The 288,358-nt window shown below is 38.0% G+C and overlaps 12 protein-coding genes, 2 long non-coding RNA genes and 1 pseudogene across 26 annotated transcripts; 9 read left to right on the top strand and 6 right to left on the bottom strand.

Annotated features, from left to right (window-relative positions):
* Positions 1-21,199: 21,199 nt before the first annotated feature.
* Positions 21,200-22,572, bottom strand: LOC108175338 (conserved oligomeric Golgi complex subunit 3-like). 2 transcript variants are annotated; one of them, XR_011583572.1, is made up of 5 exons: positions 22,269-22,572; positions 22,045-22,082; positions 21,883-21,931; positions 21,659-21,758; positions 21,200-21,454 (listed from the first exon to the last, which is right to left on the bottom strand). XR_011583572.1 is itself a non-coding variant. In XM_070826677.1 (4 exons), the coding sequence occupies exons 1-4, from the start codon at positions 22,106-22,108 to the stop codon at positions 21,341-21,343; spliced, it is 327 nt and encodes a 108-aa protein (XP_070682778.1). In that variant the 5' UTR covers positions 22,109-22,210; the 3' UTR covers positions 21,200-21,340. The 2 variants fall into 2 exon arrangements, 1 of the variants encoding a protein (XP_070682778.1); XM_070826677.1 differs by lacking the exon at positions 22,269-22,572 and having other exon boundaries at positions 22,045-22,210.
* A 2,298-nt stretch (positions 22,573-24,870) lies between these two features.
* LOC139198019 (uncharacterized) lies at positions 24,871-25,212 on the bottom strand. The gene has a single exon (XM_070826251.1). The coding sequence runs from the start codon at positions 25,210-25,212 to the stop codon at positions 24,871-24,873; it is 342 nt and encodes a 113-aa protein (XP_070682352.1).
* Positions 25,213-26,823: 1,611 nt separating this feature from the next.
* LOC103428784 (tocopherol cyclase, chloroplastic-like) lies at positions 26,824-31,545 on the top strand. Its single transcript, XM_029106951.2, has 10 exons — positions 26,824-27,242; positions 27,335-27,579; positions 27,804-27,883; positions 28,088-28,164; positions 28,276-28,445; positions 28,619-28,716; positions 28,833-28,940; positions 29,337-29,453; positions 29,695-29,844; positions 30,744-31,545. Exons 1-10 carry the CDS (start codon positions 27,007-27,009, stop codon positions 30,918-30,920), a joined length of 1,458 nt encoding a protein of 485 aa, XP_028962784.2. The 5' UTR covers positions 26,824-27,006; the 3' UTR covers positions 30,921-31,545.
* Positions 31,546-40,362: 8,817 nt separating this feature from the next.
* Positions 40,363-45,087, top strand: LOC103441308 (casein kinase 1-like protein 3). Of its 4 annotated transcripts, none has more exons than XM_029106949.2 (17): positions 40,387-40,685; positions 40,799-40,839; positions 41,249-41,318; positions 41,431-41,579; positions 41,833-41,928; positions 42,029-42,099; positions 42,231-42,292; positions 42,375-42,438; positions 42,655-42,739; positions 42,961-43,087; positions 43,317-43,399; positions 43,577-43,649; positions 43,800-43,930; positions 44,078-44,248; positions 44,468-44,566; positions 44,710-44,810; positions 44,916-45,087. In XM_029106949.2, the coding sequence occupies exons 1-14, from the start codon at positions 40,610-40,612 to the stop codon at positions 44,243-44,245; spliced, it is 1,296 nt and encodes a 431-aa protein (XP_028962782.2). In that variant the 5' UTR covers positions 40,387-40,609; the 3' UTR covers positions 44,246-44,248; positions 44,468-44,566; positions 44,710-44,810; positions 44,916-45,087. The 4 variants fall into 4 exon arrangements, with proteins under 4 accessions (XP_028962779.2, XP_028962781.2, XP_028962782.2 ...); XM_029106947.2 differs by having other exon boundaries at positions 44,380-44,566; XM_029106946.2 differs by having other exon boundaries at positions 40,363-40,685; positions 44,380-44,810.
* A 23,308-nt stretch (positions 45,088-68,395) lies between these two features.
* LOC139198018 (uncharacterized) lies at positions 68,396-72,753 on the bottom strand. The gene is made up of 4 exons (XM_070826250.1): positions 72,364-72,753; positions 69,886-70,072; positions 69,343-69,795; positions 68,396-69,243 (listed from the first exon to the last, which is right to left on the bottom strand). The coding sequence occupies exons 1-4, from the start codon at positions 72,751-72,753 to the stop codon at positions 68,396-68,398; spliced, it is 1,878 nt and encodes a 625-aa protein (XP_070682351.1).
* A 4,549-nt stretch (positions 72,754-77,302) lies between these two features.
* On the top strand, positions 77,303-79,014 carry LOC103428819 (aquaporin TIP4-1-like; annotated as a pseudogene).
* A 3,755-nt stretch (positions 79,015-82,769) lies between these two features.
* Positions 82,770-95,553, bottom strand: LOC103441165 (carotenoid 9,10(9',10')-cleavage dioxygenase 1-like). 4 transcript variants are annotated; one of them, XM_070827129.1, is made up of 13 exons: positions 95,421-95,553; positions 92,452-92,607; positions 92,240-92,345; positions 91,034-91,302; positions 90,689-90,868; positions 85,321-85,399; positions 84,630-84,711; positions 84,476-84,538; positions 84,225-84,363; positions 83,608-83,938; positions 83,442-83,503; positions 83,169-83,333; positions 82,770-83,036 (listed from the first exon to the last, which is right to left on the bottom strand). In XM_070827129.1, the coding sequence occupies exons 1-13, from the start codon at positions 95,526-95,528 to the stop codon at positions 82,920-82,922; spliced, it is 1,857 nt and encodes a 618-aa protein (XP_070683230.1). In that variant the 5' UTR covers positions 95,529-95,553; the 3' UTR covers positions 82,770-82,919. The 4 variants fall into 4 exon arrangements, 3 of the variants coding, with proteins under 3 accessions (XP_070683230.1, XP_070683232.1, XP_070683231.1); XM_070827131.1 differs by lacking the exon at positions 95,421-95,553 and adding an exon at positions 93,865-94,048; XM_070827130.1 differs by lacking the exon at positions 95,421-95,553 and adding an exon at positions 93,886-94,048.
* LOC139198422 (uncharacterized) lies at positions 86,394-88,295 on the top strand. 2 transcript variants are annotated; one of them, XR_011583883.1, is made up of 4 exons: positions 86,394-86,563; positions 86,981-87,133; positions 87,250-87,549; positions 88,068-88,295. It is a non-coding gene; the product is annotated as an uncharacterized lncRNA (long non-coding RNA). The 2 variants fall into 2 exon arrangements; XR_011583882.1 differs by having other exon boundaries at positions 87,250-88,295.
* Positions 95,554-108,039: 12,486 nt separating the features above from the next.
* On the bottom strand, positions 108,040-109,231 carry LOC108171853 (carotenoid 9,10(9',10')-cleavage dioxygenase-like). Its single transcript, XM_017328560.3, has 5 exons — positions 109,040-109,231; positions 108,678-108,751; positions 108,422-108,558; positions 108,256-108,317; positions 108,040-108,147 (listed from the first exon to the last, which is right to left on the bottom strand). Exons 1-5 carry the CDS (start codon positions 109,229-109,231, stop codon positions 108,040-108,042), a joined length of 573 nt encoding a protein of 190 aa, XP_017184049.3.
* Positions 109,232-151,492: 42,261 nt separating this feature from the next.
* On the bottom strand, positions 151,493-152,974 carry LOC139198285 (uncharacterized). 2 transcript variants are annotated; one of them, XR_011583667.1, is made up of 5 exons: positions 152,789-152,974; positions 152,622-152,698; positions 152,149-152,222; positions 151,747-151,870; positions 151,493-151,637 (listed from the first exon to the last, which is right to left on the bottom strand). It is a non-coding gene; the product is annotated as an uncharacterized lncRNA (long non-coding RNA). The 2 variants fall into 2 exon arrangements; XR_011583666.1 differs by having other exon boundaries at positions 152,553-152,698; positions 152,789-152,966.
* Positions 152,975-154,940: 1,966 nt separating this feature from the next.
* Positions 154,941-158,352, top strand: LOC103410734 (probable glycosyltransferase At5g03795). Of its 2 annotated transcripts, none has more exons than XM_029106945.2 (5): positions 154,941-155,077; positions 155,908-156,565; positions 156,670-156,800; positions 156,905-157,253; positions 157,483-158,352. In XM_029106945.2, the coding sequence occupies exons 2-5, from the start codon at positions 155,957-155,959 to the stop codon at positions 158,146-158,148; spliced, it is 1,755 nt and encodes a 584-aa protein (XP_028962778.1). In that variant the 5' UTR covers positions 154,941-155,077; positions 155,908-155,956; the 3' UTR covers positions 158,149-158,352. The 2 variants fall into 2 exon arrangements, with proteins under 2 accessions (XP_028962778.1, XP_008347627.3); XM_008349405.4 differs by having other exon boundaries at positions 154,944-155,187.
* A 2,590-nt stretch (positions 158,353-160,942) lies between these two features.
* Positions 160,943-164,793, top strand: LOC103421153 (probable glycosyltransferase At5g03795). 3 transcript variants are annotated; one of them, XM_008359189.4, is made up of 5 exons: positions 160,943-161,219; positions 161,931-162,878; positions 162,993-163,123; positions 163,378-163,726; positions 163,872-164,793. In XM_008359189.4, exons 2-5 carry the CDS (start codon positions 161,997-161,999, stop codon positions 164,535-164,537), a joined length of 2,028 nt encoding a protein of 675 aa, XP_008357411.3. In that variant the 5' UTR covers positions 160,943-161,219; positions 161,931-161,996; the 3' UTR covers positions 164,538-164,793. The 3 variants fall into 3 exon arrangements, with proteins under 3 accessions (XP_008357411.3, XP_008357412.3, XP_070682865.1); XM_008359190.4 differs by having other exon boundaries at positions 160,986-161,219; positions 162,006-162,878; XM_070826764.1 differs by having other exon boundaries at positions 161,083-161,219; positions 161,872-162,878.
* A 902-nt stretch (positions 164,794-165,695) lies between these two features.
* LOC103421152 (uncharacterized) lies at positions 165,696-169,309 on the top strand. Its single transcript, XM_008359187.4, has 4 exons — positions 165,696-166,258; positions 166,850-166,963; positions 167,078-167,148; positions 168,893-169,309. The coding sequence occupies exons 1-4, from the start codon at positions 166,097-166,099 to the stop codon at positions 169,143-169,145; spliced, it is 600 nt and encodes a 199-aa protein (XP_008357409.1). The 5' UTR covers positions 165,696-166,096; the 3' UTR covers positions 169,146-169,309.
* Positions 169,310-183,498: 14,189 nt separating this feature from the next.
* On the top strand, positions 183,499-184,296 carry LOC139198017 (probable transcription factor GLK1). Its single transcript, XM_070826249.1, has 2 exons — positions 183,499-184,077; positions 184,168-184,296. Exons 1-2 carry the CDS (start codon positions 183,499-183,501, stop codon positions 184,294-184,296), a joined length of 708 nt encoding a protein of 235 aa, XP_070682350.1.
* Positions 184,297-200,601: 16,305 nt separating this feature from the next.
* Positions 200,602-201,669, top strand: AP2D49 (ethylene-responsive transcription factor TINY-like). Its single transcript, NM_001305883.1, is given in 1 exon segment — positions 200,602-201,669. A coding segment is annotated over 1 exon segment (759 nt). The 3' UTR covers positions 201,361-201,669.
* The last annotated feature ends 86,689 nt before the right edge of the window (positions 201,670-288,358 follow it).

Below are 288,358 nucleotides of genomic sequence, written 5' to 3'. Positions count from 1 at the left end.
GTTAGACAAAGTGGAGAAAGGATTATTGGAGAGGGACAAGATTCTGGAACTTCTGAAAAACAATCTGGAAATGGCACATAACTGAATGAATATCCAAGCTGATAAGCACAAGACTGAAAAGGAGTTCTTTATGGGTGATTTTGTGTACTTGAAGTTAGTACCTTACCATCTGTAAGCCCTAAATCTACATTCTTACCATAAATTGCATCCAAAGTATATTGGTCCCTTTAAAGTCTTAGAGAGATTTGGGAAATTGGCTTACAAGTTAAAGTTACAAGCCAATACCAAAATTCATCTAGTGTTCCATGTCAGTGTCCTAAAGAAACACTTGGGAGAGCACATTGTGCCTACTGTGACCATTCTAGAAGAAGGGCTTGAACTAGACACAGTGAAAGAAGCAATGACTGTGTTGAATAGAAGGATTTACAAAAAGGGAAATGTAGCTAGTGTGCAAGTATTGGTGCAATGGAAGAATTAGGATATTGCTACAACTACTTGGGAAGATTATGATAAGTTCAAGTTGAAGTTTCCAGAGTCAAATTCTAACCTTGAGGACAAGGTTTTTGGTAAGGGGAGGGTAAATGATAAGAATCTAAACGTAATCAATGATTAGTGTTGATGCACAAAATCAGCGAAGACTTTGGTACAACAGAAAGTGTCAGGTTTTGTGACCTTCGCTTGGTTGCTTCGGTCACTAGTGAGGATAAGTACGTAAATGAATAGAGACAGAGAAGCAAACACAGGATGTACGTGGTTCACCCAGATTGGCTACGTCCATGGAGTAGAGGAGTTCTCATTAATTGTGAAGGGTTTACACAAATACATAGGTTCAAGCTCTGGTTTAGTGAGTTCTAGTGAATAATTTAGTACAAAATGACATTAGAGATTGTTGTGGGAGAATGATCCCTATTTATAGAAGAGAGTTTCTAGTTTTGTTCTAATATTGACACATGTCGTGTTGTGATTGGCTTCTGATGTTGACACGTGTCGTGCTGTGATTGGCTTCTGATGTCGACACGTGTCGCATTGTGATTGGCCTTCTGGTTGAAGGGAAACTCTTCTGGGTCCTTGACGGTATAACGTTGACCGGTGCTCAGTAGTTTCGGGATTAGTCAAGTATGGTACAAACAGTGCTCCCCTAAGTTCTCGAGTGAGGGAAGCTCCTCGGTTGGGGACTTGCAAGATCCAAGCCGCTGAGTAATCACGAAACTTCTAAGTACCGAGGTGTGGTATCGTCTTCACTTGCCTTATCTTTCTCATAGGTAGATGTGGCATCTTCTTTGGAAGTACGCTTCCTCCATCCAGGGGTGGTATCTTTAACCGATGAAGATGCACAAGGTAATGTATCAATTTCACTTGAAGCTTACTTGTAGTTTCGGGCTTGGTCAAGTGCGATACAAACCCTATAGTAGGAGTCCCCCAAGTCGCCGAGCTAGGAGATCTGCCGAAAGAGGTGACAGACAAGGTAAGCAGTCAAACTTCCAAGTAAGCAACCCAGGATCAGAGGTTTGACTTCGGCTTCCGGTTGATTGTTCTCCTTCTCCTTGTTTCAACTGCCAGGATAAGGAGAAGCAAATGGATAAGAGATGATATGAGATACTTTTGCTTTTGAAGAAGTAACTTTCCACAGGCTTATTCTTGAACTGTGCTGGAGGGTTTTCTGGTGCCCTTCAGAGTATAAGGCCGACTCAAGAATTTGAGGGTCAAAACAAGTCCATCAAATCTAGAGTACGTTCGACCTTGATGATATGAGATACTTTTGCTGTTGACGGAATAATGAATGTGGTATGGAAAGGTGTCGTGCTGTAGTGATCTGTTTCAGCTCACCGTTGAACCTTCTACTTCAATCTTTTGCATGGCAGAAGTGGTGTGCAACCTTTGCATTTAAATGGTCCTTCAGAACATTCCTTCATAGTGACTCATCCACGCTTGGCAGCTTCAGTGTAAAGAGCCAATATCTGATCAACTGTCATGAGGTATTTGCCGGTGGAATTCGTGACCTTGACAGCAGTTGAGGATGAGTACTCGAGAGCAATGCTAAGTAAGCAACCAGGCAAAGGCTCCAGGCAGTCAGTTCCAAATTGGAGGTTTGATTTCAGGTTCCGACTGACTGCTCTCTTTCTCCTTGTCCTGCAGGTGTGGACAAGGACAAAGACAAAGACAGGGAGAAAGCATGATATGGGATACTCTTGCTTTCGACCCTGATGATATGAGATACTCTTGTTCTTGGTGTGGCTTATTTGCTGAGGTATTATCGGGGGGAAATAAAGCTGAGTATTTCGAGAGGTTATGTTGAGGGTGCCTTCTCGAATGCGAGAAAGGGTTGAGCATTTTTGCAGGTTTGCCTGTCCGTTGAGGAGGGAGGTCAATGTATATAGGGATTTCCCAATAACAAGTAGTAATGCTATTCCTTTACCCTTCTTGGTCACAACAATGTAGTGGGAGCTGCCAGTTTCACGTGTTTTAATTTTGTCAGAGCACTTTGAAAAAGTGGTATGTGGTATCTGGAAAGCTGATGTTATGTGTGAAGATTACAGACAAGCTTTATCTAAGGAAATCTGGCTCTCGAAGTTCTGAGAGTTGTGCCTCTTCGGTTTTCGAACAAGCAATCCCGTCGAGGATCTGACTCTCGAGATTCGGAAAGCGGTGCTACTCCGGTTTTTGAGAAAGTAATTATGTTGGGAGTCTTTTCTCGAATGTGAGTAAAGGTTGGACGTTCTTGCCAACCTGTCTTGCCGCAAAACACGGAGGTCGACACACATAGGGACTTTCCAGTTGTCAAGCAGTGGTGCTGTTCCTTTACCCTTATGGGTAATAGTAGGGTAGCTGGAACTTCGAAATTCTCGTGCCTAAACTTTGTCAGAGATCTTTGACAAAGTTATATGTGGTACCCGAGGAGTTGATGGTGCATATGGAGAGCGGTGATTGAACAGTAAGATTCACGTGCTTTCTACTTCACCAGAAATCTTCGACAGATTGCCCGTAATTTCCGCAAAGCTGAGTGTGCATGTGACAGGTGCTGACGAGGCTGAAAAAGCAGGTGCTTCTTCGATTTCTGAGATCGGCCCTCGTGGTCTCTGAGCAGCCCAGCTTTTGAGAAAGTAAACGCCTCTTCGATTTCTGAAGCTCCGTCGAGTGCAGATTTTTATAGAGGCTGGCATTAAGTTCCACAGCACACTTGAATCTCTACCAGTAGAAGCTCATTTCTTGCACTTCTAAGATCTTGATTTGTCTGACCTCTTCCCTCTTCAACACATTTGAAAATGTCTGGACCCTCCGACCGTCGTTTTGACTTGAACCTTGGAGAAGAGACAGCCACGCCTTCTCCAGACAACATATGGCGCCCATCCTTCATATCCCCTACTGGTCCTCTTACCGTTGGGGATTCTGTGATGAAGAATGATATGACCGCTGCAGTGGTGGCCAGGAACCTTCTCACTCCCAAAGATAACAGACTACTTTCCAAACGGTCTGATGAGTTGGCTGTTAATGACTCTCTGGCTCTTAGTGTTCAGTGTGCAGGTTCTGTGTCTAATATGGCCCAACGCCTATTTGCTAGAACCCGCCAAGTTGAATCATTGGCTGCTGAAGTGATGAGTCTCAAACAGGAGATTAGAGGGCTCAAGCATGAGAATAAGCAGTTGCACCAGCTCGCCCATGACTATGCTACAAACATGAAGAGGAAGCTTGACCAGATGAAGGAATCTGATGGTAAGGTTTTACTTGATCATCAGCGGTTTGTGGGTTTGTTCCAAAGGCATTTATTGCCTTCGTCCTCTGGGGCTGTACCTGGTAATGAAGCTTCAAATGATGAACCTCCAATGCCTCCTCCTTCTGGGGTTTTGTCAAGTACTGAGGCTCCGGATAACCACCCTCCGGTGCTTTCTCTTTCTGGGGCTCTACCGACTGCTGAGACTTCCCCTAAGCAACCTTTGTGAAGGCTCCCTTTTGTTTGTTTATTTTGACTCATGTATATGTACATATTTGTGGCTTATCGAAAATATTAATAAATAAGCTTTGCTTCATTTCAACATATTGTGTTAAATACACCAAAGCCTTCTTCATAAAGTTCTTTGAATTTTTGCTTTTGTTGAAACCTGTATTGTTGAAGCTTTGTGAGTGAAGCATGTAGTTTGAGGTAGTGTTCCCTTAATTTCCCGAGTGAGGAAAACTTCTCGGTTGGAGACTTGAAAAATCCAAGTCACTGAGTGGTTGTGAGACTGCCGAGTATCAAGGTGCAGTAGCATATGGTGGGAGTCCCCCAAGTCTTCAGGCGAAGAGAGTTGCCGAATGAGGTGTCTCGCGTGTTACTAATTTGTCAAAGTAACGAATCCTTGTTTCGATGTCACACATTCGTATATGCTTTATCTAAAAATATTTCCAACCTTTGTGTGTTTGATGCTGCATGCTATTGACTAGACAAGATCAAGTGCAATTAGTAGCTTTTCTCTCTTTTTCATTTTTTCTTTGGTGGAATTGCTTTTCGTTTCCACTAATCAGCCTGAGTGGATGCAAGATAACACCATTCTCTATAGCTCAGATTGCAAAGTCGTCTTCATGAAAGTTGTTCCTTATCTTGTGAACTACAACATATCCAAATTTGAGATCCATCGGAGTAGTAAAACTTCAGAAATTCAAGTATGATGAGTAACTGTTCATCAATGTTCTGTTAATCCGTCAGACTTGTTGTGAGCTTCGAAACTCCATTTTCTCTTGTTCAGATCAACATACTTTCTTCATGGACGTTGTTCCTCATCATCTCTTCCATAACATATCAAAAATTCAGAACAAACTAACGGTTGAATATTTCCAGATCTTCGAAATACCGCAGCAGCTTTGAAGCTTGCAGAAATCTGACCGTCATGTTTGGAGCTTCAACACTCTAACTTCCGTCGCTCAAATAGAAAAATTTCCTTCGTGAAAGTTGTTCATCTGCTCAAGAACTATAAGATGTCCAAAATTCAGCTCCACTGGAATTAGCTTCGCACTATCTTGATGAAGAGTGTGTGAAGCTTTTATGTGTTTTGGTGTTGAAATTTGGTATTGTAGGTGAAGCTTTGGGGTTGAAGCTTGATAGGTGAAGCTTTATAGGTGAAGCTTTGGTGTTGAAGCTTTATAGGTGAAGCTTTGTGTTTGAAGCTTTATAGGTGAAGCTTTGAGGTTGAAGCTTGATAGGTGAAGCTTTGTGTTTGAAGCTTTATAGGTGAAGCTTTGGTGTTGAAGCTTGATAGGTGAAGCTTTATAGGTGAAGCTTTGGTGTTGAAGCTTTATAGGTGAAGCTTTGTGTTTGAAGCTTTATAGGTGAAGCTTTGAGGTTGAAGCTTGATAGGTGAAGCTTTGTGTTTGAAGCTTTATAGGTGAAGCTTTGGTGTTGAAGCTTGATAAGTGAAGCTTTGTGTTGAAGCTTTATAGGTGAAGCTTTGGGGTTGAAGCTTTATAGGTGAAGCTTTTGTTGGCACCATAAATTGATTGTGCTTCGCACTATCTTGATGAACATAGTGCGAAGCTTGGGAGATTGATACTTGTCCTCCATTGATGAAGGTTTTGTTGGCACCATAAATTGATTGTGCTTCGCACTATCTTGATGAACATAGTGCGAAGCTTTGGAGATTGATACTTGTCCTCCATTGATGAAGCTTTTGTTGGCACCATAAATTGATTGTGCTTCGCACTATCTTGATGAACATAGTATGAAGCTTTTGAGATTGATATTTGTCCTCCATTGATGAAGCTTTTGTTGAATTTCCCAATTTCCAATTTCCTCTTTTTTTTTTTTTTTTTTTTTTTTTTTTTTTTTTTTTTTTGTTGGGAAAACTAGAAATTTGAAAATGTGGGAGAGACAACGTATACAAATTTTGCTTCCATACTGTTAAGCGAGAGATTGTGATGCAAGCCACATCTTGTAGTAGTCGAAGGTTTGGATGAACCATATAAATTGAATTTGCTTCGAACAGTCTTGATCAAAAGCGTTTGAAGCGTTCTATGAGTTGTAGTGTTTGCATTGTTACAGAGGAGAAATGTCTGAAGCAGATGCAAGAGGGCTGAAGAGCTTGATCTTCGTATACCATGCATTGAAGCCATTGTTGGCTTGCAATAAGACTTTGTTGGTGACTATAGCTCTTGTTAGGCATAAGTGCTCCCCTAGTTGAGTTGTAAAGCTTGATGGTTTTTGATTATTTGTGAATGCTAGGAGTTCACATGTACAAGTTGTACCACTCGTCTTCTGGTTAATGGAATGAATGGTAGGTTGCTTTCATCACGTGGTTGGTGGTACGAATGTGAATTCCTTAATCACCTTTCATCACATTTCATCACCTGGTTGGTGACATGAAGGAGAGTACGTGTTGTACATTTCATCACCTGGTTGGTGGCATGAAGGAAAGTACGCGTTGTACATTTCATCACCTGGTTGGTGGCATGAAGATGAGTTCCTTCTTCACCTGATTGGTGATAAGGGTGGCAAGTTTCCAAATAATATTAGAGTACGGGTTGTACATTTCATCACCTAGTTGGTGGTACGAATGTGAGTTCCTTCATCACCTAGTTGGTGAGAATAAGGGCAAGGTGTCGAGGCACATTGTGGCAAATGTCGAATGACACAAAGTGTGTTGAACCCTTTCGAAGCACAGTTGGCTTATGTATGGATGTGTTGGAATGTATGATGTTTATGCATGAATGTGTTGGAATGTATGATGTTTATGTATGAATGTATTGGAATGTATGATGTTTATGTATGAATGTGTTGGAATGTATGATGTTTATGTATGAATGTGTTGGAATGTATGAATGTGTTGGAATGTATGATGTAGATCCTTTGTATAGTCTTGTTGACACATACTTACATTTTGTTTTGTATTGGAAACATTTGCGTTGAAGCTTCAACACTTGAGTGTTTCATTGCTCAGAATGGAAAAGAGTTTATGGCCGAGTTGGCTAAATCACCTATTTATTGAATTCATACCAAATGGTCTTTGTTACATAGGATGCCGAACGGCTGTAGCTTAACACTTGTACAATGTGAGTCTTATTTGTAATAGTACTTCAAGTGGTCAGCATTCCATGGATGGCCAAGGGTCTTGCCGTCGGAGTTTCTGAGCTTGTAGGAGCCAGGGCGACTGATGCCGACGACCTCGAACGGTCCGTCCCAGTTAGGATTGAGTGTTCCTTCACTCGGGACTCTATCACAGAGTAATCTTTTCTTCAGTACCCAGTCTCCCACTTTGAAAGAGCGAGGTTTGACCCTTGAGTCGTAGTAGTTGGAGATGCGCTGCTTGTAGGCGACATTCCTCAGGTGAGCCTGATTTCTGTGTTCCTCGACTAGATCCAGGTTGAGGGTGAGTTGCTTGTCGTTCTCACTCTGTATGTAGTTCTGGATTCGGTATGTTGCTTGCTCAAGCTCAACTGGGACAACTGCTTCTGTACCAAAAGCAAGTGAGAATGGAGTTTCTCCTGTGGAAGTCCGATATGAAGTGCGGTATGACCAAAGGACTTGGGGTACGAATTCTGGCCAACAACCTTTAGCTTTTTCCAAGCTAGTTTTCAGAGTGCGCTTGATTATTTTGTTAACGGCCTCGACTTGTCCGTTAGACTGGGGATGGGCTGGAGAGGCAAAACATAAGTTGATGTTGAACTTAGAGCAGAACATCTTGAACTTCTTGTTGTCGAACTGCCGCCCATTGTCCATGACTATCGCATTGGGAATGCCGAATCTGCAGAGGATGTTCTTCCATACGAATTCTTCTATTTTTCCCTCAGTAATGGTTGCCAAGGGTTCTACTTCAGCCCACTTTGTGAAGTAGTCAACTGCAACGATTGCATAGCGGACCTTGCCTTTTCCTGTAGGCATTGGGCCGATCAAATCAAGTCCCCATTGGGCGAAAGGCCAAGGGCTGATCATAGGAGTAAGCGGCTCGGGAGGGGAGTGAGGGATAGTTGCGTAGCGTTGACACTTATCACATGAGCGAGATATTCTGATGGCATCTTGGTGGAGTGTTGGCCAATAGTATCCTTGGCGAAAAGTCTTGTGAGCTAGGGATCGAGACCCAGCATAATCTCCGCAGACTCCTTCATGTATTTCCCGAAGGACAATTTCCGCCTCTGCAGGTGTAAGGCATCTTAGGTATGGCAGGGTGAAACCGCGCTTGTAGAGTTGGTCATTAATGATCAGGTAGCGGGCAGACTTGTATCGAATCTGCTTAGCTTGGACTTTGTCAATTGGGAGGGTGCCATGAGCAAGGAATTTATAAATTGGGGTGATCCAACTATCTTCTTGTTGTAAATTGTACACCTCCGCGACCATGGTGCTTGGTTCTGCCAACAATTCGACATGAATTTTTCTCCCAATCTTGTCTTCCACTGCTGAGGCGAGGCGAGCCAAAGCGTCTGCATGACTGTTTGCCGCTCGAGGAACTTGGGTGATCTGGTAGTGGAAGTGCTTGAGCAAAAGTCGCGTTTGCGCAAGATATGCTGCCATGGAGCTATCCTTAGCATCAAAGTTGTTTGTGACTTGGTTGACCACTAATTGGGAGTCACTGAAGATATCAATTCGTTTAACCCCAAGGTGTTTGGCCAAACGCAAGCCTGCTAGAAGGGCTTCGTATTCGGCCTCGTTGTTCGATGCCTTGAATTTGAAACGAATAGCGTATTCCATCGCCACTTTGTCGGGGGTAGTGATGACTAATCCTGCTCCGCAGCCCTGTTGGTTGGATGAGCCATCAACATACAGACTCCATGCTGGGGTCGTTGATTCTACTTTCTGAGCTTCCGATGGTAATGAAGCTACTGCTTCAGGTGTAGAAGCAATGTCAACAGGATATGTGAAGTCGGCGATGAAATATGCTACTGCTTGACCTTTTTCGGCTGGTTTTGGTTGGTAGGAGATGTCAAACTCACCCAATGCTATCACCCATTTGATCATTCGTCCAGACGTGTCAGGACTCTGGAGTATCTGTCGAAGAGGGTGATTGGTAAGCACGATGATGGCGTGTGCTTGGAAATAAGGGCGAAGTTTCCGAGCAGACATGACCAATGCTAGAGCTAATTTCTCAATGTTGGAGTATCGTGTCTCCGCATCTTGTAGGGCCTTGCTAGCGTAGTAGACGGGCCGTTCGACACCACTGTCCATTCGAATAAGAACAGAACTGACTGCTGAAGCCGAAACCGATAGATAGATGATGAGAGTGTCACCAACTTCTGGTTTGGAGAGCAGAGGGGCTTTACTCATGTACTCTTTAAGGTTCCTGAATGCCTTGGCACATTCCTCCGTCCATGTAATGTACTTCTTATTTCCCTTGAGTGCTTTGAAGAAAGGAGCACATCTGTCTGTGGCCTTAGAGATGAATCTGGTTAAGGCTGCCACCTTGCCAGTAAGGCTTTGGATGTCTTTTGAAGTTATTGGCTCTTTCATGTCGAGGATTGCTTTGATCTTTTCAGGGTTAGCTTCAATGCCTCGTTGGCTAATCATGAAGCCTAAGAATTTGCCAGAGCCCACGCCGAAGGCACATTTGTTGGGGTTCAACCTCATTCGATACCTCTTTAGAATGGTGAAAGTTTCAGATAGGTTGGTGATGTGTTGGTCAGCATGTTTGCTTTTGACTAGCATATCATCAACGTAAACTTCCATGTTCTTCCCAATTTGTTCGGCGAACATTGAATTGACCAGTCTCTGATAAGTTGCTCCTGCATTCTTTAGGCCGAAATGCATGACTTTATAGCAATATAGTCCCCTGTCAGTAGTGAAGGCCGTGTGTTCTTGGTCTGAGGGGTTCATGAGGATTTGGTTGTATCCTGAATAAGCGTCCATGAAGCTCAAGAGCTCACACCCTGCCGTAGAGTCTATAAGTCTATCAATGAGAGGAAAGGGGAAACTATCCTTCGGGCATCCTTTGTTTAGGTCGGTGTAGTCGACACACATTCTCCACAAGACCTTTTGAAGCAGGAGACTTTCCTTAGTCGGATTTTTCTTAACAAGGACAACATTTGCTACCCATGTTGGGTAATTGACTTCACGGACGAAGCTTATGTCCTTGAGTTTTTCAACTTCTGCTTTCATCGCCTCGTATCGTTCAACATCATAAGATCTTCGCTTCTGTTTTACTGGTTTGGTCTTGGGATCAATACTCAAGTGGTGACAGATGATATCGGGAGAGATGCCCGGCATATCTTTATATGACCAAGCGAAGACCTCGGCGTTCTCTTGCAAAAAGGAGATCAGCGACAACCGAAGGGGTGGTGACAAAGTGGTGCCAATATTCACCATGCGGTCTGGATGGTCTTTGGAGATAGAGATCTTCTCTAACTCTTCAGCGGGTTGTGCTTGCTGGGTGAATGAGTCATTTCGAGGGTCGTCGGGTTGACTGTTGCCATCCTGAAGACCCGAGTTGGATTCATCTGGACTGGTCTTTACGACTTGGTTATGTATAAAGAGAGTCTCCTTGGGGACAGGCAGGTGTTGTTGTTTGACTGAAGTGTTGTAACATGATCGAGCACTAAGTTGATCTCCCCTGATGTACCCATTGCCGAAAGGGGTTGGAAACTTCATCAACAACATATGTGTGGATACCATGGCCTTGAGATCATTGATGCCTGTGCGCCCAAAGATGACATTGTATGCCGTCGGGCAGTTGACCACTAGGAAGTTAGTGGTAATAGTAGCTGTGTAGGGGCCTGTACCAATGGTGAAGGGTAAGTGTATACTCCCTAAAGGTTGCACGATATCGCCAGAGAAGCTTATCAGAGGAGAAATCGAGCGATCGAGCAAGTGTTCAGCTACATTAAGTGCCTTGAAAGCTTCAGCAAACATGATATTGATTGAAGCACCTGTGTCTATCAGGATTCGTTTCACATCAAAATTTGCTATGTGAGCTTCCACGATCAGCGGGTCATTGTGAGGGTAGATGATACCTCTTTCTTCCTCAGGGTAGAAACATATTGGATCCCAGTTAGGCTTTTGATACTTGCCTCCTCTGATGTCTTCCACGTGAAACACTTGATGGCCAGGTCTCAAAGTTCGTTCACTGTTTTTCATGGCCCTATTGGAAGATTCAGACATGGGTGTGCCGCCGCTTATGGAATATATCACATTCACCTGGCGTTGGTTACGGTTATCCCTTGGAGGGTGAAGGAGGAACTGATCAATTTTTCCTTCACGTGCCAAAGCTTCAATATGGTCACGGAGGATAATGCACTTCTCACTATCATGGCCATTATACTCGTGGTAGCAGCAAAACATGCCCGTGTTCTTCGTGGACTTGTAATCTGGTTGTCTTGGCTTTGGCTTTGGTATCAGGTGAGCTATACTGGGGTAGATGGCAGCACATGTAGCATTCAAAGAGGTGTATGTCTCATACCTCGGGGTAGGGCCTGTCTTGACACGTGATTGGCCCACTGCGTTGACTGCCTGGGGGCGGGCATTATTGTGACGATATCCTGAGTTATCGCGATAGTGCCCCTTGTTCTTTTTATTAAAATGAGATTGGTGAGGATGGAAGTCCTTCCTTTTGCCCTGAGATTGATATGTCTGCTGACTTGGCGAAGCATTAAATGAGGCAGGGAGGTGTGCTGCTACCATTTGGAAGGTTGAGGTCTTTTCATTCGGTTGGATCTGGCCTCCACTCCCTACTTGCTGATAAGGGGTGACTGTAGGGGGTTTCCCTTGATATGTCCTTGCCTCGGCGGAGGCATGGTTGTAAGCTTGTGTCATCACCTCAGAGTAAGTCTTCCAAGTGTTGGCATTGATCATGTACTTGAAGAAACAGTCACGTAAGCCTGCAGTGAAAGCCTTGAGGGCGGTCTTGTCATCTGCCTCAGCGCAGCGAGAATACTCATGGCTGAAGCGGCCAGCGTACTTTCGTAATGACTCGTCCGACTTCTGGTGAATAGTGTACAAGTCATCTGCGGAATGCAAGTGATCAGTCTGGAAAATGTGTTGAGAGACAAACAGCTTTCTCAACTCTTCAAATGAGTCTACTGTCTCAGGTGGAAGACGACAATACCAGTTTAAAGCTCCGCCAGAGAGGGTGGAGGGGAAGAGAAGGCACCGTTCTTCGTCGGTGTGTCCCCGGTATACCATGGTGGACTCAAAGAGGTTAAGGTGTTCAATCGGGTCTTCCCTTCCAGTATAGAGCTGTAAGTCAAGCTTCTGCTTTGTCTTCGCTTGGAGGGGAGTGTTGAGGATCCTTCTTGTGAGAGGGCCAGGCCTGGGTTGGTTCCAGTCAGGTATCTCAGCTTGACGTTCAGCCTTCAGCTTGTTTACTTCCTCAAGGAGCTGCAGGACAAGGGGGTCCTAAGTGGAGTCATGCACCACTGAAGTTTTCTTCTTTAAGTCCCCATCACCTCTTGGAAGTAGGAAAGTTTGATCAAGATAGCGTGATCTTTCTCTGGACTCGCCATACTGACTTCTAGAGTAAGTATGTCGGAATGTTTCCGAGTCCCCAGTACCTTCATATTCTTCTGGGACTTGTTGCCCCTTATCTAGATTGGCGGCTGGCCTGGGTCGTGGAAGAGGACCGAGTCTTTCAGAAACCCTTGGGTCATTGATCTTCGAGCTTATGTGGATGGGATTCTCTCGACGTTGCTTTAGGAAGTCTCGACAATCGCGATAGACAGCTTTTGATCCTTCCACATCCTCTGTGAGGAGGTGTTTTCCTCTACTTCTCCTGCTTCGGGTTGAAGCAGCTGGGTTGAGAGAAGTCTCATGTTGATTATCACATTGATGTGTAGCTCGATCCTTATCAGGGATGTCCGTGTCGGATATCGGCGACCCTCCGTGTTGGGGGGCATTCAGTTGATTGTTGATCTCGACAGGGGCGACGAGCTTGTGTGTTTGAGCCTACCTAGCCTCGTGAAGCATCTCGAAAAGTTTTTCATATTGTTCCTGGAGGACTTCATTCTTCATCGCTATCTTGTTGTTCTGAACCTCTAGCTCATCGACTTTAGCTTGAAGAGTAACTCTATTTCCTTCCTGCTTTCGTTGCTTCATACTAGGTCCAGCAGGGGTGTCATTCTGTGTGTTGTGGCTTCTTTCGCTCCCCATATCGGCGAGAGATGCTTGGCCAAAAGAGAGTGTACGAGCGGTGGAAACCAGCTTGACAAAGCTGAAGAGAGTGGGAATAAGTGTCGTTTCCCACAGACGGCACCAAATGTTGATGCACAAAATCAGCGAAGACTTTGGTACAACAGAAAGTGTCAGGTTTTGTGACCTTCGCTTGGTTGCTTCGGTCACTAGTGAGGATAAGTACGTAAATGAATAGAGACAGAGAAGCAAACACAGGATGTACGTGGTTCACCCAGATTGGCTACGTCCACGGAGTAGAGGAGTTCTCATTAATTGTGAAGGGTTTACACAAATACATAGGTTCAAGCTCTGGTTTAGTGAGTTCTAGTGAATAGTTTAGTACAAAATGACATTAGAGATTGTTGTGGGAGAATGATCCCTATTTATAGAAGAGAGTTTCTAGTTTTGTTCTAATATTGACACATGTCGTGTTGTGATTGGCTTCTGATGTTGACACGTGTCGTGCTGTGATTGGCTTCTGATGTCGACACGTGTCGCATTGTGATTGGCCTTCTGGTTGAAGGGAAACTCTTCTGGGTCCTTGACGGTATAACGTTGACCGGTGCTCAGTAGTTTCGGGATTAGTCAAGTATGGTACAAACAATTAGCTTAATCACTATTATTAGTTTTACAAGATTAAGGTGTAATTCGGTTTACTAGTTATTAAACTGAGTTGGTTAAGTTCTTAGAAATGCCTTCTTTTTTTTTTCTTTTTTTTTTAAGGTAACTGGAAGTTCATTAACTAGGGCAAAAGCCAAAGACTACAGGAAAGCCACTAAGGACTAACAACCACTAACATTGAGAAAGCAATGAGGACAAAGAAATACAAGACGCAGCCGAGCCTCGGGAAAATATGTCAAATCCAATGCTTTCCAGGCCACCTACAACCTTTGAGGGGGCCAAGGAAGACCATCTTTGTTGAGGATTCCCACTAGTGAAGATAAAGGTCTAGTGACCCACAAAGAGTTGCACATCCCAACTACCGAATGCGATGCCACAAAATCCGCCACAACATTTGCTAATCTTGGAACCCAAGACCAGGTGCACGCTTGAAAAGATCTCCCCAACTCCAGTACACGACTTAAAGTAGGAAGAATTTCCCAAGGAATGCACTCCAAGCCAGCCACCAATGATGAGATGACCAATTTTGGAATATGATTCCACGAAAATCTGATTGAAATTCCTCTGGCGAGCAAGAGCACAACCCTCATATATCGTCAAAGCCTCAGCTATAAGAGCACTTGTGGCCACGACTTCCAACCGGACACCTCAACACACCGGGGCATCACGAATTACTACTCCCATAAAGCCCCGATCCACACCCATCTTCCAGTTAGCATCCACATTCACCTTAACCTCACCACTAGAATGAGGGGACCAAGGAGGACATCGGTTCATCACATGTGCACGCGGAGGAGGGGGCATGAAGGTACAATTCGTCGCCGATGAGAAACTATCAAATGCATTCCTAAAAGCAATAATGGTGATGGTGGGCGACGGCGAGCGCTGGTGATTTCCAAATATGCCAGCAAGATAACCCGACAAGGGAAAGAGCTCGCGATCTTTCCAACTTACTCCCAAAGTCAACACTTCCAATCCAGAGAAGCCAAGCAGCAAAAGTAGAGATAGAGTCACGGTTCACCCGAATACCTAAGGGAGCATCAAACCACACAAACTCAACCCAAGGGCAAATGAGAAGAAGGTGCTCAACTAACTCATCATGCTTACTACAGATTGGGCAAGAGGGAGAGAAATCGCAACGATGCCGAAAATGATTTCGGTAGGTTGTAATAGCCCATCGAGCCCCTAGCCACAAAAAGTTCCTCACCTTGAGAGGCGCCACAATGCCCCAAATCATCTTCTAAACACGCTGATCTGATCCAACATTGGCAACATGCTGTGGATTTTGTCCCCATACCCAACGATATTCCAATTTAATGGTATAAATTCCATTGATTTTCACCCGCTAGATGAGGCAGTCCAATCTTGCAGGATCACCAAAATGAAAACCAATGATCGTCGTACTATCCAACTCTGAGATAACATTAGCGATAGAAATCAAGTTCTAAGGCCCGACGTCCTGATTAATGATTAAGTCAACAATTTGATCCAAGTCCACTGAGCCATCGTTGATGGGAATAGGGTGACCAGCCAATAAACTCGGAACCCAAACATCTCTCCAAAGGCTGACCTTCATGCCACTTAGGACTTACTAATGAGTACCCTTGAGAATAATGTCTCTTCCATCCAAAAGGCTCGACCAAATCCAGGAGGAACGACCCTCGCTCTTTGCCTTAAGGAACGAGGAGTGAGGAAAGTATCGGTCCTTGAAGACCTAAGCCCATAATGAGTCATGCTCTTGGATAAGCCGTTAGCACTACTTGGCCAAGAGGGCAAGATTGAAGTCTCCCAAATTCCTAAAACCCATACTACCTTCACAATTTGGCAAGCCCATATCCATCCACTTTACCCAATGAATTCCCTGAGCTTTATTTGAGTTAGCCCACCAGAACTTTGCAATGGCTACATCAATTTCATTACAAAGCCGAGCTGGGAGATAGAATACATTCATTGGATAAGTGGGCATGGCTTAAACCACAACCTTTTATCAACACTTCCCGCCCTGCCTGCAATAAAAAATTGTTCTTTCAGCCCTAGATTTTGGATAATACCCCATCATTGATGTAGAACATAGCAACCGACTTGGTCTTGCCCCACCCCGCTGGTATACCAAGGTAAGTTCTAGGGTCTTCCACCCTTGACATATTCAAGATTGTACACAATTCCTACTGGACATCTCTAGGTGTATTGGCACTAAATTACACCACCGACTTTTGCAAACTAACCTCTTGCCCCGAAGTAAGATAGTAAGCCTTTAGAAGACGATCCATGTTTTCACAATTTTCCTCTGTGGCTGAAAAAAAGATCAAAATATCATCCATAAATAAAAATAAATAAAAAATAAAAAAAAAGGTGAGCACTAATTCGAATTCCTTTGAGAAATCCCGTCTCAGCCGCATGCTAGAATAGCCAAGATAAAACTTCACTTATTAAAAGGAACATATAGGGAAATAGTGAATCTCCCTGGTGGAGACCACGAGTCGGCCTGAAGCAATTCCTCGAACAACTATTAATAAGCACAGAGAGCTCCACCGACAAAACACACCGCATAACAAGGTCCACCCACGAGCAGTTAAAACCCATTTTCAATATAGTAGCTTCCAAAAAATCCCACTCAATTATGTCATATGCCCAACCGACGCTTCCTTTTCATCTTTCTAAGCTTAAGGACGTGAAAAACTTCATGAGCAATGACAATGTTATCCTGGATTTGATAGCCCCCAACGAACGCATTCTGACTTTATGAGATCATTGTGGGAAGGAAAGGTTGTAAATGATTAGCCAAGATTTTTTAGAGGACCTTGTACAAATAATTGCATATGCTAATTGGCCGAAACTAATTAACAAACTCGAGGTTGGGAGATTTCGGGATCAGAACGATATGAATGGCGTTGAGCGAGCAGGTGCTCCAGCCACCCTCCAAGCATTCAGTAGCAAAGCCTTTGACTTCAGCATAGATAACATCCCAAAATGATTGGAAAAAAATACCTTGGAATCCGTCTAGCCTCAAAGCTTTAGACCTACCAATCTATAAAATAGCCTCTCGGATCTCTGCTTTATTAATCGAACTTGTAAGCACATCATTCATCTCAGTGGTGATTGACAAACTGATACAATCAAGGAGGTTCCCCTAGTCACGATTACCCGAAAACCGGAATAGATTACGGAAATTGACCTCGAATGACCTCCTAATACCCAAAAGGTCTTCCACCCAATTACCACAATCATCCTTGATCTTCGTAATAATGTTTTCCCTTTTCCTCTGAATAGTAAAGTGACGAAAAAAATGTTGTATTGGAGTCCCTAGCTTGTAGCCAACGGACCTGGGATCGTTACGCCCAAAACGCTTCCTCCTGATCTTCAAGTTCAAGTATCTTGGCGGTAGTAGCCTTGATCCGCTTAACATTGTCCTCCCAATTCAATTGAAGAGATCCTAGATACTCAGTAAGGTTGTTGATTAAGGTTTTTCGGTCCTTGAAGGTTTCACGACTCCAAGTCTTCAAATTCTTCTTTGTACTTCTTTTCTTCTGTTGCCACCAATATAGCCAATCCCTGTCATTTTGATTACGCCATCTGTTTTCTACCACTTCCCTGCATCCCAGTTCCTTGACCCAAAAACCCTCAAACCAAAAGGGTCTCTTTCCCTTTGCATCCAATTGGTCCAAATTGATAATTAGTGGGCATAGTCCGAAGCTTTCACAACTGCGTGGGTAACCATCGTATTTAGCCACCGGGCCTGCCAAGGTCCATTTACCAGACCATGGTCCAATCTCTCTTGAACTAGGCTATTGTTCTGAGTCCCCCTCCATGTGAAGCGAGGCCCATTAAAGCCCAAATCAATAAGCTCCATTTTTGCCATAAAATCATGCAGAAAACGTGGACGCCTCAGAGATCCTATGCTACCACCTTCATTCTCATAATCCCACAAGAACTCATTGAAGTTCCCCCCCCCCGGTAAAACCACGAGCACGAAGAGGGATTTAGAGTCTTCATCGCCCAATTCCAGAACTTTTCCTTCTAGGCACGGTACAAATTTCCATACATCCACCAAGCAAGAAACCATTCGTCGTGCCTGGTGATGCGCCTCTCTGAGTGAATAATATTTCTACTAGAAAAAAATAATATTTACCTCCCAACAGTCATCCCACCACCCTAATTGGAGAAACGTTGAAGCCGCCACCGTAACCCATCTTTCTTCTTACTCCGTCAATTTTGTGGTTTTTCATTTTCGTTTCCGAAAGAAAGATCATATAGGGTCTGTATTTTCGAATGAGCCCGTTGAGAGCTCGAACTACCTTGTCTAACCCAAGACCACAGCAGTTCCAAATTAGGTAAATCATGGTGACCTTGCGGCTATTCCAGGCCAGTAGCCACCACCACCAATAGATACCTCTGTCGCCTGAGTCCTGATGGATTCCTTATCCTCCGTATGTAACTCTCTTTCATCTCATATTACAATGACCTCCAGCAAGTGGTCACCAGATTCCAGGCCCAGATCACTGGTGTTACTTTCGACTGGCGTACCCATCCGTGCGTCCTCACTTTCATAAGCCCCACTGGTCTCCCCTTTCTTATAACTCTTTCTTATCAACTACATGTCTCCCTGCTTATTACTTCCCATTGTCCTTTTTAATCCAAGTTCTTCAAAAAGATCCCCCATTTTCTGTCTTGGGTGTAACTAGGTATTAACTATGTTTTGTTGGGGTTGGGCCCGGATACCCATGGCACCATCATCTGGTTTCCGCATGGGGCCTGGTCCAGATATGGAATCATTTGGGCTAGCCTTAGGCCTGGCAATTCCTGACACGACCCGATAACCCGACACGACACGACACGAAATTAACAGGTGTTCGGGTCGACACGATAACGAAACGGGTCGTTATCGAGTAACCCGATAAGCACCTGTTAAGATAACGGGTTGGTTCGGGTATACACGTGGGTAACACGATATACGATAAGCAGAATATTAATTTAATAATTTATAATCCTAAAAAAATACTATCATAATTATATATATTAATTTAACAATTTTATACCCCTAAAAACTATAATAATTATATATATATATATAATTAACTATAATAATTATAATAATTATATATACTATAATAATTATACCCCCAAATTATTAACTATAATAGTTATATATATATATATATATATATATATATATATATATATTAAATTTTATACCACTAAAAACTATAATAATTATACATACAAAATAAATAGATTTAAATCTACTTAATAAATAAATAAATATATATATACACACACACACCATTGAACTTCATGGGATACGAATTATACGAAACTAATTTCAACGATCCAACCGTCAAACTTGTTTGTATATGCTTCGAGATCGTATCAGCAAAAAATTACAAAAAACAAACATTCACAGATCAAGTAACGGGACAAAACGTTTCGACGGTTATAAACGAAAAATCACGATTTAACGGTTATTTTAACTCCGATTTTGATGATTTTTTACAGCTACACTCCTTGACCCTATATGAATACAATGAATGAATTTGATCTTCGATTTAAAATATTTACAATAGGGGATACCACAAAATCTTATGTTATATTTGTTGAAAGTAGGAATAAACTCTTAAGTGTTAGTGAATCTATTATTTTGATGGGATACGCATTCTACGAAACTAGTTTCAACGATCCAACCATCAAACATGTTTGTATATACTTTGAGATCGCATACGCCAAAAATTGAAAAAAAACAAACATTCACAGATCAAGTAACGAGACAAAACATTTCAACGGTTATAAACGAAAAATCACGATTTAACGGTTATTTTAACTCCGATTTTGATGATTTTTTACAGCTACACTCCTTGATCCTATATGAATACAATGAATGAATTCGATCTTCAATTTGAAATATTTACACTAGGGGATACCACAAAATCTTATGTTATACTTGATGAAAGTATGAATAAAGTGTTAGTGAATCTATTATTTTGATGGGATACGCATTCTACGAAACTAGTTTCAACGATCCAACCGTCAAACATGTTTGTATATACTTCGAGAACGCATACGCCCAAAATTGCAAAAAACAAACATTCAGAGATCAAGTAATGAGACAAAACTTTTCGACGGTTATAAACGAAAAATCACGATTTAACGGTTATTTTAACTACAATTTTGATAATTTTTTACAGCTACACTCCTTGACCCTATATGAATACAATGAATGAATTCGATCTTCGATTTAAAATATTTACACTAGTGGATACCACAAAATCTTATGTTATACTTAATGAAAATATGAATAAACTCTTAAGTGTTATTGAATTTATTGTTTTGATGAGATATGTATTTTGCGAAACTAGTTTCAACGATCCAACCGTCAAACTTGTTTGTATATACTTCGAGATCGTATACGCCAAATATTGCAAAAAACAAACATTCAGCGATCAAGTAACGAGACAAAACTTTTCGACAGTTATAAACGAAAAATCACGATTTAACGGTTATTTTAACTCCGATTTTGATGATTTTTTACAGCTACACTCCTTGACCCTATATGAATACAATGAATGAATTCGATCTTCAATTTAAAATATTTACACTAATGGATACCACAAAATCTTATGTTATACTTAATGAAAGTAAGAATAAACTCTTAAGTGTTAGTGAATCTATTGTTTTGATGAGATACGCATTCTACGAAACTAGTTTCAACGATCTAACCGTCATACTTGTTTGTATATGCTTCGAGATCGCATACGCCAAAAATTGCAAAAAACAAACATTTAAAGATTAAGTAACGGGATAGAACTTTTCGACGGTTATAAACGAAAAATTACGATTTAACGGTTATTTTAACTCCGATTTTGATGATTTTTTACAACTACACTCCTTGACCCTATATGAATACAATGAATGAATTCGATCTTCAATTTAAAATATTTACACTAGTGGATACCACAAAATCTTATGTTATACTTAATGAAAGTACGAATAAACTCTTAAATGTTAGTGAATATATTGTTTTGATGAGATACACATTTTGCGAAACTAGTTTCAACTAGGGCTGGGCACGGGTCGGCCCTGGCCTATTTTTGAAGGGACCGGACTGGACCTGGAATTAAAGGAGACGGGGCGGGCCGGGCCGGGCATTACAATTCTGAAAATAGGAACTAGACCTTACTCGGCCCGGTTGAAACGGGCCAGTTCGGTCCTGGTACATGGGTCCTTTTTTTTTTTTTGCTGTTTAAAAATATTTGCTGCACAGATTGCAGTTTCAAAATATTTGTTGCACAGATTGCAGTTTGAAAAAACTGCACAGATAGCAGTTTGAAAAAAATTGCACAGATTGCACAAATTGGAGTTTGAAAAAACTGGACAGATTCCAGTTTGGAAAAAATCACAAATTGCAATTTGAAAAAAAATTGCACATATTGCTGCACAGAACAGATTGCAGTTTGCACAGAACATATTTCACAGAATGCAGTTTGCAGTTTGTATTTGGAGTGCACAGATTGAAAAAAAAAATAGCACAGATTACAGTTGCACAAATTCAATACATCTAAAATAACATTGTATCGTTATGCAGAGGCATCAGAATTCGGAAAAACAACTAATGATCCTTATCAAATATGGTAAACAACTACTGATCCTTTTCAAATATAAATAAAAAATTCATCAGCTCACCAAGGAAAGTCTCTGTTCACAATATAGTTTGTGGCATTCTGTAAGGATCTGAGTATATTCTTTCCTTGATGCTTTGCTTTCAATTTCCTCCAGCACTGGCTTAAGCTGCAGAGATTCTATTTGTTAGACATCAACACTTAAACGAGTGTGAAGTTAAAAACTTAATGTAGAAAATTGCATGCCCGCTTCAAATAATTGGATAGAACTAAAAATGCTTTTCAGACACATCTTGCTTTCAGCTTTTCACACCCTGGCTGGTTAAATGCTTTAATCAAATTTTAACTAATTCAATATAATCATCAATGTTACCTCACTTGCTGCTGCCTTGAAACGGACATATATAATAGATGCTTCTACACCCTCAGAAACAGATGCGTTATTGCCACCTGCCCCGGATAGCTGCCTGTACCTGATGACAGTGGCCATAATTCAAAGCTAGGTAATATACACTAACGCATATTAAGACTGAAGTCTACTACAATGTGTTAATGGTAACTCAATTCAATAAGGTAACATTACTTGAGAAGAAGCACCTTTGAGAACTGAAAGTACATGAGAACGAATCATTCCCAAGGCTCGAGACTGTCCAAAACAAGTAAACTATATATTACTGAAGGAGAGGTCAAAACTAATCTTACTAGAAGACAATCTCCATTCTATACTATTCATCTAATCAACGTTCTTGCAAATCATACCTGCAATTGTCGAAATTTGAGCAGGTAAACACTGGATTCTGCATAAACTCACAAACACACACATGTATATATATACACATATACAACAACATGTTATGCATAGGCATCAGAATTCGGAAAAAAAAAAAAAAAAAAAAACCCTAAAATCTCAAATTCCAATTTAAAAACCCTACACCCAAAATTCAAAATTTCAAATTAATAACAAAACCCTAATTCAAAATTACCTAAATTTTAGAAGGATGATGGCTGGTACCAGTGTTCTCGACGACGGTGATGGGGTGATGGGGTGTTGGCGGTCACAACGGCGAGGGTTGCTGTCGAAGATGAGAGAATCGACTGCAGGGGTGATGGCGAGAAGGATGATGGGTGGTGGTGCCGTTGTCTTCGCCGAGGAGAATCGACGGTTGGTGAGGGGGAGGACGATCGGAGTAGTCAAGGGAAGGGAACTATCGAGGGACTAACTGAGAGTTTGAGAGTGAAAGAGTGAGAGTCGAGATGAGAGAGACGGATAGAGAACTTAGGGTAAAACTAAAACTAACGGTTCAGATTAGATATGGTAGCTTATTCATCAATCTGGTCCGTCCATTTTAATTGCAAACGGGTCGGTCCGGGTACCCGCGGTTCCTATACTCCAAGAACCGGCCCGAACCGAAAATCACAAAGGCCCGCCCCGGCCTGCCTTGTTTCTCTTTTTTAAAAATAGGACCCAGCCCTTACCCGCCCCGAATCGCCATTACCCGCCCCGACCCGCGGTTCCTTTACTCGTTTGCCCACCCCTAGTTTCAACGATCCAACCGTCAAACTTATTTGTATATGCTTCGAGATCACATATGCCAAAAATTGCAAAAAACAAACATTCAGAGATCAAGTAAAAGGACAAAACTTTTCGACGGTTATAAACGAAAAATCACGATTTAACGGTTATTTTAACTCCAATTTTGATGATTTTTTACAACTACACTCCTTGACCCTATATAAATACAATGAATGAATTCGATCTTCAATTTAAAATATTTACACTAGTGGATACCACAAAATATTATGTTATACTTGATGAAAGTATGAATAAAATCTTTACGTGTTAGTGAATCTATTGTTTTGATGGGATACGCATTCTACGAAACTAGTTTCAACGATCTAACCGTTAAACATGTTTGTATATACTTCAAGATTGTATATGCCAAAAATTGCAAAAAACAAACATTCAGAGATCAAGTAACGAGACAAAACTTTTCGACAGTTATAAACGAAAAATCACGATTTAACGGTTATTTTAACTCCGATTTTGATGATTTTTTACAGCTACACTCCTTGACCCTATATGAATACAATGAATGAATTCGATCTTCAATTTAAAATATTTACACTAATGGATACCACAAAATCTTATGTTATACTTAATGAAAGTAAGAATAAACTCTTAAGTGTTAGTGAATCTATTGTTTTGATGAGATACGCATTCTACGAAACTAGTTTCAACGATCTAACCGTCATACTTGTTTGTATATGCTTCGAGATCGCATACGCCAAAAATTGCAAAAAACAAACATTTAAAGATTAAGTAACGGGATAGAACTTTTCGACGGTTATAAACGAAAAATTACGATTTAACGGTTATTTTAACTCCGATTTTGATGATTTTTTACAACTACACTCCTTGACCCTATATGAATACAATGAATGAATTCGATCTTCAATTTAAAATATTTACACTAGTGGATACCACAAAATCTTATGTTATACTTAATGAAAGTACGAATAAACACTCTAGTGGATCACTTTCATTAAGCTTTGAGTTCCATTGGCAAGGTTTAAACTTTTGAGAAAGACTTCACAACCTTGAAAACAAAAACGCTTTCATTTTGCATATCTTTGCACATTTAATATTTGTAATAGATTAGTAGTGTATGGATGTATTTTTTATGAGGCTCTTATTTTCGAGTGTAGATGTAGTACTTAAACGACAAATGTGTTTTAATGTTTTGAAATAATATTTATGTGACAATGTGTGGTATGTGAAAATTTAAGAAGAAAAAAAATATTTTTCTTAACGGGTCATAACAAGTGACCCAACCTGTTAAGAACCCGTTAAGATAACAGGTGTGACACGACACGACCCGTTAAGATAACAGGTGTTACACGAAAACGACACGAACACGACTGACACGACCCGTTTTCCAGGCCTAGCTAGCCTGTATGAATTATGGCCCTTCTCATGAAGGCCCGCTTTCGCTTAATTCGTCTATTCTGATGCCCTCTTTTTTTGCCCCTAGAGTAGGCCCATCCAGTTTCCACCTTTGTTTCCTATTTAAATCGCGGCCCACAACTAGTTGGTTAGGACCACCCATATTCGAGGTCTCAGTAGTCCCTAGAGGGGAATTAATGTTCTCATACCTGGCAATTGTACCTCCAGAACCCTCCCCTGACACATCCCTTAGGTGATGGCCTTCTTTGGATCAGGATCCTCTCCTGAGCAGATGGAGAGGATCCTTCTGACCAAGGACATCGGGCCGTTCATTTTTTATCCAACGGTTATGATTATTATAATTTTTAGAGGATCTCATGTTTGTAACCGTTGGATAAAAAATGAACGGTCCGATGGGCCTGATCAGGAGGATCCTCTCCATCTGCTCAGGAGAGGATCCTGATCCGCCTTCTTTTTGCCTTCCTGCAATAGATGTGACCCCTCTCCATCATGCCCACTTTCCTCACTCGTATCCCCGCTCATGTGTAATCTTTTCATAATAGGTGGGGTTTTACGACTTGCACGACTCATCCCAGCTTGCTGGCTATCTCCCATCAAAATAGGTTGCACCAAATGGCTTCTTAAAAATCACGGACCATTTTTGCTCTGGTCCAGTCTTCATAGGCAGCTACATCACTCCTGTTTATTTTAAAAGAACATTCATTCATAGCATGTCTGATTCTTCCGCATTTGTAACAGAAGTCCTGCAGCTTTTCATAACTGAACTCCACCCACGAATCCTTGTCCCCGCCCTTGGCTAACCAGCAGCCCGCTGCCATAGGGTTTCTGGTATCAATCAAGATTTTGACCCTAAGGAAACCTCTTGCCAACGCAACATCTTCCAGCTCGAGGAATTCCCCAGCTTCTCCAGCCAGCTTTTCCACGTTATCTATCGTTCCGAGATTCAGCGGTACTCCTCTCATATGTGTCCAGAATGGAACCAGGTGAAGAAGGATTTCCTCTAGAGAGAGATTAGATGGCCACGCTCTTACCGAGAAATTTTGTTTCATCACAGCTCATAGTACCAAGTTTATGATTCAGGATGCCACCTCCTCATCCCTCACCATAATAATGTAGATATTCTCCTTCACCCAATTGATTTGGACCACACTCATGTCCTTCCTGGCACTCTTTAGGATGTTCCCTACCCTCCTCCCACAACCCCACTCCCCCCCTCCCCACTAGGGGTGGGCACTTAGAACCGAAAACCGAAACCGAAACACAAACCAAATCGAACCGCACCGAACGGTTTGGTTTTGCGGTTTTGAAACGGTTTCGGTTTCGAAACCAAACCGCAACATAGAAAACGGTTTGGTTTCGGTTTTGGCTTTTGAAAACCGCACCGAAACCGAACCACACCGCAAATATTAATAAACATTTAATTAAATGTCCATATTAGATTTCATGTTTTAATTGGTCGTTTGTTAAAATCCATACACTTAGTATGGACTCAACCACATTAGAATATCATCATTCATCACCTTCTTTTGTTCATTAACTTGAAGGACCTTTGTTATTTTATACCATCACACACACAAATATGTACAAGGGTGGACTAATCTTGTTATCAAAAGTCGAACAATAATCTACTAAAAGCCACTCATTTGAAGCATGATATCACATATTCTAGTATGAAAATTTCGCTCACGTTTAATGAATTCAAATTTATTCAACTTGTTTTATGAAAAATATTGTAAGGGACACCTTTTTGTTGCACAAACATGTTTTAATATCACAACTACATGCAACATGCTAATTGTTTACATAACAAATGTCATTTTCCTATTACTATTGGGAAATGCTTTTTAATATGTTAAATTGCAAATTGTACATTTTTTCTTAAAAACCAAACCGAAACCGTTTGAAACCGCACCGAACCGAACCAAACGGTTTGGTTTCATTTTGGTTTTGGCTTCAAAACCGCACCGAACCAAACCGCAAAAACTTGCGGTTTTGGTTTTGGTTTCACTCAAAGGCGCACCAAACCGAACCGCGCCCACCCCTACTCCCCACCCAAAAACACCACTTGTTAAGTGGTTGATCTATTAGTACAGCCCCAACCAGCTTAATGGCGTGCTCCATACTTGTCAACTCCATGGCCCCCCCCCCCCCCTCCCCCCTCCAACTGCTTAATGGCGTGCTCCATACTTGTCAACTCCATGGCCCCCCCCCCCCCTCCCCCCCCCCTCCCCCCTCCAACTGCACCGCCAGGTCTTCCACGCTTTGTTGAGCCATCACAGATCTATTATTTTCCAGCTAATAGTGGTATTTTTCTTTTGTTTCCCCCTTTTACCAGAAAGAATCCAGTCCACAGGAGAACACGAAGCAGAATACCCGAGTGGTATTCTTCAGCTATTGGGCTGCTATCATATCTAGTCCCAGATCCGGAATTAACTTCCCGGGCTTGGGTGGTTGACTGTCCCATCTCGGACAATAAATATTGGGTCCGTTGGGTAGTTGAAGTCACACCATCCATTTGGCAGTATCTGGATGTTTGGGTCGTATAAAGGCGCCAATGTGGTGAGTGTATGGCCAACGGTTATTTGAATATAAAAATATTATTACAAAAAATAGGAGGTTCTCTCCACTGCCTTCTTCCTTCCTTCCATCGCCATTTCTGATCTAGCTTGCAGGTTAAGGTCGAATTAGGGATTGGACCACTGAGGTCTTATCATCTCCTCTCTTTCTCTCTCTTCAACTTCCATCCCTGTATAGCAATGGAGTCAAGCCTCTCTTCACTGCACGATCACCACCATTTCTCTCCAAGCTTGAGCTTCCGAACCAGAAACCCTCTCCTCTCTCACTCTTCAAAACGCAGCTCCTTGAGGACTCTGAAGCTAGGGTTTCGAACCACTTCCACTGTTCCCTCCTCCACAGCTCAGGACAAAGCGGCCGCGAGCTCCGTCTACGTCCCCACCCCTCGGAATCGAGACCTTCGAACTCCTCACAGCGGGTATGTATGTGCATTGAGCTTAATTTCTTGACATTTTTCGCGATTTAATTTCTCAATTGGGTGATTTTTTTGGTGATTAATTGTGTAATTAGGTACCATTTCGATGGAACGAGCCGGAAATTCTTTGAAGGATGGTACTTCAAGGTTGCGATTCCGGAGCGGAGGCAGAGCTTCTGCTTCATGTACTCCGTTGAGAATCCTGCGTTCCGCAAGCCACTGACGGCGTTAGAATTGGTTCAGAACGGGCCAAGGTCGACCGGGGTCGGTGCTCAAATTCTGGGTGCCTACGACAAGTACATTTGCCAGTACTCTGAAGAATCTCAGAACTTTTGGGGAAGTAAGAGCTTTTTTTTCTGTTTTAAATGTTGCTCAAGTTGTTGTTGCTGAAGAATTTCAAATTTCAAAACTTTTCGGGACGATGTGTTGTTATCTGATGAAAGAAATGCTGTTTATCTTTTGGTGTCCGAGTCCTAAGTTTCGTGTTTTCGACTTCTGTATTATATTAGGATTCTTCATGTATCCACCTTAAGTATGCTGGTTGTTAATGTTTTTAGTGCATAGGCAGGGATGAGCTTATGTTGGGGAACACTTTTATAGCAGAAAAACAATCAAAGCCTCCGAACAATGAGGTTCTTCCGAAGGTTAATATACTATATTTGAACCTTATTTTGTTTTCGGTTTATATTCATTATTCTTCTAGATGACCACTTAGTTTCTAATTAAGTACGTCATTTTTGCAATTGTCATTTTGAGAGAATTATGTTAGGCTGCAACAGAAAATACTTGTTTTCATTAATGTGTACTTCTTTTAATATTTCCCCACATTTGTGGGATATATTGTATAGGAATTCGATAGTAGAGTGACAGAAGGTTTTCAAGTCACCCCACTTTGGCATCAAGGTTCCATTCGTGATGATGGCAGGTACGCCTCTCCTTGTTCTTATTTTTTTTCATTTGACCTGTGCAAATATGGGTTGCCCCCCGTACCCATAGAGTTTATAAGAACTTTGATGTACAATCTTGTTCATGTCAGGTCTGATTATGTAGAAACTGTGCCAACTGCTCGCTGGGAATACAGTACCCGCCCAATTTATGGATGGGGTGATGTTGGGTCTAAGCAGAAGTCTACTGCAGGCTGGTTAGCAGCTTTTCCTGTATTTGAACCCCATTGGCAAATATGCATGTCTGGTGGATTGTCAACAGGCATTTGCTTATCTCCTTTAACTCCTCGCAAATATTTCCTGTACCATTTAGCTATTTTATTTTGGACAATCATGTGTTTCTTTCTTTTGAATATCTGATACTCCAAAATTTTCTCTTTTCAGAAACCTTTATGCACTTTTCAGGGCATTGTCTCATGTTTCGTTAAATCTCAGGTTGGATAGAGTGGGACGGTGAAAGATTTGAGTTTGAAAATGCCCCTTCTTATTCTGAAAAGAATTGGGGTGGAGCATTCCCAAGAAAATGGTTCTGGGTAGGCTTTTATCCATTCGTCACTATCGTATTATAGTAAAGGTTAAGCTCATTCTTCATTGTACTATTGGTTTGGCATCCACTGATTTATTTGGATGGATTGATGCCACACTGCAGGTTCAGTGTAATGTTTTTGAAGGCGCTACTGGAGAAGTTGCTCTGACATCAGGCGGTGGTTTGAGGCAACTACCTGGATTAACAGAATCTTTTGAAAACGCTGCTTTGGTACTTTTCCAGTGGAGATTGCTCTGAAAATGTTGCTTTGCTTTCCCCAGTTTGCTTCTGCTCACTTTATATTTTGCTAAGTTATCTTTGAGAGGAAATTTTAAATGAGATTCATAGAGGTGGAGGAAGTAAGGGTTGTGCAGTTTCTTTGCCATTCAGGATCGTGTTATGTTTTTGTTGGTCTCTCTAAAATTTCTTCATTAAACATGCTATAAGGAAAATGGATGAAGATGAAATAAAGTCTCGTCTTTCTTTGCATTCTACAATTGTTCATGATAAATTAAGAATTGGATATATCCATGAAATTTCCAAATTGGAGCTAACCTTGTCCTTTATTGCTAACAAATAGTACCTGCATTTTTACCCCTTTAATATGTTCATGCATTTATGATGCAGATCGGAGTTCACTATGGTGGAAAGTTTTATGAATTTGTACCATGGAATGGTGTTGTTAGTTGGGAAATTGCTCCTTGGGGTTACTGGTCAATTACTGCAGAGAATGAAACACACATGGTAATTGAACGTCTCTTTCATCTTGCCCCTGCCTCAGATATGATAGTAGTAGTATACACCTGGAAATGAAATCTCTATAGCTGTATTAAGTGGTGGGTGGTCTTTAATATTTTGGTAATATTAGTGGAAATGAAATCTCTACCATAACACTAACAGAAGGTTCAATCTGGTTCTAGCCTTTTTGATAATATTAGTGAAAATCTTTGTAGTCACCCAACACACTTTCCTTGTTAATGAGCAGGTTGAATTAGAGGCAACAACAGAGGATCCTGGTACAACTTTGCGTGCTCCAACATCAGAAGCTGGACTTGCTCCAGCTTGTAAAGATTCTTGCTTCGGTGATCTAAAATTAAAAATGTGGGAACGAAGATATGATGGTAACAAGGGGAAGGTACACAGTTTTCACTCATATACATACATATTATATACACGTGTATTTATTGGTCTCACTCTCCTTTTCTTCAATTGCTCTTTTCTTTTCTGTGTCCTAGGCTTGCAATATGTTTTAGACAGGCCATACAACTCTAAAATGACTAGTTATTTGACATTTGCATTTTTTTTTTTGTCAGTAAAGCTCGGAATTTTATTTTAGTTTGCCGTGGGAAACGAAAACTATGCTAATAGACCATTTATAACACACTTCTTTCCCTGGTTTGCCACTCTGGACAAGACATGGATAATAAGCAACAGTTTTCTTGATGACCTGAGTTAGAACATATAAATTTTTAGCTGAAAGTGCTTCTATGCCCAACACGAGCCCAAAATCTTTTAAGCAGGCACGGCACGAGTATTCTTCATAGACCGAGTCATAACACCCATCATTAGGTAACCATTTGCTCTTCCAACTTTTCATATAGATTAAACAAGAAAATTAAAGAACATTAAACAAGCCATAACCAGTGACCATGGATTAGTTAATCATTTCATTGTAGTTAGGATTGAATATCCTTTGGCCAAACAGTCACACTTTCTTCTATCACTCTTTCCCATTGGAAGGACTTGTGCCGATTTTTAGTAAAAAATGTATGCTAAAGTTAGCCTGGATTATTGGACGATGTGATGGGAAATTGTCTCAATTGATCTATTGGTTCTGTTATGGGAATTTATTTGTCAATGTGACTATGGGGTTGGGGATGGTTCATGAGTCCAACGACTGCTATGTTTATGTGATAAAATTTTTGCCGCACCCTTTTTTTTCTCCCAATAATTATGTTTCTGGCTTACATGATACTGTAGTTTGATATAAATGTTAATGATTGGATGAGCCTTTTGATTTTGTCTATTTTGTAGGTGATATTGGATGTTACAAGTAACATGGCTGCCGTAGAAGTTGGAGGAGGACCATGGTTCAGTACTTGGAAGGTCAAAGCTACTACACCCGAGCACCTTAGCCGGGCTCTCAGAGTTCCCGTTGATGTGGAAGGGATGTACAATCTGGTTCCATTATTCAAACCCGCTGGTCTGTAGCCCATTGAACGGTGCTTTGTTGACGTTCAGACTTGTTCACCGTTGTCTTTTTCCATCAGAAGAGTGAAAACAACCCTGCAGATGAGCTTAACATTTTTGAAACCCAGTTCGGAGTCATAACAATGAGATCGTGTCGGTTTCTACACATTTTCAGTTCCTAAGGAACGAAACCAATGTTGGTTAATGGTTATCCTAAGTTTATAAATCTTTGGTTCAAACCTCCAAGGAACTAACTCTTGGTTTTGAAATAATGTGCTCTTGATGCTGCTCTCACTCGCTCATCATAAGCTAGTGGTAGCCTTTGTAGCTGTATTGGTACGTGTCGCGAGCGGCCTTGTGTCACTTGTTGTAGCGGCCGGCCTATTCGTCGCGTGTTGTTACCAAATCTGTATAAATTGTATCAGGTGGTTAGGGACGAGTACATGCATTAGAGTTTGCATTTGAAATTTCTTTGGGAGGATGGGGCAGGTGGTATGGTACTACAAGGAAACATTATCTGATTAACAAGTATATGTTCATGCATGCCCTCAAATCAGGCCCATTTCTCAAACAATGCGTTATTCGTTTGAGATACAATTACTATAATTTACCTAGTATAAGTAACTTCTCACTTGAGATTTGAAAAGAGTACTACTACGACCTACACTTATACATATATTTCTTTTTGCTCCAAACTAATTACAAATTTTTGTTCATGAAAGTTCTATGATACACATAATCTAGACGGGGTGAATAGATTCCAACTTAAAAACTCAAATCAAATTCAATTAAATTTTTACATACACATCACATACCAAACTATCATACATATAAGCAGTTAAAAAGATGAACAAAATATGCACGTAGGATATAACGAGACAAAACCCACCATTGGAAAAATCTTCAGGCTCCAAAGCCAAGAAAAACATAAAAAATGATTACAAAAAGACTTATAAAGCTCATTAACCAGACACATATACTAGTAGGCAGTTTTATTTCCATGCTTTGCTACTCAGTCTCTCTTCAACCTTTGATTGGAAGTGGCACAACTAACACGATCAGTCTTCGAGTAAAAGTGGCACGACACTAACGCGATCTATCAATTATTTTATTCTCAAACTTTATACGATGCTAACGCGATCATGCAAAATGAATATATGATGAAATGATTTATGAATCAATTACGAAAATCACTAGACACATTTCCATAATTGATTTCCAATTATAGCTATAAATGAAAACATCATGAAAAATATTCTTTTCTCTTAAAACCACTGTTCTAAAAATCCCTGCTTAGGCGCTCGACGGTTGGTCGCTACCCTGATTAATGTCTAGGTGTTTGAAAATTAAGAAAAGGCGCCCAAACCACCTAGACCCACCTAGGCACCTACATAAGTTGCGACTCACTTAAACAGAAAATAGATAACTTTCATTTTGTATTTTATTTTATTTTTCAATAAATTGTAAGACTTGTTGAATACTTAAATGAATATACATTTTATGCATGTTCCTCATGTTTTCATTATGTTTCAATACTTTCTAATATAGTTGTCATTCTATTTTGTAGTTTATATTGAAATTATATATATTTTAAGTATAAGCAGACACTTATTTACACAAAATATAATAGATTTACTTAAATCCGTCTTGTCCGCCTAACTGCTCGCCTAGCTGCCTAAGCACTAGGCTCCAGCTAGTTGCCCGACTAGCGCCTAGTATATTTTAGAACCTTACTTATAACCACATGCTATAAAATAATAATAATAATAATAATAATAATAATAAATAAAGAAAAAAAAAAGGCCTACAGGCTTCTGACAGACAATCCAATACACACCAATTTGTTTTTCTTTCAAAACCCAGAAGCTTCTGCATATTTTCCTTCTTTTTTTTTATTTTGTTGTTGTTTTCTCTCTAAAACATGAGCTGCAGCCATTTTTTCAAAACCAATTAAGCAGCAGTCGCATCAGCCATTTTAAAGAGGTCTAATCTTATGACTAAAAATAGGCAACCAACAACTCATTAAAAACGTGGTCTAATCTTGTGTAAACTGATAAGGGGGAAAACTATTAGGCATTGTCCGCGGCACAAAACAAATGCTAGAATATGCAACACAATTAGGGTTTGTTTGGTATTCTGTTAAAAAAAATTCATCATTTCTCAAAACATTTATTAAGAACATATCTTGAAAACAATTTTCTTTAAGACTTAAAAATTTGTTTTGTATAAGATTTAAAATTGTTTCTAAATCTTACAACTTAAACTAGACAAAGAGATCCAAAAAGGTAGGGTTGTAGGAGGGTAAGAAATAGGAGAGTGGAGAAAGAAAAAAAGAATCAGAGGAGAGAGAAGAAAAAAAAAAGAGGATTGGAGGAGATAAAGAGAAGGATTCAAGATTGATCTTAGCATCTACAACCAACGTAAGGTATTTCTTTCTAGTAATGTCAAGGACGACAAAATCAAACTTTGCCAAGTTTTTTATTTTCTTTTTTGAAAGGAAAATGAGACATGTAAGAACTTGCAATAATATGGATTTCAAGGGAATGTAATGTTAAAACTTATGATTCTTACAAAATTCAATTTTAAACTTAAGGCTAAAATGATGAGCACTCCAAACTTCAAGTTTGAGGTCAACTTAAATTAAGACATAATTAAAAATTGTTATTAGTTAATAGGGAGAAGGGCGATTGTATTGCACTAACAGAAATACTAAGTTAGTAGTTCAGGTGGGCGATTATACCGCGTCATTCAAGTTAGCAATAAAATTAACATAAACAAATACTAGGTTAGTAGTTAGGAGCTGCATTAAATAAGAAAAAAAAAATATAAGCGGTTATTAACATGAGGACTAAGAGAAGGTATGGAACTAACAGTTCATCATTGTGGTGGCTAGGGATCACAAAATAGGTGATGAAGAGAAGGAAGTGAAACAATAAAATCCTTATGAGAAATATTTTGCAGTGAAGGAAATAAAAAATTGTTAGGTTTAGAGCTTCTTATTTATAACGTGTTATAGATAGGTAAAATAGAGGATGAAAATTTGCTAGATAATGAAATGGAACCGGATCAATATATTACTCTGTTTTCTTTCTGTTTTGATATTTTTGTTGTGTATAGTACAATGATGCGAATTCACCTCCTCATGTAGAGGTTTATCATCCGACAACTTACAAAGCAAACTAGCCTTATTTACTTTGACAACAAACAAAAAAAAAAAAAAAAAAAAAAACTTAACCTTATTTATAAAGTCTTGTGTGAACAGTAAAGACTTCAATTATCAGGCTTCAAAATCTTCATGTGAACAGTATAAAAAATACTAGTGCTCTTACCACATTTTCTTTATCATATTTGCATTACATCTCTAATAGAAATGAGACTCTCGCGTGCTGGTTGACCATACTTCTATTAAAGAGATATTACAAATATAATATGAATAAAAATGTGTTAATTGTAACATTACTCGAACAGTAATATTTCAATTATAAGTTTCAAATTCTTCACGTGGGCCAACCACCACACTTACAACACTTCTTAACGTATGTGTACGTTAAGACATTTTCATCTATAAATTCTCTAATTCTCTCTTTCTTAATCCACATCTCTCTCTCCCCCTCTGTGTCTCTAAGATGGGAGCTTCATCAGTAGTAGTAGCTTTTGTTTGGCCTTTGAAGGTTGTTTATGCTCTGACGCTAATCAGCTTCTTCATGCTTAACAGACAACTGCACGCAGATGCTGCATTGTCCGCAGAGACACAAAAGTTGATCGACGAGGCGAACCAGAGTGGTCCTTAGCTTGGTCATTCCAAAACCTTCCGAAATGAACCCTCTTCTTCAATCTCCAAACTTCACCTCAAATAACTCTGTCATAGATATTTATGGTAACTCAGACCTTTCCAAAAACAAAATGAAGCAAATAAGTAGTGTGTGTGTGTGTGTCTATATATATATATATAGAGAGAGAGAGAGAGAGAGAGAGAGAGAGCCTTTAAGGAAAGGGATACCCATTTTTTTTTTATAAAAATGAGGATTAGTTGTGGGATTCACACGACATCGAATTTTAACGATCCAAACCTTTTATTTTTCAAGTTGCATCTCATAAATCCTCCTTGCAAAAGCCAAATCGGAAATATTTAAGACATCTAATTAAGTTCAAAAAAATTAACGAATACTTTGTTAAATAAGAAATAATGAAATTTTATCTTGATAATTAAATAGGCAAATGATTTTGGATTGAATTGAATTTTTGCAAAGATGATTTATGAATTCAGACTTATAAACTAGATAATTCGGATCGTTGAGTTTCAATATGAAATGGGTCCCACACCTAGTCCCCATTTTTTGAAAAAAATGGAGATCCCTTTGCATAAAGAGCTTTTATATATGTGTGTGTGTGTGTGTATATATATATATCTAATATATGTATATAACTATCTTATATACTTTGTCTTTGTGGTTTTCAAAGGAAGGAGATTTGGGTTCGGAAGCATTGCTAACAAGTAAGGTCTAAAATATCGATGAAATATCGGTAGTCCAAAAACACGGAAATTTCGATGGAAATATCGAGATATTATCGATATCGATAAAAATTGAATAAAAACCACGGAAATTTAAGAAAAACTTGGAAATTTTTATTGAAACTTTGCAGGATATTTATTTAGTCAATTATCTATTAGTTTATCACAAAAAAATTGGAAGCAAAAGCATTGCATGATGGATTTAACTGATTTAAGTTGATTATATAGCGAGCTGGCAAACATTGTGAGTGTAGAAAATATGTAGTAATTAATGAAAGATGTTTGTACCATACTTGACCAATCTCGAAACTACTAAGCACCGATCAACGTTATACCGTCAAGGACCCAGAAGAGTTTCCCTCCAACCAGGAGGCCAATCACAGCACGACACATGTCGACATCAGAAACCAATCATAGCACGACACGTGTCAACATCAGAAGCCAATCACAACACGACACGTGTCAATATCAGAATGAAACTAGAAATTCTCTTTTATAAATAGAGATCATTCTCTCAAAATATTTCCTAATGTCATTTGTACTAAATCATTCACTAGTACTCACTAAAGGAGAGCTTGAACCTATGTACTTGTGTAAACCCTTCACAATTAATGAGAACTCCTCTACTCCGTAAACGTAGCTAATATGGGTGAACCACGTACATCTTGTGTTTGCTTCCCTGTCTCTATCTATTTACATACTTATCCACACTAGTGATCGGAGCAATCTAGCGAAGGTCACAAATTTAACACTTTCTGTTGTACCAAAGTCCTCACCAATATTGTGCATCAACAAAAGAAGTTTAAACACACCATAATCATTTATATATAATGAATTAGTACAATATTTTACACTTTATACATTGCATGGTAAGATATATGAGTGACTTAGTACCACATAGAGTTCCTATCAAGGTCTAAAATATCGATGATATCAGAAATATCGGTAGTCCGAAAACACGGAAATTTCGATGAAAATATCGGGATGATATCGATATTTTAGACCTTGCTAACAAGAACGTCATATTAGTTATGATAGGACTCTCACTGGTACATACACATACATATTATCATATTTCTTTGATTTTCTAATTCAGTTTGGTTTTTTGCAACTAGTATTTCAATAGACTGCATATCACATCACATCACAATACGGTGGTATTATATTATAACATGTAAATTACTAACTCCAAGTGATGGTATGATCATCACACTCATTAAATTTCTCGATGTATTGTCTTTTCTCGTTTGTGTTATCATTTGTTGTGTTTATGTGTTATTTATTTATTTATTTATTGTTTTTTTTTCAGATTAACGCTAGAATTACTGCTCAGCTGTCAGTGGCAGAGCCACTAAAGGGTAGTCATGGGTCTATCCTTTTTTTTTTCTTTCCCTTTTCTATGTATAAGATATAGCATAACCTCCTTTTATTTCTGGTAAGTTTAGTTGCAATCTTGAAATTCATGGATTTGGGATTCTCTTATTCTAGTTATAATGATATAGCTTCTTCAACTTGTTAATTACTTCACGATCATATTTGGGCGGAGGAGATTAATTTAGGTCGAAGTTTTTGACCGTGGTAATTGAATCTAATTGTCAGGATTTATCACTTACTCTAAGAATGTTGGCTGATATTTTTCTTTGTTGCCTTGAACTTCTAGTCCATCTGCTCTTAAATATTAGTTGGATTATGTGACTATATGGTTGATGCGGTATGATATTTTTCTGAGTTGAGATAAATAAATCAAAATACAACCAATCTATCTCGTATTTTAGGCATTAAAAAATAAAGTTTCATATTTGTGAAAGGTCCCCTGTGATGTAAGATCTTGGCTCCGCCACTGTCAGCTGTTGTTAAGCCTCTTCGACATAGAAGGAGTGGTGCATTATGGTATAACTGGTAATGCAAATCCATCCCTAAACATTGCTGAGGTGGAGGGGCAAAAAACAGAAGGTGTGAGTGGGCAAAAACAAAGGTTTATGAAACACATTTATTTTCTGAACATACTAACCCCTCGCCGTAAAACAAGTATAGTTTCCAGAAAATTATACTACGTATAAGTATGGAATCAAAGGTAAATAATTCAAGAAACACACAAATCATAATATCTCAACCGTGACATAAGGAAATCAAGTGCTCATCAATCTATGCTAACACACGAGTTCATACAGAGAAATTTTGACATGAACAAGATTGAGTGTAATCATAATATACGTTATAGTACTACAATCACGTGAAGATTGGCGCTAGGCGCATCACATATGAGTCATAGTTGCCTATTGCAATCATCTGGTTCGCTGAAATCTGGAAAAGTTGGCTGGATTTTTTTTTGTAAAAACTTTAAAACTTCATATCTTCCTTATTTCTCAACCATTTTTGATGTACTTTATATGGAAAAGAAGCTTGGGAAGAGAAGAACAAGTTTGTACCCTTTGAAAGTCCAAAAGGTGGACGAAAGTGGACCAAAAATGCCTCGAAGATCTCGGCCCTAATTCCAATGTCCCAAAGCCGCGTGTCTACACGTTGGCTTGACTTTAAACTTAGGCTAGAGGCCTTTGGGAGTTGTGTAGTTGATTTTAAACCTTCCAAAACCTTGTAACTCGAAATGAAAGTCATCAAATAACCTACACCCGAGTCGGAAGTCCGAGTTTGAAGCTCAAAACTCGTTTATTTTTTAATCAGCTCATACGAATGGACTCGTGGAGATGAGAGGAGTATGATGGTGGTGATTTGAAGTTCGATCTATGATGTTTGATGATGGTGTTTGTGTTGCAGAGAGAAGAAAGAGAGACACGATGTGAGAGAGAGAAGGAGAAGAAGAGGAGAAGAAGAGAGAGGGAGAGAGTTTCTGATTGGACAAGAGAGATAAAGTTTATGATTGGGTGAGAAAAGTAAGGAAAGAAAATTGATTGGTTGGTGAGATAAGGTCACCAGCAAGGGACCGGTTTTTAAAGTGGGAAATGGTCCAATTTACACAAATTAAAACTACAAAATATCTAGCTCCCCCTATCTAAAACATTGTTCACTAACACTGATTAATTCACACACACGTGTACAATTTTACATGTTATTAACGTACTTTAACTAAGTGTAACTTCTTCGTTACAAATTCGATTCGGGTCTAACTTGCGCTCACGCATTCGTAACAACGAGTACTATTTAATTATGATAATAGGAAAAATGAATTAAAAGCCAAATAACAACGTCCACGTCAGGTTCCACTTGGCCAACAGTGGCATAATCGTCATTTTACACTTTTGGGAAGGAAATTACATGGAAAATTAGGGACGGGTCATCACATATCAACTTATCAGCTTCAAAGTGATCACACTTGGAACTGTTTTTTATGCCACTTTGGGAATTTGAATAAAACTAGGGGGCTTTCGTAAAAATGGAATCCCTTCATATGGTGTTATTGCATCTCTTGTTTAGGAATTTGAGTAAAATTGAGGGGCTTTCATGAAAATGGAATCCCTCCATCTGAATAAAACTGAGGGGCTTTCGTGAAAAAGGAATCCCTGAATTTGGTGATATTGCATCTTCTTCGTGTTTCATGTTATGTTTGTTTAGAGTAAATTGTAGCAATGGTTCCTTAACTTTAACTTAATTGGAGCAATAGTCTCTCAACAAAAAATCCATTAACATTGGTCCCTTATCTCATCAAAACGTATAGCTATGGTCTCTCAACTAAAAATTCATTACCATTGATCCCTTAACTTTAATCTAACTGGAGAAATTGTCCCTAAACTTTAACTCAATTGGAGTAATGTTCCCTCAACTTTAACTCAATTGTAGCAATGGTCCTTTCAACATAACACATTTTGAGAAAATTCTGACGAAGTTGACAAAAATGACCATAACTACACGTTTTGATGAATTGAGGGACCCCAATTGTAGCAATGGTCCTTCCAACATAACTTGTTTTGACAAAATGACGAAAATGACCATAGTTACACATTTTGATGAGTTGATGGACCAACAATAATATATTTTTAGTTGAGGGACCATTGCTCCAATTTGATTAAAATTGATGGACTATTACTACAATTTACTTGTCTTTTTATTTTTTAATATCAGTTGAATGATTCAAATCATGTGGTATTACTGTTTTCTTTGGAGTAAACTTGATATAATAAGTTCAATTTTGTGAGTCATTATTAGAAAAATTCCACTTTATCAGTTGGAATGGAAATAGGTCACCTCATTTTTAGTTATATCAAATTTACCCCATTTTCACCTTTTTTTTATTTTTTCTTTCCAAACATTAAAGAATAAAAATCTCCTAAATCATAGGATGAATCGTCTGCATCCTCTGTTATTAATTAATTAGTTTGATATTTAGTTCCAACAAAAACAAAAATAAAATTTGGTAACTTAATTACTTTTCGTTTCTTTGACCAAAAGAAGGGACTTTTACTATTTACCATTTTTTATGGATAATTTTAAAAAGATTAAATTTGAAGATAAAATTTGTAAATTAAATGATATGAATGAGATTTATCAAAAACTTAATAATAAATAAATCATCAATTTTTATGTTCTTTATATTTTTTAATTTTATCTACAAATATAATCTTTTTAACATTACTTTTTTTTTATTCAGAGTTAAATCTCCATAACGATTTTTAATTAGGAACTTTAACGAAAAGCTCATGTTACTGTTTACTTTAACGAAAAACCACATTTTTATAGTAAAAAGTCAATCATAATACAATTTACTTTACCCTTTATTTTATCCTTATTATTAAAATTCAAAATTCTCAAAATATTTTCATTAATTTTGATCTTTTAATTTCGAAGACTTTGAAAATGATTTTACCGCCATCGTAGCCTGCGCTTTTTTATAAATTCACAGAGTTGTTCGGGCCGGCGAAAGCTTCCCAAATACTTTCTAGAATTCAATGACCACCCCAAACTTCCATAAATTCCAAATTCCACCCCTCATTTTAAGATCCATAATTTCCTTATTCGCCCAACTCTTTTTCACTTTTAATTTTTAGATCCCCGTCTCCCTGATCTGTGGCCGCCATCCGAGTCCTGCTCGTTTCTTCCTTCGACCTCTCTCCATAAAAATCCTCAAATCTCATTCGACCGGATCGTCGTCTCTGCTATTCGATCTTAACCTCGCCCTAAAAACCCTAGCTTTCTCTCTCTTCGTCGACGAAGTCAATCGGGTCCAGAGAGATTAGGGCTTTTTATGGAGAGGGTCGTCGCAGAGAAGTACAAATTAGGTCGCAAAATTGGGAGCGGCTCGTTCGGTGAATTGTATCTTGGTTTGTGAATCATTCATTTAGCTATCTTTACCCCCCTTTTCTCTCTAATTTTTATTATTTTCAATAGTCCTGATTAATTTTTGTAATTTTTTTTTTGTTTTTTGGTTTGTCAGCAACGCATATAGAGACTGGCGAGAATTTGGCGGCCAAGATTGTAAGTTTCGATTGGATCCTTTTCATTTTTTGTAATTTGATCGAATGGTTTGAGTGTTTGTTTCGGGGGGAATAATTTCCGGGAAAAATTTGAGCCTGCATTTTTTGTGAATTAATATCCTGCGTTTGAGCTGATCAAGTTATGGTTCTTTGGATTGATAGTGGAATCTTGTGTCAGAATTAGGTTGTGTGTGTTTAGGATCGTGTTATAGATCTCGAAAGTTTGAAAAATTTCATTTTCTGGTTTGAGTGCATTTTCGAGTCAGAAGTTCTATTGTGGCAATGAACGTTGGGATTAGAATGGATGTGGGTTTCAATTGGGGAACCGTATTGTTCTGGTATTCCCTGTTCTCATTTCAGGTAGACGAATAGTATGATGTTCGAGTAATTGGTTGTAATTGTTGTGGCAGGAAAATAACAAGACAAAACATCCGCAACTTTTGTACGAGGCAAAGCTTTATAAAATTCTGCAGGGAGGAAGTAAGGATTCAATAATAGTGTTTCCCTTGAACAACGTGTTCTCAAAAACTATCACCTTGAATCTTTTTTTTTTTTTCACTACATATAATGACTTGAGTTTATGAACCTTCAGGTGGTATTGCAAGCATAAGATGGGCGGGATTTGATAAGGACGATAATGTTCTCGTCATCGACTTGCTGGGACCGAGTCTTGAAGACCTCTTTGTGTACTGTGGGAGGAGGTTTTCACTGAAGACAGTCTTAATGTTGGCAGATCAGATGGTAATCTTGAATATTTTCTTTGATTGCTTGTACTTTGTTAAGCTTATAGTTAGTTATTGCTATAAAGGGATTTTGTTTGCCTTATGGATCGCTTACAGAAATTTTTGTCATATTATTTCGTCAGTTGCAATCAAAAGGGACTCACTTTTTAAGACCACACTTACTTTATGGTTTTTTACTGGATTATCAGATTACTAAGTGCTAAATTGTTTGCGTAGTGGTAAATATGATTCCTTTGTTCATTCAATTGCAGATTACCAGAATAGAATATGTACATTCTAAAGGGTTTCTTCATAGAGACATCAAACCAGACAACTTCCTAATGGGTCTTGGCAGGAAAGCAAATCAAGTAATGTTAATGCATTCCTCTTCAACAACTAAGTTGCAGGAACAATAAAGCCTTTATGATCTCTGTGTTGTTTAACCATTGTTAAATACACATGAATTAGGTTTACGTTATTGATTTTGGACTTGCAAAAAGATTTCGGGACCAAAATACACACCGGCATATTCCGTACAGGTAAATTTGCATAATTTTGTCCATGCTTAAATCTAGTAGGACTTTTGTGTCTTGAATGAGCTCTTCCTGTTCAACAGTATTTTCGCATTTCAGTATGTGTTGTTTATCTTTTCTTGGTCAAACTCATACAGAGAGAACAGAAGCTTAACAGGAACTGCACGCTATGCTAGTTGCAATACCCATTTGGGAATAGGTAAGGACAGTTACTGTTTATTTAATTCTGTTCTAAATGCTTTGGCTATCTTTTTCCTCATTTGTTGGGTACATTGTTCTAGATCAGAGTCGCCGGGATGATTTGGAGTCACTTGGATATGTTCTTCTGTACTTCTTAAGAGGAAGGTGCGCCATAAAGTTGAACCACTTTTCTAAATGAGAATTTTATATCTTGAATTATTTACCACTCCAGTTAGGATTCTTATGCTGATTTACTTTCATTGGTGAAACACATTGCAACTGTCACTTTGATGACAAGCACTCTTTGCACAATGTTTTGACCAGTTAACTGGGTACTCAACTATTTTTTGGCCTGGCAGACTAATTGATTTCTGCATTTAGCCTTCCTTGGCAGGGTCTAAAAGCTGCAACAAAGAAGCAAAAATATGATAAGATTTGTGAGAAGAAGTTATCAACTCCCATTGAGGTATGTGCCACTGTCCATTAGATGATACGTTTGCATCTTGTGAATAGGAGGATCATACTTAAAACTCAATCCAAAATGGCTGACTTGTTGAATGCTGTTTCTGTTTGATCACGTCTCCTAAAATTTTGTATCAGGCATTTGTATTTGTTCTTCCCATTTTTGTCTCTCTTGAAATTTGTATTCTCAGTGTAAAATGAACTGATGTCACATTTGTTTTCCAGGCCCTATGTAAGTCACATCCTGTGGAGTTTGCCTCGTACTTCCATTATTGCCACTCTTTAACATTTGATCAACGCCCGGATTATGCATTCTTGAAGCGCTTGTTTCGTGACTTGTTTAGCCGTGAAGGTATGATATTACACCATATTCTATATCCTACAACATGTAAATAGTTGTAGAAAATGCAACCCGCATTATCTAGAATGCCGATGCTTTGTACAGATGAGCATTTGCTTCATGGAAAACTGATTTTTCAGTCCCTCCCTGTTTAGAATTATTAAATGTGTTGCTCTAGGTTTATTTTTGAACTGGCGGTCTTTGTTTATTGATGTTTATAAATTGTTCCCATATCTCACAGGATACGAGTTTGACTATATATTTGACTGGACAATTCTAAAATATCAGCAGGCACAGCAGACAAGGACTCAGGGTCAATCATCTGTTAGTATTTTCAAGACTTTTTTTTCTTTTTTTTTTTTTAAACTTTCTTCTATTAACTGCTGCTAGAATTGCATGCACAGGACCATGTTCTGTTCCGTGTGCGTATCTAATTTTCCTTCAAGTATTGATGTATTCATGCTTACATGTTTAACCTTGTTTCTTCTAAATTCATCTCAGAAACCGCAGCCACCTGTAGTAGTCCACGGTCGAGAAGTTCCTAGTGGTCAAGCAGTACCAATGAGGCTTAAAGGTAAAGGTCCAGTACCCCAGTTTTCACTTGAGGGAAAGCTTTGGGTATACTAGAGCCTTGTTACTTACATTACTCGAGGAGTCTGTTTATACACAAAATGTTGGTTTATCAAGTATTTCTCATGTCTAAGGTTTTATTTATGGGTTTCAGGCGATGTTTCTAGATCAGCTGAGCTCACAGAACGAGAGCGGCCAAGCAATCATGCGCATCCAGATGTTCATATGCAATATAGATCCTCAACAACCCAGAATTCGGGTGCTAATAATCCTGTTGAGAAACACGTATGTAACTTGTAATTAAACCATTAATGTTTGTTTTTGCATGTATCTGCTCTGCTTCTTCAGTCACATCGCATATCTATTCCTGTTTGCATGGAAGATGTTCTCATGTATTTCATGTTATGCTGTACTGGGTTGTAATTGTTGCAGAATGTGAGCAATGCACCTATGCCACCTACTGTATTTACTCTCAGAAGACATTTTCAAAAACCAGAGGGGCCGGCTGAAAATGCAAACTTAGGCCGTAGAGTTGGGAATCAAAATGGTGCTTCAAGCAGTTGGATGCCGTCAGTAAACCAAATTTCTTCAGCAAAGTAATAGGTATGGAGTTTTCATCGTGCAAAATTATCTTTTGTATGATTTGCATTTGTTCTGTGTATCAAATGGAGGATAATCTCTCCAAAACAGCATAAATAGTATTCAAGCTCTTCACCCTTGTTTTCTTTCTTCAGCTACAGATCTGAATGAGATTGCCCAGAGCATGCATCTTTATGTAGCAAATGCTGGGAAGTTTGAGTTGCTTGTTTTTTCCCATGTCAGATTTCATAACGCATGTGAAAACTTTGCCTGGCAAAATCTGGACACACAGGATGTGCTTGGACTTCAGACCTCTGAAGCTTGGAGTTTCCGCGTGCATAGGTGGAAAAAATGACTAAGCCCATATCGTGTTGTGTGGATGATGTGTAAAGTGTATTTTCCATTATTCTGATAATAGATGATAGATCATACAATCCTTTCCGGCATTATAAGGTTGTTTTGACCATGTATTTCATTCGATTCAGGATTGAGTTGCTTTCTGTTCTTAAATCTTTTTCGGATCAAAGCCCTGGATATGTTCGCCAGGTCCTACAGAATCTGGAAAAAGAGTACACTAGTAGTTCAGGTATCGACTACACTGACCTTTTCTCGACGGAAATGTCCCTTTTCGAGTTGCTATGTTTCATTTGCTACATAAAATGCTCATTAATGATATTTTTCTTTGCTTCAGATCTTGAATGGGAGAACTTCATTGGGCGTCTTGATAGAGATCCCTCTTTCTATCGCTCGTTAAATTCTTCGAGCTTTATATGTAGAAGCTTTAAGCAGTGCATAATTTGAAGCAGGCTGGACTTGATCAATGATTTTTTTGTTTCTATATTATTGAAAAATTTATTTTTCCAGCCGTTGTAGAATACTCCTTTCGGCGTCTTGAGTTCTTCTAGTATAAGGTATCTTTGTAGGTTGGAAAGCTGAAAGGTTTTTTTTTTTTTCTTTTTTTTGGAGAAATTTTTCAATGTGACAGGAACACGAGTGGTACACCATGTGTTTTTATGTAAGTGGTGAGAAATTGAGAAATCTTTTTTTTTTGGGGTCTCCAAAGGAAATGTCAAATTACAAGAGTCAAATCACAATTGATGGTTGATGTGGTGGTAATCTGAAGTCTTATGTCAAATTTTGTACTTCTCCAACAGAATTGTCAAATGTTATTTTATTATTTAAATAGAGCTTTAAATAGTTGTAATTATTAAAAAAATGTCAAAACAAAATTTTTATTGGTTGAAATGTTAATGGAATAAGGGACCAATCATTAAAATGAAATAAAAATAAATTTGACATTGATGTCAAATTTGACTTCAAAACACAGCTTCAAATCCAGTCAGCAAATAACACTTCGGTTGGAGAGAGTTTTGATGTCAAATATGCATAGTGACATGCCATCTAGAATTTTGACATCTCCTTTGGAGTAGATGCTCTTAAGATTTTTGGATTATGATAATTAATCACGAATTTTAAGATATGATTAGACTCCAAGCAACTCTGAAAAGTTGTATCATAAATTGGAGAAATTTTTCCTTGTGCTCTTAACACAAGTAATACGTCACATGTTATTATATAAGTGATGTGATATTTTATTTTTTATGTTATTAAATTTTTAACATAAGAATCTCACTACTTGTATAGAGACAAATCGTGTACCACCATGTTTCAGATACATTGAAAAATCTCCGTAAATTATTGATACCATTCCTCTTGGTGCGTGGGTCTTGAAACTATTAAGTTTTGCCACCACTACTACCATGCTGAAGTTGTAGGGTTGTTGGAGTGGGAGAAAAAGAAAACACGGTGTGATTGTAACATTGTGACGTTACTAATTCATGCCTTATGATGCGAATAAACATGTTTGTGTTTTGAAGTATCAAGCTAGTAAATAGAATACATTATAACATGAGTAAATTGTAGCATTACCGAAGAATTTATAGTAGAAAGAACCCATTACGCTACTTAGGCACAGTAAAACACTTTTTAGTTAATTAGCGATTGTTAAATTTCATGCTTTATATAATTTTGGTCAAATATTCCATAGATTTCATGCTTAATAAAACTAGGGAAATCAATTGACTTAGGTGACAAAAGGAGCCCTAGCAATCATGAACAAGGCCGATGAAAATATGGATCTTTACCTATTTATGCATAATAAGGCACTGAATGAGGAAAAAGGAAAAGGAACAATCAAAATGGAGTCAAAAGATGAATATCTTTCAACTATATTTGTGTCCTTTCGCTATGTGCATTAATTTGTAGGGTAACGATTCTACACTTTTATTTATTTTTGTCCCTCCTGTTACGAGTGTTATTGGGAGTGCTTGAGAATGTTAAAACCGCTACTAAATTAGTAACATTTTTCGTAACAAATAAGAACATTGTTTGGCTTTTTTTCAAATGAAGAATCATCCACCCCTAACTACAAATAAGAAGTTGACACATGTACTAAAGCATTTCAGTAACACAAAAGGAAAAAAGTGTCAAATTGTTATTTGTTTGTAAAGAATAAATGTCTATTTTCTTTACATGTAAGAAGTCATTTACCGTAACTGTACATCAGAAACTGATACGTATATTAAAGTCACTCACTAACACAGAAATAAAATTTTATATACCTATCAAATTGTAATTTGTCTGTCTGTACAAAAGAAATGCTTCTTCCTTATATGAGGAGTAAGAAAACACTAATATTCTTCCTCATCATCTCATTCAGTCACTCTTGCTTTCTTAGCTTAACTGAGATGCTCTCAATACCAGAGCTTTGCCAATGAGCCTCCACTGAATGAAAGTATTTGGCTTCAAAAGTAACAAATTTTTATTTATTTATTTATTATTAATTTTAGAAAAAATTAGTATTTGGTCTCTAGTTACTAATGTTCATTAACTGAAACCTTATTAATTTTCAATTTTGATCAAAGTCCCTAACATTAATGCAATAATAAATTTACATGTTAGTTACATAATTTTTAAAATAAAAATTAATAATTGATTTAGGATTTTAATCTCACACCTTTATTGAACTCCTAACTAATTTTCAATTAAAAACATTTCCAAAAGACTTTTTAGCCAAAATGGTTATTGAGATTTGCATAACTTCTCACTTTGGTCCCTGAGATTTGAAATCGATAGAGTTGGTCTTTGAGTTTGTCCATAATCAATCATTTTGGTCATTCCGTGGAAAATCTCCATAAAATAAGGATAAAATGATAAAAATAACCTTAATTTTTGTCAAATCATTTTGGCATATTGTGTATTAAATTGAGAGTAATTTTGCCATGTTGATCCTTATTTAACAAAAATTTTCACCGAATGATCAAAATGATTGATAGCGGACAATCTTAGGGACAATTTCTATTGATTTCAAATCTCAGGGACCAAAATGAGGAGTTATGCATATCTCAGGGACTATTTTGGCTAAAAAGCCTTTCCAAAAAAAAAAAAAAAAAAAGAATAAGTTTGTATCCCTTAATTTTTATAAAAAGGTTTCCAATTTTTTAATCTTATACGTACCCATTCTTGTAATTTTTCAATTTTTTATTTATTTTAAAATGTACTTAAATATACCAATTTGTTGTATGTAAAATGTACCCTTATTTTATATAAAATCTATTCAATTTTTTTTCTAATTCATTTTCAAACTTATAGGGTATGTTTGTTTGCCTTCATTAGCATTCCTTGGACTGGACTAGACTAAATGATAGTCCAGTTTGGTGTTTGTTATTTACATAGACAAAAGTTAATGAGACTAAAGGGGACTCGCCCCGACTGAACGCCTCGTTAGCCGTTCTTAGCGAGAGACCTTGATTTCGAGCGGACTCTTAGTCCCTTCTTCTCTCGCAGCTGATCCACCTGTCTTCTTCTCCTTCGCACCTTCGCCATCTCCCTTCTCCTTCACAACTTCGGGCCCTCTCCCTTGGGCTTTCACCTTCACCATCCCACCCAAAAGCTAAACCCAGAGCCCGAACAAAAACTGATAAAGAGTCCACCGATTCCCTTCGGCAGACACAACTATGGTTATTGCTTCAACCGCAACTCCTACTCCTTCGTGGTTCACGCCCAAGAGGTGATTCGTTTTCTTACACTTTTATGTTTTTTTTTTGGTTCTGTTCTGGGGTCTGTTTGGTTGGTGAGAAAATATGGAATTCAAGAGAGAGTTTTGGCCTTTATATTTTTTTAGGGTTTTTGATTGTTTTTGTTACTTGGGTATGGGAAATACACGGTATTTCTATGTGGGTTTCAGAGATTTTGGTGGTTTCTTAGTTTTTCTCTACTTTTCCCACAATCAACTTGGAAATTCGGTTTTTCTCCATTGTGGGCACTAATGTTCTTTCTGCGAAAGTTTATGGATGGAAAGGGAAAATAGTGAGAATTGTTGGATGATTAATTAGTTAAACTATTTTGAAATTGAAAGGAGGAGATGATGTATCATGTAAATGGAATGCTTTGGAGTTAAGAATATATTTATAAGTTTGAGCTTTCAGCTGGGTTAAGTCAAGTATCATTTGAAGGTTTTGCAAGACTTTTGAGTCACTTTAGTATCTCGTTGTGCAATATAAATGTCTTTATGCTGTGATTGCAGGTTACTTGTTATCTTTTGCTTGATTAACTTGATAAATTATGTGGACCGAGGAACAATAGCAAGCAATGGTGTCAATGGGAGCCTCGAAACTTGTACAGATAGTGATATATGCACTGCTAGTACTGGGATTCAGTAAGATACTAAGAACTATTTGATGGGTTCCTTGTTTCTCTAGCTTTTCATATTTGGTTGTGTTCATGCATTGCTTGATTCCATTTATTTGAATGTGCTAGGTTTTCAAGTTTTTGCATATAATCATGTTCTAGATGCTATGGTACGGGAACATTATTGAGATTTCTGAAGTAAACAAATGTTCATCCGTATCAATTTGTTATGTATATGAAAGTTTCACTTGATTTCTATGAGCACCGTATTTGAGATGTTGCCAAATTTGTTCTCCGATTAATATACTTAGCTATGGTGTGTGAAACATATCCACCAACTACAGTCTGCAACAGTGTTGAGACTTTAAAGTTGAGGCAGTTGGGGGATATCTGTATTTTATCCATTTTTAACCAGTTTCTGTTCTGTTTACTACACGATGCTTACAACATGAAGTCTTTTGATCTAAGTATCTGACATCATGGTTAATCTTTCTCAGTTTGAGCTTCCACCTAGGGTGAAGTCTGCTCTACTACAACAAGTTTTGAGCCTAACAACGGAAACACTGAGTTCTTTGTCTTCAGAAACAGCAACAAGAAGTAATAAAGCTCCAACAGATGCTTCGGTGGGATCGGATTCAGCCATCGTATCAGAGTCATAAATGGCAGTTTTGATGCAGCAAGTTGTTACATGTGCATGCACCAACTTGCTTGCTAAAGCAACAAAAGGCATGGTATTGATTCAATCGATTTTGATTGTTTGTAACAATATGTTCACGTAAGGAGTCGATTTAAAGGATCTGCAGTGCAGAAGTACTATCGTATTCGTGTAGCCTACACAAGCTTGTGTTTTAGTCTAGTCAGTAAATTAGTTAGAATAGCAAAATTTTCTCTGTATCACAACATTTAAATTTACGTTCCCTCAGCTAAAATTTATTGCTTCACTTTTGACAATCCTTTGCTCCAAACATTGTGTACTTTGCTCGAGGTATATTCATGATCTCTTCCTTTTGCATATTGTTATTGGTTTTCTTCAAACTAGTTGGAGCAAGCAATTGACGTGCTCGAATCCAAATATAGCAATGATGAAGGCTCGGCTATCCATTTGTCATTGCACCTCACGCATCATTGTGGTCTTGGGATTTAATGCAATCAAACCAAAGGTGAATAATTAAGAAAAACATTCTAAACCCCATCAATTGTTAGGGAAATACCTTTGTTATATTGATGTTTGGAGCAATACTACTCTTGAATCATGTATGTTTCTTTCGTTGGTAAGAAATTTGGTTTTTGTATTTTTTATTGAGTCATACTCTCATCTAATATTATTAATTTTGATAATATCTTTAAATAAAAAGAAATTAAAATAGAACAATAATTTAGTCTCAGTCCAAGCAAACACCAAATTGGTGAAGTACTATTTTCATTATCTTGCTTTTTAGTTCGACACTGCACCAAATGTTTCACTAAGTTAGTCCAGTTTAGTTTAGTCTAAGCCAGTCCAGCTGAGTCCTTGAAGCTAGTCCAGTCTGAAATAGTCCAATGCAACAAACGCACCCATATGGGCACATTCTTTTTCTTGATTTGAGAATGTATCTATGTCAAGTTTAATCAAAGAAATTTTCTAATGTTATTAAGCCTAATATCTATTAATTTTTATGTGATTTTGAAGAATGTACCCATATTTTGGTACAATAAGTTTTTTTGTTAATTTTGATGAATGTACTCATGTTTATATAAAACACACACACACACACACACACAAAATATATATATTGGAGAGTATAATTTATATTTTAATAATTTTAATCCACAAATTATGGGTTTTTTTATTTAAAATCTCATTAATACAAACAACTATAAATTTCAATTTTTAATTTAAAAATATAGTAACCTACATAGAAATACATTATCACATTAATTTCAGAGACTTCGATAAAAAATTAAAAACCAATAAGGTTTCACTAAATAAAATATTGATAGTTAAGGACCGCATTCAAGTGTCCCTTAATTTTATGTAAATAATGACTGGTGTAAGCCAACTCTGTGTGTTATGGTGTTCGTGAGCTCTTGCGGTTTGAAATGCTTGACAAACGGACTACTGTATGGCGGGCTGGAGAACATAGACGAAAATGGCGGTGAGCGGACGGGGGGGCCATCTAGATCTGCCCCGCCGGCGAAACCCTGACGCAGTCAGTGGAGTTTCTGGCCAGATCGTGGAGTCTGTCAACCATGGAGGTCTCCCAGTAGTGGACAATGAATTCGAAATTTCAACCTAGGAAACAAGCACAAATAAGCGTATTTTGACACGAGATCAAATGTACGTAATCTGCCAGGTTCGCACTCATATGAAATCAAATGTACGGTATGTAACAAAACCTTCTCTTAAGCAACAAAATACAACACCGGAATCATAAGAATTGCTTATAAAAGACTTACAGTATGTAAGTTCAACCACAAAATTGGATTCTTCTGTCCCATATCCTAGAAAAGCATTTAAAAATCGCTCCTCAGGTATGTCACGTTTTCTTAACAGCTTCATCCCCAAACATTCAGTGTAGAATCAGCATACCGAAAGAATACTTAGCTACCTCTGCGAACTACGCATTATGGAAGCAATATTTCTTTTACTAAATAGACACGTACTTTATAGTCTTGTCCAAGTCCCCAACACGATCTACAGCATGAAGCATTCTTCTTAAGTTATTTTTTACCCACTCCAATGCATTTCCTTGACAATAGCGGTGCCTGCTTGTGCCAAATTCGCAACTAGGGCAGCCTCTAAAGGGTTTCCCTCTTCTCTTAGCAGCTCAGATGCTTTTGCACCTAACAGTTTTGGCTGAGGTAGAGCTGGGGAACCACCCCAATTCACAAGGGAAAGGCATGCTATAACCAATTGATATATTTTGTTATCAAAATCTTAAATTAGCTACACTGAGTGCTCAGAAACTTTTTTAAAATTTTCGTAAGGCTGAAGCATTATATATAGCTGTTTTTGCTGAATTATGTAAAGTTTTTTTTTTCCCCCATATAGGAACTTAAGTAACTAAAGCTTTCGTATAATTTAAATTTCTTAATCTTTACAAAAACCGCATTACGGAGTTTGATATAACTACATTGAGTTTGCTTAACAGACTTAGAGTAGTCGATAAAGATGACATTTTTTTTTTCTTTTTTTGTGAAGATAAAGAGGATATTTTTGGTTATCTTTCTTCTGCACCACCTGCCTCGTGTCTAGCTCACTCTGAGTAGTTGTTATGCACGTTGGAAAAGATTGTAATTGGGCCTTGCAGTGTTTTTATATGACATGAATACTCATGGTCTTTTCTTTTTGCTGTATAAATTGTCTACTGATGTTGTTCTAACATCTAATAGAAATGTTTCCTTTCAAGTTTTATGAACAAACTTACCATGCAATTATTTGAGTCACGTCTAGATTTCCGAACTTTTAGAATTTGCTTATAGTATTATGCTTAACTATTCATTTCCTGTTAAATCTTCCTTGTATTTGGATACTCCAATCATGCTGACAACTGAACATCGAACATATTTTAAGTGGCCACCTTTGAATAAACTTAATTCACCTCCCCTGAGATTAAGAGTTGGGACCGCATACCTTTGCACTTCAACTCCAGGGAATTCATTATTTACCATTAATTCGTGTATCATTCAATAATGAATTTGACCAGTTCCCGTGAGGGAATTGGTTTCCCTTGTGATGTCATGTGAGGCCACTTGTGAGGGGGCATATTGGAGAATAGGATTCCGCATCGAGTAAAGAACAAAATAATATACAATTAATATATGAGATTTTCCACTCCTAATAAGACCGATGTCTTTTGTGATAAAACCCAACACGTAACAATATATAGTTAAGTTGGAACAATATCGATAATATTAATGATGGACCATGTTAGACTTAAAAAGTTTATCATTTGACACATTGAAGAATATTGTGTGCATATATAGTTTGTTCTTTTTTTTTTCTTTTCATAATACAAGATCATTATTGAGTTAATTTGTGGAAAATTAAGAAACATATTAGTTTATGACTCGGATTTGCTGCAGCTAATTAGAGACAATTATGAATTATGATGTAAATACCTTTATAACATGGACGTCGTACTCTCACCAAAATCTAAATCTGACTCTAAAACTCTCATATATAGGATTGTATTATCACACACCTATTTTTATTTCTCATACACCTTTTTTAATTTTCGACTGCCGAATCAAATAAATTGAAGAAGATAAATGACAAAAGATTAATAAGGGGTGTGTGAGAGGTAGAAATGAGTGTGTGAATAATATTATCCATATAATATAGCACATTTAGTTCGTTCTCTATGAAGTTCCTTTCACTATATAATATAGGTAATGCTAGAGAAACTAAAAGTGTAGCCAAAATTTTGTAAGCTAAATAGCATGGAAATTAATGATTAAATTATTACTTAAATGTTGATTAATGTACTTATTTATATCCGTTATTTCATGGTTCTAAAAATAATTAAAAACAAAAGTCAACGTATATAACACTTGTATTTTGGTAGGCAAAACAAAAGGAACAATAAATCAAATCCAATTCTCAACCGCATTGGAAGCCGGCCGCATGCATTGCATGGCATGGGCACATTGTTTCACATAATTGACATATTCTTGTCGACTCTCGTTTTTTCATCCAGTTTTATGTATAAAGTATGTATAGTTGATCATCCCACCATTGCTAATACATTATACAAAAGTTGGCATCGATGTGATGATCACGTCGAATCCTTATGAAAATGAATCCAGAACGAAATCGCGCTAAAGCTAGGGCGTCACCCGTAAGTGGCGCGCTGTGTGGCCTGAGCACAGTGATAAGTGAGCAAGGGTCGCTGTATCTCCATCGGCACCCGGATGCAGTGTTAAATGAGCAAGGGGGCTATAGAAACTTCTTTTCGAACGACTCCACTCAAAGTTGTTTGGGAGCATATGCTCCTATCAACTTTACACGGGACACACAAAAGAAGTACTTTGATCCTATTAGACGGGGAAGGGTGAAGAAGCTAGGACAGAAGGGTAGAGTTCAAGAGAGCAAAATGCGTTTAGGAACGTGGAATATAGGAACCTTGACGGGAAAATCTATGGAAGTAGTAGAAGTTATGGTGAGGAGAAGGATAAATATTATGTGCCTACAAGAAACTAAGTGGGTTGGTAGTAAGGCAAAGGATCTAGAAAACTCAGGGTTTAAACTATGGTATTCGGGCACAAATAGAACGAGAAACGGTGTTGGCATCATCGTGGACAAGACCTTGACACAAGATGTTGTAGATGTCAAGAGGGTAGGAGATAGAATCATGGCAATCAAGATTGTAATAGGACAAGAACTTATCAATGTGATTAGTGCGTACGCACCTCAAGTAGGGTTGGATACGAGTTCGAAGGAGAAATTTTGGGAAGACCTTGGAGACTTGGTGCAAGGAATTGCTCAGACGGAGAAGTTATTTATAGGAGGAGATTTAAATGGACACGTGGGCAGGGAGACAGGCAACTATGGAGGTTTTCATGGTGGCCATGGTTTTGGGGAGAGAAACGAGGATGGGGAAGCTATCTTGGATTTTGCAATGGCATATGATCTCTTCTTAGCCAACACCTTCTTTAAGAAGAGAGAAGAACATGTGATCACCTACAAGAGTGGGTCGTCAAAAACACAAATAGATTTTCTTCTAATGAGGAAAGGGGATCGTATAACTTGTAAGGATTGCAAAGTTATACCAGGAGAGAGCGTGGCTAATCAACATCGCTTGTTGGTGATGGATGTACATATCAAAAGAGTGAGAAAAAAGAACAAGACTTGGAAGTGCCCAAGGATTAGATGGTGGAATCTAAAAGAAGAAAAACAAGCCATTTTCAAAGAGAAAGTAATCACCCAGTGTGTGTGGGATAGAGAGGGGGAAGCTAACCAAATGTGGGATTCCATGGCTAGTTGTATCCGAAAAGTAGCAAAAGAGGTATTAGGAGAGTCCAAGGGCTTTGCCCCACACCAAAAGGAATCTTGGTGGTGGAATGAGGAGGTACAAGCAAAGGTGAAGGCTAAGAAGGAATGTTGTAAAGCCTTATACAAGGATAGGACCGATGAAAATGGTGAAAGGTATAGAAAAGCGAAGCAAGAGGCGAAGAAAGCTGTGAGAGAAGCTAAGTTAGCGGCTTATGACGATATGTATAAGCGACTAGATACCAAAGAAGGAGAGTTGGATATCTATAAACTAGCTAGAGCAAGGGACAAGAAGACAAGGGACCTAAACCAAGTGAGGTGCATCAAGGATGAGGATGGAAAGGTTCTTGCTACAGAGAACGCGGTTAAAGACAGATGGAAATGTTATTTTCATAATCTTTTCAATGAAGGACATGAAAGGAGTGCTTCTTTAGGGGAGTTGAGTAACTCAGAAGAGTGTAGAAACTACTCTTTTTATCGTAGAATCCGAAAGGAAGAAGTGGGTGTAGCTTTGAAGAAGATGAAGCATAGAAAAGCAGTAGGCCCAGACGATATACCAATCGAAGTGTGGAAAGTTTTGGGAGAGACAGGTATAACATGGCTCACTAACCTTTTCAATAGGATTTTGAAAACGAAGAAGATGCCGAATGAGTGGCGAAAGAGCACTTTGGTGCCTATCTACAAGAATAAGGGCGATGTACAAAATTGCATGAACTATAGGGGTATTAAGCTAATGAGTCATACAATGAAGCTCTGGGAGAGAGTCATTGAGCATAGATTGAGGCAAGAGACACGGGTTTCGGACAACCAATTCGGGTTCATGCCAGGGCGCTCAACCATGGAGGCAATCTATCTCTTACGAAGATTGATGGAAAGATATAGAGATGGGAAAAAGGATTTACACATGGTCTTTATAGATTTGGAAAAAGCGTATGATAGGGTCCCAAGAGACATTCTTTGGAGGATCTTAGAGAAGAAAGGAGTACGAGTAGCATATATCCAAGCTATACAGGATATGTATGAAGGAGCAAAGACTGTCGTAAGAACTCATGAAGGACAAACCGAAAGCTTTCCCATAACTGTAGGATTACATCAAGGCTCATCCTTAAGTCCTTACCTTTTTGCGTTGGTAATGGATGAGTTAACAGGACATATTCAAGGTGATATTCCTTGGTGTATGCTTTTCGCAGACGATATAGTGTTGATAGATGAAACTCAGGAAGGGGTAAATGCAAAGCTTAACCTTTGGAGAGAAGTGTTGGAATCTAAAGGTCTTCGCCTAAGCCGATCAAAGACAGAATATATGGAGTGCAAGTTCAGTGCAAATGGAGGCCAAAACGAGTTAGGGGTGAGGATCGGAGATCAAGAAAAACCAAAGAGCGACCGTTTTCGTTACCTAGGATCTATCTTGCAAAAGAACGGAGAATTAGATGGAGATCTCAACCATAGAATACAAGCTGGATGGATGAAGTGGAAGAGTGCATCCGGCGTGTTGTGTGACCGCCGTATGCCACTGAAGCTCAAGGGAAAATTTTATAGGACGGCAATAAGGCCGGCGATGCTGTATGGCACAGAATGTTGGGCGGTGAAGCATCAACACGTACACAAAATGGGTGTAGTGGAGATGAGGATGCTTCGTTGGATGTGTGGGCACACGAGAAAGGATAAGATTAGGAATGAGGATATCCGGGGTAAAGTAGGAGTAGCCGAAATTGAAGGAAAGATGAGAGAAAATCGGTTACGATGGTTTGGACATGTGCAAAGAAGGCCTACTGACGCTCCGATTAGAAGATGCGACTATGGGACAGAGGTTCAGGGCCGAAGGGGCAGAGGAAGACCTAGGAAAACTTTGGAAGAGACCCTAAGAAAAGACTTAGAGTACTTGGATCTAACGGAGGACATGACACAGGACAGAACACAATGGTGTTCTAAGATTCATATAGCCGATCCCACTCAGTGACTTGGATTTTCCAAGTCTCCAACCGAGAAGTTTTCCTCATTCGGGAAATTAAGGGAACACTACCTCAACCTATATGCTCCACTCACAAAGCTTCAACATACAAGCTTCAACAAAAGAAAATTCAAAGAACTTAGCGAAGAAGGCTTTGGTGTATTTAACACAATACGTTGAAATGAAGGAAAGCTTATTTATTGATATCCCCGATAAGTTACAAATATGTACATATACTGGAGTCAAATTAAACAAACAAGAGGGAGCCTTCACAAAGGTTGCTTAGGAGAAGTCTCAGCAGTCGGTAGAGCCCCAGAAAGAGAAGGCACCGGAGGGGGATCATTCGGAGCCTCAGTACTGGACAAAACCCTAGAAGGAGGAGGCATCAGAGGTTGATCATTTGGAGCTTCATTACGCGGTACAGCCCCAGAAGACGAAGGCAATAAATGCCTTTGGAACAAACCCACAAATCTCTGATGATCAAGTAAAACCTGACCATCAGATTCTTTCATCTGGTCAAGCTTCCTCTTCATGTTTGTAGCATAGTCATGTGCGAGCCGGTGCAACTGTTTATTCTCATGCTTGAGCCCTCTAATCTCCTGTTTGAGACTCATCACTTCAGCCGCCAGTGATTCAACTTGGCGGGTTCGAGCAAATAGGCGTTGGGCCATATTAGACACAGAACCTGCACATTGAACACTGAGAGCCAGAGAATCCTTAACAGCCAACTCATCAGACCGTTTGGAAAGTAGTCTGTTATCTTTGGGAGTAAGAAGGTTCCTGGCCACTACCGCAGCGGTCATATCATTCTTCATCACGGAATCCCCAACGGTAAGAGGACCAGTAGGGGAGACGAAGGATGGGCGCCATATGTTGTCTGGAGAAGGCGGGGCTGCCTCTTCAACAAGGTTCAAGTCAAAACGACGGTCGGAGGGGCCAGACATTTTCAAAGGTGTTGAAGAGAGAAGAGGTCGGACAAATCAAGATCTTAGAAGTGCAAGAATGGAGCTTCTACTGGTGGATATTCAAGTGTGCTTTGGAACTTAATGTCAGCCCCTATAAAAATCTGCACTCGCCGAAGCTTCAGAAATCGAAGAGGCGCTTGCTCAGAAATCGAAGAGCCGTTTGCTTTCTCAAAAGCTGGGCTGCTCAGAGACCACGAGGGTCGATCTCAGAAATCGAAGAGGCGTTTGCTTTCTCAAAAGCTGGGCTGCTCAAAGACCACGAAGGCCGATCTCAGAAATCGAAGAGGCTTGCTTTCTCAAAAGCTGGGCTGCTCAGAGACCACGAGGGCCGATCTCAGAAATCGAAGAGGCACCTACTTTCCCAGCCTTGTCAGCACCTGTCACATGCACACTCAGCTTTGCGGAAATTATGGGCATTCTGTCGAAGATTTCTGACGAAGTAGAAAGCACATGAATCGCACTGTTCAATCACCCACTTCCCACACGCAACAGTAGCTCATGGGTACCACAGATAACTTTGCCAAAGTTCTCTGACAAAGTTGAGACACGTGAAGCTTGCAGCTCCCACTACATCGCTCTGACCAAGAAGGGTAAAAGAATTGCAAAGAAACAACACTAACAAAGTTTAAACACATAAATTTTGAAGGTCTAGCTACCATATTATTACCCACAAGGGTAAAGGAACAGTACCACTGCTGGATAATTGGAAAGTCCCGGTGTGTCAACCTCTGTGCTTCGTGGCAAGGTAGACTAGCAAACATGCCCAACCTGTACTCACATTCGAGAAAACACTCCCAACAAGATTGCTTGCTCCAAAATCGAAGAGGCACCGCCCTCCGAATCTCGAGAGCCAGACTCCCAACATGATTACTTTCTCAAAAATCAAAGAGAGGGTAAAGGAACAGTACCACTGCTGGATAATTGGAAAGTCCTTGTGTGTCAACCTTTGTGCTTCGTGGCAAGGTAGACTAGCAAACATGCCCAACCTTTACTCACATTCGAGAAAACACTCCCAACAAGATTGGTTGCTCCAAAATCGAAGAGGCACCGCCCTCCGAATCTCGAGAGCTAGACTCCCAACATGATTACTTTCTCAAAAATCGAAGAGAGGGTAAAGGAATAGTACCACTGCTGGATAATTGGAAAGTCCCTGTGTGTCAACCTCTGCTTCGTGGCAAGGTAGACTAGCAAACACGCCCAACCTTTACTCACATTCGAGAAAACACCCCCAACAAGATTGCTTGCTCCAAAATCGAAGAGGCACCGCCCTCCGAATCTCGAGAGCTAGACTCCCAACATGATTACTTTCTCAAAAATCGAAGAGACACCGCTCTCCGAATCTCGAGAGCCAGACCCCCAGCAGGATTGCTTTCTAAAAAATCGAAGAGGCATCGTTCTCCGAATCTCGAGAGCCAGATCCCCGACAGGATTGCTTGTTCGAAAATCGAAGAGGCACCACTTTCCCAACTTCAAGAGCTGGATCTCCTTGGATAAAGCTTATCTGTAATCTTCACACGCAACATCAGCTTTCCAGATACCACAGACCACTTTTTCAAAGTGCTCTGACAGAGTTAAAACATGTGAAGCTGGCAGCTCCCACTACCGTGCTATAACCAAGCAGGGTAAAGGAATAGCATTATTACTTGATGTTAGGGAGACTCCTATATATGTCGACCTCCATCCCTAACGGACAGGCAGACCTGCAAAAATGCTCAACCCTTTCTCTTATCTGAGAGGGCACTCCCAACGAAGCCTTTCGAAATATTCAGCTTTCTTTCCCCTCGATAATACCTCTGTAAACAAGCTATACTAGAGCAAGAATATCTCATATCATCAGGGTTAAAAGCAAGAGTATCCCATATCATGCTTTTTCCCTGTCTTTTCCTTTGGCCTTGTTCTTACCTGCAAGACAAGGAGAAAGAGAGCAATCAGTCAGCACTTGGAATCAAGCTTCCAGCCAGGAACTGACTACGTGGAACCCCTTACCTGATTACTTACCTGGCATTGCTCTCGAGTACTCATCTTCAACATCTTATGCTTCCAGGGAAGATACCGCATCTGCCTGAGGAACAGATAAGGCAAGTGAGAAGGATACAAGGAAGCATGTGGAGACAAGCGTAACAGCACACGTGCCGATACATCCACTATTCTGTCAAAAGAAAAAGTATCCCATATCAGCAGGGTCGAACGTACTCTAGATTTGATGGACTTGTTTTGACCCTCAAATTCTTCAGTCGGCCTTATACTCTGGAGGAAACCAGAAAACCCTCCAGCCCAGTTCAAGAATAAGCCTGTGGAAAGTTACTTCTTCAAAAGCAAAAGTATCCCATATCATCTCTCCTCATTTTTCTTCTCTTTATCCTTCATGCTGCCTGCAAGATAGGGAGAATGTGAACAATCAGCCGGAGCTCTGATTGCTTACCTTGTCTGTCACCTCTTTCAGCAGATCCCCTAGCTCGGCGACTTGGGGGACTCCTACTACATGGTTTGTATCGCACTTGACCAAGCATGAAACTACAAGTAAGCTTCAAGTGAAATTGATACATTACCTTGTGCATCTCCACCAGTTACAGATACCACCCCTGGATGGAGGAAGAGTACTTCCAGAGAAGATGCCACATCTACCTATGAGACAGATAAGGCAAGTCAAGACGATACCACACTCCGGTACTTAGAAGTTTCGTGGCTACGAGATCATTCTCCCACAATATTTCCTAATGTCATTTGTACTAAATCATTCACTTGTACTCACTAAAGGAGAGCTTGAACCTATGTACTTGTGTAAACCCTTCACAATTAATGAGAACTCCTCTATTCCGTGGACGTAGCCAATCTGGGTGAACCACGTACATCTTGTGTTTGCTTTTGTGTAAACCCTTCACAATTAATGAGAACTCCTCTATTCCGTGGACGTAGCCAATCTGGGTGAACCACGTACATCTTGTGTTTGCTTTCCTATCTCTATCCATTTATATACTTATCCACACTAATGACCGGAGCAATCTAGCGAAGATCACAAAAAGTGACCGTTTTCGCTACCTAGGATCTATCTTGCAAGAGAACGGAGAATTAGATGGAGATCTCAACCATAGAATACAAGCTGGATGGATGAAGTGTAAGAGTGCATCCGGCGTGTTGTGTGACCGTCGTAGGCCACTGAAGCTCAAGGGAAAATTTTATAGGACGGCAATAAGGCCAGCGATGTTGTATGGCACAGAATGTTGGGCGGTGAAGCATCAACGTACACAACATGGGTGTAGCGGAGATGAGGATGCTTCGTGGGATGTATGGGCACACGAGAAAGGATAAGATTGGGAATGAGGTTATCCGAGGTAAAGTAGGAGTAGCCAAAATTGAAGGAAATATGAGAGCAAATCGGTTCCGGTGGTTTGGACATGTGCAAAGAAGGCCTACTGACGCTCCGGTTCGAAAATGTGACTACGGGACAGAGGTTCAGGGCCGAAGGGGTAGAGGAAGACCTAGGAAAACTTTGGAAGAGACCCTAAGAAAAGACTTGAGTACTTGGATCTAACGGAGGACATGACACAAAACCGAGCGCAATGGCGTTCTAGGATTCATATAGCCGACCCCACTTAGTGGGAAAAGGCTTTGTTGTTGTTGTTGTTGGATTGTACAAAGGTTGGACATGTACCCTAAAGTTTGGTAAACGCTTTGCGTGTTTTTGGAACCTCAAAACTGCTAAAAATTGAAAATTTAGAAATTATTGACAATTTAAAATAACAATAATGCGATTAAAGAATTGCAACATGAACGCTTGAAAAAATGCAAAATAAATACTTATTTAGGCCCTGTTTGTCTTGCTTTTTTCTCTCAAAGTTGTTTCACTTTAAAGTTAAACTATACAAATTGTTTGATAAAATTAAAATATCATGTTTATTTAAAAAGCATTGGTCTCCAGACAACAGTTTTTAAAAGTAGCATTTGTGTTGCTTTTAAAAGTAATTTTAATAAAAAAAACATAGATGAGTTTTTTTATGAATATTTTAAATTCCTATATAAAACCCTGTTGGGGCTAAAAAATGTCACATACCAATCCAACCAAGTCTCAAGATCCAATTGTCATGCAAAGCCTTCATTCAAGCCCAAACACATGCCAAGGTGCGGGGTCGATAAGGAATATATTTACAAACATGCCACGTCGTGGTTATTAAGCCGGATATTTACACAAATCACGCCATGTTCATGCCTATTCATCACACCAAGCTTCCTCATGCTCATCACTATTCATACTAAGCCCAAGTCACACATTCGGGGCTTGTCAAGTAGATTGTGGTGTGGATGGTTACGTAAGGTTATTGGGCTTACGTGGATCGGGGTTATAGAAAACTTTGGGCTGCTTAGGGGCCCAAGGATCCAAGCCCATACCCTTTGCATTTCACGCAAGCAACATTGAGAGAGAACTAGCATAGTTTACAACTTTCCCTAGCAAGCAAACCCTCTTAGTTAGGACTAACCTAGATTCCTGCATTAAATGTATGCTAAACCTAGCAAGTTAGGCATTTAATACTGACTTTCCTTTCCTAACTTGCACAGACAACCAACGAGCGCTACCAGAAGTAGCGCCTGCAGAAGGCTAACCTGGGAAAGCCACACCTTGGGAAGAAGCAGAATGCAGGTCTCAACAATGCAACTACATTACACCAAAAGAGAAATAGTAGAGGAGATAGGGAGAAAAGAAAGGGAAGACCAAGCCACAAAGGGAGATTCCTTTGAAGCCTAGAGGAGAACCCTTCACTTGCAAAATGAGGGGGAGAAGCCTTTAGAGAGGGTAGAACGTAAGGGAGAGAACCACCCAGGAAATAAGCCTAGAGAGTTCCATCTAGCCCAGAAACATAGTCCATCCTCAAGAATCATCATCCATTCAATCGTAGTAATTTCCATAGCCTTGCACTAAAGATCTCAGCCATTAGAAGCTTTGTTACCACCTTAGGAAAGCCCAAATCATCCGGCCAAGAATCTCATGCAACCATGCAAATCCCTTCTCTCATGTTAAACCGATAATCTTCTAGCTTTCACACCACGCTTCACTTGAGCTAGTCATTATCTTGATCAATCATGTTATCTTCGAGTTGTTGATGTTATCAAGGTATTTCCTAAGACAAACTAACTCTTTCGAGATATTCCGTGGCTTGGTATGAATCTGAAGCAAGGAAGACAAGAGGACATTCTCATAGCCCAAGTCCACCTCAACCTAAAAGTCCCCAACATATCCTAATTAATTTTTAAACACGACATTATTATCATTCTACACACATTTTATCCCTTGAACTGCCACCACAACCACAACCACAACCACCACCACCACCACCACCACCACCACCACCACCACCACCACCACCACCACAACCACCACAACCACCGCCACTATCTCTGCCCTTACCATATTTATGCACCCCAATCACTACACTCCATTATTGACACCACCATGATTGTAGCTGCCATCACTACTGTTATCTCCATCGGCACCAACACCGTCGTCTTCACCACCACCACCTACAATTGCAACCACTAGCCTTACACCACCACTATCGTTTCTATTGCCACCGCAAACGATGCTGCCATAATAGACACTACTTTTTCTGCCAGCATTGCTTCCTCTATACGTCAACTACCACACCTTACTATTGACATCACCACCATAACCCCGTCATTGCCTTCTGCCATCACCACTACCACCACCACTGCTGTCGTCATTGTTGTCGTTGCCACAGCCACTACCATGTCTAGTTTTGTCATTATATTAAATTAGATCACTTACATTAAAATTGACCAAACGCTTTTACATTTCAATTACAAAAATACAGTTTATCAAACATCTTGTTGCTTTATTTAATAGTTGATTATTCTTAAAGTAAAACAAAAAACAGCTTCTTTTAATGAGCACAACAATCCTAAATCCGCCTTAGAGTGCTAATACCAATTTTTGTTTTTTTTTTTTTTTTAAGTCAACCATCGCTTGTGTATGAGTAATTTGCATAATTATTGGGGGAGAATGGTGGAGTCACGATGAACTACAGACAAGATTGTGAGTTTCAGTTCCAATGCTCAATCAACCTTTTGGCTTTTGCAACACATCATGCAATTATATATTGACCAAAGAATAAAACACGCGCAATAATATAATGCAGGAGGGCAAGGGCCAAATATTAAAGCAGGCGAATATTAATTCCCCAGAAAAAAAGGATTAAATGATGGTGCTCCACTCACCTATCACTCCCCAAAAATAAATTATAATCCTAAAGCGTGAGCAGAAAACGAAAGTTCTTCCGCATATTTCAATAGTTCATTTTCTTGGAAATATATATATTGTCACAGCTGCACATGGTATTATAGTATAAAGTTTTGGTGAGGAATAAGTCTTAAGTTTTCACTGGTAACAAACATACATATAATATATGTACAATATCAATTCATATTTAATTACTATCACGAGGTGCTACGTGCGACTTACACGTTTCAAATGTATTTATATGCGTGAATTGACAAAAGGAAAGGTAAATGAATAATCTTAGATTATGCTAGAAAAAACCCCTCACAAACCAATTAAAGCAACTGAATTCACATAATAAAATCGGTTTTTAATTTCCATCTACATTCTATTAAATTTACATTAAGAATAGAGAAAATAATATTTAATAAACAAGCGATTGAATCACATTATTACTAACCCATTATGAGGCTAAGCCCACCGCCTCCCCCTTAGTGTAGATAATATCGTTTGTTAAAAAAAAAATCATTTGACAACTAATTCAATCACATTATTATGCGCATGCGAATTTTTTTTTATAACCAGCATTACACACCTCTTAAGATGTTTTGAATGTATTTAAAAATAGAAAAAAATAATATTTAATGAACAACTGATTGAATCACATTATTGCTAACTTATTGTGAGATATTAATTAAAAAAATTGTACAAAAATAATTAATTATTAAAAAAACATTGTGAAAATGATGAAAATACCCTTAGGTTACTTTTGAATTTTTTGTTTTGGGGGCATTTTTGTTTAAAACTTTTTGATGAAGTTTGTAACCTCATAAAGAGTTGTTGACTTTATATATAAAGATAAAATGGGTAAATATCAATTTACTACCCTAAAGTTTCGTGGTTTTTAACATTTGGTACATGAAGTTTTTTTCGTCCTAGAGTCATACCTAAAGTGTTAATTTTGAAACAGTCTCATACATCCGTTAGTGAAACTGTTAACTCTGTCATTAACTGATGATGTAGCACCTATGTGGACAATGTCTGGACGTCACGTGTCATTAAAGGGTCTACATGGAAATTAAAAATTCAAGAAAAATAATTATTTAAAGAAAAGTAAAAGAAAAAAAAAAAAAAAAAAGCAAAACCCAGATTGTCTTCCCCAAATCCCCCTGTGCCCACCTTCCTACCCACACCTAGATCTTCCCGTCGACCCGTCCCTTCCCTCATTCTCCATCCCTTCTCTTCCCTGCACCCATCCTCCCAGCGAACCCACCCATTCCACTCCCTTTCCCTCTCTTCTCTCCTCTGCACTCACCCTCCCCGCACACCCACCCATCTCGCACACCCACCCATCTGCCCACTTCCAATCACATTCCAATCAAACAAATAAGAAAGAAAGTATCTATTCCAAACCCATCGCAACTAAAATCGAAAGACTTAATAAATGATTTTATATGAATTAACCTGACGCAAATCATCACCAATTAGTTAAAGTAATTACCTGGATTGACATGGCTTTTTTGTTTGTTTTAAGCTGATTTCCCGTTCAAATCAAACAATTAGCCCATGTTACGATCCAACCGGCGTCGGAGAATTAACCAGAACCAGTAGCTATGAAAGTGAAAGAAGATGATAGGATAGAGAGAGAACCAAAAGAGAAATATAAACTAATTTTTTCCAAAAGTTTTCATTACAATAAATTCGGGAGCATGTATATCCCACATGCTTGCAATTCCCCAATACAAAAGTGCCACCTGGACAATGACTGACAATTACTGAAACCTTCTACTAAGTATTGGCCCATTACAATCGAACCCCATACTTTTAACCCCTTACAATTATGCCTTTTAACTACCTTACACTTTAGTCCTCACTACTATTAACTCAAATCTCATTGTCACTAAGGCAATCACGATTAGTTTATAACAATACCTTCCCCTTAAAGAACCTTGTACACAAGGTTTTAGAGAGGAAATGAGGGGTATTCGGGTTTGAACTCATCAAAATCCTTCCAAGTTGCCTTTGATTCCTCTTGCTCTTGCCATTGTACCAGTAATTGAACTCCAGCAACATCTCATTTCTTATAGATTCTCCTTGCCAACACTGCAACAGGTACATTACCTACCAACCCATCTTCAACAACCTATGGCAGGACAGTCTGTGGTGTCACTTTAGTTCCCAGGTGTTTCTTCAATTGACTCACATGGAACACAGGGTAGATTTTTGTGTTTGGTGGTAGGTTCAGTTTATAGGCCACATTTCCAACCTTCTCACAAATCTCATAAGGAGCATAATATCGTGGCAGAAGCTTATGGTAGCTGTGAGGAGATAGGGTCTGCAATTGATAAGGAATCAGTTTCAGATACACAAAATCCCCAACTTCAAATTGCCTCTCTGTTCTTTTCTTATCTTACTGCATCTTCATGTGATTCTGAGCCATTTCCAGGTTGTGTTTTAGCATGGATAAGACTTTATCTCTTTCCATTAAACCTTGTCCCACAGCCTCCACTCTTGCAGTACCGAATTCATAGGGTATAACTTGGGGGGGAGGATAGCCATAGACAAGTTCGAAAGGTGTGAATTTGGTATATGAGTGGTAGGAAGTGTTAAAGCACCACTCAGCCCAAGGAAGCCATTGTACCCACTTCTTTGGTTGATCTCCCACAAAACACCTTAAATAGGTCTCAAGACATCGGTTCATCACTTCAGTCTGCCCGTCAGTTTGGGGATGGTAACTAGAGCTCATACACAGTTTGGATCCTTGTAATTTGAACAATTCCCTCCAAAAAGCACTGACAAAAATAGGATCTCGATCACTGACCACTGAGCTTGGTATTCCATGAAGTTTAAACACATTTTCAATAAAGGCCTGAGCCACTGTGATTGCCGTGTATGGGTGGGACATTTCTATGAAGTGAACACTCTTAGATAGTTTGTCAACCACCACTAATATCACAGATTTTCCTTTGCATAAAGGCAGTCCTCCTATGAAATCCATGCTGATGTCTGTCCAAACTCTTTGGGGAATAGGCAAAGGTTGCAACAACCCTGGTGGAGAAATGGTTTCCACCTTGTTTTGTTGGCACACTTGACATTCTGCCTCATAAGTCTTGATATCTCTCTTCATTCCCTGCCAATAGAAGCCTCTCTTGACCCTTTGGTATGTTTTAAGTACTCCTTGGTGACCAGCAGAAGAAGTACAATGGTATTTTGCTAAAATTTTCCTTTTCCACCCAGAGTGAGTACTCAACACCACTCTGTGCTTGTAAAGTAAAATTCCGTTGTCAATAGTGTACTTTCCCAAAGAAGAATCACTTGTGCCATTTAGTGTGGAGTCAAGAACTTCTTTTTTCTTTGTTTTGACCCACGCATCTTGTTTAGTGTTTCGTCTTAATTCGTCAATCCATCCATGGTATGGGTAAGAAATGGCATAGCATGCTCCCGTTGACTCCAACGATTCTTGTAGCCTAGGCACCCCATGTAACCTGGATAAGGCATCGACTGCTGCATTTTGGGAGCCATTTTTGAACTGTATCTCATAATCATACCCCAACAATTTAGATACCCATTTCTGTTGGAATGCAGTATTAGCTCGTTGGTGTAGAAAATATTTAAGACTGTTATGATCAGTCTTAATTATGAAATGTCGTCCCTACATATAATTCTGCCATTTCTGTATTGCATAAACCACTGCAATTAGTTCTCTTTCATAAGTGGAGAGTGCTTGATTCCTTGGACCTAGTGACTAACTTGAAAAAGCAATAGGCCTTCCTCCTTGTTGTAGTACAACTCCAATACCACAACATGAGGCATCACACTCTAATTCAAAAGGCTTGGAGAAATCTGGTAGTGCCAACACCTGTGGAGAAACCATAGCTGTTTTAAGCTTGTCAAATGCTTGTTGAGTTTCAGCATCCTAATGAAATCCATCCTTCCTTGTCAACTGGTATAAGGGCTGGCAAATCTTGCCAAAGCGTGGTACAAATTTTCTATAGTAGCCGTTTAAGCCTAGAAACCCCCCGAGTTCTTTGACGTTTCTTGGTGCAGGCCAACTTTGTGTAGCTTCAATTTTTCGAGGGTCAGGTGCCACTCATTCCTTAGAGACAATGTGACCTAAGTACTCAACTCTATTTTGTCCAAATGAGCATTTAGATTTCTTCAGGATGAGTTGATTGGCCTGTAATATCTCAAATACAATTTGCAAGTGGGCTAAATGGGATTCCTAGGTCCGACTATAAACCAAAATGTCATCAAAGAAGACTAACACACATTTTCTCAAATGAGGTTTGAATAAAGCATTCATTAAACCTTGAAATGTGGCAGGAGCGTTTGTAAGCCCAAAAGGCATAACTAAGAACTCATAGTGTCATTCATGAGTCATAAATGCAGTTTTTTCAATGTCCCCAGGTTGCATTAAGATCTGATGATATCTAGATTGTAAGTCTAGCTTATAGAAATAGAATGACCCATGCAACTCATCCAACAGATCATCAATAAGGGGTATGGGATATTTATCCTTAATAGTGAGGGCATTAAGCTCCCTATAGTCAATGCATATTCTCCAAGTGCCTTCTTTCTTTTTCACTAATAACACAGGGAAAGAAAATGGACTATGGCTTGGCCTTATGAAACCTGCCTCCAGTAACTCCTGAACTGCCTTTTCTATTTCTGTTTTTTGCAATGGACCATAGTGGTATGGTCGGATGTTTAGGGGTTTGTCACCTTGCACCAAAGGAATATGGTGATCATGGTCTCTCGGTGGGGGAAGCTTGGTATGCAAGACAAAGAGTGCCTCAAACTTACACAAGAGTTGCTGCAACTCCTGCAACTGCACTGAATTTAAGTAACAGGATTCTAGTTTCTCTTCTTCCATGGAATACAAAAGTAACCCCAAGTTAGAGTTAACTAGCTCCTTATCCAATTGGTGCAGCGAGACTTCTTGAATGATTGAGGCATCTGAAGAATTGTGGGATAACTTATAGGTTTGGTGGTCCTTAGTGAACTCCATAGTGAGTAGTTGGAAATCCCATAACACATGGCTCATTGTGGAAAGCCATTGCACCCTTAAAACTACATCACAACTCCTCAGAGACAAGGAATACGAATATGTAAGACAATGATACCCTGCAAGAGACAATTCCACAGCCTTGCAACAACCAAAACTTGTAACTTTGCCTCTATCAGCTATCATGACCTGAAAAGCCTTGGTAGTTTCTGCTTGCCATCCCCATTGTTTAAGCAATTTGGAATCAACAAAGTTGTGTGAACTACCCGAGTCAAGTAAAATTTTCACAGGGTGACCATTAATCTAACCAAGCACTTTCATAGTGTGTGTTGTAGAGCCTCCATCAGTGCCATAAAAAGCACGTTCACTAAGCTCCATGTGCTGCAACTCAGGGTGACCGGCCTCTATATTGTCTTCCACAACTTTAGAATCCATCACATCCATCATCAATAGTTGCTTAAGACCACACTTATGTCCCATTACCCATTTATCATAGCAAAACCAGCATTCCCCTCGCGCCCTCTTCCTTTGGATCTCCTCCGGGGTTAGCTTTTTAATAGCAAGATTGCTAGTGTGTGGCACAGTATGGGAGGAAGGTGGAACAATGGTTGAAAAGGGTTTAGAAGCTGTATAGTTTCGAGATGAGACCGATTTTAGCTCTATAAGCTTGGTATCAAGTTGCACCGCAATGGCAATAGCCTTATGGACATTTGCCGGTTTTAACAGTTTGACATCATAGCGAAGTTCCTTTTTCAACCCCCCTAAAAAGCAACTTCATAACAGAATAGGGCTAATCTCAGGTGATCTATTAGCTAAGCGGCGAAATTCAGCGATATAATCACGAAGAGTACCTAGCCCGCGAAGTTTGAAGAGAGCCTCGGCATTATCGTCGAAAGCAGAGGGTTCAAACTCACGACAAAGGGCTTTTGTAAACTCCAGCCAAGTGGGGGTGGTGGTGATGCAGTCCATCCAACGGAACCAGTGATGTTGATGCACAAAACCGGATCGTCTTGGAACAACGTAAATCCGACCGTGAATCTGCAAGTAATGTAAATGACACAAGAGTTATCGTGGTTCACCCCAAGGTTTGGGCTACGTCCACACTGATTGTATTATGTTTCTCTGTTGAAGAGGGAGAGAGAGCTTAGAGCTTAGGGGGTGTGAGGAAGCTTTGAGAGGGGGTGAGAGGCTTCAGAAATGGCCTCTGAGGGTGAGAGTGAGGCCTCCCCTAGAATGAGGGTAGGAGTCCCCTTTTATAGAATAAGGGGCTCCTCCTCTATTACATATTTGCCCCTTCCTTTATCCCATAATTACATTTAAGTCCCCTGAGTATTTGTACGAGATCTAAATACGAGGCCCTAAATATGGTATAAACAGTAGTCCCCCAAGTCTTCAGTCAAGAGAGTCTTTTGGCTGGAGACTTGAAATTCAGTCCATGTGTGGGCCGAAGTAACTAGATGTCGTCTAGAACTAATGCTTGATATGAGGTGGTGCCCAATCTGAAATGATGCTCAACTAGAAGTAGCACATGTTGCGAGGCCGCTTGTGTTGCCTTGGTTGGCTCAGCTTATGGCGTTGAAGGTGAGGGAGTCCCTTTTATAGAATAAGGGCTCTCTCCTCAATACATAAGTGATGGGCTAGAGTTGATGCTCGCAGTGAGACAGTTGCTCAGTAGGCGGCGATGCTCTCTAATGGTGGTGAGGGAGTCCCTTTTATAGAATAAGGGCTCGCTCCTCAATACATAAATCATGGGTGATCTTTCAATGAAAGTGAGGGAGTCCCTTTTATAGAATAAGGGTTCGCTCCTTAATACATAGATAATGGGCTAGAGTCCCCCAAGTATTTTTCATGAGGCCCAGTTGAGGCCCAATATATGGTACATAATGTAGTCCCCCAAGTCTTCGGTCAATAGAGTCTGTTGGCTGGAGACTTCAAATTGAATCCATGTATGGGCCGAAGTGGCGGTTGTTCGGAGGCGGTATTTGTATACCCTGCACTGAAGCTTTGTAGGTGAAGCTTTGCAAGTGAAGCTTTGAAGCTAGAGCTCTGTAAATGAAGTCTTTGAAGCTAGAGCTCTTGTAAATGAAGCTTTTGAAGCTAGAGCTTTTGTAAATGAAGCTTTTGATGCTAGAGCTCTGTAAATGAAGTCTTTGAAGCTAGAGCTCTTGTAGATGAAGCTTTTGAAGCTAGAGCTCTGTAAATGAAGTCTTTGAAGCTAGAGCTCTTGTGAATGAAGCTTTTGAAGCTAGAGCTTTGTAAATGAAGTCTTTGAAGCGGATTTGACATGAGTGATGCTCATGCATGTTTATGTTGATTGACATGAGTGATGCTCATGGATGTTGTCATGAGTGATGCTCATGAATGTTAACATGAGTGATGCTCATGAATGTTGACATGAATGATGGTCATGAATGTTTATGTATGATTATCATGAGTGATGCTCATGAATGTCTATGTATGAATGACATGAGTAATGCTCATGTATAATTTGGAGTACTTGGCGTACTTTTGATCGCCTGGTTGGAGCTATTTTGGGCTTATGGGTTTTCGCCCTCTACACAACATTCCAGCCCATTTACTTTGGGCTTTGCCCTTTTTTTTTTTTTTTTTTTTTTTTTTTTTTTTTTTTTTTTACCCTCTGATGGGGTTTATACATATTACCCTCTGATGGAGTTTATACAAATGTTTCCAAAATAAAAGGAAAATAAATTACATCATTCTGATGGGGTATTTATTCCTTGTTTTTTGCAGTGTCTCCATGTGCATCCCTTTTGCTTTCCTCTTTTTTGCTTTCCGAAATATTCTCCCAACAACATGATCTTTTTCTTTTCTTTTCTTTCTTTTTCTTTCTTTTTCTTTTCTTTTCTTTTCTTTCTTTTTCTTTTCTTTTTCTTTCTTTTTCTTTTCTTTTTCTTTCTTTTTCTTTCTTTTTCTTTTCTTTTTCTTTTCTTTCTTTTCTTTTTCTTTTCTTTTTCTTCTCTGTCCACCCATGTTGCTTTGCAAGGTATCTTTTGATTTTCTTGATTTCTTTCCAATGCGTCTTTGTCTCTCCACCTCCACTCTCTTTGGCAGACTTGCTATTGCTTTTGCTTTCCCATGTGCTCTCGCAGACAATGGGTTGAGAGAATACTGTTGTAAAGCTATCTTTTGCTTTTTTCTCTAGAATGACAGCCTGGTCATTACTTTTGCTTTCTCTTAAATCAGGGCCCAATGTTTGGTGACGCTCCGCCGCCCGTCCGGATATCCGCCACTGCCATTAACGCGTCCGCCGAATCTTTGAACCACAGAGAGCCTCTTCATCATTTTCTTCTTACACCATTTACTCAAACATCTTTGAGAAGCTTATCCTGAGCCAAAGCAGCAATCCATTGCTTGATAGCACTATTATCAATGTTTAGAATCAACCTCTGGTGGTCTAGAAATGCAACCCTTGGTAACAGTGTCGATACCTCCGACTGTAATGTCGTAACGCCGCATTCAAGCTCTAAAATATATTGCAACCTTCTCACTCTCGACCTCTGTGCTGATTGCCAGTTTGCCAAAATCCTTTTGACCCTCTTGGGCTCGATTTTCGACTGCTGCTGGTCTAGATGAACCATCAATGGCTTCTTGTTATTATTATTGTCCTTCTTAATATTGTTTTCGTCATTATTGCTGTTCTGGTGGGACGGCGTAGATGGGCTGGAAGACGAGACGGTAGGCGGCACGGTCACCGACATGTCGTTCTCTTCAAAACCCAACTCCGACACCGATATACGTGGAACTCATAGGGAAATCACCAGAGCCTATCCGCCAACCTCTCCAAGATCTAATCTTTCCTGACATCATCCTCTTCCGGCGCTCTATCATGCTCGATATACGTGGAGCGGATCCGGCCCACCGACCTGACATGGTCCTGCACCTCCGTCGGTTTCTCCGTCTTTTACACTCTTCTGCAGATCTAGAACCCTTCGAACCACGAAGGTCATCGTCGTCGAAGAACATGGACATAAGCTGCTCGTCGTCTAGCCTGCCGAAGTCGAGGTTGTTGGTCGATCCGTGATGATGCATCATAGTGGCGGTGGGGTTCTGGCATTCCTCGTCAAGTATCAGCGGGGACTCTAAGAAGGCAATGGAGTCGCTAGCCGACCTCTGGTGTGCCCAGCGCCTGGCGGATGAGAAGTCGAAGAACTCGTCGATCCGGATCTGGGTCGCGGATCAACGGCTGCAACAGGAGAGCAGCTGGGTTGTCTGAGAGCAGCTGGAGAAAGGTACCCAATGTCGGGAGAGCAGCTGCGTTTTCGAAACTCAGAAATGGAGATCTAAGAGTGAGATGCCAAGAGAAAAAAGAGAGATCGAGTTCAGCTTCCATGGAGCGTGCGAGGCGGCTGACAAACTGGGCTTTCGTGAAGCGTTTGGTCTCGAAGGCGAAACATTACAGCCACTCACGGCTGAGACCATCGAAACAGCCATCTCTTCAATTGAAAGATATGAAGAGATTACCAAAATTTTTGGAAATTAAATCGGGGCTTGGAATTTGGAGAGAGAGAAGTAATGACACCTGACGGATGCGATATCTATCAGAGAGAAATGAGAGCGAGAGATTTGGATCTTTTTGTTTCTGGGTTTTTTCTGAAAAAGCTTTTGGTTGTTGTTGGATTTTTGCAGATTCCCGGTGGTGGTGAAAAAATGAAAGAGAACCGACATAGTTTTTTGTATCGTTTCCCACAGACGGCGCCAAATGTTGATGCACAAAACCGGATCGTCTTGGAACAGCGTAAATCCGACCGTGAATCTGCAAGTAATGTAAATGACACAAGAGTTATCGTGGTTCACCCCAAGGTTTGGGCTACGTCCACACTGATTGTATTATGTTTCTCTGTTGAAGAGGGAGAGAGAGCTTAGAGCTTAGGGGGTGTGAGGAAGCTTTGAGAGGGGGTGAGAGGCTTCAGAAATGGCCTCTGAGGGTGAGAGTGAGGCCTCCCCTAGAATGAGGGTAGGAGTCCCCTTTTATAGAATAAGGGGCTCCTCCTCTATTACATATTTGCCCCTTCCTTTATCCCATAATTACATTTAAGTCCCCTGAGTATTTGTACGAGATCTAAATACGAGGCCCTAAATATGGTATAAACAAGTGAAAAAGCTCATATTCAAAATGAAATGAGGCAGTGAGAACACGTTGAGCATCCGGGATCCTATAGAAGGAGAAGAACTGTTCGGCTTTGTAAATCCAAGCAAGGATATCATCACCGTCAGTGAATCTGGGAGAGTCGAGGCGTTGTTGCCACGACAGCCTTGGATTTGGAGGGCCAGGGTGAGGCGATGGTGGGATCTGAGCCAGCTTATGAAGAACAGGCGGATTTGAAGGAGGTGGGATGGATGAACCTTCACCCTCACGACGAAATGTGAGTTCATAGGTGAGCTCTCGGCGGAACTGCTCAAAATACGCCGGAAGGTGAGCATCGAGTTGGGCTGGAAGCTTAGCATCAAAAGCAAAGTTCACCGCCTCACGGATAATCGACGGAAATTCAGATTCAAAAGCAGCAAAGCGGGCATCCATGGTGGAACGAGTGGTGGGTTTGGGACGGGGCATACACGGATGGGAAAATCCAGGAACGGAGGGTGATACCAATGTTACGACCCAACTGGCGCCGGAGAATCAACCATAACCGGTAGCTATGAAAATGAGAGAAGGTGATAGGATAGAGAGAGAACCAAAAGAGAAATATAAACTGATTTTTTCCAAAAGTTTTCATTACAATAAATTCGGGAGCATGTATATCCCACATGCTTGCAATTCCCCAATACAAAAGTGCCACCTGGACAATGACTGACAATTACTGAAACCTTCTACTAAGTATTGGCCCATTACAATCGAACCCCATACTTTTAACCCCTTACAATTATGCCTTTTAACTACCTTACACTTTAGTTCTCACTACTATTAACTAAAAGCTCACTGTGACTAAGGCAATCACGATTAGTTCATAACAGCCCAAATCAATATTCGTATTAGACCAACAACCAGATCTAACCATAATTCCTTCTAATTTCTCACAGTGGACATTTTTCTATGAAATTTTACACAATAATCCCCAAAAGAAGCTTGCACACAATTAAACCTAATTCACGATCGGGTTCGCGGGGAGTTCTAGTTTTCTGACGGTGAGATCAGCAACTGTCCGAAATGGCGCCGGATAGAGATTCGAAAAGGAGGTGGAGAAGAGGAAGAAGAAGACGAGGCGAGAGAAGCGGAAGCTGAGGAAGAGGCTGATGAGGCAGCAGAGGCCGTGGAGTAGTAGCCAAAACACCATTGCCAGAGACTTGCCGTCTGATGTGGAGTCCAACGGCGCCGATCCCCTGAAGGTGTTGCTCCGTCGGGTGAGGTAGCTCTGGTGCAAAGCTGAGAGCTTCATAATCTCTCTCTGTCTCTCTCAAATCCTAGAGAGGGAAAGCTGAGCTAAGAATTGGAGAGGTGGGCTTGTTTGTTGTGTGGTCCCTGGAGCTAAGAATTGGAGGGAATGGGTGGGTTTGCAGGGAAGATGGGTGCAGGGAAGAGAAGGGAGGGAGAATGAGGGAAGGGTCGGGAGCCTAGCTTTTTTTTTATAATTTTTTTAATATTCATGTGGGCTCTATATTGACACGTGGCATCCAGTCATTGTCTACGTGGACGCCACATCATCAATTAACGGCAGAGTTAAAAGTTTGACTAACGGATGTATGAGACTATCCCAAAATTAACACTTTAGGTATGACTCTGGGACGAAAAAAACTTCATGTACCAAATATTGAAAACCATGAAACTTGATAGTAGTAAACTGAGATTTACCCAAGATAAAAATAATCACTAAAGTTACCATGTAAATTTCCAATGGTAATAAATATGGCCATTGTTTTAGGGGTGTGTTATCCACACACCCTATTTTACTTTTCACACACCCCTTGATAATTTATGTTCGTTGATCTTCTTCAATTCATTTGATCCGATGACCGAAAATTAAAAAGGTGTGTGAGAAGTAAAATAGGGTGTGTGAATATCACACCCCATATTTTATCCATTAATGTCAGCTTTCTGATGATGGGATCACGGAGGCTTGATCAAAAGTCAAGCCCTATTTTTGTGTTTTAATTGTAAGATGTTACAAATTCAAAATGTGAAAATCACATAGCAAGGAAAAAGACGGTATCAAACCGACCATAGAAACAGATTTTTTATTTCATTGACAAAGAATAAAAAAACATTATAAAATAATCAAGACGGCTATACGTTACCAAAGTACTATATATGTATCTTGCTATATTTTTTTTTACTGAGTTACAAAAAGTGCATTTATAAAGAATTAATCCTTAAACAAATTAGAAAAACCTAAGACTTCAAATAACAACATACCCTAAATAACCATCCCCTTCCAAGATTTTTATTTTTTTAATATAAGAGGACGATGATCCTTGTTTACAAAATCATTTAAATACAAAGGTATCATTGTATTTGTATCTCCTTTCTGATCTTGATGCCAAACAAGGTAAGGTTACCATGTAAATTTCCAATAGTACTGAATATTGGACCAGCTATATTGTCATTTCTGGCTTGCTCGGTAATTCGACAATGTCTTAAAGCATTTCTACCCATGCTAAACTGACATGGCTAGATTCCAAATCCAACCCAAAATACACGGAAAAGGATCCTAGAGATCTTGTGATTGTGATCGTTAATCGTATATCGTACGATCAGAAATAGTTAGGTACTATTTATATTTAATTTTAAATTTTAAATTTTAAATTTTGTAATAATTTATCACCGCACGATATACGAGGAACAGTCACGATCACAAAATTTTTAGAATCTCTGAAAAAAGGACCCAACGAAGATCCTTTTCCAAAATACACGTCCAAGCATTTTGGCAAAGCCATGATGGAGTCTTGGCAGCAATGATTTCGATTCTGGGTCTAAGTCCAAATCTATGGAGTTAATATTCATAATGGATGGCGCGGTATAACTATTGCAACATATGCTAAATTAATCTCATCCGTTGAATAATTGTTATGACATTAACTATTCACAATGGTTGATAGTGGTAAAAAGAATAAAGACAATTTACTATTTAAGTGAATAGTAACTGCCAAGTCCACTCCTAAAGCCAAATCTATCAAATGGATGGAAATGCTCTAAAGGACTCAATAATTATATTATTGGACCCAGCTATACACACACACACACATACATAATATTATTGGACCCAGCTATACACACACACACACACACATACATACATATCTAAATAACCTGGTTCATCATTTTGATATCCTTATAAATAGTATATACATTTTCATAGTGCTTGCAAGTTAGCAACTGCAAAGTGCAGAGACCATAAAAGTCAGAGGATAAAATGGCGAAAATAGCCTTGGGAACCACGTGCGAGGCTGCTCTTCGAAGTCTGGAGAGCCCTTGTGGTTGAGTTTATCACTACCTTCCTCTTCGTCTTTGCTGGTGTTGGATCAGCCATGGCTACTGGTAATTTACATATAAACCACATGAGTGGTTGATCAAGAGAATTTTTTAAATATCTGGTATTTAAGTTGGTACTTTACGTGTCATAATACAATACAAATAGAGGAAAACGAAAAAGTATATTTTCTGTTCACTTACTATGGCACATGAAATACCAACTCGAATACTGGCTACTTAGAAAAATCTACCGTTGATTAATGAATCAAATTACAACGAAAAGTTCATCATCATATCATGGACAAGTATCCAAGATCACAATTTCTTTGTCGCCTACTACATGATTACTAGTCATGTAATGTTTTTTTAACAAGCACAGATAGATATATTTCATTAACATAAATCGAACAAATACAAGAGGTGATATATATATAGATGTGTTATCCCTTACTTTAAAGGTTTCCTCTCTCTCTCTCTCTCTCTCTCTCTCTCTCTCTCTCTCTCTCTCTCTCTCTCTCTCTATATATATATATATATAGATGTGTTATCCCTTACTTTAAAGGTTTCCTCTCTCTCTCTCTCTCTCTCTCTCTCTCTCTCTCTCTCTCTCTCTCTCTCTCTCTCTCTCTCTCTCTCTCTATATATATATATATATATATTCTCCAGTAACAAATTTCTTGATCTGTAAAGAAATTCGCATAGTTATAGAGATAAAAACCCTTACATGACTACCATAATTTTGTTTATATTATATATGCATAGTAACTGTCTGAGGAGAAATTTTTCCTGTCTGAGCTGTGTAATTTGGTGGGGCAGATAAGCTAGAAGGAGATGCACTAGTGGCGTTGTTTGCCGTAGCTGTGACACATGCACTAGTCGTGGCCGTGATGATATCTGGCGGTCACCTTAACCCTGCCGTCACGCTTGGCCTCCTGTGTGGCGGTCACATTACCCTGTTTCGATCTGTACTCTATTGGATCGATCAATTGTTAGCAGCTGCCGCAGCTTGTTACCTTTTAGAGTACCTCAGTGGCGGATTGGTGAGTTTAGAATTTTTCATCCACGCTAAGTAGAAGTTAATTTTTTGTTATTTAAATCTAATCCAAGTTCAAATATCATTTATATTGTCATGTTACATATCACATAATTTAATTGTTATTTTTCTTTGCAGCCTACTCCAATTCATTCACTTGCAAGTGGGGTGGGCTACTTACAAGGTGTGATATGGGAGATTGTCCTCACATTCGGCTTGGTATTCACAGTCTATGCTACAATAGTCGACAAGAGTGGATCTCTTTATGGATTGGGCCCTACGCTAACTAGGTTTGTTGTCGGGGCCAATATCCTAGCTGGCGGAGCCTTCTCAGGTGCTTCAATGAATCCAGCTAGGTCCTTTGGTCCTGCTTTGGTAGGCTGGAACTGGACTGACCACTGGGTTTACTGGGTTGGTCCTCTCATTGGTGGTGGACTTGCTGGGTTCATTTATGAAAATTTCTTCATTATCGAACAAACTCATCTCCCAATTCCCACAGTGGAAGATGCTTTGTTAGGTTAATTTGCAGCTCTGCTTCTTATGTAACTGAAAAGTTCAACCCCAAAGCTATTATATATATTTTGATTTTTCCTATTCATGCCTGCATACGACTAATCGTAAGTTAACATTATTCTCAAGCTAATGTAGAAAAATTCAAATCTCTCTCTCCTTTCTTTTTGGACCAAGCTTAAGCTTCACAAACCCCCTTGTCCATTCTGGCCCTACCCATGTCACTGTGGAGTAGCGGGAAAAAAATAGAGTTGGGAATGTAACGATGAATGTTCATATCATAACATATTGTTGGAATCATTACAAATGGAATATAATTTAGGAAATTTTAACGAAAAACTCTAGATACTGTTCACTTTAACGAAAAATTATATTTTTATACTAAAAAATCAATTCTAATACTATTCACTTTACCCTTAATTTTGTCCTTATAGTTAAAACTCAAAATTTTCAAGCCATATTCATTAGTTTTCCTTTTAATTTAGGTACACAAAATTGTGACAATATTAATTGCATAAAGCATCATTCCTACTAAATGATCACACTAATAAATAATCAACATAATGGTCATAGAAACCGATACAATGAAATTGTCAGCCCAATTTCATAAATACCAATATGTCATACATGCAAATATGTCATATGCGCGTTTGTGCAAACTATTTTGAGCTACCAACTTTTACTTCATACATACCAATATGTGCGATCATAGATTTATAGCCCTAATTGAAATATGAAATTATGAATTGTTCTTCAAATATATTCTACTATCAAATTATTTAAATTCAACATTCTACATGCATGCAACAAAAATAAACTAAGTTACGTAACTAATCCAAAAGAAAAAAAAAATAGTTACAAGCCAAAGTTTCAAAATAAATTAAGTTACAAACCAAAAGCAAAAAGAAAAGCTTAAAGTTCATGAAGATTGTTGGCCCCTTCGGCCCCTTGATCTTGTTGATGGTTGTGGTTGCTCCCTTACCATGCTTATTGTTGTTGATTGTTGACCCCTTCCCCTTCTTGTTCGTACTCCTCATAAAGAGGAAACAACTAAAGAGAATTCATATCTATTCATAAAAGAGAATTCATATTTATTCTTTTTACACTATGTTTGGATGAAGAAATTTAAGATTACTAAGGAATTTTAAAATGACGGTAATTAAAATGACAGGATTTTATTTTCTAGAATTTGTGAATTTTCTTTTTTGGTTAACCTAAAAGAAAAATGTAATTGAATATGGAATTTGTTATTTTTAAACTCTCAGTCATAGAAATTGGAAAATGACACCTATTTACATGGAATTTAAACTTGGGAATTGAAGGTCCCAAATTCCAAGTTTTTTTTCCACACAGAAATTCTAAATTTCTATGTTTATGAATCCAAACAAAGGAATTGGTGCATGTCAATTTATAAATTTATGACTTTTACCCAAATTTCAAGTTTATTTCCCTCATCCAAACATAGTGTAACTAATGTCCATACGACATAAACAACACAAACATGTGAAAGCAAAATGAAACACATGCTATATCCTTGCAAGAAGCACAAATTTCTTAACAACGAAGATACAATACTAACCTTAAAAAGTCTCAATTCAAACCGAGGACCGATCTCCTTAAGCTCAATTCAAGGCCAACTTCACCTTATACAAAGACCTCCTAGTATCAATTGGAGCAGACCGAATACACTTGTCAATTACAGCGGGTAATGGAGTGGTGCAGTCGGTGCAGTTGGTGCTATTAATCTCAGGCTTGAAGAAGACGTATTAAAATATCCAAGACAAATTAGCAGAGAAAAGGATTGAAGAAAACCAATTAAATCATTAAAGACAAATTAGAAAGTTGAAAAGTAAATATAAAGAAGCAAAAAATTGTGGAGAAAACAAGATATAAAATCTACACCTTTATAATTTCTATAGTTACTGCTGCATACCATTGTGTGATGAAGTTTTTGAGTTTTGGTAAAGAAGAGTAACCTACAAATGGACAAAACAATGAAACATACATGATTAAATATCTCAAATCTGTGTAAATTAAAGCACATAATTCAACCACGGTGCTCCTAAAGAGAGTACAACACAAACTTTAAAACCATACTAATAATATAGAACTTAATTGTGACTTCTCCGTGGAATGGAAGTAAACAAAAATGGAGAAACACAACACATTTGAGAGGAGCAACGCATTACAAAAAGCAGGTTTGTCTGCACAACATATATACCTATCGGGAACCTACGGGCAAGAAAATTATTCACATCTCTACATTTACTTCAGTTTAACATCAAAAAATTCCAAAACAACCAGAAAGTATAGTCGCCAATTGAAATTTTTAAAAGTCTTTAAGCTGCCTAACAAAAACAAAACATAACAAATCATAGAAAATCATAGTCAAACTCCTAAATCGAAAAAAAAAATTCATAAACCCTAACCTAATGGTAAACATAAATATAGAAATTCAATTAGGGCTGGAATCAAGAACATCCAATCCAAAACATGAACAAATTTCACAAACCCTAATCTAGAATTTGAACCTTAAATTAAATTTCAAACCATAAATTAATTCCAAACTTTACCTGATTTGGGGGAGAATTGGTGCACAGTGCACTGGATGAAGAAAACTCTTAGACTTTAAGTGTCTGATAAAGAGAATCGCATGAGAAAGAGAATCATGAGAGAGAGAGAGAGAGAGAGAGAGAGAGAGAGAGAGAGAGAGAGAGAGAGAGAGAGAGAGAGAAGTGGCTCTGTGTAGTGAAGGAAGGCTCCACAGTCGGAGACAGTAGTAATAGCATGGTGTGGTGGTAGGCTAGTGACTGGCTGGAGTTGAGCTTCAAATTCGAGATAGAGATGAGAGGCTTGATGGCTGAGGGAGGGAGGTTGGCTTCAATTGAAATGAAAGGTATGAAAGAACAATGGAGAGAGAAGGATGGAGAACCCTAATAATGAATGGACAGCACAAATCAATTTGAAACAATCTCATGGTTGAAATTAACTCTAACTATAATTAATATATATATATATATATATAATAAATTAATAATATATATTTTCGGTTTGGTATGGGATTCTCGTAATATTAAGGAGATAATCTTAAATCCTGTACCGAAATTTCAGGATCAATTTAGGATAGCATCCCAAAAATTTCAAGAATTTCGGTTTGGGACATTTTTTATTTGGGATCAATATTTTTTTGGTTCAGTTCAGTTCGAGATTTTCGAGAATTTTTTCCACCCCTACATGCTGGACACGTGATGGAGCTACAAGTGATTGTCTGTTGGACAAGTTCACTGAACACTAACTGTCCAAGAAGGTTAAATGTTTGGAAGCTTACCAAATGGTAAGTGTTACAAAGCTTGTGGTTGTAGTATATATGCAAATAGTTCTTAGACCTGAGGCATCACATGTATCTTATATTTGTAGATAAGAACATAAATTTCACCTTAAGACCCTCAGTGAGATTGCCTAGCTCGATAGTGTGATAGTCAGGTTCATATGTATAAGTGTGAAGGTCATTCATTCCTCAATTATTCAGTTGACTCTCATTAAATTAGGAGTATTTGTGTAATTTGTCAACATAGCCACATTATGCATCACAGTGTAACATACCAAGAATTTTTCTAATAGAATTCTATCATTCTCTATCAAATTATTTTCCTCTACAGCAATAATATAATATTCACGATCGTATGTATTTCAATCACTTCACACAACCACAACACTTTTATAAAAAAATTACCAAAACTCACACTGTTTTTTTTTTTTTTGTTTTTTTTGTTTTTTTGTTTTTTTTGTTTGTTTGTTATTACAAGCACTTTACAACTAGAATTTACCAATCAAACAACTGCTTTATTGTACAACAGTTTATTATGACAACACAATAAAAACACATTTTAAAACAGCATAACAGTACCAAACTAATCCTAAGTGGGTGATGAGATTGGCATGAAGGCTCCATGAAATCCATATGGAACTCTACAGGACAATGTAATTTTGGCAACAGGCTCATTGGAAAACTTCTTTGTCTCGATCACATAAACCTAAAAGGAAAATATATTAAATTATACTAACTAGTTAGCACTTCAACGCATATAAGTGTGAATCAATCTAAACAAAATAACAAATTTTCTCAAAACAAGAATTCAAATATTATTATATACTGATCGACTTACTTGAGATATGTTAGTATCTTCATTGTGAACAAAAGTGATAAGCCATCCATCATCTTCTTCAAAACCCCCTTGTTTTGGGACAAAAGAAGCTCCAGTGCAAAAGCTGTTCTCCTCAAACATGTGAGTTTCCACCTTTATTGCCTCTTCTAATTGGCCTTCACTTCTCTAGTAATCCATGAAATAAAATAATAAAGAATGTTAGTTACATATTCATGCATAAAATTGCAGGAGAAAAATTATAATGAAAACATGTCCAGGCCTAATTGATTATACCAAAGAAACATCAGCTGGTTCTTCAAAGTGTAGCTTGGCTAGACCATTATATTTGAGCATGCCTGAGAGACATACCGCCATGGATAACCATTAATGGTCTGAGAAAGAGCAATTTAATTAGAGAGTGGAGTTAAGTTATTGTTTGGGAAAGATTAACCCTAATTACCTGAGGCAGAGCTTGCGCCGGAATCAACCACTTGGGCGTAGCCATATCTATTTTTAACGCCGGAGAAAGCTCCATTGATCGTGGGAAAATCCATACAAAACCTTTTTCCAGTGAGATATCTCTCACTGACTTCCCCACTTTGCATGTTTAATCTCCATTCATAAGCATGAGAAAATAAGTTTCCATCGTCGACTGATGAGATAGTATCATGATCATTTTCTTTACTTGGACTTGTAGGCTTAAAATTTCTTGGTAACCACCCAAATTGAGTCGATGCCATGTCAGGTCCTGGTATAATTGAGTCCAGAGCTTTACAACCCCACACTACAACCTGCTCATCCAACAAACAAAAATTAGATACCAAATGCGGTTTGGCTTACAAGTTAATTAGAAGTCTACTGATTATTACGAGCAAAGCTTTAGACTCACAAAAATGACTCATTTGCTGATAGACATTCTAATATAAGTGGTCTCACATACAATGGAACGACCCACCTCTATTAAACAGCATTTCAACAAATGCATCTCAGTTTTATGTACACAAATAGTAATTACTGGATTATTATTCCTCCAAAATACTGAAATTTCAAATAAAATTGCCAATTTGTTTAAGTTACCTCATCACCATCTTCAAAACTATTGATTATGTGAAATGTGCAATTGGGTTCAACTTTAAACCAGCGGATTGAATCTGCATCGCCGTAGCGTGGCATCACACCGATTCGTGCATATCCTTCATGATTGTACTCTAATAATCTGCATATCAAAACCAGCACATTAAGCAATATACATAAAACATTGCATGCATGTTTTCATGGGGATATAATCAGAATGTGTAGGGTGGAACTATGAAGGATGCATCGCTTACGGGCGTCCGTTAACGAGTCTGTTTATGTCAAAAGTTAGAGGAAAATCCATGAGTACATTATACCTGCAAGCAAAGTATGCATGATTTTGAGTTAATTAAGTGGCAAAAGTTTGCTTAGAGATTAACCAAAAATTATTACCGCTTGCTTGAATACCTCTCTGTGATCCCTAATTCATGGAAAAAGCTGCTCCTGCTGAGTTTGAGATCTACTTTGTGAATTAGCTCCTTTCCATCAGCTGAGCAAGGGGGAAATATGTGACACATCAAAATTTCTAATGTCTACTTTGTTATTTTGAAGTACTAGATTATTTCTAAATGATATTTATGAAATGTGCAATGCTAACCGTACACACGCATTCACAATTTTTAAAGTAAGTGAGTCTTACATACAGTGATAGATTTATGCCTGTTAGACTATCTCTAATGGTTGGGCTAAAAGCCAAATATTTTAGCCTGGAAAATTTAGCTTTTAGCCCAGAAACAGTTTTTCTGCTCCAATCGTTCTAGCCTAAAATTTTAGCTGGGGATTATTAAAGAATGAACTTAGGCTTTTTTTTTTGTAAAAATTAATTTTTTTTTAAATAAATATGTAGACTATCGTAAATTAATTTTATGAACATTTTAATCTAAAAAAATTTAAATTCCGATAAATATTGAAAAATTTAAATTCCGATTTCTGGGCTAAATTTTGGGGATAATCTGGCCTTGGTTTAGTATTTAGCATTTAGCATTTAGCCCAAAATTTCCCTTTGGGTTGGATTGGGTTTGAGGAGAAATTTTGGAAGGTAATTTGGCTTTTAGCCCACCATTGAAGTTGGTCTTAGAGAGTGTAAGCAAGACAATACCTGAAATTATTCCAATTTCCATATATGGTTTTACTGCGTCAAATCCGTGAATGACTAGCTCCTCTGAGCCGGGAGCTCTCTGGAACATTGAAAAGAAAACAAAAGAGAACCAAGTATGTGACGATACGTACCAATAATTAGTATATAATTTAAAGTGAAAATTAAGGGCTATAGAGAGCACTAAATGTATACGTTTCTTCATTTTAATCCTTAACAAAGATTGAAATTCTATTAAGATCTTGTGTTGGATTATATATCGTTATAGTCCCTTGATTATATTTCTACATCTTCATAAATATTGAACTTCATATTTGTTTGTTTTTAAATTCTTAATTGGTGCAAGTGGCCCTTTATCATAGTGTTGGAGAGGAGTGTTACCATTGCACCATAGTATGGGTTCGAACTATGTTAGCTTCTAATCTAACATCTAATCTAACAAATCTTTTTTTAAAAAAAAAAAAAAAATCTTAATTGGTTTATTCTGCTGCACAATTTTTGGCATTGATTATTGGTTGATTTTCTCAAACACTAAACATACCTTCCAAAAACAATATCAGTAATACATCAAAAACTTAAAAAATATATAAATTCAAAATATTCAATATCATCATCCAAAACATGGAGAAAATAAAAATACCAAAATTAAATAATGTACATAATCAAATGCACTTAAATCATAGTACCTAATCGTAATACCTAGCCTAATGCACCTAAATATGTGATTATAGCACTACTAGAAAATGTGCTATAGGGCACCGTTTTGAGGACATCCTTCTTCATCAGTGGCTTTGTAAATTGGACTGTCACCATTGTCAAAATTTGGTGTCTTTAACCTAACACCGATTATGGTGGGTTTAACCTTTGTAAACACCACTCATTAGTGTCAAACTATAAAAATTTTAACACCAAAGATTTTTTACATGTTTTTTCAACTTTGGGACGTTTTTTTATTTCCTTTTCAGTCTTCTTCTCTTTTTTTTCTGTCAAAGATAATTTTTTTTTTCATTTAATAATCCTATTCTACAGTACTTTCACCCCGCCCATATAAATACAAAGTTAGACAAACCTAATTTTCAAGAAGAAAGAGCTCCAAACGAAGGGCCAAGAGCAAGACAAGCTTCAGATGGAGTTGAAGAAGCTGAAGGAGTTCAAACTCGTCGAGTCGATGAAGTCTGAGATCGGATTTGAGATTCTGAGGAAGCACCATCGTCTTCACTGTTCCTCAGATCAATGCTATAAGAAGGTAGTTGTTTTATATTTTTCCTATTTCGCAATGAAGTTTTCCTCTTTTTTTTTTTGTTTAATTTCTCAGATTTATCGATATTTTTTGGGATTCCACAGTATTTTTTTTTATGACTTTGGAGCAAATTGTGTAAAATTTGTAGTTTAGGGATTTTTGGAGGCAAAAGGGTTTAGATGGTTAAGGGGTTTGTTTTTTACCTTTGATGCCTTGTGATCGATCAACTGGAATTTCAAAATTGGATAGTCTATATTTTTGTTAGCTAGTTGTAGAGTTGTATGATAAGCTTGGATGTATTTGAGCTGATCTCAGTTAAATTTATACTTAATTATGCCCTCTAATTTTTTAAGTGTTGAAAACCTGAGAGACACAGAATTCATACCCCTCGGTTATTTTTACTTTTGTCTTTAATTGTGGTAGGAACTGGGCATGGTGTGGGAGCTGCATTAAATATTCACGAGGGAACTCAAGGTTTTAGCTTTCGATTTGGTAATATGACTCCGTTGCAGAAGGGCATGATTGTTAGATGAACCTGGCTATTATGAAGACCATACCTTTGGCATTCAGATTGAGGTATGCGCCCCCACTCCCCCTCCCTCTCGCACATTATTTGTTGCTCAACAATGTTAGGCAATCTCATTTATCTTCCACTCTTGTTCATAATATTCCACATGTTCATCTTTATACAGAATCTCCTTGTTTTGAAAGAAGTCGACACGCCAAATCGTTTTGGAGGAATTGGCTACCTGGGATTTGAAAAACTCGCATTTGTCCCGATTCAGGAATGCATTTGGTTACCTAGTAGTTCAACTGGTTACGAGCGTGACCTTTTTCAGCGACTGCTTAAACAATACATTGGTGCTGGAATATCAAATTTATCTTAACAAATTTATCTTATTACTTAGTTTTCAGAGCCCCCAAGTCTATCTATATTCACCAAGTCCATCTCTATTTCTAGTGCCTAGTTTCCAAAGGCGAAGTTGAGCCAGGTTGGGAACTCTAGGAACTCTCTCCTTCTCTCTTTACCCTTTGTTTTATTTCTCAAGGAAGTTGATTGGGTTGAACAAAAAGGAATAAAAAGAAATGAGAACAAATTGAAATTTGTTGGTGCTTGTGTTGATGTTGAATTTGTAATATATTAAGACCCAAAAATTAAATAAATGATTCACTTTGATGTAAATTGATAACATCAAGCCACTAGTTCAAAACAGTGAGTTTTACCTTTAGAATGTTTTTGGGATGTCATAATTGATAACCATATCCATTGATTGAAAATTTATCTACTCGCAAGTATATCACTTGTGAAATGTTGAGACTCATAAATTTATCTACTGAAAAGTTGATGTACTTGCCACATTAGTTTTCAGTTTTTCGTGTGGAATGTTAGAGACTCATACTCGCAAGCATATGCTTTTTATGCAGGTTGTCGGAAACAATAAAACTGTAAGGGCATATATACTTCTATGTATATTTTAGTCATTTGATCCATGTGCTTATGTGTTTGCAGGTAGAGATAGCAATTACTGAGGCTCAAGCATTACGAGGAGCATGTCACAATTAAAAAACATGTTTGGAGGTGTTCAAGAAAATGTGAAGTCATTTTAAGTGGCAATTTCCTTCAAATTTGGTTCCTGTTTCGTACTTTGACGAATAGTTTCTTAGTTTTTTAGTATAGCTCATTGTTTTTAGACCTGATTTCTTGAATATGTGATTAGTTATGGAAGATTACAGCAAACATGCAATTCTATGTAGTCTATTAACTAACTAACTAAATAACTATAACTATATATATTTGGGTGCCCAGATTAATGGGCCCTTAAAAAAAACATATTACAACATGGCCACCGATATATAAAAATTATATAATATTTCAAAGGTGTAACTATTCATTATGCCACTGTTATCTTATTGGTGGTGATTGTAACAATAGAGATTTCTATATAGGTCATGGACTTCTATTTAGTGGTTGTTTGGTGGCAATTGAGGTTTGCCACCAGTGTCAGTGTCCATTCTTGATAATAGACACCACCTTAAGCCAAAATTCTAATAGTGTAGTATCTATTTGAAAGCAGCTAAATCTTACTACCTACTTGAGTGCACCATATACCTATTTGAATAAACCTAAATCATAACTTATGCATCTAAATAACCATATCTAGTTAATACATTTTTTTAGTTTATAAAAAGTTCTCATGATCGAAAAAAATGATCGCATGAAAATTTAAACATGACCCTCTTAACTTTAGAAAATGAATTACAAATTGCTAGTGAGGTGAAATTTGAATAAGAATAAAAACACTACAACAAAATATCATATACAACCTAAAAATAAGCTATAGCAAATTTTATATGAACCCATATAACCTTTGTCTACACAACTTACTCTTTACATCTATATTATTTTTTATTAAAAAATTAATATCTCTTTAAATCCGAATTTACTACCTAAACTATCAACACAAATCCAATTGAAAATGTAAATTCTTCTACACACGGTACTCATTTAGAAAATAAAATCCCAAATTCAATAATTTGGTGAAGTTGCTACTTGTTTATAGGAATGAAAGCTTTTTGGAATTCGATTTCTGTGGACAAGTTGAATATTTGGTGAAGTTTCTACTTGTTTATGAATCTTCCATATACTAATAATAATATTTTTTTTAGTTTCCCTTCGGATTATATGGCTTGAACTTGACATACTGCTATGAAAATCTTTAAGCCTCCATCCTCATCTACTCAATCCCATTGTTACTACACTTCTCCATATCTAGTATAGAACAAAAAAGAGAAAACATGAAGAAGAAAATAATAATATTCCCTTTATAATATTTGCTGAAACCGCATGAAAGGATGAGAAAGACGTGGAACGTGGAATTATAATATTTGTTAAAAATGCATGAAAGAGTTGGCGCAAGTAGTATTTACCTAAACCTTCGAGGAAACCAAATTGGCAGGGGAAACCAAACTGTATGAAAGGATGTGGGAAACATGGAAGTTGAACTATAATATTTGCCTAAACCTTCCAAGAAACCCAATTGGCTGGGGAGGCTTCACCACCATCTACATTGCGAGACCGGCCAGAAACTCATCTTCTCAGCTTCTAGCGTTGCTAGCCTTTACTTGAAACGTATAAACCTATATTCTCAACTCTAAACAATTGAAATCAAATAAAAAACTGCGCACTCCCTGATTAGAACCCTTAAGAGGCCCTAATAGTTTGGACTTGAATACATTGAAAAAAGACATACAACCTCGGCAAGAACTAGAGCCAGCCAGCCTTGAAGGCAGCCGGATAAGGCGGCCGCATAGGGGGCCTCAATTTTTTTTTGTATATATGATGTAGATATGATATAAATTAATAAGAGTAAGGCATAATAATTACCAAATGAGTTGCTAGTGTGGTTCAACCGTGCAAATAGAATGTGTAATGTTTCTAGGTGTTTGTAGTTCGAAACCTGGTGATATTGATATAATAATTAATTAATAATTAGAAATTATTCACCCAAAAAAGAAACTATATGAATGTATAACGTATTATAGTGCCTAAGAACTCGAGGGTCCATTTTCAGTGGCTCACCTTGGGCCCCTAAAATCTCAAGGTCGGCCCTGGCAAGAACAATTTTATGCGGAATGTATGACTCATGCTTCTTTAGGTTCTTTAAACTTGCGTAGCATAGCTACCGAGATCAGTGCAGTAAAAAATTTGCATAAATCGATTCATGCCTTAGTTAGAGGTTTCAAAACTCCAAAACCACCTTCTATCGATAAAATAAAATATGCGTGATGGTAGTGGTTAATTATTGAGTGTGAGTTTATTAACAAATTTTAGTTTTATTGTTACTTCCATCTTGTACTTGATGGTATATGCAATAAAAAAAAGTCAATTCATGCTTAAAGTTTAAATTAGGTGTAGAAAGAAGTTATAATAGGTTCAAATAAAATTGCACATAAGCTATAATGATGATGTCTATGATTGTTAACAGAAAAAAACAAAATCGGTTTTCAATACAAACATCCATAAAAGGGTATATAATTGGAAGAATAAAATAGAAACCAACAAATATATATATATATATATATATATGTGTGTGTGTGTGTGTGTGTGTGTGTGTGTGTGTGTAGATATACCTTAGCGTGGCTGGTAAAAGGTCTGTTCCAAGCTCCAGAGAAATCCCAGTTGCCTAAAGTTTCTAATGTAATGATGTCAATCTCTTGAGGTATGTGATTTTCTGCTACGGAATAGAACTTCCCCGAATGCTCGAAAACATTGGTGTTGCTATAATACTTGTTCACTTTGCCAAACCTCAACTGGAAAAAGCATCACGAACTAATAAGAGGAAACTTATAATTATCGGGGTTATAAATTATGTACTTTAAGTTGATAGATGTGAAAAACCCTAATAATGTATATGAAAGAGATATATGAAGGTGCTGGTTCCGAAATAAACTACGTTAATAAGTTAACATGCCTACCAAATTGAGGAGGTAAGCGGCCAAAATAGCCGGCGAGTCCCCGCCTATGGCGGGAAGAAAAGATGGCTTGTTTCGTTGTTTTTCAAGCTTGAACGTTTCCGTTTCAACGTGTCTGTTGTTGTACCGGACAGTCCAGCCTCCATCATTGACGTCGCCGTCCCTACTAAAATATAAAGCATGTAGCATACCTTCTCCTTCAACCCATATGTGACTTGACCTTCCAAACACAGATCTTGTCGATTTAAATCCTCCAAATAGAGGGTTTGGCCCTACATAATATATATAACTTGAAAATTTGACACAAAAACAAATATAAATTGAAAATAAAACGCCATACATCCACATGCACAAAATAATTCAAACAACTGAGTGGTCACCAATTAGTTCTGAATCCCCAGTTGTTTTTAGTGCTGAAGTTGTAGGGAGCATCTAGTAATATAATTCCTTTCTGATTTGTAAATCATATTGGTAGCAAAGTTTTTCTTCTAGCGAAAATACAATTTTGACCAGTATTGTGTTGAACTGATAATTAACACAATAATGTATAATTCCAAATAAAGAAACGTTACGAAAAAAACTCCTATTTGAAAACTTAGTTTTTTTTTTTTCTCCAAATGAAAACTTAGTTGGTTTAGTATAAATATAATACCAAGCTTAACTAGTCAGCCGAGTTCATTCGTTAGACTTTGTTTGAGAAGTTCATGAGTTCAAATCTCATCAACACCGTGATAAAAAATCTTCCAAACTTAGCTTTATGTGCATGTATATTAACCTTAGTCCTACTCTCCTAAGGTTCTTATTTTGAGGATAGATGAGAACTAAATGCATATTAGCCACAAGATTATATTAGTTTATATGCAATGGCTTCAAATATTTAACAACTTAATTAATAAAGCAAAATGAGAAAATGGGTTTTTAATGATTCATGGATTTTAAGTTGGTTTTGCTTTATTAAGTTGTGAAATATTTTAAGCATTTTAATCTAAGCTAATATAATCTTGTGGTCAATATGCATTTAGTCCTCATAGGTTCTCAAAATAAGAACCTTAAGAGAGCAGGACAGGTATTAACCTTTGCTACATTGTGTACACATAATTAAATGTATAAAACCAAAAAAAATCTAAGCAAGCGTTAAATATTAAGTTGACGTACGGCAGAATTTTGTTATAGGTTAATGTTTTCCTTGAGAACAGGACTGGCACTGACCATTTCTTATGTAGACACCCTCTGGAAAATCATCTGGGATTTTCCCTCTGATGCTGCTGGTGACAGCAACTACTCCTCCCAACTCATCAACCGGCCTGAAGTTGCTCTACATTTATCAACAAAGAATGTTACAAACTAATTAAATTGAAATTTTGGACAGCATTAATTTGTGAGAAACTAGTTATTGTAGTGCCTGAAAGTGAGTAAGCTACCTGAGATGGAAGATACTCTTGATCGACGAATTCGAACATTGAATCTACCAAGAAGTCCAACACTTTGTCAGAAGTGCTCTTGAAAGTTTTGGAGACATCTATTTGCATGGGAATGACTTGTTCCATTTTTCCCATCATAAATGGCTGAATCTTGTTCTACATATAGTTGATCAAGTCGGGTATAAGAACCGTTTACTGAAAATTATACCCTTGAAATTTACTTTTCTTTCACTTGCTAAACCCCCATGATAAATTGTTCTAACAAAAACTCAATGACTAAATTACAACTAAAGCAATATCCATAATTAAGCTAGACTTAACAAAAACTCAATGGCTAGGCTACAGCTAAAGCAATATCCATAATTAAGTTTGACTTTGTAGTCTTTTTTATATGAAATCTTAATCATATCTTTTTCACAAATTTAATTCAGTTCAAATAACACGCATATGAAACAAAATTCTCATTTGTTAAATATTACTGAGTTTACAATATGAAATATGCAAAAAAAAAAAAAGAAATTGTATGTCTAAAAGATCCCTAATATCAAAACGTGTCAGAGGTTCTAAAAGATGCTAGACGCCTAGGCATCTTGACATGGCCTAGGCTGGTAGGGTCATGCACCTATGCATCTAGGCAGGGGCTTATGCAGTTTTTTCTTTAATTTTAATTAAATTTATTATATAACATATAAATAAATGTCTACTTGTACTTAAAAATTATATAATTATATTGGAGTTTTTAAATTGCAATATGACATATACATTATAAAGCATTAGAACATGAAAACATGAGAAACAAGCATATCATGATTGCTTTTCCAAGTATTCAACAAGTCTTTACAATTTATTGAAAAATAATATGCAAAATGAAAATTATCTATTTTCTGTCTAACTAAGAGTCAAGAACTAAGCGGGGGATTGCAGGGTTCAGGCTAGCTAGTGGGTGCCTAGGCAGTCCAAGGGCTATTTTTTAATTTTCAATTGCCTAGGAATTAATCGGGATGATGGCCAACTGACTAGCACCTAGGCGGGACCTAGGTTGCACTAGGCGGAGATTTTTAGAAGTGAATGTGCCTAAATATGTAATAATACATGCAAACTAATTTACCTGCAAAATAGAAGAATGTTGTTTGATTGCACACACCATATAATAATAACAAAATGTACCTAATATATGTAGTAATACATGCAAAATAATGAGTGCTGTTAAACCCATCCCATTGACCTATTTCCCCACCCACTTGTTAATGAAAATTTTAATGACATATTTATCCTTTTATCAAAAGACTTTTAAACCCCTATGTGGTCCTACGTAGTAATCAACACTACTATTTTTGTAACGGCCACGATTGAGTGGATTTGATTGTACGGCTGGCGAAATAAGAGAGGGGGGAAAAGAGAAAACGTGGTGACCTGCCACTAACAAGTAATCACCTCCCATCGTTCTCGGCGACACCGATCTGCAAAAGTGGATATTGGTAAGGCCTGAATTTAAGGCAGGTGTGAGGGGTTTGGGTGTCAACTGGGGCTGGATTCGACAAGATGCACTCAAGCTTAAGAAAGGCAGCATCAAAGCACCAGCTCATGATTTTCCCTAAAATGCTTCCATCTTTCCAACACCAAGAAGCTCACAACCTCATTGAAAGTCATTGGTAGGTTGTTTTGAATCCAAAGTTTTAGAGAACCAACAACCTGCATGGAAAAGGCAAACCACCAACTAGACCACAATAGCCGGACCCTGACCCACCACCCAAATCCAAAGTTTCATTGAAAGTCATGTGTTGGTGCGGCTAGAGTATAATGAAGGTGCGGTGATGTGATTAAGGATGGACATCGAGGTTTTTTTTTTAAATATATTAAAGGTTATTTTAGGAATAATAGTGGGTGGGAAAACAGCATTTTAATTTTTTAAAATTTTATAGTGGGTGAAATAATAATGTGGATGGGAAAATAAGACAATGAGATGAGTCTAGTAGCATTCAAAATAATTTACTTAAAATATAGGTACACTAATCTTTTCAAAAAAAAAAAAAAGGTACATTGATATTCGAAAAATAAAACAAAACATACTAGACACATATTTTAAAGAAAAAAGAAGCATGGTATTTTTATTAAATCAATAGGGTACATTAGTCTGAAAATTTATTGTTGAATAAAAAACGTTTTGAATTTCCATTCCTACATCAATTAAAATTTCAAAGCCATTACACACGTTACAAACAAATAAACAAGCTTTCCATTTTAATTTTGATATCAACATAAAATGCTATAATGACTTAATTGAGGGTAATTTGGGGAATCCGAAAAATATTAAATATTATACACAATCTTGATTGGGTAATTCGCTTAGGTGAAGCCCAATCATTAGGTTTTTGTTATAAAAATATATTATTGTAGGTTTTATGTAAAAAAAAAAATGAATTTAAAGGGGTAAAATCACATTTTCAGTATTAATAACAAGGCACCTCTAATAACAAAACATGCCTAATATATGTAAATACGTGAAAAATAATTTATCTGCAAAATAAAAGAATGTTTTTAGTTAATTAATTATGAGAACTGTCATTAGCATTTCAAAAATCTCATTCTACATTCCTCACAAGTGTATTTTTCTTTCTAATTATAGAAAGTTTAGAGCAAATGAGATTTTTGGAGTCTAAATAACAATTTTCTTGATTAAAAACTAATTAATTACCTACATTTTGCATAAAAAAAATAATAAGAAAATGTGCCTAATACATATATACATGCAAAATAATTGGTTGTCAACAAATAAAAGAAATGTAATAGTTGATCCTAAAAAATACTTTGTTTAAATTTTGGGTTCTATTTGGATATTTAAAACGACATGGGTTTTTGTGAAGGAAATAAGTGTTGTAAGGGCTTCTCTAGAGAACCCAAATGTTTATAAGACACACACACACACATATGCATTTGAACAATTGAATGAGATCAAGTACACTAGTCACCATGAAAGCTGAGGAGAGGGTGCTCTTCAAGTGATAAAGATTTTCAGAGGCAGAAGACTTCTTCTGAAGAGAAGAGCAGTTCAGTTGAAATGGAATACATGAAGCCATATCTCTCTTTCTGCGTCCTTATCTCTAAGAGCCACGGCTTACAACTATATACATACATACATATATAATATATCGAATAGATTCCCTAATGTCTTTGGTTTGGTCCTATTAGCAAGTACATACAAAGCAAACAAGTACATACATAGCAAAAACAACCTTGAAATCTTAAATTCACATGATACACGACGTTTGAGCCTCAAGACAAAATGTTACGGTCTCAATATGATTTTACTGGACAGGGCGTAACTGGACATGATGTAACTGGAGAGAGTATAATTGGAGAAATAATAAATTAATAATCGTAAGGATAAGTATGAAGAAAGTATCTTATTGGACATTAATCTCTATCATAACATTGGATTAATTAAGGGGTGTGTTATCCATACATCTTTTTTTACTTCTCACACATTCTTTGTTAATTTCTGTTCGTTGATTTTCTTCAATTCATTCGATCAGCCGGCCGAAAATTAGAACGGTGTGTGAGAAGTAAAAAATAATGTGTGGATATCAAACCCTTTAATTAATTGTTTAAGTAAAAAAAAAAACATGAAGATTCGTTTGAGCTTAAAAGCATCTTTCCGTGTCTAATGCTTCTCGATTAGTGGTTGAAAGCCTTGGAGTATGCTGTAGAATTAAATAAGCCCACTGGCCGACAAGGGTGGGCTTTCTTCACACAAAAATTATGAGGGACCTTTAACGGTTTTCCAAATTTTTTCTTAACAATAAACAACCTAATAGCTTATTTAATGAAGATGACTATAACATTAATAAACAGAATAAAAAGTTTAATATGATAAGAAAAAAAACTGCAAGTGGCCCTTTACTACAATGGTAGAATGATGTTGAGCCCTTGCACGACAACGTGGGTTCAAACCCCGTCAGTGGCTAATCTAACATATAATCTAACAAAATCTATCATTTGTCAAAAAATAAAAAAATAAAATAAAACAAGAAAAAAAACTAATAAACTTTGATGCGAGGACCCTTCTAGACCTGACATTTGTGTCATATCCGATATCTTAACGGGTCGTGTCGTGTAACACCTTTTAAAATGAACAGGTAATATGAGCTGACCCGAACTCGACTCGTTAATATTAACAGGTAATATGAACCGTAAGGGGCCAAATGACCATGTTTAGCCTTATAGCCTTGCAAGAAATTATTTTTTTATGAACAGTGCCATGCCATATTTTATACCATCTCCAACCTAGGGGGCCAAAGGCTATAGGTCAAAACATAGCCGTTTGACAAAAAACTCATCTCCAACCGAATGAGCCTATTTTTTACCCCCCTCAATAATTTATTATTTTAATTGAATTAATTTGGTTAATAGAATTAAACTACCATATTAAAATAAAGTCCCAGTAGGACGTGGTATCTATATATCTATATAGGAATCTAGATACCGAGATTTAGTAGTTTCCGAAAGACCGAGTATACAACTTATGGACGTGGTATCTATATATCTATATAGGGATCTAGATACCGAGATTTATATGAAAGTCCCAGTAGGACTAGTAATACCAGAATCAATGCATGCTCAACCATGGAACATGTTTTCAATTAAGTTGAAGTGTTCGCTATATGGTTTGAAATAATATGGACGGATTTGGTACAAACGTCTAAGTGAGTACTTGATCGGAATAAGATATGTAAACAACAAAATTGTGCCCATGCGTGTTCATTAAGATCACCATTTCTGATTTTGCGATAATTGCAATATATGTAGATGACATGAACCTTATTGGAACTCCAGAAGAGATGCCAATGATTGCTACCCACCTGAAGATGGAATTTGAGATGAAGAATGTAGGTAGGACCTATTGTACCAGCTTGCATATTGAGCATTGATAAGCTCACATTTATATATATTTTACATCAAATTCACTTATCTTTTCTTAGTTAGTTCCTTATATTTTTGAGCTATTTACTTTGTTTTTGTATTTTGTGGGATTTTTCAAGCAAAGAAAAGAAAAATAGCACCAGTGAGATTTTAAGTAACAAATTCGTCAAAACTGCCTGTGCAGATCAGCTGACTTTGAAAGCAAATTGTGAACAGCTTGGAATGAATTAGAGAATGAGCCTTATATGCGTGGAAAGCTACGGATGTCTATTTTTGGGAGCATTTCACATATTGTAATATCAGTTTTCTAGAAGAAGTTATGGCCGTTTTAACACTGAAAGGTTCCTAAGAGGCTAAGCAGTTTGTAACTGAAAGCAATAAATCCATTAAATCTAGTAGCCAAAACTGATGCAGCCAAGAACAAGCCAGTTGACACCTATTCAAATATCAGAGGAAATGGAAATAAAGATGAGGATTAAGTGGGAGTAATTGGCATAAAGGTAACCCAAAGAGTTACAATTGTTTTACCATTTCCTCTCACTTATTACCATCACTAAATGGCTGTTAGTGGGTGAGTTAAGGAGAAGAAAATGGAGCAGCAAGTTAAAAAGGCGAAAGGATGCAGGTTGCAACAAAAAAAAAGAAGAGAAGGAGAAAAAAAAATAGAATAGGATGAAAAGGTAAGGCAGCAGCGTTGGGGAAGGAATGAAAGGAAGGAGGAAATCTTGGCATTCTCTTCTTTCGGTTTTATCTTCTCAAACTCATGTCTTTCTTTTGGTTTTATTTGATAATAATGTGTAACTAAATTCTTAGTAGTTAGGGCCTGTTTTGAAGCCCCTAATATGATTGCAAATTTGTTATGACATTTCGTTTGAATTACTTTTATGAATGGATGAAGGTTCACTACTTGTCTCATTGATGAATTCTTTATTTGTTTTCTATGGATGCATACTTAGTAAGCATATCTAGGATTCTAACGCTATGAATATGTGTGTGCCTGCCCTTGTCGAATGAGGACCTACATATGTTCTAGAGTAGTACTTGTTAATTGCGATTAACATGTGAACCAATTTCTAGGATAAGTAAGACAACGCTAGTACTTACGATGCCTTGTGATGACTTAAACTATTTTTCTTAATGATTTCTACTTGTTAAATCTTTGAACACGCCATTTTAGATTGCATGTTAGGAACTAAGTTAAGTTGAAAACACTATTCTCTTAACATACTACATAAGAAAGAGTAATAGGTTGAGTTCTAACATTGAGCCAACTTGAGCATTAATTATCCGAAAATCAACCGGACAAGGAGACTTGTATTCCATAGTCACTTAGTTCTTAAAGTTCCTAGCTGTTTGGAAAATCAATTGGACATTAATTATCCGAAAAGTCAGTGTATTCCGCATCAAGGTTAGCATAGTCTTGTGCTATGTGTGTTGGTAGAGCTGGTTCGGTATGGGATACCGAACCGAAACTAGTATCCCAAATCCCAAATCAAAATTTTTCAGGATGGAAATTTGAAGACCAATCCCAAACCAAAATTTTGGGAATCCTAAATTTCAGGAATCCCAAAATATTTTCGGTATTTCAGGATAAATCCGGATTAATTTTTTTTTTTGGGCTATTGGGCTGAAACTTGACATATTGGGCTTTTGTGCTAAAATTTAGCCTTTTAGATTGAAATTGTCAGCCCAATTTCATAAATACTAATTTGTTATACGTACAAATATGTTATATGTGTGTTTGTGCAAACTATTTGGAGCCACCAATGCAATCTATTTTGAGCCTTTTACTTTATACATACCAATCTATGCAATCATAGAGACCTAATTGAAATATGAAATTATGAATTGTTCTTCAAATATATTCTACTATCAAACTATTTAAATTCAACATTCCACATGCATGTAACAAAAATAAAGTAAGTAACAAACCCAAAAGCAAAAAAAAAAAAATAGTTACAAGCCAAAGTTTCAAAATAAATTAAGTTACAAACCAAAAGCAAAAAGAAAAGCTTAAAGTTCATGAAGATTGTTGGCCCCTTCGACCCCTTGATCTTGTTGATAGTTGTGGTTGCTCCCTTACCATGCTTATTATTGTTGATTGTTGACCCCTTCCCCTTTTTGTTGGTACTCTTCATAAAAAGGAAACAATTAAAGAGAATTCATATCTAACTAATGTCCATACGACATAAACAACACAAACATGTGATTGCAAAATGAAACCCATGCTATATCCTTGCAAGAAGCACAAATTTCTCAACAATGAAGATACAGTACTAACCTTAAAAAGCCTCAATTCAAACCGAGGACCTATCTCCTTAAGCTCAATTCACAGCCAACTTCACCTTATACAAAGACCTCCTAGTGTCAATTGGAGCAAATCTAATACACTTGTCAATTACAGCGGGTAACGGAATGATGCAGTCAGTGCTATAAATCTTAAGATTGAACAAAACCTATTAAAATATTCAAGACAAAGTAGTAGAGAAAAATTGAAGAAAACCTATTAAAGCATTAAAGACAAATTAGAAAGTTGAAAAGTATAAATAAATAAGCAAAAAATTGTGGAGAAAACATGACTTAAAATTTACACCTTTATAATTCCTATTGTTGCTGCTGCATTCCATTGTGTGATGAAGTTTTTGAGTTTTGGGTAAGAAGAGTAACCTACAATTGGACAAAACAATGAAACATACATGATAAAATTTTTGAAATCTGTGTAAATTAAAGCACATAATTCAACCACATAATTCAACCACGGTGCTCTTAAAGAGAGGACAATGCAAACTTTAAAATCATACTAATAATATACAACTTAATTGTGACTTCTCCGTGGAATGGAAGTAAACAAAAAATGGAGAAACACAACACATTTGAGAGGAACATCGCATCACAAAATGCAGGTTTGTCTGCACAACATATATACCTATCGGGAACCTACCAGCAAGAAAATTATTCACATCTCTGCATTTACTTCAGCTTAACATCAAAAAATTCAAGAACAACCATAAATTATAGTTGCCAATTGAAAATTTTAAAAGTCTTTAAGCTGCCTAACAAAAAAAAAAAAACCATGACAAATCATAGCAAATCATAGCCAAACTCCTAAATCGATTTTTTTTTTCATAAACCTTAACCCAATGGTAAACATAAAGGGTGAAGTGCTGATTTAGTCCTTGAATTATCACCCAAGTGAAAATTAAGTCCCTGAATTATTTTTTCGGAAAAATAGGTCCCTAAACTCATTACAAACAGCCAATTTCATCCTTGCCGTTAGATTTCAAGTTTTTCCATCCAATTTTCTGTTAACTTAGGTCATGTGACTTGCACATGACATATGTAAAAATGTAAAATCATCATTTTCTATGCCTATACTCTGGTGTTGGTCTTTAAGGTAATTAGGACTCTTTCAAGAGAGAAGAGAGACAGCGCCTGCTTCGCTCCTCGGCTTTTCTTGCGCTTGGTTGATTATCTAGGTGCGTTGCACTTTAAGACGATTTTCAAACCTTTGCTCAAAAAATTCTCAAACAGAGACTAATCTTGACGAATTTTCAACGTTGGTTGAATGAACAAATGCCTTTCCAACTCAGAGATGGTGGGGAGCCTCCACGTTACAGTAAGTGTATTTAATTTGGTTCATCAAATGAATTTTTATTGAGTACTTAATTTGGTTCAATAAAAATTAAGTTATGTTGTCTCTTTTTATGTTTGCATAGATTCCCTTGTTGTACTAGGTTTTAGGGATTTTGATACTATCAAATTAAATTGGTGTCCGAGTTAGAAAGACATCTGTTTGACAAAAAAAAAAAATTGAATTTTTTGGTTTGTGGTTGAATCTTTGGGATTTGGGGTTTTGCTGACTTAGTGATTGAAACAAATTCATACATATTCTGCTTATTCATTTGGCATATACCATTTTTGCATATTCATTTGGCATAACCATTCCTTCATTGTTTTAGAGAAATAAACCTTGCGGTGATATTAGTTTAGGCATGTCCACATCCAATAATGGCTCACTAAGTTGTGGTATTTGACTATCCTTTTACTGACTATGCAGCTGCAATAAACTTATTCTCCCTTGAAATTCACCATGGGGGTTATTTAGTGGATGACTTTTACTTGGGGGAAAAAGTGCATTGGAAGGACAATATTAGTAAAGATTGTATAACCATGTGGGACTTATGGGAGCTAGTAGAGTATCTTGGGTAAAATAAAAAGACTACAAAGTTCTTTTATATGAAGAAAAGGAAAGGATGGGTTCCTATTGCTTGTGATGCAGATTACTTTCAATGTGCAAAATGTGTAACCAAAAGAAGCATAATAGTGATTTACCTCACAGATAAGTCACAAGAAGTGCATAATATAAAGATTCAAGCATCATTGCAAAATGCTATAACTGAGATCAATGTTGAAGATGTTATTCTGATTGAGGGTTCACATGTTGCTCAAGACGTTGGTTATGTAGACCATGAAGGAGAGTATGTTGCAGATGATGAGTGTGATGAAGAGGATGATAGAGAAGAATATGTAGTTAATGGTGGCGCCTTGGTGGATGTTGAGCTAGAAGTTGATGATGTTGTTGATGAAGTAGAAGAACCTGATGAAGATGATGAAGATTTCAGGTACAGTGATTATGAGCAAAGTGAGGATGAAGATGACAATAAGTTTCATAGATTTGTTGTACTAGAAGATATTGAATAGCAGTATAAAGAACCAAGTGAGGAGGAAACATATGAGTATGATACCGAGGAGCTTAATAGTCTGCATGGGTCTGAATCTGAGCAAGAAAATAAGTTGAAATTGTCGAAAAGTTTAAAAGCCCCAAGATTTAAACAATATAATAGAGATCATGACTTAAGAGATTCAAAACTTTGTTTGGGCTTAGAATTTCCTAGTGTTGGAGAGTGTAGAGAAGCTTTAAATTACTATGAAAATAGTTGTGCAATGATGGTTAGACCTGAGAAAAATGACACTGTTAGTGTTAAGATGGTCTATGATGGTGAATCTGAAGAAGAACCTTGACCTTGGAAGTTGTATGCAAGCAGAGTTAAAAGAGGGCTGACTTTTAGGATTAAGACATTCATCGAAGGTTATACTTGTGGTAGAGAGTAAAAGGCAAAGTTTGCAACCTCAACTTGGTTGGGTGAAAGGTTTGATAAGGATCTTAGCAGAAATCCTAACATGTCTGTTTCAAATTTCATGGAAATGGTGAGAAAGCACTACAACATTGATGTGACTAAGGATCAAGTTTACACAGCTAAGTCATTTGCCGCTGCAAAAATACAAGGAAGCATTGAGGAGCAGTATGGTAAATTATGGGATTATTGTCATGAGGTTAAGGTTCAGAATCCAGGGAGTAGTGATAGTGAAGACAAAATTGAGAGATGATAATCCTATTTTTGAGAGGATGTATATATGCTACAATGCTTGCAAGAAGGGATTCATAGAAGGGTGTAGGACTATGGTTGGGTTTGTTGGCTGCCACATCAAGGGAAACCATCCAAGTTAACTTCTTAGTGCTATTGGGATTGATGCTAATAATGGCATGTTCCCAATAGCATTCGGTATAGTTGAAATTGAGCATAAAGAGACCTGAACTTGGTTTCTTGATATTTTTTTTAAAGATGTTGGCATACTGAATGGAAATGGATGGATATTTATTACAAACAAGCAAAGGGGCTTAGGACTAGCTATTGAGAACTTAATACCTGATGTAGAGCATAGACATTGTATTAGGCACCTTCATATCAATTCAGGTCAAATGGTTATGGTAGTTTGGCACTAAAACAAAGGCTAGAGGCTACAGCTAGGGCCACTACTATTCCTACATGGCAAACAGAGATGGATAAGATCTTGGTACTATCTGAAAGTGCATATGACCGGTTGGTAAAAAGGCCAGCTAAAAATTGGAGCAGGTTACACTTCTCCATTGGTTCTAAGTGTGATATTTCACTAAATAATTTGTGTGAGTGCTTCAATTCTAAAATTCTAGAAGTAAGGGACAAGCCTATATTGATAATACTACAGAGAAGTGTAACCTAAAATTGTAGGTTACTTGATGTTAAGGCTCCCTATATTGTAGGTTACTTGATGTTACAGAGAAGTGTGTCACCTGAAACTTACACTTTCATTCTTAACACTTCTTCATAGTTACTTGATGATAAGAATGGAAATAAAAAGAGGAGAAATGGCATTTATAGGTTGGACCTAAAATTGTTAAGATTTTGGAAAAGATTGCTCAAGATAGTGGATCCTGCATTGCTCAAAATGCTGGGGGAGGCAAGTTTCAGGTGACACACATGTATGGGGCGCAATATGTAATGGATTTAAATAGACACTCATGTTCATGCAGAAAATGGGACCTATGTGGTATTCCTTGTTGTCATGTTGTGGCCGCAATTAATAGACAACAGAGGAGTCCAATCGACTATGTAAACCCAACATACAAAAAAGAGGCATATGACAGAGCTTATGGAATTTTATCTCCCCAATACCTGGCCAAGATTTGTGGGAAAAAACTGTTAATAGACCCATTAAGCCTCCTTATTACCGAAAGCAAACTGGAAGACCAAAAAAAATAGTAGGAATAAAGAGCAAGATGAGATACTAAAAGGTGCTACTAAATTGAAGATGTGTGATATAATCATGTACTGCTTAGTTTGTGGCTCAGATGCACATAATTTTTCCAAATGTCCTTTAAAACAAGGAGAAGGCAGCAACAATGGACAAGTAAGTATTTAATATTGTAACCCATGTATTCCTTCTATTGATATATTCAACTAATGGAAACAAATTCTTACATGCAGGGAAAAGGTAGAGCTAGAAGGACAAAGGGAAGGGTATGATTTTTTTGTAGTATACTTGCAATCAGTATGATTTTGAAATGAGAGAAATTAATTGCATGAGGTGTTTGTGAATATCTTCTTTTAATTTTTTTTTCATTTGATATAGCCCACAAATGCTAATCCAAGGCAACCATCAGAGACAAATACAACCTCTAATGATGCATCCCAAACTAGACCATTGAGGAAGGCCAAGTTACAAGTTGTAAGCACATCTGTTTCTTCTTTTCTTTTTTTTTTCTTTCTCTTTTCATGAAATTGAATCAGTGATATTAATATTCAATGTGCATGGCAGTAAGAATATAGGATAAATTACATAGTATCACCTCAGCCTTGAGGTCTATTACAACCCCATACAACATCTTTAAAACATTTCACTTTCATACCTCGCATACCATTATATTTCAAAATAATACCTTCGTTAGATTTTAAATGCTGACGTGGCTGCCACATTTGTGCCACGTGGCTGCCAAATGTGTGTCACGTGGCAAAAATAATTATTTTTTTTAAAAGAACTTGAACCTTCTTAAAAAAAAAAAGAGCTGAAACACCCCATTGAACCCCCAAACCAGAAAAAACCCAGAAAGAAAACCTCATCCCGGCGGCCCTCCCCACCCCCACCCCTCCCCTCCCTTCCAAAACCCCCACAACCCGCCCTTACCCCCTGGCCCAAAAAAAAAACTAGAAACCATATCCCCAGCGATCCTGAAGTTTAATTTAAAGGTGTTTATGTGCACCCCATGAACCCCTAAAACAAATTCCGTCTTCCCCCCTCCCTTTCTCTTCTCCCCCATCTTCATCTTTTTCCCCCGACCCCTGTACCTGGGGTGTGTAGATGAGAGAATAGGTGGGTGTGGGTGCGAGGGTGAGGTGGGTCATGTAGGGACGAAGGTATGGGTCTGCAACGAGGCGAGCATGTGCCGGTGATCGGGGAAAGATAGGTGCGGCCTCGGGGGGGGGGGGGAGGGATGAGGGAGGTAAGGGGGAATTGAGGTGCGGGTAAGGGGAGGTGGGGGTTTCTGGGCTTGGAGGAGGGAGGTGCATGTAAGGGGGAAGGGAGGTGAGGGTTTATGGGCTTGTTGGGGGTTGCGGCTTTCAGTTGGGTTTTTGTTTTGGCTTTTTTTTTTAAAAAAAAATATTTTTTTGCCACATGGCAGCCACGTCAGCATTTAACAGAGAAATGGATGGAAAATCTAATGGAGGTATTATTTTGAAATAAAATGGTACGTGAGGTATGAAAGTGAAATGTTTTAAAGATGTTGTATGAGGTTATAATAGACCTCAAACCTAAGGGGTAATTTACCCAAGAATATATGTTTGATATTTGCATATAGGGTCGTAGAGAAAGTTTAGTTAAAAGAGGAGGTCATGTTGTCCAGACTACAAGGACTACAAGTGAAGGGGGATCCCAGCACCAATCTATGATGCATCCAAGAGGAAGTTACAAGGCCAATTAGTTATAACTGGAGAACCAAGAAGGTACAAATCAGTGTTTTGTAAAACACTGCCTAGGACTTAAGAAAGGCAGTTCATGACTTGCTTTGCTTGCCTAACCTTGTTTTGTTATGTTATTGGCATGAAGTCGAATTGGTGCCTTAGACTTTATTTTTGGATTGAAAATAGAGAAAATATAGTATGGAATTATTTTAATGAAATTTGTTGTTGAGAGTTGAAATTATTTTCTTGAAATTTGCTTTGGGATGGTCAAATCGAAAGCCCTTAATGTTTGTATAAGATTCCCAGCTTAAAAAGTTGCAAATTAGGCTTTATAATTTCAAATTTTGGGAAAATTTGAGTGGGAAAAGTGAGGAGATGGATGTTTCTTGTGTTTCATAAGTGATGAAATGATGATTTTATCCTTCAAATTGTGTCATGTGGAAGTCACATGACCTAAGTTAACAGAAAATTGGATGGAAAAGCTTGAAATCTAATAGCAAGGATGAAATTGGCTATTTGTAATGAGTTTAAGGACCTATTTTTCTGAAAAAATAATTCAGGGACTTAATTTTCACTTAGGTGATAATTCAAGGACCAAATCAGCAGTTCACCCAAACATAAATATAGAAATTATATAAGGGCTGGAATCATGAACATCCAATCCAAAACATGAACAAATTTCACAAACCCTAATCTAGAATTCGAACCCTAAATTAAATTTCAAACCCTAAATTAATTCCAAAATTGACTTGATTTGGGGGAGAATCGGTGCACAGTGTACTAGATGAAGATAACTCTCAGACTTTGAGTGTCTGATAGAGAGAATCCTGAGAGAGAATCGCGAGAGAGAAAGCGGTGGCTCTGTGTGGTGAAAGAAGGCTCCACAGTCGGAGACGATAGTAATAGTATGGTGTGGTGGTGGGCCAATGACTGGCTGGAGTTGAGCTTCGAATTCGAGACAGAGAGGAAAGGGCTCGGTGGCTGAAGGAGGGAGGTTGGCTTCAATTGAATTGAAAGTTATGAACAAGCGATGGAGAGAGAAGGCTGGAGAACCTTAACAATGAATGGATGGCACATATCATTTTGAATCAATCCAATGGTTGACATTAACTCTAACTATAATTAAATATATATATATATATATATATATAGTATATAAAAAAATATATGTATATATATATAAATAATAAATAAATAATATATATTTTCGGTTCGATATGGCATTCCGGAAATATTGAGGAGACAATCCCGAATCTCGTACTAAAATTTCGGGATTGGTTCGGGATATCATCCAAAAAAATTTGAGAATTTCGGTTTGGGACATTTTTTGATTTGGGATTGGGATTTTTTCAATTCAATACGGTTTGAGATTTTCGGGATTTTTTTCCACCCCTACATGCTGGACACGTGATGGATATACAGGTGCTTGTCTGTTGGACAAGTTCATTGAACACTGACTGTCCAAGAAGGTTAAACGTATGGAAGCTTACCACATGTTAAGTGTTACAAAGCTTATGGTTGTAGTATGCATATAGTTCTTAGACCTGAGGCATCACATGTATCTTATATTTGTAGATAAGAACTTTAATTTCACCTTAAGACCCTCCATGAGATTGTTGAGCCCATAGTCTGATAGTCGGGTTCATACGTATAAGTGCGAAGGCCATTCAGTCCTCAATTATCTATTGTAACCGTTAGACAATTCATTCTTCAGTTGACTCTCCTTATTAAATTAGGAGTATTTGTATAATTTGTCAAGATAGTTACAGTATGCATCACATTGTAACACACCAAGAATTTCTCTAATAGAATTCTGTTATTCTCTATCAAATTATTTTCCTCGGCAACAATAATCTAATATTCACGATCATATTTATTTCAATCACTTCACACAACCACAACACCTTTATAACAAATTTACCAAAACTCACACCGGTTTTCTTTTCTTTTTTATTGTTGTTGTTGTTACAATCACTTCACAACTAGAGTTTACCAATCAAACAACTGCTTTATTTTACATCAGTTTATTATGACAACACAATAAAAACACATTTTTAAAAAGCATAACAATACCAAACTAATCCTAAGTGGGTGATGAGATTGGCATGAAAGCTCCATGAAATTTGTATGGAACTCTACAGGGCAATGTAATTTTGGCAACACGCTCATTGGAAATTTTTTTTGTCTCGATCACATAAACCTAAAAGGAAAATATATTAAATTTACTAACTAGTTAGCACTTCAACGCATATAAGTGTGAATCAATCTAAACAAAATAACAAAATTTCTAAAAACAAGACTTTAAATATTATTATAGATAGATATACTTACTTGAGATATGTTGGTATCTTCATTGTGAACAAAAGTGATAAGCCATCCATCATCTTCTTCAAAACCCCCCTTGTTTTGGGACAAAACAAGCTCCAGTGCAAAAGCTGTTCTCCTCAAACATGTGAGTTTCCACCTTTATTGCCTCTTCTAATTGGCCTTCACTACTCTAGTAATCCATGAAATAAAGTAATAAAGAATGTTAGTCACATATTCATGCATAAAATTGCAGGAGAAAAATTATAATGAAAACATGTCTAGGCCTAATTGATTATACCAAAGAAACATCAGCTGGTTCTTCAAAGTGTAGCTTGGCTAGACCATTATATTTGAGCATGCCTGAGAGACATACCGCCATAGATAACCATTAATGGTCTGAGAAAGAGCAATTTAATTAGAGAGTGCAGTTAAGTTATTGTTTGGGAAAGATTAACCCTAATTACCTGAGGCAGAGCTTACGACGGAATCAATCACTTGGGCGTAGCCATATCTATTTTTAACGCCGGAGAAAGCTCCATTGATCATGGAAAAATCCATACAAAACCTTTTTCCAGTGAGATATATCTCATTGACTTCCCCACTTTGCATGTTTAACTCCATTCATAAGCATGAGAAAATAAGTTTCCATCGTCGACTGATGAGATAGTATCATGATCATTTTCTTTACTTGGACTTGTAGGCTTAAATTTTCTTGGCAACCACCCAAATTGTGTCGATGCCATGTCAGGTCCTGGTATAATTGAGTCCAGAGCTTTACAACCCCACACTACAACCTGCTCATCCAACAAACAAAAATTAGATACCAAATGCGGTTTGGCTTCCAAGTTAATTAGAGAAGTCTACTGATTATTACGAGCAAAGCTTTAGACTCACAAAAATGACTCATTTGCTGATATACACTCTAATATAAGTGTTCTCACATACAACGGAACGACCCACCTCTATTAAACAGCATGTCAAAAAATGCATCTCAGTTTTATGTATACAAATAGTAATTACTGGATTATTATTCCTCCAAAATAGTGAAAGTTCAAATAAAATTGCCAATTTGTTTAAGTTACCTCATCACCATCTTCAAAACTATTGATTATGTGAAATGTGCAATTGGGTTCAACTTTAAACCAGTGTATTGAATCTGCATTGCCGTAGTGTGGCATCGCACTGATTCGTGCATATCCTTCATGATTGTACTCTAATAATCTGCATATCAAAACCAGCACATCAAGCAATATATTTAAGAACATTGTATGCATGTTTTCATGGGGATATAATCAGAAAGTGTAGAGTGGAACTATGAAGGATGCGTCACTTACGGGCCTCAGTTAGCGAGTCTGTTTATGTCAAAAGTTAGAGGAAAATCCATGAGTACATTATACCTGCAAGCAAAGTATGCATGATTTTGAGTTAATTAAGTGGCAAAAGTTTGCTTAGAGATTAACAAAAAATTATTACCGCTTGCTTTGAATACCTCTCTGTGATCCCTCCCTAATTCATGGAAAAAGCTGCTCCTGCTGAGTTTGAGATCTACTTTGTGAATTAGCTCCTTTCCATCAGCTGAGCAAGGGGAAAATATGCGACACATCAAATTTTCTAATGTCTATTATGTTATTTTGAAGTCCTAGATTATTTCTAAATGATATTTATGAAATGTGCAATGCTAACTGTTCACACCGTATTCACAATTTCTAATATAGGTGAGTCTTACATACAGTCATAGGTCTATGGCTGTTAGAGAGTGTAAGCAACACAATACCTGAAATTATTCCAATTTCCATATATGGTTTACTGCGTCAAATCCGTGAATGACTAGCTCCTCTGAGCCGGGAGCTCTCTGGAACACTGAAAAGAAAACAAAAGAGAACTAAGTATGTGACGATACGTACCAATAATTAGTATATAATTTAAAGTGAAAATTAAGGGCTATATAGAGCACTAAATATGTATGTTTCTTCATTTTAATCCTTAACAAAGATTGAAATTTTATTAAAATTTTGTGTTGGATTATATATCGATTATAATTCCTTGATTATATTTCTACGTCATCATAAATATTGAACTTCATATTTGTTTGTTTTTAAATTCTTAATTGGTGCAAGTGGCCATCTACCACAGTAGTGGAGATGAGTGTTACCCTTGCACCATGGCGTGAGTTCGAACCAGGTTGGCTTCCTAATCTAACAAATCTTTTTTTTTTAAATAATTCTTAATTGGTTTATTGTGACAACCCGTCCAAAATTTTATTATTTTATAAATTTTAAAATGTGAAATTACGAGAATACCCTAGAGGCGAGGATATTGATTTCCGTTGATCACTAGTTCATGACACGTATGAATTATTATTGCGATTATTTTAAGGGGTGGTTGGAAAGAAAAAAAAAAGGAATCGGGGAAGAAGAAGGAAAAACGAAACAAAGGAAAATGAGGGCTACTGCCCAATTAGAAAAGAGAAAAAGAAGGGGCTTTTGCCCAATCAAGAAGAAGGAGGTGTGGAGATGACCAATGGGAGAGCAGGAAAAGAGGGGAAAGGAGGGAGGTGCAGAGCACCTAACCAACCAATTCGACCCGTACACCCACGACAACCTGGTTTCGAACCATTGTGAAATTCCGGCCACTTCCACCATATTTTCAAGCGAAATTCACCCATCCATTACGCATAACCTCTTTCATAACCTGCCATCTTCCATTTCCACCCAAAATTAGAAGGAATTTGGTTGAAGTTCGGTGGAAAAACCACCATGGGTGCGGGAAAGGTTGCTCGAGATCCACCAAATCTGAAACAATTTCATTCAATTATCACTACCAATAGACTTCCCTTGAACTCCTGAACAAAACCCAATAGGTTTTAGGGGCGGCGGAATGTTAAGGAGGAAGAATCGAAGCACACCCTTTATAGGGTTTTCGTCGAATTTTCATGAAATTGAGGTGTTTCCCGGTCAAATTGGCCTTGGCCACAGATGACGATAGTTCGTGATGTCTCGATATTCGTGTGAGGGAGTCGTAGCGCAGACCTAAGGTGAGTAGGTCTTTTCTCTTCTATCGTGTGTGTGTGTGTGTATATATATATATAGGCTTATTATATTAACACCCCACAAATTGTTGAATAAACCCCACATACTTAATACACCCCACATTTGCTTTTTCAATGAAAAATTATCTTAAGACACCCCACATACTTCCCTATAATACCCTAACACCTCACATTCTCAATATATACTTTACATTTTCCACATGCACCCCATGTTTTCTATACATTCCACATTTCTCAAATCTTATAAAGCTTTTGATTTGGACAAAAAATGCCGCTGAAATTTTGACAAAATATGCTGCTTGGGATTTAAAGCATATGTGGATTGTTTTCAATTCCACCATTAAAACCAATGTCGTTTGCTTTTAATATTTGGTGGTCATTTTAGATGTTTAATTCTTCATGTAATCCATGTGATCCCCAAAAGATGAATACGAACATAGAAACTTGAATAACGTAGCAAAAGTAAGATTAAATAATTATCGATGTTGTCAAAATCACTAAAACAATAAAAAAAAATGAAGTCTTACCTCATGTGAAGCTTCCGAAACATCGATTTCGTGTTTCATTCGTAAAAAATAATTTTTCTCAATCAACGTGTTTGTAGTTTCATTGGTTAGATTTTTGTTCAACAATGGAGAGTCGGAGAAATTTTGATAGTTAAAAGTGATTTTGAGTGTATTTAGAATTTTTATTTATTTTTTAACTTGATAAGGTCAAAATTGTCAATGCATAATAGGGTAAATAAGTCATTTAATATTAAATTTTAATGTGGGGTGCATTCAACATTTTGTGGGGTGTTAATATAAAATGCCTATATATATAAGATAGACATCTCCTCAAACGTTTATAAATTGAATATTTCATATAATTACTGTCAATGCTTTGAAGTACTAATGTGAACTACGAATGACTTGATTCCTGTTTAGGGTACGTAGGCAGTCTAACAAGACGTTAGATGGAGCCATATAATAAATGAGACTAAATAATTGGGACAATAACCTTGTTTGGGGAATTGACCAATGTGAGGGACATTGGTCGAAAATGTGAGAATTATCCTTATGATTTGGTAGTTAATTGTTGTTCATAAATCAATGTGTGAAGAACCAAGGAATTGAAGTAAGGAAACGTAAGTAATGTTAGTTAATTAAACTAGTGTCTAATTGGGCTTATCACCAATAATTATTCCCGAAAATAAATAGTTTGGAAATGGGACGTTACAGATTATGCATTTCACGCCATGTTATATATATACTTGAAAATACTATGTTATAGTTGAGTTTTAGATTGCATCATGACATATTCATATGTGTATTACCTAAACCTAATTATTGTGAATGCTTCAAAGTGCCAAATGATGATGCGGATGCCCAGGTAAGCTTCAGGTGAGTACATGTTGATGATAGTGATGGTAGTGAGTATGTTGATGAGTTATTGATTGGCTAGCATGTTGATGAGATATTGATTTAGTCGTACAGGTCACGTGAGGTGACTCCGGCTAGTATATTGATGAGATATGCGATGAGATATGGATAAGTCGTACAAGTCACTATAGGTGACTCCGACTTACATGCTAGCAATGATTGATGAGATATTGACGAGATATGGATAAGTCGTACAGGTCACTATAGGTGACTTCGACTTATATGATAGCAATGATTGATGAGATATTGACGAGATATACATAAGTCGTACAGGTCACTATAGGTGACTCCGACTTATATGCTAGCAATGATTGATGAGATATGTGACGAGATATGGATAAGTGTACAGGTCACTATAGGTGACTCCGACTTATATGCTAGCCATGATTGATGAGATATGTGATGAGATATGGATAAGTCGTACAGGTCACTATAGGTGACTCCAACTTATATGCTAGCAATGATTGATGAGATATGTGATGAGATATGGATAAGTCGTACATGTCACTACAAGTGACTCCAACTTGAGTGCTAATATGGTTTATTAAGCACATGATTATTTATATTGCTAATGAGATGCTGAGTAGTAGTATACTTTTGGGTTTATTATTGGTATACTTTTGATTTCATGCTTCTACGTAGTATGACATGCTGGAAACTATACAGATTTTACAGCGAGGGGTTACTACCTTTGATAATGGAAATGATTTTGAAAATCTTTGTTTTGACCACTCATATTTTCTATTTATGCACCCCTCCAGGTTCTAGCAGCAAGGTTTCCGTATCGACGAGGATTCGTGGCACTTCCCAGTACAGGTGGCTTCTTTTGATGGTATAGTCATTATCTTACCTTACTGTACTTTACTTATGCTCTGTATCACGTGTGAAATGGGTCCAGACTTGCTCACCGCGCACTCGTGTACTTAGGCACTTTTAGATTTTAATTTATTCACATTTTATACATTATCACACTTTATGGCTTCGTCACCTTCTAGGTGTCGGCCAGCACGGCTCGATTCGAGGTCCTAGTGGACATTGCAGGTCGAGGTGTGTCATTTATATACCAAGTCAAATGCATCTAAACCATGATACCTACTAGAATGCACTTAAATCATAGTATCTAGTCGCATGCACCTAAATATGTAATCATAGTATCTAGCCGAATGTAACTAAATATGTGATTATGGTATCTATTTGAAAGCAGCTAAATCTTAGTACCTACTTGAGTGCACCTAAATTATATACCTATTTGAATAAACCTAAATCATAACTTATGCATCTAAATATTCATATCTAATTAATGCATTTTTTTTAGTTTAAAAAAACTTCTCATGATCGAAAAAAGTGATCGCATGAAAATTTTATACATGGTCCTCTTAACATTAGAAAATAAATTACAAAATGCTAGTGAGAATATGGAATAAAATCAATTTGAATGAGAATATAGCAAATTTTATATGAACCCGTATAACATTTTTCTGCATAACTTACTCTCTACACACCTATATTATTTTTTATTAAAAAATTAATATCCCTTTAAACCTGAATTTACTACCTACACTATCAACACAAATCCAATTGAAAATGTAAATTCTTCTATAAACGGTACTCATTTAGATAATAAAATCCCAAATTTAATAATTTGGTGAAGTTTGTACTTGTTTATAGGAATGAAAGCTTTCTGGAGTTCGATTTCTATGGACAAGTTGAATATTTGGTGAAGTTTCTACTTGTTTATGAATCGTCCATATACTAATAATAATATTTTTTTAGTTTCCCCTTCAAATTATATGGCTTGAACTTGACAAACAGCTTTGAAAATCTTTCAGCCTCCATCCTCATCTACACAATGCCATTGTTACTCCTCTGTACATTTCTCCATATCTAGTAAAAAAAAAGAGAAAACAGGAAGAAGAAAATAATAATATTCCCTTTATAATATTTGCTGAAACTGCATGAAAGGATGAGAAAGACGTGGAACGTGGAATTATAATATTTGTCAAAAATGCATGAAAGAGCTGGGGAAGTCATATTTGCCTAAACCTTCGAGGAAACCAAATTGGCAGGCGAAACCAAACTGTATGAAAGGATGAGAGAAACATGGAAGTATAATATTTGCCTAAACCTTCCAAGAAACACAATTGGCTGGGGAGGCTTCACCACCATGTACACTGCGAGACCGGCTAGAAACCCATCTTCTCAACTTCGAGCGTTGTTGGCCTTTAATTGAAACCTAAAAACCTATCTTCTCAACTCTAAACAATTGAAATCAAAAGAAAAACTGCGCACTCCCTAATTAGAACCCTTAAGAGGCCCTAATAGTTTGGAATTGAGTACGTTGAAAAAAGACATACAACCTTGGCAAGAACTACGGCCAGGCAGCCTTGATGGTAGCCGGATAAGGTGGCCGCCTAGGGGGCTTCAAATTTTTTTTTAATTTTTTATATATGATATAGATATGATATATATTAATAAGAGTAAGGCATATTAATTAGCAAATGAGTTGCTATTGTGGTGCAAATAGAACGTGTAATGTTTCTACGTATTTGTAGTTCGAAACCTGGTGATATTGATATAATAATTAATTAGTAATTAGAAATTATTCACCCAAAAAAAACCTATATGAATGTATAAAGTATTAAAGTGCCTAAGAACTCGAGGACCCATTTTTAGTGGCTCGCCTTGGGCCCCTAGAATCTCAGGATCGGTCCTGGCAAGAATGATTTTAAGCGGAATGTATGACTCATGCTCCTTTAGGTTCTTTAAATTTTGTGGGTCGCGTAGCTAGAGATCAGCGAAATAAAAAATTTGCATAAATCCATTCATACCTTAGTTAGAGGTTTCAAAACTTCAAAACCACTTGCCATCGATAAAATAAAATTTGCGTGATGGTAGGGGTTAATTATTGAGAGTGGGTTGATTAACAAGTTTTAGTTTTATTGTTACTTCCATCTTGTACTTGATGGTATATGCAATAGGAAAAAGACAATTCACGCTTAAAGTTTAAATTAGGTGTTGTAAAAGGTTATTATGGATTCAAATAAAATTGCACATAAGCTATAATAATGATGTCTATGATTGTTAACAGAAAAAAAAAAAAAATCCGTTTTCAATACAAACGTCCATAAAAGGGTATATAATTGGGGAAGAGATCCCCTCCGGATCTCTCCCACCAAATCCTAGGGATCCGGAGATCCGGACCCTTGAAATTTGATACAATAGCTACAATTATTATAACTTTTAAAGGGGCTCTCTGTTTGTAGCCGTTTGATCAAATTTCAAAAGCCCTGATCTCCGGATCCCTATGATTTGGTGGGAGAGATCCAGAGAGGATCTCTTCCCATATAATTGGAAGAATAAAATAGAAAGCAACAAATATATATATATATACACACACCTTAGCGTGGCTGGTAAAAGGTCTGTTCCAAGCTCCAGAGAAATCCCAGTTGCCTAAAGTTTCTAATGTAATGATGTGAATCTCTTGAGGTATGTGATTTTCTGCTACGGAGTAGAACTTCCCCGAATGCTCGAAAACATTGGTGTTGCTATAATACTTGTTCACTTTGCCAAAGCTCAACTCGAAGAAGCATCACGAACTATTAAGGGGAAACTTAAAATTATCGGGGTTATATAGATATCTACTTTAAGTTGATAGATGTGAAAAATCCTAATAATTTATATGAAAGAGATATATGAAGGTACTGGTTCTGAAATAAACTACGTTATTAAGTTAACATGCCTACCAAATTGAGGAGGTAAGCGGCCAAAATAGCCGGCGAGTTGCCGCCTATGGTGGGAAGAAAAGACGGCTTGTTTCACTGTTTTTCAAGCTTGAACGTTCCCGTTTCAACGTGTCTGTTGTTGTACCGGACAGTCCAGCCTCCATCACTGACATCGCCATCCCTACTAAAATATAAAGCATGTAGTGTTTGGGATAAAACTTGAACTTTGGGCTTAAAAGGGGTTAGCCCAAAAGAAGGTCCAGAAGGAGGAAAAGTCCAAGACCCAGCCGAAGCCCAGAAGAATGAAGGAGCCTTTTTCCCGACTAAGTGCAGATCACTCAAGCTACTTTCTCACCTACCTAGAGGTCAAGTGGTGTAGACTAGCCAGCTAATCAGCCCAAAAGTACTTTACAATGGCAGTACAAGTAAAAAGTTGATGAGTCACTACCCTTCAGAGGCAATCGGGCAAGATTGAAGCTACAGGCAGCCAAGCCAAATCGTCTATAAAAAGAGGAAGAAAAATCAGAGATAAGGACACTCAATCAAACAAACAAATACAAGCACAAACTCTGCTCAAACCAGATTTGCCTTCACGAAGCTGTAGTCAGCCCCCAAGCCTTCATCCTTTTCAGGATTAACCTTCACCAGAAAAGCCTTTGTAAAAGCTCTGCTACCCTATTTAAATCTTGCTGTAGTATCGATTGTCTCTTATAAACTCATCTCCCAATCTCCCCTTCTAGCCCTCAAACCCTTTGTAAATCACAAAGAGAGGAAGTTGCAAGACGATCAGTCGTGCCCGACAAGGTGAAACCTTGCCCGACCTCCTTTGTTTTAGTCTTTTCATTCATAAATCTAGTAATATGATGTATATTTCCATTTGCATCCAAGTTATTTATAGCCAGCTTATGATTAAAATACTTCTAAGTTCTAACCATTCGGGCAGACAAGATTGATCAATTAAAAGTCCTTGGTCTCAAGGCATAAAAAAGAACTTTATGTGGACTTAACCCATCCACGACAGTCCTTGATAACAAGAAGTCTGAAGTTACTTGGGGCGCAAGTAATTAGCCTATTTCTTAGTTTTACTTCTGTTATATCATGATTACCATAGAACGCTTGAGTATAGAATTAATTCTGATGGGAAGCCTCAAGGCCTATACCTAAGGCCCGACAAAGGCACCTATCTGAGTTTGTTCTGCTCTGCGGGCTTGGGCGATTAAAGTATAACGGTTGTGATACTTCCGCAACAATGAAACAACCAATATATGTTCGAGTACTTGGTTAGTTCTGGTTAGAAGCCTCAAGGCCTACACCTAAGGCCCCACAAAGGCACCTGTCAAAATTAACTTGGTCTCTCGGGCATATATAATCAAACAATTGAACATCTGTTTACATCTGTCATGCTAAAGATGGCAGTGGCATGCCTGAACACTTAAAGTTAATTTTGATTGCGAGCCTCAAGGCCTACACTTAAGACCCTACAAAGGCACCTTTCAGAATTAACTTTGTCCTTCTCTTATAGTCCGCCAATAAGTAAAAGCCCGACAGTCAATATCAACCGGCGTCAACCTCTCAGGGAGCTGTGTGCTTGTTGGCCAGGAAACGTCCCCACTAGATATTCCTCCAGACGAACATAGTTTTGGCATGCCCGGTGGGATCCACTTTTCAATCTCGCATGTCAAAGAAGAAAAGCCATAAACCTTACAGAAAGAGTACTAAGTACAAATCATCTAAACCTTTGCTACAAATGACAAATCAATTAGGAAATCCTTCTTCTCCATTAGGACAGGTGGTCTTGGAAAGCCCAACTTCATCTGGAAGGTCTGAAGGAAAATGAACTAATGAAGAATTGCAGGCTACTATGATACAAGTGTTGAAGAGCATGGAAATGATTTCTTTGGAAACTAAAGGAGAAGTAAGTAGACTTTGTACCTTAATGGGGAATCTACAGAGGAAACTACATCTGGAGTTTTCTACCCCAAAAGGTGCTTAAGGAAGTGTGATGAGCCAGGCTACCTCCGAAAGTGAACCAGTTATCCCCCTATTTCCATTATTGGAAGAAAAAAAAGGATAGGGGAAAGGAAAAGGAAGTTCTTGAAGGAAGTTAACCCATAATTGAACCGGTTCTAGAAAAAGAATTCCCTAGCTTCCCATTATTATCATTTAATAATAGGAAGCAGAGCGAACAAGAAAGAACGAGGTATGGGATGCCCATAATAATCGGAGAATCTAGCGGAAAAGAAGGCTTCGTCACCTCAGATAAGCCTCCTCCTTATAGGCCACCTCCGTTGGCTAATAAGGGAGAAGGAGTCAACTGGAGAAAGCCCGAATCAAAAAAGGAAGCAGGTGCGGGCAATGACCGAAGCCTAAAGAATGAGGCTGCTCTTATCTTCCATAATAATAATACAGCTACTCAACAATTGAGGGAGGAGTTGGCTGAATTAAGGAAGACGGTGGCTTATAATGCTTAGCCACGAGCTCCTCCAGTATTCAGGGTTACTTATTAAAAACCTTATCCTGAATACATTGATGAGCAAACCCCATTTCCTCTCAACTTCAAAATGCCCGCATTCCCAACATTCACAGGAGAAGATGACAGTGTGTCCTCTAGAGATCATATTTTCAAGTTCTCCAATCATTGCGTGGCATATGAAGACAACCCGAACTACAAGTTGAGATTGTTTGGAAATTCATTGGCGGGGCTAGCATCTCAGTGGTACTCTCTATTACCCCTTAACTCTATTGCCAACAGGGGGCAGATGGAGATGGCCTTCTATGAACAATTTTACAGAATAGAACCAGAAATGACTATCAATGACCTGGTTGAAGTCAAACAATATGATCACGAGTCCACAAAGGATTTCATGATGAGGTTCTGAAAGACAAGAATGAGATCTCAATTCCCTGTTAACCAAGCTCAGCTTATATTGATTGCTCAAAAGGCTTTGAGATTACCTTTGAGGAAAAGGTTCTATGATACGCAATTTAACGAGTTACAAGAGTTGGTAATCGCCGCTACAAAGTATGAAAGGTTGCTGCTAGAAGAATAACAAGTGAAGCATACTTCCAAGGTTCCTCCCTTTTACAAAAACAAAGCTGCAATTCATTGTGTGGAGGTAGAAGAAGCAAGGCCAGAGCATGAAGATGACCATGGTAAAGAAGAAATTGATGTTTGTGCTGCTGACATGACCACGCCGTTCAAACCATTGATAGTGAAAGGGTTGGTTCAACCCATCAAAGACCAGAAAATCGTAATGAACGATGGAGGGTTCGTCCCTATGAAACCTCCCAAGTACCAGAGTTATTCATTTGACTTGGCCAAAACACCTGAGATCTATGAAGAGCTGGTTAGGGCAAGAATAATTTTGCCCGACAGTACTAAAAAGATGCCTAAGCCAGAAGAGCTAAGGGGGAAGAAGTATTGCAAGTTGCATTATACCTTCAACCATTCTATAGCCAATTGTGTCCAGTTCAGAGATTGGATACAAGACCTTATAGTGAAGGGAAAGTTGTTACTTGACAAACCCTAAGCTAGTATGATGGTTAATACAAACCCTTTCCCAGAGACCCCTATCAACACGATCAACCTGGTTTGGGTAAAGAAGTCGGGGTCATCATTTGTTGCGAAAAAAGATGGAGATAGATCCCATGTTGCCCCAACACCCCCACATCAATAATAATAGCACCAGAAGAATGACCAATTGATCATGATCAGGTCCTGAAATTGGTATTAGTAAGGGAAGCAGAAAAGAAAATAAAGAGGGGGCAAAGAGTTGCCCAGATATAGAACATGGGATTTAAAATTTTAATTTGGATAAGGCCATGAGCAAAGCAAGGCAAGTAGAAGCAAAACACATGTTCATTTTGATAAAAAGAAGGGTTACAAGTGATCCTAGTCTAACAAATTTACATCTTCACTCAGAGTAATTATTCGGGAATGATAAGTCTGCATGATTGCAAAAATTCTACCAGATTCGGCCAGAACAGTGTTGCTACTAGCGAGTTGAGATCTAGTGTGTTCTAGCTCTAAGTTTGACTTCTTCACTTCTTCAATTTGATGTTTAAGGGTGCCAAGAAGAGTTGTTTGCTCAGCCTTAAGAACAATAAGTTGTTCTTCCAACTTCTGGATTTTAGAAGTTACCACTCCAATCCTTTCTTTTGTCAGCAAGCCCTCATCCATCAACTATTCGACCTGAGTAGAAGTACTCGATTCCTTCTCCTTTAAGCATTTTACACGATTGGCTTGTCTCTCAGCTCTCTGATGTTGATCATTGAGAGTCATCAGGTTCTCGAAGAAAGAGAGAAAGGAATCATGTTGGGTTTTAGATAGTTGGCCGGCCTTGAAAAGCTCTATCGTAACCTTCTCTATGTCATGAAGAACCTTAAGGGTGAACGAAGCTGAGAAGTCTTTCCTCACCCATTCTTGGAAAGCTCGACGTTGCTCTTGAAAGCCGGAAGGTTCAGAAGAACGCTTTGAAGATTTCAGCCTTGTCTCAAGTTGCCCGAATTCTTTAAAAAGTTTGGGCAAATCAGCAGTTGTTGAAAATGAAAAAGAAGGGGGAGGGGTTCGTACTCCAATTTCTTCTGATGGAGTAGTAACCACTGATGAGGCGACTTCGGCCCCGGTCCTCTTCATTCCAGGGAGGGAAATCCCTGTATCTCCAGAAGTTGAAGGAGGCCGGGGGAACTCTGTTTTATACACCACACGTGGGGGAGATTTGCCCGAAGCCTCTCCTAGGGCCTGCTGCAAGAACCAAAGAAGACTAGATTAAGGCAAGAAAAACACTTAAGCAGTTTAAAGTTGAAAGAAACTTTGGGATGAAGAAATATGCCTGAATGGGCCCTGGGTTTTAAAAGGAAGAGTATCAGTTCATGTTTGAGGAGGAGAATCACTACCACCAACAGGGGAAGAAAAAACTGTGCCCGGACCTTCACCAATGCCCTAGGAGCATCCAGGGATTACAGAAATTGTTAGTAAACAGGTTATGAAAAGAAAACCGAAAGAAAAATATATCCATATTTGAGTGTGAGGAGAAGAAAGAGGTTCATCGGTAGTAGCTATTGGGTAAGGAAACACCTACAAAATAGCTACCCTTGGGGTCACAAGAATTTCAAGTGTTACCACTGATGGTCATCATGATTCATGTATTAGAGATGGCTGGAGGAAATGTAAATGGAAAGTTAATACGGGCACAGTGTATAGAAGTTCAATATCAAGACAACTGCTCACCAAACTGCTATCCTCATTCACAAAATGCAACATAACTCCTGTTGCTGGATTAAATTGAGAAGATGGAGTTGCCTCCAGAGCAAAAGGAGAAATAGAAGACTTTGGAGGTGAACCTTGGCTAGGCAAGGAGGCAAATACCCCAAAGTGGATAAAAAGAAAGGAAAAGAAAAGTTCGGTCATTTGTTCCAAAGACCTCGGGCGGAAGAATCTTTTCTTCCCTTACGACCTAATCAAACAATCATGTTCAAAATTTAAAGAAAAGCAAGGGAGATCATGCAGATTAAAATACAAGCAAATACCTCAAGCTCCCTGAAGGTGGCCTTTTGCAGATCTTCAGCTTTTGATGCATTTCAGCTCCCAGTGGATCCTCCCTGGATGCGATAGTTGGTTTCTTAGAGGCCCGAGGCCCTGATTTCAAAGTGAACCGGGACAATTAGATAAGGAAGAATTATGGCAATCTGATAAAAGAGGGTAAAAACTTACTTGAAGACTTTTGCTTCTTTACGCCTGCCTTAGAAACTGGAACCGATGAGGCTGAAGACTTAGAAGCTTGGATATTCTTCATTCTTTTACTCTTTCTGGTGGGAATTGGCCGTTTGGGTTTGGGTGATGGTGCAGGCTCGGATTCTGAGGTCTCGACCACAACTACTTTTCTTCGCTTAAGCACTCTGATGTTTTCTTCAAGTGTTTCTTCAGCCTCTGAATCTCTAAAAGATTCTGAAACATCTTCATCTTCTCCAGCTTCTCGTCTTTGAGCCTCTATTACGGCTCCATGAAGAACTGCTGTATCAACTGAATCATCCTCTGATTCAAGGGATGCCGATTCAACATCTACTTGGGCTGCAGGATCAAGAAAAATAAGACTTAAATAACTTCAAAGGAAGGCAGAGTCGAGTTGGGAAAAGAAATACCTATCAAAAGTAACCGGTTCTTCTGCTGAATCATTTCCTTCCAGTTTTCAAGTTCGCCCGAGCTGGGGTATGACTTGAGGGAAAGTTGACTAAAAAGACGGTCGTGAGTTTCTCACAAATCCCCTCCATATTTCTTGGTCCATTTGGCTTCCCACCAGGTGAAGAAAAGTGAAGTACATTCGAAGTTAAGAACTATGGACTTTCGGGCAGCCTAATTCATAACTTCAAGACTTCGTCGAGCAGCTCAAAAGGTAACCTCTGAAGGGGGTGACAACCGGAAGGAAGTGCCACAGTGGACAGAATCAAAGAATGGGATAGGAGTGGCTTGCCTAAAGCCTAATTGCCTGTTACAAGAATTAGGGTGATACACTTCCAACCCACAATCATAACGGTTACCACGAACTCCCCAAGCTATGTCTCTTGGTTGAATATAACTGATGAATTTCTCCCTACAACGCAAGAGCGTCTTGGAAGGCTTGGTCAGAAAACCAAGGATATCTCCTCAAAATTGAAGCGCCCCACTCCAAGTAGGATCGGGTTCTATAAACTTTGAAGAAATAAAAATAGGCAAAAGTAGAGTGATCTATGGGAGTAGCTTCAGCTAAGATTCGGGCAGGGGCCACACCTTCTGGGAATTCTAAGTTGTTGGCTTGAAATTCTGGGAAATACCATTGGAGCCATATTTGGATCATCCATATGGATCCATTTAGATTGGTTTCAAATGGCTCACCTTGAGTCATTTCAAAGAGGATATGATAAAGATGAGAAAGAAGAAATAGATCTGTGGCTACATCATCAAAGTTATGAAGGGTTTCCACTAAGGGGATCCATTCAACCTTCACCCCTTTAGATTTATTTGGGAAACCATGCTTGTTGAGCCAGTATAACAGGAAATACATATGTTCCTGATCTTTGTTAGCATGAGAGGAATCTGCACCAAAATTCTCCTTGACAAAAGGGATGAATCCCTTGAAAGAAGTCCCGTAACTCTTAAAGGTCGTAGAGTTGTATTCTAATTGAAGAAAAGAGGAGGAAGAACCGGAGCTTTCAGCAATTGAAAAGGAAGAGGGAACCTAATCTTGGGTAACATCTACAATCCTGCCCGATGGTCTTAGCCCGAAGACCTGGGCCATGTCTAGAACAGTTGGAAACATAGGACCCATGCGAAAATCAAAAGTATTTGTGCCCGAGTTCCAGAAAAGGAGAGAAGTAGCAAGCAGTTCGGGCTTGCTAATAATGGTAGTCTTTGAAAGGATTATTAGTTCATAAATACCATTGTTCATCCACTTCTTCTTGAAGGTGGGCTCTAATTAATCAATCCACCGAACCCAAGCTGGGTCGTTCATTAGAGGAAAGCCACGACGATATGATGACCACTTAGAAGAAGAAATGCCCGATTCGGCCAAGAAAGGATTTGGGGTAAACCAGTTACCCCTGGGCATGTTACTCTCTATCACAGCAGGGATGCGAGAAATCCATGCAGGACCCAACGATTGTACCCCATGTGCTTCAAAGAAAAGTTCAAAACACAAACTTGCCCGAGGACGATGTAATCCGTTAAGTAAATGACGTAAAGTAGCGATGTCTTCACCAAATTCGTATGATAGCTGGACTTGGCCAGATCCTAAAGCCATTTGATTTAGAAGAGGCGCAACAAGAAGATGACGAGGGCAGAAGAAATGGGATGAAAAGCAAAAGGGAGTCTGAAGATTTGGAAGAAATAAAATATCTGGGAAGGTAGGAAATTCTGAAAAATGGGGAATTTCGTATTAGGGATAGCTAATGATTCATGGGCTAGTGGAAAGATTGTAGGTAAGTGACGGTTGTTTTTTAAAGGGTGCGAGTCCCAAGTCAATATTGGCGCCTGGAATTCCAGCCTGAATATTAATTGAAGGGGGCACTGTTTGGGATAAAACTTGAACTTTGGGCTTAAAAGGGGTTAGCCCAAAAGAAGGTCCAGAAGGAGGAAAAGTCCAAGACCCAGGCGAAGCCCAGAAGAAGGAATAAGCCTTTTTCCCGACTAAGTGCAGATCACTCAAGCTACTTTCTCACCTACCTAGAGGTCAAGTGGTGTAGACTAGCCAGCTAATCAGCCCAAAAGTACTTTACAATGGCAGTACAAGTAAAAAGCTGATGAGTCATTACCCTTCAGAGGCATTCGAGCAAGTTGAAGCTACAGACAGCTAAGCCAAATCGTCTATAAAAAGAGGAAGAAAAATTAGAGATAAGGACACTTAATCAAACAAAAAAATACAAGCACAAACTCTATTCAAACCAGATTTGCCTTCACGAAGCTGTAGTCAGCCCCCAAGCCTTCATCCTTTTTGGGATCAACATTCACCAGAAAAGCCTTTGTAAAAGCTCTGCTACCCTGTTTAAATCTTGTTATAGTATCGATTCTGTCCTATAAACTCATCTCCCAATCTCCCCTTCTAGCCCTCAAACCCTTTGTAAATCACAAAAAGAGGAAGTTGTAAGACGATCAGCCTTGCCCGACCTCCTTTGTTTTAGTTTTTTCAATCATAAATCTAGTAATATGATGTATATTTCCATCTGCATCCAAGTTATTTCTAGCCAATTTATGATTAAAAGACTTATAAGTTCTAACCATTCGGGCAGACAAGATTGATCAATTAAAAGTCCTTGGTCTCAAGGCATAAAAAAGAACTTTATGTGGACTTAACCCATCTACGACAGTCCTTGATAACAAGAAATCCGAAGTTACTTAGGGTGCAAGTAATTAGCCTATTTCTTAGTTTTACTTCTATTATATCATGATTACCACAGAACGCTTGAGTATAGAATTAATTCTAATGGGAAGCCTCAAGGCCTATACCTAAGGCCCGACAAAGGCACCTATCGGAGTTTGTTCTGCTCTGCGGGCGATTAAAGTATAACGGTTGTGATACTTTCGCAACAATGAAACAACCAATATATGTTCGAGTACTTGGTTAGTTCTAGTTAGAAGCCTCAAGGCCTACACCTAAGGCCCCACAAAAGCACCTGTCATAATTAACTTGGTCCCTCGGGCATATATAATCAAACAACTGAACATTTGTTTTACATCTGTCATGCTAAAGATGGCAGTGGCACGCTTGAACACTTAAAGTTAATTTTGATTGCGAGCCTCAAGGCCTACACCTAAGGCCCTACAAAGGCACCTTTCAGAATTAACTATGTCCTTCTCTTACGGCTTGCCAATAAATAGAAGCCCGACATTCGATATCAACTGGCGCCAACCTCTAGGGAAGCTGTGTGCCTGTTGGCCAGGAAACGTCCCCACTGGATATTCCTCCAGACGAACATGTAGCATACCTTCTCCTTCAACCCATATTTGACTTGACCTTCCAAACACAGATCTTGTCGATTAAAATCCTACAAATAGAGGGTTTGGCCCTATATCATATATATAACTTGAAAAATATACCCAAAAACAAATATAAATTGAAAATATAACGCCAAACATCCACATGCACAATATAATTCAAACAATTGAGTGGTCACCAATTAGTTCCAAATCCCCAGTTGTTTTTAGTGCAGAAGTTGTAGGCAACATCTAGTAATATAATTCCTTTCTGATTTGTATATCATATTGTTAGCAAAGTTTTTATTCTAGCGAAAATACAATTTTGACTAGTATTGTGTTGAACTGATAATTAACACAATAAAGTATAAGTCCAAATAAAGAAACATTATGAAAAAAAAGTCTTATTTGTTGTAGGCCTATTTGATTGAACTATTCTAAGAGAATAGAGAGGGGGAAGCTGGTGGCAATAAGAGAGAGAAGAGAGAGATTTAATTATGAGGTGTGTGTTGTATCACCCCATTGTGTCTTTATTTATAGTAGTAGGATAAGTTAAATCCTTACCTTTTTAGGATTACAACTCTAATAGGATATTACCTACTTAATGGAATATTCAAAGATATCCCTAGATACACTAGGATTTACACAATCACATTTCTATTCTAAATATGATTGCAACACTCCCCCTTGAGTGTGTAAATACTCAAACAAACATTGCATCAGGTCTTCAGCGGATGAGGTAGAACAGTTGATGAAGTCGACAACACAATAGGCGAATGCGAGTCTCAAATTTAAAAAAAGTATGCATTGGTAGTAAAACTCACAAAACCTTGCTATGTTAAAACCTAAGGCATGTGAAAACCCATGGACTAAGGAGAAAAGTGAGAAGTATGCATAATGTCTAAAACAAACATCAAACAGGATGAAAGTAGTGAACTCAACGGCGTATGATCATCTCAGGATGAGTGCCTTATTAAAACCTCGTAAGGTAGCAAAAATCTAGTGGGGAAATGCTCCTAATCATAGGAAAAAGAGTACATTAAGATCAAGTGAGTATGCTTCAGGATACTCTTCCTAAGTTAGACATAACTTCGAAATAAGAGAACTACAAGAAATTCAACTCAGATAATTTACGCATACCGATTCCTTGGACGAGTTTTTGAAAAGTAGATTTAGGCAATGATTTGGTAAAGAGATTGGCCAGGTTGTCCTGGGAACGGATTTGCTTGACTTCAATGTTTTAATGTTGTTGTTGCTGATAAGAATAAAAGAACTTCAGCGCTATGTACTTGGTGTTGTCTCCCTTGATGTATACCTTCTTTAACTGCTCGATACATACTGCATTGTCTTTAAAGATCGTCGTAGAAAGGACAACTACAGAAGTAAGACCACTAGTGCTTTGAATATGTTCCATGACTGCTTTTAACTAAAAGCACTCAAGCGATGCTTTATGCAGGGCGAGGATCTCAACATGGTTACCACATCCATAAGCTACATATTTAGCTTTTCAGAAACTACCAAACTGATAAGGTAGCGGAATGTTATGACATCCATTACATGGAAATACGTCTCCTCATAATCAATCTCACTGTGCTAAGAGAAGCCTTGCGCTATGTGGCACGCTTTGTATTTCACTATTTCATTATTCTCATTACGCTTCCTCACGAAAACCCACTTATAGCCCACAGGCTTCACATATGATGGGGTAAGAGTTATAGGTCCAAATACTATATGTTTCGCAAATGACTCGAGTTCGACCTGGATTGCTTGTTTCCAGTTTGACCAATCTGTTCTATGTCGGCATTAATCAACGAAATGTGGTTCAATGTCATCGCTAAGCATAATGTCAGTAGCTATTGTGTACGCAAATGCATCATAGATTATCATCTCATTTCAATTCCATACCTCATCCAATACTGCGTAGTGGACCGAAATGTTGCGATTCCTGAGTGGTTGAGTTGTCTCGTTTAAAACATCACCGTAATCTAAAATAATCTCATGCATTGGAATAGATAAGTGAGTGATGGTCAAATTCAGACTAGGGTCACTAATTTATGCCGGTTTCCTTTTCCGGGGTTGTGAATCCTTCGAACCAAGAGGTCTACCTTCAGGGTCGGAGCAGATGTACCGGGCCGTGTGGAAGGTGCGGCTTCCCCACCTTCAGGGACGGTTCGGCCTTCCCAGACAGTATTACAGCATACTAGGGTACGTCTATCCTTGCAGGTGCATTTGCAGCAGGTATATGTGACCTTGTCACCTTAACTAGATTAGTAAAAGCATCTGGCCTGCTTTCAGCAATGCTCTGAAGATTTATAATTCGTCGTACCTCAGTTTCAGATTGGGCAGTGCGGGGATCTAAATGAGAAATAGTAGGAGCATACCACGATAATTCATGGCGTTCTCCAAGAACGTTAGCATGCTTATCTCTCCTTAACAACACGAAGACTGTCTCGTCAAAGTGATAATCCGTAAAACTTACGGTAAAGAAATCTCCTGTCAAGGGCTTTAAATAACAAATAATTGATGGCGACTCATAACCGACATAGATTCCCATTTTTCTTTGAAGACCCATTTTGGTACTTAGTGGCGACGTTATTAGCACATAAACTGCGCACCCAATCACACGTAAATGCGAGACGTCAGGTTTGTATCCAGTAACTAACTGTAACGGTGAATGAGGTTGGATAGCAGTGGGCCTCAGGCGGAGTAACATAGTTGCGTGCAATATTGCATAGCCCCAGACAGATACCGGCAGTTTGGTTCGCATAACCAAGGTCCGAGCTATCAATTGAAGGCACTTTATGAAAGCTTCTGCCAAGCCATTTTGGATGTAAACATAGGGTACAAGATGTTTGACTTCAATCCCAACTGACATGCAATAATCATCAAAAGTCTGTGACATAAACTCTTCAGCAGTATCAAGTCGAATCACTTGATCGAATAATTAAGGTGGTGAGTCCTTCGCTTAATAATTTATGCTAGGAGTTTCGCAAATGCAGCGTTGCGTGTGGACAATAAGCAAACATGTGACCATTGTGTCGATGCATCAACCAACACTATAAAATATCTAAATGGTCTGTATGTTGGTTCGATAGGTCCACAAATATCCCTTTGAATCCTCTTAAGAAACTTATGAAGGTTGTGAATAATCTTTGTAATTGAGGGTTGAGTATTCAACTTCTCCAAAGAACACGTTTTGCATGGCGGGAATCCAATGTAGGGAGGTAAATGATGCCCATGTGATGATTTAAGGATACGGTACATCATGTCATGTTTGGGATGTCTCATACGGTCATTCCAAAGTAGCAAAGAACTCTGGAACTCAGGAATAGGGCCGGCCACATGGTTGTTGTGGATGCAAATTTCCGCCTCCTTCTTCTTGGACGAAAATGCACCTGTAAAACAATTAACACCTTAGGTCAAGGCCAAGAGCCTCACGCGCCCACGATAAATGGGAGGGGGGCTTTGGCCAAAGAACCTACGATGCCAAAGTTAGAATTTGAGGGAAAAGTGTTTAGAGAAATTTGTAGAATTTTGCAAGAGAATTGGAATTAGGCTTTTGGAGAAATGAGGTGGTATTTATAGGGGTGTGGTCGGCCCCCTTTGGAGAAATGGGAACCTTCCACCTATGGTAGTTTTTGAGTGTAATTGCAAGATGTTATACCAAAATAATATCTTGCAATCAATTAGGAAATTAATTAAGTAATTAGGAAATTAATCAATTAATTTAGGTAATTGATCCTATTTTGAATGAATAATTGAAGGTTGCCTTGTGGGGAGGATTTGATGAGGATGGATGAAATAGGTTTTGAATAAATACCTATTTTGATCACTTTTAACCTTGATTGTGCCATAATTGTCCGCTACTTGGGCGTAGAAGTTTTGGTGTGCCTCGAGGGTAATATAGTCATTTTCCACCCAAAAGTACACGTGTCACCTCCATAATTTTCTTGATTACTTTTTACTCCACAAATGCCTCCACACCTGCTAGGCTGCTCGTAGGAAAATGCAGCAGGTGTAGAGATCTCCAGCTTTCATGCAGATTCTCACTTGGACTTGGAATTAGATTCTTCTAGGAAAGGGAAATAAATAGCCTCCAAAGCCTATTTAAGCCTACCTTAAGTAGGGGATTAAATCAACTTCGGAGGGCAATTATTTGTCCCTACAAGAGAGAGAGAAAACTAGAGGATATTTGTCTTCTCTGTACCACACCGATGTAAGAAAAATGTCGGCTAGCATAGGCTAGGAGTATGCTTAGCATGGGCTAAAGAGGTGGTGTGGTAGAGGTCATTGCTTATGCTGCTCGGTTTGACTAAAGCCAAATATTGGCCGGCATAGGCCGAGGAAGTGGCGTCGCATAGGCCACGGTTTAGCCTGCCTCGTCTGGGCTACTTCCAAAAATGAGGAAACTGTTTGAGTTTGATTTCTTAACTGCCGTAGATGGAGCAGTCAATGATAGAGCTGCCAAGATTAGAGCTATTGAAGATAAAGTTTCAAATGAGCAAACTGTTGAATGCAAAGTGGCTGCTGCCCCCTGACCATTTGTTGCCTAGTTGGTCTTCAAGCATTCAATCTTTTAAGCTATGTGGCCTTCTAGCACTGGAGATCTTACTCAGATGGGTGTCGGGGAATTACTTTGCCATTTTGCACTAAAGAACAATTAGTTTACCTTCTCGCACTGGAAAGCTTACCCATGTGGGTGTTAGGGAATTGGTTTACCCTATCACACTATAAAGCAATTAGTTTGTCCTCTCGCACTGGAGAGCAGACCCAGATGGGTGTCGAAGGATTAGTTTACCCTCTCGCACTGGAGAGCAATTAGTTTATCATCTTGCACTGGAGAGCAGACCCAAATAGGTGTCAAGGAATTGGTTCACCCTCTTGCACTGGAGAACAATTAGTTTATCCTCTCGCACTGGAGAGCAGACCCAGATGGGTGTCAAGGGATTAGTTTACCCTTTCGCACTGGAGACCAATTAGTTTATCTTTTCACACATGAGAGCAAACCCATATGGGTGTCGAGGAATTGGTTTACCCTCTTGCACTAGAGAGTAATTAGTTTATCATCTCGCACTAGAAAGTAGACCCAGATGGATGTCGGGGGATTGGTTTACCCTCTCGCACTGGAGAGCATAGAATTCGTTGTCGTGAGTGCAGCTGAGGAAGGCTGGACTGCTGGACAACTGAAATAATCTTCAGCCTACGAGGTCTTGTTTGCCCATCTGCTTGAGACTTCGAACTTCTTGTGGAACCCGTGTAAGGGTGTAAGCGGGAAGGGCATCGAGCTTCTCCCAAACTTTCTTCAAGTATTGTGCCATTGTTAAATGTTTCGTTGTGTGCCATTCTGAGGCTTGGTTGGTGATCAGCTAAGAATCTGGATCGATTGCAAACTTCTTCACCGCTAAGTCTTTCGGTAGCAGAGGCTGTTAATAAAGCCTTGTCTTCTGCTCCATCGTTGGAATTCTTTGAAGTTTGGAGTGCCATGAGCTTAGTTAGCACGATTATGAGCCACATGGCGAGATCGACAGGGCTGGGAGTCGTGGTACACGATCGACACAGTTATGAGCCATGATGATAGATCAAAGGTTACCATAAGCCATGAAGCAGGTAGGCATGGCTATGAGAGCAGCGCTGGGGTAACTTGGGCCAAGTTGTGCATAGCAGGAAGATTTAGACCACTAGGTATGTGATGCTCAGTTACTAGTTATATGGTGCTTCAGCATTGAATCGTCTAGAATGTTGACAATAAAGTATGCCCCCGGTTTTTGGTAGTTGGGCTGGTGTGTCCTTATGGTACTCGTCTGCCCTTAGCATGCCATTAGGCTGAGCTGCTGCGTTTGTCGGAGTAAAAGTAATCTTTGTATTCGACAATCTATGTGGAATAGTCTCGTCTGCTCAATCTTGTCAATGAAAGGTGTCTCGCTTATGTTGGTCATGTCCTGTTAAAGCGCCTCGTCAGTAACTTCATTGCGTTGGAAATCGCACAATCATTCAGTTAAGAGCCTCTCAACTTCTTCTTGAATTTTTCTTTAGTGGGGCAGCAGCGCTTCAACCTACCCTCAGCCGTGACCTGTTGGTCTAGGTTTCTTTTCCATCTGCTTAACTTGTCTATGTGGTAGCTGCGGTGCATGTGGTATGTTCCTAGCAGGCGAGCAAATTCCTCACAAACAACCAGTTGAACTTGAACTGGATTGAGTCACTGTTTCTCTCCGTCTGTTGTGTTGCCTATTCCGATGTAAGGTGGACGATACTTCTTGCGGGCCTAGCCACGAATGAACACTTCACTTGGAAAGTTGCTTATGTTGATTATTGGAATATGGCCCCAACCATGAATGTATGCTCGTCTATGGGCCTAATAAAAAGTGCACGCTCCTCCGCGCACTAAGACAAAAGTATATGCTATCTCGAGTGCCCAGGATGAGCATAAATTGCCAGTACACTTGGATCGTGGCTGGTTAAGGGGCTGCTTGTCGGGACGCTATTAGAGAGGTTCGTCATCTGCCAACACCTCATTTGAGGCACGCTACATCTTTATACGCTGCAAAAGCTAATTCACCAAGGTTGTCTGCTGCGCGAGGGCGCTTGTCAACTCTATGATTTGTCGGGACAAGTGTTGTTCGCCATGTGGGATGGATGGGCTTGGATGGTAGGTTTCTCCATAGGTGGTAAAAGTATAGTGGACTCCGGGTGCGAGATTTATGTTGGGAAATGTCAAATCTGCAAATAAATTGGGTGAAAATACCTCCCCAGTTCAATCGTTGACCTAGAAATCTAAAGCCAAGATGGTTGAACCGGTCTTGAACAGGTTTGGATTGCTTGGAATGCCACGGAAGTTGGTTGCTCTGTATGCAGCGCATGTGGGTGTTGCTCCTAGCTCAGCTCGAAAGCACGCTGGGCTCACATCGGATCACGACTCGCTTTAGGCTTGGGCCTGTGTGGGCTGGAGAAACTTGGCTTGGCCTTGGGGCGTACTAGGCTCTCACTGGCCTTAGGCCCGTAAGGTGTGGGCTGCTCCAATTCCCGCAGCTGCTTAGGCCTATTGAATCTGAGCTGGCTGCCTTATAGCACAAGCTTGGGCCTGCGAGGTGTGGGCTGCTCCAATTGCCACAACTGCTTGGGCCCATTAAATATAGGTTGGCTGCCTTGTGGCATGGGCTTGGGCTCACCAAGGGTCGTTGTCGTGGTTGCTACCACGGTGGTTGCCACGGTGGTGCCCCGTGGGGATGGTGCCGCTCCACTAGTTGTCGCGTTAAGCTTTATGGATTGCCATGGTCCAAATCCTTGAACGTATGAAGTTTCGCTCGTCATGGTTTTCAAATTTCTTGTCATTGTACTTTTCTTTTATGTTTATTTGAAGAATTTTTATATAAAAATAAATTCTAGGAATAAGAATGTACGAAAAATCTACAAATGAACAAAAAAATGGAAAACCTTGGATGTGAGAGTCTTCTTCGAGCGTGTAAATCAAACTCTCAATGAAAGCACCAGTTTGTGGATGCAAATTTTTGCCTCTTTCTTCTTGGACGAAAATGCACCTGCAAAACAATTAACATCTTAGGTCAAGGCCAAGAGCCTCACGCGCTCACGATGAATAGGGGTACTTTGGTTGAAGAAACTCTGATACCAAAGTTATAATTTGAGGGAAAAGTGTTTAGAGAAATTTGGAGAATTTTGCAGGAGAGTTGAAATTAGGTTTTTGGAGAAATGAGGTGGTATTTATAGGGGTGTGATTGGCCCCCTTTGGAGAGATGGGAACCAGCCACCTATGGTGGTTTTTGGGTGTAATTGCAAGATATTATGTCAAAATAATATCTTGCAATCAATTAGGAAATTAATTAGAAAATTAATTAATTAATTAGGAAATTAATCAATTAATTTAGGTAATTAATCCTATTTTGAATGAATAATTGAAGGTTACCTTGTGGGGAGGATTTGATGAGGATGGATGAAATAGGTTTTGAATCAATACCTATTTTGATCACTTTTAACCTTGATTGTGCCATAATTGTCCGCTGCTTGGGCGTAGAAGTTTTGGTGTGCCTCGAGGGTAATATAGTTCTTTTTCACCCAAAAGTACACGTGTCGCCTCCATAATTTTCTTGATTACTTTTTACTCCACAAATGCGTAGAAGTTCCGGTGTTTCTCAAGGGTAATATTGTCCTTTTTCACCCAAAAGTACATGTGTCGCCTCCATAATTTTCTTGATTATTTTTTACTCCACATTTGTGATGTACAACCCACTCGGGATATGTTCCAACTTCTCATGAATATGCTTCTGGCCATACTTGTAAGAAGTGATACAAAGAAATTCAGAACCATTCCGTTCAGTGGTTTCAATATGATATTGATTATCTCAAATATCTCTAAAACTCAGCAACATTTTTCTGGAACGTGGAGAATAGAGGGCCTCTTTAATGGTTAAGACCAAGGAAGAAAATATCGGTAATATCGGAAATATCGGTAGTCCGAAAACACGGAAATATCGATGGAAATATCGGGATAATATCGATATCGATATCGATAAAAATTACATGGAAACCACGGAAATTGTAAGAAAAACTTGGAAATTTTTATTGAAACTTTGCAGGATGTTTATTTAGTCAATTATCTATTAGTTTATCAAAAAAAATTGGAAGGAAATACATTGCATGATGGATTTAACATTATCAAGTTGATTATATAGCGAGCTGACAAACATTGTGAGTATAGAAAATATGTAGTAATTAATGAAAGAAATCTAAACACACCATAATCATTTATATATAATGAATTAGTACAATATTTTACACTTTATACATTGCATGGTAAGATACATGAGTGACTTAGTACCATATAGAGTTCCTATGAGGTTCAAAATTTTCACTATCTTCATCATCTCTATGTGTAGAGTGAGTGTATTGTGAAGAGTAATATGGCATCAAACTTCACTCATATTAGAGTCTTAATTCGAAAGGATTTCTATGTTTTAATTCGAAAGGATTTCTATGTTTTTACTTTTAAATTCACTTATATCAGAGTCTTAATTCGAAAGGATTTCTATGTTTTAAAAAATGGGAACCGGATCCCTTCGGGATCCAAAGAAACTGAGCCCACTCATCAAATGATCCGAGTCATTGAAATTTGATCCAACGACTACAAACAAGGGGTCCTCTAAAAGTTATAAAAATTGCAGCCGTTGGATCGAATTTCAATGGCTCGGATCATTTGATCTTTGGACTCAAGTCATTTGGGTCCGAAGGGGATCCGGTTCCTAAAGAAAGGAAACTAGTTATGGGACTCATTATATAGTGAACTTGAACGATTCGAACTGTTTATTTTTTAAGTCCTCGTTTGATTGTCATGATGAAATTTTAATGTTTGTTAGAACATAATGTTCGTCAATTTCTTTGTCATATCGATTTCTTGTGTCATTTACAGTCTACTATTAAAATTCAAGAATACACAAGTGGACACATTTTTTCTTATGATAAATAGCTTTTTCATGATACGTGAGCATGACTCTTTGCAATTTGCATGTTTGATTACCACCTTTGATGCACCATATCCTAGTCGCTTTCCACCAAGGTACAACAGTTCTTCCAAATTTCCTTTTACTTTTCACTGCAATTAGCGACAAGAATGCACCCCACATCTTATCGTTGCTTTATTGCTTCCATCCTCACAAGTCACAATAAAAGTTGACTAGAGCCATTTACCAAAGAAAAAGTTGAGTGAAGTTTGATGCCATATTACCTTTCAGCAAATAGAGTTCTATATTACCGAGACCCACATACACCCTCCTTTCTCTCTGCACCGACACCCACACACACCTCTCCTTTCTCTCTGCACCGACACCCCACCCACACACACACCACGGCCTTCTGCTCCTCCCTCTCCTTTCTCTCTGCACCGCGACCCACATACACCTCTCCTTTCTCTCTGCACCGACACCCACACGCACACCATCGCACCTGCTCCGGCGAGTTCCTTCAATTTCTCCAGTTAGGTAAGCTTGGGGTTTTTCTTTTTATGTTCTAGATCGAAGGTTAGATGTCAAATTGAAGTTCTATCTCTTCTTTTTGCAAGGTTTTTGGGATGAATTCGACTCGGGAACATGGAAACCCATCTCCGGCGAGGCCGTGGGTGTCGACGAACTTTCCGAACACCTCCGGCCGTTTCACGGCAAACGGACGTTATAAAAACGTTCCTTTCGTCTTCTATTTCATGTTCATACCTAGATCGGAGTCTAGGGGGTTGTTTTACAGTCGGCCGGAGCTGTAGAAGCTCCGGCGTTCGTCTCCGACTTGCACATTTCCGACATTTCGCGATAATATCGATAATATCGCGATATTATCGATATTATCGCGAAATTTTGCCGAAAACCCCTTGGATACCACCTAAAATATCGGTGCACGAAAAAAACGATAATATCGGCGATATATCGCCGATATTATCGATATTTTCTTCCATGGTTAAGACAGTACCATTAGACAACATGATATGGGCCTTTCCATATCCTTCAATCAAGTTGGATGAGCCTGAGAAAGTTGTCAGATGTGCTTTCTTAGGTACAAAGTTAGTAAAATTGTGTCGCTCATGCAATATGGTGTGTGTGGTAGCACTATCAGCCAAACAACTAACTTCCCCACTAGATATACCTAAAAATAAATTGATTGAATTGGTCACATGCATAAATATAATTCCATTCATTCAATTAATCAATTCGAGAAATAATATCCATAAAATAATTATCCATAATTCAAAACAAACCAAAACCAAACAAATTATTCCAAATACTTCGAAAAATTGTCAAAAAATTAAACCAGAAATCTAAAAATTAGGGAATGGGGGGTCCGGCCACTCCTAGTGGTTCCACTAGGGGTAAAAACACCCTAAAAACATGTCTAGAAGAATAAAAATTATCGTCTATAGGAGTTGATGCCTCCTAAAAATCTAATATCTCCATGGATGTAGTAGTATCTTCGGGATGTTCCACATGGGCAAAGTTAGGCTCACGACCGGAATGATCCTTGGCAATAGCCTCGGGGGTAGCTCTGCATACGTGTGACCAATGATCATTTGATCCACAGCGGTAGCATATGTCTATTTCAGTGGAAGTCGATTGAACAGCAGATTTTCCATTGTTCTTGAAGTTTTGGGCCTTAAGGGCAAGGGGTTGGGGCTTCTGGGTCAAATTTGCTCCCTTAGATGGACCTTGGCTCTATTAACCTTAGGCATGTGGTTGGGCTTGCCGCCCATTGTCAAGACCACGATGATTCTTTCGTCGTTTATGGTTGCTATAATTGGTTGCATGGGCTTCAGGCGCAGCGTTCAAGCCAGTGGGTCGAGCTTGATGATTTTTCATCAAAAGCTGGTTCTGCAAGACAAATATTAGTGGCATGGAAGGTCAAATAGGTCTTTTTCAGGAGATCTGATTCAGTTAAGTTCACTTTACATAACTTAAGTAATGATCAGATTCTACAAACTTCAGAGTTGTATTCGTTCACGGACTTAAAGTCTTGGAAGCGTAGATGTTGCCGGTCGTGTCTTGTTTCTGGCAAGTAAATGTCTTTCTGGTGATCAAAACGATCGGCCATAATAAGTCAGAGGGTGGGTGGGTCTTCCTCAGAAAGGTACTCGGTCTGCAATGCATCATGGATATGTCTTCGAATAAAGATCATTGCAGGAGCTTTCTGAGCTTCATCGACGAGTTTGTCGTCGGTAGGTGACTCGATGGTGGCTCTAATACCCTTTGCAGTAAGATGGAGATTCAAGTCTTGAACCCACTTCAGGTAGCTTCTTCCAAATACTTACAAAGCGGTGAAATCAAGCTTGTTCAAGTTCAACATGTACCTAAAATGGAGGGTACAACAAAATGTGGTTAGTCATATGGTAATCTATAGACTTACATCGTAGAACATTCAGGTTCTATATATATGTATTGGTTTAATTTAAGCATGAAAGCTACAGGTTTCATGTGGTAAATTTTGAATGAAAACTTCAAGTTTCAAAGGCACTAAATATGAAACTACAAGTTCAATTTAGTTTTATGAACGATTAGTTCATAAAAGAGAGGTTCCTACAAGAACATAAAATGCAATATACTGATTGAAGTGTAGTGGATTTAAGTTGCTTCGGGAACTCAAGTGTGAGAGCTTTAGGACTACGAAAGGATGTCAACGGTTCAAAGTATGTAAATAAATTATTGAATCGTTAATGTCCAAAAGTGATCTTCAGGTCAATAATTTTGGATTAATTATCAAATTAATGGATTGCATGTCACTTTTAATTAATTCAATAAATTGGGACCAAACAAGGTCGATTGTGGAAGCAAAATAATGACAAATGGGTCATACTAGCTTCAGTTGGTGATAAACCAAGTGATAATTAAATTAGAATTAATTAGCGTAAACCAAAGTACCCCAAAAAAATATTTGGGCATGATTTATAATGCAAGGATGCCAAAAATTGGCATTGGGTCGAAAAAAAATAACATGGGAATAGGCTCTACAGTTCGGCTACAGACTTATTAGGCATCGGGGAAGGCTACAGGCTTCTGGGCCATGTGGTCTAGTGAGCCCAGCAGCAAAAGTTGCTGGCTTTGGGCCAGAAAACCATGCACGAGTGTAGGCCCAGCGTGTGCTGGCTTACGGGTTGGTGCGGAGAAGCCCAGTAGAAGTTGGGATTTGGGTCTTTGGTTAAGCCAAGTCAAGCCCAACAGAAAAAGCTACGGGCGAGTGGGTTAAAGGCTAGGGCGAAGCACAATAAGCAATAGGCTGCTGCGGGCAGGCCTGTCATGGGTCAAGGGAAACCCAGCAGTTCTGGGCTGCTGGAGATGGGCTAGGGACACGTGGGACAGAGCCAAGAAGGCTGCAGACTTCTCGGTTTGGGCTGGGGGACTTCAAGCCGGTGTAAGCCTACTAGGCCGAAGGTCTAGGGTGTATGTGCATGAGAAGCAAAGCCCAAAGGGTTGTTACCGTGTGGTCTAAGGTTTCAAAACGACACCATTCCATGATTTGCTCCACGTGGCTGGGTTGCAAGCCAGTGCGATGGTTCGGCAGTGCGACTGCAGTGCTGTAGAATCCCAGATTTGTTGTTTTTTTGTTCTTTTTTGACATCTTTAGGGTTTGAAAAAACCCTAAATAGCTTCTAATTTTTATATGCTTTGACTCATAAATTCCACATAGCACAAATAATTGCGTAATGCATGAAACATGTATATATATACATATATATATATATATTGACAAATTTATGAATCATATCCAATATATATATATATATATATATCGGAGGGAAAATATAAATATAAGGGGTTCATGCATCATGGGGAATGTTTTCATGCTTCATGGACGTTTCAAATATCTTACTTTATTTTAAGCGTACTTAATTAGCAGAAAACAAATAGAAGCCTTTGAATTTTGTAGAAGAGAGCCTCCTCCTACGATCCTTCAGTTTCTTAACTTCTGACAAGAGCGTGCTGATAACGTGTTGTATGCCTATTTGACTAAACTATTCTAAGGGAATAGAAAGGGGGAGGCCGGTGGCAATAAGAGAGAGAAGCGATAAATTTAATTGTGAGGTGTATGTTGTATCACCTCATTGTGCCTTTATTTATAGTAGTAGGATATGTTAAATCCTTACCCTTTTAGGATTACAACTGTAATATGATATTAACTACTGAAGGGAGTATTCAAAGATATCCCTACATACACTAGGATTTAGACAATCACATTCCTATTCTAAATATGACTACAACACTATTTGAAATCTTATTATTTTTTTTTCTCCAAATGAAAACTTAGTTTGATTAGTATAAATATAATACCAAACTTAACTTAATTAGTCAGCCGAGTTCATTCGTTAGACTTTGTTTGAGAAGTTCACGAGTTCAAATCTCATAAACACAGTGAAAAAAAAAATCTTCCAAACTTAGCTTTATGTGCATGTATTAACCTTAGTCCTACTCTCCTAAGGTCTTCATTTCGAGAACAGATGAGGACTAAATACATATTAGCCACAAGATTATATTGGTTTATATCTAATGGCTTCAAATATTTAACAACTTAATTAATAAAGCAAAATAAGAAAATGGGTTTTTAATAATTCATGGATTTTAAGTTGGTTTTCCTTTATCAAGTTGTGAAATATTTTAAGCATTTAGATCTAAGGAAAACTAATGAAAAGGGCTTGAAAACTTTGAGTTTTAACGATAAGGACAAAATAAAGGGTAAAGTGAAAAGTACCAGGATTGACTTTTTAGTGTAAAAATGTGATTTTTCGTCAAAGTGAACAGTACCGCGAGCTTTTCATTAAAACTCCCTTAGATCTAAGCTAATATAATCTTGTGGTCAATATACATTTAGTCCTCACATGCTCTCAAAATAAGAACCTAAAGAGAGGAGGACATGTATTAACCATCGCTACATTGTGTACACATAATTAAATGTATAAAACCAGAAAAAAAATCTAAGCAAGTGTTAAATATTAAGTTGATGTACGGCATAATTTTGTTATAGGTTAATGTTTCCTTGAGAACAGGACTGGTAATTAGGGCTAGTTTGGTATGGGATATCTAGGGCTGATTTGGTATGGGATATCGAACCGAAAACTGCATATCAAGTCCCAAACCAATTATTTTTGGGATGAAAATCTGACGACCGATCCTAAACCAAAATTTGGATATTCCTGAAGTTTGGGATTCACAAAATATTTTTAGTATTTCGGGATTTCCCAAAACCGAACTTGAACTCATCCGAACCTGGATTAAAACCCCAATTTAAAATCAGAGACTGTGAGTGAATCGTTCAAGATTGAAGGTCGAGAAAGAGACAGAGTGAAGAGATAGTTAGACCTTCGTCTTCCTCCTGACCCGAACCCCTAATTCGAAACCCTAAGCCCCAATTTGAAACCCTAACCTTAATTTGAAACCCTACACACAGAGAATCGCTGGAGAGAATTAGAGGTCAGGATGAAGTAGTAAGGTGTTGTGGTGGCCGGGGTGGAGAATGTTGGTCGAAGTCAGATTGTGAGAGGATGGGTGGGTGGGTGGCCTTTGAGCTTTGAATTCGAGAGGAGAGACAGAAAGAGACTGAGACTTTGGCGAAGGTAGAGATGGGAGAGAGTGAGATGGGAGAGACTTTGTCTAAAGAGTCTGAGTCTTTAGACAACACCCATGTGTTTTTCTGCACACTCTACTTATTTTAATATTATATAATAGGCTATTCTTGATATGTTTGCAATTTGCAGTTTGTTTGATAGAAATTTAGACAGCTCTTGATGTGCTTTTCTGTACACTTTGCTTATTTTAATAATATATAATATATATTAAAGTTTGGTTCAGGACATGGGTTTTCTGCACACATCATGTGCTTAAGCACTTTCATACACACTTTTCTACACCATTATAGAAAGGGGTGTGCTATCCACACACCCCATTTTACTTCTCACACACCCCTTGATAATTTATGTTCGTTGATCTTCTTCAATTCATTCGATCCGACGGCCGAAAATCAAAAAGGTGTGAGAGAAGAAAAATGGGGTGTGTGGATATCACACCCCTATAGATATTTATTAAAGTTCGGTTCGGGACTTGGATACCGAATGGTGTTAAGATGTGAGATCGAATCCCATACCGAATAATTCGGGATCGGTTCAGTTTCAGTACTAAAATTTTTGAGATTTTCGGTTCGGGCTTTTCTCGGTTTGATTTTGGTTCAATTTCGGTATGGTTTGGGATTTTCGGTATTTTTTTCCACCCCTACTGGTACTAACCACTTCTTATGTAGACCCCCTCTGGAAAATCATCTGGGATTTTCCCTCTGATGCTGTTGGTGACAGCAACTACTCCTCCCAACTCAACAACCGGCCTGAAGTTGCTCTATATTAATCAACAAAGAAAGTTACAAACTAATTAAATTGAAATTTATACAACATTAATTTGTGAGAAACTAGTTATTGTGTACATCAAACAATCAAATAGGGGTGTTTTAGGCATTTAGAAAATTTTAAATGTGTTAAGTCAAACATAATTAATAATTTGTTGATGTGGAATCTAGTAAATGGGTTTTATTTGAGTAAAAAACTTATGTCGGATTTTATGTGAAGAAAATTAAGTTTAGGAGCTAAAGTTATATTTTCAATATAATATATCTAATATATTCCCTAATGTTATTCGTTCGGTCTTCTTAGCAAGTACATACAAAGCAAACAACCTTGAAACCCTAAATTCACATGATACACGACGTCAGAGCCTCAAGACAAATGCCACGTGATCCATATGATTTTACCAGAGAGGAAAAATAGAGGGGAGATTAAGGGCTGGTTTGGTATTGCTGTGCTTTGAAAAAAAACTGCTGTGAGAATAAGCGGCTGTGTTGTGAGAATAAGCGGCTGTGAAATAAATCAGTAGAGTGTTTGGTAAAGTTTTTTGTAAAAGTGCTTTTGGAAAAAAGAAAAAAACAGTCTGATAGTGGGTCTTTTCATTAAAGGAGCATGTAGCTCCGTGTGCTTTGAAAAAAAACCAGTTTTCCAAAGCTGCAAATAGCAGCTTCAGCTTTTTCTTTTGATTTCAGCTTATTCTCATAGCAGCTTCCAAAATAAACCCTTTTTTTTTAGTTTACCAAACATTGGGTGCTTTTTTTTTAATCACCTCACTCCCAAACCACCCCTAAGGCAGAAGCTAAAAACAACACCAGTACTCTTAATCAACAGCACACCAATCTTAATAATAATGTTAAGGATTAAGTATAAAGAAAATATCTAGCGATTACTTAATGGACATTAATCTCTGTCATATCATTAAGGGCGATCACAAGCCAACAAAGCTCCTTGTTTTGCGAGGTCGGAAGGAGAAATGTTTATCGTACGCAGTCTTATCCTTTGCAAAAAGACTTTCTATAACTTAAACCCATAATCTTTGGATCATAAATGAGCAACATTTTCATTGTACCAAGTAAAAAAGATGAAGATTCGTTTGAGCTTAAAAGAATCTTTCCTTGTCTAATGCTTTTCGTTTAGTGTTGCTTATTGGACATTTGTCTCTATCATAGCTGGATGAATTAATCGATTAGGGGTAATCCTCGTCGGATTATCTATCCGGATTCCGGGGTCAACCGATCCTATCCTTTCATAATAAATCGTGTGGTGAGGATTAATTTTCATTTTGTTTTTGTTAACGAAGCCCAGCCCCTTCTTTCTGGACTTCTCCTGATCATCTTATCTCTCTTTTCTGAATCTTTGTATATTCTACCTGCTTCTTTTCTCCATCATTCTCTCTTTCACAATTGTTCTCGTTGATGATAAACTTGAAATGAAAAGGTTAAAAAAAGTTGGAAATGAATTGATATAATATTTTTTATAGAAAACTTTAACGAAAAGATTTCAGTACTATTTACTTTAACGAAAAATTACATTTTTACGTTAAAAAGTCAATACTGATATTATTTACTTTATTTTTTATTTTTTCATTATCGTTAAAACTCAAAAATTTTAAACTATTTTCATTAGTTTCTTATTTTCATTCGTAGGGACTGATGCAGCTTCCCGCGAATCCATATTTTCATGACTTCCATGGCCGACTGGTAAACCCCATCTCCGCCATCTGATCTGGTTCTCTTCCTTGTTGTCTTTGTTGGGTACCTTTTAGTTGGGGATTGGAGGAACGAGCTAGGTTTCAGTGTTTTAGAATCGGCTGATTCCAAGGAGCTGTGGAACGGAAGGAGACGGGAAGAGAAAGACGAATGGAACCGTGGAACGGGAGAGAGAATTCTCTGGTGCAAAGTTGAAGAAAAAATTGTAACTTGATTCTGGCCTCATGATCTATTACAAATGGCCAGACATCCCAATCCCTTGATTAGTGGTTAGAAAGTTTGGAATATGCTGTAGACATAAGCCAACTGGCTGAGAACGGTGGGAAGTCAAAGATGATGTGCCAGTTATACGAAAATTACAAAGATGATGAAGCTCTTAATTATGTAATCTTCAGTAAGACAAACACGGACACTTTGAAAAGTAGACATGTTAAAACTTTGGGCTTCTACTATATTTTTAATAAAAAATTATTTTTTCAAAAAATACTTGGAAGTGTTTCTAATTATCTTAAAAATACTTTCGAACAACTTTATCTTATTTTTTAGACTTCTGAAAATTAAACCACTTGAGCAGAACTCGCGTATACTCGGGAGCGTGCAGTCCTTGAGAAGGCCACCAGTGGATATAATTCTAAATCTTGAAAAAGAGAAGGTTATTCTCAACAGTTAATTTTTATGATCACAAAATTTATTCGTTGGGCTATATTGAAAGTTACTGTATTACATTGATCTTGGGGTGTTCTAAAATCTAGTGGAGGGATCATTTTTTCAAGATATTACAAGAAACCTTCCACACAAAGGTTTCATTATTATCAAGTATAGCTATGAAATCTAGCTACAGAGACTTTACGTTGGTTACTGTCAGTAGATGTGAAATCACCCAGCTTTAGATTAATCAATCGGAGGTTGTGGTTGCGAGCTTCATCCGGAGAGTTGCAGCGGCAGCACGCTCTTGTTCTAAACAGTGAAGATAGCCGTCCACTAGAAAAATATAGAGATCAAGTATCAGAAATGTTACGAGCACAACCAACGTATGAAATGAATGCCGAGTATCAGTAACAAGCCTGACGAAGCTGTAGAGACTTCTAAATGAAAGACTATTTAAAGAGCCGTATATTGAGCAGGAGTAGACATATCAAGTTACAGAAGTCGGAAACTAGCTCCACTTGAACATGGAGTTACATATACAACAGTCCAGAACTAGTTAAATGATTATAGGTGCTGAAGGAGGCAAGGGAATATGTGCATTCACATGCAGTTTTGAATACGACTATCTCTTGGCGTAAAATAATGAAAGGGAAACGTACGGCGAAAAGTGGAAGAAACTATTAAGCCAAAGTGAAACCTGCTATCATTTAGAGTATGGGCCTCGTTTGGTAGATGATTGAATTGGGATGGATAAACTACTAATTTAAGGGTACGTTGAACGAAGAACTAAAAATTGTGTGCAATTTAGAGTTAGAAGTCGCTCGTAAAGAAACTCCCACCCCCTCCCTCCAACCCACTAAAGGGAGTTACTGTTCACTTTGGGGATTGAATTGCTTATAGCGTAGGGGGCTTTTTAGGGGTGGAATTGCTCCCAACAAGGGCAGCACATGCTGCATTGATGGCTCATGGAAGAAGCTATACAAGTTGTTGTCAAGGCACTTCTACTTATATCATGTAATTGTAAACCTGGATGGATCAATGTTAAAATGCAATATGCAAGATTGATATGTGATTCAATCCTGGTTCTTCACAACAAAAATCAAAACACAACAAACTGAGAAAAATAAACGAAGACAGAGTATTTGTACAAAATCTTGCACGAGGAAAAAACCCTCCAAACAAGAGAGGAAAACCTCAAGGCACACAACCAATTTCACTAAAAAACTTAAGGACTTAGACAAGACTCAATTGATACTTTCTTACACCACAAAAGAAGCTTGATCAAATATTTTTGTCTTGTAGAATGCACCATCTTCACCTTCTCTTGGATGAATACCAATTCACGCAAGTTGATGATCTTCCTCACAGGCAAAGCTTACACAATGTTCCATGATGAATGAATGATGTGTTATGCTCTCAGACTATCACCTATATAAATCTAAGAACCTAACAGCCTTTTGTTTCTCCCCCTTGACCTTATAAAACAATCTCACAATTTTGATTAGAGTGCAAAAGGTGTCATGTAAAACTCCCAGCGCAACCCTTTATATACTAGGTTAACTCTTTTACCTAATAAACAAATAGATTTACCTTATTTAAACATCTTCCTTATTTAAGACACTATGCATATTTGTATAGACTTCTAGAATCCCACACCAAATCAATCTTTAATAGGAAAACAAAACATATATGAATGCAAATGATTCTTATCAGAAAAGAGCTTTGCCGTGTAACATTAGTCAATCATGCTCCTCATTTCATGCAAGCTCCACCTTTGCATGTTACAATTAATCCTAAGACTAGGAATAACCAACTTACAGACTCTTTACATTTGCTAGGCAATAGCCAACTTAATTACACTTTCATATCATCATGCAAAGAAGATAAAAAGAAGAAAGCAAGAAGCTAACCTATTCATTTGGATATGTGCAACGTCAAACAATATACTTATATGCCTCTAGGTTATTCACTACAAACAATTACTTGTCCCTTGTGCAGTATGGAACTTTATTAACACATAAAGGAAATGAATTTAATCCATGAGACACAACTTAGCGGTTGAAATTGGCATGACTAGGCTTAAAAAGCAAAACCAGAGCTACACTTCTTAGAAACTCTTACCTGTCTTTGTAACACTTGCAAACTACACATTCATAACATATTTACCACCACTAGCCCATTGAAAGTCATCAGCTTCAAAAATAACATCAACATGTTCTTAATGTGATCCTATACATGATTCTGCGAAGTTATATGCGTCGAAAGACAAAACAAATGTTTGTACATTGTAAGGTTTAATTCCAATTAAACAAATATGTGTCTAACGCAAAAGGCATCCAGACCACATGCATTGCATTACAATTATCTCAAGCGGCCTACACCGCCTTAATATATTTCAGACATAATTTTTGTCATATAAATAAAACATCCCATCTGAACAATAACCAAGATTGTGATATTTGGATCAAGAATGCAGATGCTTAGCAAGGTCCTCTTCAATCTCATATTCCCTTTCCATTTTTCCTATATCACACAACAAATTTTTCAAATTTAGACGGAAATAACAAAATCCGCCACACTCTACTAACACAGTATCTAGTCCCAAATAATAACGCAAGTTTAGTAGCAAAAAGTCACCATTCTGGCCTGTTTTTGGCCAACTCTCATAATCTATGACAATTCATGCTGCATTCAAATGTGATAACTGTTAGAGTAAGCTAAAAATGGGTCACTGTGAGCTATGACTTCACAGATTCACACAGAATTTAGATGAAATACTAGTACAAGAATGAAGGATGATGATTGAGAGAAGAGAGAGAGAGAGCAACAGAGAATATGACTCTGAGATTTTTATTCACACACATTCACCATGACATTCGGTAGAGATGGAGTGAAGGAATACCACTCTACTTCTAACGGTTATACACTTTGGCAGTATTCAAAATACATCAAGGCAATCTCAGCCTTCCATCATACACCCTATGAGATGTAGAAACTTGGCACCTTACTTACTTAAGACCAATGAGACTCAAATAAGAAAGATACAACCAAATCAGCACTTAGCTAATTATTCTAGCAATATGAGCTACAATTATAACTGCCACATCAGATCACAATTTACACACTAACAGCCCCCTTTAAATTGTGAACTGATTTCACTCCAAGAAGTTCTCTGAGATAGGTGAATTGCTCTCTTGCTAATGTCTTTGTAAAGATATCAGCAACTTGCTCCTTTGTAGGACAATGAACCAAATCAATCACTCTTTGATGCAATGCCTCCTTTGTGAAATGATACCTCTTGTTTATATGCTTGGTTTTCTGATGAAAAATATGATTCTTAGTGATAGCTATGGCTGAAGTATTGTCACAATTCATTGGTGTTGCAACAGATTGCACTTCACCAAAGTCTTCCATAACAAACCTTAGCCAAGTAGCAAATGTTGTTGCCTCAAAAGCACTAATATACTCTACTTCAGCTGTGAATAAAGCAACACATTGTTGCTTAACAAAAGCCCAAGAGAAAACTTCACTGCCAAAGGTAAAAGCATACCCAGATGTGTTTTTCATGTTTTCTTCTGAACCACTCCAATCACTGTCACAAAATCCTATCAGAATTGCTCCTTTGCCTTTCTTGTACTCCAAGCCAAAATCAAGAGTCCCCTGAACATATCTTAGAACCCTCTTTGTTGTCCCATAATGCTTGTTAGAGGGACAATGCATGAACCTTGCTAACAAACATGCAACATACATTATGTCAGGTCTAGTTGATGTGAGATACAACAAACTACCTACAATTTTTCTATGTTGAGCTTCATCTGCAGCTTCATTTCATCTTCCTTTCTCGATTTATCACTTGGTACCAGAGGTATTCTCACAGGTTTACAATCCTGGAGTCCAAATTTTTTCAACAGAGATGAAGCATACTTTCTCTGGTGTATGAAAATGCATTCTTTAGTTTGCATTGCTCATATACCAAGAAAATGATGTAGAAGTCTCATATCAGTCATCTCATATTTATGCATCATATTAGCCTTGAATTCATCCATTAAATCTTGATAGCTTCCAGTGTAGATTATATCATCAACATAAATGGACACTATAATCATATATGAGTCTCCTCTACACTTGGTATACAATGTTGCCTCGCTAGTACTCCTTTTGAAACCACACTATGCAAAGTATGAATCAATCTCTCCATACCAGGCCCTAGGTGCCTGCTTCAAACCATACAAAGCTTTGTGCAGTTTGTAAACCTTATCCTTCTCTCCTTACACAATGAACACATATGGTTTATCTAGATACACCTCATTTTCAAGTACACCATTTAAGAAAGCTGATTTCACATCCATCTGAAATAACTTCCATTTGTTCTTTGCAGCCAGTGCAATCAGAGTCCTTATTGTGTCTAACCTTGCAACAGGTGCAAAGGTTTACACCAATTTTACCCCAATCACAGGTTTATCAGATGGTCTCCTTACCAATTCCCATGTCTGATTCTTCTCAATCATACATATATCATCCTTCATTGCCTTCTTCCATGTTTCATCCTGTGCAGCCTTATCATAGCATTCTGGTTCAATGATACACAAATGACATCCTTCATAAATCTCACTTAAGTTTCTATATCTCAGTGGAGTATCATCATACTGAGGTATAGAGACAGAACTAGTTGAATCACCAGAGACAGTAGCTGAAAAACCTTCAATTTGGATTTAAGCTCATTCAGATATAACATGTTCCATGAAGTATGAACCTTCATCAACTTCATTCATTTCCATAGATTCATTTGTAGAAAATGGGATGCACACTTCATTGACTTTATGTTTCTCCCAGTTCCATTTGCCATTCTGATCAAAAATCACATCTTTTGAGAGTATCACCTTCTGTGTTTCAAGATTAAACACTCTATATCCTTTCTCACAAGTACTATGTCCAATGACGATACTAGTGACACTAGTTTCTTCTAGTTTATGCCTCAAATTTCCTGGAATAAAGGAATAACACACTGAGCCAAACACTCTCAGGTGTTTAATTCCAGGTTTTCTTCCACTGAACTTCTCAAAGGGTGTAATATTCTCCAATGCTTTTGTGGGACGCCTGTTTAATAGATACACAGATGTGTTCACTGATTCACCCTAGAGATTATATGAAAGGTCTTTCTCATGAAGCATGCATTTAGCCATCTCCATTAAAGTTCTGTTTTTCCTTTCTGCAACTCTATTTTGTTATGGAGAATATGCAACAGTGAGCTGCCAACCTCAAAGATTCACAGAACTTTTCAAACTTATTTGAAGTGAATTCTCCTCCTATATTAGTTCTTAATTTCTCACAGAATATCCATTTGAAGCTCTACCATAGCCTTAAACTTCTTGAACACATGGAAGACTTCTGACTTGTGTCTCAAGAAATAGATCCAACACATCCTTGAGTATTCATCAATGAATGTAATGAAGTGCCTATTTCCACCTATTGTTGGTGTTTGCATAAAGCCACACACATTTGAGTGTATTAGCTCAAGTGGCATCTTTGCTCTCCATGTTGATTCTTTTGAAAAATACTCCATGTGATTCTTTCCCAATGCACATCCTTGACATACACCTTCATTGTCATGCATTATAGGTAATCCAAAAACCATATTATGTTCCTGTAATTGCGTCAAACTCCTATAATTTAAGTGTCCAAACCTTTTTGCCACATTGTAGCGCACTAATGTACATTAGCTTTTAATACCAGTTGATCACTGGATTTGAATACTAGTGGAAATCACATGTTCTCCTTTTGCTTCACCCTAATCACTAAGTTTTTCAGTGTTCTGTCATCAAAGATATTCACCTTGTAATCACCAAACACAAGAAAATACCCATGTTCAGTCATCTGTCCAACACTGAGTAAATTCTCTACAAGTCCAGGTACTAGCATGACTTCTCTTATATACCTTTTTCCCTTCTCAGTGTCAATAACAAGAGTTCATTTGCCTTTCACATCAACTAGAACCCTTGTGCCAACTTGTACTTTTGCTTTAATACTTCTGTCAATGTCCACAAGCAGATCCTCTCTATAGGTCATATGATTGATGCATCCACTATTTATATATCAGATGTCACTCACAGCTTTCACTTCAGTTGTTTGTTTAGCAAGAAATAGATTTCCAGGTTCCTCCACTTTGTTTGCAAAATTCCCTTGCTGAACATTCTTATTGAGATTACAAACCCTGGTAATATGACTAAGCTTGCCACATTTGTGACATTTAATCTTCATTTTCATCCAACACTCTCCATAGTGGAGTCTATCACAATATTTGCAAGCACCACCAGTGTTGCTAGTTTCATTTCTTACACTTAGAGTGGACTTGTTATTCCACTGTTTCCCCTTGAACTTGAAATTCTTCTGAAATTTTGTTCCACCGACATTGCTATTTTGATTACCAAATTTACCATTTTTAGGTGAGATATTCAAACTAGCAAATGCACGCTCAGTACTACTTTCTCCATGTCTAGTTGGCCTCAGTTCATACCTTTTCAATAATATAGCAACCACATCTTGAGCATCAATTACTTCAATATCTTTAGTATTCTCTATAACAGAAGCTATAATATCATATGTTTTGGGTAAACTGGTCAATAACTTTTGCACAATTCTCTGATTACTAAGGTCTTCTCCATAACTCTTCATCTGATTTATCAGATCAAACAACCTAGCCAAATACGCAGCTAGAGACTCACCTTCACTCATAAAAGTATACTTAAAATCACGACGAATACCCTGTAATTTCACAGGTCGTACCTGTTTGTCTCCTACAAACTCTTGCTTCAGAATATCCCATGCTACTTTTGCAGTTTCTAGAGTTGCAATGCGTGGAAAAATCTAATCTGATATAGCTCCTTGAATGATTCCAAGAGCCCTTGCATCCTTGACCAACTTTTCACGATGCAGCTTCATCTCTGCCTTTGTTATCTGTTTCTCCACCTTCGCTGGAGAAGTAAAACCCGTTTCAACAATACTTCATAACTCGTGAGATCAGAAAATTGTCTTCATTCGAATTTTCCAGAAATCGAAGTTCTCTCTGTTGAATATCAGAGCTCAAAGCTCCCCTCCGCTAGACCCAGCCATGTCAAACTAAGATCACACCTCTCTTTCACTAGTTTCTCTACAACGAGATGCTGCGAGAATGAACTCACTACTACTCACATAATCGACGCCCAAAAAATTCAGACCCAACATAGCTCTGAGGCCATGCTAAAGTAAGCTGAAAATGGTACAATGTGAGTTATGACTTCACAAATTCACACATAATTTAGATGAAATAGCAGTACATGAATGAAGGATGATGATAGAGAGAAAAGAGAAAGAACATCAGAGAATACACTACTAGAATTTTGGCTAGAGGACACATTTTTCATTGGTGCTATTATAAAGAGTGGGCACTAACATTGGTGGCAAACCTCAATTGCCACCAAGCAGCCACTAAATAGGTGTACATGTCTTATAGAGAAGTCTCTATTGTAACAATGGCTACCCTTAATAAATCGGTGCCACCTAAAACAATGCCACCCTAATTCATTGGTGTCAAAGTTGAAAATTGTGTTTTTAGAAAAGGATGCCCTGTGTGAGCACCCAAATTGGAGTATCATATTTCTTTTTTTGTTTTTAGTGAGAAAACAAATTGTAATATCATTAAATATAAGAATACAATATAAATTCACATAACTGATATTTTATACAATTCTGTACAAATGTTGGAAACAAACTTTAAAAAGTCTTCGAACCCTTTGTTTCCAAGAGCTTAATCATCTCAATAAGTTGAATCTGATCATTAGCTGCAGCCTGCAACCAAAATCAAACCCACAAATTTCGTAAGAATAACGTTAACTCAAGTCCAACTATTAAAGTGATTAGAGTTGAGGACAACACTGAGATATGATCATATAAATACCTGGGAAAAGTATATTTTCAAAGGGTTTGCAATCATAATTTACCATACAAAAATCTCAACAAATTCACTGCAACTCTTCTGCAACTTCAACTAAGAACATATCTGCTATCAATTTCTCTGTGATCTGTAAGCATCAAATATAATTACTGAATTGCTTCAAAGAAAAATGGACCATAGGGAAACCCATATGAGTGGTGACGAATACACTGAAAAGTTAGAATCAACGAAGGGCCAAAGGACAAAAGCTTCCCTTACTAAAATCACAATTCTGTTACAAGATTAACCTATTTAAGACTTACATTTGCTCCTTACATGATGATAACAACTTTCTATAAATGCATAGCACACTGTGGAATCGACTTTGAACTTTAAACTCTACATCAAGCTCACCAAAAGCATTACCTAGGGAATTCGCAATGGGTTCTTCAAAGCATATTCACAAGTTTCCCAATCTTTCTGTCATTTGGTTCAGCATCCTACCAAGCATAGTTTTGAGAATAAGCAATTTACCAGGCGTATTACGAAAGCTTCAAACTATTCAAAATCTCAAGACTGTCAACTAATACCTACAAAAATAACTTATTAAAACCAGTCACAGATGCAGTAGTAGCAGTAGAAATGAAGCTTACAGTAGTTACACTTGCAAGATTAGACTGAATGTAAAACTATAAAGCCACTTCATACACAAGAAAGTCACTTCATACACAAGTAGCTGTACAACTAGTAAGTAGATCCAAACTTCTTCTGCGACAAACAGCATCCATATTTTTAAATACTAGATCACAGGACATAAGCTGATAACTAACCTGATTACGAGGTGCAGTGAAACCCAAAGCTTAAAACCGAAATAGAATAAGGAGTTTCTCGAATTTCACCTTAATTTCACCCACAACCTTCCATTCTTCTCGGCCCAGGTCGCAAACAACCTTGATTCACCTTCCTCATCCCCAATCTTCGACATGCATACAAAAAAATGGAATTAAGATTTGAAATCTAGAATCAATCCAAAAACTGAACGTTTTTATTTTGGAAAAGAACTTACACTAAAGGACAGCCCACGAGAAGAGGATCATCTTTATCTGGGTCGAGGTTCAATTCCGGCAAGCTTGGCCGTAAATTGGCCGGAAAACTCGAGGTTACTGTTTCTTAGATCTAAAATTGAGGAAATTTGGCTTCGAATTTGATGAAACTAAGGGGGCTGTAGTCAAACTCGGATTTGAAATGATTGTAAAAGACTTTAAAATCCTAATGTAGTCATTTAAAAGATTTTAAAGGATTTTAGAATCCATTCAAATCTAGATGCAGTCAATTAAAAGATTTTAAAGGATTTTAAAATCCATCCAAATCTAAGTGTTTACAAAAAATTAAGATTTTGGAGGATTTCAATAAGTTGTGAATTTTGTCGGATTTGAGAGCAAGAAGTATATATAACCAAGACTAAAAAGAATCAAACCTCACCCCTTAGGATTTCAAATCCTTTTCCATCTGGGCAGTCCTAAAGTATCTACCAACCCCAACCACGCACAGGTAACCAACATATACTTTGGTGGAACCTCTTTTTGTAAGCATTTCACAGTATTGCACATAGTTTGAGCTAGGTTGGTGGACGAATTCTCGAGTCGGAGGGGAATCGCATTAATGCTCAACGTTTAGAACTTAATCCAATGTTCAACACATAATAGTTGATCCCTACTACACAAAATATTAGTTTGAAGCATTCAAGGATATATCATGCATAGGTTAGGATCACAGTGCTGCAAACGAAAAATATTAGTAGTGCATGTAAAATACGAATTTGTACATCATTTGCTATGCTTCTTTATTTCAACATTCAGTAATTCTTTTATTTCTTTCAACATTTTGCCACTTCAATCACTGAGACTTGCGACCGGTAGGTGGTACAAAATGTGTAGTCTGCAACAATGGAAAAATGAAGCTAGAGACAAGCTTGGTTGGCTGCAAGGTGTCAAGGGTGCAGGTAACAGTTTCTTATACTAGTTTCATGTGTTATTATGACCCTTAGACCTTAATTAGGCATGTATAATCATCGAAGGACATGATCGATCTAGGATTTTGGTTAATACTACTCTCTTGCCATTCTAATTTTTTAATGTCTGTGGTACTACAAGCACTACTGAAGTACCACAGCGTACGTCTGTGGCAAAAGGGCAGTCGGTGGTGATGGTTGTTGGTAGTGTAATGCTCAAAAGCTCACCAAAGTTATATTGATCTATCAATTGAGAAAGAGATGGAGCCGTGGTTGTGTGAAAGGGGACCCAAAAAGGGAGAGGTAAAGTGGCTATCGAGTACAGTATGGCAAGGGGAAAGATTTTTCCTTTTTTTTCAATAAAAAAATTATATGAAAATTCACCACAATCCACCAAAATCTACAAACTAAATCCATTCAAATTCTTTAAAACCCATATGAATTTTGTAGGAGTCTTAAATCCTCCTAAATCCTATCAAATCGATCACTTTTAAAATCCTCTAAAATCTTAGTTTGACTACACCCCCCCTAACTTGGGAGTTGGAAAGAGGACGGGAAGAGAAGAGGGAGAGGAGAGAGAATGAAGCGAATGAGGTGTTGGACATTTGTGAAGGGGAGAGAGAGGATTTAGCTTTTTACGCAAAAGCAAGACACCAATCTCAGCTTAAAAGACACCAAAAATAAAAGGACACCAATCTCAAATTTGAAGGTCACTAGTATTAGTGGCATTAACTAAAAAGACACAAAAAAAAAGCCAAGAGTGCTATCTTTAGTGTGCAAATATTGGTGTCCTATAGCCATAATTCTAGTAGTGATATGACTTTGAGAATGAAGGAATATCACTCTACTTCTAATGGTTATACACTTTTGGCAGTATTCAAAATACATCAAGGCAATCTCAGCCTTCCATCTTACACCCTATGAGATGTAGACACTTGGCACCTTACTTACTTAAGACCGATGAGACTCAAATAAGAAAGATACAACCAAATCAGCACTTAGCTAATTATTCTAGCAATATGAGCTAGAATTACAACTGCTACATCAGATAACAATTTGCGCACTAACAGTAACGTGACTTGACTTCTATGTCGTTGCACTCTTTCTGTCTGTATTTTGAAGGTTAAACTGTAGTGGTGGCGTCTACGTAAAAAGTAATTGGACCACAATCCGTTTTAGATAAGGAGTAGTCTTTGGCAAATTGGCCGAAGTGCCATAAAAATCACACAGCTTCCCACGTTTCTCTCGGAAAGGCCAAAACCAGTAACGGTAGAAGAACGTTGAAGCTAATCAAGCAGATTTTCTCTCAAACCAACGCACTTTAATTTCCTTAAACCCAACAAGGTATTTTCTTTCTTTCCATGTCCTTGCCTAGAAAAGAACTGTTTGGTTGCTAAGAAACTGTGGGAAAATGATGAAATGAAAGGAAAAAGAAACAAAGCTTGGCATACAAGGTTAGAATTCAAACTTACAAGCCAAACCCAGTTTTTAAAATCTTTCTTCCTTCACATTTCCTCTCTCTCTCTCTCTCTCTCTCTCTCTCTCCCCCCCCCCCCCCTCCCCCATTTATTCAGCAGGTGCAATGGAATTAAGAAGCTGTGTTTATAGTACTACTGAAGTTTAAATTGTTGAATTCTTTTCCTATTTTAATAATTACATCTGAATTAATTTGTTTATTAATTTGAAAATAGTTGTTACATTATCATAGTTCGGAATTGTTCCTGCTCCTGCGTGCACAGCTATTCATGGAAAGTGAATTTAATTTTTACTCTTTATTTTCATAGATATCTGGTGCATTTGAATTTCTTGATTGGTTAATTTGGATGTCATTTTTTCAACAATTAGATTCTCCTATTTATTAAGTGCATTTGAGGTCTGAGTGTAGTAAACCAACGTATAATTAATTATACAACAGAAAATCGCCCTCTCAATCTCAGTAATCGCATTTTGTGGTTGTTGAATTTGTATAGGGAGGATTTGAATAACCAAGAACAGAAGATAAATTTTGAGTTGCAAAAGCTGTTCCTGGAAAGGGAAGCAGCTGAAATCGAAAACTGTTCAGAATTACATAACAAACTTATCAGCTCAGATTATAATCTATCGGTTGCGACAGTTATTTGAGTTCCAATGTAACTGATTTGGCAGCTGCCTTGTTTTATGACTTGGTCTAACAGGTTAAGGCTGTCGAGATTTTGTCCAGGAATCACTGGAGTGGTGTCACAAATGGGGATGGACCTTTTATCTGTATGTCAAGTCGAACCGAGGAGAGTGATGTGGATTGTGGGAATGATATTTGCTTTGGTTTTAGTTGTCCAGCGTCTTGAACATCCGTACGGTAATCTTTTATCATCTATACTCTCTGCTGCAAAGGTTCCCTTAACTTCACTGTCTACTTCTCAGATGGTCGGTAATGTGTCACTTTTGAATGATCTGAGCTTTGTAGAAAAGAAAAACACTACAGATAATGCATTTTTAGATAGCAAGACTAGGAATGAAAGGGATACTACAGATGAAGTAGTGATCAATTCAACTGCTGGTTTTCTAACTGCGTCACCTGTGTCCCCAATGGTAAATTCATCGCCTAAAGTTGGAGCTCCCACTATAGTTGTTGACTCAAATGTGACTTTGGTCGAGAAAGATGGAACAGCGTCTTCCGAGAAAACCAAAACTTCTGAGCAATTGCACAATGACCTCAAGCAAACACAACATAATTCTTCATTGATCAGAGCCCCTGAAGTGAACAAAGAGCCAGAGGTCCCGGTCTTGGATGTCTATTCGATGTCTGATATGAAGAATCTGTTACTTCAGAGTCGTTCATCGGATCATTCAGTGGTACGCTTGAAAGTTTTGGTTTATGTTACATGGAATGTCATTAAATTATTAAAATGCTTCTACTCCTCATTCTTATTTTCACCTCTCTTTTGTTTGGGTACTAGATACCAAAATGGTCTTCGACTGTTGACCAAGAGCTGCAATATGCAGCCTCCCAGATTGAAAATGTACCCATTATTAAGAATGATCCAACTCTGTATGCTCCACTTTATCGGAATCTTTCCATGTTTAAAAGGTATGTTTAAGGCTCCTATGTATTTCAATTAATTTCATAAGCTTTGTGTTACAACCGTACAATTTACTAGTACTGCTCAAGTGAAAATCTCATCTAATCTGCAGGAGCTATGAATTAATGGAGGACACTCTTAAGGTATACGTTTACCGTGAAGGAGAAAGACCTATATTACACAAGCCAGTATTAACCGGGATATATGCCTCCGAGGGATGGTTCATGAAGCAGATGGAGGCTGACAAAAAATTTGTTACTAAAGACCCTCGGAAAGCCCACCTGTACTACTTGCCTTTTAGCTCTCTAATGTTAGAGGAAACTTTATATGTTCGCGATTCACACAGTTATACGAATCTTGTGCAATACTTGAAGAACTACGTGGAAACAATTGCGGTTAAATATCCTTTCTGGAATCGAACTGGAGGAGCTGATCATTTTCTTGTTGCTTGCCATGATTGGGTATGATTTTCATACTTCCTCTATAGTTAGTTTCCGAATTACTTCAAGGCGTTTCATTTGTCAAGAAAATAAAACAGATTTCCACTTTTCTGACATTATCATGACGTTGTTGAGAGAATATCCTCCCTGCAGTGTTTAAAGTAGAATATCGCTTGTATAAATAATATACAAACCTGGGATAATTTAGATTATGTATTAGTATATTATCTAATAAAAGCTACTTACACAGGCCCCAACAGAAACAAAGAAATACATGGCTAGGTGTATCAGAGCCCTCTGCAACGCTGATGTCAAACAAGGTTTTGTATTTGGCAAAGATGTGTCTCTTCCTGAAACCTACGTCCACACAGCAAAGAATCCCCTCAGAAATATTGGAGGCAATCGTCCTTCCAAGAGGCCAATACTTGCTTTCTTTGCCGGGCAGCTCCATGGTTACGTTAGGCCAATTCTGTTGCAGCATTGGGAAAACAAAGACCCCGACATGAAGATCTTTGGCCGGTTGCCTAAGGGGAAGGGTAATAAGAACTACGCGCATCATATGCAGAGCAGCAAGTACTGCATTTGCGCAAAAGGTTACGAAGTGAACAGTCCGCGAGTGGTTGAAGCCATTTTCTATGAGTGTGTTCCGGTGATTATATCAGATAACTTTGTGCCTCCGTTTTTCGAAGTTCTGAATTGGGACTCGTTTGCCGTATTTGTTTTGGAGAAAGATATTCCGAATTTGAAGAACATACTCGTTTCGATCCCGGAGAACAGATATCTTCAGATGCAAATGAGGGTGAGAAAGGTGCAACAACATTTTCTGTGGCATGCTAAGCCTGAGAAGTATGATACTTTTCATATGATACTGCACTCTATTTGGCACAATAGACTCCATCAAATAAAACCCAGATGACATATAAACATTCAACTTGTAAAATATTCTTTACATTTTCTTACTTGAGCCTAAAGGAAGGGATTTGATACACTTTCTTTGAACCAATTGGGCCCAGAGGAAGCCCAAAGTCCAAGGCCCATTTGTTTGTCCATACGAAGGAACCTCCGTCGCATTGCAATTGCTGGAATATTACTTGCTGGGAATCAGGAAAGTGGTGTGTTATCATCGTCTCTTTTTACTTTTCACACATTCTTCATTAATTTGTTTTTTAATTTTCTTAATTCAGTCGATCGAAGGTTGCAAATTAAGAGAATGTAAATGAAATAAAAAAGAATGTTTGAATAGCACATCCAAGTGAAAGAATGAATGGGTCTATGATCTTAGTTGATGTGATTTCATGTATTAGTAAAGATATATGAAGCCAAGAATCGAAAGAATCGAAACACTTATGTTTAAATACATAAAATATATTTGACTGCTAGATGATATTGTATTAAATACATTTTTTTAACAAGCAATATTGTCTATAGTAAAGGGAAGGGATGCGCTTAGTCTCACAATGGACTAGCAATAATGTGATTCAAATTTTAACGAGAATCGAACTGTAGTACTAAGTAACCGTATTAAATACATTTAAATATTGTAGTTAGTTCCTTAAATATTTTGTAACATCGTATCATAGTTAAATAAGCAAATTGCTTTCAGAGAGAGGATCCTCTTTGTGAGGATCCCTGGGATCCTCCAATCACATCTGTTCATCGTATATCGTGCGGTCAGTTTTTGTCGGGTACTGTTTATATTCAATTTTAAATAAAAAAATTACAATAATTTCTGACCGCACGATGTACGATGAACGGATGTGATTGAAGAATCTCCAGATCCTCACTAAGAAAATTCGATGAGGATCCTTGTGGTTGTTTTCATACCTCCGTTTTACTTTTTACACATTTTTATTAAAATTTATTCATTAATTTTCTTCAATTCATTCGATTTACGGCTAAATATTAAAGGGGAAGTGTGACTCTGCAATCCATTGAGAATTACTATTACCAGCTGACCTGAAAGGCTTCAATTGCATGCATCATGTGCACGTTACACGTGTCATGATACTGCCGCATCACGTGAATGTCATTGTAAAGGATCGTAATCAAACGGCCCAAAAAGGCTTAATAAAATGCTCAATCAAGCCGGTCGCACCGCATGATAAGGGACCAAATCAAATTATTGCATCACTGCCAAACCAAGAATATTTATCTTTTCTTTTTAGGTAAAGTAGGCTGGAATTTTTTGTCTAGGACTTGAAAACGATGCTTCCACCCTGCTCGTCACGAAAGAATCTGTTAAATTTTACTCGTAATCATTGCAGGCGTGAGTTAAATCAACAATATATTTATCTTTTCTTTTTATGTTGGCTATAATAATATATTTATTTTCTACATTTGAGTTCAAATCTCGTAATTTAAGTATTTAGACAAAGTGAAACTACAAGTTTTTTTATTTATTTATGAATTTACGTCTAGTCTTGCATAGGGGTGGACACGGTTTAGTTCGGTGTGGTTTTTAGTGAAACCGAAACCGAAACCGAAACCAAAATGTTTTGTGGTTCGGATCAGTGCGGTTTTGAAGCCAAAACCGAAATGAAACCAAACTGTTTGGTTCGGTTCAGTACGGTTTTAAATGGTTTTGGTTTGATTTTTAAGAAAAAAAAAGTACAATTTGCAATTTAACATATTAATAAGCATTTCCCAATTGCAATAGGAAAAAGACATTTGTTATGTAAACAATTAGCATGTTGCATGCAGTTGTGATGTTAAAACATGTTTGTGCAACAAAAGGATGTCCCTTACAATGTTTATCATAAAACAAGTTGAATAAATTTGAATTCATTAAACGTGAGCGAAACTTTGATACTAGAATATGTGATATCATGCTTCAAATGAGTGGACTTCATTAGATCATTGTTCGACTCTTGTTAACAAGATTAATCCACCCTTGTACATATATGTGTGTGTGATGGTATAAAATAACAAAGGTCCTTCAAGTTAATGAATGAAAAAAAGTGATGAATGATGATATTCTAGTGTGGTTGAGTCTCATACTAAGTATATGGATTCTAACAAACAATCAATTAAAACAGGAAATATAATATGGACATTTAATTAAATGTTTATTAATATTTGCAGTGCGGTTCGGTTTCGGTGCGGTTTTCAAAAACCAAAGTCGAAACCAAGCCATTTTCTATGTTGCGGTTTGGTTTCAAAACCAAAACCGTTTCAAAACCGCAAAACCAAACCGTTCGGTGCGGTTAGATTTGGTTTGTGTTTCGGTTTCGGTTTTCAATTCTAAGTGCCCACCCCTAGTCTTGCATGCAATCAGTCTGCCTCTTGTCATAAAATATAAAAATTTGTAAGTACAGTTAGAATTTTTTTTTTAACTTATTGCTTTCTGAATTTAGACTTCCTTTCTTTGTCTAAATATAACGATAAAAGACAACATAAAAATTTGAAAATTGAAACCTTACCTACATCTACATGCATGTATTATTTTAGTAGAAACTCAATTAAAATATGCAATAAAATATGCCTTTAAACTTTTAGACATTCTGTTTTGGTCTGCTAACTATTTATATATATGCAGAATGACATAAGTTGACAAAAGATGTGGCCCTGCATTTATCTAAATACTCATTTAAGTGTGAGTAATTTTACGTTCGATTATCATTAAAAATAAATTTAAATTATATTATTATTAACTTAGTGTAAGGCTACATCCATTCTCCTTTCTTTTATCGAAATAAAAATTCAAAGGGAATGCCCTAAGGGTCAGGCTTTACTAACATATTGCAATGCAACGTTGCAAGCAACCAATCAATCAGACAATAGTCGCCGTCTTGTCGGTCTAATCTCTCATTTTCCTGTCAACAAAGGCGATTAGGGGGTGCCATTTTTGTAAATATTTAGACAAGTAAGTGTGAGGCTTTGGCAAATTGGAAATACAAGTCAATGAAAATCTCACAGCTTCCCTGGTCTCGGTAAGGCCATTGCAGAAGGGGAGCGAAGAAGCTCGGCAGCTTTTCTCTGAAAGCGAAGGTATTTCCTTGAACCCATTAAGCTACTCCGTTTCCTTTTTCTGTTCACAGCGAGAAAATAGCTGTTTGGTTGCTGAGAAAGTGTGGGAAATGGAAGGAAAGTACCAGGCTGGGAATTTAATGTTAGAACCGAAATTGGAGTACGAGCAAAACCCAGTTTGTAGAGTTCCGGATAAATTTGGAATCTTTATTTTTGCCTCTCTCTCTCTCACACAATCAGCTGTGATTATAGTTTAAAGTTTGATTCTTGAATGTTTTCCTGTTTTAGTCAAGTTGCAAAATGATCATAGTTTAATGGGTTTGTTCTTGCATGCTGAGATTTTTTATTGAAAATTCAACCTTATTGTTTTTTTGGTAGTAAAAGGGTTCTTTGTGGTTTGCTTGGAGGGAAATTGTAGATGTCAGCTGTAATACATAATTCAAATTTTTTTAATGTAATTTGATTCACTTGGAAATTAAGAAATGCAAGGATTGTTGTTTAATTGCTGATGAGCAGCTTAAATCTCATCTGTTTCCCGATGGTGCACTTAAATTTCTTGATTGGTTTAGATGTAATTTGCCAACAACCAGTTGCATATGTTTGTTTTTAAGGTATCTTATTAAGTGCATTTGAGGACTGATTGAAGAATGTATTCAATTTTTTCGGCAATTAGGAACATAGCTCCCTCCTTAATAATTACAGTTCGTGATTGTGGCACTGGAAAATGTGCAGGGTGGATTATGTTTTTTTATAATTTTGTCGAAAACTGCCCACTAATCACTAGAGCGGTCTGTCAAAATGGGTCAGGAGCTTTTGTCTCAGTGTCAAGTCAAAACAAGGACATTGCTGTGGATTGTGGGAATGTTGTTTGCTGTGATTTTAGTTGTCCAGCATCTTGAGCTTCCATATGGTACTGTCTTATCATCTATGCTCTCTGCTGCAAAGGTTCCAGTAGAGGGGAAAAGTCGCTTCCAAGCTGTGGATTCGCCGTCTGATTCTGAGGCTGTTGGTAACGTGTCGCTTTCTAATGATTTGAACTACACTGGTACATATGGAATTCACAAGATAGCTAACGATACTAGGACCTCTGGTTTTGTATTAGAAAGAAATGAAGTCTCAAACAGAACTTTAGAAATCGATGAGGATACAGGTGATGATCAGGAGGAGCCATCTGATAATTTTGCAAAGCAAAATAGAACTTTCATTGTGGAAAATGTCAACCCCTTGGAGACTGACGTTGAACAAGAGCAGCGACATAGCTCTTTTGAAAAGAAAAATACCACTGATGCTACTTTTTCAGAAGGTGGGACTAGGAATGAAAGTAATACAACAGATGAGGTTGTAAATTCTACTGCTGGTTTTCCAACTGCTTCACCTGCATCCCCAATGATAAATTCATCATCGATTGCAGCTCCAGCAATTATTGAATCAAACGTTGGAGCACCCCCTATAGCCGTTGGCTCAAATGTGACTTTGGTTCAGAAAGATCAAACAACCTTGTCCCAGAAACCCAAAAGCTCTGAGCAATTGCATAGTAACCTCAGCCGAACAGAACAAAGTTCTTCACCGACCAGGGTCCCAGAAATGAACAAAGAGCCAGAGGTTCCAGCCTTGGATGTATATTCAATATCTGATATGAACCAGCTGTTGCGTAAGAGTCGGTCCTCGTACCATTCAGTGGTACGTTTTAAAGATTTGATTTATGTTATTTGAATCTGATTAAGTTTTTCTTAAAATGCTTCAACTCCTTGTTCTTATTTTTCACTTTTCGTGTTTTGTATTGTTTTTGGTCAGAAACCACGATGGTCTTCAACAGTTGACCGAGAGTTGCTATATGCAGCATCACAGATTGAAAACGCACCCCTTCTAAAGAGTGATCAGACTCTTTATGCTCCACTATACAGGAATCTTTCCATGTTTAAAAGGTCAGTCGATGAAATCGTTATATGTATGAACTCTTACAGTAGAGTCACTTTTAGAAGTTATTGCGAACAAGACACTGTTCTTACTGAAAAACAGTTGATGATATCTGTCACAAGCTGGTAACCTATGTGGATAGAGTCAAATGAAAATGTTGGCATATGCATTATCTTAATTCATTCTAGAAATTTCATAAGCTGCGCGTTGTGACTATTCAAGTAGTTACTCCTGCTCAAGTAAATTCTCATCTAATTTGCAGGAGCTATGAACTAATGGAGAACACTCTTAAAGTATACGTATACCGGGAAGGAGAAAGACCTATATTACACTCCCCATTTCTCAGGGGAATATATGCTTCCGAGGGATGGTTCATGAAGCAGATGGAAGCTGACAAGAGGTTTGTTACTAAAAACCCTCGGAAAGCCCACCTGTATTACTTGCCTTTTAGCTCCCGAAGGTTAGAGGAAAGTTTGTATGTACCCAATTCACACAATCATAAAAATCTTGTACAATATTTGAAGGACTATGTGGACATGATTGCCGGGAAGTATCCTTTCTGGAACAGAACTGGAGGAGCCGATCATTTTCTTGTTGCTTGCCATGATTGGGTATGCTTTCCATGTTTCCTGTATAGTTTGCTTTGCGATTTACGTAAGGGCATTTATTTTTAATTAATTTCTAAGTAGCCTTCAAATTCAAACTACAGATAGTTTTGAGAACGTTATATTTTTCTAATAAAAGCTACTTCTTCAGGCCCCGTCAGAAACAAAGAAAATTATGGCTAAGTGCATAAGAGCCCTCTGCAATGCTGATGTCAAAGAAGGTTTTGTAGTTGGCAAGGATGTGTCTCTTCCTGAAACATACATCAAGAATGATAAGAAGCCTCTCAGAGATCTCGGAGGCAATCGTCCTTCCAAGAGGTCAATACTCGCTTTCTTTGCTGGAAGCATGCATGGCTATGTCAGGCCAATTCTGTTGCAGCATTGGGAAAACAAAGATCCTGACATGCAGATCTTCGGTCAATTGCCTGAGGGAAAGGGCAATAAGAACTACGTCCGTCATATGCAGAGCAGCAAGTACTGTATTTGCGCAAAAGGTTACGAAGTGAACAGTCCGCGAGTGGTAGAGGCCATTTTCTACGAGTGTGTTCCGGTGATCATTTCAGACAATTTCGTGCCTCCATTTTTCGAAGTTCTGCAGTGGGAGTCGTTTGCTGTTTTCGTGTTGGAGAAGGATATTCCGAATTTGAAGAACATACTCCTTTCGATCCCGAAGAAGAGATATCTACAGATGCAAATGAGGGTGAGAAGGGTGCAACAGCATTTTCTGTGGCATGCTAAGCCTGAGAAGTATGATATTTTTCATATGACACTGCACAATATTTGGTACAATAGACTCCATCAGATAAAACCCAATTGACACAGTAACATTCTAGTCATGTAAATTCTGTTTTTGTATTTTTTTTTATTGTTTATTTTTGGAAGAAAGTGAAATAACAAGCAAATGTAGTGGCAGGTTGCATTTGAAATTTCAGAAACTTTTGGTACATGAATTGTTATTAAAGTATATTGTATATATCAAGGCAGAGAACTGGTCTTTGTTCTCTCATGTATATTGGGATATAGCGCTCAACCACTATTCAGTTGGTAAATAATTCCAATTGGTTTGATCTTGAGCGATCATGTGTAATTGAAATACTAATTGTATTTTTTATTGGGATATTATGCTATTGCTATATTGGATCACCAAATTTTGAAAGACTCTAATTTGCCTGAATTGAATACCACCATAATTTGAAGAGCTTTATAAAATCTGAATTGAGCGCCAGTAGAGTTTGGCGGATTCCTTTAAAATTCTTTAGGGCATGCTTAGTATTCAATTCGAATTCAATTATTTTAACTCAAAAACAGTTGTTTAGTCTCAACTCAAGCCTAAAATTCTTGTTTAGTAGGACTATTTTGAGAAACTGAATTGAGCTTTATAAAAAACCGTTTGTAAGAGATGGTCCCAAAAAGTACTTTTAAAACCAATGAAACTTTTCTAGTAGAATACCAAATTCAAAACTCTTAAATTTCTTTAGAATCTCAAATGAATACACCACTAAATCCTATTTTGGGTTGAAAATTCTAGAAACAAATCCGCGCTATTTTGGAAACAAATGTTGGTTAGGAGCAAGTATGTGTATATAGGGAACAATATCAAACTATGTAGTTTCGATAGTTTTTATATTGTTACAATCATATTTCAAAAGTTGTTGCCGGTTAAAATTTTTCATCATGCACACTTTCTTATACAAATTTTTTTTACATTTATAATCAAAGTGTAGATAATTTTTCATGTGTTATATTTAAACAATTTAATTATGGAATTAACTCAACCTCATATAGTTTGATCTCTTTGGAGTTTTGGACAACCTAAATCAACCGTTAGAAGTTACAAAGCAAGCTCAGTTATCATTCCAACACGTGGCCCGATCATCGTTAACGTGAAAGTTAGTGCATTGCCTCGACAGTCTAAAATCCTCAAGTTTTATATCATGACCGTTCGATCATAAGATTCTGTACGAACAATGCACTCAGACTAATCCAACGTCCACAGATATACGTTCAAGATGCACGAATGAGGTCACCAAGCAAAAAATAAAATAATAAAAAAAAAAAAAGAGGACAAAAGCTGTTCTTCATCTGTTTGCAAAACCTGAAAAAAGCAGTTAAACGATACACATTAACCTGCAAATCTGATATATCCAAATCCAAATATCCATATTCCTTGATTTTTCAATTAGTTTTCCCTTTATTTTATTTGATATTTTAATAAAATTAAATCCTTTGAATTTATCAAAGTTTATTACATTGATGAATTTTCAATGAAAAGAGTAGGTGGAAACAAAAAGCAGATAAAGTCTCTTATTATCCGATCAAAACCAAACAGCAGGAGATTAAATTAAATTAATTTACAGAGATTGGTGGTGGGAATCCATGGCTACTTCGGTGAAGGTGAAGAGCGGCGGCAACCTGCAGGATGGTTCTTCAAAGGGAAAGATTGGATATTCTGTTACCAAGAAGAAGATTGACAGCTCTTCAAGCAAGCAGGCAGCTGATTACAAGCAGAAATCTGTGCAAACTGTTACAAAAACTGAGGTAAAACCCAGGTCAAATTTCATTGGTTTTTGAACGTTTTGACCTTAAAGTTGTGATCTTTGGATTGGTTTTTCAATTGGGTGAATTGGGTTTGTGGGGTTGTGAATTGATTTAGCTGTTTCTAATGAATTAGGGGATGTTCTAATTTGGAATGTTAAATTTGGATAATTGACAATGACATAGTGAAATTTGTGGTTCTGATTTGCTTGTTCTTAGTTTTTTGACCTTAAAGTTATGGTCTTTTGATAGGTTTTTCAATTTGGTGAATTGGTTTATCTATTTCCAATGGATTAGGTGATATTAGTTTGGGGGGTTTCTTAATTAATTTGGACAAGCAAAGTGATCTCCGCACTCCTATTTTCTCCTTCTGCACCCTGCCTCTTGTTAATAGTTTTAGGATTGAATAAATCTTCGGAGAATTAAGAGGCGGAAACAAGGGAGGAGTGCAGAAGGAGAAACTAGGCGAGTGAAAATCACTACCCTTTGGATAATTGGCAATGACATAGTTGATTTGCGGTGCAACCTATGCCTCTCTGAGGGGTTCCCGTCCCCAGATGTGATGGATTCAGTATTATTTGTTCAAATGTGAAGGTAAAATCAAAACCAAATTCGGCATCAAAGACGATAACAAAGAAAACCACCACAAAAGTGAGAGAGAAGAAAGTGTACACTTTGGCTGGCCAGAAATTTGATCCTCCTGAAGAGGTACTTCTTCCCCCATGACATTTATTTGATTATTTCTATGATTGTTTGAGACAATAATGGCTATATGGATAAAGTTTCACTCATCCTTGAGTTTTTTATGCTTCCAATTTCCAGAGAGAACCTCTGCGGATCTTCTACGAGTCATTGTCCAAACAGATACCAACAAGTGAAATGGCAGAATTCTGGTAAATTTTTCCTTATGTTACGAAAGCCTTTCTCCTTCAATCTGATTATATGGCAAATTTGTAAGATGCTTAAATTTGATTTCAAGGTTTATATTATTGGAACTTGGAAGTAAACTGTGTATCGCAAGGCCCACTTCCATTCAAAAGTTCCTAATGATAATAGCAATTCTTCAAAGACAATTTAAACTTAGTTTACTTCGACTGTCCAACGATGGTGCCTGTTCACTGTCTTGGATATGCCTAAGCCAAATATCCATTTGGAAGAATTGCCTATACACATTGTTATGTGGACAACAACTTTACCAGTTAAGCCACATATGTTCACTAACAAAACTAGTCTATATTTGTGTATTTGATGGCCTCCAATTCTATATGTAGTGGGGATTGATTATATGAGTTTCAATGAATTGTGAAGAGTCTAAACTTTTAGGAAGTGAGGAAAAGTCAGAGAAGCAGCCTGCTATGTCCTTTTGTTTGCATTTTCGGAGGTCTTTGGCCAAGTAGCATAATCTTTTTCTTATTGAACCAACAAAACAGCTAATGACTCGTGATTTTGTACAAGCCCTGCTTTTCCCCAGTCTGCACCCTGGTAGGTTGGCTAGCTTCAGATGATCTACCCCCCTCTTTTCTTGTTTGATGAACTTATGAGTTAGGATCAATTCAGACCCCATTCGACTGAAGCACTGAATGCCAACCCAAATAATAATTTTTCAAAACTTTTCTCTTTTTTTTTTTCTTGTCAAAATTTTTCAAAACTTTTCTCAGCCAGATTATTCTTGAAGCTTAACGAGAATGGATACTAGGCTGAACCCTGGACAGTGTAATTAGATTCTAAAAACATTATGGTTTACCTGATTAATCATTCATTATACATCATATTATTACTTTTGTTTGGGTGTAAGGAAAAGCAGTGTAACCTGAGTACGTTGTTGTCAGTTGTCTGGATGTCGGTAAAGCACCATGACTGATCTCGTATTTATCTATGGATTATATGGGTTTTGTGTAGCATAACTTTTGTCTGATCTAACAACGGTCTTTGTTGAAATTGCCTTACGTTCTAAGTTTTTCTTTAAAACATGTTTGATCAGTTAGAGCCATGAAAAACAATAGTAATTTGTAGAAGAACAAGTAGACCAATCTTACATAGTGTGGAACCAGCCAACTTTGTATTTGGCTGCTAAAGAATGTGCTCAGTCCCTTAACTGTGCACTTCAACATGACACCACGCATTTGCAGTTCTCCAATACAGTAATTCATATTCTCTTCAATCTCCATTGCTTCTCCTGGGAGTGTGAATGTTTTGGGGCTAGTGGATCAAGCGTTTCTGAGCAATGTGCGTATCACAGTTCTGAATCTCTGATCAAAACATGCTCTCAAGTTTTTTTATACAAGAGGAATCCTTCTTGGATGTTATCCTCAAATATTTATTTGAACTCTGAAAGCCATTTACTTCTGATGATGTTTCTTATGTTTTGGATTTTTTTTGTTTCTTTGCTGCACTGGTAAACTATGTGGTTAATGAACTTCTTATTTACACTTGTACCCTACACAAATTCGAAAACTAACCGACTAACTTGTAATAACCGTCTCTTTTAAGGGGAAATATACAGCAGTCTTGTTGATATCGATGATGCAAGCTAGTAAATGATTGATGTGCATCGGTAGTCTTTTCATTTCTATCGCCGTGAATTAGATGCTACGTGGATTTTCTTTTAAATATTGGATATGCCCGTTTCATTTGCAGGATGATGGAGCATGGCCTATTGTCCTCTGAAAGATCCAGAAAGGCATATGAGAAGAAGCAGAGAAAGCAAAAGCAACTCCGTTTGGGAACTCCTCTTAAGTCTACACCAAAACCAGCAAGTAAACCTGAGAGTTCACAGAGGCCACAACAGCAGGCATCTAAGAATGGCGATGTAAAAGCCAAGAAGAGAGTTATCAAAGAGAGTGACGATGACGATGATTTCATTTTAAGTTCCAAGAGAAGGAGAGCGTAAGCGAAAATATGAAAAGAACCCCTTATCTGTGTACTTTTAGGAATTGCTTCTTATTTGATCGGGAAAAAAAGGCGGGAACTGTTTAGATATCAGACAAGGTGAGAGAGTTACATTCTTTATTATTGTCAAACTTATGAAAACAATAAGCAAAGACTTTCAGTTTACTTCTGTTTCATTTCTTCGACTTGTCAGTAGTTCATCAACGGTGTTACATAAACGCTGATTAGCCGAAGAATTAATGTTATTGTTAAGCTCTCTTATGATACTTATCTCAAGCTTCCATTCCAACACTCAAAGGATAACCGGATTGGCAGTTTTTCCGATCCGTGTACCTCTCTGATGTATAAATTCATTGTTTTCTGTTCCATGTATCCAATAGGGCTACCTCCTCTTGTTCTTGCCTGTTGGAGAAAGCCAAGGGGTTAGGGTTGTTCGTAAACTTAGCTATGAGGCATTTTTCAATTTAATTTCAGTTCACAGAGATGAAGATTAAACTAACAAGAGTGGAAATTAATTGTGGTTTTAAGGGATGTTGACTTCCAAATGTGTTTCGCTCTGTAGGTATAAGAATGATTAGTAATTAAAATTTATCCCTTCCAATCCTCATTCTAATCCTACCATCTTTTAGGGATTGGAAGGAATTAGTTTTATTCATGACTAATCACGTGATGACAGATAAAACAAAAGAGCATACATCAAAAAATAGTTGATCGAGAATCTCAAAACTGATATTACATGCATCAACGACTAATATGAGAGATCTGTAATGCATGTGTTGTGTGACATGACATATGAAAAAGATAACAATGAGATATACAATCGAGAAGAGCTAAAAATTAATCTTCAACTACAAAGACGATAAGGGGTGTGTAATGTTATCTGTCCTCTGTCACTGTGTTCATGCTTTGATGGCCATGGCCCATGGGGAGTCTCACCCATTGCCATCGGCTGTCTTTAATTCACAGTCAGTGCTATATACATAGGATTTGGATCATCTCTTGTCTTTGGAGGTTGAGTCTCCTGAGCAAAGCACACGGGTCGTTGGATTTTGATTCGACGGTTATAATTATTATAACTTTTAGAGGGCCCATGCTTGTAGCTGTTGGATCAAAATCCAACGCCCCATTTGCTTTGCTCAAGAGGCTTAGCTTCCTAAGCTCAGGAGATGATCCAAATATATATATATATAAGAATCCTTTAATAACAGGGATCTCCATTTTTCTAAAGAAATGACGACACCCTCTTGACCGTTGGATTTGACTTTAATGAAATTGTGTGGTTGAGATTGTGTGACATGTGATTAAATCTCAACCATGCAATTTCATTAAAGCCAATTCAACGGTCAAGATGGTATCTCCATTTTTTAAGAAAAATAAGAATCCCTCTTGTTAAGGGCATGATATATATATATATGCTTCTAAATGTGATCGAAGACCAGTGCATAGCTGCAGCAGCATGGTCATACAATACATATTTTCTGTAAATTAAAATCAACACAAAGACAGATTAGTATGCTGAGCCGCACGTGAATTAAACATGAAACTACGTACATATATTCTTGGGTGAACTGTCAATCTAGTTCCTAAATTATCACTTTAGTAAAAATTATATTCCTAAATTATTTTTTTCAGAAAAATTCAATCATTCAATTATAAAAATTTGCCAATTACATCACTAATATATTATATTCAAAACTATTATATTCAATTTTCCATCAATTTAAGTCACGTTACTTATATGTGATACACATTTTCATAAAAAAATAGTGTATGGAGTTAACTTTAGAGGGTAAATTGGTAGTTTTTCATAAGAAATAGTGTAAATTAACTTTGGAGGGTAAAATCGACGTTAAATTTGTAACCTATATGAAATGTTAAAGGTTTATAAATGAGAAAATGACGGTATTACACTAGGCCTGGCAAACGGGTCGTGTCAGTCGTGTTCGTGTCGTTTTCGTGTAACACCTGTTATCTTAACGGGTCGTGTCGTGTCACACCCGTTATCTTAACAGGTCCTTAACAGGTCGTGTCACTTTACCCAACGGGTAAAGTGACCCGACCCGTTATGACCCGTTATGACCCGTTAAGAAAAATATATTTTTTTTCTTAAATTTGCGCATACCACACATTGCCACATAAATATTACTTCAAAACATTAAAACACATTTGTCGTTTAAGTACTACATCTACACTTGAAAATAAGAGCCTAATAAAAAAATAATACATACACTACTAATCTATTACAAATTTTAAATGTGCAAGGATATGCAAAATGAAACAGTTTTTGTTTTCAAGGTTGTGAAATCTTTCTCAAAAGTTTAAACCTCAATTTACAAAATCCTCGATTTACATCAATCATCATGAAATTGCATTGGAACTTTGGCTTGATCTATTGCCTTCAAGAGTTATGTTGATGATGTTTTCAGTAAGGTTTTCCACGTCATAACAATCTTCTGCATAAACTAAGCATAGAAAAACCAAACATTAAAAATCATTCAAATTATGAGAAGTTTACCAAAATAATTATGAAAAAAAATAAAACAATAGTACTATACCATACTTTTATTAAGTATAAACATAAGATTATGTGGTATCCACTAGTGTAAATATTTTAAATTGAAGATCGAATTCAATCATTGTATTCATATAAGGTCAAGGAGTATAGTTGTAAAAAATCATCAAAATCGGAGTTAAATTAACCGTTAAATCGTGATTTTTCGTTTATAACCGTCGAAAATTTTTGTCCCGTTACGTGCTCTCTGAATGTTTGTTTTTTGCAATTTTTGGCGTATGCGATCTTGAAATATATACGAACATGTTTGACGGTTGGATCATTGAAACTAGTTTCGTAGAATGAGTATCCCATCAAAACAATAGATTCACTAATACTTAAGAGTTTATTCATACTTTTATTAAGTATAACATAAGATTTTGTGGTTTCCACTAGTGTAAATATTTTAAATTGAAGATCGAATTCAATCATTGTATTCATATAGGGTCAAGGAGTATAGTTGTAAAAAATCATCAAAATCGGAGTTAAAATGACCGTTAAATCGTGATTTTTCGTTTATAACCGTCGAAAAGTTTTGTCCCGTTACTTGATCTCTGAATGTTTGTTTTTTGCAATTTTTGGCGTATGCAATCTCGAAGTATATATAAACATGTTTGACGGTTGGATCATTGAAACTAGTTTCGTAGAATGAGTATCCCATCAAAACAATAGATTCACTAATACTTAATAGTTTATTCATACTTTTATTAAGTATAGTATAAGATTTTGTGGTATCCACTAATGTAAATATTTTAAATTGAAGATCGAATTCAATCATTGTATTCATATAGGGTCAAGGAGTGTGGTTGTAAAAAAACATCAAAATCGGAGTTAAAATGACCGTTAAATCGTGATGTTTCGTTTATAACCGTCGAAAAGTTTTGTCCCGTTACTTGATCTCTGAATGTTTGTTTTTTGTAATTTTTGACGTATGCGATCTTGAAGTATATACAAACATGTTTGACGGTTGGATCTTTGAAACTTGTTTCGTAGAATGAGTATCCCATCAAAACAATAGATTCACTAATACGTAATAGTTTATTCATACTTTTATTAAGTATAATATAAGATTTTGTGGTGTTCCACTAGTGTAAATATTTTAAATTGAAGATCAAATTCAATCATTGTATTCATATAAGGTTAAGGAGTGTAGCTGCAAAAAATCATCAAAATTAGAGTTAAAATGACCGTTAAATCGTGATTTTTCTTTTTATAACCGTCGAAAAGTTTTGTCCCGTTAATTGATCTCTGAATGTTTGTTTTTTGTAATTTTTTACGTATGCGATCTCAAAGTATATACAAACATGTTTGACGGTTGGATCTTTGAAACTAGTTTCGTATAATGAGTATCCCATCAAAACAATAGATTCACTAATACTTAATAGTTTATTCATACTTTTATTAAGTATAACATAAGATTTTGTGGTATCCACTAGTGTAAATATTTTAAATTGAAGATCGCATTCAATCATTGTATTCATATAAGGTCAAGGAGTGTAGTTGTAAAAAATCATCAAAATCGGAGTTAAATTAACCGTTAAATCGTGATTTTTCGTTTATAACCGTCGAAAAGTGTTGTCCCGTTACTTGCTCTCTGAATGTTTGTTTTTTGCAATTTTTGACGTATGCGATCTCGAAATATATACAAAAATGTTTGACGGTTAGATCATTGAAACTAGTTTCGTAGAATGAGTATCCCATTAAAACAATAGAATCACTAATACTTAAGAGTTTATTCATACTTTTATTAAGTATAACATAAGATTTTGTGGTATCCACTAGTGTAAATATTTTAAATTGAAGATCGAATTCAATCATTGTATTCATATAAGGTCAAGGAGTGTAGTTGTAAAAAATCATCAAAATCGGAGTTAAATTAACCGTTAAATCATGATTTTTCGTTTATAACCGTCGAAACGTTTTGTCCCGTTACGTGCTCTCTGAATGTTTGTTTTTTGCAATTTTTGGCGTATGCGATCTCGAAATATATACAAACATGTTTGACGGTTGGATCATTGAAACTAGTTTCGTAGAATGAGTATCCCATCAAAACAATAGATTCACTAATACTTAAGAGTTTATTCATACTTTTATTAAGTATAACATAAGATTTTGTGGTATCCACTAGTGTAAATATTTTAAATTGAAGATCGAATTCAATCATTGTATTCATATAGGGTCAAGGAGTGTAGTTGTAAAAAATCATCAAAATCGGAGTTAAAATGACCGTTAAATCGTGATTTTTCGTCTATAACCGTCGAAATGTTTCGTGCCGTTACTTGATCTCTGAATGTTTGTTTTTTGCAATTTTTGGCGTATGCGATCTCGAAGTATATATAAACATGTTTGACGGTTGGATCATTGAAACTAGTTTCGTAGAATGAGTATCCCATCAAAACAATAGATTCACTAATACTTAATAGTTTATTCATACTTTTATTAAGTATAATATAAGATTTTGTGGTATCCACTAGTGTAAATATTTTAAATTGAAGATCGAATTCAATCATTGTATTTATATAAGGTCAAGGAGTGTAGCTGCAAAAAATCATCAAAATCAGAGTTAAAATGACCGTTAAATCGTGATTTTTCTTTTTATAACCGTCGAAAAGTTTTGTCCCGTTACTTGCTCTCTGAATGTTTGTTTTTTGCAATTTTTGGCGTATGCGATCTCGAAGTATATACAAACATGTTTGACGGCTGGATCGTTGAAATTAGTTTCGTATAATTCGTATCCCATGAAGTTCAATGGTGTGTGTGTGTATATATATATTTATTTATTAAGTAAATTTAAATCTATTTATTTTGTATGTATAATTATTATAGTTTTTAGGGGTATAAAATTTAATATATATATATATATATAATATTATAGTTAATATTTTGGGTATAATTATTATAGTATATATAATATTATAATTATTATAGTTAATTTAATATATATACATATATATATATAATTATTATAGTTTTTAGGGGTATAAAATTGTTAAATTAATATATATATAATTATGATAATATTTTTTTAGGGTTATAAATTATTAAATTAATATTCTGCTTATCGTGTATCGTGTTACCCACGTGTATACCCGAACAAACCCGTTATCTTAACAGGTGCTTATCGGGTTACCCGATAACGACCCGTTTCGTTATCGTGTCGACCCGAACACCTGTTAATTTCGTGTCGTGTCGTGTCGGGTTATCGGGTCGTGTCAGGAATTGCCAGGCCTATATTACACTCTAAAGTGTTTCAAGTGACTTAAGTTGACAAAAAATTGGATTAAATAGCTTTGAATATAATAGTAGGGATGAAATTAATAATTTTTAATGAATTTAGAGACTTATTTTACAGAAAAAATAATTCAGAGACCTAATTTTCACTGAGGTGTTAATTCAGGGACTAAATCGACACTTCACCGTATATTCTTTATTATCTAAAATAATAAATATGATCAACCAATTATTTTTTTTTATCAACCAATTGGAAATCTGTATATATAGATAATAACTATGATCAGCCAATTGGAAATCTTTATATATATATGTGTGTGTATATATATATCATCAGGCCCTGTTTATAAAAGGACAAAAAGAAAACTAGTGAAAAATATTTGAAAATTTTGAATTTTAACAATAAAGACAAAATAAAGAGTAAAGTGAATAGTACTAAAATTAATTTTTTAATGTAAAAATGTGACTTTTTCATTAAAATGAATAGAACCGAAAGCTTCTTGTTAAAGTTTGTAAAAATAAAATATCATAAGGCCCCACACACAATGTTTGAGATTAATTTTTTGTCTGATGTGTGTAGATTCATGATCACGCTTTCACATCAATTTGCATGTGAATAGAGCGTGAAAGTACCAGATTATTTAGTGTAGAGATTGATAATGATGATGATGATTAATAATAATAATAATAATAATAGTAATAATAATTTAATATTGGAGAATACAATCCTAGTCGGAAACTTGACAAAACAAAGTAATAATACTTTATATTTGATGGTTTTTCTCGTAATTAGACTACAGATTTTTTGTGGTAAACCTTAAGAGCACGTTTGTTACACCTCCTTAGGAGGGATTGGCTTGGACCAAGGAAGAAAATATCGGTAATATCGGAAATATCGGTAGTCCGAAAACACGGAAATATCGATGGAAATATCGGGATAATATCGATATCGATAAAAATTACATGGAAACCACGGAAATTGTAAGAAAAACTTGGAAATTTTTATTGAAACTTTGCAGGATGTTTATTTAGTCAATTATCTATTAGTTTATCACAAAAAATTAGAATGAAATGCATTGCATGATGGATTTAACTGATTTAAGTTGATTATATAGCGAGCTGTCAAATATTGTGAGTGTAGAAAATATGTAGTAATTAATGAAAGAAGTTTAAACACACCATAATCATTTATATATAATGAATTAGTACAATATTTTACACTTTATACATTGCATGGTAAGATACATGAGTGACTAAGTACCACATAGAGTTCCTATGAGGTTCAAAATTTTCACTATCTTCATCATCTCTATGTGTAGAGTAAGTGTATTGTGAAGAGTAGTCAGCAACCATGACAATGACTTTCAAGAACCGAAACCCAAAAGTCAATAGGAAACCGAATACTTCGGTATTTTTCGGGATTTCGGGATTACCAAACAAATGGGATTTGGAAACCAATCCCATATCGAAAATTTCGGTATTTTTCGGGATGGTTTTGGTTTGGGACTTTTTCGGTTTGGTTTGGGATTTTTGAGAATTTTTTCCAACCATATAAAACCACATGTCATTGACTAAGTAATTAATTGACACAATTTAAAATATAATACCACAAAAAATTTGGAATATGTGCAAATTTGTTTCTTGCAAAAAGAATTCAAAACAAAACCATATATATAAATAGTTTAGCATGTTTTCACAAAAACGTAAGTGGTATAGTGGTCAAGGCGCTGAAGGAGTTAGATGGGAGGAGTTTGAATCCCTTTATGTGCATGTTTGAGACTTTTCAGAAATTTTCAAATATTTTTAGGTTCATCTCGCGATATTATCTATAATATCGCGATACTATCGATATTTTCGCGATATTATCGCGATATTATAGCGATAATTAAAGAAATACTCGCGAAATATCATTATATGAAAAAAACGATAATATCGGCGATATTTCGCCGATATTATCGATATTTTCATCTATGGCTTGGACTACCTTAAGTAGGACTATAATCCTACGTTTGGTAGGTTGTGGGACTAAAATAAATGGGACTCGCCTCGACTACGAGTCCCTGTGAGGCGTGCTAGCCGGTCTTCACGAGTCCCCCCAAAAACCACGGGATTAGCTAGGAACTTCGCTTCGTTATGCTTGATTCACCTCATCGACCTCGATTTCGACGGCATCTCTCTTCGTCCTGCTTGATTCACCTCCCTGCGAGCCCTTCTGTGAGTTCTGGGCTTCTTCCTCCTCCATGCGAGGGTTCTTCCACCACCAACATCAACCACAAAAAATCCCCCATCTCAAATTTCCCACCACCAACCATCACCCACAAAAAATCCTCAAGTCGTTGAATTCTCTGCCAGCAGCAGGTGGAGTCGCTGGTGCAGGGCAAGGCAGATTTGGAGTCCGAGGAAGATTTGGGTGGACAAAAAAAAAAAGAGAGGAAGATGAAATGGTAGAGAAAGAGGAGAGGGGAGGGATGCAATGGGCGGAAAAAAAAAAGAGAGAGGAAGATGTTCTAGAAAGGAGATGAAATGGCAGAGAAAAGGAGAGGGGAGAGCTGGCGGACAAAACAATAAGAGAAGATAAAAGGAAAATGATAATTTAATAATAAAATATTAGTATATATAGATTAAATTAATGATAAAATATTGTAAATATAAATTTAATAATAAAATATATTAGTCCTGCTTTTTAATCCGACACTGCACCAAACGCTTCACTAAATCAGTCCAGCTTAGTCTAGTCTAAGCCAGTCCAGCTTAGTCCTTGAAGCTAGTCCAGTCCGAGATAGTCCGGTGCAACAAACGCACCCTAATAGTTTTGTAAATGGTTAAGTTATAATAATATCTATATAATTAATTGTGGGTCACTGATCCTATTCTATAATTTTGGCAAATAATAATTCTCAATAATAATAATAATAATAAACATAATAGTAAGAAATTAAAAAAACATGAAGTAATTAATGAATAATGTATAGAAATGAATTGAACCAAGTTATAATATGCCATCCAAGTTATGGGAGGTTTGTGAAGGAATCGTATAACAGATGAAAATTAAAGCCACATGATTTCAAAGATGCAGAAAACCCCCATTTCCCACTTCAGTCCCATCCCATGTCCACATTTAAATCCAACAGATCATACAGGTCAGTGGAATGAGAGTTGGCCATAACAGATGTAAAATTGCAATCATTAGCTAGCTAGAATTTTTTGCACAAACAAATAAAAAAGCTAGGGTTTTTTTTTTCTTGTTCTTTGAAAAAATTATGAGCTAAAAAGTCCCCAACAGCAGAGAACGCGGATACAGTGTTGGGATTTTTGTTCATACTAATATGTGTTTCGATACCAAAAGAATTAAAGACACATTAACTTCTTACCTGCATGTAGAAACTGGTCAATTCTTTGCCAAGATACATTAGTCCTTTTGAGAGTACCTGACAGTTTTGTTTTGATGATATGAAGTTCTACTAGTAAACATTAATTTGATTTGATTTCTCACAAGGGTTTATTATTGTTTGTGCCTGAAATATGAATCCGTTATTCTCTCATCATTCATCATCGTCAAGTCGGCTGTGGACTTTCCCAGATTCTAATTAAATTCCCCACATAGAATTATGTGTTTAAACAGTAAAATTGTACGTTATTTTCTTACTGAACAATCAATGACAGTGCTGCATATAATATATATACAACCTCATAGCAGTTAAGCCAAGTACAACCGCTCAATGTTGTGAGAATGTAAGGTAAAATAGTCCTACATTGATGAAAATAGAAACTTTGCAAGGATTTATAAAAAGTTGGGTTGCTTCTTATATTACTAATTAGTTTTATAATGAAATCTTAACTTCTTTATAATATCAGAGCAAGTTATCTCATATGTGAAGCAGTTACACGTGCTCCACCTCATAAGAGGAAGCTCGAGGGTTGCGGGTGTGAGTGAGGCTAGCCGCTGGGTGAGATTGAGTAGACTCTGAATGTGAGACAACGCGGGGATAAAAATACGAAGAAGGAAGGGAATGAATGGAAAGGCTTCCTTATTAGGAAAATTAACGAAAAGTCCAAAAAAACTTCTCTTTTAATGAAAAACCATTTTTAAAGGTATAGTTAATAGTACCAGGGAAATGTATAAGTATGGTTTTTCATTAAAAATGAACAGTATCAGAAGTATTTTGTTAAAACTCCCTTCCTTATTAGGGTTACAGGGGTAAAATGACATCGCTCAACCCTTGGGGTAAAAACGATATTTTATATACTTTTAGTTTGATTCGGTTTTCTAATTTTAGTTCAGTTTTTTCTTTCGGTTCGGTTTTTTTAGTTTTGGTTTGGCCTTCAGTTCTTTTGTTTTTTTTTTTTTTTTTTGACTTTAAGTTTTTCGAACCCACCTTATGCTAAAAGATTGTTTTACCATGTAAGAAATGAACTCCACACCTACTGATAACTCTAGTATGCTAATATATATATATATATATTTTTTTTTTCTGAACAAAACTAAAAGATTGTTTGAAAGCCATACAATGCCATTTAGAACTAGCTAATTAAAGAATGAGCACGGTAATCAAGGTCACTCACTTCCGTGAAGAATGAATTGATCTTGATAGCTTATGCATGTAAGGTTCACAAAATACCATCAGTAATACGCATGGGTAACTATGTATTTTTCTATAAGATTACGAAATGAAATGAGAACCTACTCCTAATGCTAGCATGGGAGGATCTACTAAGCAACCTGGATGGTCTTGGCATCATCTGGAAGCCTGAATAAGTGGCAATAAGGACTTCCGATGATCACTCAAGTCTGGTCATGTGTTAAAAGGAAGAACGGGGACGACTGCACTACAGATTCTATAGAAGGAGAAGAAGATTATTTTTTTAATGACTTGACCAAAATAAACGTTGTTTTGAGTGAGCCATTTAAAAAAAAAAAAACATAAAACCCAGCTTCTTATTAAGCCAAGTGGGAGCCTCATCATTTTTAATCTCTACCCCAGACCTCCAGACTTCACTTCAGCCAATCCAATTTCATTCACTTTCCCAATTCCAATTTGCTAATTGGCTACTTGGCTATCCCCACCCGAGAGATTTTTCAGTGTGACCGTCACACGAGGTGGTACACCACGTGTCTCTATATAAATGATGGGTTATGTATGTTAAAAGGTTAATAACTTAAAAATTAAAATTTTCCACCACTTGCATAAAAACACGTGGTGTAACGTCCGTATTCCCGTCACAACTAAAATTTTTTCATCCCCACCCAACTGATCACCAGGCCAGCACCCGTCTTCTCTCCACAACTACCACCTGGTTCACTTCTCTCCACCTTAATCCCCTAATTTCTAAATTTAAGTAAGTTTTCTATTTTAGTATAAATTAATCATAGAGGATGTTAAATTAATAATAGATTTTAGTTGTAATTTATTTGTTATGATTTTTTTATACTGTTGGGATCATGTGTTCATTAGTTCAATGTATTTTTTTAGCTTCATCAGTTGATATTGTTTTGTGTTCTGATCAACTTGATATTTATTTTCATTTTATGCGTTCAAGCAGTGATTTTTCTCAATTGCGAAGGATTTGTGATCTTGCTAAAAATGATGGAAAAAGGGTTGCATCTGGTGTTTCAATATGTGTATTTACTTATTGAATTTGCTTTGGTTATACCAGTTGCAAGTGTTTCAATAGGGAGAGAGCATTTTTTGCCATGAATATTATTAAGTATCCACTCCACAACAAAATGAGGGATAACTTAGTTGTTTACATTAATAAATATGATTTTCATGTATTGGCAATGAATCACTACATGTTTCAAAGTATGTAAGCCCATTATGGAAAAATTGAGTATTTGTAACTTGTAACTTGTTTATACAAAGAAGATCATAAATAAAAAGTTGGTAGTTTATTGTTTAATTTTTTAATGTTATTTTCATCTAGTTTTTTTAGAACTTTTATATTAGAATCACTCATTGTTAAACTTCTGGATTCGTTACTGATTAATAGTATGCTAAGATATACCATGGGGTGAAAGTGACCCCAACGTGACAACCATCATCTAATCAATCATCTAAACAACTTTTTATAGAGTCTATTCCTCTAAATCCATTACTTTTCGTATGCGCATACACTCAAAAGTCCAGCCCTTGAAATGGCATGCTATGCAAAATATAGAAACAAATCAACATCTTGATTCTGCAACTTTTAAATTCACACGAGACTTGATACGACTGATCAACCGCTAAGTAAAGCCACAAGGACCTCCCAACCCCACCAATATAAATTGCTTGCACGGTAGTTGGGTCGAATCAAGTTTCCTCAACCAAGAGCTTAAATCTTCAGAGAAAATAACAATAATGTAAATTTTACATTTGCGTTCTCTTATTAGACTTGTATATGTCGCAATGTAAGAAATTAACATTTAAATAAAAAAATTAACAAACTTGAATATGTCGCAATGTAAGAAATAAAAATTTAAATAAAAAAATTATCAGACTTATATATGTGGCAATGTAAGAAATAAACATTCAAATAAAAAAAAAGAATCAACATGATTGGTGGTTCAAATTTACAATCTCTTATCAGACTTGTGCTCCTACCAAATTGTTATTTTATCAATATTGGAGATCATCAATTGGAAATCACAGACCAAGTCAATTCTTATGGGAATATGTAATCCCCATAGTTTTGCTTAAACATTTTTGGTACATAATTCTGTTATTGTATTATTCGGTCAGACTATCAATTCATGCATGTAATTGCTGATCAAGTCGACCCTTATATGTAACAGTCTGTTCCTAAAAATGATGATTTTATAATTTTTGTTTGTACATATTTAGGGCCTCCGTATTTAGATCTCGTATAAATACTTGGGGGACTTAAATGTAATTATGTAATAAAGGAATGGGCAAATATGTAATAAGTTAGTCTATAAAAGGACCCCTCACTCTCTTCATTAAGGGAGGCCAATTCTTAGGCCTTAAGCCTCCTCACATCCTCTGAGCTCTAAGCTCTCTCAAAGCTCTCATTCTCATATTCAGAGCCCTTTCTCCTTCACAATACTCTCAGAGAAATACAATAATCAGTGTGGATGTAGCCTAAACATTGGGATGAACCACGATACATCTTGTGATATTTACTTTCTTGTAGATTCACGGTCGGATTTACGTTGTTCCAAGACCCCTCCGGTTTTGTACATCAACATTTGGCGCCGTCTGTGGGAAACGACACAAAAAACTATGTCGGTTCTCTCTCAATTTTTCATCTCACCACCGTGAAAACTTCACAACCCCCACAGTGAATCTGCAGAAACCCAAGAACCAAACACCTACATAGTCACCGCAAAACCCATGCCTTCCGCTCCAGCTCCCTGTCACAGCAACAGCTACAAACAAGCTTCACAATTCTCAGATATATCTCTCTCTCTTTCTCTCTGTAGAAAGCTCTCATTTTTCTCTCTCTACATTTCTGAAAACACAAAGACTATATAGTCTACAGAGAGAGAGTTATGGAGAAATCTAAGCTTAAGTGAGTGAGAGAGGGAGAGCCACGAAATAAACAAAAGTATTGTTTGGAGAGAGGGAAAGTGACAGATATATTTTCTAAATAAAAAAAAATGACGATTGGAAGAATGGTGCAAGAACAGAACCTGGAGAAGCACATAAAGAAACAGATGAGGTTCACGGCTGACTTCCTCTAGATCTTCGATCGCCGCTTGCTTCTCAACGCCAAACGCCTCCCTTCCTCGGCGACGGTGGTGTCGTTGCCAAGTCGGAGTCGGCCACATCGCCGGAGATATCCAAAGAATTGGAAAAACAACTGCAGAACAAGACGGCACTGTCTCCAGACCGATCGAAGCAATCTCCATCTCTGATGACGGATCTCCGACCTCCGTCACTGAAAACTCGCACCCCTTCGTCGCCGGAACCTTATCCGAAATCTCCTATTCTGCTTCTAGTTTTCGAGTTCAAAGAAGGCACGAGGTCGTCATGGAAGTTTTCCAGAGAAGCCCCGAGGCTCTTACTCGATAGCAGAGCCGCCGTCGATGCCAAATGAAGCCTATACCCGAGGGAGATCCGGACAAACGCCACCATACTAACTACGAGTCGAAGCTCCAACATCGACGGAGGAAGCGATATAGATAAGCAACATTGATCGTCTAGTGTTATTGCGAGGCTAATGAGACTTGAACCAATACAACAATCAAATCTTGAACCGATTAAGCTCCGGAGATCCGCGTCCGAGTCCAGAGTGAACCGAGATCTGAACCAGTACCGGTTCGTCGATGGAAATAATTTCCAACAGAAGCAACCGTCGTAACAGAATGTACAAAGCCATAATTTTTCCGGCAATGCAGGCAAAGACGACCGGAACTCCAATCGGGGCACCAGTTCGAGGCGATATTTGTTTGTGAGGCAGTGGCAGCTAGCTAGGGGTGGATAAGGCAGTCCCTTCTAGGATTCTAGAGCTTATGGGAATAGATTGTCTCACTTGCCACAATATTGCTAGCCACCTTAAAAAATATCGGTCGCACAGGAAACATTTGCTAGCCTGTGAGATAGAGGCAGCTAGCTAGACCCAGAGACGGCAAATGTATGGGGCAACAGCTGCTGCCAGAAAAGAAGCAAGAGCCAAGAGTAGAAGGGACATCATGATGATAAATAACCCTAATTGGCTTAATGCACCTACCATGGGTTTCCATTCGATAACTAGTACTACACCTCCTCCCATGCATTACGCTCAGCACTACCATCGGTTGATCAGACCCTTACATGTGTGGGGTCACCCTACCATGGACCAATCCATGATGCACATGTGGCCGCCAAAGCATCATCTTCCCCACCATTTTCCATCTCCAGTACTACCACCTCATCCACCAGTTCATGCACATGCATGGCCTCCTAGTCCGCCACCTCCTTCAGACGTTTCGTACTGGCACCACTCTCTCTCTCACCACCAGCGTGCTCCGGACGCACCAACTCCAGGAGCACCATGTTTTCCAAGGCAGCTGTTGGCTGCTCCGACGCAGAGATTTTCCACCCCATCTGTCCCAAGCTTTCTACCACATGCCATGTACAAAGTTGAACCTGCAGGCATTGCTGCCCCCACTCCACCACAATCTGGTCCTCACCTTCTTCTCGATTTTCATCTGGAATCACGCGAGGGAAAGGTTTCTAGGGTGGAATGAAAAGACACGGTTTTAGTGGTATGCCAGCATCCCATGGAGCATCTCTGTCTCATCGAAGTATTGGTTCTACAGGTCAGAGGGATGATGCTGAAAAAGGCCTCTGTATTCACTCCACCTGAGAAAGTAAAAACCATCTGCAATATGAAGTCTCCACTGCTTTTGTCGGCAAAAGCAGAAAGGGAAAAGAGACACTCCACATGATTTCCTTGTCTATCATCTGCAAAAGGGAAAAGAGAAAGTAAAAGCAAAAAGCAAAAGAAGATAAAAAGAAGCAGACATAATTGTGGTGGTAATGGCATGCAGAAAAGAGAATTATGGGCGTGACCTATTGAGCAGAGGGTTGGATTTATTTTTTAATGATGTAATTTATTTTTCTTATCTTTCTGAGACATCTATATAAAACCCCATCAGAGGGTAATAAAAAAAAACCATCAAGCCCAAAATAATGGGCTGGAATGTTATGTGGAAGGCAAAGGCCCATATGCCCAAAAGAGCCAGACCCTCTATTATCACCAACCAGGTGATCAAAAGTACGTCCAGTACTACAAAAATTATTCGGCGGTCTGCTGCTATTATCACCCACCAGGTGATCAAAAGTACGTCCAGTACTCTAAAATTATTCGGCAACTTGCCGCTATTATCACCCACCAGGTGATCAAAAGTACGCCCAGTACTCCAAAATTATACATGAGCATCACTCATGTCATTCATACATAAACATTCATGAACATCACTCATGTCAATCATACATAAGCATTCATGACCTTCATTCATGTCAACATTCATAAGCATCACTCATGTCAACATTCATGAGCATCACTCATGCCAACATCCATGAGCATCACTCATGTCAATTAACATAAACATTTATGAGCATCACTCATGTCAATCAGCTTCAAAAGCTTTATTTACATAGCTCTAGCTTCAAAAGCTTCATTTACAAAAGCTCTAGCTTCAAAAGCTTCATTTACAGAGCTCCAGCTTTAAAAGCTTCATTTACAAAAGCTCCAGCTGCAAAGCTTCACTTGCAAAGCTTCACCTACAAAGATTCAGTGCAGGGTATACAAATACCGCCTCCGAACAACCGCCACTTCGGCCCATACATGAATTCAATTTGAAGTCTCCAGCCAACAGACTCTATTGACCGAAGACTTGGGGGACTACACTATACACTATATATTGGGCCTCAACTAGGTCTCATGAAAAATACTTGGGGGACATAGCCCATTATTTATGTATTGAGGAGCGAGCCCTTATTCTATAAAAGGGACTCCCTCACTTTCATTAGAGAGCACTCATGAAAAATACTTGGGGGACTTAGCCCGTTATTTATGTACTGAGAAGTGAGCCCTTATTCTATAAAAAAGACTCCCTCACCATCATCAGAGAGCATCGTCGCCTACTGAGCAACCGCATCACCGAGAGCATCACTTTTAACCCATCACTTATGTATTGAGGAGCGGGCCCTTATTCTATAAAAGGGACTCCCTCACCATCATTAGAGAGCATCGCCGCCTACTGAGCAAACCGCCTCGCCACGAGCATCAGCTTTAGCCCATCATTCATATATTGAGGAGTGATCCCTTATTCTATAAAAGGGACTCCCTCACCTCCAACGCCACAAGCTGAGCCAACTAAGGCAACATAAGCCACAAGAAGAGCAGCCTCGCAACATGTGCTACTTCTGGTTGAGCATTATTTCGGATTGGGCACCGCCTCATATCGAATATCAGTTTTAGACGACATCTAGTTACTTCGGCCCATACATAGACTGAATTTCAAGTCTCCAGCCAAAAGACTATCTTGACTGAAGACTTGGGGGACTACTGTTTGTACCATACTTAGGGCCTCTGTATTTAGATCTCGTATAAATACTCGGGGGACTTAAATGTAATTATGTAATAAAGAAAGGAGAAAATATGTAATAAGTGATGAGCCCTTATTCTATAAAAGGACCCCTCACTCTCCTCATTAAGGGAGGCCAATTCTTAGGCCTTAAGCCTCATCACATCCTCTGAGCTCTAGGCTCTCTCAAAGCTCTCACTCTCATATTCAGAGCTCTCTCCTTCACAATACTCTCAAAGAAATACAATAATCAGTGTGGATGTAGCCCAAACATTGGGGTGAACCACGATACATCTTGTGTTATTTACTTTCTTGTAGATTTACAGTCGGATTTACGTTGTTCCAAGACCCCTCTGGTTTTGTGCATCAACAATTTTAATACGTGAGTTATGAAGATGCCCTTCGAGGCAAAGTGTTGACTTGTGTTGACTACCGCATCGTGTCATGTGAGACTCATTTTCTTGGCGTATTCTCATGTTACACGTCGTTACGGATGTGTGGGCGCAAACGGGACGTGATTTGGAGCTATAACAAAAGAGTTATTAATATTTAAAGTTAAGGATATTTTAGTAAATTAATTAATTTCATATTTTGTTGAGGGGAAAATCTGGAGTGCCATGTGGGTGGCCTAGATTAAAGGAAATGAGGAATGGATGGTAGAGATGTAAAGGAAAGAAGATAAAAAAAAAAAAAGAGGAAGTGTGTGACTAATAGGGAGAGGAGAGAGTTAGGATGGCCCAATCAAAAACAAAGGAAAGGAGGAAAAATGAGAGAAGAGGGGAGCGGGGGATCCGTCTACCCAGTCATTTTCATCTTCTCCGGTGGTTTTTCGTCGATTTTTCCGGCGAACCACGTTACCTAACCCCCTGGAAAATGTTCCAAGACCTTCTCTCTACCCATTACAACCCAAAATTGTAGAAATTTAGCCATGAAGGTATGAAAACCGCACTGGTGGGTGCGGGAAACCTTTACCGTCGATTCTCCTATTATTGAAACGATTTTCACCAATTACCACCACCTATAACATCCTCATGAGGTCTGGAATAAAGCCCATACAAGTTTTGGGGCCTCGGAGTTCGTTCGAGGTCGAATGGAGCACACCCAAATTCAAGGGTTTCGTACGGTTCATGGTGTTTCTCGGCCCAATTGGCCTTAGTAGTAGTTTCCGGCAACCTCCTCCATTTTCGGGGTGTTTTCCGGCTAAATGACGACGAGTTAGCCATCATGTAAGGTTGCCCAGAAATTCCAGCTAGTTACCAGTTTTCCCATTGGACAGTCGTCTTTCAGACTATTTTCCGACCACCTCCGGCCACCATTTGGACTCCAAGCTGGCGCCAATTGTTCGGGACTCCTCGATGAACGTGCTAGTGAATCATAGCGTGGGCTCCAGGTGAGTGGATCTTTTCCCCTTATCATATGTATATAATTGATAGTTCCATAAGCGTTTCTAAAGTGATTTATGTACGTACCTACAAATAATTATAGTGAACTACGAATGACTTGATCCCTGTTTAGGGTACGTAGGTAATCTAACTTGACGTTAGATGCAGCCATACAATAAATGCAACTAAATAATTGAGACAACAGCCTTATTTAGGTAATTGAACAATGTGAAGAAGGTTGGTGGAAAAAGAAAGGTTTAACCTTATGAATTTGATGGTTAAATGTTGGTCATGAATCAATACGTAAGAAATTTAGTGATTGAAGTAAAGAATCGTAAGTAGTGATAATTAATTTAGACTAGTGTTTTATTGGGCTTGTCACTGATAATTATTTCCGAAAATAAATAGTTTGGAAATGGGACGTTACAGATCATGCATTTCACGCCATGTTATATATATATATACTTTGAAAATACTATGTTATAGTTGAGTTTTAGATTGCATCATGACATATTCATATGTGTATTACCTGAACCTAATTATTGTGAATGTTCATCGGCATCAGGGCATAGTCATTCACGTAATGTTCATCTCCCGCACCATACGCTCACCTTAAATTCAAGGTAGGTGCACATGCCTGTCATACAGATCACTATAGGTGGTTCTAACTCGTAGGTGACTCTTCAAGTGATTGTAGCACTTGAGCGTATTCATTTACACCCAGTCCTGTCGTACAGACCACTATAGTGGTTCCGACTCGTGTGCAGGCGTAGTGCCGTATAAGTCACTAGAGGTGACTCCGACTTATAAGCTAGTATATGTGATGAATATGTGATAAGCTAGCATATGTGATGAATATGTGATAAGCTAACATATGTGATGAGCTAGCATATGTGATGAATATGTGATAAGCTAGCATATGTGATTAACTAGCATATGTGATGAATATGCAATAAACTAGCATATGTGATGAATATGTGATTAACTAGCATATGTGATGAATATGCAATAAGCTAGCATATGTGATGAACTAGTATATGTGATGAAATATGGGTAAGTCGTACATGTCATCATAGGTGACTCCAACTTGCGTACTAGTATGAGTTATTAATCACATGATTCTTTGATATTACTGACGAGATGCTGTATTATGGTATATTTATGATATTTTTTGGAAATTATACAGGTGTTGTAGCGAGGGGTTATAATGTTTTATATGGGTTCTATGAAAATTTTATTTACATGGTCACTCACCTTTGTCTTGTCTTCACCCTCCAGGTCTTATTAGCTGAGTTTTCTTATCGTCAAAGATTCATGGTGATTCTTAGTATTGGAGATTATTTCGAGGGTACGATTCTTAATTCACTCTTTTGTACTTGCTTATGCTCTAACGTCACATGTGAAGTGAGTTCATTCCCGCTCACCGGTGCACTCTGGTATTTAGGCACTCTTAGGTTTAAATTTATTCACATTTTTTCACATCATCATCACACTTTATGGCTTCGTCACCTTCCAGGTGTCGGTCAGCACAGCTCGATTCGGAGTCCTAGTGAACATTCCGGATCGATGTGCGTCATTATATGTGTATATAATATATAAAGAAGTTTGACCACCTACCCTAACATGTGATAAACCAAAATGTCCCTTTTAACAAGTGATACTATATTGAATTCGAAATTATATTGTTCTGATAAAAATTTTCATCCTTTGAAATGATCGAGAAATGAGTGATATGTTGGGTTTGTTACCTAATAAAACACTGAACATTGGTGACAGCTTGGACTTGGAGGTGCGTTTGCGCGGTTGATTTGGGTAAAATGGTTGTATATGAGTACTAATTATTCACTATGATGATATGATGGTTTTATGATTTGTTTATTTTCTATTGGTAGTTCTTGCATAATATGACATATAGCTATACGTGTGTCGTGGCGTTATCGCCAGATACTCAATTCTTAGTACTTTTCTTTAAAATTTAGAAAGATTATATTCACACACCCTACATTACTTCTTTCACATTCTTTTAATTTTGTAGTATTTTTTACACACAACTAATACTTGATAGAAAAATATTAAAAAAATTAAAACTATTACAATAATTTACGAAATAATAGAATTTTGAATCCGGAAAGTATAGATAAAAACTCAAAACCCGATTCACTAAATATTAAATCACATGCGATCAATGCTTAATATCAAAAGTGCATGGCTATAGATTTAAGTTGTAGTACTGCCTATGGAAACATATATAGATAGGACATTTGAGTACTATCTCACCACAGAGAACTTCAAGCTTATAAAATGGGTCCCAAGTTTATGTGTAAATCAACAGCTCATTTAGGGCGTACTTTTTTAATTTGTTATGAAAGTACCATGTGCCCTATTGGAATAGTAAAGAATATTGTAGAGTATAAATCTAGGACAATCAATCATGTTGATATATAGTTGTCATATCTCGGCTCGGATCCCACCACATCCCGGACTCGACTTCACCGTAACACGATAATGTCCGTTTTGGGTCCCGACCACGCCCTCACGATTTTGTTTCTGGGAACTCACACGAAAACTTCCCAGTGGATCACCCATCATGGGATTGCTCTCACGCGAACTCACTTAACTTCAGAGTTTCGATGGAACTCGAAGCCAGTGAGCTCCCAAAAAGCCTCGTGCTAGGTAGAGATGAGAATATACATACAAGGCTTACAGGATCCACTTTCCTAAGCGATGTGAGATGTTACAATCCACCCCCCTTAGGGGCTCGACGTCCTTGTCGGCACACATCCTGCCAGGGATTGGCTATGATACCTAATTGTCACATCCGGACTTAGGCCCCCACCATATCCCGAGCTCGACTCCACCGTAGTACGATATTGTCCGCTTTGGACCCCGACCACGCCCTCACGATTTTGTTTATGGGAACTCACACGAGAACTTCCCAGTGGGTTACCCATCATGGGATTGCTCTCGCGCGAACTCGCTTAACTTCGGAGTTCCGATGGAACCCGAAGCCAGTGAGCTCCCAAAAGGCTTCGTGCTAGGTAGAAATGGGAATATACATATAAGACTTACATGATTCACTCATCTGGACGATATGGGATGTTACATAGTAGTTTTGATTTCAACATAACACAACTAAGATAAAATCATGTTATGAGGATGACGACCTTTGATCAATATAGAGTAACATATATTGTCACTTACAAATGCGATGTAATTCATAATAATAATGCTAGAGAGACGCAGATTTAAGCATACACAAGTAAGCTATCTAGAGTAGTGTGTTCTCCTTCTGCATAAAAGTTCCAATTTCCGCTAATGAGTTAGACTATAGATTAATATTGTTCATATAAAGAAATGTTGTAAAGGCACTGGATTGCGTAGCAAATTGAGTCTTCAATGATTTATCATTATACATGTTATTACGTAACAAATAAGGTTTAAAGTGAGCCAAGAATATTATAATAAAATCAAACACTATAACATTATTTAAGGAATAAAATTTGATGTCTCTAGCAGTATTCGTTCGTAAAATTTGAAGGGGACATTCTAAGAGAGAGCATGAGGAAAAGGGACTCTTAATTTAATTGCATACAAATGTCAACTTTAACTTGCAATGTTGTAGGGTAAAGTCACATTTATTAGAATATCAAGACACCGTATAATCATGGACCAAGCACAATAGGAACCGTTGCCATGGATGGGCCATGATCGATCGATCAAGTAATGGTTGGGACCCGGTGATGAGGTGTGACTCAACATTGGTGGTTCTAATACAGGTTGGTGTTCAATGCAACATTGCAACCACTACCCTGATCAAATGAATTGGAGAATCACTCATCTAACTCTATGTCAAGTTTTGGACCCCTACCATTTTGAACATGACCTTCTTCATTGGTAACAAATTTGGAGACCTTCATCTATGTAATTTTGAACAATAATGCTAGGACTACACCTGGTATGTAACCTTTTTAAGCTCATTACCTTTGATACATTTGAATGACTAAACAATCTCTAATTTGAATGATTGTTTGTAAGAATGATCTTCAAATAAGAAGTTGAACAGTTTTGGTTATGAAATTTATAAGGTGAAGATACGTTATTTGCCAAGTGGAGGAATGAACTCATGTGTCTTAATTTATTGGGTTAATCTCAGTTTACTACCTAAAGTTTTTTTGTTTTCAATATTTGGTACATGAAGTGTATTCATCCTAGAGTGGTACATAAAATTATAATTTTGGGACACTTTCATACATCCGTTAAGGTTGCTGTTAAATTTGCCTTTAACTGGTGACGTGGCATCCACATGAACAATGACTAAGCACCTCGTGGATATTAAAAAATAATAAAATAATAAAAACTAAAAAAATTTAAAATAAAATAAAAACTTTTGGGCGTCTTCTTCCTCACCCTTCCCTTCTCTCCTTTGCACCCACCCTTACCCCTCCCTCTTCGACTCCACCCACTCCATTTCTCTCTCTCTCTCTCTCCCTCCCACATCTCTCTCCATCAATGGCTCCTCGAAGTCCACTTTACTAATAAATAAAAATAAAAAATAAAACTCCGATTATGTCTCTCTGTCTCTCTCCCTCCTTTTTGTTGTTCATCTTAATAATTCATAATTTATAATTATTTTTAATGTTTTTGGATGGTATGGTTCTTCAAAGTTTCAGTCTTTACTTCTTAGTTCTTACTGATATCTGTTAAGTGTTGTGCTTTTTGATCTGGGTATTTTTTATTTTTTACAAAACTTTGATTTTGTGACTTTTTTTAAGCTGGGTTTTTCAGGATTTTTGTAATTTAACTAAAAAAATCTGAGCTTTGGAGTGTGAATTGATGAGGGGTAGCTGAGATTTTGGTCTGTGTTTTTCAAACTCTGGTTTTTTAGGGGTGAAAGTTGACAATGTTGAGTTCCGTGAGCTGAAGGGAAGCTCTGAGTCATAAGAAAAGACAAGTAAAAATCTGAACTTTTTTTTGGGTCTCTGTTTGTTGGGAACGAGCCGTCGTTAGCAAGGTAGTCGTCGATCTATTCGTTGACGTTTGAGGAGTTGCAGAACACCATTGGAGGCCCAGGGAAGGATTTTGGGTCTATGAACATGGATGAGATTCTGAAGAGCATATGGACAGCTGAAGAGACTCAAAATATGGCGACGGCTGGTGGAGCTGTTGGTGGGCAAGACAGGCTTGGGCACGGCAGTGGTGGGTCACTGCAGAGGCAGGGCTTGGCCACGGCGACGGTGAGTCACTGCAGAGGGGGAGAAAGAGATGTGGGAGGGAAAGAAAGAGAGATATGGAGTGGATGGAGTCGAAGAGGGAGGGGGAAGGGTGGGTGCAGAAGAGAGAAGGGAGGGGGGGTCAGAAGGGGTGAGGGAGAAGGGACTTGGTTTCTCTGCCTTCCCGGTTCCTATATACTCCCATCTCCTCCTATTTTGTGCAGTCACGGTTAAACCACGTCAACATTTTATACTAATTTTTTTTTATAGAGATAATAAGACAAAAAGTAATAGTGATATAAAATGTTGACGTGATTTAACTGTGACCGCACAAATAAAGGGGATGGGAGTGTGTGGGAACTGGGAGGGCAGAGAAGCCAGGTCCAAGAGAGAAGACGCCCAAAAGTTTTTTATTTTTTAATTTTTTTAATTTTAATTTTTTTTAAAATATCCACGTGGTGCTCAATCATTGTTCATGTTGATGCCACATCATTAGTTAACGGCAAATTTAACAGCAATCTTAACGGATATAAGAAAGTGTCCCAAAATTATATGTACCACTCTGGGATAAAAAAACTTCATGCACCAAATGTTGAAAATCAAGAAACTTTATAGTAGTAAACTCAGATAAACCCTAATTTATTTTACATAAAATTAATGCTAGTTGTCTTCTATGTCCCATCCCTTTCTATACCACCCTTTTTTTTTTTTTTTTTTTTTTTTTTGGAAACTTCTATACCATCCCTTTTTTAGTTCAACCTTATGCTCTTTCTTTTCAGATATGTAATGTTATAGGGGAATTAATACCATTTATTTTTAGGTCATAATATAAAGATGGGTAAATTACATTTTACCTCCTCAAGTTTGGGTGCATTTGCAATCTCATACAACATCTTTTAAATATTTCAATTTCATACAGCACGTCACATTTTATTTCAGTTTCATACATCCATTAATTATTATGTTAAGTTGACCATTAACTAATGACGTGGCAGTCAAAGTTGTCCACATTAGGGGTGGGCAAAGGAGTCTAGGAATCGCGGGTCGAGGCGGGTAATCGTGATTCGAGGCAGGTATGGGACTAGTCTATTTTTTTTTTTCAAGAAACGGGGCGAGGCGAGTCTAAATCTATAGAAGCACAGGCCCTCGGCTCGACCCGTTTCTAAAAGGGAATGGATGGAATCTGCAATCTGGATGGGATTTGTTTCTCTTCTCCGAGTGACCTACCCGTCCTCTTTCTATTCCTACTCCTATCTCTCCTCGCAGACCACCGCCGATTCACTACCATCATCACCCATCACTGCCGTTGCGATCATCACCATCCCATCACCGTCGCAGATGTTATTAACCTTTAGTTTCACCTTTGGTCTCCTATCTGTCTGTCACTCGAGTCCTCGATCGATTCTCTCTCGCGTGCGTTATCCCCTTCACAGTTCTTTCACCAACACTCTGCCACTCTCCATCAGTCACCTCCTCCACCACCCCGACATTACCGCCATGGCGAGTATAGGCCTTGGCGACCACCATGACAGCCCAGCAATCTCGATTGTCCTTCTCGAGTCCTTGACGGCATCCCAAATGATTGAGATCCCGAACGTCCTGCAAGAAATTAAAACCGAGAAACTCCGAGATTTCACCCTGCAAAACGGAGCTGTCTGTTTCAACGGGATTGGAGTTAGGGTCTCCACTTCCAAAGGCAAGAAAAAGTTTATGGAAGATACCCACAAGATTGTTTCTTGCTTACAAGGCTAAAAATCAAAGAAAGTAAAAAAAAAGGGTAAAAGACTGTTTACTATCCTCATGTTTCATGGTTTTCAACATTTAGTACATCAAGTTTTTTTCATCTCAGAGTCATACCTAAAGTGTAAATTTTGGGACAATCTCATACATCCGTTAGTCAAACTGTTAAATGTGCCGTTAATTGTGACGTGGCGCCCATGTGGACAATGACTGGGCGCCACGTGTCAGCCACGTTTTTTTTTTCTTTCTTCTTCTTTCTTCTTTCTTCTTCTTCTTCTTCTTCTTCTTCTTCTTCTCTGCAACTTTTTTTTTTTTTCCTCCTTCTCCTTCTTCCTTCCTCCTTCTTCCTTCCCCTTTTTCCTTCCCTTTTTTCCTTCTTCTTCCTTCTTCTTCCTTCTCCTTCTCCTTCCTCCGAATCTAGGGAAGTTTTGTTTTTTTGTTTTTTCCTTCCTCCTTCTTCCTTCTTCTCCTTCTTCCTTCCCCTTCTTCCCCTTCTTCTCCTTCTTCCTTCTTCTTCCTTCTCCCTTCTCCTTTTCCTTCTTCTTCCTCTGAATTTGGGGAAGTTTTTTTTTTTCCTTCTTCCTCCTTCTTCCTTCATCTTCTTCTTCTTCTTCTTCTTCCTCCGAATCTGCCCAGATTCGGTTTTTTTTTTCTTCCTTGTTCTTATCCTTCTTCCTTCCTCCTTCCTCCTTCCTTCTTCCTTCTTCCTTCCCATTCTTCTCCTTCTTCCTTCTTCTTCCTCTGAATCTGGGGAAGATGAAGGTTTTTTTTTTTTTAATTTTTTTTTTTAGGAAGATGAAGAAGAAGGAAGAAGGAAGAAGGAAGAAGGAGAAGAAGGTGAAGGAAGAAGGAGGAAGGAAGAAGGAGAAGAAGAAGGAAGAAGAAGGAGGAAGAAGAAGAAAGAAGAAAAAAAAAAGTTGTAGTCGGAGGAAGAAGAAGAAGAAGAAAAAAAAAGAAAAAAAAAGAAAAAAAAAAGGCCGAATCTGGGCAGATATGGATGAAGAAGAAGATGAAGAGGAAGGAAGAAGGAGAAAAAAAAAACCGAATCTGGGCAGATTCGGAGGAAGAAGAAGAAGAAGAAGAAGAAGAAGAAGATGAAGAGGAAGGAAGAAGAAGGAAGGAAGAAGAAGGAGAAAAAAAAAAAACTGAATTTGGGCAGATTCGGAAGAAGAAGAAGGAAGAAGGAAGAAGGAAGAAGGAGGAAGAAGGAGGAAGAAAAAAAAAAGTTGCAGAGAAGAAGAAGAAAGAAAGAAGAAAGAAAGAAGAAAGAAGAAGAAAGAAAGAAAAAAAAAACGTGGCTGACACGTGGCGCCCAGTCATTGTCCACATGGGCGCTACGTCACAATTAACGGCACATTTAACAGTTTGACTAACGGATGTATGAGACTGTCCCAAAATTTACACTTTAGGTATGACTCTCAGACGAAAAAAACTTGATGTACTAAATGTTGAAAACCATGAAATATGAGGGTAGTAAACAGTCTTTTACCCAAAAAAAAAATTGCTTTAATCATTATTGGATTTTGTAGCTTTTGCTGGATTTTTTTTTTTTTGTATTACTATATTTTTATGTTTTACTTGATTTTGTTTTTGGTGCAAATCTGTAGGCATTTTTTGGGGTATGGACATGGTGGGAAGAGGGTTGCACATCTAATCGTAATCTGCCCGGTTCTGTTATGGATAATGTGTCGGATGAGTCGCGACGGTGGCAGAGAGGCGAGGATGAGCAAATGCGGGGTTGTTGGGGGTGCTAAGCTGGCAATAGAGAGAGGAGAAGGATCAGGGGAGATGCCCAGCAATAAGGGAAGTAATAATGGTGGGAAATGGGGTGGGTTTTCGTGGGAAGGTGAAGGGTTAGGGAGTTTGGTGTTTTGTGAAGCAGGGGATCATTAGATGGGTTACAGTATGAAGGATTTGCTCAAGGCATCAGCGAATACGCTGGGGAGGGGAACGAAGGGGATGACGAAGACCATATAGATGTGAATGAAGATTTGGACCCGTGTGGACTTGTAGGAACCAGCCCGTTTCAACAGTCCGGGTTAGGTCTGGATCCCATTTTGAAAAATCCAAAACCCACCCCGCCCCACCTTGTTTTATGTATAAACGGGCCTAGTTCGGTTCGTTCAATTTTGGACTCGGCCCGGTCCGTGCCCACCCCTATTCCACATAGATAAAAAAAATATATAGATAAATCAATTTAAAAAAGAAAATATTTTTATGCCAATTCTACCATTCCATCTGCATCTCTCTTCGACTCAATTTCTCATCCGCCCTCAGCCACCCCCACCCTCATCTTTCCTGACCCATCTTTTTTGCTGGCTTCGAGGTCTCCATTGTTGGTATTTTATAGGGCTTGTCTGCTGAAGAGAAAGATCAAAGTTTTTATTTTTTCAGTTTTGCCCAATATTTTCCTCCCCCATTAGAATCCCTTTTGAATACAACCATTGACTTTCTCCGTTGAACAATCTCATCATCTTCCATAAGTTTTGTTTTGATATACATAAACCAAAAATCTTTTCCTTGTTTTTTATTTCATGGATCCACAGATCTAATGGTTCCCAAGCCACATGAGCAGCAGCAGCAGAGCCGCAGCCACCCCCTTTCCCCATCACCATCGTAGCCCCCAAACCACTTCGCCAACCTCCTCCCTTCAGTTTTCACATACGAACAACTTAGATCCTCCACAAACCAATTCGACCCGAAACGCAAAATCGGGGATGGCGGGTTAGGATATGTCTATTTGGGTCAGCTCTCCGCGGCGCCACCGCATTCTCTAAAGCATTCTCAAACAAATGCTTCTGCAACGAAATCCTAATCCTCTCCTCCACTGAAGCTCGTTGCCAGAGGGAGGAGATCTCTGACGGAAGGGGAAAAGATGTTAAAGATGGGGTATTGGGGTGGGCTACTCTGTTATAACATAATGTGCATAATTTTTCTTTACATTTTAAATAGATTTCTTTTAAATTAAAATTTAAAATAATTATATATTTCTTTTTTTTTCTTCCTATGTGGCATATTTATGAGATCCACATAAGCAAAAATATGGGCTCTACATTTGCCACGTCATCAATTAACAGTCAAATTGATGGTTTGACTAACGGATGTATGCAATTGCAATTAAATAAAAGTTTGTGTATGAAATTGAAATGTTTTAAAAATGTTGTATGAGATTGCAAATGCACCAAACTTGAGGGTGTAAAATGTAATTTACCCTATAAAATTTATTTATGCAAAAACTTAAGGCTTATTATATTAACACCCCACAAATTGTTGAATAAACCCCACATACTTAATACACCCCACATTTGCTTTTTTAATTAAAAATTATCTTAATACACCCCACATATTTCCCCATAATACCCTCATACCCCACATTCTTAATATACACCTTACATTTTCTATATGCACCCCATATTTTCTATAAACCCCACATTTCTCAAATCTTATAAAGCTTTTAATTTGGACAAAAAATGCCAACTAAAATTTTGACAAAAGATGCCGCCTGAGATTTAAAGCATATGTGAGTTGTTTTCAATTCCACAATTAAAACCCATGTCGTTTGTTTTTAATATTTGGTGGTAATTTTAGTTGTTTAATTCTTCATGTAGTCCCTGTGATCCCTAAAAGATGAATACGAACATAGAAGCTTGTATAACGCATCAAAAGCAAGATTAAATTATTATCGATATCATCAAAATCACTAAAACAAAAAATAATATGAAGTCTTACCTGATGTGAAGCTTCCGAAACATTGATTTCGTGTTTCATTCGTCAAAAATAATTTTTCTCAATCAACATGTTTGTAGTTTCATTGGTTAGGATTTTGTTCAACAATAGAGTGTCAGATGAGTTTTGATGGTTGAAGAAGATAAATAATACGTTAAAAATGATTTGGGGTGTATATATTTTATTTTTTTAATCTAATAAGGTCAAAATTGTTATTGCATAGTAGGATAAATAAGTTATTTAATATTAAATTTTAATGTGGGTTTCATTCAACATTTTGTGGGATACTAATATAAAAAGCCAAACTTAATAAAATTAAAAATTTTGTTTTCCGTTTGATTAACAATATAATAATTCATTATTGAATCAAAATACGTACTGAGTTAATTTATTTATCTTAAAATAATTATATGACTAAAAAAAAATTCGTTTGTTGATTGTATATATGAACAATATTCAAAAAAATGTCCTAGACCCACTTGTATGATGAAATCACAAAGTGGAAAAGGAAGGTACAAAATGGATGGAACTTTGCACTCACTATTATTTAACTACTCAAATTGTTTTGAACTAATGATTCATACCCAATTGATTAACTAAACCGAGAGGAGGCTCTAGATCCCATATTCTCTATTAGAGGATACCAACTTATATGCCACAAATATATCATCAAATATTTTTCGTCCATAATATATTATGTATAAATTTCTTTCAACATGACATATATTATTATTAGCACGAAACGTCAATAATTGTGTAATTTGTGTTATAAAAGTCGTTCTCCTTATGTTATAGATGTTATAGTGGTAGACTGGTAGTATATATCTTTGTAAGCTATATTCTGAAATCACACCAACGTGACATTAGGATCATGGATTCAATAAACCAATAATTCAACAAACCGATTACAATTAACTTATATGTAAAGAGGAAGACATGGCTCTTGGGGCTAACAATGAATTGGCTATGCATAAAAATGTCTTTTACTATCTATAAACAGGTTTAGTACATAATAGATGTTTATTGTAAGAGCAGGAACAATCCTTATACAGTTGCTAATATCTCTCAATCAAGCCTATTGTTACATGAGAGATACTCATAATCACATTATATATTTTAAACCCACCATAATAAGTCTTACCAAATATGTAGGACATATGTAATTAGTCAATCAACTCTTTGTTATTCTAATCATATTAGAGCTTCAAGATCACTCGAATCAAGTGATGTAATTGACAAAGTTATTGATACTCACCATGATTTTTACAATCTTCTCACTCCACAGTAAAGTCACTCTCGTTTGTTTTTTTTTTTTTTGTATTTTTTTTTTGTATGTATATGTATTTATTGCTTACTTGTCTTACAATGTGATGCAAGATGATAATTAAATATTTGTACATCATGCAACAGTATGGAGTCATGGACCATACGATGACGACGCTTAAACCCTTACTGATTGCCACCTCACACAAACCCCTCTTGATTATACCACACGTACTAATTCATCAAAACCATCCTTATCTCCTCTTCTTTTTTTTCTCTGTTTTTTTCTCTCCTTTAGCTGATGAATTTTCCTCTCTACCAAACACTAATTAAAATAACAATTTGCTCAACAAAAGAAATCACAAGAATGTCGCTTTATGTACACACATTCAGAAATTTGTTTCGAAGACATAACATGTTACATTGTTAGATTGTTGAAATTAGTAGTGCATCCTTATGATAGAGTTTAGTGACATTTTTGGACATCTGATTAGAGAACGTAATCTTATATCTATAACTACATGGATTACCAGGTAATTAAAGAGGTCGAAAAGGAGGAAGAAGATAATGCAAGCTCTCCAACAACCCCCAACTAAATAGTAATTAAAATTTCAATTTGATCAAGAAAGTAATTGCAAGAATTTGAATTTTTATACAAATACATTTAGAGAAAAATTTCTAAATATGATATGTTATGTTGCTAGAATGTTGAAATTAGTAGCGCATACTAGCTTTAGAGTTTCATAACTACAATCTATCAGGATAAACTAAACTCTAATCTATCATGATTAATTACATAAGTGGTATTAATTGCCCATGTGGTTATGGATTTTCTCTTAAAATCCAATGCGTCCCTGGCTCATACCATTCCTCCTCCTCTTAGGGTAGTTTAGAGTAAGAATATCACTTGTATTAAAAAAAACAAAACCCTAATCCATGAGGATTAACTTGGTAAGGAGGTCGACAAAGAGGAAGGAAAAAAAGGCATAAATGAACAGTGAAATATGGGTGAAAAAATAGGAATAAATGGCTTGCGTGGTGCTGCTAGTCTCTCTCTCTCTCTCTCCCCCCTCTCTCTCCCCCCTTATTTCTTGTTTGTCACTTTCTTTTTCTCTCTCTCTCACTTTCATTCTCTATAAGTGTTGGAGACTCATTCGGAAAAGATATCAAATACAAAAAAAAAAAGAAAAATAATTAAAACCTGTCCTCCATAACTTTGCATGCTCCGATTTCCATTTCCATTCCCCTGCTAAAGAAAACGAGTGCTACTCTCTTTCACCACAAAATACAGAGTCTTTTCATTGAGACATTCCACAAACGCGTACAAGGTACCGTTAGCAATGAGCGCTGATCAACCCCAAAGTTCAGAAACTGAGAGCAACTCCAACTCATCCACTTCCGCATCGCCTCCTTCCTCGCCTTCCTCACTCCAAAACCAAAACCCACAAAAACCCAGCTCGCCAATTCACCAAGAAACCGACTTACCCACCAAAAACAATGCCAAACGGGTCAGAGACTCCAGCAAGCACCCGGTTTATCGGGGGGTCCGAATGAGGAACTGGGGCAAATGGGTATCCGAAATCCGCGAGCCCCGCAAGAAATCGCGCATTTGGCTCGGCACCTTCCCGACTCCTGAAATGGCCGCCCGGGCCCACGACGTCGCCGCCTTGAGCATCAAGGGCAACTCGGCGATTCTCAACTTCCCGGAGCTCTCCAACTCTTTGCCTCGCCCAGTTTCTCTCGCCCCCCGCGACGTCCAGGCCGCCGCCACCAAAGCAGCCCAAATGCATCAGTTCGACTCCATCCGGTCAATGTCGCCCTCCATACTCTCCTCTTCCTCCTCCTCGTCGCTGTCCTCGCTCGTCTCGGCTATAGACAACCTGTCGACCGAGTCGGATGAGCTGAGCGAGATCGTCGAGTTGCCGAGTCTGAGTTACGAGTCGACCGAGTTGAGAAGCGAGTTCGTGTTTGTGGAGTCGGAGGACCAATGGGTTTATCCGCCGCCGTGGCTGCAGCGCGTTGAGGAGTTCGAATGCGGTGAGTTAGGGGCGGCGAGTTCAGTTGGGTTTGAGGGTTTGTTATGGGACTATAATAATTAGCAGTTTCCAACTGCTAATTAGACGTTAATTAAGTAAGAGTTTTGTGTAAATCATCTTAAATCTCTCTCTCTCTCTCTCTTTTCTTTTTTGGCTTTTCAGTTTTTTTTTGGCTCTTATGGCTTTTAAATGTGAAGGGCTTAAATTCTGATAATCTCTCTTCTACTTTTTACTTTGTCCTCTGTTTTTGTGTAATTGTACAGTTTAGTACTCTTCTGTTTTTAGGATGGAAAGCAAATGCCATGAGACATTATCTTTCCCTTTGGTTGGCGACTTTGATGCAAATAGAATAAAGCCTGTGTCTTTCTCTTCCTTCTTCTGATCAAATTTTTTCATCAAACTAATTGTACCCAAAAGTACTTTCATTCCGTACTCATTTCTTGGAATTCTTGTCCTAATTTGCAAATTCATTGAATTTCAGATCTATTAATAGTGAAATTCCACTAGTTTCTTACACATTTTGATCCGGTGTTGATAGAATTTGTCCTGTAATCGCAAATATATCTCTGTCTCTTTCCTTAACACTCGTCACGAGACCCTATGACTGTAGTGTTATAGGACTAGAATGATACATCCATTCACTCATTATGAGACTCTGTGACTCAAATGCTATAAGCTGCTGGATTATTCAATACGTTTCTACAACACCTATCACGATACCCTATAATTGGAGTGTTGTATGAAAAACATGAATTATCTTCGACTGAATGCAAAATCTCCTCTTTATTGGAGTGTTATATGAAAAACATAATATATCTCCGGATGTATGCGAGAATTCTTTAGTTGGGTCCTTAAATTAAACAACACCATGCAAGAATAAGTCCAGAAGAGAGAGAATGGGATTGGTGACGTAGCTCTAACTACTAATTGAACCCACTAATTAAGGGTCCTCCTCTTGATTTATTCATCCAAATGAATAATACAATAATAAGAACAACAACAGTGACACTACAATAAAAGGAAGAGTCCTCTCTTTAATTTTTTTAGAGACTCCAGTTCCTGAAAGACAGATTTTTTGGCTGATGCATGCTAGATGGTGAAACATGATGAGCTGTGAATGGGACAGTGACAGTGACAGTGACAGTTAATTATTTTTTACCATAAATGGAGTAAAAGCAAATTGGTCTGCTTTCAGCTTGTTTTGCTGCTTTCTCCTTTTAAACTTATCTGCATCCGTTCCTTTTGCAATTCATGACAGTTTAGCTCTATCAGTCCATTGATTTTGCGACCTCTCATCTGTTTTCGTGGTGCGGAAAATGAGCTTTGCCAGAAAAGCCATATTCCATGATATTTTCTCTCTTTCTCCTTTACTGCAGAAGACAAAACCATCTTTGATTATGAATCTGCAAAATTCTACTAATCTCCGTTGTATGATATGCACTAGAAGTCTGGAACAGTGAATCGCTGGATATGCAGTTAACGACTAAGGATCTCAGTGTTTACTAACTGACAGTTAACATCCAAGATGTTTCAAACACTATCACCTATTATGAAGTGCGAGATTTTATCATAAAAATCTCGGATCTTGGGAATATTTAAGATACAATCTTTCGTATATAAGTTGTATATTATTTTGTTATACGTCACAATGTAGACTATATTCTCCCGCTGATAAAACCACTGCTCTCTTTCGATTTCCATCAGCAAATAATTGTGTTACTGAAAGTTAGCTCAACTATTTGGCCACAAAACAACCGAGCTAGATATTTAATGAATCAATAAGTGATAGATTGCATGGTTGGATGGCATTATTACCTCCTCTATTTCTAAAGTGCCACGCTTTCGATTTTCAGCCATTTTGGTCCCACTCCATGGTTTGTAACATGGGAAGACAAATGACACATGTACACTTACCATAGGGACTCTCCCGGGCCAGAGGGTAACCAAAGGAGTCCATGCTAGTGAACCAAAAGGTATATTTTTCAATTAATCCAGACATTGACCACTTTCAATTTTTCTTCTTTGGGAATAAAGTTTGATTCTTCAATCCCATGCATTGCAGGATCTTGTTTCTGAGATAGCATACCCCTTCGTGTGTGGTAATCATTCTTGTTAATTACATCAAAGGATAATGTGGAGTTAAGAAACGCATGCGTTATGATATAAGTAAACAATATAATTGATTGTTAAACGAGTTAGCAATTTGATTTATTTTTATATTTATATTTTTTGTAATAGGGTTTTGCATTAAGACAAGGATTAAGTTACTTTTTCTATGTGTTATTAGGGTTTATGATTGGTTTTTTGTTTGTATCAAGATTAGATATTTATAAATACATCTCTTATAATTCTATTCGAATAAAATCTTAGCAAGATGTAGTCATTTCACTACATTTGAAATTATTATTTTCTTCTTTTTTTTCATCATTTGAAATTTTGAAACCCAACATGGTGTCACATGTAAGATTTCTGGCACTGCGGCACTGCGGCACTGTAGGGTTTCTAATTAAGTAAAACAGTACAACAATAATGCAATAGAAAACGAAATTACAGGATCTTCAACGTATAGTGGATAAATACACACACACACAAAAAAAAGTTAGATATATAGATTAGGAAAGTGTTAATCCCACACTCATTTTTACTGCTCATACATTCTTGTTAATTTTATTAACATTGATTTTTTTCAATTCAGGTGCGATGGCAAGTGCCTTCGTCCATGAGCGGTAGGTCTCGGGTTCGAGACTTGGGAGCAGCCTCTCCATAAATGGGGGTAAGGCTAGCCGACATTCACCTCTCCCAGACCCTGCGTAAAGCGGGAGCCTTGTGCACTGGGTACGACCTTTTTTTTATTCTATACGACAATTAAAAATTGAAACGGATATATGAGAAGTAAAAATAAGTGTGTGGTAACACTACCCTATAAATTGTTAGGTCAAAGACCGAAGGGTGTAAACTGCACTAAGTACCTAACAATATTTGTTAATTATTAGTTTTCTAGGGAATTGTTATTAGCACTCCAAAAATCTCATTTAGCACTTCAAACTTTCTATAACTAGAAAGAAAAATACACTTCTTTTTGGAGTACTAATAACAATTCCCATTTTCTATTTTTCAATGATTACTTCATGCTTTGGCATGTTGGATTCCTGATCCAATACAGGATTAAAGCTGTCTATATAAAATAAAATCAAGTAGTGGGAGAGGATGAGACAAGCTAATCAAATTAAAGAATAAAATTATTTATAATAAGAATTATGCAAAAGCATTACAGTGACGTTATAACCGCTATTCCTGGTTTCATTTTTCTTCGTGTCTGCAATAATCTGCATGGCTAGCACGTTCAAACACCATCGTTAATTAGGGTTTAGTCAGCTGAGTTAAATTGTGATGTATTCTAACCAGTCCACCTCTTGACACCAAAAAAAAATAAAAAAAATAAAAAAAATAAAGAAAAACACCAGTCCACCTCTGAATTAATAATTGGAAATCGGATTTTATAGTTAAAACTTAATTATTCTGTGTCATGTCGGATATGACGACTGGAACTCCACTTGACCTTCACAAGTATAAAGATATATCACACATGCATATTATGGCTAATGGATTATGTATAATATTACTCTAATTAAAATGGATATTGATTGTTATAATGATTCAACAACATTCAAGTGCTGAATTAATCAATAGTGAAAAAATAATGGGCCTATTTTTTATTTTTGAACAATATCTATACTAAGGAGGAGGGGTAGACTTAATTTCACAATGGCTAGCAATAATGTGGTTCAAATTTACATTTGATAAGAATCGAACCTACCTCTCAATTACAAGTGAATATGAATACTATTAGACAGTAATACTGAGTAGCATAATGGGCCTATATATATAAAGGCAATATGATGGCTTTATAAGGGTGTATAATCAGTTTAGCATTTAAAATTTAGTTTTTGATTATTATAGTCAATTGCCTAGTTAAAATAGGCTATTAATTCTTTTTTATTTTTTATTTTTTATAAAAATGCGATATTTGTATTAGTCTTCTTTTTTTCTTTTGAGTAAAATATTGTATGTCTTATTTAAGAAGATATATAATAGTATTCATTGGTACTAATTTTACAAGATTGACTAATTGCTTGGTTCATTACTATAATTACAATTTGAACACGAAGCCTTATGATCTGTCATGTGCAATCTTGGAAAAGCCATTATAACCTTTCAATGGCAGTTTCAAAAAAGCGAACCCCTATTTAAAACATTGGATTTGTGCAAATATATATAGTCTTATGTACTAATTTTCACATAATTTTATTTGTATCTATGAGATAGAGTATGAAATTTTGTTTACTCATTTTAATTGAATATCTGTTTCCCTCTTTTCCTTCTAGGATTAGAATGTGCCCATTCAATATTAAACTAACTGGCAAAACGTGAAGAAGATGATGATCACTTGAACCACTATGCAAGCATAAGCTTTTCAAAAGAATAATAGTGCACCTTCGATACTAACTATTTATTTATTTAAAATATTGACAATAGGAGGGTGAATTTTATTTATTAAAAAAAAAGTTATAAGAGAGGAACATGAGCTGGACCCGTCTTAAATAAGCAAGAAAAGAAGAAAAGGCTGCTAAAATGAATCTTAACAAAATGCGATGTCTGTGCTTTTGACCAACAAAAATGAAGAGTTTCGCTCCTTTTCATTCAAAACTCAAAAGTTCTTACACTTATTGGATATAAGAATTTTCCAATGGCCTGACTTGTATCGATCCGACATTAGGTATCAAAAATCCCTTAAATCCCTCCATGCAAATTCCTAGGCTCCGGCAGATACGAGTTTTGTACACATTACATATATGCTTCTCAATTATATTCCACGTTTCTTGCAATATCTAGGCCATCATTTCCAATAATAATGTTTGTTCATTTCGACTCGACAAGCCATATATATAGAGATCACAGACAGAATCTTCCGCCTTTTTACGAATAAATATATCCAAATGCATGGTACGTACTACCACTCTTATGTGATATGAAATGATGACATCTCCAATATTTTCAGGACCCCCTCAAAACCGTCTCTGTTTATTGAACGCGTTTTGCAGTTTGCACACCTGTATTATGAAGATTTTCTGTACGAGAACTTAACATCAACCTCCGTGATATACATCTAGCCTTTTAAACTTTGGTCCTCTAACTTCGAAGCCAAATTGCAGAAGCAAAGACCCACCCACATTTTGATGGTTTTAACACATTTTTGTCATTTTATACATAATTTTCTCTATTTTATCTTTCTTCTTCTTATTTATTATTTAAGTGGTAGGTCTTATTTACTTTATTCTTTCTATTTTTCTTCTTTTCTATTGTTTGAAGCCATTATAATATTGTATGATTAAGTACACAATCGGTGTATCTAATTTTCGGGGGTTTTGAGGATTTTATGAAGAAGTTCAGATTTCACTATAAAATTAATTTGTAATATAAAGAGTAGTCAAACTTCTTATGAACACTTACAAGATCCTATTACTGATGTGGAACTCTTTTATTTTCATATTCCCAAAGGAGGGCACATGCTCTTTGGAACTTGAGCACCAACAACCGCAAAACAAATTATCTATTAATATTTTTATGATTCCCTAATTACTTGTCTTGACCTGTAGGATTATTTTCTGAAGCCTATCTTTGATAGCCAGGAAATGAAGAGAAAATGCATAATTGTTATGGATATTCTTTTTTGCATCGTTATTTCTCTCTCAATTATTGTTTTTCATGTGTAATTTTTAGTGCTTCATCATTTTTTTCCTAAAAATAATAAATATAAAAAATTAACACACTCTGTATAATATAGATGATTTTTTACATATATAATATCATTTAATTCGCTTCTAGTGTGTCATTTTTATAATTCTAACAACATTGTTGTTCCCCAAACAAGAAACTTATTCCAACCACCAAGGGTAGCCTAATGGTTAGGGATGAATTTCACATTTATATTCTACATTGCACATCTTGGGTTCAATTTTTGGAGTTAGTGAATCACACGATGTTGCTAGAGGGAGACTGAAATGTCTTTGTGAGTCTTAAGTAGACTGCCTTGATGAAACTACTAGTTGGTCCTCTTTTTAATAAAAAGAAACAAGAAACTTAGTCTGTAGCCAAGCATATTAATGTATTAGCTTATGATAAAAAAGATAAGGTACGTTTTTATTTTTAATGGTTAGTCCTTGGCCTTTTATAGTAGTTCATGTGAGTTTGAATAAGAATCAGACACTTTGAGTTCACTTGTAATTTTGTATATACCATTTTTGCTGTAAATATTGTTCATTATGTGATTGCTCACTTCTAGGTCAATATGTAATATCTTAATAGTTTAACACCTTTATATGAAAAAACCATCACTACAAAAATAAAAAATAAATAAAAAAAAAACCTTTCGAATGAAAGGATTTCGTCGGGTCAACTAAGGTTTCGTCATCCATGGTCCAACAAATGATGTTTGCCCAATAATACTATCGACAAAAGAGTTGCCGAGAAAAGTGCGTTAACCAATTTGACCCGACGAACATATCTTATCTGACGACAATGAATTGAGAAAATACCATTTTTGCTTACTTATAACCAATATGATAAATAAAGAGCATATTATGCAATAGTCCAAACTATTGAAGGCTTACCCTTTAATTGAGCTAAAAACTGCTCTTCAAGACTAAACTTCCATACCAAAAATTCCAAAAAAAAATCCAACTTCTTTGTTACCCTACTTAATCTTTTGGTAAAGTTAGACCACATTTTACTAGGGGTGGGCACTTGGAACCGAAAACCGAAACCGAAACCGAAACACGAATCGAATCAAACCGCACCAAACGGTTTGGTTTTGCGGTTTTGAAACGGTTTCGGTTTCAAAACCGAACCGCGGCACCCAAAACGGTTTGGTTTCGGTTTTGGGTTTTCAAAACCGCACCGAAACCGAAACCGAACCGCGACACGCAAAATGGTTTGCTCTTCCTCCGTTGGAAACCCAGCTCCCAGGTGTTAACCTCCCTCCTCCAGTACCTGATTATGTTGAACCAAGCAAAACTTAGATTACAACTCTTTCTAATGGTGTCAAAATAGCTTCAGAAACTTCAAGGGTATGTTATACAGTGTAGCTAAACTTTTCTTTTCTTGTACAGCCTTCTCATTTTACCGCTCAGTCTTGTTGATTAATTTTGGTTCTTTTTGTGTTGAGTATTCAGAGTCCTGCAGCGTCCATTGGAATATATGTGGATTCTGGTTCCATATATGAGACACCAGTATCCAGTGGTACCTCACACTTGCTACTAATGCCATATATGAACTTTAGTTTGAACTTTAGCTGTTTTGGTGCAGATTTTTATGCAGTTTTGCTGCATTTTTTTTCCAGTTTTGACTCTTTTTTGCTGCAGTTTTGCTGCAATTTTACTACATATTCATTAATTAATATATGAGGAAAATAAGACCGTCTTATGCATAAATAGGTGTATATTTTAAATTGTACATTTTTTTTCTCAAAAACCAAACCGAAACCGTTTGAAACCGCACCGCACCGAACCAAACGGTTTGGTTTCATTTCGGTTTTGGCTTCAAAACCGCACCGCACCGCACTGCAAAATGTTTTGGTTTCGGTTGTGGTTTCACTCGAAACCGCACCAAACCGCACCGCGCCCACCCCTACATTTTACCCTAGGATAAAGCACTTGAACGTTTCTAGATTTCTCTCTTCCAAAGTCAAATATTTCTTGCCTCCTTCCTCAAAGGAGAGAATGGCGTAAATCACGTGGTTTTTGTAACAAATCTATTGTCCCCCACCTGATTAATTAGGTATCATAGACTGCTTATAAGTTTTTATTTTTTTACAACATTTTGCGATAAGTAAAATGTAGTGAAATGATTTTCACATATTGTTTTTTGCTTCACAAGCACACTTTTTATTTTTTTATTATCGAATCAGAAAAATCAAACAGAAGTAACGAATATAATTCAATATGGTGTGTAAGAAGCTAAAAGAAGGTGTGTGGTTATCATTTTCTTGAATATATACAAACCTCACTTGCAGAGGCATAGCCAAGAAGGGGCCAGGATGGTCCCTTGCCCATCCTGGCATTTTTTTCATATATGAAAGTTTAGTCTTATGCTTCTGTTTTCAAGGTTTTTTTGTACGCTCAGGAATCCAATCCAATGTTTTTACTTTAATTTTGTTCATCTAGTTTTATTTGAGGTTGGTGGCTTCTATGGACAATGAAGTTCATATAATTCGTTGCTCGTAAGCTTTGAGGAGGACTCTGGTCTGGGCATTAGTGGAAGGAGAAAGGAAGAATGTAAACAAAACTTGGGGTTTAGGTTTAAGGAAAATGATGATGAAGACGACACCATACCCGACCCGAACAACATTGGTCGGTTGCTCACCACACGATAAAGTAACTTTTGTAAGATCAAGGAGAGCGTTTCAGATTGCGACTTTTGGACCCCTTCTAGACTACAATCTTGGCTCCTCCACTGCTCATTTGTGGATCCTAAGAAAAACTCAAATCTTTAAATAATTATTCTCTCTAACAAAACATTTATTGATACATGTTACATCAAAATAGTGGGCTTGATTTAGATTGTCCCATTATAACCAAACATTTAAAGATCATGTTAGAGCATCTCCAAATGAGATGTCAAAAAGTTCACATCAACAATAACGGTAAAAAAAATACAGCAATAATGTTTTCCAACCGAAATGCCAATTTCTACACGGCATTTCATGGAATGGCAACAGAGGGAGTTCTTGCCAAATATGACAGCAGCTTCAAATCTATTTTTAGTGGGTATATTAAATGTCACATCCCGGCCTGGGCCCTTACCACATCCCTGGATTGACTCCACCGTAACACGATATTGTCGGCTTTGGGCCCCGACCACGCCTTCACGGTTTTGTTTTTGGAAACTCACACGAGAACTTCCCAGTGGATCACCCATCCTGGGAATGCTCTCGCGCGAACTCGCTTAACTTTGGAGTTCCGATGGAACCCGAAGCCAGTGAGCTCCCAAAAGGCCTCGTGCTAGATAGAGATAAGAATATACATATAAGGCTTACATGATCCACTTCCTTAGGCGATGTGGGATGTTACAATCCATCCCCTTAGGGGCTCGACGTCTTCATCGGCACACATCCGGCCAGGGATTGACTTTGATACCAAATTGTCATATCCCGGCCCGAGCCCCCACCATATCTCGGGCTCGACTCCATCTTAACACGATATTGTCCACTTTGGGCCCCGACCACGCCTTCACGGTTTTGTTTCTGGGAACCCACATAAGAACTTCCCAGTGGGTCACCCATCCTGGGAATGCTCTCACACGAACTCGCTTAACTTCGGAGTTCCGATGGCACCCGAAGTCAGTGAGCTCCCAAAAGGCCTCGTGCTAGGTAGAGATAGGAATATATATATATAAGACTTACATGATCCATTCCCCTGGACGATGTGGGATGTTACATTAAATGTATTTTTTTTTATAATTTTTGTTATTATCTTTTGTTTTAAAAATATTAAATACAATTATGAAAAGTAAATAATGCAATTAATAATAGTTTAAATTTGGCATATCGGGTGAAGAAGAAAATTTACAAAAAAGGATCAATGTGCTACATAAGCCTTCAAATTTAAATTTTATATTTAAAATTTGGTATCTCATTTGGATAAGCATGGCAAACAAGCCGTGTTGTTGTGGTCATGTTGTTTTCGTGTAACATATGTTATCTTAACGGGTAATGTCGTGTCACACCCATTATCTTAATGGGTTCTTAACAGGTCGGGTCATTTTACCCAACAGGTAAAATGACTCGACTCGTTATGACCCGTTAAGAAAAATATTTTTTTTTTCTTTCTAAACGTGAACATACCACATTGTCACATAAATATTATTTCAAAATATCTTAACATTGCCACAAAAATATCTTAACTAGAGTCGTTCAATCTAGAGAAAGATAATCGAAGACAAAAGTAGTAGATCGAGTGGTGGTGGGTTACTAGGTCGTATGTGGTGACAATGGCATGGTGGAGGGAGATTGGAAAGGGTGGTCATGGACTCATGACTTACTAGAGTTGAGGTCCAAGATTGAGATTCTAGAGTTCGGTTCAAGAATGAGATTTGAGAGAGAGAGAGAGAGAGAGAGAGAGAGAGAGAGAGAGAGAGAGAGAGAGAGCATTTGCTTCGATTCGAGCCTTCGAGAATGAGAGAAAAAGTTTGATTTAGGAGAAAAACATTGGACGACTAAGATTAAATCTCAGTTATCTAACGGTCATCAATTTTCTAAATTTAATTTAAACATATATATTTATGTTTATATTTTAATTTTCAGTTTGGTTCGGGATTAAATCCTAATGCTGTTAATTATAGTATTTTTTTAGTGGTATAAAGTTATTAAATTAATATTTTCTTATCGTGTAACAGGTTACCCACGTGTATACCTAGACTGACTCATTATTTTAACAGGTGCTTACCGGGTTACCCAATAACGACCTTCGTTATCTTGTCGACTCGAAAAACTCTTAATTTTGTGTTGTTTTGTGTCTAGTTAATGAGCTGTGTCAAAAATTGCCAAACCTACCTTTGGAGATGATCGTAAGTATCTTTTCCTCCAAATCGGATATATGATAGATCAATATCTGCTTGCACAAAGCAAAGATTTTGAAGCATATCACCCTATCCTAATATTTCAAGCTTAATCTTTTGGTGTTAAAAATGTGTTTGGTACAACAACAAACTCTTTTCCCACTAAGTGTGGGGTCGGCTGTATGAATCTTAGAATACCATTACGCTCTGTTTTGTGTTACGTCTTCCGTTAGATCCAAGTACTCTAAGTCTTTTTTTAGAGTCTCTTCCAAAGTCTTCCTAGGTCTTTCTCTAACCCTTCGGCCTTTAACCTCTGTCGCATAATCGCATCTTTTAACAGGAGCGTCAGTAAGCCTTCTTTTCACATGTCCAAACCACTACAACCAATTTTCTGTCATCTTTCCTTCAATTTCAGCTACTCCTACTTTACCTCGGATATCCTCATTCATAATCTTTTCCTTTCTCGTGTGCCCACACATCCAACAAAGTATTCTCATCTTCGCTACACCCATTTTATGTACATGTTAATACTTCACCACCCAACATTCCATACCATAAAGCATTGTTGTCCTATAATTTTTTTTCCTTGAGCTTCAGTGGCATATGACGGTCACACAACACGCCAGATGCATTATTCCACTTCATCCATCCAGCTTCTATTCTATGGTTGAGGTTTCCATCCAACTCTCCGTTCTTTTGCAAGATAGATCCTAGGTAGTGAAAATGGTCGCTTTTTGGTACTTCCTGATCTCCAATCCTCACCCCTAACTGATTTGAGCCTCCATTTGCACTGAACTTGCACTCCATATACTCTGTCTTTGGTCAACTTAGGCGAAGACCTTTAAATTCCAACACTTCTCTCCAATATTAATCTTTGCATTTACTCCCTCATGAGTTTCTTCTATCAACACTATATCGTTTGTGAAAAGCATACACCAAGGAATATCATCTTGAATATGTCCCGTTAACTCATCAATTACCAATGCCAAAAGGTAGGACTTAAAGATGAGCCTTGATGTAACCCTACAGTTATGGGGAAGCTTTCAGTTTGTCCTTCATGAGTTCTTACGACAATCCTTTCTCTATCTTAAGATAACTTCTTTTTCAAAAAGAAATTATTATTATTACTAGTATTATTATTATTATTAAGAGGAGGGAGAGTGTTCCAAACTATTACAATAATTTAAAAGAGAGTGAGTTTCGAATTCAAGACACAAGAATGCAAAAACAACATTCTATCCGTTAAGATATTAAACCACATGTGTGTATTAAGATAACTTGAATAACTAATACTTAGCCATTAGAAAATATAATAAAAACCAGTACTTAATGTTGTTCATAAAAATGTTCTTATGATGGCAAATAAATTATGTTTATGTTTATATATCATATTATATATGTTCTTTTAGTTAAGAGTTGCAGTGAACATAGAAATGCAGAAAAGAAGCAAGAGAGGATGAAGAAGATAATTGTAGAAAATACAGAGAGAATTGAAGCAATTAATCTTGTGCATTTTTCACTGAACGAATCTCAATAATTTTTACAACCTTATTTATAGAGTTGTGCTATCTACACACCCCAAATTACTTCTCACACACCCTTTATTAATTTCTATCCGTTGATCTTCTTCAATTCATCTGATCTGACGGCCGAAAATTAGAAAGATGTGTGAGAAGTAAACTGGGGTGTGTGGATATCAGACCTCTATTTATATAGCTTAGAGGGCTTTCTTACGGGCTAAGCAATTATGTTTTAACAGACTTAACAAACTGTCCACTAGCTAAGGCGATTATAAAAGAGTTAACTAACAAACTGCTTAGTGAATGATAGTCAACATCCCCTTCAACCTCAACTGGGATTTCCAAGCTTGATATTGTAGCAATGTTTTACAAAAAAATGATTATGAAGACCTTTTACAAAAGATGGACAATTTCTCTAATTTGGTTAAAGTAGAGGGACCATTACTCTAATTGGGTTAAAGTTGAGGGACCATTACTACAATTCTTTTTTTAATTGCTATTGACACAAAAAATTTAATTGTGCACTTTCAAATTTTCCATATTTAGAAAGAAAATAATTTCATGAGGAGTGCATAATTAGATTTTTAAAGTATCAACAACATATTTATTTAAGAGTATAAATAATATTTGCAGCGACTATATTTCATGTCCTCAAAATTCGTATATAGTATGCGTTATTCATCAGGATTCATGTCAATTGTTTGAGGAGCTGATTTTACACACCATTTATAACTTCTCATACACCTATCACAACCCGTCCTGAATTATTTTTATTGATGACATGAAATGACTAAATTGCCCTTGGACGTTGAGCTCATTATATAGTGTTGTGGTTTGAGTTTAGGTTATAGACTAATCTAGTTAGTTCCTAAGTTTTGGAACTTAAAGTTAGTGGTTTTAGTGGTTGTTAGTAACCCAAAGCTGGACCACACACACTCTCACACCCATACCCTTGCCTGTTGACCTTTCTGTCTCCTCCCTCTCTCAGTTTTCATCCATTATCTGTACAACTATACGGACAAACTTCAAACCAAACTTTGCAGGCATAGATCAAGGCTGTGAATGTGGTCTTTGTGTTCTTTGTGAGCTCAGGAGCTCATCCATACCCTTAGTTCGACGTGAGAGCTCGTAAAACCCGAAAACCAGGGAACCCCGATCGTGAGCACTGTTTATGCAGTTGTGATCGTGGCCTTTTCAGTGAATTTTAACATTCTAGGAAGCTTTAGGACGTCTTCATGAAGCTCGGGAAAGAAAGTTGGAGTGTTTTGGACGTCAGGAAGTCCCAGTTCGCGAGTTTCAAGTTTTGGCCGGATTATCAAGGTTTCTCCGGTGAGATTCCATGGATTTTAGGGCTTAAAATTGGTAAGGTTTTGTTTTGCTCGTTGTAAGCTTCATTTTGAGACAAATTTTATGAATTTAGGTTAAAAAATGAAGAAGATATGAAGGTTTCAATATTTTCCAGAAACCGGTGGTTGTAGCAGTGCCGGCGACGGTCTCCGGCTAACCAAGGAAGACGAAGGGGAATATTGCGTCAAGTTTGACAGAATATTCTAACGGCGTCAGGTAACGTCGTTAATTTCTGTTAAGGTTTTAACGGAATATTCCTAACGGCAGTTAAGTTTTCGTCAGGGCTGGCTGCTCATGGGGACGCGTTTGGCCGTGCCTTGGCCGGCGCGTGGGTGGTCGGAAAATTTGTCTAAAAATATGGGGATGTTTGTGGTGTTGAGCAGATCACGTTGGTATATTCAAACACCATATTTGAGCATTGTATGAGAAGTTATTTCCTAGTTTTGTGTATGTGCTTTAAATAACGTTTATTTAGTTATTTCGCATTTAGGTGATACTTATCCGGAGGACGAGGGCATCAATCGAGGCTCGGGGGCTACGACCCTTCAACATATCAGTGAGTGGGCTTTTAGTTTTCAGTATATACCTATATACTTGAGATTTTTTCCCAGAAAATAAAAAGTGAATGATCATACGTTTTGAAATGCCATGCAAAGTATCTACCTATTTTATTTATGTATTAGTAGTTGCATATATTTATGATTGGTGCTACGGACGCACAAGTAAGTGCCAGGTAAGTTCATAAATTGAAGATATGAGATTACTTTAATTATGCGAGATATGATGTGATGTATTGAGAGCTCATAAACCTACACCCCGGTGTTAGTGCTCCCGCCCAGAGTTAGGGCACAGTCCTTTACGTGATGTTCACCTCCCGCACCATATGCTCACCTTGGATCCAAGTTAGGCGCACATGCTTGTCGTACAGACCACATTAGGTGGTTCCGAATCGTAGGTGACCCACGATCATTCGCACAGTCTTCACGTGATCGTAGCACTAGAGCATATTTAGTTTACACCTAGTCTTGTCATACATACCACTTTAGGTGGTTCCGACTCGTGTGCAGGATTTTATATGATTGAGATTGGTTTTGAGCTATGAACTCAGTCGTGCAGGTAACGTTAGGTGGATACGGCTGATTTGATATTTGGCATTGATATATTTTAATTAGATTACTTATGGTATTTCATTGAGATACTTTGGCAGGGTATATTTGTATGGATTTTCATCTTGAGCATGATTTCTGATATAGCATATATTAATTTATGGGAAATTATACAGGTTTTACGGCGAGAGGTTAGAATTTTTGAGAAATGAAATGATTTTGAAAAGCTTTGTTTTTGCCCATTCACAGTTTTTGTTTTGCGCCCCTCTAGGTTTTAGGTAGAAGTGCTTTGGTGGCTCATGGGGATTTCGATGGTGGTTCTGACAAAGCATCACAATTGTAGGATCACCTTTGGGTGTTATATATCTAGTACTTGTCTAGTCGGACTACACTTAGGATATTTATGCTCTGATGGTGTATTTCACACTTAATCTTGCACTTGCACCTTATCTTAATTAGTACTGCTAATATTTGGATTTTTATTTACTCATATTTCTCTATATCAATTTGGCTTCCACACTGTGCACATGGTTACATCACTCTCACGTGACTGCCAGAATGCCCTGATTTGGGTTGGGGTGTGTCGGTTTGGTATCAGAGCCTAGGTTTGCAGTCCTGCTTATCTCGTGAATGTTCTAATTATTTTGATGTCTTTTGTCAGAACTATGATGCCTCGTAGAGATCCACGTCCTTTTGTTGAGCTTTGTTTCCCCAATATTGCTCAGTTAGGGGAAGCTATTGCTAATGTTATTTAGTCTTCGCTTCGTCCTCCCCAAAGGACACCTCTTAAAACTGTTCATAAATTAAAGTCGAATTATTTCATGGGTAATGAAGGGTCTGAAGGAGCAAAGAAATGGATTAATCATCTTGAGAAGGCTTTCCATTTGATGAATAAACAGGGAAATCTTCCGGATGATAGGTGGGTTGAGACGACTACCTGGTTTTTAGGGGAGCAGCCTGCATCCTGGTAGAGACAGGAGTCTTATCAGTTGTCACCCGAGGAAGCTGCTGATTAGGAAGTTTTTAAGCAGTTATTCCATAAGAGATTCATTCCTCCAAAGTATATAGATCGTAAGAAACAAGAGTTTACAAATCTGAAGCAGGGGAAGATGACGGCTAACAAGTACTACAGGAGGTTTACTGATTTATCTCGTTATCATCTGGAGGTTGCTGCTAATCCGGTTAAGATGCTTTGTCGCTTCAGATTGGGTACTAAAAAGAAGTGGCATTCTATGGCGACCACAACTTCCTGTGCTACTTACCAAGAGTTTTATGAGGTTCTGCTACGAATTGAAGATTCTGAGAATATGCTCAGCTATAATAAGGAGGAAGAAAATGGTGGGAACAAGAGGAAAGATGATAAAGGTAAAGGTTAATCTTCTTAAGGACCTCACAAGACTCAGAGCTTTAATAGAAGTGGAACTAGTTCCAGTTCTTCTAGCGAAGGTTTTAGTGCCACTGGTCAGAAGAGAAGTGGTAGTTTTTCAGGAGATCTTAGATTCGAGAGGTAGGAAGATTCTAGAAGAGGAAATGCTCATTTGTGCCATAGATGTAATAATAGGCATTTTGGAGAGTGTAGGCGGGGCAGTAGTGGATGTTTTACTTGTGGGCAGATGGGACATAGAGCTATAAATTGTCCCCAGAATCAGCAGAGGCCCCAGCAGCCTTCTATGCCACCTCCAGCGTCAATCTAGCAAGTTCCAGGGTCTGGTAGTTACGGTCAGATAGGTCGAGGTGGTGCTTACCATTGTTAGGGGGATGCTGCTCCTTATGCTCTATGACCATATCAGTATTCGCATGATCCTTATTACCAGAGTGGGTATTCTTAGTATCTTGGAGGGTATACATTGTATCCTTCCATTTCAGCTGGTGGATCTCAGTGGTATCAGGGAGGACAACCCCAACAAGTAGAGATTCCTTTTAGTAGTCCAGGATTTTCAAGGCAATTTGGTCAGCCAAGTCAGGGATGAAGTGTGCATGGGCAAGGTAATCAAACTAATAGAGGTCGTGGGGACGACAACAAGCTCAGGGACGTATTAACAATATCTCTCTACAGGATGCTCAGAATCATCCAGACTTGATCATGGGTACGTTAAACATTCTTGGTCACTTTGCTAGAGCTTTAATTGATTGTGGTGCTACGCATTCTATCATTTCTCATACATTTGCTCAAGTGACGCAACCTCATCCTACGCCTCTAGGATATGATTTAGAGTTTGCTATGCCTAGAGGGGAGAGATGTTATATTGATTGTGTATATCCAGGATGTCCAGTGATGATGGAGGAGGTGGTTATGGCAGTTAATATTATCCTGTTAGATATTGTTGATTTTGATATGATTTTAGGCACATATTGGTTACATTATAATCGTGTCAATATTGATTGCTACGGGAAAACAGTTACTTTCCATCGTCTTGGATTACCTGAAGTTACTTTTGTGGGTGATCGTAGTGGGGTGAGGCATGGTGTTATTTCTGCTGTAAGAGCAAAAAGGTTGTTATCGAAAGGTTGCCATGGATATTTAGCTCATGTAGTGTTAAATGATGTTGCTTCTAGTTGTGTGGAGGATGTTCGAGTAGTCAGGCATTTTCCTGATGTATTCCTTGATGATTTACCTGGATTGCCATCAGATCGAGATATGGATTTCACTATTGATTTGCTTCCAGGTACGGATCTTATATCTTTGACTCCATATAGAATGGCTCATGTTGAATTGAGGGAATTGAAAGTCCAGTTGCAGGAATTAGTAGATAAAGGTTTCATTCAGCCTAGTACTTCAGCCTGGGGAGCTCCAGTTTTGTTTGTAAGGAAGAATGACGGGATGTTGAGACTATGTATTGATTATAGGCAATTAAATCGGGTAACAATTAAAAACCATTATCCATTACCCTATCTAGATGATTTGTTTGATCAGCTTTGAGGTGCCTGTGTGTTTTCTAAGATTAATTTAAGGTCTGGTTATTACCAGTTGAAGATCAACAGTGAGGATGTCCCTAAGACTGCTTTCAGGACTTGTTATGGTCATTATGAGTTTTTTATGATGTCATTCGAATTAACAAATGCACCAGCAGCTTTCATGGATTTAATGAATTGAGTATTCCAGCCATATATAGACAGGTTTGTCATTATTTTTATTGATGACATTCTGGTATACTCTAAGTCTAAATTAGAGCATGTTCGACATCTTACTTTAGTGTTGAAGAAATTAAGGGAACATCAGTTGTGTGCTAAGTTTGGCAAATGTCAATTTTGGCTGGATTAAATGGCATTTTTGGGACATGTCATTTCTGCTCAAGATGTTCAGGTGGATTCTTAGAAAGTGGCAGCTGTGGAGAATTGGGAACAACCACGAACCGTCACTGAGGTATGAAGTTTTCTTGGCCTGGCAGGCTATTATAGACGGTTTGTTAAGGATTTTTCAGTCATTTCTTTGCCATTAACGAGGTTGACTAGAAAAGAAGTTAAGTTTGAGTGGGATGATAATTGTGAGCAAAGTTTTCAGCAGTTGAAGTATTATCTCACTTATGCACCTGTTTTGGCACTACCAGATGATAGTGGTAATTTTGAGATTTATAGTGATGCTTCCTTAAATGGTCTAGGTTGTGTGTTGATGCAACATGGTAAGGTGATTGCTTATGCTTCACTACAATTGATGCCTCATGAGATGAATTACCTTACTCATGATTTGGAGTTAGCAGCTATCATCTTTGCTTTGAAGACTTGGAGACATTATCTTTATGGTGAGAAATGTAAGATCTTCACAGATCATAAGAGTCTTCAGTATCTTTTTACTCAGAGGGATCTTAATCTTCGGCAAGAAAGGTGGATTGAGTTGTTTAGTGATTATGATTTCACGATTGAGTATCACCATAGTCATGCGAATGTGGTGGCTGATGGACTTAGTAGGAAAACTCTAGTTGAACTTAATGCTTTGTACGCTTGTCATGTTCCTATTCTAGCGGATTTGAGATCCATTAGAGTGAAGTTAGGAGTGGAAGATCGAGAGGAAGCCTTACTTGCAAATTTTCAAGTCAGGCCAATTTTAATTGATCATGTACTTGAAGCCCAGATGGATGATGAAGAGACCCAAGAAATAATTCAAGCAAGGAATCGGGGGAAGAAGAAAGACTTCAGAATTTGAGAAATTGATGGCATGCTTATGCAAGAGAGTAGGATGTATGTGCCGAATAATATGGAATTAAAGAAGGCGATTCTTGATGAAGCATATATTTCAGCTTATGCAATGCATCCAGGAGGTACTAAAATGTATCATACCATTTGACCATTTTATTATTGGCCAGGTATGAAAAGAGAAATTGTTGAATATGTGAGTAGGTGTGTCATTTGTTAGCAAGTCAAAGTAGAAAGAAAAAAGCCTTTTGGATTGATGGAGCCACTTCCCGTTCCACAGTGGAAATAGGAAAATATTACTATGAATTTTGTGTACAAGCTTCCTCGTACACAGAATAGTTATGATGACATTTGGGTGATAGTTGATCAGCTTACTAAGTCAGCACATTTTATTCCTGTGAGGGAGAAATATCCTTTAAGCCGATTAGCTGAATTGTCCATATCAAAAATTGTGAAGTACCATGGGATTCCAGTTAGTATTATCTCGCATCATGATCCTAGATTTACTTCTAAATTCTAGATAGCATTCCAGGAAACTCTTGGTTCGAGATTATTTTATAGTACAACATATCATCCTCAAACAGATGAAAAATCAGAAAGGACTATTCAGACGTTGGAAGATATGCTGAGATCTTCAGTATTGCAGTTTAGTGACGTATGGCATAAGCAGTTGGATTTAATGGAATTTGCCTACAACAACAACTTTCATTCAAGTATTGGTATGTCACCATTTGAGGCACTCTATGGTAAATCTTGTCGTATACCCTTATGTTGGTTGGAGGTTGGTGAAAGAATTTTGGTGGGTTCTGAGATCGTGGATGAGACTACGTAGAATATTCAGGTGATTAAGTCTAACCTAAAAGCGGCCTAAGACTGATAGAAGAGTCTAGCAGATAGACATGCCACTGACAGGGTGTATAATGTATGTGATTGGGTGTTTCTGAAGCTATCACCGTGGAAAGGTGTTGTACGGTGAAAGGTAAGCTAAGTCCTAGATACATCGGACCGTACTTGATCACCGAGCAAGTCGATGAAGTTTCTTACAAGCTTGAGTTGCCTCCAGAGTTATCTAAAGTGCACGATGTTTTTCACGTCTCTGTGCTTCGTCATTATGTTTCTGATCCATCGCATGTGATACCTCCTCAACCATTGGAAATTAATCCAGATTTGTATTATTATGAGGAACCAGTGACGATTTTGGATTGCAAAGATAAGGTTCTGAGGAACATGACCGTGCGCCTAGTGAAGGTTTTGTGGAGAAATCACTCAGTGGAGGAAACTACTTGGGAGACAGAGGACTGGATGAAAGATATGTATCCAAGGTTGTTTTATGATTATTAATGGATTGTAATTATTGTATGGAAAATTTCGGGGATGAAATTTCCTTAAATGGGTAGGTTGTCATAACCAGTCCCGAATTATTTTTATCGATGACGTGAAATGACTAAATTTTCCTTGGACGTTGAGCTCATTATATAGTGTTGTGGTTTGAGTATAGGTTATAGACTAATCTAGTTAGTTCTTAAGTTTTGGAACTTAAAGTTAGTGGTTTTAGTGGTTGTTAGTAACCCAAAGCTGGACTACACACACTCTCACACCCATACCCTTACCCGTTTGACCTCTCGGTTTTCATCCATTATCCGTACAATTGTACGGACAAACTTCAAACCAACCTTTGCAGGCACGGATCAAGGCTGTGAAGGTGGTCTTTGTGTTCTTTGTGAGCTCAGGAACTCATTTATATCCTTAGTTCAACGTGAGGGCTCATAAAACCTAAAAACAAGATAACCCCGATCATGAGCACTGTTCATGTAGTCGTTATCGTGGCCTTTTCAATTAATTTTAGGGTTCTAGAAAGCTTTAGGATGTCTTCACAAAGCTCGGGGAAGAAAGTTTGAGTGTTTTGGACGTCAGGAAGTCCCAGTTCGCGAGTTTCAAGTTTTGGCCGGATTATCGAGGCTTCTCCGGCGAGATTTCGTGGATTTTAGGGCTTAAAATTGGTAAGGTTTTGTTCTACTTGTTGTAAGCTTCATTTTGAGACAAATTTCATGAATTTTGGTTAAGAAATGAAGAAGATATGAAGGTTTCAATATTTTCCAGAAACCGATGATTACAGCGGCGCTGGCGACGATCTCCGACGAACCAAGGAAGACGAAGGGATATATTCTGTTAATTTTTGTTAAGGTTTTAAGGGAATATTCCTAACGACAGTTAAGTTTCCGTCACGGTTGGCTGCGCGTGGGGGTGAGTCTGGCCGTGCCTTGGCCGACGCGTGGCGGTGCGTGGGTGGTTGGAATTTTTTTTTTTAAATATTGGGATGTTCGTGGTGTTGAGTAGATCACGTTGGTATATTCAAACACCCCATTTGAGCATTGTATGAGAAGTTATTTCCTAGTTTTGTGTATGTGCTTTAAATAATATTTATTTAGTTATTTCACATATAGGTGAGACCTATTCGGAGGACGAGCGCCATCAATCAAGGCTCGGGGGCTATGACCCTTCGACATAGCAGTGAGTGGGCTTTTGGTTTTCCGTGTATACCTATATAATTGAGATTTTTTCCCAGAAAATAAAAAGTGAATGATTATATGTTTTGAAACACCATGCAAAGTATCTCCCTATTTTATTTATGCATTAGTAGTTGCATATATTTTATGATTGGTGCTTCATAAATTAAAGATATGAGATTACTTCAGTTATGCAAGATATGATGTGATGTATTGAGAGGTCATAAATCTACACCCCGGTGTTAATGCTCCCACCCAGAGTTAGGGCACAGTCATTCACGTGATGTTCACCTCCCGCACCATATTCTCACCTTGGATCCAAGTTAGGTTCACAAGCTTGTCGTACAGACCACATTAAGTGGTTCCGACTCATAGGTGACCCGCAATCATTCGCACAGTCTTCACGTGATCGTAGCACTATAGCATATTTAGTTTACACCTAGTCTTGTCGTACATACTACTTTAGGTGATTCCGACTCGTGTGCAAGATTTGATATGATTGAGATTGATTATGAGCTATGTACTAAACCATGCAGGTAACGTTAAGTGGATACAGCTGATATGATATTTGGCATTGATATATTTAATTGGATTACTTATGGCATTTCATTGAGATATTTTGGCAGGGTATATTTCTATGGATTTTCAACCTGAGCATGATTTCTAATATAGCATATATTAATTTCTGGGAAATTATACAGGTTTTACGGCGAGAGGTTATAACTTTTGAGAAATGAAATGATTTTGAAAAGCTTTGTTTTTTCCCACTCACACTTTCTGTTTTGCGCCTCTCTAGGTTTTAGGTAGAAGTGCTTTGGTGGCTCACGGGGATTTCGACGGTGGTTCTGACAGAGCATCACAATTGTAGGATCACCTTTGGGTGTTATATATCTAGTACTTGTCCAGTCGTACTGCACTTAGGCTATTTATGCTCTGATGGTGTATTTCACACTTAATCTCGCACTTGCACCTTATCTTAATTAGTACTGCTAATAGTTGGATTTTTATTTACTCATATTTCTCCGTATCAATTTTGCTTTCATACTGTGCACATGGTTACGTCACTCTCATATGATGGCCAACATGCCCTGATTTAGGTTGGGGTGTGTCACACCTATTTTATCAAATTAAATAAATCAAATGAAAACAATGAACATTATTTAACAAAAGTGTATAAGAAGAGAAAAATGATGTATTTTTATTATTTGAATGCTCCTCTAAGTATGCAATCTGTATGAGCTAAGAAGCTTGTAGAATAATGACTTCTTTTTTTACTATTTGAATGCTTCTCTAAGTATGCATGCAATTTGTATGAGCTAAGAAGCTTGTAGAATAATGACTTCTTTTTTTACTATTTGAACGCTTCTCTAAGTATGCATGCAATTTGTATGAGCTAAGAAGCTTGTAGAATAATGACTTCTTTTTTTACTATTATATTGGGAGGGAAGAAAGTTCGAAATTATTACAATATTTTAGAGAAGTGTTTCGAATTCGAGACGCATATGTAGAAACTCAACACTATATATATTAGGATATTGACCACGTGCATAAAATAATGACTCTTTGATAAGGCAATCGTCAATCGCCAACTCCGTTCTAGCTTAGGAAAAAGATGTTTGGTACCCTACGAACATTGACTATAACCAATCATCATCGGTACGTCTATTTCTCAGAGGGATTTCCCATCAATTACTACTTTGTTGGGGATTTTTTGAAGGAATCGGAGGAATTTAGGGTGACAATTATGAAAATTTTCAAGTAAATACGAGAAGCAAATTGTTGTGTGGAGGAATCAATAATGCGACAGAAGCCAAGGGGAAAGATTGTTAAGAATTGTATTATAACAGACCAATTGCAACGTACCACATAATTAACACAGCAATATTAATGGCTCAAACTTTCGAGCTATAGATATATTTTGGCATTTTGCTATTTATGGTCATGGTCCAGGTTTCCAGCCTTACCCTAGTATATACTCATTTTTCTATTTTTTTTTATAATTACATCACCAACATGGCAACATGTTACGTGAATGCCGACCTCCCTCTCATTTTTATATTGTCTATATTCTGATCGTATGAACCCGATATATTTTTTTTCTTGGAACGAGACTTTTGGTTTATGCGGTTGGGATAATATATATTATAGTTTGAAGTATTAAGGAAACAAATGTAATACAGTTAGTAATATAGTTAGGTAGTTAGTATTTGGTTAAAGTAGTTAGGATTTTTTTATAAACAATATGTGTAATCTTCATTTTTAACAAATCAATACAAATCCTATTTCTCTCTCTAAACTCACTTTCTCTCTAGATTCTCTCTTGTTTCTCTCTACTTCTTCCTCTTCCTCTTCCTCTGTACCAATTCCATCTTCTGCAATGTAGTTAATATGAAGGAATTAGGATGAGTATTATACCTTATAGAGTTAATTACATTTTTTCACTTTAAAAGTTGGAGATGATTTTTAAAATAGACCAGGAGATTTAACATTACTTTATAAGATTTAAAATTATATTAACTTACATATTGATGGAACGAAATTTCAAATAATTCACTAGATAAAAAGTGTAAATCGCTGCTCAGAATCTTAGGAAGCAATATGAGAAAATTCAAACATAGTAACTTATTTCAAAAATCGCTCTAAACATAGAGGGTGTAAAATCTATCTGGTTTTGATTTATAATATCGTTGTGGATAATATTTTTATACTTGCTTTGGTACCTACTAATTAAAGAAATAAATATAACTCTTAGTGGCTATTGACTATTAGCTACGGAAAGAAGCTACATTCTTTCTTCCATGTCGATCCATTCTTTCTGCCGGCTTGCTACCTATATTGGGCATGTAGGGTTTATACTTTGTACTATATTAAGCACTACTTTAACACAACTAGCTATGTATACAGCACAATAATCATGCATTCAAAACTATAATGATGAAGATTAGCGTCATGCATGATGATTGATATCCTTCAGTGCGTTTAGAATCTTTAGATTCCTTTTCTGGAATGGCTATATTTATCAATTATCTGCACCTTTCGATTTTTATATGTAAAAAGCCTATATCTTCTCCACCATACATTACTAGTATATACATATGTATGTGTGACAAAGTGCCCATCGCATCACTATCTTTTCTTGGTTATACAAAGGGACTAATAGCTCGACTAAAAAGATTATAAAATTGTATTAAGATCGAGATATTTTAGAACTATCAGATAATAATAATTTTTTATGACAAGAAGATGGAGTTTGCTCAAAATAGACCAGGCTCAGTTTGACCAACTCATTAACAACAAAATTCATCTCACGATAGATATAACGAATATTACATTTCAAAAAACAATCCAAGAACAGTCGAAATTATTATCCAAACATTACTCGTAATTACTTTGTGTAGTTCCGGTGTAGAAAAACAAATAGATCATTCCATTTCATGGTTTTTGTTCTTTAAATGTCTAATCAACATTTTCACATCCCTTTTCTGATTAGCAAACGGTAATACGGGGATATTTAAGCATACAATTGAGAGATATCTAGCATTCATTGCATGGCCTAGGTCATATCACATGTGTTGTAGGAAAAAGAGAAATGCTAGGAGAAAAAAATGCATACACGGAGATATTATACACACTCACATACAAAAAAGAAAAAAAAAAGAAAAAAAAAAGAATTGGGGTCAAATATAACAAATATCTTCTCTTGCGGGGTAGAATAAGATTCTTCTTAATTATTTAGATGGTGATTGCTAGTTGTGGAGAAATTAATCTCAGCTTGTACACATTACATTTTTAATACAATAATATATTTATATTCAAAATCGAAAATTTGGGTTACGTCATCTAAGGGGACAATCATAATATTTGTTGTCAAATTTGCTGTTTACGAAAGCCGAGTCAAGGACTTTTCACTTTTAAAAAAAAATAAAAATATCACTAAATCGTAATGTTAAATAATAGTAGAGCTTGTTTGGATGTGCTTTTCAAATGACTAAAATTGTTTTTGGTAAAAATATTTTTAGAACCAATCATTAGTAAAGATACAAGTAAATCCTAAAAAAAACAAGTGTTTCTTGAAGAAACATATAACTGATGCTTCTTGCATAAAACACTATAGAAATCCAAAAATATTTTTTTTAAAAACGTTTTTAGTCATTTTAAAAGCACATCCAAGTGAGCTCGTAGTCGTAGCAGGTCACGCTCATACAAAAACTAATAATTACTCATGGAGGTAAAGTCCTAACAAGTCATTGTCTAGCAAGGAACAAATTAATGATATGATTACAGATTTAAACACCATGATCGATTGTCTCTTTAATTTCAACAGCCCTCGTCCGACTGCCAATACCCTAAAGTAGAAAGTAGAACAACCTTACCTTTTTTTGGATTTTCAGGAGTGGATGACAATATCTTGTTCCTTTCCATAAATATCTTCATGGCGTTACTCGATCGATGGCGCCACATCGTGACTAATTATATATTTATATGATTAATCAGAAGTAATCGAGTTGGTTGCTTGTCCCTCGCCTTCCCTAGCATTTATCTAAGTCGTCATATCTTTTGCTGTATACACCTAAATCCTTCATATTTCTTACGGATGCATTTTTGCTCATCCACATTAACTATAGTGTATGCTCACCACACACTTTTTAGGCCGTCATGTGTCATCCCACTCAACCATAGTTAACTTTTGTAATTTATTTATAAAAAATTCAAAAATTAAAAACTAAAACATAAATCAAATAAAAAAACTCGACAGTTGCCAAAGCAATCGCCTATCCCCTAGGCGCCGAACAACCCTTCATCTCTCTCACTCCCTTTTTCACTGTGTCCCCTATTTCGTCTCCATTGTTTATTGCATCTTCACCAACGACGGTTCCGCTTGGAGCTATCATGATTAACTTATACAGAGAGATGGAAATTAGAGGCGCTGGAAGCGACAGCTCCGCATAGAGCACATCGTCCAGTGGGTGGGCCCATGCACCACTTACCACCTCATCTGTCATCGTGTTCGAGAACCGCCATGAATCCTGCCTCTCTCCCACCTCCACGACATTATTTGTGGGCAAACCTTCCCTCAATTTTGCTTTTTTATTTTTTGAGTTTTGGGGCGGAGGGAAGGTGGAACAATGTCGATGCGGCGGGGGGACGAGGAGAGATGGGAGGAAGGAGTTTTTGAGATAAAAATATTAATTAAAAATTAAAAGGTAAATGCTAAAATGATGATTATAGCATTATAATAATAAAATATTAATAATAAATGAAATTTTTAATCAGGGTCAAGTAAGAGGACACATGACAGTCTTAAAGGTATGTAGTGAACATACACCACAGTTATATATGAGTGAGCAAACATGCACCAATTTCTTACTAATCGGAAAGTCAAATTTGATAGATATTTTGTGCATAAAACAACAAACAAAGAAACACAAGATATAACAAGAAACCTCTGACTTTGATTGGTGACGTGTTGTTAAAGAATAGAAATTAATTTGTAACTATGGTGTAAGACTCTCTTTTCCCTCAACCGAGTTAAAATTCTAGAAAAAACTTTATCGAAACTTTAATAAATGCATTGTTTGTACCATAATTGACCAATCCCGAAACTACTGAACACCAGTCAACGTTATACCGTCAAGGACCCAGAAGAGTTTCCCTCCAACCAGGAGGCCAATCACAACGAGACACGTGTCGACATCAGAAGCCAATCATAGCGTGACACGTGTTAACATCAGAAGCCAATCACAACACGATACGTGTCAATGTCAGAATGAAACTAGAAACTCTCTTCTATAAATAGAGATCATCCTCTCACAATATTTCCTAATGTCATTTGTACTAAATCATTCACTAGTACTCACTAAAGGAGAGTTTGAACCTATGTACTTGTGTAAACCTTTCACAATTAATGAGAACTCCTCTACTCCGTGGACGTAGACAATCTGGGTGAACCACGTACATCTTGTGTTTGCTTCCCTATCCCCATCTATTTACTTACTTATCCACACTAGTGACCGGAGCAATCTAGTGAAGGTCACAAACTTAACACTTTCTATTGTACCAAAGTCCTCACTGATTTTGTGCATTAACATTTAGCGCCGTCTGTGGGAACGACACTTATTCCCACTCTCTTCAGCTTCGTTAAGCTGGTTCCACCATTCGTACACTCTCTTTTGACCAGGCATCCCTCTCTAACATGGGGAGCGAAGGAAGCCACAGCACACACAATGACACCCCTCTTGCACCTAGTGCGAAGCAACGAAAGAATGAAGGAAAGAGGGTTGCTCTTCAAGCTAAAGTCAATGAGCTAGAAGCTCAGAACAACAACATAGCAATGAAGAATGAGGTCCTCCAGGAGCAGTATGAGAAGCTCTTTGAGACGTTCCACGAAACTAGGCGTACTCAAACATGTGAGGTCGTTACCCATGTGGACATCAATCATCACCTGGGTGCTCCCCAACACGGAGGGTCACCTTCCTTCGACATGGGTATCCTTGATGAGGATCGAGCTAATCATCAAAACATTGATCAACATGAGACTTCTCTCAACCCAGCTGCTTCGACCCAAAGCAGGAGAAGTGGAGGAAGACACCTCCTTGCAGAAGGGTTGGAAGGATCGAAAGTCGTTTATCGTGACTGCCGAGACTTCCTAAAGCAACGTCGAGAGAATCCCCTCCACATATGCTCGAAGATCAATGACCCAAGGGTTTCTAAAAGACTCGGTCCCCTTCTACGACCCAAGCTAGTTGCTAATCTAGGGAAGGAACGACAGGTCCCAGGGAACATGAAGGTACAGGGGACTCTGAGGTATTTCGACAGACTCGCCCTAGAAGTCAGTACGGCGAGTTCAAGGAAAAATCACACGCCTTTGCTCAAACTTTCCTACTTCCAAGAGGTGATAGAGACTTACGAAAGAAAATTCCAGTGGTACATGACTCCACTCAGGACCCCATTTTCCTACAACTCATTGAGGAAGTAAACAAGTTGAAGGCCAAACGTCAGGCTGAGATACTTGACTGGAACCAACCCAGGCCTGGCCCTCTCACAAGGAGGATCCTCGACACCCCCCTTTAAGCGAAGACAAAACAAAAGTTTGGTTTACAACTCTATACTGGAAGGGATGACCCAATTGAACATTTTAGCCTCTTTGAGTCCACCATGGCATATTGGATGCACATCGACGAAGTGCGATGTCTTCTCTTCCCCCTCCACCCTCTCTGGTGGAGTTCTAAACTGGTATTGCCGTCTTCCACCTGAGACAGTAGACTTATTTGAGGAACTAAGGAAACTGTTTATCTCTCAACACATCTTCCAGACCGATCGCTTGCATTCTGCAGATGACTTGTACACTATTCGCCAGAAGCCGGACTAGTCATTACATATGTATGCTGGTCGCTTCAGCCATGAGTATTTCCTGTTGTGCCGAGGCAAACGACAAGACTGCCCTCAAAGCCTTCACGGCAGGCCTACGTGACTGTTTCTTCAAGTACATGATCAATGCCAACACTTGGAAGACTTACTCTGAAGTGATGGCACAAGCTTACAACCATGCCTCCGCCAAGGTAAGGACATATCAAGGGAAATCCCCCACAGCCACCCCTTATCAGTAAGTAGGGAGTGGAAGCCAGATCCAACCAAATAAGAAGACCTCGACCTTATAAACGGCAGCGGTGCCTCCCCCTACCTTACTTAATACTTTGCCAAGTCAACAGACATATCAATCTCAGGGCAAAAGGAAAGATTTCCATCCTCACCAGTCTCATTTTAGTAAAAGAAGTAAGGGACATTACTGTGATAACCAAGGGTATCGCCATGATAATCCCCGACCCCAGGCAGTCAACACAGTGGTTCAAGCACGTGTCAGGACAGCCCCTACCCCGAGGTATAAGACATACACACCTTTGAACGCCACATGCGTGGCCATTTACCCCAACATAGCACACTTGATACTGAAGCCAAAGCCGAGGCACCCGGATTATAAGCCCACGAAGAACACATGCACATTTTGCTGCTACAACGAGCATAACGTCCATGACGGCGAGAAGTGTATCACCCTTCGTGATCATGTTGAAGCTTTGGCACGTGAAGGAAAATTGATCAATTCCTCTTTCACCCTCCAAGGGGTAACCGTAACCAACGCCAGGTGAATGTGATATATTCCATAAGTGGTGGCACACCCATATCTAAATCTTCCAACAGGGCCATGAAAAATAGTGAACGAGCTTTAAGGTCTGGCCACCAAGTGTTTCACGTGGAAGACATCAGGGGAGGTAAGTATCAAAAGCCTAACTGGGATCCAATATGTTTCTACCCTGAGGAAGAAAAAGGTATCATCTATCCTCACAACAACCTACTGATCGTGGAAGCTCACATAGCCAACTTTGAAGTACGACGAATCCTGGTAGACACGGGGGCTTCGGTCAATATCATGTTTGCTGAAGCTTTCAGGGCACTTAATGTAGCTGAACATTTGCTCGATCGCTCGATTTCCCCTCTGATAAGCTTCTCCGGTGATATCGTGCAACCTTTGGGGAGCATACACTTACCTTTCACCATTGGTACAGGCTCTTACACAGCTACAATTACCACTAACTTCCTGGTGGTTGATTGCCCAACGGCATACAATGTCGTCTTTGGACGCACATGCATCAATGATCTCAAGGCCATGATATCCACACATATGTTGTTGATGAAATTTCCAACCCCTTATGGCAATGGTTACATCAGAGGAGATCAACTTAGTGTATGATCATGTTACAACACTTCGGTTAAGCAACAACATCTGCCTGTGCCCAAGGAAAACCTTTCTATACATGACCAAGTCATAAAGCCTAGCCTAGACGAAGCCAACTTGGATCTTCACGGTGGCAACAGTCAACCTGACGATCTTCGAGATGACTCTTTCACCCAGCAAGCACAACCCGTTGAAGAGTTGGAGAAGGTCTCTATCTCAAAAGATTATCCAGATCGCATAGTGAAGATTGGCACCATCTTGTCACCACCCATTCGGTTGGCATTGATCTCTTTTTTGCTAGAGAACACTGAGGTCTTCGCTTGGTCATACGAGGACATGCCAGACATCTCTCCCGATATCATCTGTCATCGCTTAAGTATTGACCCCAAAACCAAGCCAGTGAAACAGAAGCGAAGATCTTATGACGCTGAACAGTACGAGGCAACGAAGGCAGAAGTTGAAAAACTCAAAGGCATAGGCTTCGTCCGCGAAGTCAATTATCCAACGTGGGTAGCAAATGTTGTCCTTATTAAGAAGAATCTGACCAAGGAAAGTCTCCTGCTCCAAAAGGTCTTGTGGAGAATGTGTGTCGATTACACTGACCTAAACAAAGGATGCCCGAAGGATAGCTTTCCTCTTCCTCTCATAAACAGACTTATAGACTCTACGGCAGGGTGTGAACTTCTGAGCTTCATGGATGCTTACTCAAGATATAACCAAATCCTCATGAACCCTCTGGACCAAGAACACATAGCCTTCACTACTGACGGGGGACTATATTCCTATAAAGTCATGCCCTTCGGTCTAAAGAATGCAGGAGCAACTTATCAGAGACTGGTCAATTCAATGTTCGCCGAACAGATTGGGAAGAGCATGGAAGTTTACGTTGATGATATGCTAGTCAATAGCAAACATGCTGACCAACACATCACCAACCTATCTGAAACTTTCACCATTTTGAAGAGGTATCGAATGAGGTTGAACCCTAACAAATGTGCTTTCGGCGTAGGCTCTGGCAAATTCTTAGGCTTCATGATAAGTCAACGAGGCATTGAGGCTAATCCCGAGAAGATCAAAGCAATCCTCAACATGAAGGAACCGGTAAATTTAAAAGACATCCAGAGCCTTACTGGCAAGGTGGCAACCTTAACTAGGTTCATTTATAAAGCCACAGACAAATGTGCTCCTTTCTCCAAAGCACTTAAGGGAAGTAAGAAGTACATTACATGGACTGATGAATGTGCTGAGGCATTCAAAAACCTCAAAGACTACATGACTAAAGCCCATTTGCTATCCAAACCTGAGGTTTGTGACACTCTCATTATCTATTTGTCGGTATCGGCTTCAGCAGTAAGTTCCATTCTCATTTGAAAAGATGGTAATGTCGAACGACCTGTCTACTACGCTAGCAAGGCCTTACAAGATGCGGAGACACGATACTCCAACATTGAGAAATTGGCTCTAACATTGGTCATGTTTGCTCTAAAACTTCGCCCTTACTTCCAAGCACACTTCATTATCGTGCTTACCAATCATCCTCTTCGACAAACACTCCAAAGTCCTGACACTTCTGGGCGAATGATCAAATGGGCAATAGCATTGGGTGAGTTTGAAATCTCCTACCAACCAAAACCTGCTGAGAAGGGCCAAGCAGTGGCAGACTTCATCGCCAACTTCACATATCATGTTGACATTGTTTCTACACCTAAAGAAGTGGTTTCATTACCTTTGGAAGCTCAGAAAATATAACAACAGCCCCAGCATAGAGTCTATATGTTGATGGCTCGTCCAACCAATAGGGTTGTGAAGCAGGACTTATCCTTACAACCCCTGATAAAGTGGCGATGGTGTATGCTCTTCGTTTCAAATTAAAGGCGTCGAACAATGAGGCCGAATATGAAGCCCTCCTAGCAAGCTTACGTTTGGCCAAACACCTTAGGGTTAAACAAATTGATATCTTTAGTGACTCCCAATTGGTGGTTAACCAGGTCACCAACAACTTTGACGCTAAGGATAGCTCCATGGCAGCATATCTGGCACAAACACAATTGTTGCTTAAGCACTTCCACTATCAGATCACCCAAATTCCTCGAGCGGCAAACAGTCATGCAGATGCTTGGGCTCGCCTCGCCTTAGCGGTGGAAGACAAGATTGGAGAAAAATTCAAGTCGAATTGTTGGCAGCACCAAGCACCATGGCTGCGGAAATGTGCAACTTACAACAGGGGAATAGTTGGATTACCCCGATTTATAGATTCCTTACTCATGGCACCCTTCCAAATGACAAAGTTTAAGCTAAGCAGATTCGATACAAGGCTACCCGTTACTTGATCATTAATGATCAACTCTACAAGCGGGGTTTTAACTTACCATACCTAAGACGCCTTACGCCCGCATAGGCGGAAACTGTCATTCGGAAAATACATGAAAGAGCCTGCGGAGATCATGATGGATCTCAATCCCTAGCACACAAGACTTTTCGCCAAGGATATTACTGGCCAACACTTTACCAAGATGCCATCAGAATATCTCGCTCATGTGATAAGTGTCAACGCTATGTAACTATTCCTCACTCCCCTCTCGAGCCACTCACTTTTATGATCAGCCCTTGGCCCTTCGCCCAATGGGGACTTGATTTGATCAGCCCAATGCCTGCAAGGAAGGGCAAGATTCGCTATGCAATCGTTGTAGTTGACTACTTCACAAAGTGGGCTGAAGTAGAACCCTTAGCAACCATTACTGAGGCAAAAATAGAAAACTTCGTATGGAAGAACATCCTTTGCAGATTCGGCATTCCCAATGCGATAGTCATTAACAACGGACAACAGTTCGACAACAATAAGTTCAGGATGTTCTCCTTTAAGTTCAACATCAACTTCTGTTTTGCCTCCCCAGCTCATCCCCAGTCTAATTGTCCCAGTTGAGCTTGAGCAAGCTACGTTCCGAGTCCAGAACTAGGTGCAAAGCGAAAATGACAAACAACTTACCCTCAACTTAGATCTAGTCGAGGAACACAGAAACCAGGCTCACTTAAGGAATGTCGCCTACAAGCAGCGCATCTCCAACTACTATGACTCCAGGGTCAAACCTCGTTCTTTCAAAGTAGGGGACTGGGTATTGAAGAAAAGATTACTCTGCGACAGAGTCCCGAGTGAATGAACACTTAGTCCAAACTGGGATCGACCGTTTGAAGTTATTGGCATCAGTCGCCCTGGCTCCTACAAGCTTAGAAGCTCCAATAGCAAAACCCTTGGCCATCCATGGAACGCTGATCACTTGAAGTACTATTACAAGTAAACTCACATTGTACAAGTGTTAAGCTTCAGCCATTCGGCATCCTATGTAACGAAGACTATTTGGCATGAATTCAATAAAGAGGTGATTTAGACAACTCGGTCCTAATCCTCTTACATTCCTAGCAATGAAACATTTGGGTTTAAAGTTTCAACATGAATGCTTCCAACATGAAACAAATTCTAAGTATATGTCAACAAGACTATACAAATAAACGAACAACTTCACAGTATATTCGTTCAATCATACATTCCAACACATTCGTACATAAGCCAACTGTGCTTTGAAAGGGTTCAACATACTTTGTGTTATTCGACACCTGCTACAATGTGCCTAGACACCTTGCCCTTATTCTCACCAACCAGGTGATAAAATGTACAACCCATACTCTCCTTCATGCCACCAACCAGGTGATGAAATTTACAACCCGTACTCTAATATCATTTGGCAACTTGCCACTCATGCCACCAACCAGGTGAAGAAGGAACTCATCTTCATACCACCAACCAGGTAATGAAATGTACAACCCGTACTCTCCTTCATGCCACCAACTAGGTGATGAAATGTATAACCCGTACTATAATATCATTTCGCAACTTGCCACTCATGCCACCAACCAGGTGAAGAAGGTACTCATCTTCATGCCACCAACCAGGTGATGAAATGTACAACCCGTACTCTCCTTCATGCCACCAACTAGGTGATGAAATGTACAACCCGTACTATAATATCATTTGACAACTTGCCACTCATGCCACCAACCAGGTGATGAAGGAACTTATCTTCATGCCACCAACCAGGTGATGAAATGTACAACCCGTATTCTAATATCATTTGGCAACTTGCCACTTATGCCACTAACCAAGTGAAGAAGGAACTCATCTTCATGCCACCAACCAGGTGATGAAATGTATAACCCATACTCTAATACCATTTGGCAATTTGCCATTCATGCCACCAACCAGGTGCAAAATGAACTCATCCTCGTGCAACCAACCAGGTGATGAAATGTGATGAAAGGTGATGAAGGAACTCACCTTCGTACCACCAACCAAGTAATGAAAGCAACTCACCATTCATTCTACCTACCAAAAGACGAGTGGTACAACTTGTACATGTGAACTCCTAGCATTCACAAATAATCAAAAACCCTCAAGCTTGACAACTCAACTAGGTGAGCACTTATGCCCAACAAGAGTTGTAGTCACCAACAAAGCCTTATTGCAAGCCAACAACAACTTCAGTGCATAGCATACGAAGATCAAGCTATTCAGCCTTCTTGCATCTGCTTCAATGCAAACACTACAACTCTTAGAAAGCTTCACACACTCTTGATCAAGACAGTGTGAAGCAAAATCAATTTATGGTGCCAACAAGAGCTTCATCAATGGAGGGCAACCACAATTCTCAAAAACTTCACACACTCTTGATCAAGACAGTGTGAAGCAAAACCAATTTATGGTGCCAACAAAAGCTTCATCAATATAGGGCAACCACAATTCTCAAAAGCTTCACACACTCTTGATCAAGACAGTGTGAAGCAAAACCAATATATGGTGCCAACAAAAGCTTCATCAATGGAGGGCAACCACAATTCTCAAAAGTTTCACACACTCTTGATCAAGACAATGTGAAGCAAAACCAATTTATGATGCCAACAAAAACTTCATCAAATGAGTTCAACCACAATTCTCAAAAACTTCACACACTCTTGATCAAGGCAGTGTGAAGCAAAACCAATTTATGGTGCCAACAAAAGCTTCATCAATGGAGGGCAACTACAATTCTCAAACCTTGAAGTAAATTCAAAACTATTCGAAGCAAATTCAATTTATATGATTTATCCAAACCTTCGACTACTACAAGGTGTGGCTTGCAGCAGAATCTCTTACTCAATAGTGTGGAAGAAAAATTTGTATATGTTTTCTCTCTCACATTTTCAAATTTCTAGTTTCCCAAAAAAAAAAAAAAAAAAAACTTCACCAACAAAAGCTTCATCAATGAAGGATAACTACAAATTCTCAAAAGTTTCACACTATCTTGATCAAGATAGTGTGAAGCAAAATCAATTCATGGTACCCAACAAAAGCTTCACCCATAAAAGCTTCACCAACAAAAGCTTCACCCATAAAAGCTTCACCAACAAAAGCTTCAACTCTAAAGCTTCACCTACAAAGCTTCACCTACAAAGCTTCAACACAAAAGCTTCACACTATCTTGATCAAGATAGTGTGAAGCAAAATCAATTCATGGTGCCCAACAAAGCTTCAACCTCAAAACTTCACCTACAAAGTTTCAACTCCAAAACTTTACCTACAAAAACTTCAACACAAAAGCTTCACCCACAAAAACTTCACCTACAAAGCTTCAACTCCAAAGCTTCACCTACAAAAACTTCAACACAAAAACTTCACCCACAAAAGCTTTAACACAAAAGCTTCACCTACAAAAGTTTGACCTACAAAAGCTTGACCCACAAAAGCTTCACCTACAAAAGCTTCACCCACAAAAGTTTCACCCACAAAAGCTTCACCCACAAAAACTTGACCCACAAAAGCTTCACCTACAAAAGCTTGACCCACAAAAGTTTCACCCACAAAAGCTTGACCCACAAAAACTTGACCCACAAAAGCTTCACCTACAAAAGCTTGATCCACAAAAGTTTCACCCACAAAAGCTTGACCTACAAAAACTTGACCCACAAAAGCTTCACGTACAAAAGCTTGACCTACAAAAGCTTGACCCACAAAAGCTTGACCCACAAAAATTTCACCTACAAAGCTTCAACACAAAAGCTTCACCTACAAAAGCTTCACACTATCTTAATCAAGATAGTGTGAAGCAAAATTAATTCATGGTGCCCAACAAAGCTTCAACCTCAAAGCTTCACCTACAAAGCTTTAATATATATATATATATTTTTTTTTTTTTTCAAAAATTTGAAAATTCAAAAATTTGAAAATTCGAAAATTCAGAAATTCAAGAATTCGAAAAATCGAAAGAAAAAAAAATTGCCTAGGCCTTCTCTTTTTTTGGCCTAACAACTTTCATAACAAATATATATGAAGAAAGAGATTTGGGCTACCACTTAGAAAGGAAGTGCCTCATTCGTCAACTCCCTCGATCGGAGACTTGGGGGACTCCTACCATATGCTACTGCACCTTGATACTCGGAAGTCTCACGACCACTCAGTGACTTGGATTTTTCAAGTCTCCAAACAAGAAGTTTTCCTCACTCGGGAAATTAAGGGAGCACTACCTCAACCTACATGTTTCACTCACAAAGCTTCAACATACAAGCTTCAACAAAAGGAAAAATTCAAAAAACTTAGTGAAGAAGACCTTTGTGTATTTAACACAATACATTGAAATTAAGCAAAACTTGTTTATTGATATCTCCGATAAGTTACAAATATGTACATATACATGAATCAAAATAAACAAACAAGAGGGAGCCTTCACAAAGGTTGCTCAGGAGAAGTCTCAGCAGTCGGCAGAGCCTCAGAAAGATGAGGCACCAAAAGGTGATTATTCGGAGCCTCAGTACTAAGTAGAACCCCAGAAGGAGGAGGCATCGAAGGTTGATCATTTGGAGCTTCATTACGCAATACAACCCTAGAAGACGAAGGTAATAAATGTCTTTGGAACAAACCCACAAACCTTTGATAATCAAGTAAAATCTGACCATCAGATTCTTGTAGCTGGTCGAGCTTCCTCTTCATGTTTGTAGCATAGTCATGTGCGAGCCTGTGCAACTGTTTATTCTCATGCTTGAGCCCTCTGATCTCCTGTTTGAAACTTATCACTTCAGCCGCCAATGATTCAACTTGGCGGGTTCGAACAAATAGGCGTTGGGCCTTATTATACACAAAACCTGCACACTGAACACTGAGAGCTAGAGAATCCTTAACAGCCAACTTATCAGACCGTTTGGAAAGTAGTCTGTTATCTTTGAGAGTGAGAAGGTTCCTGGCCACCACCGCAGCAGTCATATCATTCTTCATCACAAAATCCTCAACGGTAAGAAGACCAGTAGGGGATAAGAATGATGGGTGCCATATGTTGTCTTGAGAAGGCATGGCTTCCTCTTCACCAAAGTTCAAGTCAAAACGACAGTCGAATGGGCGAGACATTCTCAGAAATGATGAAGGAGAAATGAGGTGCAATAAATCTCCATGCTCCGTGGTAAGGCAGACTGGCAAAAATGCTCAACCTTCACTTACATTCGAGAAAACACTCCCAACATGATTGCTTTCTCAAAAATCGAAGAGGCACCATTCTCTGAATCTCGAGAGCCAAATCCCCGACAAGATTGCTTGTTTGAAAACCGAAGAGGCACCACTCTCCGAACTTCGAGAGCCAGATTTCCTTGGATAAAGCTTGTCTGCAATCTTCACACGCAACATCAGCTTTCCAGATACCACATACCACTTTTTCAAAGTGCTCTGACAAAGTTAAAATATGTGAAGTTTGCAGCTCCCACTACATTGCTATGACTAAGAAGGGTAAAAGAATACCACTTTTACTTATTGTTAGGGAAACTCCTATATATGTTGATCTCCATCCTCCACAGCCAGGCAAACCTGTAAATAAAAAAAATGCTCAACTTTTCATCACATTCGAGAGGGCACTCTCAGCAGAGTCTCTCGAAATACTCAGTTTCTTTTCCTCCCGATAATACCTCTGCAAACAAGCCACACCAGAGCAAGAGTATCTCATATCATCAGAGTTAAAAACAAGAGTATCCCATATCATGTTTTTTCCCTGTCTTTTCCTTTGGCCTTGTTCTTACCTACAAGGCAAGGAGAAAGAGAGCAATCAGTCAGCACTTGGAATCAAGCTTCCAGTCAGGAACTGACTGCCTGGAACCCCTTGCCTAATTACTTACCTGGCATTGCTCTCGAGTACTCCTCTTCAACATCTTATGCTTCCAGAGAAGATATCACATCTGCCTGAGGAACAGATAGGGCAAGTGAGAATGATACAAGGAAACAAGTGGAGACAAGCGTAACAGAACACGTGCCGATACATCCACTACTTTGTCAACAGCAAAAGTATCCCATATCATCAGGGTCGAATGTACTCTAGATTTAATGGACTTGTTTTGACCCTCAAATTCTTGAGTCGACCTTATACTCTGGAGGAAACCAGAAAACCCTCCAGCCCAGTTCAAGAATAAGCTTGTGGAAAGTTACTTCTTCAAAAACCTTTATACCATACTTGACCAATCCCGAAACTACTGAGCACCGGTCAACGTTATTCCGTCAAGGACCCAGAAGAGTTTCCCTTCAACCAGGAGGCCAATCACAATGCGACACGTGTTGACATCAGAAGTCAATCATAGCGCGACACGTGTTAACATCAGAAGCCAATCACAACACGGCACGTGTCAATGTCAGAATGAAACTAGAAACTCTCTTCTATAAATAGAGATCATTCTCTCACAATATTTCCTAATGTCATTTGTACTAAATCATTCACTAGTACTCACTAAAGGAGAGCTTTAACCTATGTACTTGTGTAAACCCTTCACAATTAATGAGAACTCCTCTACTCCGTAGACGTAGCCAATCTGGGTGAACCACGTACATCTTGTGTTTGCTTCCCTATCTCTATCCATTTACTTATTTATCCACACTAGTGACAAAAGCAATCTAACGAAGGTCACAAACTTAACACTTTCTGTTGTATCAAAGTCTTCACTGATTTTTTGCATCAACACGCATCATATCTTTCGTTGTACTTATTTATTTTTCAAGTATTAATGAATAAGTTACTCATTATAAAAGAAAGAAAAATCAAGGAAACACGAGATGTAACGAGGTCCATCCTAAATTGGGCTTTCTGGATGATTATTCTCCTCTCTAGCCACCCAAATTTCGTAGGGATTTTATAAAACACCCAGAATCTCACACGCCTGTAAACTAATTAATTAATCCATTTGAGTTACTCCACATCGTCTCTCTCTTCTCTCTCTCTCTGGCTTTTCAATTCCAGAAAATCCATTCCAGAAATCAGAGGGCAATGGAATCAAAAACAAAAACCCAGAAGAAAGATTGGTCCTCGCGGGACTTCGAGATCGGAAAACCCCTCGGAAAGGGGAAATTCGGTCGGGACTGCGTAGCCCGAGAGGCCAAGGCAGCCACAACACCGCCGCAGTCGCAACAACCACCAAAATCCTCTTCTTCTTCCGCTTCTTCTTCCTTCTCGACCCACCTGGCGATGCCGCGATGGTGGAGGTAAGCAGAGAATCCCGCATCCCTCTCGAAACTGTCGTCAAAGATCTCGAGAAAATCATCCAAACCCTCGCGCCGGTGGGGAAAGGGCTGGTGCGAGGTTGGCGCTGGGGAGGTCTAGGGAACAGACAACGGGGCAGGAGGAGGAGGCGCTGTGACCCCAAGCCAATTTCAGGGGTGGAGTCGGCGCCGTTCAAGGATGAGAGGGTGACCCCAAATCTTCATCTGCGCGAGAGATTTTACCGTCACACCACGGAGTGGTACACGTGTAGCTATATATAAATGTTACGATATATATGTTAAAAAATTAATAATTTAAAAAATAAAATTTCGTATAATTTACACACACAAAAACACGTAGTGTACAGTGTATTATCTATATTTCCGTTACAACTAAAAATTTCTCTATCTTCGCAAGAACCGGTCCCACCCTTATTTTTTTCTTTTTTATTTTTTAATTGTTTGGGTTTTTTTCTGTTTCTCTTTTTTTTTTAAATTTTCTAAATAAGATAATTAAATGAATTAACCACAACTTTAGACTCCAAATTAGTACAGACTCCAAATTTGTACAATGTCAGCTCCGCACTTGTTACATTTTATCTAACTGTCAATTTAATAGATTGACTTAACGTAATGTATACAACTAAAATGTTTTACAGCATGTTGTAAAAAGTTGCAATACATTTAAACCTAGGAGTGTAAAATAAAATTTACTCCTAAAATTAATATCGAAGAATATAATACCAAATATTTTGCTGAGAGAAGGAAATCTGGGTTTTCTTCATGTCCCAATTGCTTTATGATCAATAATAATTGATATAGCAGATCAGTGAGCTACAAGTCTCACCTAACTTTATGGAAAAGGATCCTCGCCGGATCACCTAACTTTATGGAAAAGAATCCTCGTCAGATCATTTTTATAGGATTCTATGATCTTATTCGTTCATCGTACATCGTGTGATTAAAAATTATTTCAAAATTTAAAATTAAACATAAATAACACCTAACAAAAACTGACATCACAATATACGATGAACGGATAAGATCACAAAATCCCTAGAATCTCTAGGAAAAGGATCCTTTTCCTGACTTTATATGAGTGTCGGTGAGTCATGATGTAATACTACTTTTTTAAAGAAAGGGTAAATTACATAATACCTCATTAGGTTTGAGGTCTATTACAACCTTATACAACATCTTTAAAACATTTCACTTTCATACCTCATGTACTATTTTATTTCAAAATAATACATCCATTAGATTTTCCATCCATTGATCTATTAAATGCTGACATGGCTGCCACATTTGTGCTGATGTGGCTGCCACGTGGCAAAAAAAATTTATACATTAAAAATATTATAATATTAACCCTATTAAAAAAATAAAAGCCAAAAAAACCCGAACCCAGATCCCTTTCCTTCCCCGTCACCTCTCTAGAACTCTCATTTACAAAATCCACCGCTCAGTTCATCTCCATTGGAGCACTTCCATACCTAATTATACCCACCAACCAACCCATTTACAAAATCCCCACTTTGAAACCCTAATAACCTAACCCCCAAACCCGTAGAAAGTCCTGCCCAGGCCGTTGAAAAAGTCAAAGTTGACGGAGAAGCTCTGAAGGTGGGCAGCAGTGGCGGTGGAGCCGGAGGAAGTGGTGGGCTTGGGGGTTGAAGATAAGTGTTTGGGTGGTTGGCCCCTCGAGGAGTCGTCAGACTCCAGAAACATGGCAGGAGGTTGGGGGGAGGCGAGGCAGGAGAGAGAGAGAGAGAGAGAGAGAGGTAGAGGTGGGACCCGCGCTAAGGGGTGCTCGGGTAGAGGGAATGGAGGGGTGGAGGGGATGGACGGACTGGAAGAAAGAGATGGGTAAGGGGTGGGGGTGGGATGGGGGTTGTGGGGAAGGATTTATGGGTTTGGGTTTTTCTGGTTTTTTGTTTTTTATTTTTTTAATAAGGTTAATTTTATAATATTTTTAATGTATTAAAAAAATTGCCACATGGCAGCCAAAATTAGCACAACTGTGGCAGCCACGTCAGCATTTAACAGACCAATGGATGAAAAATCTAACGGATATATTATTTTGAAATAAAATAGTACGTGAGGTATGAAAGTGAAATGTTTTAAAGATGTTGTATGGGGTTGTAATAGACCTCAAGCTTGAGGGGGTATTATGTAATTTACCCTTAAAGAAAACATGGGATAATATTACATGAAGTCTTATGTGGCACAGCTGAAACACAGTTCATATGAATTCCATTCCAATCCAACTGTTTATGGGTTTCTATCCATTTAAGAGAGTTCAAAACTTGACCCAAAAAAAAAAAGTTCAAATCCTACTTTTCCTATTTTTTTTAGTCAAGAGATAACGTTAGGAAGTTAGATGTTAGATTAGTTACCGATGGAGTTCATACCCACACCGTCATGTAAGGGCACAACACCTTTTCACCACTATGGTAAAGGACCACTTGCAAAACTCTTTCTTTTAAAAAATTAATGTAATTGTTTAGAACTCTCTTCCTTCTACTTAATAATAATAAAATAAAATAAAGTAAAATTACAAACAATGTTCATATATCTAATCCCAGCAAAGAGAGGAGACAGCCCCACGTGGGTGGCCTAGAAGGTCTGAGCCGGCCTAGCGCGTACGGCCTGTGGCGCGTTTTTGGGTTGGTGAGTCCAGTTCAGTCCCCTTTATCCATTTTCACATTTGGGCTCCACCATTAATTATGCGCTAAATCTTGGCTAGTATTTGGGTTTTTTATTTTTAGTTCTAACACTTAACCCAATTTTAGAAAAAGGGTTTGAAGGAAATGGGGGAGGGAATAGAAATAAGTATGAACTATTGAAGTGACAATTTGCAGCTTTCGTCTTTTCCAAGCTAAGGGTTTTAAGTATTAACCGATCTCCGGTAGCATAGTTTCGAGAAATTATAGAGTGATACCGTATCATATCATCAACGTTGATACTTCCACTCGAAATTTACCATATGTACATCTTATATACAGTTTGATTAATATTTATTTTACTCTTACAACATAAATTAAAAAAAAAATGAAAAATAGTTGCGTAGGGATGACGACGTCGCCTACGTCGCAGCCATGGACAAAGCTAACTTAGGGCCAAAGGGGGCAAAGGCCCCCACTCAATTTTTTTGTTTTTTGTTTGAGAAAATGCAATGCATATTGCAATCCCACGTGATACGGCATTTTTGGATGTGAAATCGAATGAAAATTAATAGATGAATGATAACATGATTATTTTTATAGAGAGATGTTGGATGGTATTGGTAATGAAGTTGTCAAGCAACACTTTTAAACAATGAAAATGTGTCGAGAGATATTATAATATATATATTGTATGAAAACCTTATGGATTAATATATGTGTTTTTTTTTAGTAAATGATTTATCTTCTTAATTTATGACTTTGTTGTTTGAGGACGCCCCATCCATATAGATTTATGGCTTCGTCCCTGGTCGCAGCCATTAGCAACAACAACGAGGATGTGAGGGTCATAGCAGTCGGGGCTCTAGCAAACCTTGTATGCGGGTAGCCGGGCCTTAAGAGCCATGCTGACAACGACTTCCTTGGTGTACCCGAGAGTAGACGCTGGAAAAACGAACCGTCCGGCAACCATCTAGATCGTGTAAGTCTCGTGACCGTCAGAGTATCTAGGGGAGTGGTACTCCATGGTCTCATTCATCTTGTCGTTAGTGGATTCAAATCCAGTAGAGAAGAAACGGCCACCAATGTGAATGATAGTCAACATCCCCTTCAACCACAACAGAGAAGAAACTAGCTAAGGCAGTTATAAACGAGTTAACTAACAAACTGCTTAGTGAATGATGGTCAACATCCCCTTCAACCTCAATTGGGATTTCCAAGCTTGATATTATAGCAATGTTTCACAAAAGAAAGATTATGAAGACCTTGTACAAAAGAGGGACTATTGCTCCAATTGGGTTAAAATTGATAGACCATTGCTACAATTCTCTTTTTTTTTTTTAATTGTTATTGACAATAAAAATTTAATTGTGCACTTCAAATTTTCTATATTTAGAAAGAAAATAATTTCATGAGGAGTGCCTAATTAGATTTTTTAAGTATCAACCGCAATTTTATTTAAGAGTCTAAATAATATTTGTAGTGAGTATACTTAACATCCTCAAAATTCGTACATATTATGCATTATTCATCAAGATTCATGTCAATTGTTTGAGGAGCTGATTTTACACATCATTTATAACTTCTCATACACATATTTTATCAGATTAAATAAATCAAATGAAAGCAATGAACATTATTTAACAAAAGTGTGGAAGAAGAGAAAAATGACGTATTTTTATTATTTGAATGCTCCTCTTTAAGTATGCAATCTGTATGAGCTAAGAAGCTTGTAGAATATTGACTTCTTTTTTTTAATGCTCCTCTAAGTATGCAATCTGTATGAGCTAAGAAGAATGTAGAATAATGACTTCTTTTTTTACTATTATTATGAGAGGGAAAAGAGTTCGAAACTATTACAATATTTTGGAGAAGCGTTTTGAATTCGGGACGCATGGGTAAAAACTCAACACTATATATATTAGGATATTGACCATGCATAAAATAATGACTCTTTGATAGGGCAATCGTCAATTGCCAGCTCCGTTCTCGCTTAGGGAAAAGATGTTTGATACACTGCGAACGTTGGCCATAACCAATCAGCATCGGTACGCCTATTTCTCAGAGGGATTCCTCATCAATTACTACTTTGTTGGGGATTTTTTTTTTTGGAAGGAATTAGAGGAATTTTGGGTGACAATAATGAAATTTTCCCCGTAAGTACGAGAAGCAAATTGTTGTGTGGAGGAATCAATATCTCGACATAAGTCAAGAGGCAAACCTTGTTCCACTCCACTTGGTCATATGAAACTGGCATGCATCTTGGTAAATATACTTTCAATAAAAAAAAAAGATATGTTTGGAAAAAGTTTTTTTTTTTTTTTTTTTGAATAAACGATAGTATCTGCCCCTAGGAGGTGAGGGAGTGGGAAAGTAATAATATGGTTCAAATTCATTTTTGAGGATAATCGAACTTAAGATCCCGCACTTACAAGTAAAAAATAATATCACTAGACCATAATAAGTGACCGTTCGTAAAAGATTCTTAAGAATTGTATTATAACAGACCAATTGCAATGTGCCAGATAATTAACACTGTAATATTAATGGCTCAAACTGTCGAGCTAGATATTTTGCTATTTATGGTCATCTCAAACTGTCGAGCTAGATATTTTGCCAGTTATGGTCATGGTCCAGGTTTCCAACCTTTTCCTACCATATACTCATTTTTCTACTTTTTTATAATCACATGACCAACATGGCAACATGTTACGTGAATGCCGACCTCCCTCTCATTTTTATATTGTCTATATTCTGGTCGTATGAACCCGATATATTTTTTTTTTCTTGGAACGAGACTTTTGGTTTATGTGGTTGGGATAATATATATTATAGTTTGATGCAATTAGGATGAATATTATACCTTACAGAGATAATTACATTTTTCACTTTCAAAGTTTGAGATATGATTTTTAAAATGAATCAGGAGATTTAAATTTTCTCACATTACTTCCTAAGAATTTAAAATTATATTAGCTTACATATCGATGTAACGAAATTTCAAATAATTCACTAGATAAAAAGTGTAAATAGTTGCTCAAAATCTTAAGGAGCAATATGAGAAAATTCAAACATAGTAACTTATTTTAAAAAAATCGCTCTAAACATAGAGGGTGTAAAATCTAGCTGGTTCTGATTTATAAATAATATAGAAAACTTCATTCTAATATTTTTTCTACTTGTTTTGGTACCAACTAATTAAAGAAATAAATAGAACGCTCAGTGGCTATTGACTGTTAGCTACGGAAAGACGATCCATTCTTTCTTCCTTGTCGATCCATTCTTTCTGCCTGCTTGCTACCTACATTGGGCATGTAGGGTTTATACTTTATACTACATTAAGCACTACTTTAACACAACTAGCTATGTTTATACAGCAAAATAATCATCGTGCATTCAAAACTATAATGATAGAAATTAGCATCATGCATGATAATTGATATCCTTCAGTGCGTTTAGAATCTTTAGATTCCGTTTTCTGGAATGCCTATATTTATCAATTATTTGCACCTTTCGATTTGTATATGTAAAAAGCCTATATCTTCTCCACCATACATTACTAATATATACATATTTATGTGTGACAAAGTCCCCATCGCATCACTATCTTTTCTTGGTTGGACTAATAGCTCGACAGGAAATTATAAAACTGTATCAAGAGGTCGAGATATCTTTCCGAACCCACTTAGTAGGAAAAATTTTGTTGTTGTTGTTGATTAAGAGGTCGAGATATCCTAGAATTATCAGACAATAATAACTTTTTACCACAAGAAAATGGAGCTTGCTCAAAACAGACCGGACTCTAAGGATGAGGAGGGCTCAGTTTGACCAACTCATTAGCAACAAAATTCATCTCACAATAGATATACCGAATATTACATTTCAAATCACAATCCAAAACCACTCGAAATTGTTATCCAAACATTACTCGTAATTACTTTGTGTAGTTCCAGTGAAAAAAAATAAATACATCATTCCATTTCATGTTTTTTCTTCTTTAAAATGTCCAATCAACATTTTCACATCCCTTTTCTGATTAGCAAACGGTAATGCGGGGATATTCAAGCATACAATTGAGAGATATCTCTTCCTACCAGAGCATTCATTGCATGGCCTAGGTCATATCACGGGTGTTGTAAGGAAAAAATAATATTAAAGAGATCAAATTTTTTTAAACCAAATTGTAAATTAAATGATGTGTCATCAATAAGAAACAAGCACGTTAATCGATACTTAATTAATAATCTAATAATCTACAACCACATCATTTAGTTTGCAAATTTAATTTAAAAAATTTAATCTCCCTTACATTATACTAAGAAAAATAATGTATACACAGAGATATTATACACACTCACATACAAAAAAGAAAAGAAAAAAAGAATTGGGGTCAAATATAACAAATATCTTCTCTTGCGGGGGGTAGAATAAGATTTGTCTTAATTATTTAGATAGTGATTGCTAGTTGTCGAGAAATTAATCTCAGCTTGTACACATTACGTTTTTAATACAATGATATATTTATATTCAAAGCCGAAAATTTGGGTTAAGTCATGTAAGGGGACGATCATAATATTTTGTTGTCGAATTTGCTATTTACGAAAGTCGAGTCCAAACCTTTTCACTTAAAAAATAAATAAAAAAATCATTAAATCGTACAATGTTAAATAATAGTAGTCATTGAAGTAACAGGTCACGCTCATACAACAACTAATAATTACTCATGGAGGTAAAGTCCTAACAAGTCATTGTCTAGCAAGAAACAAATTAATGATTTGATTATGGATTTAAACACCATGATCGATTGTCTCTTTAATTTCAACAATCCTCGTCTGACTACCAATACCCTAAAGTAGAAAGTAAAATACCCTATTTTTGGATTTTGAGGTGTTGGTTCCTTTCCATAAATATCTTCATGGCATTACTCGATCGATGGCGCCACATCGTGACTAATAATAATTAATCAAAAGTAATCGAGTTAGTTTCTTGTCCCTCGCCTTCTCTAGCATTTATCTAAGTAGTCATATCTTGCTGTATACACCTAGATCCTTCATATTTCTTACTAATCGTAAAGTCAAATTTGATAGATATTTAACGCATAAAACAACAAACAAAGAAACACAAGATAAAACAAGGAACCTCCGACTTTGATTGATGATGTGTTGTTAAAGAATAGAAATTAATTAGTAATTATGGTGTAGGACTCTCTTTTCCCTCAACCGAGTTGAAATTCTAAACAAAGTTTTATCGAAGATTGAATAAATGCATCGTATCCTCCGTTCTACTTATTTAGTTTTTACAGTATTAATGAATATGTTACTCTTTAGAAAGGAAAAAACAAAAACAAAAACAAAGAAACAAGAGATGTAACGAGATCCATCTTAAATTGGGCTCACTCTCCAAAGGTTAATTAGTGGCGATTTCCCAAAACAAGTTAATGGAAAAAATGATTACAATCAACAAAAGAGGAAATAGTCTCTTTCAACTCTCTGGATGATTATTCTCCTCTCTAGCCATCCAAATTTCGATAGAGATTTCATAAAACACCCAGAATCTCACACGCCTGTAAACTAATTAATTAACAATTCTAATATCTCTAATTCTCTCTCTCTCTCTCTCTCACTCAAATTAACTAAGATCCAAACCTCGTAATTTGATAATCTCTAAAAAACGAAAGCCTAAAATTCTACGTGGACCGACACCCTCAATTTGACCACCACTTGAGACCACTAAACAATCTAAAGCTCACTCAAACCCTAATTCTACTAGTTCGTTAAAAAAAATTATGTTGAAGGTTAATTATCTTTTATTATTAAAGAAAATGGAGCGTATCATTGTGTTTCATTTAGAAGGTTGTTACATGATTCACCTAGGAAACAAGATTTCCAAATTCTTGTGCACCAAGGAAACAAGATTTCGGAAATACTGTCTCCAAGTCCAAAACCAAGGAAAGCAATAATGTCTCCAAGTCCAAAACCAAGCAGGAAACTAAACTTTTTAATTAAAGCACAAATAAATTGGAAAGCTCGAGGAGTTCATGATAATTCTTTTGTTGAGAGTATGTGAATTTTGTTACGAGTTATATATTAGTTAAAGTGTAAATAGAAGTCTGTTGTTTCACATTGACCAAGTGGATATGTAATACCAATTGTAACTCTTATATATACTCCACTTTGAAGATTAATGAATATATAAGAAATTCTCAAATATTATCATATATATTTTTGGTATTTACCATATTTAGTTTGACATGGCATCAGAGCAGTTCGCTCTTGGTGACCTGTGTGCTTTAATTTTGTGCCCACCTTTGTCGTGAGCTGTGTGCTTTAACCTTTGTAGTGATTTCCTTCGTAAAAAATAAAAATAAAAAGTAAAAAGTGAATAGTGCCACGCTACAGTAATGAACAGTGCATGCTACATTGTGTAAATAGTGATTTGCTACAGTATTTATGAACATTGATGTGCTACAGTGTTTGTGAACAGTGATCTGCTACAGTGTTCTGGTAAATTGTTTTCATTCCGCTGTGTATCTTTTGTGACTTTATTGTTCGTGATTTAGTTCAATGGCTCAATATAATCATAATGTTGTTATGCATCTTGATAAAACAAATATATGGATAATTGACACTGGGACCACTAATCATGTGACTAGTGACCCTAGAGTATTTGATGAGTTATGTGACTATGTTCGTGATTCGTATATTACTAGTGCAAATGGAGCACATTCCCCTGTGAAGGGTGAAGACACTATCTCTCTTACTCCAACCTTATCACTGGTCCATACTTTATCTGTTCCTGATGTTAAGTGCAATCTTTTGTCGGTAAGAAAATTACTTGATATCTTATATTGTTCTGTTCACTTCTCCACTACGTATTGTTATTTTCAAGACATTCAAACTCAGAAGATAATTTATCGCGGTAAAAGAATAGGGGGTTTGTACATCTTGACTATGGAGGATATTGTTGTTTCCAATTCAAATAATCAAGTTTTAAGTGCTAAAGGGGATGACAGACATCAAATTTGGTTGTGGCATCGATGATTGGAACATCCATCATTCAGTTATACGAAGCATCTATTTCCTTCTTTGTTTCGCACTTGTAATGATTCAGAGTAAGTGTAAAACATGTGTCATGGCTAAGAGTCATGGTGCTTATTTTCGCATAAGTGATTCTAAAGCCACTTTGCCATTTGATTTAATACATTCTGATATGTGGGGTCCGGCAAAGATTACTTCTAATGGATTCTGTTGGTTTGTTACTTTTATTGATGATTGTACTCGATTAACTTGGGTGTTCTTGATGAAGAATATGAGTGATGTTTCTTTGCTTTTTCAAGAATTTTGTGCAATGGTGTTTACTCAGTTTCAAACCAAAGTTAAGGTCTTCAAGCCTGATAACGGAGGAGAATATGTAAATCACACTTTGGCATGCTTTTTTCGTGATCAGGATATTATTCACCAGACGACTACTCCGTTTACACCGTAATAAAATGGTGTGTCCGAATGGAAGAATCGTCAAATAATGGAGGTAGATCGCTCCTTGATGTTGGATAAATGTGTTCCTAATCACTTGTGGGGTCATGCTGTTTTGGTTGCTGTGTATTTGATAAATTGTGTTCCAAGTAGGGTTCTTGATTTTCAAACACTGTTTAATGTGCTACAAAGACATGTTTATCTTGTTTCTGTATCAAAACTTCCTCTGAATGTGTTTGGGCGTGTTGCGAAAGTGCATGTGCATCAACGGAGTAAACTTGTTGCATGTGTTCTCCCGTGTGTATTTATTAGGTATGCTAACAATAAAAAAGGCTATAAGTATTATCATCTTCCGACTCAGAAAACTTATATTACCATGGATGTCACCTTCCACGAGGAAGTTTTGTATTTTGTGAAGCCTTCTTCGGATTCTCCACTTCAGAGGGAAATGGGGAGTGAAGTGCAGTTTCGAATAGACGGTATGGATGATGTGTTATAGGACGAGTTGGGAACATAACCTATTAGGTTGCGTGATACTGATAAGTCAGCTGTAGATAGTGATCGGTCACCTGTCATTCCTGAAACTATTTATAGTGACGACAAATCAGATATGCCCAACGAATTGCATGTTAGTATGTTTGATGAATTACCTTCTGATAATCGGTTGCCTGCTGCTGGTATGTCTAACGAGTTGCCTCATGATGGTTCATCCAGTGATGATTCTTTTAACAGTTTGGTACAAGATGGTGACATACATGAGGTAAATTATGACGATTCTTCTACTTATCAATTACCTCCACGAGCTAATCGTGGAAAACCTAAAGTACAATATGAGCCTGATATACATGCCAAAGCCAAATATCCTATCAACAATTATATGTCTACTCATCATTTGTCTAAACCATATGAATCTTACATATGTTAGCTATCTAGTGTATCAATTCGAACAAAATTGCACGATGCTTTGTCTAACCCTAAGTGGGTTAATGCCATGAGAGTTGAGATGGAAGCTTTGGAAAAGAATTCCACTTGGGATTTGGTTCCTTTACTAAACGGGAAGAAAGTTGTTGGATGTAGATGGGTGTTCACTATTAAGCACAAAGCAGATGGTTCTATTGACTTGTATAAAGCCAGATTAGTTGCTAAAGGTTATACTCAAATCTATAAGGTGGACTACAAGGAGACTTTGCTCCTGTTGCCAAAATTAATATTGTGTGTGTACTTTTGTCCTTAACAGCAAACCAGGATTGGCCTTTGTTGTAGTTTGATGTTAAGAATGATTTCCTTCTTGGTGATCTCAAGGAGGAAGTTTATATGGATCTCCCACCTGGTATTGGAACATCTCCTAGAAAAGGTGTTGTATGCAGGCTTTGTATGGTTTGAAATAATCTCCTAGAGCGTAGTTTGGGAGGTTTACAAGTTCAATGAAGAAGTTTGGGTATGTCCAAAGTCATTCATATCATACTTTGTTTCTAAAACTACGAAATGGTAAGCTAACTGCATTGATTATTTATGTTGATGACATGATAGTGACTAGTGATGATCAGAAGGAGATACAACACCTTCAAAAGTACCTAGCTACTGAATTTGAGATGAAAGAATTGGGTGAATTGAAGTATTTTCTTGGAATCAAGGTTACACGATCCAAGCATGATATTTTTCTGTCTCAACAGAAGTATGTTCTTGATTTGTTAGCTGAAACATGTATGTTAGATTGCAAACCTGTTGATACTCCAATTGAGCAGAATCATCGTCTGGGCTTATTTTCAGATTAAGTTCCTACTCATAAGGAACAATATCAGAGGCTTGTGGGGAGATTATTTTATTTTTCTCACACTCGCCCTAACATTGCTTATGCAGTTAGTGTAGTAAATCAATTTATGCACTCACCTAGTGAAGTTCATATGGAGTAGTAATCCATATTTTGTGGTACTTGAAGATGGCTCCTGACAGAGGCTTGGTTTTCTCCAAGAATGGTCATTTCAATGTCGAAGGGTATACATATGCAGATTGGGCAAGTTCTATCACTGATCAGCGATCTACATCTGGATACTTTACGTTTGTGGGTGGTAATCTAGTTACTTGGAAATGCAAGAACAAAAAGTGGTGGCTAGGTCAAGTGTTGAAGCTAAGTTTCGTGGTATGTCTCATGGTGTATGTGAGTTGTTGTGGTTGAAAAAATTGTTTAGAGATCTTGGATTTAAACCCAAGGGTGCTATGAAACTCCATTGTGATAACAAGGCTTCTATTGAGATTACTTATAATCCAGTGCAACATGATCAAACAAAACATGTAGAGATTGATTGACATTTCATCAAGGAAAAATTGGATGCTAGAATTATTATGTTTTCGTTTATAGGATTTGAAGATCAACTTGCTTGTTGATGCACAAAATCAGTGAGGACTTTGGTACAATAAAAAGTGTTAAGTTTGTGACCTTCGCTAGATTGCTCCGGTCACTAGTGTGGATAAGTAAGTAAATGGATAGGGACAGGGAAGCAAACACAAGATGTACGTGGTTCACCCAGATTGGTTACGTTCACGGAGTAGAGGAGTTCTTATTAATTGTTAAGGGTTTACACAAGTACATAGGTTCAAGCTCTCCCTTAGCGAGTACTAGTGAATGATTCAGTACAAATGACATTCGGAAATATTGTGAGAGAATGATTTCTATTTATAGAAGAGAGTTTCTAGTTTCATTTTGACATTGACACGTGTCGTGTTGTGATTGGCTTCTGATGTTGACACGTGTCACGTTATGATTGGCTTCTGATGTCGACACGTGTCGCGCTATGATTGGCTTCCTGGTTGGAGGGAAACTTTTCTGGGTCCTTAACGGTATAACGTTGACCGATGCTCAGTAGTTTCGGGATTGGTCAAGTGTGCTCTCCTAAGTTCCCGAGTGAGGGAAGCTCCTCAGTTGGGGACTTGCGAGATCCAAGCTATTGAGTAATCACGAAACTTCTAAGTATTGAAGTGTGGTATCATTTTCACTTGCCTTATCTGTCTCATATGTAGATGTGGCATCTTATCTGAAAGTACTTTTCCTCAATCCAAGGGTGGTATCTTTAACCGATGAAGATGCACAAGGTAATGTATCAATTTCACTTAAAGCTTACTTGTAGTTTCAGGCTTGGACAAGTGCAATACAAACCCTATAGTAGGAGTCCCCCAAGTCGCCGAGCTAGGAGATTTGCCGAATGAGGTAACAGACAAGGTAAGCAATCAGACTTCCAAGCAAGCAACCTGGATCGGAGGTTCGACTTCGGCTTCCAGTTGATTGTTCTCCTTCTCCTTATGTCGTAAATAGCAACAAGGATAAGGAGAAGCAAATGGAGAAGAGATGATATGAGATACTTTTGCTTTTGAAGAAGTAACTTTCCACAAGCTTATTCTTAAACTGGGTTGGAGGGTTTTCTGGTTTCCTCCAGAGTATAAGGCCGACTCAAGAATTTGAGGGTCAAAACAAGTCTATCAAATCTAGAGTACGTTCGACCCTGATGATATGGGATACTTTTACTGTTGACAAAGTAGTGGATGTATCGGCACATGTTCTATTACGATTGTCTCCACATGTTTCCTTGTATATTTCTCACTTACCCTATCTGCTCCTTAAGCAGATGTGGTATCTTCTATAGAAGCATAAGATGTTGAAGATGAGTACTCGAGAGCAATGCCAGGTAAGTAATCAGGCAAAGGGTTCCAGGCAGTCAGTTCCTGACTGGAAGCTTGATTCCAAGTGCTAACTGATTGCTCTCTTTCTCCTTGTCTTGTAGGTAAGAACAAGGCCAAAGGAAAAGACAAGGAAAAAGCATGATATGGGATACTCTTGCTTTTAACCTTGATGATATGAGATACTCTTGCTCTGGTGTGGCTTGTTTGCAGAGGTATTATCGGGAGGAAAAGAAGTTGAGTATTTCGAGAAACTCTGTTGAGAGTGCCCTCTCGGATGTGAAGAAAAGTTGAGCATTTTTTTTATTTGCAGGTTTGCTTGGCTATAGAGGATGATGGTTGACATATATAGGAGTCTCCCTAACAACAAGTAGTAATGTTATTCCTTTACCCTTCTTGATCATAGCAATGTAATGGGAGCTGCAAGCTTCACATGTTTTAACTTTGTCAAAGCACTTTGAAAAATTGGTCTATGGTATCTGGAAAGTTGATGTTGCGTGTGAAGATTGCAGACAAGCTTTATCCAAGGAAATCTGACTCTTGAAGTTCAGAGAGCGGCGCCTTTTCAGTTTTCGAACAAGCAATCCTGTCAGGGATCTGGCTCTCAAGATTCAAAGAACGGTGCCTCTTCAATTTTTGAGAAAGCAATCATCTTGGGAGTCTGACTCTTGAGATTCGGAGAGCAGTGTCTCTTCGATTTTTGAGAAAGTAATCCTGTTGGGAGTCTGGCTCTCGAGATTCGGAGGGCGGTGCCTCTTCAATTTTTTAGCACGTAATCCTGTTGGGAGTCTGGCTCTCGAGATTCAGAGAGCGGTGCCTCTTCAATTTTTGAAAAAGCAATCCTGTTGGGAGTCTGACTTTTGAGATTTGGATAGCAATGTCTCTTCAATTTTTAAGAAAGTAATCCTGTTGGGAGTCTGGCTCTCGAGATTCGAAGGGCGGTGCCTCTTCGATTTTTAAGCAAGCAATCTTGTTGATAGTGTTTTCTCAAATATGAGTAAAGGTTGGGCATTTTTGCTAGTCTGCCTTGCCACGGAGCACGAAGGTTGACACATATTGGGACTTTTTAGTTATCAAGCAGTGGTGCTGTTCCTTTACCCTTGTGGGTAATAGTAGGGTAGTTTAACCTTCAAAATTTATGTGTCTAAACTTTGTCAGAGATCTTTGGCCAAGTTATATGTGGTACCCGAGGAGCTGATGTTGCGTGTGGAAAGTGGTGCCTCTTCGAAATCTGGAGAGTGATGCTTCTTCGATTTTTGAACCAACGGCCATGTTGTCATTTCTTTTATAAAGGCACCAATTGTGTGCAATAAGTACATTCAGAGAGTTATTGCTTGTAAGAATTTTCCCCTTCCTTTAGAGATTTATTGCACATCATTTCTGAGAATGTCTGGCCTATCCGACCGTCGTTTTAACTTGAACTTTGGTGAAGAGGCAGTCATGCCTTCTTAAGACAACATATGATGCCCATCCTTCTTATCCTATACTGGTCATCTTACCGTTGGGGACTCTGTGATAAAGAATGATATGACCGCTGCGGTGGTGGCCAGGAACCCTCTCACTCCCAAAGATAACATACTACTTTCCAAACGGTCTGATGAGTTGGTTGTTAAGGATTCTCTGGTTCTCAGTGTTCAGTGTGCAGGTTCTGTGTCTAATATAGCCCAACGCCTATTTGCTCGAACCTGCCAAGTTGAATCATTGGTGGCTGAAGTGATAAGTCTCAAACAGGAGATCAGAGGGTTCAAGCATGAGAATAAACAATTGCACAGGCTCACACATGACTATGCTACAAACAACAACAACAACAACAAAGCCTTTTCCCACTAAGTGGGGTCGGCTATATGAATCCTAGAACGCCATTGCGCTCGGTTTTGTGTCATGTCCCCTATGCTACAAACATGAAGATGAAACTTGACCAGCTGCAGGAATCTGATGGTCAAATTTTACTTATCATCAGAGGTTTTTGGGTTTGTTCCAAAGGCATTTATTGCTTTCGTCTTCTGGGGCTGTACCACATAATGAAGCTCCAAACAATCAACCTTCGGTGCCTCCTCCTTCTGGGGTTCTGCCTAGTATTGAGGCTCCGAATAATCACCTTCTGGTGCCTCCTCTTTATAGGGCTTTGCCGATTGCTGAGACTTCTCCTGAGCAACCTTTGTGAAGGCTCCATCTTGTTTGTTTATTTTGATTCATGTATATGTACATATTTGTAACTTATCAGATATATCAATAAACAAGCTTTGCTTCATTTCAACGTATTGTGTTAAATACACCAAGGCCTTCTTCACTAAGTTCTTTGAATTTTTCCTTTTGTTGAATCTTGTATGTTGAAGCTTTGTGAGCGAAGCATGTAGGTTGAGGTAGTGCTCCCTTAATTTCCCGAGTGAGGAAAACTTCTCGGTTGGAGACTTGAAAAAATCCAAGTCACTGAGTGGTCATGAGACTTCCGAGTATCAAGGTGTAGTATCATATGATAAGAGTCTCCCAAGTCTCCAGTCGAGGGAGTTGACGAATGAGGTGTCTTGCTAGTAGCCAAGTTTCCAAAGTAACAAAACTTCACCATTTTCCTTTCTAAGTGGTAGCCTAAAACTCCTCCTTCATATATATTTGTTATGAAAGTTGTTAGGCCCAAAGAAGAGGAGGCCTAGGCAATTTTTTTTTTTTTTTGAATTTTTGAATTTCCGAATATATATATTAAGCTTTATAGGTGAAGCTTTGTAGGTGAAGCTTCGAGGTTGAAGTTTTGTTGGGTACCATGAATGGATTTTGCTTCACACTATCTTGATCAAGATAGTGTGAAACTTTTGTAGGTGAAGCTTTTGTGTTGAAGCTTTGTAGGTGAAGCTTTTGTAGGTGAAGCTTTTTTGGGTGAAGCTTTTGTGGTGGGGGAAGCTTTTGTGGTGGGGGAAACTTTTGTGGGTGAATCTTTTGTGGTGAGGGTAGCTTTTGTGGGTGAATCTTTTGTGGTGAGGGAAACTTTTGTGGGGGAAGCTTTTGTGGTGGGGGAAACTTTTGTGGGGGGGGAAACTTTTGTGGGGGAAGCTTTTGTGGTGGGGGAAACTTTTGTGGGTGAATCTTTTGTGGTGAGGGAAGCTTTTGTGGGTGAAGCTTTTGTTGGTGAAGCTTTTATGGGTGAAGCTTTTGTAGATGAAGCTTTTGTGGTGGGTAAAGCTTTTGTGGTGGGTGAAGTTTTTGTAGGTGAAGCTATTGTGGGTGAAGCTTTTGTATGTGAAGTTTTTGTGGTGGGTGAAGCTTTTATGGGTGAAGCTTTTGTGGTGGGTGAAGCTTTTATGGGTGAAGCTTTTGTGGTGGGTGAAGCTTTTATGGGTGAAGCTTTTGTAGGTGAAGCTATTGTGGGTGAAGCTATTGTGGGTGAAGCTTTTGTAGGTGAAGTTTTCGAGTTGAAGCTTTGTAGGTGAAGCTTTCGAGTTGAAGCTTTTGTTGGGTACCATGAATTGATTTTGTTTCACACTATCTTGATCAAGATAGTGTGAAGCTTTTGAGAATTTGTAGTTGTCCTCTATTGATGAAGCTTTGTTGGGTACCACGAATTGATTTTGCTTCACACTATCTTGATCAAGATAGTGTGAAGCTTTTGAGAATTTGTAGTTGTCCTCCATTGATGAAACTTTTGTTGAATTTCCCTTTGTTTTTTTTTTTTTGGGAAACTAGAAATTTGAACATGTGGGAAAGACAACATATACAAATTTTGCTTCCACACTGTTGAGCAAGAGATTATGATGCAAGCCACACCTTGTAGTAGTCGAAGGTTTGGATTAACCATAAAAATTGAATTTGTTTTAAATAGTCTTGAATTTGCCTCGAAGGTTTGAGAATTGTAGTTACCCTCCATTGATAAAGCTTTTGTTGGCACAATAAATTGGTTTTGCTTCACACTGTCTTGATCAAGAGTGTGTGAAGCTTTTGAGAATTGTGGTTGCCCTCATTGATGAAGCTTTTGTTGGCACCACAAATTGGTTTTGCTTCACACTGTCTTGATCAAGAGTGTGTGAAGCTTTTGAGAATTGTGGTTGAACTCCTTTGATGAAGCTTTTGTTGGCACCATAAATTGGTTTTGCTTCACACTATCTTGATCAAGAGTGTGTGAAGCTTTTGAGAATTATGGTTGCCCCCCATTAATGAATCTTTTGTTGGCACCATAAATTGATTTTGCTTCACACTGTCTTGATCAAGAGTGTGTGAAGCTTTTAAGAATTATGGTTGAACTCTTTTGATAAAGCTTTTGTTGGCACCATAAATTGGTTTTACTTCACACTGTCTTGATCAAGAGTGTGTGAAGCTTTTGAGAATTGTGGTTGCCCTCCATTAATTAAGCTTTTGTTGGCACCATAAATTGGTTTTGCTTCACATTATCTTAATCAAGAATGTGTGAAGCTTTTGAGAATTGTGGTTGCCCTCCATTGGTGAAGCTCTTGTTGGCAATATAAATTGGTTTTGCTTCACACTGTCTTGATCAAGAGTATGTGAAGCTTTTGAGAACTATGGTTGAACTCCTTTGATGAAGCTCTTGTTGGCACCATAAATTGGTTTTGCTTCACACTGTCTTGATCAAGAGTGTGTGAAGCTTTTTAGAATTGTGGTTGCCCTCCATTGATGAAGCTCTTGTTGACACCATAAATTGGTTTTGCTTCACACTGTCTTAATCAAGAGTGTGAAGCTTTCTACGAGTTGTAGTGTTTGCATTGTTACAGAGGGGAAATGTCTAAAGCAGATGCAAGAAGGCTGAATAGCTTGATCTTCGTATACCATGCATTGAAGTTATTGTTGGCTTGCAATAAGACTTTGTTGGTGACTATAACTCTTGTTAGGCATAAGTGATCCCCTAGTTGAGTTGTCAAGCTTAAGGGTTTTTGATTATTTGTGAATACTAGGAGTTCACATGTACAAGTTGTACCACTCGTCTTCTGGTAGGTGGAATGAATGGTGAGTTGCTTTCATCACTTGGTTGGTGGTACGAAGGTGAGTTCATTCATCACCTTTCATCACATTTCATCACCTGGTTGGTGACACGAGTATGAGTTCCTTTTTAACCTGGTTGGTGGCATGAATGGCAAGTTGCGAAATGATATTAGAATACGAGTTGTACATTTCATCACCTGATTGGTGGCATGAAGATTAGTTCCTTCTTCACCTGGTTGATGGCATGAGTGGCAAGTTGCCAAATGATATTAGAGTACTGGTTCTACATTTCATCACCTGGTTAGTGGCATGAAGGAGAGTACGGGTTGTACATTTCATCACTTGGTTTATGGCATGAAGATGAGTTTCTTCCTAACCTGGTTGGTGGCATGAAGGTGAGTACGGGTTGTACATTTCATCACCTGGTTGGTGAGAATAAGAGCAAGGTGTCGAGGCACATTGTAACAAGTGTCGAAGACACAAAGTGTGTTGAACCCTTTCGAAACACAGTTGGCTTATGTATGGATGTGTTGGAATGTATAATGTTTATGTATGAATGTGTTGGAATGTATGATGTATATGTATGAATGTGTTGGAATGTATAATGTTTATGTTGATTGATATGAGTGATGCTTATGAATGTTTTGCTATGCATGAAGGGATCCATGCTTTTGATATGTGAACCATATTGGTTGTAACACTTAGTATCACATACTTTGTGTCAAAGTACGCATGTTGAAACTCTGAGTTGGAGTATAAGGGTAGGTCAACGTAGACCAGGTGTTCCAGTGCTAGGAACGCAAAAGACTCAGAAGAAGTTGTCTGAATTCCTTTTTCTTTAAATATTTGCCGAATGGCTTGTGTGACAAAAGATCTGAAGCGGTGACGGTCAAAATATTTGTAATGTGTATGCCTTCTTATAATAGCATTTCCTTAGTACCTAGTCCTCCACTTTGAAAGAGTGAGGCTTGGCTCCATAGTCATAATAGTCGACGGTACGTTCACCCCTGGTTGTCTTGATACAAACTTTTATCCCTCTTGTTGTAATGGGCTTGCTGAGAATAAAAATCCTTCATCTTACCAAGAGACAGATACGTTTGGTGACTTAGCGAGTAGCTAAATAAGGCAGGAGATGATGCAATGGGTGTCTGAATAGCCAATATCTCATCACTTGGTAAAACTTGACTTCCACTTCCCATTTGTTGATAGGGGTTAACCATATGGGAGTACCCTTGGTATGCCCTTGTTTCAGCGGAGGCGTGGTTGTAAGCCTGTGCCATCACCTCAGAGTAAATCTTCCAAGTGTTGGCATTGATCATGTACTTGAAGAAACAATCATGTAGGCCTGCCGTGAAGGCCTTGAGAGCGATCTTATCATCTGCCTCAGCGTAACGAGAATACTCATGGCTGAAGCGACCAACATACTCTCGTAGTAACTCGTCCAGCTTCTGGCGAATAGTGTACAAGTCATCTGCAGAATGCAAGTGATCGGTCTGGAAGATGTGTTGAAAGACAAACAGTTTCCTTAATTCCTCAAATGAGTTTACTGTCTCAGGTGGAAGACGGAAATACCAGTTTAGAGCTTCGTTAGAGAGGGTGGAGGGGAAGATAAGACATCGCTATTCATCGGTGTGCATCTGATATGCCATGGTGGACTCAAAGAGGTTAAAGTGTTCAACTGGGTCCTCCCTTCCAGTATAGAGTTGTAAACCAAGCTTTTGTTTTGTCTTCGCTTAAAGGGAAGTGTCGAGGATCCTTCTTATGAAAGAACCAGGCCTGGGTTGGTTCCAGTAAGGTATCTCGGCCTGACGTTCGGCCTTCGACTTGTTTACTTCCTCAATGAGCTGTAGGACAATGGGGTCATGAGTGGAGTTATATACCACTGGAATTTTCTTTCGTAAGTCTCCATCGCCTCTTGGAAGTAGAAAAGTTTGAGCATGGGCATGTGGTTTTTTCTTGGACTCACCGTACTGACTTCTAGGGCGAGTCTGTCAGAATACCTCAGAGTCCCCCGTACCTTCATGTTCCTCTGGGACCTGTCATTCCTTCCTTAGATTGGCAGCTGGCCTGGGTCGTGGGAGGGGACCGAGTCTTTCAGAAACCTTTGGGTCATTGATCTTCGAGCATATGTGGAAGGGATTCTCTCAACGTTGCTTTAGGAAGTCTCGGCAGTCACGATAAATGGCTTTCGATCATTCCAACCCTTCTTCAAGGATGTGTCTTCCTCCACTTCTTTTACTTCGGGTTGAAGCATTTGGATTAAAAGAAGTCTCATGTTAATCAATGTTTTCCTCATCAGGGATACCCATGTCGAAGGGAGGTGACCCTCCGTGTTGGGAGGCACCCAGATGATGGTTGATGTCCACAGGGGCAACGAGCTCGCGTGTTTGAGTATGCCTAGTTTCGTGGAACGTCTCAAAAAGCTTCTCATATTGCTCCTGGAGGACCTTATTCTTCATTGTTATCTTGTTGTTCTGAGCTTTTAGCTCATCGACTTTAGCTTGAAGAGCAACCCTATTTCTTTCTTTCTTTCGTTACCTCGCACCAAGTGCAAAATGGGTGTCATTCTGCGTGTTGTGGCTTTCTTCGCTCCCCATATTAGAGAATGATGCTTGGTCAAAAGAGAGTGTAAGAATGGTGGAAACCAGCTTAACAAATCTGAAGAAAGTGGGAATAAATGTCATTCCCACAGACAGCGCCAAATGTTGATACACAAAATCAGCGAGGATTTTGGTACAACAGAAAGTGTTAAGTTTGTGACCTTCGCTAGACTGCTCCGATCACTAGTGTGGATAAGTAAGTAAATGGATAGGGACAGGGAAGTAAACACAAGATGTACGTGGTTCATCCAGATTAGCTACGTCCACGGAGTAGAGGAGTTCTCATTAATTGTGAAGGGTTTACACATGTACATAGGTTCAAGCTCTCCTTTAGTGAGTACTAGTGAATGATTTAGTACAAATGACATTCGGAAATATTGTGAGAGAATAATCTCTATTTATAGAAGAGAGTTTCTAGTTTCATTCTAACATTGACACGTGTCGTGTTGTGATTGGCTTCTGATGTTGACATGTGTCGTACTATGATTGGCTTCTGATGTCGACACGTGTCGCGCTGTGATTGGCCTCCTGGTTGGAAGGAAACTCTTATGGGTCCTTGACGATATAACGTTGACCGGTGCTCAGTAGTTTCGGGATTGATCAAGTATGGTACAAACATCGCTGATGTACTTACTAAAGCTGTGTCTAATAGTGTGTTTTCCAACTTGCTTGATAAGTTGGGCATGCGTGACATCTTTACTCCAACTTGAGGGGGAGTGTTGCAAGTTATATATTAATTAAAGTGTAAATAGTAGTCTGTTGTCCCACATTAACGAAGCACATATGTAATATCAATTGTAACTACTATATATACTCCACTTTGGAGATTAATGAATGTATAAGAAATTCTCAAATATTGTCATATATATTTTTGGTATTTACTATGTTTAGTTTAACATGACATCAGAGCAGTTCGCTTATGGTGACCTGTATGCTTTAATTTTGTGCCCACCTTTGTCATGATAATTCTTTTGTTGAGAGTATGAGAATTTCACATCAGGGAAATAAGGCAGCTTGCATTTACTTATAAGGAGTTGATCTACTTCTTATATTACCAATTAAATTTATAACGGAACATCAACTTCCTTCATAATTCAAGGGGTAAATTACATAGTAGCCCCTCAGGTTTGAGGTCTATTGCAATCTTATACAACATCTTTAAAACATTTCACTTTCATACCTCAAGTACTATTTTATTTCAATTTCATACAACCGTTAAATTTTCCATCCATGAATCTGTTAAATGCTGACGTGGCTGCCACATATATAACACGTGGCTGCCAAATGTCTGCCACGTGGCAAATAAAATAATTTTTTAATTTTTTTTTAAAAACCTGAAATTGGAAGAAGAAAAAAAAAAGTGGCAGATATGTTTTTTTTTTTTAAATTAAAAAATTATTTTATTTGCCACGTGGCAGACATTTGGCAGCCACGTGTCATATATGTGGCAGCCACGTCAGCATTTAATAGATCCATGGATGGAAAATCTAACGGTTGTATGAAATTGAAATAAAATAGTACTTGAGGTATGAAAGTGAAATGTTTTAAAGATGTTGTATAAGATTGCAATAGACCTCAAACCTAAGGGGCTACTATGTAATTTACCCTAATTCAAGAGATGGTTAACACATGTTGAGCTTCACATGTGGCGAATTTTTAAAACTTAATACGTGGACAACACAAATTTGATGACGTGAAATACGTGTGACCATATGTTTGACTTTATACTTGGACCAACTTGCTTTGATATCATAACGGAATCTGAAGTTCCCCATAATCACGTGCAAAGTTAACAATACAGAAAATTGCTCGACTTCTTATAATCACATGCAAATTCAATCTCTCTCTAACATGGAAATCAACATTATAAACCTTGGATTTGAAACTATGTATGGAAATACTAATAATACTCACAAGAATCATGTTATTGGCATTTTTACCAAAAAAAAAAAATCATGTTATTGGCATTATTAAGGAGGTATATAAGGTTTCGTAGGGTGAACCTACTAACTTTTTGTGTTATGTGTGGGGATTGCCCGTGGATTTGGAGATGACCTTTTCTTTTACTTTTTTGGGTGTCTGGTTTGATGTTTTCTGTCCACCTTGGGAATTGGCCCGAAACAAAGACACCTGAGGCACCTACTCTTTCTTTATTTTTAAAGGGACGTCTGCATGCATGATTTTTTAATTTTTATCAAAAAGTAAAGAGAAGCTTTATCTGGTGTCTTCAACTTCTGTAACAGTAGGATTCTAGTTTCTTGATTATATTATATAGAAACAAAAATGGTTGTGGCGACGGTAAGATTCTTGATTATGATTGATCACACAACTACAAATGGCTGTCGGCTTCATAAGGCTTCTTTTAGACTTTTAGTTGTTTTCCACCAATACTAGACATATTATTTACTTTGTGTCTCTAAACTATGATATCGAAAAATAAAAAGATTTCGAATCCATTTGGTACCCCAAAAACACAACAGCCACAAAACCAAACTTGCTATTTTCAATTTCTTCATTGGCTGACAACGAAGGAGAAAATAAAGGTATTACGATGTAATAATGTATTTTTGCTTTTGGATTGTTAAAATTGAACAAATCCAAAGAAACTGAAGTCATTACTCGTAAGGAAAAGCAGCAAACAGCAGCAGCAGCTAGCACCCATTCCTTTATATTCATCATGCACACTAGAAACTAGTAACTAACGACCATTACCTAGTGCGACATGCGGACCTACAATAATTTTTTTTTTTTTTTGGGCGCTTGGGGGGGTGGGGGGGGGGAGCGCTATATGGAAAAGAATTACATACAGGGCGGTAACTAGGATAGTCTTTCCAAAATGTATGCACTGTGTCAGAGGCGACATGGGTGTCACCTCAAAACTACCTGTAGCTCCGCCCCTATCCATTTGTCTCATTATCTATCAACTAGTTTAAAAAATCTTAGCAACCCTGTCACTACAAAACAGTTATTGAATAGAAGAATCATACTTAAAATCATTTTATTCGGTAGGTAATTGATTATTGTGAGAAAAATGTTGCATTATGATTGCAAAGTAAAAAAAAAAATCTAGGGTTCCTCGAGCACCATCCATTATCCATGCACAAGGCACGGACAATTAAGGCCCACTGGAGACAACTGCTCCCATTGAAATTTTGTGCGAAGAAAAAAATGATGATGTTTGAAGAAGAGGCAGCGAACATATTTATCATATTATTTATGTTCCTTCAAATGAAATATGAAGTAAAAAGCATATATAAATTAAATTTATTAAATTTAAGTACTTTAATTAATCAGTTAGATTTTTTAAAGGAGAAATTAGGTTCACATCCTTCTTTTTTCTACTCCATTGATTAAAATCCTATTCATTTTCAATTTTTGATCAAAATCCTTGGGTATTAATAACATTATTAATTATTTGAATAATAAAATATTTTTATTTTTAAATAGATTCCTTTAGTGTTAAAAATGTTACAATTAGTATATTTATATTTATGGCTAAATTTTTATTTTTAGTTTGTACCTATTTTTAATTTGTACCAATTTTTTTTTTCATTTTTAATTTGTAACCATATTAGTTTCTTTTTGTGCCCATATTTTTTAAAGTTTTATTTGTGTTTGTACCCATGTGTATACCGTCACGTTATGTAATCAATGATAGAAAAATTACATATGATATATTTATGTTTTATGCCTAAACTTTGTATCATATATTTATATTTTTAGTTTGTACCCACTTTTAATTTGCAACATTTTTTTAAATTTGTAGTATTTTCTTTTTAGTTTTATTTTGTACCCATGTATTAATTTCTTTTAGCGTCTATATTTTTTAAAAATTCATTTGTACTCATAATTTTTTAATCTTTTATTTGTACCCATTCTTCTTTATTAATGTACTACTTTGTTCTATGTAAAATGTACCAATTTTTTTAACACTATGGATACATTCTTTTGCCATTTATTATTTCTTATTTTTGCATAGTTTTTTATCCAATTATTCAATTAAAATGTTTGAATTTTTTTTATTGTAACTGTTTCTAATAGTATTATAATGAGGGATTTTAAATTTATAGGATTATAAATCTCATAAAATATCAAACAATTAATGTCAAAACTATAAAACTATAAATATTAATTGTTATATAATGAGGTGTACAAAGTCAAGGGACTTTGATCAAACTTTAAATATCATTAAGGTTTTAGTTAAAGAATGTTAAGGATTAGGGACCGTATCCAAAGTATCTATTTTTTAAATAATATGTATAATAATAAGTGATCATTGTGAAAAAATACCTACAAGTTGGCTTAAGAAATTTGAAAAGAAAAAGAGTAATGAAATTATAAAGGATAATCAACCATAATGAAATCTTTTCTCAAATATAACTGGAGATTAATGTTGTCTCTTTAAAGAAAATTTCTAGCTTTGTTTCTGCCTATGCTAGGTTTTAATTTAATTTTTTTTCTTTTTAAACACGCCAAGGTTTATGTTAAAACGTCAAACATGGCTTCAATGCCTACCATTATTAGTGGACGTGGTCATTTTCCAAAGGGAACACCTCAAATTGTATTCGTCTTTGGGCAAACGGGAAGGACAGTGGCTATGGCGACTTAACGGGCTCCGGTCACAGTCGGTGTCGTGTTTGGGCAGAAAAGGATATGCAAGTTGACCCTGACAACGACTGTCGGCAATGTATTAGGTCTCCACGTGTCCCTGTTCTGACCACCAAGATACTTTTGCATGTCCAGGCTGTCACTCACCCCGGGTTAGATTTACAAAATTATTATACGGGTCCCATCAGAGACTTAAATTTTTTATGTGGCCGTGCTTATTGTACCGGGCCTGCCATGATAATGATTGTATGCGACTTATGTACGGGATGATATTAGCTGTAGTAAAACCCTAATAAAAACAGTTATCGATTCATGCGTCTGGCTCCCGTCGGAGGTTTGAATATACGAACAGAAATAGAATGAACAATAATACGTACAGAAACACTCTCTTTTCTGTGAAAAGTTTTCAGGTGTCCAGAATACAATTCAACACATTAAGTGTTAATAATAAAAGTTGTTACTTATTACTATTATTTTTATATATATCCAACTACACTGTATTGTGATACTTGATATAACGAGCTATATTCATGATATGTACATGAAAAACTCTCACCTTTCCTGTTTGAATTCCGTACTCTTATGTTTGATCCACCCAAGCAAAAAATTGTACGATGTTTTATATTAAAAGGACTGTTTTTAATTTTTTTCGTTAGCAGTGATGCATTTGAAGCAACTTTTTTGCTCATGTGTGTTGTCAAGCAAACGGTATTGTCCATCGACTCTTCATTTTGGTTGTTTTTTGTAACTGATTTGAGGAGCATCTGACCTAATATCATATATACTTATTGAAGATTGTAGGGTTTGGTTTGTAGGCTGATTTGTTTTGTCAGCCCTTGTTGGTGGTATAATTGCTAAAGTGCATGGTTGGTGGCATGTATTGATTGCATTCTCAATATCTGTGGCTGTCCAACCATAGTGCGATGCTAATATGCACGAAACTTCTAATATACAACCTATAGGAAGGAAGTAAGCATTGGTACGCTTGTTAGAAAGTCAATGTAATTAGACAGGAAGGAATTATATGATTGATTTGTATTTGATACTTTCCATTAATGTATTCCTAAATTGTAGGTCTTCTTGTTGTACAAGGAAAGTTATTGCATATATTTAGTATTCTATCGATGAAAGGTATTATTCTAGCCAAATACATTTTTTTACATGTTATACAGAGCAGGTTTCAAACCTTAGCTCTCTGCTTTGCCGTAAGCAGAAGCATTAGATTTTTTTTTTCCGTTGTCTTCCTTCTCCATGGGTGACAGCGACAACACTACTATCAAGAAGGGCGATGGCGAGAATTTTGCCAACCCTTATTTTCTTCATCCTTCAAACCATTCCGGTTTGATTCTAGTCTCAAAAAAAAATGAAGGGGGACAACCACAACACTTGGTGCCGGGCTATGGAAATCTCCTTGAGTGCCAAGAACAAAATTGGTTTATTAACGGCAAGGTGAAATTGCCACCTGAAACAAGCAACCCGATGTTTACGTCGCATGGCAGAGATGCAATAACATGCTTCTTGCTTAGATCATCAACTCCATTGAATCTGACATTTTGGACTTGATTCTTTACTTGAAGACAGCCTATGAAGTTTGGGATGATCTTCGAGAAAGATTTTCTCACAGCAATGCCCCACGAATTTTTCAGCTTCAAAGAGAGATTCCCTCTCTCAACCAAGGACAACAATTAGTGGTTGTTTATTACACCAAATTGAAGGGGCTTTGGGATGGTTGGCATCCTATAGTTCTTCAACAACCTGCACTTGTGGAGCATAAAACGAAACCAACAAACTTATGCAATTCCTCATGGGATTGAATGAGTCTTACAACGTTATTCGTGGACAAATCTTGTTGATGAATCCACTTCCTTCTGTCTGACAAGTGTATTTCTCAATCATTCAAGAAGAAAAACAACGGGAGTTAGGCACTACCCGCAACCTGACTGAACCAGCAGCCATGGCATTTCGCCATCGCAATAACAACAAACAACAACAACAGTCATCGCAAAGTAGCAGCAACAGTCGATCTCCTCTTCACTGCTCTTACTGCGATGCTAAGTATCACACAGTTGAGACTTGCTAGTAGAAAAATGGTTACCCACCAGATCATCCTCGTCACAATTCCAACAAGACATGCAACTCCAAACAAAGTAATGGTGGTAGGTGCTTTTCTCGTGGAGGTTCGTGTGCTAATCACATTACTTCTATGCCCACCATCAAGGATCTTCAAGCTGTTGTGCCAAACTTGTCCAAAAAACCATATGAAGACATCTTTTCTGTATTGAATCCCAAGAATGATGGACCACAAACTAAGAATGATGGACCACAAGCTCATGCTGCCACTTTCACCTCTTAACCACCTTCAGGTTTGTCACCGCTTGTTCCCGGTTAATGGATCATCAACAGTGGAGCAACGTATCACATCACTCGCTCACCTAGTTTATTGACAAACTCAATTAAAAATACCTCTTTACCGCCTATCTCACTGCCTAACAGAGATAAGGCTTCTATTACTTTGATTGGCAATATTCAATTAAGTGATTTACTGCAGATGAAAGATGTTCTATGTATGCCTTCTTTCCAGGTTGATTTGTTATCTGTTGGAAAAGTTACAGATGAGTTACATTGTTCAGTGACTTTTTTTTCCCTCTTGGTGCATTTTATAGGACCTGATTTCGAAGGTGACGATTGGTGTTGGTAAGCGACGAGGCAATCTATATTACCTTGTGGCGTTGGTTTCCACTTCCTCTGTGCACCTCTGTGCAAAGCCGACCCTTCTGTCACCACATTACCGTTTCCGCTTATCTTTGGCACCGCCGTCTGGGGCACCCTTATCTTGGGCATCTGCAATATTTAGCAAATAAAACCTTAAATTTCCCTTTTGATTCGAATCATAGTTTCCATGTTTGTCCGTTGGCGAAACAAACTCACCAACCTTTTAGTCGTAGCTCCATGTCAACTTCTATGTGTTTTGAACTTTTGCATTGTGACATTTAGGGTACTCATAAGACTGCCTCCCTTACTGGTGCTCATTAATTCTTAACTATAGTTGATGATTTTTCTCGTTTCACATGGGTTTTCTTAATGCGACACAAACACAAAACACAACATGCCCTCAATAACTTCTTTGCTTATGTTAAAACTCAATTTCATACCAAAATCCAACAAATTAGAGTAGATAATGGGGGTGAATTTTATTCCATGCATGATTTCTTCTCTGACAATGGGATCATTTATCAACACTCTTGTGTTTACACACCACAACAAAATGGTGTTGTAAAACGAAAGCATCGCCACATACTAGAAATTGCCTAAGCTTTGCGTTTTCAGTCTCATTTACCGATTAGGTTTTGGGGGGAGTGTGTTCTCACCGCTGTTTATCTCATCAACCGTCTCCCTACACCATTACTTTCCAAAAAATCACCATTTGAGATACTATACAACAAGCCACCCTTTTATTCCCATATGCGTGTATTCGGTTGTCTTGCCTATGCCACCTCAGTCCACCCATCCTCCAAGTTCTCTCCCCGGGCTCATCGATGCGTTTTCTTGGTTATCCTTATGGTCAAAAGGCTTATAAACTTTATGATCTTGAGACACGCAAGATTTTCACCAACAGGGATGTCATTTTCCTTGAAGACACTTTTCCTTTTGATTTATCCACCATCGTTGCACCATCTCCTACCTTACCCAATTTGACTCAATCAACACCTTTACCCCTCCCAGTTGTCACAACCACCCCTAACATCCTACCATCTCATTTCATCTCACTACCAGATAATGTCCCCCCTCACTTCATCCCATATCACCCCATTTTCTCATAATACATCACCTTCCACATCTCTTTCAACATGTACCGACCTATCCTCACCACTTGACCCATCCCCACAACCTTTAACATACCATACCTGAACTCCACTCCCTGCTCAACCAACCCATTTTTCCATGCGCCACAAGAAGCCCAATGTCCGTATCCGGGACTACGTTTGCTCCTAGGTGATGCTGCCCCCACTCCAATCTTCGTCACCTTTGTCATCCGATTCCACCAGAGGTACTCGTTATCCCATTTGTAATTCTATTTCCTATCACAGATATTCACCATTGCATCTTTCTTTTGTTGCTCACATTAGTCGAAGTGTAGAACCTTCCTCTTTTGCAAAGGCTCTTCAAGACCCTAATTGGCGCAAAGCCATGAATTCAGAACTTGACGCACTTTCTTCCAACAATACCTGGACTCTTACTCCGCTCCCTCCCGGTAAGCATCCAATTGATTGTAAGTGGGTCTACAAAGTCAAGCATAATGCTGACAGTTCTATCGAGCGTTACAAAGCTCGTTTAGTGGCCAAAGGATTCACCTAAACAGAGGGGATTGATTATCATGACACTTTCTCTCCCACCGCCAAAATGATCACTGTCCACTGCCTTCTTACCCTTGTCGCTAGCTAAGGGTGGTCTCTCCAACAATTTGATGTTCATAATGCATTTCTTCATGGTGATCTTGAGGAAGAAATTTACATGTCTCCTCCTCATGGTCTTCTGTGCCAGGGGGAGAACCTTGTATGTCGCCTCAACAAGTCTTTATATGGCCTCAACCAAGCCTCCCGACAATGGTTTGCGAAATTCACAGAAGCTATCACTAGTAAAAAAAACACTTTGCGTGACGTAGGTCCTTCGTCACGCAAAGTCATAAAAAACGTCACGCAAGTTTTTGCGCGACGAACCTTCGTCACGCGCCAAACGTCGCGCCAAGCCTGTGAAAGCAGGGTTTGCGTGACGAAGAAGTTGCATGCGTCGCGCAAAGTGTCTTTGCGTGACGCACCTACCTACGTCGCGCAAAGTAGCTTTGCGTGACGACGAAGAAGTTTCCTACGTCGCTCAAAGATACTTTGCGTGACGCATGTACGTCACGCAAAGACACTTTGCGTGACGACGAAGAAGTTGCCTACGTCGCTCAAAGTATCTTTGCGTGACGCATATACGTCACGCAAAGTATCTTTGCGTGACGACGAAGAAGTTTCCTACGTCGCGCAAAGCTACTTTGAGCGACGTATATGCGTCACGCAAAGATATTTGCGCGACGTAGGAAACTTCTTCGTCGTCACGCAAACGTTTTTTTTTTGGACAAAAAAAATTGCGTGACGTAGAATTGTGCGTCACGCAAAGGCACTTTGCGTGACCTATGCAACTTCTTCGTCACGCAAACGTTTTTTTTTTTTTTTGGGACAAAAAAAGTTTTGATATAATTTTTAATAAATACTGTAATTCAATTCTAAAAAATAAATAATAAACCAATAAAAAGTATTTAATTATAAACTACATAAAAATGTACATACAAGATGTCCGAACAAAAAAAGAAAAAACTACAATAAGTAGTCTTCTAGGTTTGATACATCAAACTACTAGGTATCAGTTGGATGAAATGGCTGGGAAGTCGAAGGTGGAACAAGATCAGGTGATGGCATCTGGATTTGAAGACCGGACATCGCTAAGGCCTGTGGAATCATATTCATCTTGTCGTCCTGGGTCCTAACCTGAGCCTTCATCTGCTCGTTCTCGGCCCTCAACTGCTCGTTCTGAACCTTCATCTGCTCATTCTGGGCTACAAGCTGACCTTTTAAGGTTGTCACTTCCTCCTTCAGAGCATTGACCTCTCCTGTGGTCGATCTGGAAGAGGAGGCACCTGTTTCACGAACACGCGCCTTCCCCATGCCCCGAACAACTTTGCCATGACGACGACCGAACTTCTGATTCAGGACCTCAGTCATGATCTCAAAACCTGCATCATCGGGTACAGTGACGTCCTCAAAGCTGTTTTGCGTGACGTAGGTGGCCTTGCGTCGCGCAAAGTCAACGAAAAAAGCGGTAAAGCAATCTATATTTGGCGCCAAAATCTTGCGGGACGCACAAAACGTCGCGCAAACCGCCTTTGCGTGACGGCAAACGGCCTTTGCGCGACGTAGGTTCAGTTAAGTCGTGCAAAACACTTTTGCGTGACGTCGGTCTTCGTCGCGCAAACTGCCGTCGCGCAAAGTCCGTTTGCGCGACGCTTTGTGTTTAACGTCATGCAAACATACTTTGCGCGACGAATTTGGCTGCGTCGCGCAAAGTGTTTTTTCTACTAGTGTATACTTACCGCTGACTTTACTAAGTCCAAAGCAGATTATTCACTCTTCACCTAAAATAACGGTACATCCTTCACAGCTTTGTTGATTTACATTGATGATATTATTATTACAGGCAACAATCTAGATGCCATTAATTCCCTCAAACGGTTTCTTCATACCCGCTGTCGTATTAAAGACCTTGGCAATTTGAAATATTTTATGGGTATTGAAGTTTCTCGTTCAAAAAAAGGACTGTATATTTCACAAAGAAAGTATGCCCTTGAAATAATCAAGGATCGCGGCCTTTTGGGTGCAAAACCCGTGGGATTTCCAATAGAGGAAAACAAACTTTCAGATAAAGGCGAACTACTTATAGACTCTCTGCATCAAAGATTGGTTGGACACTTGATTTATCTTATTGGTACTAGACCGGACATCACATACTTCGTGCATCTACTCAGTCGTTTTTTGCATCAACCGCGTCAACCACATATGGATGCAGCACTTTGAATTGTGCGATATTTGAAGTTCACACTAGGTCAGGGATTATATTTTCAGTCAAATAATAATTTAAATTTGAGAGCTTTTTGTGATTCGGATTGGGCCGGTTGTCAGATAACTCATCGCTCAACAACTGGGTATTGTATATTCTTGGGGAATTCGTTGATTTCATGGAGAACTAAGAGGCAGAAAACGGTTTTGCTCTCTTGTGCTGAAGCCGAATATAGGGCCATGGCTGGGACATGTTGCGAGCTCATGTGGTTGCGGTATTTGTTAACAGATTTTCATGTACCTATTTCCAGGCCTACCATTATGTTTTGTGATAACCAGGCAGTGTTGCACATTGTTGTCAATCCTATCTTTTGTGAGAGAACACATCATATAGAGATGGATTGTCATTTCATCCGAGACAAGATTTTAGACGGTTCCATAGCTACTCGATATGTCAGTTCTTCTCAACAACTGGCAGACATATTTACAAAGGCCTTAGGCAAGGAAAAATTCTCATCCATGTTGTGCAAGTTTGGAGTTCTTGACATTCACTCTCCAATTTGAGAGGGAGCGTTAGAAAGTCAATGTAATTAGACAAGAAGGAATTATATGATTGATTTGTATTTGATACTTTCCATTGATGTATTCCTAGATTGTAGGTTTTCTTGTTGTACAAGGAAAGCTATTGTATATATTTAGTATTCTATCAATGAAAGGTATTATTCTGGCCAAATACATTTTTTACATCGCTAGGGGTCCAAACATTTGCATATGCAAAGGTTCCTTGCATATATACATTACCCTGCTTAATTCGCTTCGTTTGGAATATTTCATTAGGCATGAGACAGAAAATCTTCCAAAGGATTACATGTACTTGAAGCTATTTGAGTTAGCCTGGTGAGGATGAGTAGAAGTAGGTTAAAGTTGGACTTCAAAACCCTCTAATATAAATAGGGCAGATTTGTTAAACCACCTATTTTACACAACTTTACGACACAAGTTTTTGTGGGCTCACTTCGTAATGTATTTCTACGATATGAATTGTCTATCTCTTAGAATATCATGCATAGATCATCTTACAAAAAAGAAAAATTAGACAAATCTATAACCATTAGACATTCATTTGTAGTGAAGAAAATGAACAAATACAATTCTACAAAGAAAACCTCAACTCTTAATTCAACATTGTTTCATATTTGAGTGATTTTTGGTAGCCATGATCCTTGAGAGAAAACTTAAAAGATAAATAGTTCAAATTGTTAGAATACATTATAGAATAGGCCTCACATAAACTTGTACATAAAAATTGTGTAAAAAAATAATTTCACAAATATATATATATAGACGCACACATATAAAGATGTGTACATGTGATACAGTTACAAACCATATTTTATCTTTGATTGTATGCATGACTTACTACATCGAGTAGTATTCAAATGTGACGCAAAAATGTACCATATGTCATTACTCTGTATTCGGGCTTAAGTCCTCTAATTAACTGCTTAAGAAGATCGGAGCTTTTAATTTGAGGCAATCATTCTGCAAGGCTTACTAAAATTGTTGCTGTTACTATCGACGTTGGCAAAATTAATTAATCTGCGTGAATCAAAGTTATCGTGAACCCAAAACAAAGATTTTCTTTTCGGTTGAACAAATAAAAAAAGAATTGATGGTGACCCGTTTCCTTCTTCTAGGCAAGCGCAGTGTTGCCACACATTGAACGATATGGGATATGTACGGATAATCAAATTTGCAACTTGTTCTAATCGCAGAGAACAAAATAGCCAGGGGACCATTATTTTCATCACTTTTGGATCCATGCATATAAAATAAGGAAAACTAATTAAAAGTTTTAAAAAATTTAATTTTAATGAAAAATAACAAATAAAGGTGTAGTAAATAGTACTAGGGAAATATAAAAATATAATTTTTTATTAAAAGTAAACAGTATTATAAGTATTTCGTTAACACCCCCAATATAATATTTTATTATTTGTAAGAATCTCTGTAAAGGATTCTGCTCCACATTTTATAGAGCGGGCTTGGTATATATGTTGTAATTATTATATTAAGATCACGTACAATATGGTTTAATATGGCAATATAAACGAATTAGTATTGGACTTTAGTATTTTACTCCTGCAGATTGACATTTGAGGATAGGTACTTTGTAGTGTGGAACGCTCTTTTTTCTTAGATCCGATTGAAAGTTCTAGCAAGATTTTATCAAAATCCATTATGCATGATATCCTCAGTTTGTTCTCATTTTGAACTCATGTTGCGTTGTTTGCAATGAATATCTAATATTGTATTTCTCTTAAAAAAAAGAAATAAAACAGTTGTCGAACATGTTTTCGATTTTGAGAATTGTGAAAACATAAAGTGAAGGTAGCTCCATAATCAATTAATTAATTAATTATCCATTTAACAAAGCTCATAAATGATGTCAAGATATAATCGGCGATCGATTAATGAAATATGTTGTAAATTATTATGTTCATTGGATGGATCAGTATACAAAATTATTGGCTTTTCTTCTCAAGATTACGACAAGCAAAGCCAAGAAATTATTGGCTTTTCTTCTCAAGATTACGACTAACCGGGAGATGTGTTGAATCCCAAGAAATTGTTGATCATCATGTGCAAGCAAAGCCAAAGAGCTGGGCCAAGAAACTTTGGATCTAATGGCTTATGTTCAAACTCATGCAAAATATAAGACAGAATTTCAAATTTTCTTTGTCGGCATGGAAAATGTCAAAAACTGATTGAGAGTGATCTTCAAAAAGGAAATAAAAAGCTCCACTTGACTTGTAGTTGATGGAGGTATAGATCTAATTGTCCCATGGAACCAAGGAAGGCTTGTCAGTGCTGTCAAATAATTTAGATTATTTAACAATAGGACAAGATACTTTCATGACAAATCTAACGGTTAAGATCTCACTCAGATTGTTCACTGCCTTTTATACTGCCATATGCGTCCATCTCTCCTTTTCTTCTTCCTCTTTTTCTCCACCTTCACAGACTTCTGAACCTCCCAACAACCCACCATTGCGTACTCCAACTCCCCCTACTACAAGTCTACAACCCCTTTTCTTCCCCTCTCAAGCCGTCTCCCACGACACTCACCACCTCTCCATCCTCTACTCCTACCGCCGTGACATCATCAACCCGGTCCATGATACACCTAGTCTAGCAAAGAGAAGCTGACGCGTAAAGAATCCGGAGAGCATCCTAGTCCCAAAACAATGATATGGGAAGTTATATAACATATATTTATTATTATTATAATATAGCACAATATATAATCCACTCATTAATAATTAGGAAACTTTCACATAATTTTAGTTTACAAATTTGTAGAGAGATTAAATTTGTAAACTAAATTTTGTAAACTAAATGACATATGAGTGGATAATTGGATTATTACTTAAGTGTTGATAAATGTGCACATTTTCTATTGGTGACACATCATTTAGTTTGCAAATTTTGTTAACAAATTTAGTCTCAAAGATCATTTTAAGAAATAAAAGAAAATAATAATATTATTATAAATCAATCTAAACATTATTTAGTCGGATTTAAATATAATACTTGCATGTATTTAATACAATCATTGATGGTCAAATTGTCATTATATTAAATACATATTCACATGAATTATATTTATGTGTGCAAATTTTGTATAAAACTACGAACTTCCCCTATACTTCCACGCACACACCTTTTTTCTCCTAATATCACATTATTTATAAAGACGCACGATGACATTATTATTTCCATTGCAAACCCTCAATTTTCGTGGGAGATAAGTTTATCTTTTTTCTCTTGACATTATATATTTAGCATTAAGAGCATTTCATTTTCCACTCGAAATTGAGTTTTCCACTCTATAATATTATTTATGTAAAGGAAAAATTATTTCAAAATTAGATAGACTAATGATACTAATTACTAATAACAAAGAATAACTTGTCTATTTTGTTCTCACAATCCCAAAGGAGCTACTCTACTTTCCCAAATCGCAGAGAGGATTTACTGCTTTACCATCTTTTATGACCCCCCCCCCCCCCCCCCCCCCCCCCCCCCAAAAACAAAAAAAATGAAAATGTTAAGGAGAATAACCTTCGTAGGCGGCTTAAAGTTTGATGGGTCTAACCAATTAAGTTTGTGTGGTCTATTTTAGCCCCTAGACGCGATCGCAATTCGAAAGTACTAAACATACTTCACGGCCATGTCGGGCAAAATAACCATATCATGAGATATTTTTAATATAGAAAACTATATTTTAATCTTTAAATAAGATGAAGTTTATTAAAATGTCTTATACAAGATTAAAAATTGATTTTAATCCCTACACTCTATTTAATGTCAGCATATATATTGAATGTCTCTCTTTTTTATTTATAATTTTACGGTGTTCATAAATTAAATTTTATGAAAATATTATAACTTTCAATTCTTAATATGGTAAGTATTTTATATATGAAAATATTTTCGTAAAGATTTTTCGCTACACTTATGTTTTCGCATATTTTCTTATGTGTCACTAATTCATTACAATATATTTGGGTATGAATATTTTGGTACACTAGGTTAATATATTATGTTTAGGTATGGACATGTCGGTACACTAGTTTAGTATAATATATTTAGGTACCGACATTTCGGTACACTAGTTTAGTATCATATATTTAGGTACTGAATTTTTTGGCACACTTATGTTTTTTATTGTCTTATGTGTCACTAATTCACTACAATATATTTAGGTACAGACATTTCGGTACACTAATTTAGTAAAATATATTATGATACGGACGTTTAGGTACACTAATTAGAGGAAGTAAAATAAAATTAATTAATTAAAATGTGTATAATAATAAATTTTAATTTTAATGTAATGACATTAAATAAGATATCTATGAAATATTAAAACAAAAATGTAATATGAATTTGAATTAAATACACATTATAGACTAAAATCAATATTCAATCTAACAATAGGTTTTATTGAATTTTAATCTTCTTGAAGGATTAAAGTTCAAAAACCCCTTTTTAATATTGGTGATGCTAAAGAGATTATCTGCTTGAAGCATATTTTGTAGATTACATGATGCGACAATTGATGGATGAATTCTTTGTTTAAATTACTAAAGAGGGTATCCAACTATCAATTACCTTGTTATGTGATCAACAAAATATAATCTAAAAGCATGGTCATCTTAGCATTTTTCTTTAATATTACGAAACTTAAGAGGTGCACCAAGTGAAAATTATTGGCCGTAAATCGTATTCATAGGAGTCACATCCACTGTTAACTAATGGGGGGGGGGGTATAGTCAATTTGGATTTCACATGATTTTAATAGACTTTTTTAAGTGACAGATTTCAAATGATTTTAATAGAGTCTACATTCTATATGGATTTCAACATATTTATATGGATTTCTGTTATAGATTTTTATGGATTTATATGAACTTGTCTCATGGATTTATGAGGATTTCTAAACATCACCAAACCTATATGAACATGATACTCAATCATTTATCTTTCTTTATTTTCCAACCCAACTTGTAAACATCACCGAACCTTATGTAAAAATTCTAACTTACATCAAAAGATTGACCGAACGTGTAGAGATTTGAACATAACAATAGTCGAGTGTATTAATTTGTTAAATTGGCAACAATGGTTATATATATATTCAATTACAAGGCAAAACTCTTTTGGAAGCAATTCTGGTTTATTCACTCCAACTTTTGATGAAATTGATGAATCATAAGAATACTGAGGTCACCAAAAATGCCTTGCTTGGTATCATCTTTTCCCAGGTACCAAGTATGTGAGCTTTTTGCAGGCTTAGAGATGTTTATGAAGGAAGAGGTGGCACTGTCATAGTAGTAGTGGTTTACATATTTATCTATTTTGAGTAATACCTTTCACACGGCTCTTTGGGCAATTGAAAATTCATTTGTTGCTATGTTAAATAAATATGGAATTGTAGAAAAGGATAACAAAAACATGGGTGACCTGACAGAGAGCCTTTGAACTGGAACTTCGAGACCCGACCAGTTGTTGGAATTGGCTATGGGGTTTTGTGTTAAAGGGAGATGATGACACGACACAGTGATAGTGATGAGCGGTTTGAATGCAGGTAGTGAGATTTGTATGCAAGAGATAGAAAAGTCAGTCTGAGAGAGAAACTTGAAAAAGAAATCTTAGGGGTGGAGGTGAGATTCTTTATAGTCTTTGTATGTGTAAAATTCACTCACAAATCCTACAAAATCTCTTACTTAATGAAATCCTTCAAAATCTATGACATTTTGAATACTTACAGATTTGCACCTTGGATTTTAAATCTTAATTGACTACCTCTAGATTTGGATGCATTCTTTTAAATCATGTTAAATTCTACTTTGACTACACCATGATTTCAAAATCTTTTAAAATCCTCTCTTAACATCCTAATTGACTACATCATGATTTTAAAGTTGTGGATGCAAATTTTCTCCTCCTCGATCTTGGACGATTTTGCACCTACAAAACAACTATCACCTTAGGTTAAGGCCAAAAGCCTCACGCGCCCACGATGAATGGGGTGGCTTTGGCCGAAGAACCTCTGATGCCAAAGTTAGAATTTTAGAGAGAAATAGTGTCTAGAGTATTTGGGATTTTTTGCAAGAGGTTTGGAATTGGTTACCTCTTTTGGAGCATTTTTTAATTGGTTGAGGATGATTACCCACTACTTGCGCGTAGGAATCCCGTTATACCTCAAGGGTATTTTTGTCTTCTTTTGTCCCAAAGTCCACGTGTCACTTTGTGATCGTTTTTGGCTCCACAAATGCCCCCACACCTGTTGGGCTGCTCGCAAAAAAGGGCAACAGGTGTAGAGATTTTCTTGCTTTAGGAAACTTTGAATTTGTTTCCCTCTTTGATGTTGATTCTCTCTTCTAATAGGAAATTAGATCCTTCTAGGAAAGGGAAATAAATTTCTCTCAAAGCCTATTTAAGTCCACCTTAAGTGGGTTGTTAAATCAACTTTGGAGAGCGATTTATTCTACCCAACAAGAGAGAGAAAGTTAGAGGATATTTGTTCCCCCTCCTCTAGCAATCTTCTACATCTTGCCCATGCAAAGGACTGTCTTTCGTTAATTTCTTCGTCTTCTCCGTGCCGCACCGATGTAAGAAAAATTTAATTTTTCTTGCCTCTTCTTGGATAGTGCTATTGCAGGGCAGCCGTCGGGGTGGTGCGGCACGTCGGCTGGCAGGGGCCAGGAGTTGGCTCGGCATGGACCGAGGAGATGTCGTGGCAGGGACCACTGCTTGGGCAGCTTGGCTTGGCTTGAGCTAAGGGCAGCTTGTGCGGCTGGGGTCGCGGATTGTGGCGTTGGGGCGCAGTGCTAGGCGAGCCGCATGGCTCATGTCCTTTGGGCTCTTGGACCTGACTCGGACCAGGCTGGCGATTGAGAGAAATGAGGAGATTGTGGGCCTCATGGGCTGCTGGAATGCTGGGTATACAGGCCTCCTGCCTGCACAAGAGATGCTGGTTGAGAAAAAAATCGAAAACTTCCTCTGCTGCTCGTGAGGATCCGTTTGCTGCCGAGAGGCTTGTGATTGGCATGACTTCTTCCAATGGAAAGAAAAATGAAGCTGCTAGATCTGAGCTTGTGGCACCTTCCATGCCGAGAATGGCTAGTACGTTTGTTGATAAGATTGCTCAGCATAAAGGTTCTATCATGCCCCAAGTGCCGAAATCTGTACAAAGACGTCTGTTTGGAGCTAAGTCTGGTTCACCTTTGGAGAGGCTTACTATTATGAAGAGCGATAAGGTGGACTCTGCTGCTAAGGTGGCGCCAATGCCCACTCCCTCTGCTGTTGAGATTGATTCGCCTGCTGGGAAGAAGAAGACTGTTTGCATGGGCAGCTGCGAAAAACCCACTAAACTTGCTTCTAGGGAGGCTGCCGAGATCTGTGTGCTCTTGAAACCAAATATGCTTGAAGACATGGACGATTGTGCCAAGTTTGTTGATGGCGTTAGAAAAGTTTGTTTGCCTAAGTTCATTTGCGAAGCATACGACCCCATATAGAAAGACTGCTCTGCTTGCTATGATGCATATATAGCAAGGCTGCCAAGGAGGTGACAAAGACTATGACAGCTGAAGCTTATTTCTCGGCCGAGGAGATCAAGAGGTTGGATTCTGAGCTCGTTGCTTTGAAGGGGTCTAATATTTCTGCCCCCACTTCTCTTAAGCTTCAAGATCTTGAGTTTTTAGTTTCTGAGCTTCGTTTCGCTGCTTATGCAAAGGATGAAGATTTGATTGCTGCTTATAATCTAGTGACCCACTTCAAGAGAATCATCGATAGGCTTGAAACCCAAGTGTTGGAACTTCAAGGCGTACTGAAGATCAACGAAAGTCTGAAAAAGGAAGTGGATAAGCTGTAGTGCGTCCGTGTTGGTCCGCTTGAAGAGAATGAGCAGCTGAAGGGTGAAAATGATGGGCTCGAGGTTTTGAGACCTTTTCCATTTCTCCGGAAGACTTTCTTGCTTTTACTTTTGAGGCTTCCATTGGTGAAGTAGTTGGAGAAGTTGGTGTCCAGGCTGGGGCAGCCGGGGGTGAAGCGCCGGATGATGCTTCTGCTAAGAGCGTTACGGCTGTTGAATGTGTGGCGACCGAGTAGTCGTGGGATGTCCAAGCTGCTGTAGTGTAGTATTCTAGGTAGCCTTTAGGATTTTCTTTGTTTTTCCTTGTAGCTCTTGTTTTGCTTGAACTCTTTCGGCCTTTGCTATTTGTTTATAAATATGTTTTCCTTCGTTTTTCTTCATCTTCGCTTATTTTGCTCATGCCCTAACCTTTAGACTTGATAGACCAGTGGCAGGCATGCTACTTTTTATAAGCAGACAAGCTCGCGTAGCCTATACAGCCGTAGGTGTTGGTGTAGAACTTTGCAAAGTTGTTAGCCATAGGGTTGGCAGCCGGATGCCTTACTTACAGAAGTAGACAAGTCCGCGTAACCACTAGGCTGTTAACCTTGACTTTCTTCAATTCCGTAGGTTGTGTAGCAAGTATCACAACACTTTAGGACTTGGTGTAGGTTGTTCCGCGCTTGGCAGAGGTGAAGCTTATCGACTACGTAGCATGTCGGCAGTGGATAAAACTTCGTATATGTGCGTTAGCTTGTTTAACCTTTTCATAAAAATGTGCGGTTGTATAAGTCTAGCGCGGCTTTACTGCTCGAAGGGCAAGCCGTAGGCAGTTTTCCGGAATTCGTAAGCTACCTTAGTGCACTCGGTAGCAGCTTTAGGGTTCCAGGGCAGCCGTCTATAGGGCGTACTGTGTAATGTGCCCCCTCCGTCTCTAGGGCCCGGTTCCCCACGAATTAGGCCAAGAGACCCAAAATCCTTCAGTTAGCTAAGCCTTGAAAAAGACCATTGTGGCTACTTCTAGGAATCCGGGCGCAAGCCATCGTGCATCTAGTTATACTAGGGCAGCCAGGCTCATCCACGTCTGGATATTCGGAGTGTAAAGTTTATCCTCCCGTCTTGGAGAGCTGACCCATATGGGTGTCGGGGAATTGGTTTACCCTCTCGCACTGGAGAGCATGGTTGGTCCCTCGGGGGGCGCAATTCCTGCGATGAGTCCTTAAGAATGGCGCAGTCTTCTTTTGAAGTGCAGGAATGATCAGTTGTTGTAAGCATGCAGCCGAGCCAAGTTGTGATTACTTCTGAATTTCTCATTGAAAAATAAGTGAAACGAACGAGAACTTAACTGTAAGGTAGGAACTGCATAACAATTGGATAATCCTCAGCTTGTGAGGTGGTGCCCGTCGAGCTGTTTGAGTCTTCAGGCTTTGATGTAGCAGGAGGTCACACATGGTACTTCCTCAGATTGTAGGCGTTCCACTGCTTTTCGATCTTTTTGTCGTTTCATGGTGGCGAAGGTGTAATTACTCTTGCCGCCTACTCTGTTGATCTTGTACCAGCCTTCCCAGATGGGATCCATCTTTTTGGAGTCCTCTCCGCGGGCAGTGATGAAGGCTTTTCTTAAGACTAGATCTCTGGGCTGGAATTGCTGCTGGTAAGCTGCGATGCGAGTGAAGTCTACTCGCACTTCTCCTCTGCCAGATTTAAGCTTATGGCCATCTCATTTCGGTTGCTCGTCTTTTGGTGGTGCGATATGCCCATAGACATCTAGGGAGTTCATCTGGCCATTTTCTTTTCTTACTGGTGGGGGATTTCTTGTGACAGTCGAGGATCATCTTGGTGGATACTTTGGCCCGCTTATTGCCTTGAGAATATCTTGACGTAGACATATGCTGCTTGATGCCATATTTTTGGAAGAACTTCGCCAAATCTTTTCCCATGAATTACGGGCCGTTATCGGTGACGATGGATTAAAGGATGCCATATTGACAAATGATGTTCCTCCATATGAAACGCTCTATGTCTGTCTGAATCGTGGTCATCATGGGCTTTGCTTCTACCTATTTGGTGAAGTAGTCGGTTGCCACGATCGTCATGCATTTGCCTCCAATAGTCTGGCTAGTGATTAGCTGGGAATCGGAATAAATTGAAAGCTTTTCACCGCCAAGTCTTTTGTCATTCGAAGGCCTGCTAGTAGGGCTTCGTACTCTACTTCGTTGTTAAATGCTTTGAAGCTTAGAGTGATCGCCTGCTCGAGCATTGAAACGTCTGGGGTGGCAAGAACCACGGCTGCTCACGAGCTTTTGTAGTTGGATGCGCCATCGACATGTAAACGCCAGAAATCTCCATTGAGGGAGCAGGTGTGGCTAAAGTGTGCTCAGCTGCCTTCGGGGCGCCGTTGGGCCGTTCTGTTGCGTTGTCAATGCTAGGCTTGAAGGCACGGTAGGGAGCCGTGGAGCTGGGGCCATGTTACATGTAGCAGGAGATGCTCAACTTCCGGTATTAGGCCACTCTAAAGTTGAATCTTCTGGGGCGACGAGGATAAAACTTGCTTCTGAATGTTCCTTCTAGTGTTCGTCTGCCATTGGCGTGTCTTTTGGGCCGAGTTGTTATGTTCGTCAGAAAACTTTGCATCTGCCAGGGTTTATGCCTTTATCGTCGCAGGTTTAGATTCGGCGGAATAATGCGTCATGATGATGACTGCGTGCGTTTGAAGGTAAAACTTAAGCTTTTGGGTTACAACAACTATCGTCAAAGTTAGCTTTTGAATTTTTAATAGCATCGAGAAGAGCTTTTGAACTGTAGAATACAGGTAGTCGGGCCCCCTGCTCTTCTCGCATGATGGTAGAGCTTATTGCTACTTTAGATACCGTCAACATGCGAATAAGTCATCCGTTGCTACTATAGAGGTGATGTCGGATACTTCTTCAAGTCCTTGAATGTGCATTGGCAAACCTCATCCCAGAGTGCATGCTTCTCTGCCAAAGCAAAAGAGTCTGCCAGAGTTAGATCTTCTTTCATGATCAATTTTCCGAATAGCGGGTGGTCTGTTGGAAGTCCTTTTTGGAAGGCTGCTCTAGCTATCGAGTCGTTGCATCCGACTATTTTTGCCTTCTCTACTTTGAACCTCCTCACATAGTCGCGAAGCGACTCCTTTGGGTTCTTCTTGACGTCGAACAAATGGTCAGACTTCTTTTTGATCGAGCGATATGATGAATATTCTTTGGTGAAAACCAAAGAAAGTTCGTAGAAATTTTGGATGGATTGTGGCGGCAGGGTGTAGAACCAATCTTGCACCTCGCCTTGTAGAGTGGTGGCGAATATCTTGCACATGAGATCATCGTTGTTTCGATAAAGGATCATTGTGCTTCAGTAGCGCTTTAAGTGTCTCTCCGGGTCTTCATCCCCTTTGAAAGATGTGAAATGTGGCATGCTGAAATCGCGTGGAGGCTCTGCCTGCTCGATCTCGTCCGTGAAGGGTGACCTGCTTATGTTGGTCATGTTCCGTCGTAGTGCCTCGTCGGTGACCTCGTTACGTTGGAAATCATGCAATCGCTTGGTCAAAAGTCTCTCTACTTCTTCTTGAATTTGTCTTTGTTGGGGTAGCGGAGCTCTCGGCTGCCCCCAACCATGACTTGCTGGTCTAGGCTACTCTTCCATGTGTTTGACTCGTCTATGCCGCGGATGCAGTGCATATGGTGCGTTCCTAGCAGGCGATAGAGTTCTTCGCAGGCTGCTGGTTGAACTTGAGCCGGATTGAGTGATTGCTTCTCTCCGTCCGTCGGGCTGCCTACTCCGATGTGAGGTGGATGATGCTCCTTGCGGGTTTAGCCGCAAATGAACACTTCGCCTGGAAGGCTGCTCATGTTGACTATCGGAGTGTGACCCTAACCGTGAATGTATGCTTGTTTGTAGGCCTAGTCGAGAGTGCACGCTCCTCCACGCTCTAAGACGAGAGTATACGCTATCTCGGGGCCCAATCGGGAGTGTATACTGCCTGAACGCTCCGTTCGTGGCTGGTCGAATGGCTGTTTATCGGGACGCTGTTGGAGAGGTTCTTTGTCTGCCCTTGTCCTACTTCAGAACATCTCGTCTGGGGCACGTTGCATCTCGATGCATTGCAAGAGCCGGTTCACCAAGGTCGTCTGCTGTGCGATGACGCTTATCAACTCTATGACCTGTCGTGACAAGTGTTGTTCTCCATTTGGGTTGGAAGAGCTTGGAATGAATGTGCCTCATTGGGCAATGGAAGAGTGGTAGACTCCGGGCACGAGATTTAAGTTGGGAAATGTCAAATTCGTGAAAAAATGTGGTGAGAATGCCCCCGGCTCGATGGTAGGTCCGGATGTTTGAGATAGTCTTGGGCCGACTTGGGCTGCTTGGAAAACCACTGGAGCAGGATGGGCCGTGAGAGTGGGCTGCTTGACGGAAGCAGGCTAGACCACGGGAGTGGGCTGCTCGTCGGGAGCAGGCTGGGTCACGAGAGCAGGTTGCTTGGCGGGAGCAAACTGGGCCACAGGAGTGGGCTGCTCGTCGGGAGCAGGCTGGACCATGGGAGTGGGCTGCTCGTCGGGAGCAGGCTGGGCCACGAGAGTAGGCTGCTCGTCGGGAGCAGGCTGGACCACTGGAGTAGGCTGCTCGTAGGGATCTGGCTGGACCACGGGAGTGGGCTGCTCGTCGGGAGCAGGCTGCTCAGAGTGTGATGCACATAGGTGCGAGACTTGGGCTTGGCTTGGCAACGCGTTAAATTCACGTTGGGCTTGGAGTGACATGGCTTGGGTCATGGCCTTGGTGCCGTGAGCCTTGGATGGCACGGCTCGAGCCGTGGTGAAAGCACCATGGACCTCGCCACGGGTGACTACTAAGGTAGCCACCGCGGTGGTTCCCGTGGTGGAAACTCGTGGTGGTGGTGCCGCTCCACTTATTGTCGCATTTAGCCTCATGAATCTCCGCAATCCCATTTCTTGAATATTAGAATTTTCACTTGTGGAATTTTCTAAATTTCTAGCCATTATATTTTTCTTATACGTTTTATCAAAGAAACTTTGCAAGTAAAAAATTCTAATAATAAGAACGTATGAAAAATATTCAAATGGACTAGAAAATAAAGAAAAAACTTTTTTGTGCAAGAGTCTTCTACGAGTATGAATTTCAACTCTCAATGAAAGCACCAATTTGTGGATGCAAATTTTCTCCTCCTCGATCTTGGACAATTTTGCACCTACAAAACAACTAGCACCTTAGGTTAAGGCCAAAAGCCTCACGCGCCCACGATGAATGGGGGGGGCTTTGGCCGAAGAACCTCCGATGCCAAAGTTAGAATTTTAGAGAGAAATAGTGTTTAGAGTATTTGGGATTTTTTGCAAGAGGTTTGGAATTGGTTACCTCTTTTGGAGCATTTTTTAATTGGTTGAGGATGATTACCCACTACTTGCGCGTAGGAATCCCGTTATACCTCAAGGGTATATTTGTCTTCTTTTGTCCCAAAGTCCACGTGTCACTTTGTGATCGTTTTTGGCTCCATAAAAGTCTTTTAAAATTCTTTCAAATCTTAATTTAACTACACCCTCTGAAGCTGTAGAGAATTCTCAAATAGCAGAGAGAACAAAGAAAGAGAGAAAATAGTGTTAACAAAAAGAGAGAGAATAGTGTCACAAGAATCGAAAGATTTCTAGAGAGAGAAAAACTGATTTCACTAATTATTGCCTAATAATAACATTGTTCAATTACAAATATACTGCCCTAATCTATTGCCTTTCACCAAAAAAAAAAAAAAAAAAAAAGCCTCCTAATCTATTGCCATTTGACAGTCAATGCAACCTTTTAGATCTTTACTCTTAATATCCACATCGTGTAGTACCACAGCTTTTGGTGATGACACGTGTCCACTTATCAGTGGCCCGGCGTACAATATGGTCCTAAGTAGAGGAAAATGATCATTTTTAAATCTCTTTTCACCTAATCCACCAAGTCTTTAATCCGAACCTTTGAAATGGCAGAGGAGGGGATGGCCGGGCTGAGCCCACGACTTTGCGGCGTTTGAACCACCAGCCCTATTTTCTCCCCAGAGCTTTTTGTCAACGACACCAGCACGTGTAAATGCCTCCACAGGCCTTGGGACAACCATGCATGGACCAGCTAAGCCAGGCTTGATTAGTCACTGCTCCAGGAGGATTCATTTCAGTAGTGTAGGACATGGCAATTTTCTACAATGTCAGCTGTTGACTAATAGTTAGATTGATGGTTTTACCCTTCTAGGATTTAGGTCAAGCCAGGTTTAAATTAAACTCGTTGGACATCAATTGCGTAACGTTTTTCTTAACAGCCTTTTATGTTATGTTCTTATATTATTCATTTGAACTACTAAGTATAATGTTACTATCTTTTAAGACTTGAAGATCACACATATGTATGGATAACTCTTGATCATCAGTTCTTATTCCGAATGTTAAAATAAGGAGTTTCCAAGTTGATTAAATAAATAAATAAAAACACTATACATTGGGATGAGTTGTCATTCTAATTCGGCATATAGTTTATATTAGGGTCGATGACGAATCCACATAGGAGACAATGAAAGACTATTACTCCCTCTCAACATTCATGCCAGTCATCACAATACC

Source organism: Malus domestica, chromosome 08 (genome assembly GCF_042453785.1).
Source record: "Malus domestica chromosome 08, GDT2T_hap1".
In the NCBI taxonomy this organism is placed as follows: Eukaryota; Viridiplantae; Streptophyta; class Magnoliopsida; order Rosales; family Rosaceae; genus Malus; species Malus domestica.
This window is presented reverse-complemented; position numbering and strand designations above follow the sequence as displayed.

What these genes read in the sequence shown, in the direction of transcription:
- LOC108175338 (XM_070826677.1), bottom strand. Translation starts at nt 22,108, where the DNA reads ATGTGTGTGTTTGTGAGTTTATGCAGAATCCAGTGTTTACCTGCTCAA. An exon ending in TCAAATTTCGACAATTGCAG is followed by an intron (nt 21,932 to 22,044) that starts GTATGATTTGCA and finishes TGTTTTGGACAG; the next exon opens with TCTCGAGCCTTGGGAATGAT. An exon ending in TGTACTTTCAGTTCTCAAAG is followed by an intron (nt 21,759 to 21,882) that starts GTGCTTCTTCTC and finishes CACTGTCATCAG; the next exon opens with GTACAGGCAGCTATCCGGGG.
- LOC139198019 (XM_070826251.1), bottom strand. Translation starts at nt 25,212, where the DNA reads ATGAGAGGAGTACCGCTGAATCTCGGAACGATAGATAACGTGGAAAAG.
- LOC103428784 (XM_029106951.2), top strand. Translation starts at nt 27,007, where the DNA reads ATGGAGTCAAGCCTCTCTTCACTGCACGATCACCACCATTTCTCTCCA. An exon ending in CTTCGAACTCCTCACAGCGG is followed by an intron (nt 27,243 to 27,334) that starts GTATGTATGTGC and finishes TTGTGTAATTAG; the next exon opens with GTACCATTTCGATGGAACGA. An exon ending in GTCTGGTGGATTGTCAACAG is followed by an intron (nt 28,446 to 28,618) that starts GCATTTGCTTAT and finishes GTTAAATCTCAG; the next exon opens with GTTGGATAGAGTGGGACGGT.
- LOC103441308 (XM_029106946.2), top strand. Translation starts at nt 40,610, where the DNA reads ATGGAGAGGGTCGTCGCAGAGAAGTACAAATTAGGTCGCAAAATTGGG. An exon ending in GTTCGGTGAATTGTATCTTG is followed by an intron (nt 40,686 to 40,798) that starts GTTTGTGAATCA and finishes TTGGTTTGTCAG; the next exon opens with CAACGCATATAGAGACTGGC. An exon ending in TAAAATTCTGCAGGGAGGAA is followed by an intron (nt 41,319 to 41,430) that starts GTAAGGATTCAA and finishes ATGAACCTTCAG; the next exon opens with GTGGTATTGCAAGCATAAGA.
- LOC139198018 (XM_070826250.1), bottom strand. Translation starts at nt 72,753, where the DNA reads ATGTCGGTGACCGTGCCGCCTACCGTCTCGTCTTCCAGCCCATCTACG. An exon ending in AGGATAAGCTTCTCAAAGAT is followed by an intron (nt 70,073 to 72,363) that starts GTTTGAGTAAAT and finishes CATTACTTGCAG; the next exon opens with ATTCACGGTCGGATTTACGT. An exon ending in CTTCAAACTTCGCGGGCTAG is followed by an intron (nt 69,796 to 69,885) that starts GTACTCTTCGTG and finishes GTTGCTTTTTAG; the next exon opens with GGGGGTTGAAAAAGGAACTT.
- LOC103441165 (XM_070827129.1), bottom strand. Translation starts at nt 95,528, where the DNA reads ATGGCTTCATGTATTCCATTTCAACTGAACTGCTCTTCTCTTCAGAAG. An exon ending in GGAAATTGGAATAATTTCAG is followed by an intron (nt 84,712 to 85,320) that starts GTATTGTCTTGC and finishes CCCCTTGCTCAG; the next exon opens with CTGATGGAAAGGAGCTAATT. An exon ending in GAATTAGGGATCACAGAGAG is followed by an intron (nt 84,539 to 84,629) that starts GTATTCAAGCAA and finishes CTTTGCTTGCAG; the next exon opens with GTATAATGTACTCATGGATT.
- LOC108171853 (XM_017328560.3), bottom strand. Translation starts at nt 109,231, where the DNA reads ATGCATACAATGTTCTTAAATATATTGCTTGATGTGCTGGTTTTGATA. An exon ending in GCATCGACACAATTTGGGTG is followed by an intron (nt 108,559 to 108,677) that starts GTTGCCAAGAAA and finishes AAACATGCAAAG; the next exon opens with TGGGGAAGTCAATGAGATAT. An exon ending in CGTCGTAAGCTCTGCCTCAG is followed by an intron (nt 108,318 to 108,421) that starts GTAATTAGGGTT and finishes TATGTCTCTCAG; the next exon opens with GCATGCTCAAATATAATGGT.
- LOC103410734 (XM_008349405.4), top strand. Translation starts at nt 155,153, where the DNA reads ATGAAAGGAAAAAGAAACAAAGCTTGGCATACAAG. An exon ending in AACAAAGCTTGGCATACAAG is followed by an intron (nt 155,188 to 155,907) that starts GTTAGAATTCAA and finishes TTGGTCTAACAG; the next exon opens with GTTAAGGCTGTCGAGATTTT. An exon ending in TTGTTGCTTGCCATGATTGG is followed by an intron (nt 157,254 to 157,482) that starts GTATGATTTTCA and finishes CTACTTACACAG; the next exon opens with GCCCCAACAGAAACAAAGAA.
- LOC103421153 (XM_008359189.4), top strand. Translation starts at nt 161,997, where the DNA reads ATGGGTCAGGAGCTTTTGTCTCAGTGTCAAGTCAAAACAAGGACATTG. An exon ending in GGTCCTCGTACCATTCAGTG is followed by an intron (nt 162,879 to 162,992) that starts GTACGTTTTAAA and finishes GTTTTTGGTCAG; the next exon opens with AAACCACGATGGTCTTCAAC. An exon ending in TTGTTGCTTGCCATGATTGG is followed by an intron (nt 163,727 to 163,871) that starts GTATGCTTTCCA and finishes CTACTTCTTCAG; the next exon opens with GCCCCGTCAGAAACAAAGAA.
- LOC103421152 (XM_008359187.4), top strand. Translation starts at nt 166,097, where the DNA reads ATGGCTACTTCGGTGAAGGTGAAGAGCGGCGGCAACCTGCAGGATGGT. An exon ending in AAACTGTTACAAAAACTGAG is followed by an intron (nt 166,259 to 166,849) that starts GTAAAACCCAGG and finishes TCAAATGTGAAG; the next exon opens with GTAAAATCAAAACCAAATTC. An exon ending in AGTGAAATGGCAGAATTCTG is followed by an intron (nt 167,149 to 168,892) that starts GTAAATTTTTCC and finishes TTTCATTTGCAG; the next exon opens with GATGATGGAGCATGGCCTAT.
- LOC139198017 (XM_070826249.1), top strand. Translation starts at nt 183,499, where the DNA reads ATGTATGGGGCAACAGCTGCTGCCAGAAAAGAAGCAAGAGCCAAGAGT. An exon ending in TGGAATCACGCGAGGGAAAG is followed by an intron (nt 184,078 to 184,167) that starts GTTTCTAGGGTG and finishes TTGGTTCTACAG; the next exon opens with GTCAGAGGGATGATGCTGAA.